We start from the raw sequence: 272,808 nt of genomic DNA, 5'->3' as shown, positions 1-272,808 counted from the left end.
GGAAACAATCCCATTTACAATTATATCAAATAAATAAAATACCTAGGAATAAATCTAACTAAGGAGGTAAAAGACCTGTACTCAGAAAACTATAAGACATTGATGAAAGAAATTGAGGATGACACAAATAGATGGAAAGATATATCATGTTCTTGGATTGGAAGAATTAATATTCTTAAAATGTCCATACTACCCAAGGCAATATACAGATTCAATGCAATCCCTATTAAAATACCAATGACAGGGGCTTCCCTGGTGGTGCGGTGGTTGAGAGTCTGCCTACAAATGCAGGGGACATGGGTTCGAGCCCTGGTCTGGGAAGATCCCACATGCCGTGGAGCGGCTGGGCCCGTGAGCCACAACTACTGAGCCTGTGCGTCTGGAGCCTGTGCTCCGCAACAAGAAAGGCCGCGACAGTGAGAGGCCCGTGCACCGCGATGAGGAGTGGCCTCCGCTCGCCACAACTAGAGAAAGCCCTCGCACAGAAACGAAGACCTAACACAGCCAAAAATAAATAAATGAATAAAAAAAAAATACCAATGACATTTTTGACAGATCTGGAACAAAATAATTCTAAACTTTGTATGAAAACACAAAAGACCACAAATAGTCAAAACAATCTTGAGAAAGGAGAACAAAGCTGGAGGTGTCATGTTCCCTGATTTCAGACTATACTGTATTACAAAGCTACTGTCATCAAAACGGCACAAAAACATACACATAGATCCATGGAACTGAATAAAAAGCCCAGAAACTAACCCACACTTACATGGGCAATTAATCTATGACAAAAGAGGCAAGAATATACAATGGGGAAAAGACAGCTTCTTCAATAAGTGGTGCTGGGAAAACTGGACAGCTATATGCAAAAGAATCAAACTGGACTACTCTCTCACACCATGCACAAAAATAAATTCAAAATGAATTAAGGGGGCTTCCCGGGTGGCGCAGTGGTTAAGAATCCACCTGAGAATGCGGGGGACATGGGTTCGAGCCCTGGCCTGGGAAGATCCCACATGCCTGGGAGCAACTATGCCCGTGTGCTACAACTGAGCCTGTGCTCTAGAGTCCAAGAGCCACAACTACTAAAGCCCTCGAGCCTAGAGCCCGTGCTCTGCAATAAGAGAAGCCACTGCAATGAGAAGCTCGTGCAACCCAACGAAGACCCAATGCAGCCAAAAGTAAATAAACAAATTAATTAAAAAAAAATGAATTAAGGACTTAATGTAAAACCTGAAACCAGAAAACATCTACAAGGAAACATAGGCAGTGCACTCTTTGACATCAGTCTTACTAATATTTTTTTGGATATGTCTCCTCATGCAAGGGAAACAAAAGCAAAAATAAACAAATGGGACTATATCAAACTAAAATCTTTTGCACAGCGAAGGAAACTATCAACAAAATGAAAAGGCCACATACTGAATAGGAGAAGATATTTGCAAGAAATATATTTGATAAGGGGTTAATACGCAAAATATACAAAGAACTCATACAACTCAATATCAAAAAAACAACAACAACAATCCAATTAAAAAATAGGCAGAGGATCTGAACAGACATTTTTCCAAAGAAGAAATACAGATGGCCAACGAGCACATGAAAAGATGCTCAACATGGCTAATCACCAGGGAAATGCATATCAAAACCACAGTGAGAAATCACCTCACACCTGTCAGAATGGTTATCATCAAAAGGACAACAAATAACAAGTAACAAGTGTTGCCGAGGATGTGGAGAAAAAGGATCCCTCATGTACTGTTGGTGGGAATGTTGATTGGTGCAGCCACTATGGAAAATAGTATGGAGAGTCCTCAAAAAATTAAAACTAGAACTACCATATGACCCAGTAATTCCACTCCTGGGTATTTATCCAAAGAAAACAAAAACACTAATTAGAAAAGATACATGCATTCTTATGTTCATTGCAGCATTAGTTACAATAGGCAAGATATGAAAGCAACCCAAGAGCCCTTTAATAGATGAATGGATAAAGAAATGATATGTGTATACACACACACACACACACACACATAAATGGAATATTACTCTGCCATAAGAAAGAATGAAATCTTGTGACAACATGGATGGATCTAGAGGGTATAATATTAAGTGAAATAGATCAGACAGAGAAAGACAAATACTGTATGATTTCACTTATATGTGGAATCTAAAAAACAAAACAAATGAACAAACATAGCAAAATGGAAACAGAGTTATAGAGACAGAAAACAAACAGGTTTTTGCCAGAGGGGAGAGAAGTGGGGGGCGGAAAGAAACAGGAGAAGGAGATTAAGAGGTACAAACTTCCAGTTGCAAAATAAATGAATCATGGGTACGAAATGTACAGTGTGGGGAATATAGTCAATAACTAAGTAATATCTTTGTATGGTGACATCATAACTAGACTTATTGCGGTGATGATTTTAAAATGTATGGAAAAATCATTATGTTGAGTAACAGGAACTAACATAGTGTTGTAGGTCAATTATACTTCGAAAACAAAAAAACTAAATAAGGGCGTAATTCAGTCGGCCCTCCATATCTGTGGGGGTGATTCAACCGACTGCAAATGGAATACCTTGGGGGCAGTACCTGCGGACACAGAGGGCCAACTGTATACATATTTGTAGAGGGGCTTTTAGCTTGAACGGAGGTTGTGGCCACTGCTAGGTTCAGGCAAGCTTGGGTAAGTCCAGCAAGTTGGTGGGAAAGGTTCACCAGCGGTCTGAGGAACCTCATGCAAGAGGGGAAGAGGAGCCAGGTCTGCTGGACCTAGTGAAGTAACAATGACTTGGTCATTGCAAGGGACCCAGGACCCCAGGAACAGAACTGGGACCCTGACTCCAGGAAATAAGTCTCAAATATTGAGTGGGCGTGAGCCCAGCCTTGTGTTTTTACCTTGGGGCATGCCCAAGACACAGGTAGAGCCTTTGATGATTACAACTAAGTCCTGAATTTGAATATAGACAGTGTCATGGTGGCTGTTGGCTCCTCTGAACATCTCAGGGCCAGCACCTCAAACCCACCTACCTAAAAGGCAGGTATTGGGAACCCTGATGGAGACACAATTGTGCCTTCCCCATCATCACTACAGGGTAGAGAAACAAACCTATGACATTAGTGGTGCCTCCTCTCCTTCCAACACTGGTGGCAGAGCTTGCTAATGAGTCATTGTCAAGCAATCTCTAGGCAGCAGAGATCATCACAGCTGCTAAGTTAGCTTAACAGACTTCTAGAGATTCAGTCACTAAGGAGACAGCAAGCCCAAATAGATTTAGACACTTTATTGCTCACAGTGCAGCAGGCAGCATGGGTTCCCTCTTGCTTCCAAATCCCATGGGGATGATGCAGGGGCAGCCCAGGTGGATACTGGGCATACTGTGGATCTGTGTCACTGTGGAGACAGTGAACCTAGGAAACTCCTAATATTACAATAAGGGGACTGCTAACAAACCTTCCTGTCTCCCCAGAGAGGGATACGATCTTTTATTACCCTAGAATATAAGCAAATCTTCTCCAGGGAAGTAAGAGAAAGGTCTCTAGGTTTATTACCCTGGAATACCCTGGGGCTGGGGGGATGTCTCCAAGTCTCTCTACAGGGAGTCTCTGCTTTATCTTTCCAAGGCTGTCTGTTAGGCAAACATCCTTGAACAAAACTATCAACGTCATTTGTTCAGAAGACATGCAGAAATCCAAAACCAATGGAGAGTTATCTCCTAATAATTATAACATTTTTTTTATAAACTTCTGAAAATGCCAAGTTTTATTCACAACCTAATAAGGAAAAGTAACTTTAATATGATGAAAATGTCGCTGTAAATCACGATGTCCCATGAAACACAAAAATTCATAATCCATGAATAAAAAAGTGAGTATTAAGTGACATATTTCTGGAAATTCTTAACTCTGTACTGAAGTTTCTTGAGAGTGGCATTATTGACATTTTGGACTGGATAATTCTTCATTGTTGGAAACTTTCCTGTGCATTGTAAGATGTTTAGCAGCATCCCTGGCCTTTACCCACTAGATACCAGTAGCACTATCCCTGGTGTGATAACCAAAGATGTCTCCAGACACCGCCAAAGTTGTCCTGGGAGCAAAGTCACTTCTCATTGGGAACCACTGCTCTATGGTATTCATGTAGTCATATTTAAAAAATAAATTGTCAAACATCAAATACTTAGAATAAATCAATGAAAGCTGTGCAAGACCACTACCTGAAAACTATAAAACATTATTGAGAGAAATAAAGACCTAAATAAATGGAGGGAAGTACTATGTTCATAATTCGAAGATTCAATATTGTAAATATGTAATGCTCCCAAATTCATCTACAGATTCAACACAATTCAAACTATCCCATTAGGGGTTTATGGTGTGCAGGTGGAAATTGACAAAAGGATTCTAAAATTTAGACTGATACGCAAAGGGCCAAAACTAAAGTCTATGCTGAAGAAGATGAAATCTAGAAATATAAAGATATCAAGACTTAATAATAAGGTCCTGTGACTTCCCTGGTGGTGCAGTGGTTAAGAATTCACCTGCCAATGCAGGGGACACGGGTTCGATCCCTGGTCTGGGAAGATCACACATGCTGTGGAACAACTAAGCCCGTGAGCCACAACTACTGAGCCCCTGTGCCTAGAGCCTGTGCTCCGCAACAGGAGAAGCCACTGCAATGAGAGGCCCACGCAGCCCTGCTCACTGCAACTAGAGAAAGCCTGCGCGCAGCAACAAAGATCCAACGCAGACAAAAATAAATAAATAAATAAATAAATAAATAAATAAATAAATTTAAAAATTAAAAAAATAATAATATGGTCCTTAGGTCAGTGTGGCACTCACACAAAGATAGACAAATAGATAAATGGAACAGAAGAGAGAGGGCAAAAACAGACCTTCACCCACACAGTCACCTAATTTATAACCAAGGTAGCAATGCAGTGGGGAAAGGATAGACTTTTCCATGAATGGTGATGGGTCAATTTATAGCATATGAAAAAATAATGAATCTTGCTAGTTACCTAAAAGAGAGTCAATTGCAGATGGATTGTAGATCCAAACATGAAAGAAAAAAAAAATAAAGTTTTTAGAAGAAGACAAGTCAATGTTTTAGAATAGGTAAAGATTTCTTAAGTAGGATACAAATAGTTCTAATCATACAGGGAAAATGATCAATTTAATTATATTAATCTTAAGAACTTCTGTTCATCAAAAGACATGAAGAGCATGAAAAGGCAAGTCTTAGAGTAGGGTAAGATATTTACAATACACATATCAAAAAAAGGACTAAGAACAAGTATATATAAATAATGCTATAAATTTAAAGCATTTTAGAGTAAAAGAATGGTGAGAAACAGAATATTTATGTACTACCTTACTAGATATTTACTAACTACAAAGGGAAAAATGGTAACTTTATGGTAGAGACACCTAACAGATACCACCTTAAACCAAGTGATCAAAGTTGACATCACCCTGGAGAAGACATATTGTCATCATGTTCCTCCTGCTCTTATGCACTGAGAAGGATACAACATCACTCCTTCAAAGATGCACGACCTGAATTTAATCTTGAGGGAACATTAGACAAATACAAATCGAGGGCATTTTACAGAATAACTGACCAGTACTCTTCGAAAGTGTTAAGGTCATAAAAGACAAAGTAGACTAAAGAATGATCCCAGATTAATGGGGACTAAGGAGACATGTCAACTAAAGGCTATGGGTAATCCTGGATTGAATCCTGGTCCAGAAAAAAACATTAGTGAGACAATTGATGAAATTGTAATAAGGTCTGTAGTTGAGTACCAATGTTAATTTATTGGTTTTGATAACCAGACCATAGTTATGCAAGATATCAAGATATGAAGCTGGGTGAAGGGAAAATGGGATTTGGGGGTACCATTTTGAAATTATTTCAAAATGAAAAGTTAAAAATAAAGAAAAAAATAACAACTTTGGTAAAATACTTGTTCAAGTATTTTGCAGAAAATTGGCACTTTACAAAAAGGGATATTCAAATAGCCAAAATAACATGACAAGAAGTGCTCATCTTTATTAGTCATAAGAGCAATGCAAATTAAAGCCCTGGTGAGATACCACTGCACACACCAGAATGTCTAAAATGAAAAAGACTAGTTCTATCAAATGTTGTCAGATCAGAGCAACTACTACTCTCCTACACTGCTGATGGGAGTGTAATTAGTACACCCATACTGAGAAACAGTTTGACAGCATCAATTTAAGCTGAACAAATGTAGATCCTATGACCCAGCAATGTGTAGGTAATGTGCATCAATAGATATTTTCAAAATTTTTTATAGCAGCATTATTTGTAATAGACAGTAACTGGAAACAATATGTATGTCCATCAATGGTGGAATAGATAAATAAATTGTGGTATGGTGACACAACACAATACTCTACAGCAAGAGCAAGAACAAATTACAGCACAACAGCATGAATGTCTTCTCAAATAAAACATTGAGTGAGACCAAATGTAAAATAGATAGCTAGTGGGAAGCAGCCACATGGCACAGGGAGATCAGCTCAGTGATTTGTGTCCACCTAGAGAGGTGGGATAGGGAGGGTGGGAGGGAGACGCAAGAGTGAGGAGATATGGGGATATATGTATATGTATAGCTGATTCACTTTGTTATACAGCAGAAACTAACACACCATTGTAAAGCAATTATACTCCAATAAAGATGTTAAAAAAAAAAAATTGAGTGAGGACTTCCCTGGCGGTGCAGCGGTTGAGAATTCGCCTGCCAATGCAGGGGACACTGCTTCAATGCCTGGTCCAGGAAGAGCCCACATGCTGTGGAGCAACTAAGCCCGTGTGCCACAACTACTGAGCCTGCGCACCACAACTACTGAAGTCTGAGTACCCTAGAGCCCACACGCTGCAACTATTGAAGCCACCGCAGCAAGAAGCCCGTGCACCACAACAAAGAGTAGCCCCTGCTTGCCGCAACTATAGAAAGCCCGCACGCAGCAATGAAGACCCAATGCAGCCAAATATAAAGAGAAAAAAATTGAGTGATACAGACATAGAGAACAGACTGTGGTTGTCAAAGGGGCGGGGGTTGGGGGAGGGATGGATTGGGAGCTTGGGGTTAGCAGCTGCAAACTATTATATATAGAATGGATAAACAACAGAGTCCTACCATACAGCACAGAGAACTATATGCAATATTCTATGATAAACTATAATGGAAAAGAATAAGAAAAACAATGTGTATATATATATAAAATTAAAAATAAAACATTGGGTAATAGAAGCCAGGCACAAAGCAGCACCTAATATACGATTCTATTTTGGTGGAAAGTCCAAAAGCAGGTAAAATCCATCTATGTTCTTAAAAGTCAGGGTAATGGTTACCTTTGTAGAGACTAGAAGGGCTTGTGGGGTTCTGGTAACTGTTAATTGATCTGGGTGCTGATTACATGGTGTGTTTACTTTGTGTAAATTCATTGAGCTGTGCACTTTCCCATATGTATGCTTTGCATTTCTCTAGCAGAGTAATAAAGGCACAGCCAGTGCAGACTGACAAGTGAATTAAAACTCTTGGGCTGATGAATGCTTTGATTGGTTCTTCAGGAAAAATTAATTTCAAAACAAATCAGTGGTCTCACTAAACAGTTGTGATAATTTTCTCAGCTGCAACCCAACAATTGCATAGTAAAAGAACTTTATGAGAACCAATGACTTTACAAAGCAAGGACTAAACACATTTTAGAGAATTTCATATTCCATGTCATATCTGGAAGAAAATTATGTTACTAAAACGCTGGGTAAAATGAAATGGTTCTTAAATGCCATTTCTTTCTTAACAATAAACAGTTGTTTGAAAAACAAAAAACATAAGGTTGTGAGTAATTAAGAATTCTATTTAGTTTCTTCCATAGCAAAGATCAATAAAACTAAAATCTGGTTCTTTGAGAAGATAAACAAAATTGATAAACCATTAGCCAGACTCATCAAGAAAAAAAGGGAGAAGACTCAAATCAATAGGATTAGAAATGAAAAAGGAGAAGTAACAACTGACACTGCAGAAATACAAAGGATCATGAGAGATTACTACAAGCAACTATATGCCAACAAAATGGACAACCTGGAAGAAATGGACAAATTCTTAGAAAAGCACAACCTTCCGAGACTGAACCAGGAAGAAATAGAAAATATAAACAGACCAATCACAAGCACTGAAATTGAAACTGTGATTAAAAATCTTCCAACAAACAAAAGACGAGGACCAGATGGCTTCACAGGCGAATTCTATCAGACATTTAGAGAAGAGCTAACACTTATTCTTCTCAAACTCTTCCAAAATAAGCAGAGGGAGGAACACTCCCAAACTCATTCTACGAGGTCACCATCACCCTGATACCAAAACCAGACAAAGATGTCACAAAGAAACAAAACTACAGGCCAATATCACTGACGAACATAGATGCAAAAATCCTGAACAAAATACTAGCAAACAGAATCCAACAGCACATTAAAAGGATCATACACCATGATCAAGTGGGGTTTATCCCAGCAATGCAAGGATTCTTCAATATACGCAAATCAATCAATGTGATACACCATATTAACAAACTGAAGAATAAAAACCATATAATCATCTCAATAGTTGCAGGAAAAGCTTTCTACAAAATTCAACACCAATGTATGATAAAAACCCTCCAGAAAGTAGGCATAGAAGGAACTTACTTCAACATAATAAAGGCCATATATGACAAACACACAGCCAACATTGTTCTCAATGGTGAAAAACTGAAACCATTTCTACTAAGATCAGGAACAAGACAAGTCACCCACTCTCACCACTATTATTCAACATAGGTTTGGAAGTTTTAGCCACGGCAATCAGAGAAGAAAAAGAAATAAAAGGAATCCAAATCAGAAAATAAGAAGTAAAACTGTCACTGTTTGCAGATGACATGATACTATACATAGAGAATCCAAAAGATGCTACCAGAAAACTACTAGAGCTAATCAATGAATTTGGTAAAGTAGCAGGATACAAAATTAATGCACAGAAATCTCTTGCATTCCTATACACTAATGATGAAAAATCTGAAAGAGAAATTAAGGAAACACTCCCATTTACCACTGCAACAAAAAGAATAAAATACCTAGGAATAAACCTACCCAAGGAGACAAAAGACCTGTATGCAGAAAACTATAAGACACTGATGAAAAAAATTAAAGATGATACAAACAAATGGAGAGATATACCATGTTCCTGGATTGGAAGAATCAACGTTGTGAAAATGACTATACTACCCAAAGCAATCTACAGATTCAATGCAATCCCTATCAAACTACCACTGACATTTTTCACAGAACTAGAACAAAAAATTTCACAGTTTCTATGGAAACGCAAAAGACCCCGAATAGCCAAAGCAATCTTGAGAAAGAAAAACGGAGCTGGAGGAAACAGGCTCCCTGACTTCAGACTATACTACAAAGCTACAGTAATCAAGACAATATGGTACTGGCACAAAAACAGAAATATAGATCAATGGAACAAGATAGAAAGCCCAGAGATCAACCCACAAACCTATGGTCAACTAATCTATGACAAAGGAGGCAAGAATATACAATGGAGGAAAGACAGTCTCTTCAATAAGTGGTGCTGGGAAAACTGGACAGCTACATGTAAAAGAATGAAATTAGAACACTCCCTAACACCATACACAAAAATAACCTCAAAATGGGTTAAAGACCTAAATGTAAGGCCAGACACGATAAAACTCTTAGAGGAAAACATAGGCAGAACACTCTATGACATAAATCACAGCAAGATCCTTTTTGACCCACCTCCTAGAGAGTGGAAATAAAAACAGAAATTAACAAATGGGACCAAATGAAATTTAAAAGCTTTTGCACAGCAAAGGAAACCATAAACAAGACAAAGAGACAACCCTCAGAATGGGAGAAAATATTTGCAAATGAAGCAACTGACAAAGGATTAATCTTCAAAATATACAAGCAGGTCATGCAGCTCAATATCAAAAAAACAAACAACTCAATCCAAAAATGGGCAGAAGACCTAAATAGGCATTTCTCCAAAGAAGATATACAGATTGCCAGGAAGCACATGAAAAGCTGCTCAACATCACTAATTATTAGAGAAATGCAAATGAAAACTACAATGAGGTATCACCTCACACCAGTCAGAATGGCCATCATCAAAAAATCTACAAACAATAAATGCTGGAGAGGGTATGGAGAAAAGGGAACCCTCCTACACTGTTGGTGGGAATGTAAATTGATACAGCCACTATGGAGAACAGTATGGAGGTTCCTTAAAAAACTAAAAATATAACTACCATATGACCCAGCAATCCCACTACTGGGCATATACCCTGAGAAAACCATAATTCAAAAAGAGTCATGTATCACAATGTTCATTGCAGCTCCATTTACAATATCCAGGACATGGAAGCAACCTAAGTGTCCATTGACAGATGAATGGATAAAGATGTGGCCCATATATACAATGGAATATTACTCAGCCATAAAAAGAAATGAAATTGAGTTATTTGTAATGTGGTGGATGGACCTAGAGTCTGTCATACAGAGTGAAGTAAGTTAGAAAGAGAAAAACAAAAACCATATGCTAACACATATATATGGAATCCCCCCCCCCAAAAAAGGTTCTGAAGAACCTAGGGGCAGGACAGGAATGAAGATGCAGATGTAGAGAATGGACCTGAGAACACGGTGAAGGGTAAGCTGGGATGAAGTGAGAGAGTAGCATGGACATATATACATTACCAAATGTAAAATAGCTAGCTAGTGGGAAGCAGCCGCATAGCACAGGGATATCAGCTCGGTGTTTTGTGACCACCTAGAGGGGTGGGATAGGGAGGGTGGGAGGGAGGTGCAAGAGGGAGGGGATATGGGGATATATGTATACGTATAGCTGAATCACTTTGCTATATAGCAGAAACTAACACAACATTGTAAAACAATTATACTCCAATAAAGATGTTTAAAAAAAAAAAGAATTCTATTTAATTTCTTATAATGCACGTTATCCTCAAGGCCACATACTCCCTGCTCAACCCACTGTTTGCACTCCCCTGGGCCTTAAGTCTTCTTCAGGTCTTGGGGGTTGACTTTGAAGGCAGACAAGAGACCTTACCATCATGATGGATACGTTCTATATCCTAATTGGGGTGGTGGTTACACTGGCATATATATTTATTAAAACACACTGAACATTACACTTAAAAATTTTGCCTTTAAGCAGGGATGGGGGTGATAAATTAAGAGTTTAGGATTAACATATACACACTACTTTATATAAAATAGGTAAACAAGCACAGGGAACTATATTCAATGTCTTATAATAACTTATAACGGAAAAGAATCTGAAATATATATATATGTATAACTGAATCACTTTGCTGTACACTTGAAACTAACACAATATTGCAAATTAACTATAGTTCAATGAAAAATCATAATCAAAATTTGACTAAAAAAATCTCCTTAAAAAAATTGTACTTTTAAATATAATGTAAATTATGCACCAATTAAAAAAGAATGCTAAAATGATTAATAGCTATTGGTTGCCTGGAATCAGAATTTATGAAACCAACACCCCATGATGTTATCAGTAAGGCCTTGTAGTATTTCCCAGAAATACTAGTTTTCAGGGAACTGGGTTCCCTGTGGCTTGACCTGTGTCTCCTGGATTTAAACATCTGTGGATTGAAACATATCCAAATGAACAAGAAAAAGAGAAGAGGCTCTATATGAGCTTGGTGAGTGCTGTGAAACTGTTATTCCATTTAATAAAATTACATGACAGGATGATAAGGTATTTTCCAAATCACATAATAAAAAAAAAGCTGGTATCAAACTAAAGTCCTTTCTACACAGGCAGCCTCTGCATCCCCACTTCCTCTGTCTCCCCACTTTAGTCCTCAGTGAAGTCTCTTTATAGTACCTGGGGGAGGTTGCCATCTGGTGGCAGGAGAAGCAACTGCAGGGCTACAAGAAGCATGGGGGAAATGAGCTTATCTTTGCCTTTTTAAAGAACTCAGAAGGTCTCCTGGCAGAGGATAATTCTCCATCTGTGGATTGCCAGTGATGCGTTAGTCATCCACCAAAGGGCTTGAGAAGATCCTCTGAAAAGATACTTTGAAGCTGAAGAGAATTGAGGGAGCTCTTTTGAAAGGAAGACTCTCAGGGACAGGGAGACTCTCAGGCATGACTCTTCTCCCAGCTGGAACAGCACAGTGATGACAGCCAAGGACACAGGGCTGCAAGTAGCCCCTACTCACTGATGCATTTGTGCCAGATTAAAAAAGGGTTCTTTCATCTGGGTGGACAAAGCCCCAGGGTGCACAGCTTGGTAAGTGGAATACAGGCTGTATCTCAGCCCTCCTCACCACCTCTGCCAGGAGCTCTTGTGCAGTGGACAACATGCACAACCATGACTGCAGCCCCGATGCAGCCATAGAACCTTCTCTTGGCACCTAAAATGCCCACAGCAAACACCAATGCCCAAAAGCTGGGGCAGAAGATGGGCACATCCCACCCTCATATGTATGCTTAAGGTAGTTGGGCAGCCACTGTTACACGTGAATTTCAGTTTTCTTTCCAACAGGCACTACCGTTTCTATTCAGGCCAAGGTGTTTCCAGGTGAAACAGAAAAAATGATGTGAGCCTCTAACGTAGGGTCTTTAGGAAAATAGCATCACACTGCTTTGCCATGAAAGACTGTAGAATGGACAAATTTGAAAGTTATAGGTAAGGGGCTAAGGAAATTTTACATTTTAAAATCCCTGGACAGACAAATGACACATTGGAGAATAAGACAGAGAAGATGTTTATTCATTTAGCAAACATTCCTTAAGCACCCTGATTTGAGACCCTGGGCTAGGAAGGGGTTACAATGATGTTTAGGACAAGAGTCTCTCTGCCTGGCAGACACACACAGACACACACACACACACACTCTGTGCCCTAGAAAACTTCTCCCCCAAGTTCACAGTTCAAAAAACATGTCTTTGTGAAGATCTCTACTTCCCTTTGTATTTAGGAGTTTTTACATAGCATTTTTATGAGTGCATCACTTTTAGCACTTAACACATTTTGTTATAATTACTTCTTTTTATTTGGTTGTTTATATTTATTGTTTTATTAGCTTTCCTCTTCCACTGAATCGGCTTTTGGCTGATTTGATTTTCTCTATTGTTTCTTTGTTTTCTATTTCATTAATTTCTACTTTTATTCTTACTATTTTTATTATACTTTCTTTAGGTTTGCTCTGTTGTTCTTTTTCTGATGTCTTTCGTTGAACTCGAACCCATTTGTTTATTTATTTTTAATTTTTAATTTTATTTTATTCTATTTTTATTTATTTATTTTTGGTTGCATTGGGTCCTCGTTGCTGCGTGCAGGCTTTCTCTAGTTGCGTTGAGTGGGGGCTACTCTTTGTTGTGGTGCACGGGCTTCTCATTGCGGTGGCTTCTCTTATTTATTTTCTATTTTTTTTAATGTGGTCCATTTTTTAAAGTCTTTATTGAATTTGTTACAATATTGCTTCTGTTTTATGGCCACGAGGCATGTGGAATCTTAGCTCCCTGACCAGAGATCGAACCCGCACCCCCTGCATTGAAAGGCGAAGTCTTAACCACTGGACTGCCAGGGAAGTCCTGTGGTGGCTTCTCTTGTTGTGGAGCACAGGTTCTAGGTGCATGGGCTTCAGTAGTTGTGGCACACAGGCTCAGTAGTTGTGGCTTGTGGGCTTAGTTGCTCCACGGCATGTGGAATCTTCCCGGACCAGGGATCGAACCCGAGTCCCCTGCACTGGCAGGCGGATTCTTAACCACTGCGCCTCCAGGGGAGCTGCCCAGTTATTTATTTATTCGTTTTTATTATGGTCAAATATATAACACAAAACTTGCCATCTTAACCATTTTTAAGTGTACAATTCAGTGGCATTAATTAAGTACACAGTGTTGTGCAACCATCACCACTATTTCCAAAATTTTTCACCACCCCAAACAGAAATTCTGTACCCATTAAACAACAACTCCTCGATCTCAACCTCATCTCCAGCCTCTGGTACCCTCTAACCTACTTGATGTCTCTATGAATTTGCCTATTTTAGAAGTTTCATGTAAGCAGAATCATACAGTTTTTGTCTTTTTGTGTCTGGCTGATTTCACTTAGCATAATGTGTTGAAAGTTTATCCATGTATCAGAACTTCATTCCTCTTCTTGGCAGAATAATGTTCCATTGTATGTACATACCACATTTTGATCATCCATTCATCTGTTGATGGACACTTGAGTTGTTTCCACTTCTTGGCTGCTGGGAATAATGCTTCTATGAACATTGGCATACAAGTATGTGTTCAAGTCTCTGTTTATAATTACAGTATTTTGGGTATATACCTTATATTTATCTCTTTATATCACTGGTACTTGGAATAGACTATAGACCCCTAGGGCTTGTCTTATTCATTTTATATCCCCAAGCCAAACACAGTAGGAATGGGTATGAGTGGGGGGAAATAACTGAATAATGATAGTTCTTTACATCTATGAATCACTTTGAAGTTTATAAAGCATTTATCATATATATATATATATTTTTAACATCTTTATTGGAGTATAATTGCTTTACAATGGTGTGTTAGTTTCTGCTTTATAACAAAGTGAATCAGTTATACATATACATATGTTCCCATATCTCTTCCCTCTTGCGTCTCCCTCCCTCCCACCCTCCCTATCCCACCCCTCTAGGCGGTCACAAAGCACTGAGCTGATCTCCCTGTGCTATGCGGCTGCTTCCCACTAGCTATCTATTTTACGTTTGGTAGTGTATATATGTCCATGCCACTCTCTCACTTTGTCCCAGCTTACCCTTCCCCCTCCCTGTGTCCTCAAGTCTATTCTCTACATCTGCGTCTTTATTCCTGTCCTGCCCCTAGGTTCTTCAGAATCATTGTTTTTTTCTTAGATTCCATATATCTGTGTTAGCATACAGTATTTGTTTTTCTCTTTCTGACTTACTTCATTCTGTATGACAGACTCTAGGTCCATCCACCTCACTACAAATAACTCAATTTCGCTTCTTTTTATGGCTGAGTAATATTCCATTGTATGTATGTGCCACATCTTCTTTATCCAATCATCTGTCGATGGACACTTAGATTGCTTCCATGTCCTGGCTATTGTAAACAGAGCTGCAGTGAACATTGTGATACATGACTCTTTCTGAATTATGGTTTTCTCAGGGTATATGCCCAGTAGTGGGATTGCTGGGTCGTATGGTAGTTCTATTTTTAGTTTTTTAAGGAACCTCCATAATGTTCTCCATTGTGGCTGTATCAATTTACATTCTAATCAACAGTGCAAGAGGGTTCCCTTTTCTCCACACCCTCTCCAGCATTTATTGTTTGTAGATTTTTTGATGATGGCCATTCTGACCGGTGTGAGATGATATCTCATTGTAGTTTTGATCTGCATTTCTCTAATGATTAATGATGTTGAGCATTCTTTCATGTGTTTGTTGGCAATCTGTATATCTTCTTTGGAGAAATGTCTGTTTAGGTCTTCTGCCCATTTTTGGATTGGGTTGTTTGTTTTTTTGTTATTGAGCTACATGAGCTGCTTGTAAATTTTGGAAATTAATCCTTTGTCAGTTGCTTCATTTGCAAATATTTTCTCCCATTCGGAGGGTTGTCTTTTGGTCTTGTTTATGGTTTCCTTTGCTGTGCAAAAGCTTTTAAATTTCATTAGGTCCCATTTGTTTATTTTTGTTTTTATTTCCATTTCTCTAGGAGGTGGGTCAAAAAGGATCTTGCTGTTATTTATGTCATAGAGTGTTCTGCCTATGTTTTCCTCTAAGAGTTTTATAGTGTCTGGCCTTACATTTAGGTCTTTAATCCATTTTGAGTTTATTTTTGTGTATGGTGTTAGGGAGTGTTCTGATTTCATACTTTTACATGTACCTGTCCAGTTTTCCCAGCACCACTTATTGAAGAGGCTGTCTTTTCTCCACTGTATATTCTGGCCTCCTTTATCAAAGATAAGGTGACCATATGTGCATGGGTTTATCTCTGGGCTTTCTATCCAGTTCCATCGATCTATATTTCTGTTTTTGTGCCAGTACCATACTGTCTTGATTACTGTAGGTTTGTAGTATAGTCTGAAGTCATGGAGCCTGATTCCTACAGCTCCGTTTTTCTTTCTCAAGATTGCATTGGCTATTCAGGGTCTTTGCGTTTCCATAGAAACTGTGAAATTTTTTGTTCTAGTTCTGTGAAAAATGCCAGTGGTAGTTTGATAGGGATTGCATTGAATCTGTAGATTGCTTTGGGTACTAGAGTCATTTTCACAATGTTGATTCTTCCAATCCAGGAACATGGTATATCTCTCCATCTATTTGTATCATCTTTAATTTCTTTCATCAGTGTCTTATAATTTTCTGCATACAGGTCTTTTGTCTACTTAGGTAGATTTATTCCTAGATATTTTATTCTTTTTGTTGCAGTGGTAAATGGGAGTGTTTTCTTAATTTCACTTTTGATTTTTGATTTCTTTCCTTCTGCTAACTTTGGGGTTTATTTTGTTCTTGTTTCTCTAATTCCTTTAGGTGTAAGGTTAGGTTTTTATTTGAGATGTTTCTTGTTTCTTAAGGTAGGATTGTATTGCTATAAACTTCCCTCTTAGAACTGCTTTTGCTGCATCCCATAGGTTTTGGGTCTTCGTGTTTTCATTGTCATTTGTTTCTAGGTATTTTTTGATTTCCTCTTTGATTTCTTCAGTGATCTCTTGGTTATTTAGTAGTGTACTGTTTAGCCTCCATGTCCTTGTATTTTTTACAGATTTTTTCCTGTAATTGATATCTAGTCTCATAGCATTGTGGTCGGAAAAGATATTTGATACGATTTCAATTTTCTTAAATTTACCAAGGCTTGATTTGTGACCCAAGATATGATCTATCCTGGAGAATGTTCCATGAGCACTTGAGAAGAATGTGTATTCTGTTGTTTTTGGATGGAATGTCCTATAAATATCAATTAAGTCCATCTTGTTTAATGTATCATTTAAAGCTGTGTTTCCTTATTTATTTTCATTTTGGATGATCTGTCCACTGGTGAAAGTGGGGTGTTAAAGTCCCCTACTATGATTGTGTTACTGTCGATTTCCCCTTTTATGGCTGTTAGTATTTGCCTTATGTATTGAGGTGCTCCTATGTTGGATGCATAAATATTTATAATTGTTAAATCTTCTTCTTGGATCGATCCCTTGATCATTATGTAGTGTCCTTCTTTGTCTCTTGTAATAGTCTTTATTTTAAAGTCTATTTTGTCTGATATGAGAATTGCTACTCCAGCTTTCTTTTGATTTCCATTTACATGGAATATCTTTTTCCATCCCCTCACTTTCAGTCTGTATGTGTCCCTAGGTCTGAAGTGGGTCTCTTGTAGACAGCGTATATATGGGTCTTGTTTTTGTATCCATTCAGCCAGTCTATGTCTTTTGGTTGGAGCATTTAATCTATTTACATTTAAGGTAATTATCGATATGTATGTTCCTATTCCCATTTTCTTAATTGTTTTGGGTTTGTTATTGTAGGTCTTTTCCTTCTCTTGTGTTTCCTGCCTAGAGAAGTTCCTTTAGCATTTGTTGTAAAGCTGGTTTGGTGGTGTTGAATTCTCTTAGTTTTTGCCTGTCTGTAAAGGTTTTAATTTCTCCATCAAATCTGAATGAGATCCTTGCTGGGTAGAGTAATCTTGGTTGTAGGTTTTTCTCCTTCATCACTTTAAATATGTCCTGCCACTCCCTTCTGGCTTGCAGAGTTTCTGCTGAAAGATCAGCTGTTAACCTGATGGGGATTCCCTTGTGTGTTATTTGTTGTTTTTCCCTTGCTGCTTTTAATATTTTTTCTTTGTATTTAATTTTTGATAGTTTGATTAATATGTGTCTTGGCGTGTTTCTCCTTGGATTTATCCTGTATGGGACTCTCTGCACTTCCTGGACTTGATTAACTATTTCCTTTCCCATATTAGGGAAGTTTTCAACTATAATCTCTTCAAATATTTTCTCAGTCCCTTTCTTTTTCTCTTCTTCTTCTGGGACCCCTATAATTTGAATGTTGGTGCGTTTAATCTTGTTCCAAGGTCTCTGAGACTGTCCTCAATTATTTTCATTCTTTTTTCTTTATTCTGCTCTGCAGTAGTTATTTCCACTATTCTGTCTTCCAGGTCACTTATCCGTTCTTCTGCCTCAGTTATTCTGCTATTGATCCCTTCTAGAGAATTTTTTTTTTTAATTTTTATTTATTTATTTATTTATTTATGGCTGTGTTGGGTCCTTGCTCCGTGCGAGGGCTTTCTCTAGTTGCGGCAAGTGGGGGCCACTCTTCATCGTGGTGCATGAGCCTCTCACTATCGCGGCCTCTCCCGTTGTGGAGCACAGGCTCCAGACGCGCAGGCTCAGCAATTGTGGCTCACGGGCCCAGTTGCTCTGCGGCATGTGCGATCCTCCCAGACCAGGGCTCGAACCCATGTCCCCTGCATCGGCAGGCAGAACCTCAACCACTGTGCCACCAGGGAAGCCCCGAGAATTTTAAATTTCATTTATTGTGTTGTTCATCATTGTTTGTTTGCTCTTTAGTTCTTCTAGGTCTTTGTTAAACCTTTCTTGTATTTTCTCTATTCTATTTCCAAGATTTTGGATCATCTTTACTATCATTACTGTGAATTATTTTTCAGGTAGACTGCCTATTTCCTCTTCATTTGTTAGGTCTGGTGGGTTTTTGCCTTGTTCCTTCACCTGCTGTGTGTTTTTCTGTCTTCTCATTTTGTTTAACTTACTGTGTTTGGGGTCTCCTTTTCGCAGGCTGCAGGTTCATAGTTCCCATTGTTTTTGGTGTCTGTCCCCAGTGGCTAAGGTTGGTTCAGTGGGTTGTGTAGGCTTCCTGGTGGAGGGGACTAGTGCCTGTGTTCTGGTGGATGAGGCTGGATCTTGTTTTTCTGGTGGGCAGGCCCACGTCTGATGGTGTGTTTTGGGGTGTCTGTGGCCTTATTATGATTTTAGGCAGCCTCTCTGCTAATGGATGGGGCTGTGTTCCTGTCTTGCTAGTTGTTTGGCATAGGGTGTCCAGCACTGTAACTTGCTGGTTGTTGAGTGAAGCTGGGTCTTGGCGTTGAGATGGAGATCTCTGGGAGATTTTTGCCATTTGATATTATGTGGAGCTGGGAGGTCTCTTGTGGACCAGTGTCCTGAAGTTGGCTCTCCCACCTCAGAGGCACAGCCCTGATGCCTGGCTGGAGCACCAAGAGCCTGTCATCCATATGGCTCAGAATAAAAGGGAGAAAAAATAGAAAGAAAGAAAGAAAGAAAGAAGATAAAATAAAATAAAGTAAAATAAAAGAAAATATTAAATAAATATTAAATATTAAATATTAAATATTAAAATAAAAAATTAAAAATAAAAGAAAATATTAATTAAATATTAAATATTAAATATTAAATATTAAATATTAAAATAAAAAATTAAAAATATTAAGAAAAAAAATTTTTAAGTAAAAAAAAAAAACAGAAAAACCAGATGGACAGAACCCTAGGACAAATGGTAAAAGCAAAGCTATATAGACAAAATCACACACAGAAGCATACACATACACACTCACAAAAAGAGAAAAAGGGGAAAAAAATATATCTTTGCTCCCAAAGTCCACCTCCTCAATTTGGGATGATTCGTTGTCTATTCAGGTATTCCACAGATGCAGGGTACATCAAGTTGATTGTGGAGATTAAATCCGCTGCTCCTGAGGCTGCTGGGAGAAATTTCCCTTTCTCTTCTTTGTTCGCACAGCTCCCAGGTTTCAGCTTTGGATTTGGACCCGCCTCTGCGTGTAGGTCGCCTGAGGGCGTCTGTTCTTCGCTCACACACGAGGGGGTTAAAGAAGCAGCTGATTCGGGGGCTCTGGCTCACTCAGGCCCGGGGGAGGGAGGGGGTACGGAGGAGGCGGGGCGAGCCTGCGGCGGCAGAGGCCAGTGTGACGTTGCAGCAGCCTGAGGCGCGCCGTGCGTTCTCCCGGGGAAGTTGTCCCTGGATCATGGGACCCTGGCAGTGGCGGGCTGCACCGGCTCCCGGAAGGGGCGGTGTGGAGAGTGACCTGTGCTTGCACACAGGCTTCTTGGTGGCGGCAGCAGCAGCCTTAGTGTCCCATGCTCGTCTCTGGGGTCCGCGCTGATAGCCGCGGCTCGCGCCCGCCTCTGGAGCTCCTTTAAGCGGCGCTCTGAATCCCCTCTCCTCGCGCACCAGGAAACAAAGAGGCAAGAAAAAGTCTCTTGCCTGTTCGGCAGCTCCAGACCTTTTCCCGGACTCCCTCCCGGCTAGCTGTGGTGCGCTAACCCCTTCAGGCTGTGTTTACGCCGCCAACCCCAGTCCTCTCCCTGCAATCCAACCGAAGCCCGAGCCTCAGCTTCCAGCCCCGCCCGCCGCGGCGGGTGAGCAGACAAGCCTCTCGGGCTGGTGAGTGCTGGTCGGCACCGATCCTCTGTGCGGGAATCTCTCCGCTTTGCCCTCCGCACCCCTGTGGCTGCGCTCTCCTCCGTGGCTCCGAAGCTTCCCCCCTCCGCCACCCACCATCTCCGCCCACGAAGGGCCTTCCTAGTGTGTGGAAACCTTTCCTCCTTCACAGCTCCCTCCCACTGGTGCAGGTCCCGTCCCTATTCCTTTGTCTCTGTTTTTTCTTTTTTCTTTTGCCCTACCCAGGTACGTGGGGAGTTTCTTGCCTTTTGGGAGGTCTGAGGTCTTCTGCCAGCGTTCAATAGGTGTTCTATAGGAGCTGTTCCACATGTAGTTGTATTTCTGATGTATTTGTGGAGAGGAAGGTGATCTCCGCGTCTTACTCTTCCGCCATCTTGAAGCTCCTCCTATCATATATTTTATTTGATCTTCACAACGACCCTGTGAGGCATGTAGGAGAATCTGATATTATTTCCACTTTACAAAGGAGGGCAGCAAAGGTAAGGGGATCAGAGTCAAAGTCACTTAAAATTTCCAGATATTTTGCCTTCTAATTCAAATCTATTGTCATCCTATCTTGTTATTTTGCTATTATTTCTGAAAAATTACTGGTGAAAAGTATCCATTCTTAAAAAATTGATTACAAGAATGTAATTGATTACAGGAATGTAAAAGAGCTGCAGGAGGCTGAGGGGTCTTGATTTGTCTTCATTATCTCATACAGTAGTTCCTGTACTTGGAATATAAACAATCCAGGCTGATCATTTTACATCACAGATTTGATTATATTATTGCTCTGTATGAAACCTTTCAATGGCTTCACACTGCTTCCAAGGTCAAAAACAAAATCCTTAACAAGTCTCCCACCCTGTAGAGTTTAGCTCTTGACTTCCAAACTCTAATCCCGATAAGGACCAGGCAATTAACTTAAATGAGTGAGCTGGCTGGGTGTAAGATGAAATAGCAACTGGCCTTAGCTGCAGTGGTGGAAATTGATAGAAAGTGGTGGTGACTGCGATGGCCTGGGGAGTGTTGACAGTGGACAGTCAGTATTTGGTTTGTTGCCATGCAGTCATGCAGACCCAGTGTGGCCAGATCTTAAAACTTTCTTAGAGAAGCAGAAATTTGGATATTTTGTGTGAATTTTATTTATTTTTTAATATTGGCAATTAATTCACACTTTTAATAGGCTATTTTTTAGAACGGTTTTAGGTTCACAACAAAATTGAGAGGAAAGTACAGAGATTTCTCATATACCTACTGTCCCCACTCATGCATAGCCTTGCCCCACTATCAACATCAGTCACCGGAGTGGTGTATTTGTTACAATCCATGAACCTACATTGACAGGTCATAATCACCCAAAGCACATAGTTTACATAGGAGTCCACTCTTGGTGTTTTACATTCTATGGTTTTGGACAAATGTATAATGACATATATCCACCATTATAGTATCATACAGAGCGGTTTCACTGGCCTAAAACCCTCTGCACAACAAATTCAAATTTAAAAACCAGTTGGGCCAAAATTAGTATGAATCAGAGAAAACAGAACAGGTTGATCACTACCCTAGGGCACAGGGACTCCCTGCGTGTTTCTCCTGCCTTACCCTATGTCCCTCTATACTCCAGCTGTACTGAACATCTTCCAGTACCTCTAATGGCATGGCTCTCAACCCTGGTTGCACATGAGAATTACTGGTGAATTGGAAGAAAAAAAAAATGATGTGTGGTTTCCACCTCTACATGTTTCTTTACGGGTCCCCAGGTGATTCTCATGTGCAGCCAGGATTGAGAACATGTAATTGCCAACTGAACTTCCTGCCTCCAGCTTTGCCCTCCTCTGGGCAATTTTCCACACTATTACAAGAGGAAGCTTCTAAAAACATAAATCTGATCAAGTCGCTCCCATGTTCAAACCTTCCTTTGGCTGCTCCTTGCCATCAGGATACATTCTTTTGCATAATCGGAAAGTCCTTCAAGAGCTGGCTCCTGTCAAGAGCCTTCCAGCCTCATCCCTTCCCATCACTGCCTCTGCTCCTTTCCACATGAATGCACTTTGTTTCAGCTATCCTGGATTTCTTGATTCTGGATTTTCCGTGGATTTCCATGCATGTGCTATACTCTTTCACCCATGAGCCTTTGAACACGTGCAACTGGAGGGACTTGAAAGAAAGTGGTCACCAGGGCACTGCTGGAGAGGGAGTTGGGGCTTGAGAGGGTCTGACGTGGTGCAGGGAGGTGACCAACACTAGTACCATCCTCAAAAAGATGGAAAACTCCTTAAAGGCAGAGATTACAGTTAGTACTGCCAGTTTCCCTTTCTCCTATCCCTCAGGGCCAAGCCTTGAGGATATGAAGCAAATTCTAATTAGAATTACATTCTCTGGAAATATTCCCTAGTTTGTTTAGTTATTTTGGAAGGGAGCAGCAGGTCTAAAGTATTAGAATTAAAGGAAAATGTGGCAGGTTCTGGAAAGTACAAGTAATTCCACAAGTCTGAACCTGAATGATTCTGTGACCTCTTCCAGGGATCTCGGGTTCTGGCTTCACATAGCTGAAACAGCATCTAACTGAGAAAGTTAAATATAATTTTGTTTATGGTTAGTGAATTACATCCCCTAAGAATCTCTTAAGAGACTGTAGGAAAGAGAAGAAGGAAGGGTGAAATGACAAACATCCAGAGGATGGGGGTGACCTTTATATTGCAATTTATAGCCTTCTTTGGGAATTCTAACCATCAGGGAGGCCCTTTGCCCAACAGTTCAAGCTTTTATCCAGCAAATGTGGAGTCCTTGCTTCTGTTATGTAGATGAAAAGCAAGGTTCTCCTGGGGTCACACAGCAGGAGCTTGACATTTGGGGAATGTGATTGATGAGTTCTGTCCTCCCACAGAGGAGTTCCATGGTGAGAGAGGACTCCAGAAGCCAAATAGCCAAGGGACATTCCAAACCAAACATCTGCAATGAAATGCAGAAACTGTTGAGCTGTGCCAGACCCAGCTAGACACACAGCCCTGTGTTCCCATGAGAACATCTCCCAGCCAGACGTTCCACCATTAAAACAGCTGTTTTTAATTCCAGCTTTCTCCCTAGAAGACTCCTTTGATAACATCCGAGGGGGAAGGGATCAGATAAATTGTGTAAGTTTCTCAGCTTTCCTGTCACCTGGTAGAAATCCAAGCCCCAAGGGCATGCACTGTAGCAGTCCAGGCAAATTCAGAGTTTAGGCATCACCTGAGATGAGTGAATCAGATGAGGTACCATTCCATGGCATCATGAGGGCCCAGGCTACCTGATGTTGAGACAAGTCTTTGGCGGGGAGGGGCCACAGGGGATAAGATATTCCAAAGAATAAAAGAGCATGGGCAGGGGAGTTCCTTAAAGGCACCTAGCCTACTTCCCAATTTTCTCTAGGACTGGCCAACACTCAGAGTCATTATCAAATCCATTATCTTTGTCGCTCCTCTATTCTTCTCTTAGGACCCTATAGAAAAAAATATTAACAGCAAAGATTAGGCCCAACAGACATCAGCAGAACACTAAATTTCACCCTGATTTTTTTTTCATCAATGAATTGTTTAGATTGTCTAAATTGTTAAATTTTTGTTTTAAACCTTTAAAAATTAAAGTATGACATGCATACAGTAAAGGGAATAAATTGTAAGTTTGAGAAATATATATAAGGGCACAAATTGTCATTAAATGAACCCATCCAAATAACCACCTACCACCCAGGCCAAGAAAAAGAATATTACCTTTATCCCAAAGCTTCCTTGTGTACATTTCTTTTTCTTTTTTGGCCACGCTACGCGGCATGCGGGATCTTAGTTCCCCAACCAGGGATCCAACCTGTGCCCCCTGCAGTGGAAGCACAGAGTCCTAACCACTGGATGGCCAGGGAAGTCCCTCTTTGTTTGTTTGCTTTTTTAATTTGTTTTTGTTTCTTGTCAACAGTTCATTGATTTTAAGTACATGTATACTGTTGTGCAACCTTCACCACAATCCAGTTTTAGAACACTCCTATTGTGCCAAAAAGTCCCCTCCTGCCCGTCGCAGTCATTGTCTACTCTTGCCTTCAACCCAGGCAACCACTGATCTGCTCTCTCTCTATGGTTCTGCCATTTCTAGAAATTTCTTATAAATGGAATCATATAATACGTAGTCTCCTTTCCTTAGCATAATATTTTTGAAGTTCATCTTTTTTTTTTTGCATGCACCAATAATTTGTTCCTTTTATTGCTAATAAATACTACATTGTATAGATATACCACAACCATTTATCTCTTCACTAGTTGGTGGACATTTGGATTGTTTCCAATTTGGGGTTCTTAAGGATAATGCCAGGACTTCTCTGGTAGCGCAGTGGTTAAGAATCCACCTCCCAACGCAGGGGACACAGGTTCGATCCCTGGTCTGGGAAGATCCCACATGCCGCAGAGCAACCAAGCCCGTGCACCACAACTACTCAGCCCACGTACCGCAACTACTGAAGCCCGCGCGCCTAGAGCCCGTGCTCCGCAACAACAGAAGCCACCGCAATGAGAAGCCTGCACACAGCAATGAAGAGTAGCCCCCGCTCGCCACAACTAGAGAAAGCCCACGCGCAGCAACGAAGACCCAACACAGCCAATATATAAATACATTAAAAAAAAAAAAAAGAATAATGCCATTTGGAATACTTGTGAGCAAGTATTTGTGTAGACATATATTTTCATTTCTCATGGATACATAGGTAGGAGTGGAATTGCTAGGTTGTAAAGTATATTTAACTTAAGAAACTGCTAAGCTTTTCCAAAGTAACTATCATTGTACACTTTCACCAGCAATGTATGAGGGTTCCAATTTCCCCATAACCTCAACAACACTTGTTATATTCTGTCTTTTTGCTTATAGGCATTCTAGTGAGTGTGTTGTGGATTCTCTGTAGTATTAACTTGCATTTCCCTAATGATTAACGATGTTGAGCATCTCTGAGTGTGATTATTAGCCACTTGAATATTTTCTTTGATGAAATGTTTACTCAAGTCTTTTGCTTATTTTTTATTAGATTTTTTTGTCTGATTAAGTTGTAAGAGTTCTTTTTGTGCTCTGGATACAAGTCCTTTATCAGATATATGATTTACAAATATTTTGTCCTAATCTATACCTTAATCATTTTCTTAATGATGTATTTTGAAGTGAAAAACTTGAATTTTTATTGATATATAATTCACAGACCATAAAATTTACCCTCTTAAAGTGTAAAATGAAGTGGTTTTTAGTATAGTCAAAGGTTGTGCAACCACTCCCACTATCCAATTCCAGAACATTTCTATCATCCCTCTGAAGAAACCCTGTTCTCATTAGCAGTCACTCCCATTCCTACCTCTTCCTACCCCCTGAACCACTAATTTATATTCTGTCTCCATGGATTTGCTCATTCTGGACATTTCATTTAAATGGAATGGTATAATATGTGGCCTTCTGTTTCTGGCTTCTTTCATTTAGCATAATGTTTTCAAGGTTGTAGCATGTATCATTACTTCATTCCTTTTTATGGCTGAATAATACTCCATTGTATGGGTATGCCACATTTTATTTATCCATTCCTCAAAGTATAAGTATTTGGGTTGTTTCCACTTTTTGGCTATTGTGAATGCTTCTATGAACACTTATGGGCAAGTTTTTGCATGGACATATGTTTTCAATTATCTTGGATCTATACCCAGAATTACAAAGCCATGTTGTAACTCTAACTTTTTTGAGAAGTGCCAAATTTTTTTCTACAGCAGATGCAACAGTTTATAGTAATAACAGCAATGTACAGGGGTTCCAATTTCTCCACATCCTAGCCAACATTTGTCATTTCCCATTTTTTGATTCTAGCCATTCTAATGGGTGTGTGGTTGTATCTCATGTGGTTTTATAAATTTATTTATTTATTATTTATTTTTGGCTGTGTTGGGTCTTCGTTTCTGTGCGAGGGCTTTCTCCAGTTGCGGCGAGCGGGGGCCACTCTTCATCGCGGTGCGCGGGCGTCTCACTGTCGCGGCCTCTCCCGTTGCGGAGCACAGGCTCCAGATGCGCAGGCTCAGTAGTTGTGGCTCATGGGCCTAGCCGCTCCGTGGCATGTGGGATCTTCCCGGACCGGGGCACGAACCCGTGTCCCCTGCATTGGCAGGCGGATTCTTAACCACTGCGCCACCAGGGAAGCCCTCTCATGTGGTTTTGATTTGCATTTCCCTAAAGAGTAATGATGTTGAGTTTATTGCCCATTTGTTTGTCTTCTTTGGAAAAATGTTTTTTCAAATCCTTTGCCCATTTAAAAATTAGGTTATTTGTCTTTTTATTGTTGAGTTGTAAGAGTTCTTTATATATTCTGGATACTAGACTCTTATCAGATGTATGATTGCAAATATTTTCTCTCCTGTAGGTTGTCTTTTCACTTTCTTGATGGTGTCTTTTGAAGTGCAAAAGTGTTTAATTTTGTTGAAGTCCAACTTATCAATTATCTCTTTTATAGATCATACTTTTTCTGTCTAAAGAAATCTGTGCCTAACCCAAGGTCATAAATATTTTCTCTTATGTTTTCTTCCAGATGTTTTTTATAGTTTTAGTTCTTACCTGTAGGTCTATGATCCATTTTAAGTTGGTTCTTGTGTATGGTATGAGGTAAGGGTCTAAATTCTTACTCTAATTCTCCTCCCCTTTCTACTCCTCCTTTTCTTTCTTTTTCTTCTTTTTCTCCTTCTCCCTCTTCTTCTTCTTCCTCCCCTTCTCCTTCTCCTTCTCCTCCTCCTCCTTCTTCTCCTTCATGCATATGTGTGTGTGTAGATATCCAATCAGCATTACTTGTTGAAAAGAATATCCTTTCTGCATTGAATTGCCTTGGTACATTTATCAAAGATCAACTGACCATAAAGGAGGGTTTATTTCTGCACTCTCTATTCTGTTCCATTGATCTACATGTTTATCCTTATGCATTGTCATGATTATTGTAGATTTAGAATAGCTGCCTTAAAATCAGGTAATGTAAGTCTTCCAACATATTCTTTTCAAAATTGTTTTGGCTAGATGTGTTAAATACAACTGAATTGTACACTTTAAAATGGTTAAGTGTTGCATCCAAATTGGAAGGGAAGAAGTAAAACTGTCACTGTTTGCAGATGACATAATATTATATATAGAAAACCCTAAAGTCTCCACCAAAAAACTATTAGAACCAATAAATGAATTCAGGAAAATTTCAGGATACAAAATTAATATACAGAAATTTGTTGGTTTTTTAAATACACTAAAAATGTACTATCAGAAAGAGAAAGCAAGAAAACAATCCCATTTAAAATCACATCAAAGAGAATAAAATACCTAGGAATAAACTTAACCAAAGAGGTGAATCACTTATCTTCTGAAAACTACAAAACATTGATGAGAGAAACTGAAGATGATACAAGGAAATGGAATGAAGTTCCATGTTCATGGATTGGCAGAATTGATCTTGTTAAAATGTCCATACTACCCAAAGCAACCTACAGATTTAATGCAATCTCTATCAAAATAGCCATAACATTTTCCACAGAACTAGAACAAATAATCCTAAAATTTATATGGAACCACAAAAGACCCTGAATAGCCAAAGCAATCTGAGATAAAAGAGCAAAACTGGAGGTATCACATGCCCTGACTTCAGAATATACTACAAAGCTACAGTAATCAAAACAGTATGGTACTGGCACAAAAACAGACACATTGGTCAGTGGAACAGAATAAAGAGCCCAGAAATAAATCCACACAGAAATGGTCAATTAATCTATAACAAAGGAGGCAAAAATATACAATGGGGAAAAGATAATCTCCTCAATAAGTGGTGCTGGAAAAACAAGACAGCTACATGTAAAAGAATGAAATTAGAACACTTTCTCACACCATATACCAAAGTAAACTCAAAATGGGTTAAAGACCTAAAGGTAAGACCTGAAACCATAAAACTCATAGAAGCAAACATAGGCAGAACACTCTTTGACATAAGTCATAGCAATATTTTTTTTGAATCTGTCTCCTAAGGTAAAGGAAACAACAGCAAAAAGAAATAAATGAAAAAAGAAAAAGAAAAAGAAATGGGACCTGATTAAACTTAAAAGCTTTTGCACAGCAAAGGAAACCATCAACAAAATAAAAAGACAATCTGTTGAATGGGAGAAAATATTTGCAAATGATATGTCATATATCCAAAATATATAAATAGCTCATACAACTCAATATCCAAAAAGCAAACAACCCAATTAAAAAATGGGCAGAAGACCTGAAGAGACATTTTTCCCAAGAGGACATACAGATGGCCAACAGGCACATGAACAGATGCTCAACATCAGAGAAAGACCAATACTCTATGTTATCATTTACATGTAGAATCTAAAAATTAAACAAACAAATGAATATAATAAAAACAGACTGTGATGGGAGGAGGGGCAAGATGGGGTAGGGAACTAAGGGGTACATACTACTATGTATAAAATAAGATACAAGGATATATTGTACAGCACAAGGAATATAGCAAATATTTTTAAATAGAATATAATTTATAAAAACATTGAATCGCTATGTTGTATACCTCAAACTAGAATAATATTGTAAATCAACTGTACGTTAAATAAATAAATAAATAAATAAATATTTTAACAATAACAACAACAACAAAATAAAATGGTTAAGGGTTAATTTTATGTTATGTGAATCTTATCTCAATACAAAAAAAAAAATTAGGAAGACATTTTGGAGATGTAACCAGTGCAGAGGCAGAATTAAAGTGCTTGGGACTTTTGACTAGCAAAAATGCCTTCTAAGCTACTCTTGAGTTGAACTAGGCTGCATATGTTGGTTTACAAGTGTGTTTTGCTTAAACCAGGAGGTAAATTGTTAAATTCTTTGATGTTTCTAAACACAGATCAGAATTTCACTTCTCTAAAAAAGTTGAATAATTAGTAAAATTTATATCTTGAAGAAAAAAAAAAAGACTGCAGCTTTCATTTTGGGTTCTCCCTTTCTTTCTCAAATCACTCTCTCTGGGGTAAGCCAGGTTCCATGAGGTTAGACAGCCCTATGGAGAACTTCATGTGGTGAGGAAAGGCCTCCAGCCAATGACCAGCAAGGAAGTGAAGCCAGCCAGCTGCCACCTGAGTAAGCTTGAAAGCAGATCCTCTCTTAGTTGAGTCTTCAGATAAGACTGCAGCCCTACCAACAGCTTGACTACAGCCACATGAGAGACCTTGAACCAGAGGTACCCAGCTATACCACTCCTGGATTCCCGATGCACAGAAACTGTGAGATGATAAATGCTTGTTGTTTTAAGCAGCTACATTTTGGAGTAATTTGTTACACAGCAATAGATAACTATTACAGCTATAGATTTCCACTGTTCCTATCTGAAGGTCTAGCAATTTTTCAAGAATAAATGTTTCCTAATTTGTTTTCTGCCTGTGGTCAATTTCCAGAGCCCTAACACTTTATTTTATTTTTTAAATAATTTTATCCAGTATTATACTTGTTTTGTTTTTGCCAAGAAGATTCACCAACCTCTTCACACAGCCATAGCCAGAAGTCCCTAAGGCTGCCTGATTTTTATCTTATGCATAAACTCCATTCAAAATAATCTCATGGCAGTCCTCTTTAGTTTGCATAAACGTTTCCTCAAGAAAGAGAAATTGTTTATTACACTGACCAGGCTTCCAAGGTAATACCATCATTTCATCACAGCCCCAAACAATCAGCCCCCCAGATGGTGACCTGAACTTCCCAGCTTTTGAGGAAACCACCCAAACCAAAACCCCTGCCCAGGCAATCTAAAAACACAGGAATTCACCTTAACTACTTCATGAATTTTGTGCCATTATACAAGAGCCCCTAAAAAAAGAAAAAAATTTTAATGTATTTTGAATTTTAAGTAACACTTCAACTTAAAGAATGTTCTGGGAGAAACACTGATTGGCTTGAGTAGCAGACCTGTAGTAGGTGGGATAAAGCAACATGACTTCAGGGTCCTTGAAGAGAAACCAAGTTTTTAGATGCTTGGATTCAAAGAGGAAACAATTATAATAGAAAGATATGGGGATGGAGATTCCAGAAAAGGAAAGAACCAGACAGCAAGTATTTCTGGTTCAACTCAAAGTAAGATCCTTTGACTCACAAAATAATTTTGGCTGATGCCCTGTAAACCTTGGCCTTTGTTCCCCTTATTTATGATGCAGGGATAATGATCAAATACCACCCGCTTGGGCCAATGAGCCAGGCCTGCCAATTACAGAGCAGATGCCAGGATGGGGGTTGGGAATGCGGGATGAAAGCCGCTGGATAAACAAAGAGGAATTGATGGGAGTTTCCCAAGCACTAGCCTCAGTTTTCTGCCCTGAAGCCTCTTGTCACAATCATGGCCAACCTTGAGGGCATAGCCAGGTAAAGAAGGCAACTTTACAAAATGGACGGATTTTTTACCGGGCATGTTCATATTTGCATGAATTTGGGAACATTCATTTTGTGGCAGCCTCCTCCACCCTTGGGGCTTCCGCACTTCCTAGCAGCCACCCACCTAAGCTAATGAAGCCCCCGCTCCACGTCCATCTCTATCACACGATGATGCTTTATTGTTTACCAGGCACTTACCTATTTCTTTGTCTGTTTATTATCTGTTTTGCCTTCGCTGGAGTGTAATCCTGGGGCAGCATAAATCTGACTGTATTCTTCTCAGCACAGTGCTTGACCAGTAGTAGGCATGTAGTAAATAGTTGAGTTGATGACTCAGAAGAACTCTAAAAAATTTTCCAACTCAGGCATCTCTTTTAATATACATACTGGACAATTCCATTTCAAAGTCTGACACATACTTCAACCTTGCAGTGATGAAAATGCAATTCTTTTTGTCCCTGCCCTTCCCTCCAGCCAATGGCAAAGCCAAGAACTTGGGGGTCATTTTCCATCCTGACCTCTCTCCTGGATTCCTGGAGCAGCCTCCTGTTGAAACTGCCTACTGCTGTGTTCTCTCTTAGGTTTATCTCCTGAGTGACCTTCTGAAACAAGTTTGATCACATCATACCACTGCTGAAAACTCCAGGGTGGGCATTTAGGTTGCTTCCATGACCTGACTATTGTAAATAGTGCTGCAGTGAACATTGGGGTGCATGTGTCTTTTTGAATTATGGTTTTCTCTGGGTATATGCCCAGTAGTGGGACTGCTGGGTCATATGGTAATTCTATTTTTAGTTTTTTAAGGAACCTCCATACTGTTCTCCATAGTGGTTGCATCAATTTACATTCCCACCAACAGTGCAAGAGGGTTCCCTTTTCTCCACACCCTCTCCAGCATTTGTTGTTTGTAGATTTTCTGAAGATGCCCATTCTAACCAGTGTGAGGTGATACCTTATTGTAGTTTTGATTTGCATTTCTCTAATAATTAGTGATGTTTTTAATATTGAGCTGCATGAGCTGTTTATATATTTCGGAGATTAATCCTTTGTCCGTTGATTCATTTGCAAATATTTTCTCCCATTCTGAGGGTTGTCTTTTCCTCTTGTTTGTGGTTTCCTTTGTTGTGCAAAAGCTTTGAAGTTTCATCAGGTCTCATTTGTTTATTTTTGTTTTTATTTCCATTACTCTAGGAGGTGGATCAAAAAAGATCTTGCTGTGATTTATGTCAAAGAGTGTTCTTCCTGTGTTTTCCTCTAAGAGTTTTATAGTGTCCGGTCTTACATTTAGGTCTTTAATTCATTTTGAGTTTATTTTTGTGTATGGTGCTAGGGATTGTTCTAATTTCATTCTTTTACATGTAGCGGTCCAGTTTTCCCAGCACCACTTATTGAAGAGACTGTCTTTTCTCCATTGTATATCCTTACCTCCTTTGTCATAGATTAGTTGACCATAGGTGCGTGGGTTTATCTCTGGGCTTCCTATCCTGTTCCATTGATCTATATTTCTGTTTTTGTGCCAGTACCATATTGTCTTGATTACTGTAGCTTTGTAGTATAGTCTGAAGTCAGGGAGTCTTATTCCTCCAGCTCCATTTTTCTTTCTCAAGATTGCTTTGGCTATTCGGAGTCTTTTGTGTCTCCATACAAATTTTAAGATTTTTTGTTCTAGTTCTGTAAAAAATACCACTGGTAATTTGATAGGGATTGCATTGAATCTGTAGATTGCTTTGGGTAGTATATTCATTTTCACAATATTGATTCTTCCAATCCAAGAACATGGTATATCTCTCCAACTGTTTGTGTCATCTTTGATTTCTTTCATCAGTGTCTTATAGTTTTCTGAGTACAGGTCTTGGATAAAGAAGATGTGGTACATACATACAATGGAATATTACTCAGCCATAAAAAGGAATGAAGTTGGGTCATTTGTAGAGACGTGGATGGATCTAGAGACTGTCATACAGAGTGAACTAAGTCAGAAAGAGAAATATTGTATAAACAATAAACAAAACAAATATTGTATATTAACACATATATGTGGAATCTAAAAAAATTGTACAGATGAACCAGTTTGCAAGGCAGAAATAGAGACACAGATGTAGAGAACAAACATATGGACACAAAGGGGGGAATGTGGTGGGATGAATTGGGAGATTGGGATTGACATATATACACTAATATGTATAAAATAGATAACTAATAAGAACCTGCTGTACAAAAAATAAAGTTCAAAAATTCAAAAAAAGAACCAAAAAAACAACTCCATGGTGGCTCCACGTTGACCTCATATAAAAACCAAATTATCTCATCAGGGCACTAAGGCCTTGTCCATCTCTCCACCCCTCCACATGTCTCAGCTCTAGCCATACTGAGCTGTCTGCAGTTCCCCAAATGTAGCTGCTATTACGCATCTCGGCCTCTGTCTCTCTTCTCTTCTTGTCTTTCTTGTCCCTTCTTTCTTGGGTTACCTCATCTATGAAGATTTTTTTTTTTACCAATATTATATTTCTCAAAACTTGATTTTAAGTGACAGAAACCCACCACAAACTAGCTTCCGTTAAAAGGGGGGATGTATTAACTCATATAAGTGACGACTGGTTGGAGTCAGCCTCAGGAATGGCTGGATCCAAACACTTGAATGGTGCTGTTAGCTCTGTCTCTGTCTCTGTCTCTGTCTCCACACACACACACACACACACACACACACACACACACACACACTTTGGTTTCTTGTTATGAGTTTATCTCATTTTCTCTTGCTTGGGGAAAATGTGGTCACAGGGTGCTCCAGGCTTATATAGAGTTTAGACATCTCAGGGGAGAGCAAAAATTTCTTTCTCCTAGTTTTAGCTTATAAAAATTATGGGAAAAACTAAGGTTAGCATGGCTGCAGACATATGCACAGTCATTGACCTGTGGATGGAGGGATAAAGTTATGATTGGCCAGGCCTTGGACCATCCCTCTGGACCTTGGGAGGGAGGATGGGTACTCCCTTTGTTGAGGAGCCATTCTCCAATAAAAGAGAAGGCGCTGTTACCAGGAAAAGAAAGTAGACCACCAATGTCTACCACGATCATCTTCTCACCCTCCCTCCTGCTCCGTTCATGTTCCCATTGCCTTCTGTGCAGAGACAGTGGGCCTAGTCGGGGAAAAAAACAGATTTTTGAGTCAGATGAACATAGATTCAATTATTGTCTTGATAATAACTCTATGACCTTGAGAAAGTTCTAAGCCTCTCTGTGTCTTTACTTTCTCATCTGTACAATATTTTAGGATTCTTGTGAGGATTAAAGACAACATAGGCAAAGTATCTGGCATACAGTAGGTAGCATTATTAATAACACCCATAATAATTAATTGTATTTGCCTATCTCTTCCTTCTAGGTCATGAATTCCTGAGGCAGGGCCTTGTTTTCGGTACAGTAAAACTTAGTTATAATAGCAGGGCTCAAATATATCATAGACTGATGTATCAGTTTGCTAGAGCTGCCTTAACAATTACCACTGTAAGGTTGGGCCACCCAAGATGGCTGTTCTCTTGCTCTCTGTACATCCCCTGCTTGACCAGTCCCTGCTTCACCTACACCCTACTCACATGACTGACCTTCCCCCTTAATCATAGAGCCTAATCAGTAAGTGCCTATGTACTTGCCCCTGGCTCCAGCTAGTGATTATTCTAATCTTTAAATCAGAACTATCTCCACTATGATAATTTGTCAAAGGGGTTGTGAGGGGTGCACCACTCTGCTGGTTTCCCTGGCAACCAGTGAGTGAACCAGATGTCAATTCCTCCTATAATTGGTAATCTCCCTCTTCCTCTGGGAGCGAAGACTGCCGCCACGTCCTGCCCGCCATCTGCCACAGACACAGGGGTGTCGCTCCAGGACCTTGCTTCAGATGTGTAAGCTCCCCCATCCATTAAACCATTGATGTCTCAGCCGTTAACTCCAGGCTCTTCTTCAGTTTTGAGGCTGGGTGAGTACAGGGCTTACAGGCCTGTGGGGTGCAGCCCAACACCCACAGACTAGGTGGCTTGAACAATAGAAATTTTTCTTACAGTTCTGGAGGCTCAAAGTCTGATATCCAGACATTAGCAAGATTGGTTTCACCTGAGGCCTTTCTCTTCAGCATGTAGATGGCTGCCTTCTCTCTGTGTCTTCTCATGGTCTTCCCTCTGTTTGTGTCTACATCTTAATTTCTTCTTCTTGTAAGGATACCAGTCATACTGAATCAGAGCCCACCCTAATGACCCCATTTTAAATTCACTACCACTTTAAAGGTCCTGTCTCCAAATACAGTCACATTATGAGGAAATGGGGGTTAGGACTTCAACATACAAATTTGGGGGGAAAACAATTCAGTCCATTACAATTAATTTCTTTCCACTGAAATAATATGTTACTGAAAAGGTATACAGGAGAAGGCAAGTTTTGAAGACAAGGGAAGCATTTACTTCTGTCCACCTCAATCTTGGCTTTACAATAATGATCCATTGCATTTATATAGACTTCCTTTTTCAGTTCTCCAAAGCATCTTCACATGTATTATTTGACTTCACCGTGTCACTCTAGAGGGCCCTGGATTAGTTTCATGAACCGAATTGACCAGAGATCCAGAAGACACAAGGTTAACCAGAAATGGTCAGCAGGGGGCATTGTGAATAAGCCCCAGATAATCCAAGGAGAAAACTGCTGTGGTTTTGAACTCAGACCTGGAGCAGGCCCAGCGTCCTACCAACTGACTCAAGCACCTCTGGATGTGGGTGCCTGGCTATTGGTTGGGCTCAGGTTGAACCACGTTTGCCTTCCAGGGCATCTCAGCACAAATTAGGTCCCAGCCCAGGGATCTGGCCCAACATAAGCACTCTCCCATGCTCAGGAACTGAGTGGACAACATAAGTTCAATGGGAGCCCAGCCAGCCTTTCAACCCTGCCTGGGTCCCAGGAAATAAAGTGCTGATGTTTGGGAAAGCCTGTATCTGCAGGGGTAGCAGTGGGCCCAGCGGTGGACACACTGTGGACAGTAGGCTGGCTGAACTGGGTTTGTACCTGGATGCAGGCTCTGAAGAAGGCTTTAGTGCTTTGAGAGGTCTCAGTCACATTCCCTCACTGAAGCCCCACTGTCTGATTTTCTTGTGCTTCCCCGGCTTTGATTATTGGGAGTAGATGCTTGTATTCTATCAACTCATTTATACCTGAAGTCCTGTGGTGGATGCCTTTGGTCCTCACGTCATCCTTCTTTCCTTCTGGAAACTGTATACTCCCCTCCTTCGGAGAAAGTCAACCCCCATTCCATGGGATCTGGATGGGGCTGTCAATCATGATGCTCTCAGGTATCCGCCCTGGCCCCCAGCCCAGGGCCCAGCCTCAACAGACAAGAAAGAGCCAGGGCTTGTGGGATGGCAGACCTGGCAGGAGAAGAGCCTCCAAAAGGGGGAGGTCAGAAATGGGCTCAGAGTCCAGGCTGGAGTCTTACAAAGATGTCACCCAGCACTGGGAACTCATTTAGGACAGGGACACAGACTGAAGACTGTCCTTGTCCCTTCCTTGTAGAGGACAGAGCAGCAGAGAGTGAAGTGTCTATGAACTGGGTTTTGTTCATGCTATATTAGAATTTTCCTTCTCCTGTTCAAGGCAGGTAGCCTGGCCTTTGTGTTCCTTCATCAGGTGAAGTCTGTGTTGTAGGGTAGAAAGCAGAAGATGCTACAAAAAACATTTCTTTCTGTTCTTTTCTTTAATTGTGTGTATGTATGTGTGTGGGTGTGAGAGAGAGAGAGAGAGAGCGAGAAGGAGAGAGAGAAAGGCTGAACTTCTCCAAGTCCCAAACTCCTTAAAGAGTTAGGTGCCCCAGGGAAACAGGTGATGCTTTTCGGGAAGAAGTGGAAGCAATGGAGCGACAGAGGAGGAGATCTGGGGTCTGTTAACAGCAGGGAGCTGAGGCCCACATAACCATGTTACGTGGGTGTCGATGTGCTGGTGCCCCACATAACAGCTCATGGGAGCTGAGTGTTCAGTTTTCAGGAATTTTGCAAACTGGTTGACCTTACTTCAGTAGCTTGAAATCAGCCATGGTGGAGGTGGAGCTGTTTACACCATGGGAACTGGCCTGTGCTGCAAGTCAGGGCTCTTCCCCCATCCCAAAGCCAATTACTAAACATTTGCTCTCCTGACAACTCGTGGAGAACCCAGGCCTCGACAGCCCGAGAAGCTCTTGTCTGCCTTTCCTAAAAACAAAATGCCAAACTGCCCCGAACATCTGTCCTTTGGTCCTTTTTATGAGGGAGTGGGTAGATTCCATTGCTTTTCTAAATTTTAATTTCCTCAACCATAGGATGGAAATAAAAATACAGCTTCATTGCCTTTCGTGGATACAGAATGAAAGGCCCAGAACCATGGCAAATTTGTTATTGAAAATTTCTGGAGTTTCCCAGTTGGATTCAATTAGGATCATGACTGGTGTGGTTGCCTCCCCCAGGCTGAAAGAAAAATGCCATCATTAACCTTTAATTATTCACAACAAACCCATAGGAAAAGTCCTTGGCCCAGGTCCTAATGGAGTTATTAAAGCTCTTTTCCTATTCCACTGTTTAAACTCAAGGCAAATAACCTGGAACTTTTCTGTGGCTTCTCCCTGTAGAATGTGAAGGACCAATAGTGAACCCTCCCTACCAATGCACGTTAGGGCAGGGGCTAAACATCTTTAGCTTCTTGGGGTTTTTTGCTTTACTTTTTCCACCTATTGTTCTCATTTGGTTGTGTTATTGTTGGTGTGTGTGTGGTCTGTTTAGAGGGAGACTTTGGAAGCACAGAATGGTCACACATGGTGTGTAAGAACCCCTGGGAAAAGGAAACACCAAGAGAATAAAGAGGGAAAAAAAGAAATTAAATTGAGACAAAAACAGGCAACACAAAAAAGCCTATGTACAATAATCATCTTTCCTTTTCTCAATTTTATGCTTTCTTTCTTACTGCATATGAGTTTTTTTCCTTCTCATTTCTATATGTCTCTTTTCTCTCTCTGTGCCCTCATTAACTCAACATTATTAACATGTCCAAAACCAGAAGTCATTATCCTGACACCATCATCCGCATCCCTCAAGTCCTACTTCTCTTTCTGAATTTCCCCATGTGTTCTTGGGTTCTACTTCAGGTCAGCTGCCCAAGTGGAAAAAAAAAACAACTCAGAATCATTCCTTATTTTAAAAATCTGCTTATTGAGATGTAATTTACATACAAGAAAAATTCACTCATTTTAAGCACACAAATTTAATGTGTTTTAACAAATGTACAGTCATGTAACCATCACAACAATCAAGACATTTCCACTATCTCAAAAAGTTTCTTTCTGTCACTATAGTTTTGCCTTTTCTAGAATGTCATATAAATGAAATCATATAGTAGTCTTTTGTGTCTGGCTTCTTAGCATATTGCATTTGAGATTTATCTATATTGTTGCAGCTATCAATAACTCACTCATTTTAATTGCTGAGAAATATTGCATTGTATAGATATACCACAATTGTTTGTTTACCCATTTACCAGTTGATGAACATTTGCATTGTTTTGTTTTGGGTTATTATGAATTAAGTGCTATGAATATTCACATACAGGTCTTTGTGTGGACATATATTTTCCTTTTTTGGGGGAGTAGAATTTTATTTCATTTCTAGGAAGACAATTGCTGAGTTGTATGGTAAGTGTAATTTAACTTTATAAAACACTGATAAACTATTTTCCAAAGGGACTGCATCATTTTCATTCCCATCAGCAAGATATGAGAATTCCAGTTGCTCCTTATCATTGCCAACACTTTGCATTGTCAGTTAAAAAAATTTTAGCCATTCAAGTAGATGTGTAGTATTACTTCATTGTCCTTTTAATTTGTGTTTCCCAGATGACGAACGTTGTTAAGTATATTTTCATGTGCTTATTTGTCTTGAGTATATCTTCTTTGGTAAATTGTCCACTTTCTTTTCCCATTTAAAAATTGGGTTGTTTGCCTGTCAGAATGGCTATCATCAAAAGGAATGCAAATAAACACAGCAAAGGAAACCACAAACAAAAAGAAAAGACAACCTACAGAATGGGAGAAAATACTTGCAAATGATACGATTGACAAGGGATTAAATTCCAAAATATAGAAAGAGCTCATACAACTCAATATCAAAAAAACAAACAACTCAGTCAAAAAATGGGCACAAGATCTAAACAGACATTTTTCCAAAGAAGACATACAGATGGCCAACAGGCACACAAAAAAATGCTCAGCATTGCTAATTAGAGAAATGCAAATCAAAACTACAATGAGGTATCACCTCACTCCAGTCAGAATGACCATCACCAAAAAGTCTATAAATAATAAATGCTGGAGTGGGTGTGGAGAAAACGGAGCCCTCCTACACTGTTAGTGGGAAAGTAATTTGGTGTCAACACTATAGAGAATAGTATGGAGGTTCCTTAAAAAACTAAAAATAGAGTTGCCATATGATCCTGCAATCTCACTCCTGGGCATATATCCAGAGAAAACCATAATTCAAAAAGATACCTGCACCCAGTGTTCATTGCAGCACTATTTACAATAGCCAAGACACGGAAGCAACCTAAATGTCCATTGACAGAGGAATGGATAAAGAAGATGTGGTATATATATACAATGGAATATTACTCAGCCAAAAAAAGAATGAAATAATGCCATCTGCAGCAACATGGATAGACTTAGAGATTATCATACTAAGTGAAATAAGCCAGACAGAGAAAGACAGATATCATATGATATTACTTACATGTGGAATCTAAAATATGCTATAAGTGAACTTATTTACAAAATAGAAAGAGACTCACAGACATAGAAAACAAACTTATGGTTACCAAAGGGGCAAGGGTGGGGGAGGGATAAATTAGGAGTTTGGGATTAACATATACACACTACTATATATAAAATACATAACCAACAAGGACCTACTGTATAGCACAGGGAACTATACTCTATATTTGTAATAATCTATAAGGGAAAAGAATCTGAAAAAGTATATATATATATATATCTGAATCACTGTGCTGTAAACCTGAAACTAACACGACATTGTAAATCAACTATATTGCAATTAAAAAAAAAAGAACACAAGTAACAAATGTTGGCAAGTATGTGGAGAAAAGGGAGCGCTTGTACACTGTTGGTAGGAATGTAAATTGGTGCAGCCAGTGTGGAAAACAGTATGGAGGTTTCTCAAGAAACTAAAAACAGAACTACCATATGACCCAGCAATTTCATTCCAAGGGTATACATCTGAAAAAACAAAAACACTAATTCGAAAAGATACATGCACCCCAAAGTTCATAGCAGCATTATTTACAATTGCCAAGATATGGAAGCAACCTAAGTATCCATCGACAGTTAAATGGATAAAAAAGATGTGGTATACATACACAATGGAATACTACTCAGTCATAAAAAGAATGAAATTTTGCCATTTGTAGCAACATGGATGGACTTGGAGGGTATTATGCTAAGTCAAATAAGTCAGACAGAGAAAGACAAATACTGTATGATGTCATTTATATGTGGAATCTAAAAAATACAACAGGGACTTCCCTGGTGGTGCAGTGGTTGAGAATCCGCCTGCCAATGCAGGGGACACGGGTTCGATCCCTGGTCCGGGAAGATCCCACATGTGGTGGAGCAGCTAAGCCCATGCCCCACAACTACTGAGCCTGCCCTCTAGAGCCCAGGAGCCATAGTTACTGAAGTCCACGCACCTAGAGTCCGTGCTCTGCAATAAGAGAAGCCACCACAAATGAGAAACCTGCACACCACAATGAAGAGTAGCCCCCGCTCGCCACAACTAGAGAAAGCCCGCGTGCAGCCACGAAGACCTAATGCAGCCCCCCAAAATAAAAATAAATAAATAAATAAAGTTTATTTAAAAAAAATACAACAAACTAGTGAATATAACAAAAAAGAAGCAGACTCACGGATATAGAGAACGAATTAGTGGCTACCAGTAGGGAGAGGGAAGGGGGAAGGGGCAATATAGGGGTAGGGGATTAAGAGGTACAAACTACTAGGTATAAAATAAGCTATAAGTGTATATATTGTGCAACATGGGGGATATAGCCAATATTTTATAATACTGTAAATGGGATATAACCTTTAAGAAGTGTGAATATTGTACACCAGTAACTTATATAATATTGTACATCAACCATACTTCAATTTTTAAAAAATGGGTTGTTTGGTTTTTATTATTGATTTGTAAGAGTTTTAAAAAATATTCTAGATAGGGAATTCCCTGGAATTCCCGAGTTAGGACTCGGTGCTTTCACTGCCAGGGCCTGGGTTCAATCCCTGGTCGGGGAACTAAGATCCCGCAAGCTGGGTGGCGTGACCAAAAATAAAAAATTCTGGATACAAGTTCTTTATCAGATACATATTTTGCCTATGGAAATAACCCAAAATACAGACAAAGAGTCATTCATGAGGTTTTTCACATCAATGTTATTTACAACTGTGATGAAATTGGAAATAAGTTACAATCTAAGAAAAGGGAAACTGTTCACTACCATTCAAAGGAATATTTTACAGCCATTTATTAATATTAAAAATGTAAAGACATAGAAACCTGCTTTTTTTTTTTAAAATAAATGTTGAGGTTTTAAATTTTTTTTAAAAAATTATTTATTTATTTATTTATGGCTGTGTTGGGTCTTCGTTTCTGTGCGAGGGCTTTCTCTAGTTGCGGCAAGTGGGGGCCACTCTTCATCGCGGTGCGCGGGCCTCTCACTATCGCGGCCTCTCTTGTTGCGGAGTACAGGCTCCAGACGCGCAGGCTCAGCAATTGTGGCTCACCGGCCTAGTTGCTCCACGGCATGTGGGATCTTCCCAGACCAGGGCTCGAACCTGTGTCCCCTGCATTGGCAGGCAGATTCTCAACCACTGCACCACCAGGGAAGCCCAGAAACCTGCTTTTGATGTAATTTTAGGCAGAAAATAAAATTATGTATAATATCAGCTATGCATTAAGAAAGCCTGGAAGTATATGCCAAAGTAATAAGGGTAATACTGTCTAACTGGTAAGATTATGGCTGGTGTTTAGATTCTTGATACTTTTCCATACTTTTCAAGATTGATACGGAAAGCCTTAGTTAAAAAAGAAAAAACATCTCATAAAGAGGTAAATGGTTAACACAGTGGTTGGTGCTTCCTTTACAAGCTCACCTAGACTGAGGCATGATTTGTGATACCATTAATAACCAGGTGGGTTAGTTAATAGCATAGCAGACCAGCCAAAAGCTTTGAACTGTAATTCCAGCTCTGCCCTTGAACTTCAGGCAGTTTTTCACTCTTGTTTAAAATGGGACTCAGAACTGTGAAGTACTTAGCAAGACTGCCATGTAGCTTTCTGGGGAACTGCTTCCCAGGTATGTACTCTCAAATATGCAACAGCTCTTTAGATTTGTTCAGTGACTTGGGAAGATAATCTTGAGAAGTCAGGTATGCCTTTAATATTTAGAAGAGAGAGCCTCTGTGCTTCTGCCGATACACAGATACAAAGAGCTGGAGGGCAAGCAATAGGGGCAGTTAAGGAGAAAAGCCTTGGGTTGAAGAAAATATTGGAGGCAAGAAAAGAAAGACAAGGGTGAAAAGAGGAAATGGACGAAAGAATTGAGAACCCAAGCAAATAAGTCTCTGGACTGAGAACTGTCATACTTTGAATAAGAATTTTGTAGCTACATTTTGCACCTGTAAAGTCTTATTCTGTAATGATTTGTATCCTTTTACTCATTTTCCTTTCTAGTTCTAAAGATATTTATGCTATCCTCTGGAGACTGGAAAGAGAGGACAATTACTACTGGGTTTACTGAGAGGAAGGAATTTAAGGCGCTCCTATAGGAATGACTCTCATAAGAAGGCAGTTTCCTAAGGCAACATATTTTGTGAAGATGAGTGATTCAGCTCATATCAGAGATATTTTTGAACGTGGTCAGTTACTTTACCTAAGGCAGGCACACTATATATGTTTCCTGATGTGTAACTCATGAAACCAAGAAATAATATTCAAATGATTATTTAGAAGATCAAATAGAGGGTTTTTAAAAATTTTGGTAGCCAACAAAATCTAGCCAAAATTCTTTTTTGAAACTTGATAATATGGAAATGCAAAGGGCCTAGAATAACCCACACAATCTTGAAGAAATACAAAGTGGGAGGGCTTACTCTACTGTACATTACATGTATTATAAATAATTGTGTCACAAGGATGGACATACTGACCAATGAAATAGAGTATAAATCCATAAGAAGATCCATGCATATGTGGATATTTTATTTATGACAAAAGAGACACTGCAAAGCATTAAAGAAAAGATAATCTTTTCAATAAATTGTGCTGGGAGAATTGAATAAATTATGTGGAGAAACTTGACACCTACCTCATACTATACATGAAAATTCATTCCATCCCCGTGCACTTGGAGTCCATGAGCCAAAGGGATATGCAAAGATGCTTAAACATTTCAGGGCTGGTTTCTCTGTTCATATCCAATTCTGGTGCTTAGGAACAGGGACCCATGCTGATGCCCAAGGGCAAAAAGCCCCACTTCCTTTAAGGAAGGGGGCAAGCCTGACCCTGATGCCCAGTAAGGGGCAACCCTGGGCTTTTTGTTTTTCATGCTTTTCTTTTTGTTGGCCTTGTGCTGAGTTTGTTTACAAAAGATGTACTTTGTTTAACCAAATATTAAAAATGGAAAACTCCGTACATTAAAAAATTCATTCTAGATGTATCATAGACTTAAATGTAAAAGGCTAAATAAAGCTTCTAAAGGAAGGCGAGCTTCATGACTTCAAGATAAGAAAAGATTTTTAATAAGTACTAATCATAAAGAAAAAGATCATTTGAGCACATTAAAATTTAAAACCTCATTAAAGGTAAGGAAAGACTTAAAATAGAAGACAAGAAGAACTGATCATAAAGAAAAAGACTGATAAATTTGAGATTAATTTAACATTGGTATTAATACTTTCCATTTATTAAAGGATACAGAATATGCAGAAAATATTTGCAACACCTATAACCTACAAAGATCTCATGTATGAAATACATAAAGAAATCCTATAAACCAATAAGAAAATGACAGTCAACCCAGAAGAAAAATGGGCAAAAGATTTGAACAGATGCTTCTGGGGAAAAAAAAGGATATCCAATGGACAATAAACATATGAAAAGATACTTAACATCCCTAATAATTAGGGAAATGCAAATAAAAACTATAACCAGACATCATTATATACCCACCAGAATGGCTAAAATTAAAAGACCAGCCCTACCAGGTGTTGATGAGGATGTGGACAACAGATGCTCTTATATGGTGCTGGAAGAGTGCAGATTGGTACAACACTTTGGAAAAATTTTTATAGTATTTAATAAAGTTGAAGGTACATATAAATTTTTACCCAGCAATGCCATTTATAAGAATATACCCAATAAAAATATGTGCACACGTTCTTTAAAAGACATATACAAGAACATGTCTTTTATGTTCATAGCAGCTCTATTTGTAATCATCTCCAACTGGGAACTCCCTCAAAGCCCATCGACAGAAGAATGAATAAACAAATAGTGGTATATTCATACAATAAAATACTATTAAGCAGAGTAAAACAATAACAGTAGCTACACATAACAACCTGGGTGAATCTTAAAAACATATTGTTGTATTGTGCCATGCACAAATATTGTTGAGTAGAAGAGGCCAGATCCACAAGAATATATATTAGCTTTTTTCCCAATGGGTTTGCCGCCAGGACAGGGGTGTCCTAAAAACCTAAGCAAAACCTAAGCAAAAATGGGAAAGGAGAAGACCCACATCAACATCGTTGTCATTGGACACGTAGATTCGGGGAAGTGTACCACTACTGGCCATCTGATCTACACATGTGGTGGGATAGACAAGAGAACCATTGAAAAGTTCGAGAAGGAGGCTGCCGAGATGGGAAAGGGCTCCTTCAAGTATGCCTGGGTCTTGGACAAACTGAAAGCTGAACGCGAGCGTGGTATCACCATTGATATCTCCCTATGGAAATTCGAGACCAGCAAGTACTATGTGACCATCATTGATGCCCCAGGACACAGAGACTTCATCAAAAACATGATTACAGGCACATGCCAGGCTGACTGTGCTGTCCTGATTGTTGCTGCTGGTGTTGGTGAATTTGAAGCAGGTATTTCCAAGAATGGGCAGACCTGTGAGCATGCCCTTCTGGTCTACACTCTGGCCACACTCTGGGTGTGAAACAACTAATTGCTAGAGTTAACAAAATGGATTCCACTGAGCCACCCTACAGCCAGAAGAGATAGGAGGAAATTGTTAAGGAAGTCAGCACCTACATTAAGAAAATTGGCTACAAACCCGACACAGTAGCATTTGTGCTAATTTCTGGCTGGAATGGTGTCAACATTCAACCATTACAACATGCTGGAGCCAAGTGCTAACATGCCTTGGTTCAAGGGATGGAAAGTCACCCGTAAAGATGGCAATGCCAGTAGAACCACACTGCTTGAAGCTCTGGATTGCATCCTGCCACCAACTCGCCCAACTGACAAGCCCTTGTGTTTGCCCCTCCAGGACGTCTACAAAATTGGTGGTATTGGCACTGTCCCTGTGGGTCAAGTGGAGACTGGTGTTCTCAAACATGGCATGGTGGTCACCTTTGCTCCAGTCAAAGTGACAACTGAAGTGAAGTCTGTTGAAATGCACCATGAAGCTTTGAGTGGAGCCCTTCCTGGGGACAATGTGGGCTTCAATGTCAAGAATGTGTCTGTCAAAGATGTTCGTCACGACAATGTGGCTGGTGACAGTAAAAATGACCCACCAATGGAAGCAGCTGGCTTCACAGTTCAGGTGATTATCTTGAACCATCCAGGCCAAAGCAGTGCTGGATATGCACGTGTGCTGGATTGTCACACAGCTCACATTGCTTGCAAGTTCACTGAGCTGAAGGAGAAGATTGATCGCCATTCTGGGAAAAAGCTGGAAGATGGCCCCAAATTCTTGAAATCTGGTGATGCTGCCATCATTGATATAGCTCCTGGCAAACCCATGTGTGTTGAGAGCTTCTCTGACTATCCTCCTCTGGGCCGTTGTGCTGTTCGTGACATGAGACAGACGGTTGCTGTGGGTGTCATCAAAGCAGTGGACAAGACGGCAGCTGGAGCTGGCAAGGTCACCAAGTCTCCCCAGAAAGCTCAGAAGGCTAAATGAATATTATCCTCAATACCTGCCACCTCAGTCTTAATCAGTGGTGGAAGAATGGTCTCAGAACTGTTTGTCTCAATTGGCCATTTAAGTTTAATAGCGAAGACTGGTTAATGATAACAATGCATGGTAAAACCTTCAGAAGGAAAGGAGAATGTTTTGTGGACCATTTGTTTTGTTTGTGGCAGTTTTAAGTTATTATCTTTTAAAATCAGTACTTTTTAATGGAAACAACTTCACCAAAAATCTGTCACAGAATTTGAGACCCATTAAAAAAGTTTAATGAGAAAAAAAAAGAATATATATTATATAATTCCATTTATATAAAGTTTAAATACAGGTCAAACCAAACTATACTGCTTAGGTTTCCATGCTTAGGAGAAAAACTACAATGAGAAACAAGGAAATAATTATCACAGAAGTTAAGGTAATAATTATCTTTCAAAAGAAAAGGAGTAGTGATTAGGGGGAATCACTTTTGGGATTTCTGGAATATTGGCAATTTTGTATTTCTTGACCTGAGTGTTGCTTTGTGAAATGTCATCAAGCTGTTTCGTAAACTTCACTGTTTGTCTGTTAGACTGGCCCAAGAAGAAATAGAAAAATTGAGTAAACCAATATCCATAGAAGAAACTGAAATGGTAGCCAAAGATCTACTTCCTAAAAGAAACCAGATCCTATAACGCTATGATTAGAGTCTATGAAACTTTTAAGGAACAAATATTTCCTACCTTATCCAACTCTTCCTGTGCTAGCATAACCCTTATATCAGAACTAAATTTAAAAGCAGAAGAAATTTAAAATAATAAGCTCATTTATAAAAAGATACCAAGATTCTAAATAAAATACTAGCAAATTGAATCTTGCAATTCATTAAAAGAATAATTATCATGACCCAGGGTTGAAAGGATATTTCAACACCAGAATATCAAGAATTCTACTAACTAGAAGGATGATGTGGGCATGAACTTAGTAGATGTCACAAAATCATTTATGTGTGGTATAGCCATACAATGGGATATTATTCAGCCATAAAAAAGGAATGATGTACTGATACATGGTACAACGTGGAGGAATCTTGAAAACATGCTTAGTGAAAGAAGCCATGCACAAAAGTCCACATACAGGCATACCCTGGAGATACTGCAGGTTCAGTTGCAGACTACCGCAATAAAGCGAGTCACAGGAATTTTTTGGTTTCCCAGTGCACATAAAAATTATGTTTACACAGTACTGTAGTCTAATAAGTGTGCAATAGCATTATGTCTAAAAAAACAATTAAACATTGAAAAAACAGCCTTAATTAAGAAATACTGCTGTTGGAAAAATGGCATCAATAGACTTGCTTGATGCAGGGTTGGCAGAGACCTTCAATTTATAAAAAACACAGTATCTGTGAAGCACAGTAAAGTGAAGCACAATAAAATGAGGTATGCCTGTATCGTACAATTCCATTTGTATGAAATGTTCAGATTAGGCAGATCCATAGAGACATAATTTTTCTACCAGATGTACCAAAAAACACACCCTGGTCAAATCAGACTCATGCCAGAAATGCAAGTAGGTACTGGGCATATACCCTGAGAAAACCATAATTCAAAAAGATACATGTACCACAGTGTTCATTGCAGCACTGTTTACAATAGCCAGGACATGGAAGCAACCTAAATCAGCAAATGAATGGATAAAAAAGATGTGGCACATATATACAATGGAATATTACTTAGCCATAAAAAGGAACAAAATTGAGTTATTAGGAATGAGGTGGATGGACCGAGAGTCTGTCATACAGAGTGAAGTAAGTTGGAAAGAGAAAAACAAATACCATATGCTAACGCATATACATGGAATCTAAAAAAATGGAACTGATGAACCTAGTGGCAGGGCAGGAGTAAAGACGCAGAGGTAGAGAACGGACTTGAGGACACGGTGGGGGAGGGGAAGCTGGGATGAAGTGAGAGAGTAGCACTGACATATATACACTACCAAATGTAAAATGGATGACTAGTGGGAAGCTGCTGCATAGCACAGGGAGATCAGCTTGATGCTTTGTGACGATCTAGAGGAGTGGGATAGGAAGGGTGGGAGGGAGGCTTAAGAGGGAGGGGATATGGGGATATATGTATACATATAGCTGATTCACGTTGTTATACAGCAGAAACTAACACAACATTGTAAAGCAATTATACTCCAATAAAGATATTTAAAAAAATGCAAGTATGGTTCATTATTTGGATTTGTATTAATATGCCACTATATTAATAAATCAAAGGAGAAAAACAATATAATCATCTCAGTAGATACTTAAATACCATTTAGCAAAATTGATTTCTGACTAAACAAAACAAAATCAAAACAAAAACCAGACAGGCTTACTATCTCATAAATAGATAGATTTTTTTTTGCCATTATAAAGTTCCAGTATCATACTTCAATTACCATTAAAGTAAGGAAGAAGATATTATACCTTAATAATGTTCTGGAAATCCTAACCAGTACAGTTAAATAAGAAAAGAATTTAAGAGGTATCTCTTAAGGTAAGAGATACCTTTCATACCTTAAGTAAGACCCTCTTAAGGTAAGAAAGGTTTATTATTTGTAATGGTATCAAAGGATAACCAGAAATCTGAAGAGTAAAAAGAACTGTTAGGAAGTTGTGGGAAATGCAAAAATGGCTATGATATTTTGAAGCTCTTCTCAGGAGCGGAGTATATTTTTTCACACTTTGAATTTGAGTTGAACTATATGACTTTCTTTAGAACATTTGGAAATTAGCAAGTTTGAAAAGTGCTTGTGCATTGGAACTTGCCCTCTTTAACTTTTTAAGGAAATCTGAGACCACTACTCTGTGAATTAAGCCTAGGTTAGCTTGCTGGATGGTGAGACATATGTGTCAAGTCATTGATATTACCCAAACTGACACAGAACAAACTCCCAGACCCATGAGGCCATCCCAGACTACCTAGGCCAGTTGAGGTGCCAATTGACTGCAGAGATAAACTGAACTGGCCTAGACCAGAAGGACACCAGTTGATCTGCAGAGTCTTGAGGAATAACACATGCTTGTTGTTTTAAGCCACTATGTTTTGGGGTGTTTTATTATGCAGCAAAAGCTGACTGATACAGAAATTATAAGTGAATTTATTAAAGTGGTCAGCTACTTTTTTACAATTAATGTACAAAATTGACAAATGGTTAGAAAATATAATGGAGGAAAGATCCCATTTACAACAGCAACACTACCACCAATATACCTGAAAATAAACGTAACAAGAAATACACAGGACCTATATAAAGAAAATGTAAAATCTCTATTAGGGAATATTAATTCTTGCTGAATTAATCTGTAAACTCAATGTGATCTCAATCAAAAGTCAAAAAAAATTTAAACATTAGAAAATGTTAATGGGTTCATTAGTAGAAATAAACAAGAAAACTATCTGAATGGAAAGATATTTGGGGGCGCAGTCAGATTAGATATTTTATTGCATTTTGAAGTTACAAGAATTAAAAACAGTTTGGTTCCAGAAAAAATGTAGAGAGACCAATAGAATAAAATAGAGAATCCAGAACAGACTAAAATACACATAATTTTAGTAAATGGTAATGGTGACATTTCCAATTCATGAGAGGAAAGACAGATTATTTTTAAAAGTGTTGGGACTAGTTGGGGGAATAAATTCAAGCTGTATAACCCCACTTCTTTTATCAAAGTAAATTCCAGAAGGAATGTAATGTAAAATGTTAAAATGAAACTATAAAGGTACTAGTAGTAAAGAAGCCAGATACAAAAGGTCACATTTTGTATGGTTACATTTATGTGAAATGTCCTGGGAATCCATAGAGAAAGAAAGTAGATTAGTTGTTGCCGGGGGCGGGGGGTGGACAGGGAAATGGGGAGTGACTGCTTAATGGATATGAGGTTTCTTTCGGGGTGATGAAAAATTTGTAAAATTAAATAGTGGCAATGGTTGCACAACTGTGAAAATACTAAAAATCACCGAATTGTATACTTTAAAAGGATCAATTTTATGGTATGTGAGTTATATTTCAGTAACACTCTTCCTTAAGAAAAAAAGAGGAAGAAGAAAATGAAAAAGCCCAGAGACTGGAGAGTCCAGGGGAGGCTCTGACCCAAGTAATGAGGTCAGGTACAGTGGAGCTGGGTCTGGAAGGGTATTTTTCAGAAGTAGATGTTTTATACCAAGAAAGGGAGCAAAAGAAATTACCTCTCTTGGCTCTGATTACTCTATCACTCAGCCTCTTCCCAGGACTTATGGACTCTGCATGCCCTGGACAATTATTTTAAACTTAATAGATGGTTTTCAGTAAAAAAAAAAAAAAAAAAATTACTAGAAGAAAACATGAGTGAATTCATTTATAATCTTGTAATGAATACATTTCTAAGCATGACACAAAACCCAGAAGTCAAATGGAAAATGATTGATCCATTTGCACAGAAATCAGCAGTTTTTATATTAAAACACCACATACAGGTAATAATAGTATTATAGTTATGTTTTTAAAAGATTTTTTTGTCTTTAGAGATATGTACTGAAACACGTGTGGATGAAATGATATGATGTCTGGGATTTGCTTCAAAATAACTTGGGATGGGAGTGAAGTTTGGTAACGAGTCCATGGGATACTCTTCTCTCTAATTTTTTTAAGTTTGATTTTTCCATGACAAAAAATTAAACAATAAATAGGGAGAAAAATGTATGTACAACGTAAAAAGATAAACTGGGAACAAATATTTACAGCATAAAAAATTAAAAGGGCTTGGGACTTCTCTGGCAGTGCAGTGGTTAAGACTCCATGATCCCAATGCAGGGGACATGGGTTCGACCCCTGGTCCGGGAAGATCCCACATGCCGCTGAGCAGCTAAGCCCGTGCACCACAACTACTGAGTCTACGCCCTAGAGCCCATGCTCCACAACGAGAGAAGCCACCCCAATGAGAAGCCCGTGCACTGCAAAGAAGAGTAGCCCCTACTTGCCACAACTAGAGAAAGCCTGCGTGCAGCAGCAAAGACCCAACGCGCCCAAAAATAAAATATAAATAAATTAAAAAAAAAAAAAAGTACGGCATTCATTCCCAAGCAAGAAGAACAGGTAGCTTGTGCTCAAAAGACCCAAACTCCCAAGTGGCTTTCGGGGAAGGGTTTTTAAAGACAGTGTGAGGGAGAGGGTCACAGGTTTGCGTGATCAGCCCGTGCATATTTCTCTGATTTGTTGACAGTGAGATAACAGGGTGCTGTTTCGGGAATCTCAATTATCAACCTTCTGTGTCCAACTGGTCTGGGGTCTACGTGCTAATGGTCAGCATGCAGTTAACTTCCTCCACCTGGTGGGGGTTTTAGTATCTGCAAAACAACTCAAGGATATGGCTCAGGATATTATCTATAGCCCTTGAGGAAGAACTAAAGGTCCTTGACTTTGTTTTATGGCTAAACTATTATTATTTTGTCTTGCTTGACTACTTTCCTTTGTTTCTTCATTTTCTCACTTCTCTGATTAAATTTGTTCTTTGGAATGAGGGGAAGGCCTAGGAGGTTAAAACTTTTCTACAAATAAGAGGCAGGGGACACAGGGGTCTGTCCCCGAGAAAGCCTTGCATGATCCTGCTCATTTTCAGGTTGATCTCTAAGATACATTATTACAAAATCAAGGCAGTAGAGTTTCACAGAGTGTGTATTGTATGCCCCATATGTATACATTTTAAGAAATGTGTGTGTTGTATGCACGTGTGATATGTTTATTATAATTTTTCTATAACCATAACACATTTTTCTAGAGTTATAAATAAATTGTTAATAGTGGGGAAAGGAGTAGTGATGTTGGTGGTGAAAGTAAGATTTAATTTTAAAACTTTTTGTAGTGCTTGGATTCCCCTCCCCCCATTTGCATGTATTCATTTTAATTTTTTCTAAGTTTAAAGGAAATGGAAGCTTTTGCACTCAAAGACTGTGAACCTTGGCATATGGTTTACAAGATATAGTTGCATTTGTATGTAGGAGCTAACCATTCTTTTTTTGTCATTTTTCCCTTGCTGCTTTCAATAATTTTTCTTTGTCTTTAATTTTTGCCAGTTTGATCACTATGTGTCTCGGCGTGTTTCTCCTTGGGTTTATCCTGTATGGGACTCTCTGCGCTTCCTGGACTTGGGTGGCTATTTCCTTTCCCATGTTAGGGAAGTTTTCGACTATAATCTCTTCAAATATTTTCTTGGGTCCTTTCTCTCTCTCTTCTCCTTCTGGGACCCCTATAATGCGAATGTTATTGCGTTTAATGTTGTCCCAGAGGTCTCTTAGGCTGTCTTCATTTCTTTTCATTCTTTTTTCTTTATTCTGTTCTGCAGCAGTGAATTCCATCATTCTGTCTTCCAGGTCACTTATCCGTTCTTCTGCCTCAGTTATTCTGCTATTGATTCCTTCTAGTGTAGAAGGAATCATTTCATTTCATTTCAGTTATTTTATTGTTCATCTCTGTTTGTTTGTTCTTTAATTCTTCTAGGTCTTTGTTAGACATTTCTTGCATCTTCTCGATCTTTGCCTCCATCCTTTTTCCGAGGTCCTGGATCATCTTCACTATCATTATTCTGAATTCTTTTTCTGGAAGGCTGCCTATCTCCACTTCATTTAGTTGTTTTTCTGGGGTTTTATCTTGTTCCTTCATCTGGTACATAGCCCTCTGCCTTTTCATCTTGTCTATCTTTCTGTGAATGTGGTTTTTGTTCCACAGGTTGCAGGATTGTAGTTCTTCTTGCTTCTGCTGTCTGCCCTCTGGTGGATGAGGCTATCTAAGAGGCTTGTGTAAGTTTCCTGATGGGAGGGACTGGCTCTACCTGGTGGGTAGAGCTGGCTGTTGCTCTGGTGGGCAGAGCTCAGTAAAACTTTAATCCGCTTGACTGTTGATGGGTGGGGCTGGGTTCCCTCCCTGTTGGTTGTTTGGCCTGAGGCAACCCAACACTGGAGCCTACCTGGGCTCTTTGGTGGGGGTAATGGCGGACTCTGGGAGGGCTCACGCCAAGGAGTACTTCCCAGAACTTCTGCTGCCAGTGTCCTTGTCCCCACGGTGAGACAGAACCACCCCCCGCCTCTGCAGGAGACCCTCCAACACTAGCAGGTAGGTCTGGTTCATTCTCCTATGGGGTCACTGCTCCTTCCCCTGAGTCCCGATGTGCACACTACTTTGTGTGTGCCCTCCAAGAGTGGAGTCTCTGTTTCCCCCAGTCCTGTCGAAGTCCTGCAATCAAATCCCACTAGACTTCAAAGTCTGATTCTCTAGGAATTCCTCCTCCTGTTGCCAGACCCCCCAGGTTGGGAACCTGACATGGGGCTCAGAACCTTCACTCCAGTGGGTGGACTTCTGTGGTATAAGTGTTCTCCAGTCTGTGAGTCACCCATCCAGCAGTTATGGGATTTGATTTTATTGTGATTGTGCCCCTCCTAGCACCTCACTGTGGCTTCTCCATTGTCTTTGGATGTGGGGTATCTTTTTTGGTGAGTTCCAGTGTCTTCCTGTCGATGACTGTCCAGCAGCTAATTGTGATTCCGGTGTTCTTGCAAGAGGGAGTGAGAGCATGTCCTTCTACTCTGCCATCTTGGTTCCTAATCTGCTAACCATCCTTTTTAACAGGTAAAATTTCAAACATTAAACCTTCTTTTTGCCTTTCTACACCTTTCCTCCATTCCTCCTTCTCTCCTTCCATTCCCCCTAGGTGTTCCCTTCCCTGTCTAAGCCCAAAACCACTGAGCATGTGGCTGTTACACAGGCGTTGGGATGTCTTTGGAAGTGCTGCCTCATACGTCTTCACAGCTCTCCTTGCACCTGGTACACTCACAGCACGAACTGAAAACTCAATACCTATTTGAAAACAAAAATTTTCTTGGGCACGATTGATACTCTTGCTTTGAAAGTCGCAAAGCTGTAGTGCTGAATCCTTCATTTCCAGCACGTCAATCATGCACTTCTTTTCACTCAGGACCCCTCACTTTTTAGGGATATCACGTCCACTGCAAGTGCCAAGCCCAAACCTCTCACTATGTGGGCAGCCTCTAACTTTTCACAGGTGGTTTTCCATGTCTTTATAAAGGATCCTTTCGCTTCCTTCTCAGGGTGGGCCAAGTAGAGAGAAGAGCCCTGGACCCTTGAGCCAATAGAACAAAGTTTAGCCCCAGCTTGGCCACCAACTCTAGACCCAATGTCCTCGTCTACAAAATGCAGATGAACTCTAGAAACCCTCCCACCCCCGTTCCCCGCGTTCTCACTTCTGGTGCTAGTGATCTGCAAAGAGCATCACTCCCTCCTCTTCCCTCACCATGTATATCTTAGTTATCCCCTGCCCAGAATCTTTCCTTAAATTTACTAGCTCTTTAAGATATTAGCGTAGGGCTTCCCTGGTGGCGCAGTGGTTGAGAATCTGCCTGCCAATGCAGGGGACACGGGTTCGAGCCCTGGTCTGGGAAGATCCCACATGCCGCGGAGCAACTAGGCCCGTGAGCCACAACTAGTGAGCCTGTGCATCCGGAGCTTGTGCTCCGCAACAAGAGAGGCCCTGATAGTGAGAGGCCCGCGCACTGCGATGAAGAGTGGCCCCCGCTCACCACAACTAGAGAACGCCCTCACACAGAAACGAAGACCCAACACAGCCAAAATAAATGAATGAATGAATGAATGAATGAATAAATAAATCAAAAAAGAAAAAAAAGATATTAGCGTAGTATATTTTCCAGGCTTTGTTGCTTAGCTTTTCCCCATTTTCTCTCCTTATCCTCTTATTTTCTTCTGAAGGATAATGACTCCTTCACTCAATAATTCAAATCATAAATATCAATCTAGTTTGATTGCGTCTAGGTAGACACCTCTTCTCCTCCCTCTTAAATGAAATCACAACTCAAAACCACCCCCTTGTAGAGCATTTGTAGTTTATACCACAGCCTTGAGAAGCAAGGGATAAAGCTTGATAGGGCAGAAAGCATGTGAGTCTTAGAGGAACAAGGACCAGAATCAACTCCTAGCACCACTACTTCTTCTCTTAACCTACCTGACCCTCAGTTTCTTCATCTGTATTACAGAGGCAATCATAGTTCACTCTTGCCCACCTCCCAGTCCCCCTGCCCCACCTGGTCAGAGCTGCCAACTCAGTCTGTCCTCAGAATCCGTCGTCTCTATAGGTGACACCCCCGGTGCCCAGGCCTTCCAGGAGTCCTTCTCTGCTGCCATCGTTCCCCACTCACTGTCCTCATGGCTTGCCTCACTCAGCCCATCCTCCTCAGGGAACCGGAGCTCCCTGTGTAGAAACAGTGGGGAGAGGTGGGTGGAAGGAGGCCACAGAGGAGACAGATGGGTGGAGAGGGCTGAAGGGCAGTTCTCCAGCTCCAAAAAAATTCAGTGTGAACAGACTCCTTGTGTAGTCACTGTTCCCCCAAATGGACATTTAGAATTATCTCAGAGGTAGGACTGCTTTTTGTTTGGAGATGAATCTTAACAGGGTGAGATGACTCATGCTTTCATTCCATTGTTTGGGAGGCCAACAGCCTCCTGAAAGCAGATACCAGCTCTCCCTGCAATGGTTTCTCCTTCACTCGGTTGCTTCCATCTAATCACCGAGAAGAGCTTGCAGGTGTTGTTTTATTTCACACTCATGGGGCGCTGTTCTGTGTTGTTTGTTACAACGCTTCCCACAACTTTCTTTTTCTCCCCCATCTCCAAAAATAGCAAATGACATTGCTGACCCGGATTTTCCACCTGAGTCTGTTTTTCATTTTGAGAGAGCTCAGCATGGGTGCTGAGTGTTGCCTCAGCACCAACTAAATACTGGTATTTAACTCTAGGACAGAGTCAGAGGTTATCCGTTTCTGCTCTGCAGCTGCAAATCTGTCTTTATTCTTGGCATGAGAAGAAAGGATGTTGTTGGTGATGGAAGAACTACATATGGGAATAGCTTGGACGTGCCTGGATTTCTGCACAAAATATGTTCCTGAAACTTAATGTGTACGTAGATTTACCTTAGAGCAAAGTCAAGCTTACCCAAAATGACTGGTAAACACGGTTTCCATGATAACAAGTATCTTGAGAGAAGACCTACCCTTTATATGACACATGTGTAACTTGGTTTCTGCAGGCCACACCACCCAGGGCATTCAAATGGGGCCATAGGACCAGTGATAACTCTCTGGCAGGACCAGCTTCACAGGCGGGCAACCTATGTAGCTGCCCGGGCTCTACCCCCCAGAAGGTCCTGTGCTTGTAACGTGTTGCTGTCGCCACCATGAAATCCTGACATTTTAAAACAAAGGGTCTACATTTTAATTTTGCCCTGGGCCCTGCAAATTATGTAGCCAAACTTGTTCCCTGACCCTTGGTCCATCTACTTTTGTTCTCCATTGCTACAGCCTCTGGTTAAATCCAGCCCCAGTGATGCCCAGGAGCCCCCTGGGGGTGGGTTTCACAGAGGTTGATGAAGCCATCTGGTCACCTACTTTGTGCCCACTTCATTTCCTTCCTCTCCTGAGCTCACAGGCACTGTGGCCAGGATTTGTGGCAGCCCTCGGGGAGCTACAGGCAGGGTGCCGTGTCCTCTGGACTCCCCAGAGGGCTGCGTGTTCCGGCAGAAGTGTTCTCCACGCTCTTGGTAAATACATTTTACCTCTCGCCCCAAAGCCCATCTGCTTGCGCCCCAAATGCCTCACACAGCTTAATGAGAAAATGCCCCTCCAAGGTCTGCTTGTGGCCCCCTCCCTTGTCTCAGCCCCTAGACAGCAACCTGCTACCTTCCCAGTCTCCCGGTCAATGCCTCTCCTCCAAAACTTCCCTTTTCCCCTTCCAGCCACCTTCCTCCCCGCTAGAGCTTCACCATCCACCCTTTGGTTCCTGTTTTCCTTGGAAGCCGTCACTAAACATGGATGAGCACTTTTCAAAGAACCACTGCATTTCCCAACTCTCTGTGTGTTTTTCAGAACACCTTTTCTGGCATATGTTAATAAATGCAACAAAACAGAGGGAGGTTCACTTAGCATATGAATTGGGAAACACTGCATATTAGATGCTTTTCTCGGAGATTTAACTAATCACTGTTAAGTAAGTTGAAAGTTCAGGGAAGAAACTATTTAACTTAACACAGTGTTTACCAAATTGAATTGGGCATTCAACACTTACTGCAAACACACACACACACAACTAAGTTAGCATTCTGCAGACAGTATACTTGGGGGATGCTCACTAAGAGTATAATAAAATTAATTTATGTAAATTCATTCTTAGCATAATTTAATCTTTCTTTGAGGACTCATAAGGTACCGGTATTTATCATTTGATCTCTGGACAAATGGAAATTAAAGACACTCTGAATCACACTTAAAACACACTAAGGACATTTAGCCTTACATAGAGCTAGGTACCTAGATAGCACAGACTTGCTGCATTACTGAATTTAAAGAAACTCTTTGGGCCTCAGTTTCTTATAGGGGTTGGGTAGTTGGTCTCTAAGATCACTTAATAAATGTTGAGTCTTGTATGCCAGGCACTGAGATGTGCAGAAAAGGCTCCTCCTCCAAGAGAACTCACAGTTCAGTAGAAAACAAGCAAGAAACAAATAACGATACTACAACATGATATTGTTACAAGAGATATATACTTAGTGCTATGGGACACTGAGTTGGGTCTTAAAGTGTGAGCAGGGGTTTGTTAGGATGAGAACATACGGGGAAAGGGACTTCCAAGCTAAGTGTACAGCACATGTAAATGCATGGAGGCCTAAAGCACTAAAACTTTTAGAGACACTCTAGGTCTAAATTCCTTGACTTTAAAAAGTTTTAATAAATTTTCATAAATTCCATAATGCAAATCATCATGCCCAAAATCAGAGTTTGATATGTTAAGTCTCCTTACAGTGGAATATTCTGAGCTTTCCAGAATTCAGGTAATATTCTGAGGTTTTCTTAAGAAAGATAAATTACTGGATAGTAACTAATCCCACACCCCTTCAAAGTCCGCATATGCCAGGAAGCCCAGCAACAGTGGCCAAATAGCTCTGTTCCTGCTAGCGGTTCCCATTCTGCAGACTTTTGTCCTTCCCGAGTGACATCTGGACGGCTCACGAGGGTCAGTCCAGAGCCTCATGTCCCAGGCTTTTTCCACTTGTGCTCCACAGCTCTCTGGGTTTCAACAGCAGCTTCTAGGGTTCTGTGGCTCATTCCAACGAAATAGTGTGTGCGTGCCCGTGCACGTGTGTGTGTAAAAGTACTGAGGCTTCTCATATTTGACCTTTGAGCCTATAATTTTGAATCTGGTTCCTTTTTCTCTTCTGTCTCCAGAGGAAACTCCCACCTTCATCCTGTAGTGGGGCATCTGTTTTTCAGTGCAAAGACCATACCAGGAAGATGATGGTGCAGGTCGTGGTTCTCCTGGGTAGAGTATTTGTAAAATTTGTATTTCTGTTAACCGCATAAGAAATATTAAAAGGAGGCTTCCCTGGTGGCGCAGTGGTTAAGAATCCGCCTGCCAATGCAGGGGACACGGGTTCGAGCCTGGTCTGGGAAGATCCCACATGCCGCAGAGCAACTAAGCCCGTGTGCCACAACTACTGAGCCTGCACTCCAGAGCCCGCAAGCCACAACTACTGAGCCCACATGCCACAACTACTGAAGCCCGTGCGCTTAGAGCCCGTGCTCTGCAACAAGAGAAGCCACCGCAATGAGAAGCCTGCACACCACAACGAAGAGTAGCCCCGGCTCGCCGCAACTAGAGAAAGCCCACACTCAGCAACGAAGACCCAACGCAGCCAAATATAAATAAATAAAATAAACTTAAAAAAATATTAAAAGGAAGATTAAAATATAAAGCACATCATGATAATGCTGTCAGAAAAATCTATTAGAAAAACTGCTGCCACAGCCTCCGTCCCTAGCATTCATGTGTACCTATGACTTATCATTATTCTTATTTATCAGTTATTTCAGGGTGTTTCTTCCCAGCAAGGTCCCAGGATACATTTTGATTATGAGTTTCTTTGTTTGCTTTATAAACAATACTAAACCACTATCAACTAAAATATGGTGCTTAATAAAGCAACCAGTGATGCCCTGATATACGTGCATTTGAAGTCAAGGCCTCATGTTACTTAGGAGAGGTGACTCATTAGGTGGGTTTTTGCAGGAGTTATTTTTAGATGAACTCCTCAGCATGCATTGTCACCTAAAAAAAAAAGAAGGGTTTTTAGAGGATGGACAAAAAAAAGGGCTAATTTAGATGCCTGAGAAAATAGCTTGAAAAATATAGGCCATTTGCTCAGGCTAGAGAGGGGGCCCCAGGGGTAAGGATATAGGAACTGGGCAAACAGAGCAGAGCCACTAAATAGGAGGGAGAGAGGAACTGAGGGAAAATTTTGAGAGGTGCCTAAATTTTATCTTGGTTGACCATGCTAAATGTTATAATGCTTTAAATTTTTATTTTGATTAGATGTGTCTAACATCCAAGTAACAGTATGTTCAATCCACACAACAGAGTACTACACAGCTGTAAAAACCAATGAGTACTATATGGAACAATCCTGCAAATATAGGGTTAGAGAAAACAAAGCAAGGTAGGAAAAGTGTCCATGCAATACTACTGTTTTATCTAAGAAGGGAGATTAAATACACAAAAATGTTTGCTTTTCTTTTTTAAATGGAAGAATAAACCATAAAACTTTGTTTTTTAAAAAAGATTATCTCGGGGCTTCCCTGGTGGTCCAGTGGTTAAGAATCCGCCTTCCAATTCAGGGGACACGGGTTCGATCCTTGGTCGGGGAACTAGGATCCCACTTGCCACGGGGCAACTAAGCCCGTGCACTGCAACTACTGAGCCCGTGTGCCACAACCAGAGAGACTGTGTGCCACAACTAGAGAGACTGTGTGCCACAACTAAGACCTGATGCAGCCAAAAAAAAAAAAAAAAAGATTATCTCTGTTGCGGGGGGAGGGGTCAGGTGGAGGGGACTGGAGAAGAAGCCACCATCATATGAATATGTCTGGTTTGAGGACTTGACTTCAGAAGCTGGTAAACATTTTACATAATTTCATTTAAAAATATTTTTCATAAATTTTTTAAAAACTAAAATCAAAAAATCAAAATGAAACAAATGAACTAAAATGTACTTGGAGAAGTAGCAACACAGAAAGGAACTATTTCAAGGAACTATTTCAAGTGACTAATTTGATTTTCATTGTTATTATATACCTTAAAAACAAAAATAACTACACAGCAATCTTAAATGGATTCCAGTAATCATATTATGGGTGGAAGTGTTAGAACAGTTTTTCTAAGACAGCTGCACGTTTATTGTAAAATAAAACAAATAAATAATTGTGTTGATGTCTTTGAGGATTGGGATTTTTGATAAGAGAGAAAGAAAATACAAATGTAACATTGGTGAAGTTAGGAAACATCCTGGGACTTCCCTGGTGGTCTAGTGGTTAAGACTCCGTCTTGTTTGAAAATGTCATATAAACTCATGACAGATCTTCTCTTAAAGAAGAAGAGTATTTCCTAACTTTCTACTGAAATGGCCCAGAAACCATGATCAACCCTGTAGCCTGACAACCCTAGAGCCCAGAGTATTGTCTCTAAATCTCATTGCCCATTAAAAGGAATCAGGGCCCTTGGAGTAATGGCTGATTCCAGATCTGAGGCCAAAAATTCATGAGCTGAGACCGGATGATTCCAGATCTGAGGCCGAAAATTCATGAGCTGAGACCGGAATATAAAGAATCCTGTTATACTAGAAATCAAGAAAATTACTAGGATCATGTTTAAAAGACTCAGAAGCCAACCTGAATAAACTCCCACTGGCCAAATATGGCACAAATGAATATTAATAATAATAATAATGGCAATGGATTGAAATACATAAAAAACCATGAGTTCATAATGATACTTAAAACAAAACAAAATCAAACACTCACTGGCCAGCTTTGGCAGATGCTAGGGAACCAATTCATTATTTTGAAAATTAGTGAATAATCAGGCATTTATCTTACATTTCCTGTATAATCTGTACTTCAGGGTACAAATAATTGATGAGGGGCACTTCTTTAGAGAAGTATTCCAGCTAATAAATGAGGAAAGAATGATGGAATATCACCATTTGCAACTCCTAATTAATTAACGGACCTAGACACTTATCAGTGGCTGCTGACACAGCAAAAAGAGAGCCAGACATTCTTTGCTTCCTAATGAGAAATATACAATACCACCCATGAAGTATTCTGCCCCCCAAAATCAAACATAGATCTGATCACAGGAAATATAGGGGACAGAGGAACATGTTAAAGACATCCTAATAATATAGTCGGAAAAATCCAGTCTGAGAAATTCTACAAGACAGATGACTCAGCACCTTCAGCAAATAAATTGCCAGGGAGAAAAAACAATGAAAAGGTAAACCTATAGATTAAAAGAAACTTAAGAAACACATCAACCAATTGCAATGGGTGGACCTTAGATTGATCCTGATTTGAGCAAATTCAAATTAAAAAATGTATGAGACAAATGGGAAAGTTTAAACATTGACTGGATATTAGATGATATTAGGGAATCAAGATTAATTTCTTAAGTGTGATGAAAGTATTGTGGGTATATTTTCAAAGAGTACTTGTATTTTAGAGATACATGCTGAAGTCTTTATAGATGCAGTGATATGAAGTCATGAATTTGTTTCACAATGATCTAGGGTAGGGGTATAGATGATACAAGATTAGATACAAATTGATAATTATAGAAACTTGATGATGTATTCATTGTATTATTCTTTCTACTTTTTAATTTTGAAAATTTTCCCTAATAAAAAAAAGTTTTTTCACATGCACTGTACTACCCTTCTAATTAATAAGAGCCAAACAAAGCCAGGAGTAGGGGATGCCTCCTGGCATGTACCTAGAAAGAGCAGTGCATCAAAATTCAGGAACTCATAGACTTGAAGGAGATCCTATTCCCTCCTCTGTGGCTTGAACCACCTCTACATTGTTCCTAAATGTTGTTGCCCATATTCTGCAGGATTACCTTCAGCCTGTTCCACTTGTGACAGCTTTGAAAGTTCTTCCTCATCCTGAGCAGAAATCAGTCTCCCTGTGTCTTTCTGCCACCCATAGATTATAGGCCTAGCCCTTCCTCACACGATAGTCCCTCAAATATTTGAAAACCAGCATTCACCTGTCCCTCTCGCCCTAACTGCACATGCAGGTCTTTTGAGCTTCAGCCCTAATTCTTTCCCCACAGGCCCAATACTTTGGTTTTCTGCCATCCTGGCTGCTCTGCTCTGATCTCAGAACAGTTTGACTTGTAAGTCATGTGCTCTGGAATGAAGTGATCTGGGTGTAGCCTGACAATTACAGAGAACAACAGGGCTATCGCCTCCCTTGTTCCAGTTACCACATTTTTTGTTGTTGTTGTTACCCTGGGCTGGAGCCTGGATGCACAAATTTCCAAGAGCTGGGTGTTAAATTTTCAAGAATTCTGTAGGCCAGTTGTTAAAGGTAGTCATAATTAAAATTTAAATTACATAAACTTACAATTACATGTTACATTAAAGGGTAAAAAATACTTAAAATGTATCACTTCCTTAGTTTACTACATATTACTATTATCTCTTCCCTTGGGGTTATTTACTTTGACTGCATTTGTGTAGTGGAAATACTGTAATGTACTGGTATGCTACTGCAAATCTCTTCCAAACTGGGTTCAGTGACATCAAGTTGGTAACTTGAAACTGGCCATGGTGGGAGTATTTACAGTACAGAACTTGGCAGGTGCCATGAATCAAGGTGTTTTCTTCCTGCAGAGAGCTAGTTGTTAAACATTTTACCACCACACCCCTAGACACAGCCTGAAGTCTTAGGTTTTTTTTGGCAACCACTGACTCAAATTAGGCTAAGGCTCTTAGCTTCTGCTAAAGCAAGTATAACCCATTCTTACTGATACAAATTAGTTCGTCAGACCTCATATTAATAATTTTCAAATTGCTTCCTTTTAGATTCAACTCACTAATTCTGATTTTGTCATCCAAGTATTCATTATACCTCCAACTTCAGGTTACCAATAAATTTAATGAGCACACCTTCTGTATATTTATTCTGAAAGCATTCATGAGGGGAAGAGGGACACAGCCCTTGGACTCATCATTATATATTGTACTTCCTTACAGTTTGATATCAATTTGTTAGTCGGCACCTTGTGCATATAATCAGCTGGCTACTGATTCATCAAGAATGCCAGAGTCCAGTTCGTTATTTCCCCATCTGGTCCAAAAGAAAATCATGAAAAACCTCATTAAATGTCCAACCAATGATGAAATACTCTCTCTATAAGGGCTTTCCCAGAGCTGCTGGGCAGGTAACCTTGTCAAAGAGGGAAGGAGATAATCAGCCTTGGCTGATTCTGAGTGAGCTTGTTCTGAGTCAACCATTCCTTCACCTAGAACCTGAAACTGTTCGTCTAGTAACACATTCTAGAGTTTTGCCTGAGAATGCAGTTACAGACAATGGTCTACAAATTTTCTGGTTCTGCCTTCTCTCTCTTTCTGAAAATTAGGATATCCCACTGTCTCCAGTCTTCTGATATCTCTCCTACTCTCAGTGATGTCCCCCAAATCACTGACAATTGGTGATCCCATACTAAGTTTTTCTCGGGGCCCTAAGATGTTATTTCTCAAAGCTGGGGATTTGAACTCACCTGGAGCAGCTCTGGGCTTTTTCACATTCTATCATTCCATCCTGGGCTTCCATCTTCCCTTACCAAGGTTCATTCTTTTCTCTATTCCTCTTCATCTTACTCCTTCCATGTGGAGAAGAAATGTCTCTGCCATGAAAGTCAGAAACAAAAGAAAATGGAAAAGCTCTATTTTCTTTGTATCGCCCACTGGCAGTGGTCCCAAGCTGAAGATCCTATCCTTTACTTGATGTTAGTCGTCAAACTTTACTAAAATGACAGCAATAACAGAACCTTGTAGTTTTAGAATAACTTGAATGTATTGGGAGCTTTAGCTTTTCTGATACTTATGACTGTGTCCACGAATATTCCAGCACAAAGAATGACTATTTGATGGTAGGATAGATATATGATGAGATTCCTGACCTTTCAGAAGTCGTGACATCACATCCTTGTTCGAATTTGCAAAAAGCTCCCTACCGTAGAGCATGGTATATATTAATTTTAAAATTTTCAATTAATTTGGTCTTGAGAATTTTTCACCTTGAAGTGTTTTAATAAAACACTGTAGATAGTTCTGATAATTACAAAATTACAATCAAGGGGAACTGCAAATACGGAAGAACTCAGTATATTTGGGAGCTTTTTTCTTTAATTTTACTTAGCTGATCTTTAATATAAAAACACCTCTTAATATAACCAACTCTTGTTATTCAGCATTTTTTACCTGGAAGTCTGTAAGTTGCCCTTATACACAGTTCCAAAAAATGTTAACAATGTTTATGGGTTTTAACTTGGAGGCCCTGAACTAAGAGATATGAAACCTAGGTTTTCCACTTCGTTCTGCTACTAATCAGTTGTGCAATCTCGAAAAATCCCTTTGCCTTTTTTGTTCACATCTAAATATTGTTGTAAGTCCCTTCCAGATCTAAGAGCAGAGAGCAGTAAAATGCCCAGCTATCCTGTCTACGGGTTCTTGGCTGTCTCCACTCACTCTCTGTAGTTGATGTGAGTATGTGGGTATGTATGGGGGGACAGGGAGGAAAGGTTTGAGTTGGGAGTCTTGGTAGGGAAAGGAGGAAGAGGAGGAGGAAAATAGCCCACATCATTCCTCTGAGGTTTTTCACAAGAGGTAATTTCAAAACAAAACTAAGTCAACCTATCAAAACAAGATAATGACAAGGGAGAAAGTAAAAGTTTTTGGCCAAATCCATCTCACAATCATTCTTTCCTGTCCCCACAAAGCTATCTGAACTGAGATCTTGTTAGTGGACCTCCATTTCCAGTAAACATCACTCACTTAGAACAAAAACGGGAAGCTCCCACATGTAGGCACTGGAAACAGTCCCAGATGCAGGAAGAGGTTTGTATGACATCATCCAGAAAGTTATGCAGTGGGAAGGTCTGCAGATTAGAAGACTAGCTCACCTAAGAGTTCTTTTCACTAGGAATTTTTATCCAGTTTTAGAAGTCCCAAGTTTCCTGGAAAATATATTTATTGATAAGTGTGTATACTTAACCCATATGTTGAAATGTATATACCTTACTGGAAATTGTTCAAATGCTAAAGAAATGTTATTCATGTGTGTAAACATTTAATTAAATAGTAGAAAAAAAAAAAGACAAATATTATTGTTCCTCTGTATGTGAAAAAGTTTTGTTCATGCTTTTAAAAATAACTTGGTTGTTTTAGTAAAAATGATATGTGCTCATTGCAAAATATTGAAACAAATCAGAAAAGCACAAAGAAGATAACAAAAATCTGCTGAAGTTTCATTAGTCAGAAATAAACATTGACAGAATTTTGGTAGTCTCTCCAGACATTTTTCTGTGCATATGTACGTTTAATTTTACAGGAGTGGCATGTTTTTTATTTGCTGCGTTGTATTCTTCCTTCCTCCTCAATAATGTCACTAACATCTTTATGTGTAACCAAATATAGGTATATGGTGTGACTTTTGAGGACTCCATAGTTTTTCATTTTATTTTGTTTGTTCCATATAGTTAGTCGATTCCATGTGGATGAAAATATAGGTTGTTGAGAAAGAGCTTTTTTAAGCTTCAAAAGAACAGTTATGTAAAGAATGTAAAGTTATGTTAAGTAACATATTTGCACAAGAATCTGGTTTGGTTATTCTTCCTGCAAAAGCTTGAAATATAGTAAATGAACAGTGAGTGTTATAGACATGTAAGATGTATCTTATTTATTACTGAGCTGTTAATACAATTAAGGGTTTTAAAAAGCAAGAATGAATCACAAAGTAAAACTCAACATATTTAACAACACATTGAATAAAAGAGACTGCACAGAGCTCCCTACCCACTCCTGCCATTTGAAGATACAAGAGATCTGCGACCAGGAAGAGGGTCCTCACCCGACCACCCTGGCACCCTGATCTCTGACTTCCAGCCTCCAGGACTGTGAGAAATAAATGTCTGTTGTTTGTAAGCCATCCAGTCTCTGATATTTTGTTATAGTAGCCCAAATGGACTAAGACGGACTTTGAACAAGTTAACTAGTTACCAATTCTGGGTCTCCCACAATTCCAAAGTCTTCTTCATTTCCCATGAATCTACAAACCACATCTGTTAATTTTAATTTTAATTTCCTTTTGAGGCAAAATTCCTTTATTCATTTGCTTCTGAACCTACAATTCTGAAACCCAATGAATTTTAACATTAATGTATTTATTATTTACATATTGTCACATTTCAAAACAAATTTGAGGCAGTAAATGTTATTACTTAGTAATTAACAGTTTAGTTTTTTAAAGCATTTTTTATTGTGGTAAAGTACACATAACATAAAATTTACCATTTTAATGATTTTTAAGTTCAGTGGCATTAAGTACATTCACATTTTTATACAACCATCACCACCATACATCTCCAGAACTTTTTCATCTTCCCCAACTGAAACTCCCATTAAACAATGACTCCCCAATCCCCCTTACTCCCAGCTCCTGGTAACCACCATTCTACTTTCTGTCTTTGTGATTTGACTATTATAGGTAACTCAACTTTGTTTGGTTTTAAGCCTTAAATAAATCTCTTCTCTATCTTGGTTGAGAACTCTGCTAGTTTGAAAGAGCCAACTTTAAAAAATCCAAATGTTTTTTACATGGAGGTGACATTTGCATACCATAAAATGCTTACAGATACTTTAAAACATACAAAATTTTATCTATATGTGAATGTATATGTGATAATGTATTATCAACATGATTATAAAGTCATGAGACTTGCGTGTCATTTTATGTTGAAGTCACATCATACCCCTAAACGAAATTGAATACAAATCTATATGCTGTGATTCCACCATGTAAAAAAGAATATCTCTGTATAGAATAAGACTGGAAAGTAAGAACATGGGAAAATAAAAATGGCTTATTTTTAGAGTGGTGCAGTTTTTGCAATGTGATTTTTAAAAAAATTATCAATAGTGTTATCAAGTTGGAGAACAGTTTTTTTAAAATTAATTAATTAATTAATTTATTTATTTTTGGCTGCATTGGATCTTCTTTGCTGTGCGCCGGCTTTCTCTTGTTGCAGCAAGCGGGGGTTACTCTTTGTTGCCATGTGAGGGCTTTTCATTGCGGTGGCTTCTGTTGTTGCGGAGCACGGGCTCTAGGCGCGCGGGCTTCAGTAGTTGTGGCGCATGGGCTCTAGAGCGCAGGCTCAGGAGCTGTGGCGCACGGGCTTAGTTGCTTCGCGGCATGTGGGATCTTCCCGGACCAGGGCTCGGCCCGTGTCTCCTGCATTGGCAGGCAGATTCTTAACCACTGCGTCACCAGGGAAGCCCCTAGTTTTTTATTATAAGAGGATAGCAGAAAATAGATATTAAATTCACAGATTAATAAATGAGAGGAGAAAGGGCTGATGTTGTCTTATATCTCAACATTTCTAGAAAATCATTTCCATGAAAACTTTTCCAAGGTCCAACCAATTTGAATGTGGAAAGCATTTTTTTTCCCTCTCTGAAAATAGATACAGCAATCATTGAGTACACCTATAGAAAGGCTGACCCACAAAATGTCCATTATACTTCTACACATTAGGTACATTTTCCTTCATTAGCTTGCCCAGGAACAAAAGCAAATGTCAATAGTTTGCTCTTATCAATTCATAATCCTCCATTTCTATCACAGTTGGTTCCCACTGATTACACATAGGGATAAAAATAGAAAGCTCTGAGATGGTGCTTTTGCCAGTTTCTCAGATGACTTTCTAAAGAAGAAAGTTGTATATGGGTGGATAGTATACGAACTTGAAATGTTGAGAAAGCAGGAAAAGACAGCAGAGTCTGTTTCTCATTGTCATAGAGCCCGTATTATCCTGTTCAGCTGAAATTAAGCCCAAATCCTAAAAATTCTGAATACCTGCTGTCAGCTTCCTGCAAATGGGCCAGACTTCCCAGAGAATGTTAGCTAGAGTGCTGGCCGAGCTAGGGAATACAACAGATGCTGGCAAACACCATTCCACCACATAGCTGTTTTCATGTCCTAGCAGCAGCTCATTGAAGTGCCAACAATGGCTCGGGGCGATACAACAAACACATCTTGGACACCTTCTTTGTGCCAGGTATAGTGTGAGAAACGTGGTAGAAAGCCAGCTGGGGAAGTGTGTGAAGGGACCCACTGTCGACTCCTCTGGCCCCAAAGCCCTGCCTGCTACCCTTAGGGATGACACAGAGCAAGGAACATCAAGATGGGCCAGATTCAGTCCAGCCTCCTTTTCCCGGGGGTGCCTTAGTCTGCAGGGAGGTAGAACCCCAGAGGAAGCCTCCTAGCCCACAGTCATGTTTGCGGCTAGGCCTGGGGGCCAGCTGAGCAAAGGGGAGAAATATATATTAGTCAGCTCCTGCTGAGGGACGCAGCACGTCAGTGTTTTTCTCCTTTGCATTTTTCTTTTGTCTTTGAAAAGAGTTATTATGTATACCAATTGATCGTATAGGAAAAAGAAAATAATATACTGAGTACCATATATCCACCACCAACTTCATCCCATGTTCCCATAAATGTTTCAGATATTTAAAAAAGAAATAAAGTAATAGCATGGTTGGAACATGAATTTCTTCCCAAATCCATTTCCTTCCCTCTGTCCTCAAGGGTAACTATTATTCTGAAAGTGGTGTTATCATTCCCAGGCATGCTTTAATACTATTTCTATACTTGTAGATATCCACAAAAATATTGTTTGGTTTTGCTATTTTTGAAATGTGTATATTTATATAAATGAAATTAAATCTGTTATTTTTTTCTTGGAGACATGTTTTTTTTCACTCTGTAGTACAATATGTTTTACATTCAACCATCTTGATCCATGTAACTGCAGTTTATGACTATTCCACAATTTATCTCCAGTCTGTAAGCTTCCCAATGCTTTTGTTTGCTATTAAAAACAATGCTTGAATATCATTTTCCACTTGTCTTTGGTACACATGAGCAAAAGTTTCTCTAGGATGTATACTCATAAGAATTGAATCACTGAGTGGTAATTGTTGTGCATCTTTAACAGAAAATATCAAACTGTTTTCCAAACGTGTACAATGTACAGTCTCAAAAACAGTGAATGAGAGTCCTAGCTGCTCCACATCTTCATCAACACTTGATAGTTTCTGACATTTTAACTCTGTGCCAATCTGATAGCTGTGATAAAGATATCTTACTATGGTTTTACGTTGCTTGTCCCTGATTATGAATGAGGTCAATCACCTTTTCGTGTACTGATTGATAATTCATATTGTTTGTCCTGTTAAATGTCTTGTCATGTCTTTTTGTGCATTTTTCTATTGTGTTGTTTTTTTTCTAGTTGATTCATTGGAGTTTTTTTTACATATCCTGGATCCTAAATTTCTGTTAACTGAGTTGTAGATATTTTAATTGAGTTTGTAGCTTGTCTTTTTACTCCCTTTATGGTGCCTATTTATGAACAAAAGTTATCAATTTTAATGTAGTCAAGTTTATCAATTTTGTTCCCTAAACAGAATTTTGTTTTGTGCGTCTCATTTAAGGAATCCTTCCCACCCCAAAGCCATAAAGCTCTCCTACTCATTTTTTTCTAAATATTTTAAACACAGGCCCTTCACACTTAAGTCAATTCTGAATTGAATTTTTATGATTGGTGTAAGGTAAATGTACTTTTATTTAAAAGGTATAAATGTACTTTTATTTTTTTCCACATAGATAACAAAATTTCCCAGTACGAATTACTCTTTCCTCACAGGTCTATCATGTATCAGGTTTCCATTTATCTGTTGGTCACTTCTGGTCACTCTATTCTGCCAATGGTCTGTTTGTCTATCCCTGTGCCCACAATGCATCGTCTTAATTACTACAGGTTTATAATTAGGGCAACAATACTTCAGGTTTACTGTGGTCCAACTGCCATCCATTTTGGCATTTTTCTCAGATTTGTCATTTTTTTAAAACCACATACTATTATTAATAATTGTATTACAATATGCTAGACTGGGGACGTCCCTGGTGGCACAGTGGTTAAGAATCCGCTTGCCAATGCAGGGGACATGGGTTCGATCCCTGGTCCGGGAGGATCCCACATGCCGCGGAGCAACTAAACCCGTGCACCACAACTACTGAGCCCGTGTGCCACAACTACTGAAGCCCGAGTGCCTAGAGCCCGTGCTCCACAACAGGAGAAGCCACCACAATGAGAAACCCGCGCACCACAATGAAGAGTAGCCCCCGCTCGCCGCAACTAGAGAAAGCCCATGCGCAGCAATGAAGACCCAACACAGCCAAAAATAAATAAATACATAAATAAATAAAAAGAAATATACGTGTTGCTTGGTGATGATAAATGGGGACCTTTATCTTGGTTTAAAAAAATATATATGCTGGACTGAGTTTGGTAAACCTTCACTTTGTACTTCAGCTTCTGCCAACTCTAGTGTGTGTGATACATCTGCAGCAAACAGAATTCTCACTGTAACTCATGGTTAAAATTGAAATATAACCAGCAATATTCTGTATCTCTTTTTCCAACTCTTTCTAGAGGCAAGGTAGCTATGAATTCTCTTTCAAGAACAACATGCTGGGTACTTATTGATAAAATAAGGCAAGGACAGTGAACTCTTTGTGAACTTGGATGGTGGTGGGAGAAGTGTTAGATGTGGCAGCCCCTGATGACTATTTGGCATACCACACAGCAGTACCAGCCCTGCTAAGCCACCCGTCAGTGGGAAACCTGGGAAATTCTAGGTTAGCTTATATGAATTATGTGTAGGAAATAGGGACTGAACAGTGCTGCAATAGAGTATATTGAAAGTAGACTGGACACGCTTGTCACAGTGGTTTTGTAATTAATTGTACGGTGATAACATATAATTGTTTATTTATGCTATTATTTGGTAACACTTTTATATTGTGCAGTAAGACCTTTGACAAAAATGAGCTCAAAGGAAAAAAAAGAAAGGCATGTTTAATAAAAATTCAATACTTTAATTTCTCAAGAAACTGTATGATGACTATATAACTTCATAAAATGCCAACGTTTAGCATCCCACAGGGCACGTAATAATACCAGTGACCACATGAATGTCAGAGATACAACTGCTGCAGAAGCAGAAGCAGAAGCATCTCATTCAAAAGGTAAAAGTTACATATAGTATAAGAAGCCTGTGCCTGAAGACAACGATTTTCCATGTGCAGGTGAGTTTTACATATCACTCTGTGAAACATGACTTTTCACTGAGACCTAATAACCGTTCTAAATTAATTTTTATATTATACATAATTTTATATTATATATAATTTTAAAATTAATTATACAACTAATCTAGATATAATTATACATACATATATACATATATACAGAGAGGTAGAGAGAGAAAGATTAAGAAGATCCATCAAGAGTGATTGTCGGGGAGGGGCAAGATGGCGGAAGAGTAAGACGCGGAGATCACCTTCCTCCCCACAGATACATGAGAAATACATCTACACGTGGAACTGCTCCTACAGAACACCCACTGAACGCTGGCAGAAGACGTCAGACCTCCCAAAAGGCAAGAAAATCCCCACGTACTTGGGTAGGGCAAAAGAAAAAAGAAATAACAGAGACAAAAGAATAGGGACGGGACCTGCACCAGTGGGAGGGAGCTGTGAAGGAGGAAAGGTTTCCACACACTAGGAAGCCCCTTCGTGGGCAGAGACTGCGGGTAGCAGAGGGGGGAAGCTTCGGAGCCACGGAGGAGAGCGCAGCCACATTGGTGCGGAGGGCAAAGCGGAGATTCCCGCACAGAGGAGCGGTGCCGACCAGCACTCACCAGCCGGAGAGGCTTGTCTGCTCAGCCGCCGGGGCGGGCGGGGCCTGGGAGCTGGGGCTCGGGCTTCGGTGCTAGCTGGGAGGGAGTCCGGGAAAAAGACTGCAGCTGCCAAAGAGGCAAGAGAATTTTTCTTGCCTCTTTGTTTCGCGGCGCGCAAGGAGAGGGGATTCAGAGCGCCGCCTAAACGAGCTCCAGAGACGGGCGCGAGCCGCGGCTATCAGCGCGGATCCCACAGCAACAGGGACGCAGAGGGAAAAACGGAGAGATTCCCGCACAGAGGCTCGGCGCCGAGCAGCACTCACCAGCCCGAGGGGCTTGTCTGCTCACCCGCCGGGGCGGGCGGGGGCTGGGAGCTGAGGCGCGGGCTTCGGTTGGATCCCAGGGAGAGGACTGGGGTTGGCTGCGTGAACACAGCCTGAGGGGTCTAGCGCACCACAACTAGCCGGGAGGGTGCACGAGAGGAAGTCTGCGGCTGCCGAAGAGGCAGGAGACTTTTTCTTGCCTCTTTGTTTCGCGGCGTGCAGGGAGAGGGGATTCAGAGCGCCACTTAGAGGAACTCCAGAGACGGGCGCGAGCCGCGGCTGTCAGCGCGGACCCCAGAGACGGGCGTGAGACGCTGGGGCTGCTGCTGCCGCCACCAAACAGCCTGTGGGCGAGCGCAGGTCATTCTCCACACCGCCCCTCCCGGGAGCCTGTGCAGCCCGCCACGGCCAGGCTCCCGTAGTCCGGGGACAACTTCCCCGGGAGAGCGCGCGGCGCGCCTCAGGCTGCTGCAGCGTCACGCCGGCTTCTGCCGCCGCAGGCTCGCCCCGCCTCCTCCGTACCGCTCCCTCCCCCCGGCCTGACTGAGCCAGAGCCCCCGAATCAGCTGCTCCTTTAACCCCGTTCTGTCTGGGCGGGGAACAGACGCCCTCAGGGGACCTACATGCAGAGGCGGGTCCAAATCCAAAGCTGAACCCCGGGAGCTGTACGAACAAAGAAGAGAAAGGGAAATCTCTACCAGCAGCCTCAGAAGCAGCGGGTTAAAGCTCCACAAACAACTTGATGTGCCTGCATCTGTTGAATACCTGAATAGACAACGAATCATCCCAAATTTAGGAGATGGACTTTGGGAGCAGGATATATTAACTTTTCCCCTTTTCCTTTTTTTTGTGAGTGTAGATGTGTATGCTTCTGGGTGAGATTTTGTCTGTATAGCTTTGCTCTCACCGTTAGTCCTAGGGTTAGGTCCGTCCGTTTTTTTTTTGTTTTTTTTTGTTTTTTTTTTTTTTTGGCTTAAAAATTTTTTTTTCCCTAATAAATGTTTTCTTAATAATTTTTTCCTTATTTTCTATTTTTAAAAAAATTTTTTAATAAGTTTTTTCATATTTTTTATTTTAAAAAATTAAAAAAATTTTTTTTTCTTAATAAATTTTTTCTAAATAATTTTTTTCTTATTTTTAGTATAAAAAATTAATAAATCTATTTTTAAAAATTAAAAAAAATTTTTTTTCTTAATAAATTTACTCTTAATATTTTTTTTCTTATTTTTTATTATAATTGCTTTACTTTATTTTATTTTATCCTCTTTTTTTCTTTCTTTCCATTTTTTCTCCCTTTTATTCTGAGCCGTGTGGATGAAAGGCTCTTGGTGCTCCAGCCAGGCATCAGGGCTGTGCCTCTGAGGTGGGAGAGCCAACTTCAGGACACTGGTCCACAAGAGACCTCCCAGCTCCACGTAATACCAAACGGCGAAAATCTCTCACAGATCTCCATCTCAACATCAAGACCCAGCTTCACTCAACGACCAGCAAGCTACAGTGCTGGACACCCTATGCCAAACAACTAGCAAGACAGGAACACAGCCCCATCCATTAACAGAGAGGCTGCCTAAAATCATAATAAGGCCACAGACACCCCAAAACACACCACCAGACGTGGACGAACCCACCAGAAAGACAACATCCAGCCTCATCCACCAGAACACAGGCACTAGTTCCCTCCACCAGGAAACCTACACAACCCACTGAACCAACCTTAGCCACTGGGGACAGATACCAAAAACAATGGGAACTACGAACCTGCAGCCTGTGAAAAGGAGACCCCAAACACAGTAAGATAAGCAAAATGAGAAGACAGAAAAACACACAGCAGATGAAGGAGCAGGGTCAAAACACACCAGACCTAACAAATGAAGAGGAAATAGGTAGTCTACCTGAAAAAGAATTCAGAATAATGATAGTAAGGATGATCCAAAGTCTTGGAAATAGAATAGACAAAATGCAAGAAACATTTAACAAGGACGTAGAAGAACTAAAGAGGAACCAAGAAACGATGACAAGCACAATAAATGAAATTAAAAATACTCTAGATGGGATCAATAGCAGAATAACTGACGCAGAAGAACGGATAAGTGACCTGGAAGATAAAATGGTGGAAATAACTACTGCAGACCAGAATAAAGAAAAAAGAATGAAAAGAACTGAGGACAGTCTCAGAGACCTCTGGGACAACATTAAACGCACCAACATTCGAATTATAGGGGTCCCAGAAGAAGAAGAGAAAAAGAAAGGGACTGAGAAAATATTTGAAGAGATTATAGTTGAAAACTTCCCTAATATGGGAAAGGAAATAGTTAATCAAGTCCTGGAAGCACAGAGAGTCCCATACAGGATAAATCCAAGGAGAAACACACCAAGACACATATTAATCAAACTATCAAAAATTAAATATAAAGAAAACATATTAAAAGCAGCAAGGGAAAAACAACAGATAACACACAAGGGCATCCCCATAAGGTTAACAGCTGATCTTTCAGCAGAAACGCTGCAAGCCAGAAGGGAGTGGCAGGATATACTTAAAGTGATGAAGGAGAAAAACCTACAACCAAGATTACTCTACCCAGCAAGGATCTCATTCAGATTTGATGGAGAAATTAAAACCTTTACAGACAAGCAAAAGCTGAGAGAGTTCAGCACTACCAAACCAGCTTTACAACAAATGCTAAAGGAACTTCTCTAGGCAAGAAACACAAGAGAAGGAAAACACCTACAATAACAAACCCAAAACATTTAAGAAAATGGGAATAGGAACATACATATCGATAATTACCTTAAATGTAAATGGATTAAATGCTCCCACCAAAAGACACAGACTGGCTGAATGGATACAAAAACAAGACCCATATATATGCTGTCTACAAGAGACCCACTTCAGACCTAGAGACACATACAGACTGAAAGTGAGGGGATGGAAAAAGATATTCCATGCAAATGGAAACCAAAAGAAAGCTGGAGTAGCAATTCTCATATCAGACAAAATAGACTTTAAAATAAAGACAATTACAAGAGACAAAGACGGACACTATATAATGATCAAGGGATCGATCCAAGAGGAAGGTATAACAATTGTAAATATTTATGCACCCAACATAGGAGCACCTCAATACATAAGGCAAATACTAACAGCCATAAAAGGGGAAATCGACAGTAACACAATCATAGTAGGGGACTTTAACACCCCACTTTCACCAATGGACAGATCATCCAAAATGAAAATAAATAAGGAAACACAAGCTTTAAATGATACATTAAACAAGATGGACTTAATTGATATTTATAGGACATTCCACCCAAAAACAACAGAATACACATTTTTCTCAAGTGCTCATGGAACATTCTCCAGGATAGATCATATCTTGGGTCACAAATCAAGCCTTGGTAAATTTAAAAAAATTGAAATCGTATCAAGTATCTTTTCCGACCACAACGCTATGAGACTAGATATCAATTACAGGAAAAGATCTGTAAAAAATACAAACACATGGAGGCTACACAATACACTACTTAATAACGAAGTGATCACTGAAGAAATCAAAGGGGAAATCAAAAAATACCTAGAAACAAATGACAATGGAGACACGACGATCCAAAACCTATGGGATGCAGCAAAAGCAGTTCTAAGAGGGAAGTTTATAGCAATACAAGCCTACATCAAGAAACAGGAAACATCTCGAATAAACAACCTAACCTTGCACCTAAAGCAATTAGAGAAAGAAGAACAAAAAAACCCCAAAGCTAGCAGAAGGAAAGAAATCATAAAGATCAGATCAGAAATAAATGAAAAAGAAATGAAGGAAACAATAGCAAAAATCAATGAAACTAAAAGCTGGTTCTTTGAGAAGATAAACAAAATTGATAAACCATTAGCCAGACTCATCAAGAGAAAAAAGGAGAAGACTCAAATTAATAGAATTAGAAATGAAAAAGGAGAAGTAACCACTGACACTGCAGAAATACAAACGATCATAAGAGATTACTACAAGCAACTCTATGCTAATAAAATGGACAACCTGGAAGAAATGGACAGATTCTTAGAAATGCACAACCTGCCGAGACTGAACCAGGAAGAAATAGAAAATATGAACAGACCAATCACAAGCACTGAAATTGAAACTGTGATTAAAAATCTTCCAACACACAAAAGCCCAGGACCAGATGGCTTCACAGGCGAATTCTATCAAACATTTAGAGAAGAGCTAACACCTATCCTTCTCAAACTCTTCCAAAATATTGCAGAGGGAGGAACACTCCCCAACTCATTCTACGAGGCCACCATCACCCTGATACCAAAACCAGGCAAAGATGTCACAAAGAAAGAAAACTACAGGCCAATATCACTGATGAACATAGATGCAAAAATCCTCAACAAAATACTAGCAAACAGAATCCAACAGCACATTAAAAGGATCATACACCATGATCAAGTGGGGTTTATTCCAGGAATGCAAGGATTCTTCAATATACGCAAATCAATCAACGTGATACATCATATTAACAAATTGAAGGAGAAAAACCATATGATCATCTCAATAGATGCAGAGAAAGCTTTCGACAAAATTCAACACCCATTTATGATAAAAGTCCTGCAGAAAGTAGGCATAGAGGGAACTTTCCTCAACATAATAAAGGCCGTATATGACAAACCCACAGCCAACATTGTCCTCAATGGTGAAAAACTGAAACCATTTCCACTAAGATCAGGAACAAGACAAGGTTGCCCACTCTCACCACTATTATTCAACATAGTTTTGGAAGTGTTAGCCACAGCAATCAGAGACGAAAAAGAAATAAAAGGAATCCAAATCGGAAAAGAAGAAGTAAAGCTGTCACTGTTTGCAGATGACATGATACTATACATAGAGAATCCAAAAGATGCTACCAGAAAACTACTAGAGCTAATCAATGAATTTGGTAAAGTAGCAGGATACAAAATTAATGCACAGAAATCTCTTGCATTCCTGTATACTAATGATGAAAAATCTGAAAGTGAAATTAAGAAAACACTCCCGTTTACCATTGCAACAAAAAGAATAAAATACCTAGGAATAAACCTACCTAAGGAGACAAAAGACCTGTATGCAGAAAATTATAGGACACTGATGAAAGAAATTAAAGATGATACAAATAGATGGAGAGATATACCATGTTCTTGGATTGGAAGAATAAACATTGTGAAAATGACTCTGCTACCCAAAGCAATCTACAGATTCAATGCAATCCCTATCAAACTACCACTGGCATTTTTCACAGAACTAGAACAAAAAATTTCACAATTTGTATGGAAACACAAAAGACCCCGAATAGCCAAAGCAATCTTGAGAACGAAAAATGGAGCTGGAGGAATCAGGCTCCCTGACTTCAGACTATATTACAAAGCTACAGTAATCAAGACAGTTTGGTACTGGCACAAAAACAGAAATATAGATCAATGGAACAGGATAGAAAGCCCAGAGATAAGCCCACGCACATATGGTCACCTTATCTTTGATAAAGGAGGCAAGCATATACAGTGGAGAAAAGACAGCCTCTTCAATAAGTGGTGCTGGGAAAATTGGACAGGTACATGTAAAAGTATGAAATTAGAACACTCCCTAACACCATACACAAAAATAAACTCAAAATGGATTAAAGACCTAAGTGTAAGGCCAGACACTATCAAACTCTTAGAGGAAAACATAGGCAGAACACTATATGACATAAGTCACAGCAAGATCCTTTTTGACCCAGGTCCTAGAGAAATGGAAATAAAAACACAAATAAACAAATGGGACCTAATGAAACTTAAAAGCTTTTGCACAGCAAAGGAAACCATAAACAAGACCAAAAGACAACCCTCAGAATGGGAGAAAATATTTGCAAATGAAGCAACGGACAAAGGATTAATCTCCAAGATTTACAAGCAGCTCATGCAGCTCAATAACAAAAAAACAAACAACCCAATCCAAAAATGGGCAGAAGACCTAAATAGACTTTTCTCCAAAGAAGAGATACAGATTGCCAACAGACACATGAAAGAATGCTCAACATCATTAATCATTAGAGAAATGCAAATCAAAACTACAATGAGGTATCATCTCACACCGGTCAGAATGGCCATCATCAAAAAATCTAGAAACAATAAATGCTGGAGAGGGTGTGGAGAAAAGGGAACACTCTTGCACTGTTGGTGGGAATGTAAATTGATACAGCCACTATGGAGAACAGTATGGAGGTTCCTTAAAAAACTAAAAATAGAACTACCATATGACCCAGCAATCCCACTACTGGGCATATACCCTGAGAAAACCATAATTCAGAAAGAGTCATGTACCAAAATATTCATTGCAGCTCTGTTTACAATAGCCAGGACATGGAAGCAACCTAGGTGTCCATCATCGGATGAATGGATAAAGAAGATGTGGCACATATATACAATGGAATATTACTCAGCCATAAAAAGAAATGAAATGGAGGTGTTTGTAATGAGGTGGATGGAGTTAGAGTCTGTCATACAGAGTGAAGTAAGTCAGAAAGAGAAAAACAAATACAGTATGCTAACACATATATATGGAATCTAAGGGAAAAAAAAAAAAAAAAGAGGTCATGAAGAACCTAGTGGCAAGATGGGAATAAAGACACAGACCTACTAGAGAATGGACTTGAGGATATGGGGAGGGGGAGGGGTGAGATGTGACAGGGTGAGAGAGTGTCATGGACATATATACACTACCAAATGTAAAATAGATAACTAGTGGGAAGCAGCCGCATAGCACAGGGAGATCAGCTCGGTGCTTTGTGACCACCTAGAGGGGTGGGATAGGGAGGGTGGGAGGGAGGGAGATGCAAGAGGGAAGAGATATGGCAACATATGTATATGTGTAACTGATTCACTTTGTTGTAAAGCAGAAGCTAGCACACCATTGTAAAGCAATTATACTTCAATAAAGATGTTTAAAAAAAAAAAAAAAAAGAGTGATTGTCTCAAAAAAAAAAAAGAAGAGTGATTGTCTCTGTAAGTGGGGGTCATTATCATATTTCTTTATGTTCATTTTGCTTGTCTATTCTGATTTCTTTTTTTTTTAACATCTTTATTGGAGTATAATTGCTTTACAATGGTGTGTTAGTTTCTGCTATATAACAAAGTGAATCAGCTATACATATACATATATCCCCATATCTCTTCCCTCTTGCGTTTCCCTCCCTCCCACCCTCCCTATCCCACCCCTCTAGGTGGTCACAAAGCACCGAGCTGATCTCCCTGTGCTATGCGGCTGCTTCCCACTAGCTATCTATTTTACATTTGGTAGTGTGTATATGTCCATGCCACTCTCTCACTTCGTCCCAGCTTACCCTTCTGATTTGTTTCTTATACGTCCGTAATAACAAATAACAATAGAAATTTTACTTCGAGAAGGGGAATGACAATTGAATATGAAATGAACTATATGGAGTTTATTAAACAGATAAACCTAAACTAATAATGAACACAGTTGTGTATTCTGTTAATGGCCCCCAGGAAGGACTCCTTGTCTCCATACCCTTTGCCATGTAACTCTGTAGTCCCCTCCCCCTCTGACTATGGGTTTGGTCATATAACTTACCTAGGCCAATGCAATGCTAACAGACAGCAACAAGCAGGGGTTTGAAAAGCACCTGTGTGCTTCTGCTTGCTCTCTTGTGCATTGAGCTTGCTCGCTTTTGCATCTCTGCCTCAGTGTGAGAACTTGCCCCAGCTAGTCCACTGGAGAGATACAAAGACATGTGGAGAAAAGAGAGATCATCCTAGTCCAGACAATAGCTAGCCAACCCTCACCATGTGAGAGCCCAGTCAAGATCAACAGCTGATTGTAGATGCTTGAGTGAGTCCAGTCAAGATCAGATAATGGCTCAGCTACCACAGACTTATGAATGAGAACAATAAGTCTTCAGGTGGTTTGTTATCAGCATTATTGTGTCAATAGAGAACTGATGCAACAACAAAGAAATAATGTGCTCTGTGGAGAGGAGAAAGGGAGTGTCTTTCAAAGATGTTTTTAATTTTGATTTAGTCCAGTTAATCTTTCATTTCCCCTTTGGTGCTAGTGCCTTTCTACAAAGGCTTTGCCTAATCCTCTTTTACTTTTACTTTTATCAGCTTCTTGCATCCCATTTCTTTCTCTGAGTTTAATTATCTTCTTCTAAAATACAACTTTTAGTAGCTCTTTAAGGGAAGGTCTTTTAGTATAAATTTTCTCAGACTTTTTTTTTTTGGTCTGAAGCTACCTTCATTTCATGTTTATGCTTGAAGGATGCTTTAGCTGGGTACAGAATTCTAGATTAATTTTTATATTTCCATTCCCACTTTGAAGATATCATTCCATTGTTTTCTGGACAATATTATTGTTGTGAGTAGTCTTCTATCTAATTGTTGTTTCTTTGTGGTTAATCTATATTTCAACTCTTTGAGTTTTTAAATCCTTCTTTATGTCTTTGTTACTAAATGTAGCTATGTATGGATTTATGTTTATTTAAACTTTTCAAGATGCATTATGATTCTGGAATCTGAGGAGTTACATCTTTTATCAGTCTTGAAAATTCTCAGCCATTATCATTTTAAATCTTGCCTCTTCCACACTCTCTTCTATTATGTGTGTCCCTTTTCTCTATATCTCAACTTCTCATTCATATTTTCTACCTTTTTTTTGCTGCCTTCTGGATAATACCCTCAGATTTAGCTTATAGCTAATTAGTTCTTTCTCTTCAGTTGTGTCTAATCCACTGTTTAACTATTTATTTTAAATTTCAATGATTATGTCTTCCATTCCTAAAATTTCTCTTTGGTGGTTTCCCATATTCACCTGTTGTTTTCTTCATAAGGTCTTTCTTTTAATCTTAGGGTTTGGATCTCTTCTTTCATGTTTAATTATTTTACGCATACTCATTTTATATTCTCTTCTGGATTATCAGTCTAATATTTCAGGATTTTAGGGCTCTAATCCTCTTGTTTTGTGTCTCCTGACTGAGCTCATGTTTGATTTCTTCTTTGTGTGTTTTATCCTCTTTTATTATAAAAACTCTTTTTTGCCTGGATTGGTTTTATTCCATGAGAACCTCATGTGCCCTTAGGTGGAGAAGCATCCCTCCAGAATGGTTTTACATTTGCTCCTGTAAGTGCCTCAGGGTTCTCCAGTGGCCCAGGATCAATTTTTATGTTCATTTCTTAATTTAGGGATTCCTGGACTACCAGGGTAGTATTAAGCCAAAGCCAAAACCAATGTGAGAAGCAGGCCTGGGTTTTCAATGTTTCAGTGAAAATATTTTTCGTTACCCAGCGTATGGGTAAAGAAATATGTATTTTCTTGTCACTTCCATGTGCTGGTGAGCAGATTTTTTTCTACTGTCCTTTCATTGAGAGTGCCACTCTTTGGTAGTTCCAGCTTCTCATAGATTTCTGTTCCAACTTCCTGACTGGAGCAGGTCCAGGACCATGTCATTTATACATGCACAGGCCTTAAAATCCAAGTCCCTAACTTATGGTAACTCCTCCCACCTCCCCCAATACCCCTGGCATTTGCAATAGTCACTGGAGTCCTTTCCCTCAGATTTCAGCACCTCCTTCCTTTCTGTTACCTGCAGATTTCTCTCTCTTTCTCACAAGCTCAGCTATATAGTTAAAGACTTTTTCTTATATTTTATCCAGTATTTCTAAGTTTTTGTAATGGTAGTTGTCTCATTACAAATACAATTGCTTTTTAACCTATTTTAAACTTTTTGAAAAATGTCTTAGGAGCGTAAGTAACTGTGCAGGAAAGTTGGGGACCAGAGGGATGGGGAAAAAATGTGGCATGTTCTGTGAATTAGAATCTTCACTGTGTAGTAATTCAGCATTCTTCCAACAGGGGAAGGCATAAATTATAAGCCGAGGGGAATGTGGGCATATAATTTTAGGAAAATGAACTCAAGATTTTTTCCATTTTCAAATGAATTGTGTCCTAAAATTGATCTGCCTGTGGTAAAGGTATGTGCTGACTCTTTTCCACCTTTCCTTTCACAATAGTCTTTCTCCCACTTTACAATAGGAAGGCATACCTGTCACCATTTACCTCACTGTGCAAAACCCTCCAGACAGGCAAACAAAAAGACTATGCAAAATAATTGGTCTCTGGGAAGCATCTTAAACACAAATCAAGTCACTAAACGCACACGCTAAGGCTTATACTTATTTCTGTTAAAGGAGAAGCTAGGGGTTAGAAATGGAATATTTTGTTCTTGTTGAGGTGTATCTAACTCAGTGTGAGTCTAGGACTTTTATTTAATGACTTTGCCTCTTCTATTCCTTAACTATCGTCAAAGGATGCATCATTTTTTAGGAGAAGTTCCATGAGGGGAAAGCAAAGACAGCATTGGTGAAAAGTATTGAAGTGTGTAAGCAGCTTTTTAAATACAAGCAATTCTTTTAGGCTATTCTTAACACTCATCCTTAGGCCATATCATTAGCTGGAAAGAAAAGCATGTTCAAACTGAATAAGCAGAACAAGCCTGTGGCACTGACTCTTCAACATAATTTGAGGGTTTTCTGGGACTACTATATATGATTTTAGATGAAAATTTTACTTAATTTGTTTAAAATTCAGTGTGAATCAATAAGCTAAAATCTATTTTATAAAGCATATAATGAAAAATTTATTCCAGCTATAGTCAATCTTCATCTTATTTCAACTAATTAAATATTTAGTATTTTCTAAATCCTAATAAAAACAAAAAATAAAAGTAGATGCCAGCTGCGAGGCCAATTAGTTTTAGTAGTATCTTTCTTTTTTATTAGATACACAAGGAAAGTTTGAACATAATATCTAAGGAGTTAACAGGGCTATTTCTGATTTTTATACATGATTCTTATTCTGAAAAGCCAAACACTTGTATTTGATATATGCCACACATATTTTAACAAAAAGCATGCAGTGCCTTTTATCACATTCCTTGGTTAATAAGTAACTTACCTGTAACTGCAGCTACACATGCCAGTTCATTATTTCAAAATAAGTAATAAAGAAATAGCGTATTCTTTTCATCTGGTTTTATAACATAAAAAGGAAAAAGGCCAATTATATTAGATATACATTATTTTAATCTCAAAGGCTTTCAGTAATGTTGCCAGATACTATCTATAATTTACTTCACAATGCTTTATAATCTTTCTTGAAACATATAAATATATACTGTACATGTATTAAATAAAGTTGGGGGAGGAAAGAAGCCAGACTTTTCTCACAAACTAAGCCTGATTTACATTGTTGCTTTGACCAAGAGGACTGATTTTACCAATTAGATTACACGATGTACTCATAAATTAAATGTATTCATAAATTAAATGGGTAAAATCTATCTCCACAATTTTGGCAAAAATATATTTAAATCACATTATAAAAATAGCATTTTATTAATAAATATTATATTGAAAAGGGTGCTTTGAAATTTACATTATTTCTATTACCTCAACCCTTTTTTTTCTTTTATTTTTTTATACAGCAGGTTCTTATTAGTTATCCATTTTATACATATAAGTGTATACATGTCAATCCCAATCTCCCAATTCATCACACCACCACCACCACCACCACCACTTTCCCCCCTTGGTGTCCATACGTTTGTTCTCTGCACCTGTGTCTCTATTTCTGCCTGGCAAACCGGTTCATCTGTACCATTTTTCTAGGTTCCACATATATGCGTTAATATACGGTATTTTTGTTTTTCTCTTTCTGACTTACTTCACTCAATATGACAGTCTCTAGATCCATCCACGTCTCTACAAATGACCCAATTTTGTTCCTTTTTATGGCTGAGTAATATTCTATTGTATATATGTACCACAACTTCTTTATCCATTCATCTGTTGATGGGCACTTAGGTTGCTTCCATGACCTGGCTATTGTAAATAGTGCGGCAATGAACATTGGGGTGCATGTGTCTTTTTGAATTATGGTTTTCTCTGGGTATATGCCCAGTAGTGGGACTGCTGGGTCATATGGTAATTCTATTTTTAGTTTTTTAAGGAATCTCCATACTCTTCTCCATAGTGGCTGTATCAATTAACATTCCCACCAACAGTGCAAGAGGGTTCCCTTTTCTCCACACCCTCTCCAGCATTTGTTGTTTGTAGATTTTCTGATGATGCCCATTCTAACTGGTGTGAGGTGATACCTCATTGTAGTTTTGATTTGCATTTCTCAAATAATTAGTGATGTTGAGCAGCTTTTCATGTGCTTCTTGGCCATGTGTATGTCTTCTTTGGAGAAAAGTCTATTTAGGTCTTCTGCCCATTTTTGGATTGGGTTGTTTGTTTTTTTAATATTGAGCTGCATGAGCTGTTTCTATATTTTGGAGATTAATCCTTTGTCAGTTGATTTGTTTGCAAATATTTCCTCCCATTCTGAGGGTTGTCTTTTCGTTTGTTTATGGTTTCCTTTGCTGTGCAAAAGCTTTGAAGTTTCATTAGGTCCCATTTGTTTATTTTTGTTTTTATTTCCATTACTCTAGGAGGTGGATCAAAAGAGATCTTGCTGTGATTTATGTCAAAGAGTGTTCTTCCTATGTTTTCCTCTAAGAGTTTTATAGTGTCTGGTCTTACATTTAGGTCTTTAATCCATTTTGAGTTTATTTTTGTGTATGGTGTTAGGGAGTGTTCTAATTTTATTCTTTTACATGTAGCTGTCCAGTTTTCTCAGCACCACTTATTGAAGAGACTGTCTTTTCTCCATTGTATATCCTTGCCTCCTTTGTCATAGATTAGTTGACCATAGTTGTGTGGGTTTATCTCTGGGCTTTCTATCTTGTTCCATTGATCTGTGTTTCTGTTTTTGTGCCAGTACCATGTTGTCTTGATTACTGTAGCTTTGTAGTATAGTCTGAAGTCAGGGAGTCTGATTCCTCCAGCTCCGTTTTTTTTCCCCTCAAGACTCCTTTGGCTATTCGGGGTCTTTTGTGTCTCCATATAAATTTTAAGGTTTTTTGTTCTAGTTCTGTAAAAAATGCCATTGGTAATTTGATAGGAATTGCACTGAATCTGTACATTGCTTTGGGTAGTATAGTCATTTTCACAATATTGATTCTTCCAATCCAAGAACATGGTATATCTCTCCATCTGTTTGTTTCATCTTTAATTTCTTTCATCAGTGTCTTATAGTTTTCTGCATAAAGGTCTTTTGTCTCCCTAGGTAGGTTTATTTCTAGGTATTTTATTCTTTTTGTTGCAATGGTAAGTGGGAGTGTTTCCTTAATTTCTCTTACAGATTTTTCAGCATTTGTGTATAGGAATGCAAGAGATTTCTGTGCATTAATTTTGTATCCTGCTACTTTACCAAATTCAGTAGTAGTAGTAGTAGTTTTCTGGTAGCATCTTTAGGATTCTCTATGTATAGTATCATGTCGTCCGCAAACAGTGACAGTTTTACTTCTTCTTTTCCAATTTGTATTCCTTTTATTTTTCTTCTCTGATTGCTGTGGCTAGGACTTCCAAAATTATGTTGAATAATAGTGGTGAGAGTGGACATCCTTGTGTTGTTCCTGATCTTAGAGGAAATGCTTTCAGTTTTTCACCATTGAGAATGATGTTTGCTGTGGATTTGTCATATATGGCCTTTATTATGTTGAGGTAGGTTCCCTCTATGCCCACTTTCTGGAGAGTTTTTATCATAAATTTGTGTTGAATTTTGTCAAAAGCATTTTCTGCATCTATTGAGATGATCATATGGTTTTTATTCTTTAATTTGTTAATGTGGTGTATCACATTGATTGATTTGCGTATATTGAAGAATCTTTGCATCCCTGGGATAAATCCCACTTGATCATGGTGTATGATCCTTTTAATGTGTTGTTGGATTCTGTTTGCTAGTATTTTGTTGAGGATTTTTGCATCTATATTCATCAGTGATATTGGTCTGTAATTTTCTTTTTTTTAGTATCTCTGTCTGATTTTGGTATCAGGGTGATGCTGGTTTCATAGAATGAATTTGGGAGTGTTCCTTCCTCTGCAATTTTTTGGAAGAGTTTGAGAAGGATGGGTGTTAGCTCTTCTCTAAATGTTTGATAGAATTCACCTGTGAAGCCATCTGGTCCTGGACTTTTGTTTGTTGGAAGATTTTAAATCACAGTTTCAATTTCATTATTTGTGATTGGTCGGTTCATATTTTCGATTTCTTCCTGGTTCCGTCTTGGAAGGTTGTACCTTTCTAAGAATTTGTCCATTTCTTCCAGGTTGTCCATTTTATTGGCATAGAGTTGCTTGTAGTAGTCTCTTAGGATGCTTTGTATTTCTGTGTTGTCTGTTGTAACTTCTTTTTCATTTCTAATTTTATTGATTTGAGGCCTCTCCCTCTTTTTCTTGATGAATCTGGCTAATGGTTTATCAATTTTGTTGATCTTCTCAAAGAACCAGCTTTTAGTTTTATTGATCTTTGCTATTGTTTTCTTTGTTTTTCATTTATTTCTGCTCTGATCTTTATGATTTCTCTCCCTCTGCTAACTTTGGGTTTTATTTGTTCTTCTTTCTCTAGTTCCTTTAGGTGTAAGGTTAGATTGTTTATTTGAGATTTTTCTTGTTTCTTGAGGTAGGTTTGTATAGCTATAAACTTCCCTCTTAGAACTGCTTTTGCTGCATCCCATAGGTTTTCAATCGTCGTGTTTTCATTGTCATTTGTCTCTAGGTATTTTTTGATTTCCTCTTTGATTCCTTCAGTGATCTCTTGGTTATTTAGTAACATATTGTTTAGCCTCCATGTGTTTGTGTTTTTTACGTTTTTTTCCCTGTAATTGATTTCTAATCTCATAGTGTTGTGGTCAGAAAAGATGCTTGATATGATTTCAATTTTCTTAAATTTACTGAGGCTTGATTTGTGACCCAAGGTGTGATCTATCCTGGAGAATGTTCCGTGTGCACTTGAGAAGAAAGTGTAATCTGTTGTTTTTGGATGGAATGTCCTATAAATATCAATTAAATCTATCTGGTCTATTGTGTCATTTAAAGCTTCTGTTTCCTTATTTATTTTCATTTTGGATGATCTGTCCATTGGTGTAAGTGAGCTGTTAAAGTCTCCCACTATTATTGTGTTACTGTTGATTTCCTCTTTTATAGCTGTTAGCAGTTGCTTTATGTATTGAGGTGCTCCTATGTTGTTGGGTGCATATATATTTATAATTGTTATATCTTCTTCTTGGATTGATCCCTTGATCATTATGTAGTGTCCTTCCTTGTCTCTTTTAACATTCTTTATTTTAAAGTCTATTTTATCTGATATGAGTATTGCTACTCCAGCTTTCTTTTGATTTCCATTTGCATGGACTATCTTTTCCATGCCCTCACCTTCAGTCTGTATGTGTCCCTAGGTCTGAAGTGGGTCTCTTGTAGACAGCATATAGATGGGTCTTGTTTTTGTATCCATTCAGCAAGCCTGCGTCTTTTGGTTGGAGCATTTAATCCTTTCAGGTTTAAGGTAATTATCGATATGTATGTTCCTATGACCATTTTCTTAATTGTTTTGCATTTGGTTTTGTAGGTCCTTTTCTTCTCTTGTGTTTCCCACTTAGAGATGTTCCTTTAGCATTTGTTGTAGAGCTGGTTTGGTGGTGCTGAATTCTCTTAGCTTTTGCTTGCCTGTAAAGCTTTTGATTTCTCCATCGAATCTGAATGAGATCCTTGCTGGGTAGAGTAATATTGGTTGTAGGTTCTTCCCTTCCATCACTTTAAGTATATCATGCCACTCCCTTCTGGCTTGTAGAGTTTCTGCTGAGAAATCAGCTAGTAACCTTATGGGACTTCCCTTGTATGTTATTTGTCATTTTTCCCTTGCTGCTTTCAACAATTTTCTTTGTCTTTAATTTTTGCCAATTTGATTACTATGTGTCTCGGTGTGTTTCTCCTTGGGTTTACCCTGTATGGGACTCTCTGTGCTTCCTGGACTTGGGTGGCTATTTCCTTTCCCATGTTAGGGAAGTTTTCGACTATAATCTCTTCAAATATTTTTTCGGGTCCTTTCTCTCTCTCTTCTCCTTCTGGGACCCCTATAATGCGAATGTTGTTGCATTTAATGTTGTCCCAGAGGTCTCTTAGGCTGTCTTCATTTCTTTTCATCCTTTTTTCTTTATTCTGTTCTGCAGCAGTGAATTCCACCATAATGTCTTCCAGGTCACTTATCCGTTCTTCTGCCTCAGTTATTCTGCTATTGATTCCTTCTAGTGTAGTTTTCATTTCAGTTATTGTATTGTTCATCTTTGTTTGTTCTTTAATTTTTCTAGATAGTTGTTAAACGTTTCTTGCATCTTCTCGATCTTTACCTCCATTGTTTTTCCGAGGTCCTGGATCACCTTCACTATCATTTTCTGAATTCTTTTTCTGGGAGGTTGCCTATCTCCACTTCTGGGAGGTTGCCTATCTCCACTATCTCCTATCTGGGAGGTTATTTTTCTGGGGTTTTATCTTGTTCCTTCATCTGGTACATAGCCCTCTGCCTTTTCATCTTGTCTGTCTTTCTGTGAAAGTGGTTTTTGTTCCACAGGCTGCATGATTGTAGTTCTTCTTGCTTCTGCTGTCTGCCCTCTGGTGGATGAGGCTATCTAAGAGGCTTGTGCAAGTTTCCTGATGGGAGGGACTGGTGGTGGGTAGAGCTGGCTGTTGCTCTCGTGGGCAGAGCTCAGTAAAACTTCAATCCCTTGTCTGCTGATGGGTGGGGCTGGGTTCCCTCCCTGTTGGTTGTTTGGCCTGAGGCAACCCAACACTGGAGCCTACCTGGGCTCTTTGGTGGGGCTAATGGTGGACTCTGGGAGGGCTCACTCCAAGGAGTACTTCCCAGAACTTCTGCTGCCAGTGTCCTTGTCCTCACGGTGAGACAGAGCCACCCCCCGCCTCTGCAGGGGACCCTTCGACACTAGCAGGTAGGTCTGGTTCAGTCTCCTATGGGGTCACTCCTCCTTCCCCTGAGTCCCGATGTGCACACTACTTTGTGTGTGCCCTCCAGGAGTGGAGTGTCTGTTTCCCGCAGTCCTGTCGAAGTCCTGCAATCAAATCCCACTAGGCTTCAAAGTCTGATTCTCTAGGAATTCCTCCTCCCGTTGCCGGACCCCCAGGTTGGGAAGCCTGACGTGGGGCTCAGAACCTTCACTCCAGTGGGTGGACTTCTGTGGTATAAGTGTTCTCCAGTCTGTGAGTCACCCACCCAGCTGTTATGGGATTTGATTTTATTGTGATTGCGCCCCTCCTACCGTTTCATTGTGGCTTTTCCTTTGTCTTTGGATGTGGGGTATCTTTTTTGGTGAGTTCCAGTGTCTTCCTGTCGATGATTGTCCAGCTGCTAGTTGTGATTCTGGTGTTCTTGCAAGAGGGAGTGAGAGCACGTCCTTCTACTCTGCCATCTTGAACCAATCTCTCTACCTCAACCCTTTTTGAAAATATTGGGTTGAAAAAGGTGCCATTAAGGAAAAGAATAGCAATCATGTGTTAAATTTTGGTAAGACCTTTTTTATATATTTCCCAGAAACTGAGCAAGTGAATGGCTCTAATGACTGGGTAATAAATTTCTACAAGTGGTAGTTTTCTTTTTTTTTTTTGCCTTTGATAGAATTTTAAAAGGATCAATGAAGTTAAAGTTGATATATTGTTAAAAGTAATTTTTGAGACTAGATCCCTTTGTTTTTGTGTGTGTTTGTTTGTTTGTTTGGCTTATATTTCAGGCATGCAAAGAAATAAGTGATGTTGCCAAAAGAAGACTTCTTGAAGTCCCTTCCATGTATGTATTGAACAAGTTTTCCCAGTGCTTACATCTATAAAAATAAAACATAGACATAGAATTGATGGAATTAATGAACTAAATTGTTAAAAGCCCCATTTCTCTTGTAAAGAAATGCATTTCCTGTAAATTGGTGCAGCCACTATGGAGTACAGTATGGAGGTCCCTTAAAACACTAAAAGTAGAGGTACCATATGATCTAGCAATCCCAGTCCTAGGCATATATCCAGAAAAGATGAAAACGCTAATTTGAAAAGATACATGCACCCCGATGTTCGTAGCAGCACTATTTATAATAGCTAAGACTTGGAAGCAACCTAAGTGTCCATCCACAGATTAATGGATAAAGAAGATGTGGTATATATGTACAATGGAATATTACTCAGCCATAAAGAAGAATGAAATAATGCCATCTGCAGCAACGTGGATGGACCTAGAGATTATCATACTAAGTGAAATAAGTCAGATGGAGAAAGACAAATATCATATGATATCACATATCGGGAATTAAAAAAAAATGATACAAATGAACTTACTTACAAAACGGAAACAGACTCAGACATAGAAAACAAACTTAGGTTACTAAAGGGGAAAGGTTTGGGGGGAGGGATAAATTAGGAGTTTGGGGTTAACAGATAAAAACAACTATATATAAAATAGATAAACAACAAGGACCTACTACTGTATAACAGAGGGAACTATATTCAATATCTTGTGATAACTTATGGAATAGAATCTGAAAAAGAATATATATAGGGCTTCCCTGGTGGCGCAGTGATTAAGAATCTGCCTGCCAATGCAAGGGACACGGGTTCGAGCACTGGCCTTGGAAGATCCCACATGCTGCGGAGCAACTAAGCCCGTGCACCACAACTACTGAGCCTGAGCTCTAGAGCCTGCAAGCCACAACTACTGAGCCCACATGCCACAACTACTGAAGCCTGTGTGCCTAGAGCCCATGCTCCGCAACAAGAGAAGCCACAACAATGAGAAGCCTGCACACCGCAATGAAGAGTAGCCCTCACTCACCACAACTAAAGAAAGCTCGTGCACAGCAACGAAGACCCAACACAGCCAGAAATAAATAAATAACTTTTTAAAAAGTATATATATATATCTATCTATCTATCTATATATATATATAGCAAATTGATTCATCATATATATATATGAATCACTTTGGTGTACACCTGAAACTAACACATTGTAAATCAACTATACTTCAATTTTTAAAAATCCATTCCCAATATATTTTTACTTTTTGTCAATTTATCAAAATTGTGTTATTATTTATGTTGTTTTAATTAATTGTATAAAGCTAATAATTGTCACCTGGAAGAAATTTTTTAAACACTTAGAGACTTATAGGAAATTAAAAACTAAAAATCAGTTTTGTAGTGTAGAAATAAAATGATCCAAAAAATGAAAGAAAATCCAAGCATATCATTATATTACTTTAGGATAAACTTCTGTGGGGAAATTAGAAATATGTGTTCTAGAAGAAAAAAGAACAGTGTGAAATTCCTAGCTGTTGGAGAAGAATTTAAGTTTTTTTAAATGGATGATGATATTTATATTCCATCAAATATACGGTATTTAGTCTGCATTCCATACATTGAAAAGAGTGATGGAACACTTTTATTTTTAAATGACAGTATTTATGAGATGCCATAAATTATATCCTTTGCAATTATTTAGACTTATGATGAAAATTTTTATATGTCAACTTTAAAACATATGAGGGAATATGGTGTTTTTAAAAATGAACTTAGTGATTATGTCAGTGAAAACATTTGAAGACCACTGTAATAATTCCCAAGTAATGCATGATATTTCACAGATGCTCCCAGCTGAAAGACTGTTGTCGATTTCTACTGTGGTCTAATCTCTGCCCTCTTGTTAAACGAAATCCACCAGGACTATTTGGAAAATATTTGCCAAGAAGCACTTAAACTCTGAAGTTTCTAATGAATTGAGGTCACTGCTGCCTTCAGTAGTTTATTTAATAGTCATGACCCTGGGCTTCCCTGGTGGCGCAGTGGTTAAGAATCCGCCTGCCAATGCAGGGGACACGGGTTTGATTCCTGGTCTGGGAAGATCTCACATGCCGTGGAGCAACTAAGCCCGTGTACCACAACTACTGAGCCTGCGCTCTAGACCCTGCGGGCCACAACTACTGAAGCCCATGGGCTTAGAGCCCGGGCTCTGCAACAAGAAAAGCCACGGCAGTGAGAAGCCCACGCACTGCAAAGAAAACCCAACGCAGCCCCCCAAAAAATAAATAAATTAAAAAAAAAAAAAAAAAGAATACGTGATTCACTACGGTTGGGACAGGGACATTTCCGGAACCCCAATTTATATTTTATGTCAATTATAGCAAGTACATCTTAGTTCAATACTTTAATGTGTCAATTTCAGTGAATACAACAGATTTCCAAAATGAAAAGGCTAAGTCCCAGTTTAAGAAGGCATCTGGCTAGGTGTCCATTAGCTTCTCCCAACAACCCATTAAAATTCCTTAAATGACTTAGGAAAAGATTAAGACTGTTAACAACAGGTGGATAAGGTAAAGGGCATCTGTAATGAAACTAAAACGCAGAATTTAAAACTACATTAGAAGCAGGAAACAGCTGAATGGTATGGAGGGCAAACTTTAGAAGCTTTCTTAGAAAACGGAGGAAATGAACAAAAGATATGAGAATGAAGAGAGATGAGATCATAGACTCAAAGGGCAGAGAATGGAGATCTGACAGCTACACAGTTGTGTCAAAGAAAATATGAGACTTTAGGGACATAAACTCACAAAGGCAAGAGAAAAAGTACAGGGGGACAATAGCACTAAACTTTTGGAAAAGGGAGAACAAATAAGAGTGGTAAATATTTAGCAGACCAGAGAAGGGTGCATCCAAAGCCTCAGTGGAGAAAGCTGAAAACAAACCCAACATATACCACTGAGTCGTCAAAAGGCTCAGGAATTTGTTGCAAAAGGTACCTATCAAAGAATTGGTTGAACCTTTAAGAAGCAGTTTGATTCCCTCACCCACACTGAGTGGCCAGGTGACCATCCCCTCCAGCCCTGGCAAAAGACTGGAGGTTTGTCTCTGAAAAGCGTAAACACAGAGCAAGGCTGAGAGCCAGAGTATAGCACCGAAGCTGAGAAGATTCGGGGATGGTTGCACACTGCATGCTGTCTCCCCTAGGTCTCTTCCCTAACTGGGTCCTCCAACACCGGTGACCAGGTCTTTGCCCTCCAGGCAGGATATTAGTATCTTCTCTGGGAAAATCTGACCAGCCTAGTTCTGAAGAAATGGACTTTAGAAATTCACCTGCCCTTTGGCTTATAGTCAATAAATCCTATCTAAGCACTCAGTTTCCAATCAGCTTTTCAAATTCTCAGTCTTAAATGTGAATACACAACCAAGGATTATCAAATGTTAAGGAATGCCTTGAATATTAAATAAAGAGACCAAGTCAACCAAATAAAGAGTAAAAGGCAACTTTTTTTTTGATGTGGACCATTTTTTTTAAAGTGTTTATTGAATTTGTTACAATATTGCTTCTGTTTCATGTTTTGGTTTCTTGGTTACGAGACAGGTGGGATCCTAGCTCCCCGACCAGGGATCGAACCTGCACTCCCTGCACTGGAAGGCAAAGTCTTAACCGTTGGACCGCCAGGGAAGTCCCATAAAAGACAATTTGAAGGAAGCAGACTATGTAAGGAAAAGAAAACTTAAAAAAAATCATTAATCCACGAGGAGATATTATGTTCATGAAATAAGAACAAGATCATATAAAAATATAAAGAACAAAAAAAAGCTCTTAAAATTAAAAATATGATAAATAAATATCTCAAATATTTAGTGGCAGAGTTGGAAGATAGAGGTGAGAAAATACTCCAGAAAGTAAACTCAAACCAAAAATACAAAAAAAGAAAAGAAAAAAGAAAAAAAAATTAACACAAAGAGATGGAAAATAGAAGAGAAAATTTAGGAGGAGAAAACAGAAGGTTAATGTTACCAATGAACTAATTTAAGAAAATTTTCCAGAACTGAATGATATGTATTTCCAGAATAATACTAAGGACAAATAGAATATCTTGTAAGGAGAGAGATAGAGAGAGTGAGAGAGAGACTGATTCACATACAAAGAATCAGTTACCAGAATGGGTTTATACTGCCCAAGTACAAACCTGAAAGCTAGAGGAAGAGCAATACCTTAAAAATTATGGAAAAAAATTATTTCTGTCTTAGAATTTCATACTAGTCAAATAATCAGTCAACTATCAGAGTAGAATAAAAGCAAGTCAGACATGGTAACTGTCCAAAAATTTACCTCTGTGCAGTGTTCTAGACAAGGTACTGGAGGTATGCTCCATAAAAATGAGAGGATAAACCAGGAAGAAGACATGGGATCCAGAAAAGAAAGGCTCAAATATTGGAGGAAGTAAAAGGGAATTCCTAAGATGATGGTGAAGGGAGATCGTAGGATGTTAACTGCACATCAGGCCCAGAAGGAAACTAGGCCAAATTGAAGCAGGTCAGAAGGCTCCTAGAAAGGAAGATGAAATTGATAGAATACCTAATGTGAATAAACATCTTGACAGCTGGTTAAGAGTTTATAGTTGAATTAGTAAAAAGGAAAAGCTAAGGAAATGAAAAAAGAGGACAATTATTAACTCCAGGAAAAAAAAAAGTTATGTGAGAAAAGAAATAATCATACCACATAGCTCATCTGTAAATAGAGTTTACTTATTAATAATAATGTAAACACTGACTATTAATCTAACCAAAATTATGATATAGTTATACTGGAAGATGGATATGGGAAGGGTAATTAAACTTGGAGAATGCTGGAGAAAAAAGAAAGCAAAGTTCTTTCTGTACCATAGTGGAAAATCAATAGATTAGGACAAAAAGTAAAAAAAATCCAGAAGTAGGGGCTTCCCTGGTGGCACAGTGGTTGAGAATCTGCCTGCCAATGCAGGGGACACGAGTTTGAGCCCTGGTCTGGGAAGATCCCACATGCCATGGAGCAACTAGGCCCGTGAGCCACAATTACTGAGCCTGTGCATCTGGAGCCTGTGCTCCGCAACAAGAGAGGCCGCGATAATGAGAGGCCCACGCACCACGATGAAGAGTGGCCCCCACTTGCCGCAACTAGAGAAAGCCCTGGCACAGAAACGCAGACCCAACACAGCCATAAATAAATAAATAAATAAATAAATAAACCCAAAAGTTTAAAAAAAAAAAACTAGAAGTAGCAATAAAGACATATTGTTTACATACAAAGAGTTAATAAACAAAATAATCAGCCAAGAGAGGTGAAAATAATTAATTCCTGGAAGGGAGAAATAGAGTAGGGGGTAGGAGACTGCTGTTTTTCACAACAAACTAGAGGGAACATGTTGACTCTTTAAACTCTGTCATATATAACTTTGATATAAATGAAAACTTAAAAAGAAAATTAAAGCAAATAATCAAAAATTAAATGTTAACATATAATAGAAGACAACTTCCATTGTCTTCTATTATATGAGGTAAAGAAACACCCAAATCTGCAGGCATAATTAAAATAAACTATTACCTCTGTGCAGTGTTCTAGAGAAGGTACTAGAGGTATGTGAGTTTTGAATTTTAAGGATAAAGAATCCTACACTAAAATTTACTGCAAAGGAACAAAAACAGGGATGGTATTAGATTTTTCCTCAACAATACAAATTAGAGGACAATGGAGAAATTTCCAAAGATTTGAGGGGAAAAAATTGTGTCCAGCAGCTACATGTAAAAGAATGAAATTAGAACACTTCCTAACACCATACACAAAAATAAACTCAAAATGGATTAAAGACCTAAATAAGGCCAGACACTACAAAATTCTTAGAGGAAAACTTAGGCAGAACACTCTATGACATAAATCACAGCAAGATCCTTTTTGACCCACCTCCTAGAGAAATGGAAATAAAAACAAAAATAAACAAATGGGACCTAATGAAACTTAAAAGCTTTTGCAGAGCAAAGGAAAACATAAACAAGATGAAAAGACAACCCTCAGAATGGGAGAAAATATTTGTAAACGAAGCAACTGACAAAGGATTAATCTCCAAAATATACAAGCAGCTCACGCAGCTCAATATCAAGAAAACGAACAACCCAATCCAAAAATGGGCAGAAGACCTAAATAGACATTTCTCCAAAGAAGATATACAGATTGCCAACAAACACATGAAAGGATGCTCAACGTCACTAATCATTAGAGAAATGCAAATCAAAACTACAATGAGGGGGCTTCCCTGGTGGCGCAGTGGTTGAGAATCTGCCTGCCAATGCAGGGGATACGGGTTCGGGCCCTGGTCTGTGGGGATCCCACGTGCCGCGGAGTGACTGGGCCCGTGGGCCACAACTACTGAGCCTGCGCGTCTGGAGCCTGTGCTCCGCAACAAGAGAGGCCGCGACGGTGTGAGGTCTGTGCACCGCGATGAGGAGTGGCCCCCGCTCGCCGCGACTAGAGAAGGCCCTTGCACAGAAACGAAGACCCAACACAGCCAAAAATAAAAAAAAAACAAAAACAAAAAACTACAATGAGGTATCACCTCACACTGGTCAGAATGGCCATCATCAAAAAATCTACAAACAATAAATGCTGGAGAGGATGTGGAGAAAAGGGAACCCTCTTGCACTGTTGGTGGGAATGTTAATTGATACAGCCACTATGGAGAACAGTATGGAGGTTCCTTAAAAAACTAAAAATAGAACTACCATACGACCCAGCAATCCCACTACTGGGCATAAACCCTGAGAAAACCATAATTCAAAAAGAGTCATGTACCAAAATGTTCATTGCAGCTCTATTTACAATAGCCAGGACATGGAAGCAACCTAAGTGTCCATCATCGGATGAATGGCTAAAGAAGACGTGGCACATATATACAATGGAATATTACTCAGCCATAAAAAGAAACGAAATTGAGTTATTTGTAGTGAGGTGGATGGACCTATAGATTGTCATACAGAGTGAAGTAAGTCAGAAAGAGAAAAACAAATACTGTATGCTAACACATATATATGGAATCTTAAAAAAAAAAGGTTCTCATGAACCTAGGGGCAGGACAGGAATACAGATACAGACATAGAGAATGGACTTGAGGACACGGGGAGGGGGAAGGGTAAGCTGGGATGAAGTGAGAGAGTAGCATGGACATATATACACTATCAAATGTAAAATAGGTAGCTAGTGGGAAGCAGCTGCATAGCACAGGGAGATCAGCTCGGTGCTTTGTTTCCACCTAGAGGGGTGGGATAGGGAGGGTGGGAGGGAGATGCAAGAGGGAGAGGATATGGAGATATATGTATACATATAGCTGATTCACTTTGTTATACAGCAGAAACTAACACAACATTGTAAAGCAATTATACTCCAATAAAGATATTAAAAAAAAATTGTGTCCAGGAATTCCATAGGAAACCAGGGTATCTTCTCTATCATTTTTAAAAGCAACAGAAGACATTCACAGATAATCTTTAAAAGCATATCAGTCTCATATCTCTATCTGAGAGATGACTCAAAAAAAACCTCAAAGATGTTATAAAAGAACTCTCTGGTGGTATTAAAATAAGGTGAACAAAGAATTTCATCAATGTATTTTTATAATTGTGGTTTCAAAACAATTCAACTGTGAAAAATTATTGAAAGACGAAACAATAATTTCATAATAGTAGCAACTAACATAAAGTGTTAGTCTCTGGTCTAAATGCTTTACACGAATTACCTCATTTAACCCTCAGAGCAGCCCAATGATGGTAGATACCATAATTATGTCTATTTTACAGATGAAGAAACTGAAGCACAGGGGAGTTTAGTAATTTGCCTAAAGTCACACAACTAGTGTACTTGCTATTTAACTATTGTCTCTATGCTGTGACCCTGAGATTGGAACTCTGCTAATCATATTTCCTAGACTTCCTTGCGAACTGGCTCCCTGTGTCTGCTAATAAGAGGCACTGAAAGAAAACTGTAGGGAGAGAGTAGGAAAGAAGGCTTGTGCTTTCTGTTTTCTAGTACTGTCAGTATTGTTCCACCATCAGCAGCAGACAGTTGGCTCTAGCTCCCAACTTCTTTGCGCACTCCTAGCATGAATCTTGCTTTGCCCCTCAGAGGAATCTTCAGCAGGGGAGGTTCAGGGAACCCTCTCCTCCTCTGAAATCCAAGAACCAGCTGCAGAGAGCGTCCCCTTAAAGATCTGAGCACTAAACCTACAGGGCCTCTCCTCTGAGCTCCTAGGTTCTAGAAACTTGATTTCTTCCTTTTGTTCTCACAGTCCTAAAGGTTGAAGCTTCTTCCTGCAGTTACTAATCTCTGGTTACCTTAGCTTCTTGTTTTTTCCTTTCAGTCTTCCAACACCTGTGTAACCAATTCCCTGTATTTAATATCTTCTGTTTGAAATACTTAGTGTTTCTGTTTTTCTAATTAGACCTTGACTTACACAGTTAGTAAATGACAGGGCTGGGATTCAGATCCAGTAGCCTGACTCCAGAGCTCATACTCTTAATTGCTATTCATATTATTCTAAGCGCTTAAAAACGAAACAAAAATAAGACAAAAAAGTAAACATGACTTTAAATAACCCTTGGGACAAAGATGGACCAAAAATTGTAAAATGTAATTGGAGTATTTAGATCTTAAGTAATGATTAGAGAAAAATTAAAACTCCTGTGACACACAAAAGCTATATTTATTGAGAGTGAAGCTCTTAGCTTTAAATGGTTTTATTCTTAAACAAGAAAGAAAAAAGCAAATACACCAAATATTTGTCTAAATAATTAGAAACATAATAAACCAAGGTAGGGAATTCCCTGCCTGGCAGTCCAGTGGTTAAGACTCAGTGCTTTTACTGCCATGGGCCTGGGTTTGATCCCTGGTTGGGGAACTAAGATCCCACAAGCCACATGGTGCAGAAAATAAAATAAAATAAAATAAAATAAACCAAAGTAAAGCCAAAGGAAAAACAAAATACAAACAAAAGTAGAAAATATGCAAGTCTCATGCCTACTTTTGCTCATCATTTTACCATTTTTTAAAATCCTCAGTGCCTGGCAGACCTCAGAGCTCCTTGCACATAGTGGAAAAAGTCGGTTTTAATGCAATATTTTCTCTATCAACTAAAACTATTCACACACACATACATAGGTTATATACATGCATACTGAAAATGACAGGGAGGATATCCATCTAACTGTCATAGGGTTTACTTATGAGTAATGAGATCAATTATTTTTATTCTTCTTCCTTCTGCTTTTCTTCTTCCTGCTTTTCTGTATTTCCAAATTTTACAAAATGATTATGCATATCATAACTAGAAAAAAAGTTTTTAAAATAACCTTTCATCAAAAAATTTTAAAGTCCTTTGTTATAAAGCAGAAACTAACACACCATTGTAAAGCAATTATACGCCAATAAAGATGTTTAAAAAAATTTTTTTTAAGGCCTAAGATCAAACTGGGGAAAAGTGTTTTCCATTTATGTGACAAGGGGTTTTAATTAATGTCATTAATATATAAAGACCTGCACATCTAATCTAAAGTAGTCACTCAGACAATTTCTATCATACCACTCTAGTCTAATTATATTATGGTATTTACCATTATCCAACATTTTTTTTGACTTGTTTGCTCATTTATTGTGTTTTCCTTACCCTGACCCTAACGTAGGCTCTCTTACAAGGAGAAACTTGTTTATCTTGTTCCACATCAAATTGCCTATTCCTAGAACAGTGCCTAGTACTTGGGAGGAGCTCAGTATATACCGACTGAATAAATAAAAGGGTACTTTCAATCAATTCTTAAAAATGAATGCTCCAACAGAAAAGTTGTATAACAATGTGATTTTAAAATGAAGAAATATACATATCCAATAAGTTTTAGACTATAAACTCTGTAAGGAAAGGAATATGTCTACCTATTTATCATTATATTTCTAGTTCCTAGCACAGTTTTTTTTTTTTTAATTAATTAATTAATTAATTTTTATTTTTGGCTGTGTTGGGTCTTCGTTTCTGTGCGAGGGCTTTCTCTAGTTGCGGCGAGTGGGGGCCACTCTTCATCGCGGTGCGCGGGCCTCTCACTATCGTGGCCTCTCTTGTTGCGGAGCACAGGCTCCAGACGCGCAGGCTCAGTAGTTGTGGCTCACGGGCCTAGTTGCTCCACGGCATGTGGGATCTTCCCAGACCAGGGCTCGAACCCGTGTCCCCTGCATTAGCAGGCAGATTCTCAACCACTGTGCCACCAGGGAAGCCCCCTAGCACAGTTTTGACATGAAATAGATACTTAATAAAACAATCAATGAATAAATGAATGAACATAATGTTAAAGAAAAATATTTCATGACACTTGTCAAAGACAGTAAAGACTTTATTCAGGAGGGACAATTGCAACGAGGATTTGGTGGTAGGGAAGAGAGACCAAGCTCAAATCCAAATCCAGTCAGGATAAGTAGAGATCTATAGCCAAAGAGCAGGGTGGATGGAAAATTACTAAGAGGAAACATCAAGGCTAGGGGGATTCTTGATGGCCAGACTCAACAGGATTCTTGCCTTAAGGCAGCCCAAGGTGATAAGATATTGAGAGTGAAAGATAAGGAATTTGACCAGATTTCCAGAGTGATCATCTATCAAGGGTGAGGGATTTTCACTAAACTGGCCCAGCAGAATTCTTTCGAAAACTGGACTAACTGGGCCAAGGACCAAGCCCAAGGTCAAAGTCTAGTCAAAAAGAGGACTCAGAGGAGCTGATTCAAGTTTGGTCAAGGAGAGTCTTTCTCAATGAAAGTCTTTGAAAAATGTTCACTAACTTAAACAATGACAATTAAAGCGACGAGCACCATCTCTACTTATCAAAATGTAATAGACGGGACTTCCCTGGTGGCGCAGTGGTTAAGAATCCACCTGCCAATGCAGGAGACACGGGTTGGAACCCTGGTCCGGGAAGATCCCACATGCTGCAGAGCAACTAAGCCCCGTGCGCCACAACTACTGAGTCTGCGCTCTAGAGCCCACGAGCCACAACTACTGAAGCCCATGCGCCTAGAAGCCTGTGCTCCACAACAGGAGAAGCCACCACAATGAGAAGCCCACACACCACAAGGAAGAGTAGCCCCCTGCTCGCCACAACTAGAGAAAGCCCACGCGCAGCAACGAAGACCCAATGCAGCCCAAAATAAATAAATTAATTAATTTAAAAAAATGTAATAGATGTCTCTCTCTCTTTTTTTTTTTTTCTTTTTTTTTTTTAAAGACAAGGTCACCGGTAGAGAGTGACTGGGGGCTATTTTATTGTATTTTATTTATTTATTTATTTTGGCCATGCTGTGTGGCATGAGGGATCTTAGCTCCCTGACCAGGGATTGAACCCATGCTCCCTGCATTGGGAGTGCAGAGTCTTAACCATTGGACCACCAGGGAAGTCCTAGATTTCTCTTTAAACTGTACAAACTCAGTGTTCACAAGGGTACGGAAATACTTAGGATTTAACGTCTTCTTTTAAGACCAAAAACTTCTTGAGTTGCAAGGAGTATATCTATTTTGTTCATTGTAATAAACTTTCAAAGGCGTAGCCCATGGTGGGCGCTTTAACATTTGTTAACTGAATCACTGAGTAGGGAGCAAATCAGTATTAACTTTCCTAGAGGGTACTTTGGCTCTATAGCTGTAAAAACATTCATATCTTTTGACCCAGTTACTCCATTTAAAAAAAATCATAGCCTTAGGAAAAAAGTCAAAGAAGCACAAATAAGGATATTCATTCTAATCATATACAGTAAGTTCCCTGCAAACCTTCAAGGTTCACAAACCTTCAAGTTGTGAACTTTCAAAGATGCAAACATGCAGTCCATCAACATCAGGCGTGAGTGAAACTGCAGCTTGCCCTCTATCTCCTATTGCTGACGAGCCTTCAGCTCTACCATCTCCCACCTCCTCTCCCTCCTCCAGTCAGTAACTCTTCTTGAGGTCAGGTTGTGATTCTGGTTCTGCCCTTTGCAGGCTGTGTGTAGCAACAGTTGACATACTTTAACTACACTCAGCCTGTTTCCACGTTGATAAAATAAAAGTAACACACACCTCATAAGTGTATTGTGAAGGCTGAATGATATGATTAAATATCCAATGCAGTGCAGGCCTTAGTTAAGGTCCTTAAATAATGTTGGTCCCCTTCCCTTTGATTTCCTCTAAGGATGAACCACACATTTGCCATAACTGGGTTTACTGTGACATGGTTTAGTCACATCACAGGTCAAATCATTTCCTCCAAACCTAACAAACCATGCACAGCCCTCTGCTACTAACAAAATCTTCATTGTTCATTTATAAAATTGGGGATAATAGTATAATAGTGTCTACTTTGCACAGGTGCATCCATGAGGGTTAAACAAGATACTGTGTTAAGTGCCTAAATCAGTAATTGGTATGTGGAAGATGTATAGTAACTTTCCTTTCCCTTTCCCTTTAATTGGATATTTCTCCATAGTATCTCCTTGACCAAGTTCAAAATGGTCTAGAATGACTCAAAACAACTTTTCCACCCTAATCAGATTGTTTTCTGTGTCACATTTAATTTGAAGTCAATTATTTGGTTTATTTAAATACTGGTAAGGACAGACTATATAAACTATTGTACTGGATGTTCAAGGAGATAAGTAGAAGACTGTGACCTGATTCTGAGTAGTTGGTTGAGGTGACAATATACTTGAAAAGCTGCAAGGCCAGGTAGGACAAATCATACAGAAATAAGTGTGGTAGGAGTTTTGAGATTACAGTGGTTGATCTGATTATTTTACACTAAGATCTAGAGAATTACCGAGTTGTAAGAGAGCTATGGCTTTATGGCTGAGAAAATAGGTCCAGAGAGCTAAGTGGTCTAGGGGCACAGCTATGGAGTGGCAGGGGTTTCCTGTCTCCTGGTCTTGTGCTGCTTATAGATATGTTTCTTACTTTAAGTAGGCAGTTTGGTGTAGCTAGTTAAGCACTGGGTTCTGAAGCTAAAATGCTTGGATTTGAGTCCTGGTTTTTCCAGTTACTATCTGTGTGACTTTGGGCAAGTCACTTACCTCTATGCTTCAGTTCCTCTATCTATAAAGTGAAAACAATAATAGTACCTTATTTCATAGGGTTGTTGTGAGGATTCACTAACTTAATATATGTAAAGCATTAAAAACTGTAGTTTTGACATTATAACTGCCATTAGTCTCTAAGAGAATGGAAGACAAGAAGTCCAGTCTTCTATTTTTTCCTTCTTTTTCTTCTTCTTTTTAAAACTTCCTCCCTCAGATTCTGATCAAAGCATCCAAATGAGTGCTCAATAAATACATGTTAGCTACCTTAATCTTATAGGATAAAAACACATTTTTGTATCTCAGAAGTAAGACTTGGGATTTGCATAAGTCAGGCCTAGTCTAGTAACAGGAAAGTCTAGAAAAGTAAAAATTGAGATAGCAACAGATTCTAGGATCCAACAGGGTTTCTTTAAAAAAGCCAGGCAAGGGACTTCCCTGGTGGCGCAGTGGTTAAGAATCCACCTGCCAGTGCAGGAGACACGGGTTCGATCCCTGGTCCGGGAAGATCCCACATGCCAAGACGCAACTAAACCCATCTGCCCCAACTATTTAGCCTGCGCTCTAGAGCCTGTGCGCTGCAACTACTGAGCCCCCGTGCTGCAACTACTGAAGCCCACGCGCCTAGAGCCCGTGCTCTGCAACAAGAGAAGCCACCGAAATGAGAAGCCCCCGCAATGAGAAGCCCGCACACCGCAGCGAAGAGTAGCCCCCGCTCTCCACAACTAGAGAAAGCCCACGCGCAGCAACGAAGACCCAACGCAGCCAAAAAAATAAAAGAAATTAAAAAAAGGAAAATAAAAAAGCCAGGTAAGATCAATAGATGCAGAGAAAGATGGAGGTCAATGAATCTAATTTCAAATATGCTTTCCCATCTATCTTAAGATCTATTCCAAACTTCCTTGGAGAAAATCTAGACTTTTAAGGAAAGTGCAGAGAACATGCCTCCCGTGGGCTTGCTTTGAGGGAATGTTTCAGCAGGTGCTGCATTCCGCCCTGGAGGCGGCTGCATGGATTTGTGAATTGAGGTGACAACATTGACTCCCCCCTGAAGAAAAGATGCTGTCTCTACACAGGAACTTTAACTGATAGTTTAACTACAATGATACTACTTGAAACATGAGGAAGAAAGAGGAAGAGGAGGAGGAGAAAAGGGAGAAGGAAAAGAGGGAGGAGAAAAAAGAGAAGGAGGAGGAAGAAGAGGAAGAAGCAGCAGAAACCGCTGTCAAGCCAGTCACAACTCAGTTCAATAGTCATTTTAGAAAAAGCAAGAACCATCCCCCTGACCCCCCTCCACCCTGGAGCACCTTTCTCTACGCTCCTCAAATGCCTGCTGAAAAAATTCTGGGACTAATTTACAAGCCAAGAAGGCTGTCGCAGAATTAGGGAGAGCAGGTGGAGGTGAGAAATAACCTATATTGAGGGACTTGAAAAATCATGGATTTGGGGAGGGGGGATGGGCAGGGATTTGTCACTACCTTCAGCATCATCTATCAGGAAATCTAGGGATGGAAGAAGGTTCCAAGACGGGTCCCAAATCTTCTGCATTTTGCAGATGCAAATCACATCGTCCACCTCCACTCTCGGCACTCGGGCGGTATCAGGATAAAATAAGCATCAAAAGGGGTACCTTGAAGTGAAAACAAATAGCAGAAGGTCAGCCTGGAGTTCTTGTGTGGGAGGGGCTTAACAAAGGTCAGCACAGCCACAGCATCAGAAAAGGTGGAAGAATTAAGGGTCACCGACAGACGAGCCCCAAAGTTTGGGGTTTGGGTCTCCTGGTACCCTACGATTTGCCCCGCACACACACCCTTTAAGTTTCTCAGTTTGAGTCTCGCCTGTAGACTTCCTGAAAAGACACGGTCTTACTAAGCCTTCTCACAGCGCCTAGCTCAGAGCTGACCCGTGAGCCGGTTCTCAATAACATCTGGGAGCAAAAGCGGCTTTTGAAGTTGGAGGAGGAAGGGCTCTGGGTTTATTTATGTTAGGGTTGGCTTTCGGGTGTGGCCTGGCACCAACTGCCGGCAAAAATTTCCCGATCACCTCCCGTCTTCCACCTCTGCCCAGGTGACGTCGGTAAGCCCCGCAGGACCAGCTAGGGGCTAAGCGGCTAAGCCGCGTCCTTCAGGTGTCAGTCTCGATCCGTTCGGAAACCACAATCCCCAGAGTCCCTTGTGCAGGGAGGTCAAGTCGCAAATAAGATGGCTCCAGAAGGGTGGGACATGCAGCAGGGTGGAAACCCTGGTCCCTGGCAGTTTCTTTACCGGATGTGTTTAAATAACTGAATCCCCACAAATGCACCACTCCACTAACCACCTTCGTGGCCGAGGAGGCCACCGCAGCCGCCTCTCTCGGTCGTCCAGGGGCATCCTGGGAGTTGCAGTCCAGCCGCTGGGCTGCGCCGAACAACCTTTCCCATAGTGCCCTAAGGGTCGGGCAATTTCAACATTCTTTTCCAAAACTCTCTCCGCACTGAGATCCCCTTTCCCCGGTCCCCTTCTCTCCGACAACTCCTTCCCGTCTGTGGCGACAGAGCGGCGGCCGCCGGTGGCCTGGGCCCCTGGCCGGGTCGCCCCGAGAGGCACTTCCGGCGGCGGTTCACTTCCTGGTTGGGTGGATGGAGCCGAGCGGGAGCGCGCGCGGGGGAGGGGCGGCGGGTTAGTCTCCGCCGGGCGCTCCGGGGATCAGCTGGCGGGCGGGCGGGTGCCGAACGCGGCCCCGGCTCTCGCTGCAGCGCCGCCTCCTCTCCTTGTCGCAGGCCGGCCCGGCGGCCGTGACAATGTTGCGGCGCTGGTAGCTGGGCGCCGGCCGCCAAGCCATCTCAAGTGGGTGCCGCTGGGATGCTGCCTCGCGGGGCGGTGGGGAGACCGGGGAGGAGGGGAAGCAGTGCCGGGTTGGGTCAGCGCTGCCCAAGGCGGCCCGAATCCCTCCTTTTTCAGACCCCGGGGCACGGGGTCCCGGGTTCTGGGGCCGGGGACGCGTTTTCAGCCCCAGGGTTTTTCTCTCTAAGAAAATGCATGAAGCGTTTCCCCAGGATGGTGGCTTTTGCTCCCCCTAGGACTCAGCAGTTGAATTTTTAAGTGTGTTACTGATTCATCCTCTCTCTCTTCCTCTGTCATCACAGGTTTAAACTTACACGAATCGCTCTCTTGAGGAGGAGGGGACCGCCGCGCGATTGACACGCATATTCCTATAGGCATCCTCCCTCAGCCCCCACCCCCTCGGCCGGATTCGGGTGGCTCCTCTCCTAGCTGAAATCCGAGAAGAAATCCTTGGATCTCTTGTTTAAAAAAAAAAAAAAAAATCTAGAAACCGTCGGTATTTTGCTTTACTGCTTCCTTTTCGCAAGATGAAGAAGTTTTTCGACTCCCGGCGAGAGCAGGGCGGCTCTGGCCTGGGCTCCGGCTCCAGTGGAGGAGGGGGCAGCACCTCGGGCCTGGGCAGTGGCTACATCGGAAGGGTCTTTGGCATTGGGCGACAGCAGGTCACTGTGGACGAGGTGTTGGCGGAAGGTATGGTGGGACTCTTTCAGTGCGCCGTAAATTAAAATCTTGTGCTGATGCAGCAAGACGTTGAATGTATGAATGGGTTTTGACCAGTTGACCCTCCCTTCCCCCTCCCCTTGCCCTGTGAATCATTGTCCTTGAGAAATTTGAAACTGAGATTTCAAAGTGACAGAGCTTTATGGGGTGGGGGGAATTTGCCAGAAATTGTTTACCTCGGTGACCTTTTATTTAAAAAAAAAAAAATTGACAAGCCAATTCTTGCCTGCCTCACCGAATTATGAGGATCAGACGAGAAAACGTATGTGTGAAAGTGTAAAGCTTCACATCAAATGTAGGGTGTGGGGCTTGTCATCCTCCTAAAACTTGAAATACTGATGTGAGGGCTGAGTGGTGGGGATGGAGGACCTTTAAGAGGGGTTTCTTCTCCTACCCAACTTTCCCACTCCCTTGAGCAGGCACTGGAAGGAAGAGAGGATTTTCAGAGAATCACAGTGTGTTTTTCTAAGAGCCAAGGCTCTTGGTGGATTTGACTAGGTTTGTTTCCTGACCCAACTGTAATCAGGTCCCCAGGATGCAGCTAAGATAACAAATTACATGAAATGAATGTGGTTATTTTGAAATCAGTCCAGTAGGCCCCTTTTTCTCCTGTTCTTGTTTTTTGGTTTTTGGGTGTGTGTGTGTGTGTGTGTGTGTGTGTGTGTGTGTGTGTGTGTGTGTGTTTGTGTTTTGCCAAAAGAATTACTTGAGAGTGGCCTCCGATTTTTGCTTTTTCTCTTTTGGAGAGGATGTTATTTAGATCTGTGTAAATTCCCTACACGTGTGTTCATCTGTGTATCTATAGACGTATAGATATATATCTTTATCCCCCAGGCTGTCCTGAAATCTTTGCATGTCTCTTTTGGTAACCTTAACGTCGACCTTCATAATTATGCCAGACTCATAATTTTCACAGCCCATTGCCTGCCTAGTGTGCTTTTACTTTTAATAAAAGCAGCAATTTCCTTGGCATGAAGCTATTCAAACTAATTGGATGGGGCCAACCTGCTGTAGGTTGTTTTATCAGCCGAGAGGGGATGGGGGAAGGGGAGGCCTCTATTACTGCAGCATGGTGGGGGAACAGTTTATTAGCAAGAGAAGAAGCCTTCTTGCAAGCTAAGGCTGGAGCAAGGGCCCCAACCTGGGCCTGGGACATGCCTGACACGGTGAGTGTTGCTCGTGGTGGGTTTGGAGAAGGAGCTGTTTGGCTCTCAGTGTGTGTCAGCATGGGATTCAGCTGGGCCCAGTGTTCTGGGGTTACGGTTGAAGCCTCTTTAAAAACACTGGTTTAAAAAAGATCTGGCAGTTGATGTCCTTATGAAGTTGTTGCTCTTTTCCCTTTTCAGTGCTGCTCTAGCTGGACTTAATCCGGGGCCTGAGTCACTGTCCCTCCGGATCCTTCCTTGTGGGCTTTGGTGCAGGATGGGAGATGCTTCTGTGCCCGCTGCCAGGTCCACACCCTTGAGTCTGGTCTGTCTGTTTCATCCCTGTGCCAAAGCCCTTGACTGCAGTGGGATGGAGAAATGGAGAAGGGGTGTGTGAGAGAGAAATCAAGAGGAATGAGGGGGCACAGAGCTCTTTCCTTCCCTCTCAACGGCCTCTGCTGAACTTAGAGCCCAGAAACATTTTGTTCAGCTAGGATATTGTCTCATTAGAGATGATGCTACCCTAAGCAGTGCCTTTTCTCGGAGTCTGAGTTGATGGGGAGGAGAAAAGGCAAAACTGGTCTTTTTTATCTAGGCTGCCCTTCTCTTCCCCAGAATTCATCCCTGAGAACTGCACATCATGCATTATGGTATTTTTAAATGGAACTGAGGGCTTGCAGCTCTGTATTCATTCATTTATTCATTCAACAAACCGTTATGGAGTGTCTGTGATGTGCCAGGCACTGTGCTAGGCTCTGGGGAATATGATTTAAAACTAGATGCTGGAATTTACAAACTACTTTGAGAGATGGAAAACAGCCGCTTAAAACAGGGCAATATGTGCTATCATGGAGATAAGCTTAGGGTGCAGTGGCCTCCAGTTTTAGAGAGCCAAGAACTGCTTGCTGCAGGAAGTGACTGACTGAAGCACGAGCAGGAGTTATCCAGGTACGGTGACGGCATGGGCAGAGACTCAGCTAGGTCTGGCAGTGTTGCCCTCTTTATGTTCTTTGACTATAACTGAATTTGAATATGTGGTTCTTAGAAGTATGTAGCTGTGTAGGAGCCAGTATACAAAGTACTTGTGAAGAACCCACCAAGTACAAAGGCACTGCTAGGTTCTGGGAAGGATATAGGGAGGTTTAAAGTGTGATGCCTGCGTTTAAGGAGCTGTCAGTGAATTTATGAAAACAAGGCAAACATTCATCCCTACAGCAGCATGGTTACCAGGGCTGTCTGTGGAATCAGGCAGATCTACGTTCAAATTCTGGATCTGTTCTTTACCAGCTGTGAAACGTTGGGTAAGACATTTCAAGCCTCTCTTGAATCTCTGTTTCCCTATGGCACTCTCAAAGTGTGGAGCCTGGGTCCAGGGCATCAGCATCACGTGGGAGCTTGTTAGAAATGCAGATTCAGGCCTCGCCCCATAAACTTGGCTGTGGGGCTTTAACAAGTTCCTGGAGAGATTCTGCTGCAAGCTAAAGTTTCAGAACCACTGCCCTACGGAGCGGTCTTGAATATTAACTGAGGCAATGTATGTAAACTATTTAACATTTTTCAGATGTTCAATAATTGGTAGCCATTATTTCTCAGCCAAGAGGAATGGGGGGCAATGTGAAGGCTAGTTTGACTGCAGCAATCTGCAGCTTTCCTTTCCCCCAGTGTGGGTAGACACAGCCCAATGTTCTTTGCAGAGGCGTCAGCAGCTCCTTAAAGGGTCAACAGATGTTTTGGGTAGCCATGCTCCTTCCTGAACCCTCTTCTCTTTGAGTCCCCAGGTGCTGACCTAGCCACCAGTCCCAGCCAGTGTTGTCTTAGGATGATGAGAGTCATGCATCAAAGTGCCCAGGGCAGTGGCCAGGCAGTTCAGGGAGGGATGATGTGCTGGGCTTCAAGCTCAGACCCTGTTACCACCTCATCTCACTGACCGTCCCTTTTTCCCTCACGTGGGTTTGGTCTGTACTTTACAGTGAGGAATCGCAGGAGCCCCGAGGAGGAGGTGCTGGAGTGCAAGGCAGGAGAGCGCCTGGGCTGCCATCTTTCCATCAGCAGCATCAGACCCAGTCGCCCGGTTTCCCTAACTAGTCCAGTGGGGGTTTGTCTGTCTGCGGGAAGTGAAGGTTCTAAGTCACGAGTTCAGAGGGGTCTGGCTTTGTGTAGGCTGGTGCAGGGGAGGATATTTTCTCTCTAGCTTCCTCAGCGAAGATGCCATGATGAGATGCTAAATCATGTGTGAGGTAATGGGCGTGTGATGTCAAGGGAAGATCTGGTTTAAACTTCCAGAATGAGCTCAATGGGAAAAGTGGAGCAATGCTCAAAGGAGGACTGAGAGGCTATGCTTTTGTCATATCCCCTCAGCTATATGAGGCCTTACGTCTAAGCTCCAGACAATACGTAAATGTTGGCTACCTGCTGTGTCCAAGACAGCATTCCTGAACATTCTATATAAGGTGGAGCAGGGGGACCTTCAGGAAAGTTTTCTGACCTACACTAAAGGAATTCAGGTCTAGGGCTAATGAGAACTACTCAGTAAGTCTCCATATCAGTACACTTTGACAATTTCTCCTACCTACAATGCAAAGTAGTGAGGCTTAAAAAATATGTGTGAAATCACCTAAACCAAACAAATGTGTGTGCGTGCGTGTGTGTGTGTGTGTGTATGGCATAAATAGGTATTGGTGGTATCAATATGACGCATGCATGTATTCGTTTAGTGAACGTTTGTTGGTGCCTTCTCTGTGGCAGGTGCTGTATTAGGCTCCAGAGCTACTGGGATGAATGGGACTTGGGCCCAGCTCTTAAGGAGCTCAAAGACCAGCAAATAACGCTAAGATAAGTGTGCAGCACTTAGCATGGTCCTGGGTGTGGAGTAGGTGGTAAAAAGATGTTATGAGATGATAAAGGGCCTGGGGCTGAGGGTTTCCAGATGAAGTGTCGTTTGAACAGGAATGGAAATTACCCAGCATATGTTGCAGATGAGGGTTACTCAAGCCTTTCTAAGCAGAAAGAATAGCACATGCAAAAGTGCGGAGAGGGGAGGCAGTATGGTGAGTTCTGGGAAAACTGGCTAGTCTGGTGTTATCATTTTGGTTAGTAGAAGTTTCCCTTCCAGAGTCAAGGAAAGAAGGGCATGGCATGGTAGAAGGAAATTCTTTTACATTTGCTCCCTGGCTGTGCTGGCTGCTTGCTTTCCCCAGTGGCCCTGGGCCTTCTGAGTAACCATTGGCTAGCTGTCCAGTGAGCACTGCTTCCCTCTGTGCCTCAGCCCTTTGCCAGTAGTTGGGGCGAGGAGGTGGCTGGTGTCTAGGGAAGGAGTGGTCCCGAAGGTTCGAAGAGAGGCAAGAAGCTTGAAGCAGAAGCAGGCGGGGGAGTGAGAAGACCAGTGTTACAGGAAGGAGTGGACAGGGGAGATAATGAGGGTGTTTGACCCAAGCAGAAGGTATGTTGGAGAGAAAAGAAAAGGAAATAAGGCCACGGAGAGCTTCAGTGCCAGGCAGGGAGGTTGGCTATAAGCATGTGAGGTCTTGATGCAAACAACCAATTTGACCCCTCCCACTTCAGATGTCTTTGCCTGCTGGGAAGTCTGGTTTTTTAGTGGCAACTGCAGATTTTCAGGGGGTGGCTTGTGAATGGTGTCTTCTTCCTGGCTTCGGGCATGATGACGGTTATAGCTTTGCTAAATATAGCCAAATCTCGAATTCAGAAATGAAATCTAGAATAAGTCATTGCGTGGTCAAAGCCTTTCCTTTGGTCTTTCTAACAAAGTCATGCTCATTTAATGAGAGGTCATGAAGAGAGAGAAACAGTTTCATATGGGTTTCGAGAGGGAGGGTATGGGGGGAGGCATACACTTGTACCTCAGTAGCTAAAACTGCATGTAGAGTACACAGGAAAAGCTTGGTAAATATTAATAAAGAACACATGAAAACATACTACTGCATCAGAGCAGTCATTTTACCTTGCAGTATTTGAAAGTTGACACTTCAGACAGAAAGGGGACTCACCCCACCGTCCACCTTCATCTTGTTCTTTTCAAAGGATAGATGCTTTCTGAGCTGCTTAAGAAATCCCTGTGCCATCTGCATCTTTAAGAGCCAAACAATGATAATCATAGAAATGAAATTGTCTATTGAAGTAGCATCCAGCACTTGAAGTAGCAGAGCATATCCTTCAGCCTACTTTTCTGGAGCCATCTTTTGGTGTGTTTGGTGTGGTGGCGGGAGCACTGCAGTGTGATTGGAAGACCCAGGTTTGTTCGTTCATTCTTTGCCGTGTTCAGTAACCGTGCCTGTGCTGGACGTCATGCAGTGATTAAATAAGACACGGCTCTGCCTTGAGGAACTCACTATCATAGAACTTCAGACACACGAGCAAATAGCTCTACGTGCTGTGATGAGGGATGTACAAGGGCTAGGGGACAGATATGAGGGAGCCATTAATCTTGTGGGGTAAGGAGTAGTCAGGGAAAGCTAAAGAAAGTGATACTTGAAATGTGTCTTCAAAAATAAGAACTTAGTACTAGATGGACAGGGTCAAGAGAACATTCTAGACAGAGAGAATAACCAAAGACACAAAAACAGGAAAGTGCACTGCTTGCTGAGAGCTGTATGTTTTGAGACAGTAGTGATCTACTAGTGTCCAGGGCTGTGCAGGCCAATAAAGTAGCCACTAGCCACATATGGGTATTTAAATTTAAATTATCTGATGTAAGATAAAAATTTAATTCGTCAGACACAGTAGCCACATTTCAGTTGATTAATAGCCACGTGTGGCTAAGACCTACAATTTTGGACAACACAGATGGAGAAAATTTCATCATCAGAGAAAGTTCTTTGGGCAGTGTTGGTTTAGAACAATAGTCTTTTAAACTTTTTGGGTAGAATAACACTCAGTTTACAGACATGCTCTCCCTTGTTTATTTACATTATATTCATGGCCTGCTGTCATTAGCTAATAATCTGAAGGCATAGTATGTACTTACAGTGAAGTTCATCATTTATGATAGTAGTTGCAAATCCATACTTTAAATAATCTCAGCAAGGTTTTGGTGAACTTCTTGTCATATCTTATTGGACTGTGATTGTTTCTACGTTGTAGTGTGACTGATGAAGAGGACACCAGGATAGAAATCAGGCCCTGCCCTTCTCTTGTTGCTCACGTATGCTTGTGTTATCTTTATCCAAGCTTTCTTTGCAGGAATCTTTTTAATCCCCTTGTTTGTTTTATGAGGGCTAATCCATTTAAAACAAATGTAATCAGTAAACGCACTTAACCAAGCACATGGACTGCAGTACCTCTCAGTACATCTCAGCCTTTGCTATGGAGCTTCCGCTCTTCCCCCAGGATTCCATCAGATTTGTCTGAGACACGTGACTGACATTTGGACTTGATGGAAACATTAGAGATGGACCATATATTAAATATGAGTAAAGATAAAAATCTTATTTTTTAAGATGACAGTTAATATAAATAGTCTCATATTTTCTTTCTAAACCCAGTGGATTGCTTTGTGTACCTCTGTTTGGAGACCACTGGTCTAGAGCAGTGGTTCTCAACCAGGGGCGATTATACCCAGGTGACATTTAGCAACATCTGGAGACATTTTTGATTGTCACAGGATGGGGTAAAACTGGCAGCTAGTGAGTTTAGGCCAGGGCTCCTGCTAAACGTCCTACAGTGTACACGATTTCCCCACCCCCAACAGAGAATCATCCAGACCCAAATGTCAGCAGTGCCAAGGTGGTACAGCATGATGTGTCAGCCAGTATGGGGACAGAGAGGAGTCAGGGGTGGCTCAGAAGGGTCTAATTTGCTGTGTGACTTCAGGCAAATCACTTAATTTTTAAATTCATTTTCTCAGAATCAGCAAGCCAGCAATCTTTCTTAACCTATTACGGTTAAAAGTCTTTACGTCATTTTCTGTGTAAAGCAACTACTTCCAGAGTAAACTGGTAAACCAACGGAGATCGAACGGCAAGTCTGTGTGGGTCCTGGCTGAGAGGAGTTATAGCAGTACTCTCCACTGACTGCATGTGAATTATGAGCTTTAAAAAGTTCTCCCCATATTCCCATATCTGAGCAACCCCAAAATGTGGTGGAAGCATTTTCTGACTTGAATTACTCAGAGCGAGGTTCAGTTGGGAAGGGATATTAAAGGTCAGAATGTTATGAGAGAAGATGTTGGTAATCCTTTGTGTAAGGAAGAGTCTAGCACTTGCAGCTAAGGGTCTTGGGTTCAAGTTCTTTCACGTCTGCTACTTGTCAGCTTTGGGGAAGTCATTGACTATTGTGAGCCTTTGCTTCCTCACTGTAGTAAACATCCTTCCTACCTCTGTAGGGATGCTGTGATCATGAAGTGAGAGGCTGGAGGTATAATGCAGAGAGCATAAGAGACAGCTTGCCCCTCCAGCCAGGAGGAGCAAGGTTTACTGAGCATCTAGCATATTCTTTACCAGCTCTGTTTGAGGTGCTATGGCAGAGAGAAGTAATGGAAATCTTGGCTCCTGCCCTCCCAGTTGACGTGACGTGACCAACACGCAGGAAACAAGTGCACCCCACAAGACAATAGCTGTTGAAATGCTGGCGTGTGTGGTGTGCTCTCTAAATTCTGGAGGGGTTGAGGGGAAGGAGGGCAATGAGGACTGAGATGGTTAGGCAAGATTTCCTGGAGTGGGATTGTTCTCAACTGTGAGTCTTTTCTCTGGAACCCCTTCTTCGAGGGACCTTGTTTTAGGGAACATATCTAGTTCAGCACCTTTGCACATGTTATATTCTTAGTAAAGTTGAAGTATTGCAACATTTTTAGTCTCTTTCGAGGAACAGAGTTGCCTACATAAATAAATCATATGTTCTGTGTTTATACCCAAAGCAAAAAAGCTTTTTCATTCTATGTGATTTTGAATCAGGAATAATGAGTATCAGCATGTTAAGGCAACACTGGCTGCAAGATTTTGTGCTTACTTTCTTCCTCCATTATTATCTTTATTATTATTAGTCTGTTATTTTTATTATCATTTAGTCTATTATGTATAAACAATCTCAGTTCTTCTATTGAGTTATGGACAGTTGTTAGGAAGGAGGAGTCCTTCTTATGAGTGAGACTTCTACCTTGGCAGCGGGTGAGTTCCCCAAGTTGGAACAAAGTTAAACATAAAAATTTGGGGTTTCATTTGAGATGTGCTGTGAGTGAATCAGCTTGAGCTGGTCAGTTTTCTCCTCGGGCTCTGAGTGAACCTTGGCAGACAGTGGAAGGCAATGCCAACTGAAGCTTTGTTATTTATGATTTCTGAAGAGCCAAGAGATTGTTGGATGAAAGAGTTTATGGCATCCCTATATTATTATAATAGAAGGCCAAGCGAAGCATTGATGTTGGATTATCATTTGTAATTATAATGATCTTAAATAATGACGCCTTTCATCTAGGACTTGAATCCTGGAGAAAGCAGTATAATGCCAATGTAATTTGTTTGGCGCCTGTTTTTAAGGACTTATAGCTATTGTACCAGGACCTTTAGAGTAAGAGAAAGATTATTGTCCCACTGGTACTGAGCATGACTTTGAGAACAAAATGGAGACTTTATTACCTGGGGACAGGAAGAAAGAAGAGGACTCCGACCTCATCAGTTGGGCCCTTCCAGCTTTGCAGAGGTGCCATGTCTCCTGCTAGTACCCTCGACTCATCATTTTCCCTGGTCAGTGAATTTTGTTGGTTCAGGAAGTGCTGATTATCTTACAGGTTTGTTAGACTCGTTTAATTTCCCCTGGGGATAGCCTAGCCCTGTTCCTCAGACCTTGGTCCTCTACTATTTTTAGAAGCCTGGGAATCTTGGTGGTGGGGGAGTGGGCAGTGTTGGAAGAAATAATTCCGTCTGGCTTTTTGGCTATGGGAAAATCTCGGTTTGACCGGAAGGTGTAACTCAGTAATGATTGGGGAAAACCTGATGTTCAGTACTGTCTTTCCTCCCTGACTCCCTAGGTCAAAGGGAACACGATGATGTTCTCCTTAGGAGAGGATTTTCAAGGTTTGCATCACACGTGGTGGTTTAAAAGCATGGGACTTGGAGGTGGGCAGCCCTTGGCTTGAATCCTGGCCGGGTCCCTGTGATGTTGGGCAACTTACTAAGATCCTGGCTTATCATTGGTAAAATACAGAGAATACTCTGGGTGGTTGTGAGACTAGATGAAATTATGCAAAGCACTTAACATAGTGCCTAGTGTGTAGTTAGTAGTCTGCAAACAGTAACTCTTAGTATTAAGGTGCATGAATTTTGTTTTTATCAGGCAGTATTTGGTTTGCTGTATGTAAAACCTGGTGGAGCTAGAGTCTTGCAGATAGAGGAATAGACAATATTTATAGATAGAGAGATATCTATATCTATATCTTTCACAGTATCTATTACAAACCCCAGGATGAATAAGGAGAAGAGAGAGAATCTCAGATTTTATTTTATTTTATTTCTCCCTGCTTGAAAGCCACCTGTGTTACGATAATTCCCCCAGCCTGTCAAGTCGCTGTTAGTATGATGGCCCTCTCTGCCTGAGGAACTCCTGCCCCCAGCCGTGTATCCACCTTCAAATCCTTGGTCTCCTGTTTCATTCAGGCCTGTGCCCCCCTCATCTCCTGTGAACCATGGATTTAGCTCTTTCCGGTGCTCTACTGATAGTATTCCCCGCACCTGGGATCCCTTCCCCCTCCCCACCCACCTACCTTAATCCCACCTAACCTTTGTCCTACCTAGCCTCAGTACTCACCACAGCTGTCAAAGTGACCAGTCCTTGCTCCTGTCCTCTGGATGCCTCCTCACTCTGACCTGCAAACCACTACAAGAACTTGCATCTCCCTTCACCTCAGCCAGTATGCTTTTTAGTCACAGCAGTGATTCCTCTTTACCTTTTTTGAGCATTTAACAGTGTCTCCTCTTTATTGTCTTAGGCATGACTGGTCCCTTTGCTTGGGATGTTTTTCCTGATCTTTCCATGGCTGGCTGTTTCTTGCCATTCAGATCTCACTGAAATCTCACCTCAGAGAGGCCTTTTTTGACTATCCATTATAAGGAACCCACCATGTTTTATTTTGCCACGTAGCATATGTCAACTGATTTTTCTTGCTCATTGTTTATCTCCCCCAACTCGAATTTCACCTCCATGAAAGCGGAGCCTTGGCTGACTTGTTCGTTGCTCTATCCCCAGTGCCCGTGTAGTGCCCGGCACATCTGCAGAGCTCAGTGAAAGCCAGTTGAATGAATGAGTGAGCACGTGAAGGAGGCAGAAGGAATGGCTGAAGATATGGATGGAGAATCAGGAGAGAGTGAGTGGGGAAAATGAATACTAAGTAGATTTAAAAGAAGGAGGGTGTGGCTATGTCAAGGTGTAAGAAATCAGAAAGGTCACGATGAGGGTGGAAGAGTGTTTCTTGGATTTGGAAATGTGGAGTTCATTCATGAGCTTTGTTAAGAGCACTGGAAGTGGAGCAATGGAGTGGAGTCCAGGTGGCAGTGAAATGAGTGAATGGGAAGTGAGGTGGGTGCTGAGTCAGGGAGGAATTTATTATTATTTTTAAATGGTGGAAGAGTCTTGAGTACATTAAGCAGAAAAGAAGTGGCCAATCGGGAGGAAGTTTGGAAATGAAGTACAGGGGGCATTACTGATGGAATGGGGCTGAGGAGGTGATGGCAGGTCATGGGTGGAATCATCAACTCAGGTGGAGGAGATGACCTTGGACAGGAGAAAGGGCACTTTATTCACTGACCTGGAAGGAAGAGGAGTAAGAATGGGAACAGAGGAGAAGAAATTGGTAAGGTTTGGCAAGTTGAGGGAGTTCTTGCCTCATGTCTTCTGTTTTCTATTGGATGCTGTGGGGTGGGAGTTGAGTTGGGAGGTTCAAGAGAGTAAGGAAGGAGGTGGAGGAGTTCCCTAGGTTTATGGAGAGAAGGAATGACAAAGAATAAGTAGAAGAATGGCCTGGTCATATGGAGAGCCCATTCGAGGTGACTCATCATAGGAACACATGCTTTCTGACCCTTGGGGGTCTATCAGTTTTGAAAAATGTACTATTTTGGATTGGGCATTTTCTGAAATACATTATTTCCTGTCTTCTAAATTATATGCCACAGAGGCAGCATAATATAGGTGGAAAGTACTCCTGATCTGAAACTGTCTGGTGACCACCAGGCCCTGTACTCTGGACAAAAGCCTTCCCAGCTCTGTCCATCATCAGGTTCTTGTCTGTAAAATGAGGACGAGATGACAGTGAAGTTGCTTTTCAACTCTAACATCTTACCGTTCTCTTGTTTCTCAAATGCATTGTTATTAGAGTGTTACTGTTTTGTTATAGATCTGTTAGGGTCTTTGCTTGCTATGGGTGAGAGAGTTTGCTCCTGAATAAAATGGCCCTGGGTTGCTATGCTTTTTGAATTTCATGTTGTGCATTATGGTTCCCTTCTTATGAGATTGTCAGCCGTCGCTTCTTACTGCTACCCGAGTGTCTTCCTGAATTAGCGCCTCTCTAATTTGCCGCCTTTAATCTGCCGTGGACTTGGAAACTAGATGACTAAGCTTGTTAGACCCGTGTGTAACAGTAAAGAGGCTCTTAGTGAGCATTTGAGGGTCTTGTCTGTGATTAAAGTGCATGAACTGCTGAACATGGGCTTCATGTCTCTTCTTGGCACAGAAACCAGTTTTTTATGTCTCTTCTGCTAGAAATGTTGAGTTCTGAAGACATAACGAGTTACCATTTGGTATTTATTATTAATTAAATGTGTTTACAGCCTTTTGTCTGAAAAGTTGAGTGTCAGTGCTGTAGGGCCTTAACCCATTTCCATTTTCCTTTTCACTTACTATCCCTTCTCCTGCTGTCTCCTCAGTCCCTTCTCCACACTTTCAGTGTAAGGCAGTGTTCTAGGCACCATTATAATATTATTTTAGTCATTCAGTTTTGATTTCTTTGAAACCACAGAGAAGTTTCCAGGATTATAATCCACTGTTCAATGCTGTATCTGTTTATATCTCAATAAGCGCCCTGCTGGAGACCCTCAGATGGTATTTGGGGTTGGACCTGGAAGACGGGAAAGAATGAAATGAATGCTAGTTCCATATATAATCTTTGGGAGATACGGAAGAAAGCAATCCAGAAGTCTTAAAAAAAATTTTATGACAAAAATTAATCCATAGTATAGTAGAATAATTAGAAGATAAAGCCAGACAAAAAGAGAAAATATTATCCATAATCCCATAAATTACCTTTATTAACATTTTGGTGTGTACCTTCCAGACTTGTGCATTTTTTAAGAATAAGAATATGCTTTGTCTGTAGTTTGCTTTCTCACATAGCAGTATATCCTAACTATCTTTTTGTGTTAAGCGTCTGCATCAACAGTTTTAGTCCATTGTGTGAACGTTTTGTGATTTGTTTAACCAATCTCCTATTAGTCATTTAGGTTATTTATAGCTATTACAAAACAACCGCAATGAGTATTTTTTAAAGCCTTTGGGTACTTGTTCTATTACTTCCTTAGAATAAATTTCTGAATGTGAAATGGCTGGATCAAAAGATATGCATATTTTAGCTTTCAGTACATATTATAAAATAGCCTCCAGAAAGATAAAAGCAATATATACTTCCACCAGAAGTGTTATCTTTTTATGAGGTTGGACATGTTTTCTTTCTTTTTCTTTCTTCCTTCCTCCGTTTCTCTCTCTTTCTTCCTTCCTCCTTTTCTCTTTCTTTTTCTTCCTTTCCCTCTTTCTTCCTTTCTTTCTTTCTTTCTTTCTTTCTTTCTTTCTTTCTTTCTTTCTTTCTTTCTTTCTTTCTTTCTTTCTTTCTTTCTTTCCTTTCTTCCTTTCTAACTTTCTTTTCTTTTTTCCTTCTTTCTTTTCTTCTTTCTTTCTTTTCTTCCTTCCTTTCCTTCCTTTCTAACTTTTTCTTTTTTCCTTCATTCTTTCTTTCTTTCTTTCTCTTCCTTTCTTTCCTTTCTAACTTTCTTTTCTTTTTTCCTTCTCTTTCTTTCTTTTCTTCCTTTCTTTCCTTTCTTCCTTTCTAACTTTCTTTTCTTTTTTCCTTCTTTCTTTCTTTCTTTCTTTCTTCCTTCCTTCCTTCCTCTCTTTCTTCCTTCCTTCCTTTCTTTCTTTCCTTTATATTTCTTCTGCGGTGAATTTTTTGTTTCTTTACTCATTTGTGTTAGGGCATTCATCTTAATGATTTATAGAAGTGCTTTACCTATTTAACATATTAATACTTTGTGGGTGTGTGTGTACACATATCAGGTTTTTTTTTTTTTTCTATTTTGTCATTTACCTTCTGTTAAGATGGGGCCTTTGCAGATATTTAAAATTTTTGTGCAACCAAATATGTAAATCTTTTTCTTTATGATTTTGTGTGCAGTCATACTTGGAAAGGCCTGAGAAGAAAGATAGGGCCTAGATCACAGAGATCTTGTGAGTTTGAACTTTATCTTTGAGCAATAAGGAAGCCATTCAGACTTTTAAGAGGGGGATAGCATGATCAGATTTGCAGTGTAGTTAGATTTGTGGAGGATGACATGAGGTAGCGGAGTCTAGAGCATTTAGGAGGCTGTTGCCATGATCCAGGTGAAAGGCAGTGAGGGCTCAAGTGAAAGAGTGGTGATAGAAACAAAGAAGAGTACAGACAAATATTAAGAGGTCATATCATCAAGACTTGGTGCTTGACTGGATTTAGAGGTTGAAAGAGAGAGATGGAATCAAGAATGATTCTAGGTTTCCAGTTTGAGAGCCCAGGTAGGTGAGATAGAAGTGACACTAACTGGGACTTTCCTGGTGGTCCAGTGGTTAAGATCCCACGCTTCCACTGCAGGGGGCACAGGTTTGATCCCTGGTCGGAGAACTAAGATCCCACATGCCACACGGCGCAGCCAAGAAATTAAAAAAAAAAAAAAAAAGAAGTGACACTAACTGAGCTGTATTATTCAGGAAGAGAGGAAAGATTGAAAGAGGGAAGACCCGGGTTTAATGAGGGAAGATAATGAGTTTGACCTGATCAGTTTGTAGTGTGTCTGGGTTAACTATTGCTGTGTAACAAACTACCCTACAACCCAGTGGCTTAAAACAATGACAGTTTATTATTTCTCATGATTCTGTAGGTTGACTGGGGGCTAAGCTAGAGTTCTTGCTGGAGCTTCAGCTCATCTCATTTAGGGTCTGTTAAAATTGTCTTTCCTCCTTCCCCTCTATTATATACCTGAATTCAGAACACCCCAACATGCACCAATATATCACATTTCTAACACCGTGCTTTATTCTTAGCAGAAATATATATGTCAGAGAAATATAGGAAACCCTATGGGTTTATAAACAGAGCTTTGGTGTTTTTTACACCCTGGGAGTTGCAGTGAGAATTGGGTGAAGGGTGTACCTTTTACAAAATTTACTTATTTATTTATGGGAAAGTGAGATAAGGGCTTGGGGGAACTCGGGCAAGTCATTTTTAGGAAAGAGTACCTAGGGAAGTTGAATGTTGTGAAATTGGTTTGTTTGGGGCTGTCCATGCAGAGATGCTTGTACTCGAGTTTGAGAAGTCAAGAGTAAGAAGAGCAATGGGCTGAGGATGGAGTTGAGTTTTAGCAACATTTAAGGGCTAGTTTAGTAAGGAAAGCCCTTAAAGGAGACAGGGGAAGACTATCTAGAGGTATGAGGAGAATCAGTAGACTGCAGTGTCTCATACACGTGGTGCTCTGCAGAGTTAATAAGTCGGAGTAAAGAGGATCAGATGCCTCTGACTGGTCAAGTAGGATAAAGACTGGAAAAAGGCCTCTGGTTTGGACAATAGGAGGGCCCTGGCCTCTGCAAGAGCAGTTTTAGAAGAGTGGTGAGCTGGTGAATGGGAGAACCAAGACTCGACTTTCTTTAAGGAATGTAAATAGAAAAGAAAAGGAGAGATCTTATGGTAGCTGATAGGAAGACAGACAGAGAAAGAGAGAGATTTAAAACAAGAGTGAGGGCAGTTGTAAGGCTCCTGAGGAGACTGGAGAAGATGGACCCTTCGTCTTTTTGAATTGCAGCTCCATTCTTTCAGTTACTCAGGCCAAAAACCTTTCCTCCAGTCATCCAATTGGGAAAATCCTCTTTGCTCTACATTCACAATAGATCCAAAATCCAGCCACTTCTAACTTCCTCCTCTGCTGTCTCCCTGGGCCCAGCTGTTGTTGGCCTGGATTACACTGGCTATTTCTTCACCGGTCTCTCTACTTCTGTCCAGGCTTCCTCAGTCTGCCCTCAACGCAGTGGCCAGAGGGATCCTTTTAAATGCAACTCATTTCCTGTTACTTCTGTGTTGGGAACCATCCAGTGACTCCCCATCTCCCTGAAAGTTAAACTGCAAACTCTGGTGTGGGCCTAGAAAGTACTGTGCTCTGGCTCGCAATGACTTCTCTTCTGTCCTGTGTTACTAGGTTCCTCTTTGGTTATTGCACTCTCTCCACACTGGCTTCCTTGGGGTTCCTTAAAGCAAGGGAGGTTCACGCCTCCCCCTTGGGGTTTTTGGGCTTTCCCCTCTGTCTGCAGTACTCTTCTCTAGGTAGCCCCAAAGCTTGGTCTCCCTCGCCTGTTTTGCTTAAATGTCACCTTCTCAGCGAGTCCTTCTCTGACCATTCTGATAAACATTGCAAGCTCTCCTTCCCCCAGTCTCCATTTTTCTCCTCCCTGCTTCTGATATGCTCTATAATTAACCTATTTATTTATGTATTGTCTCCCTCCTTTAGAATGTAAGCTTCCTGAGCTTGTCTGTTTTGTTCACAGGCCTAGACCACTTAGTAAATATTTGTTGATTAAATGGGTAAATGAATGAATGAGTGGGATCAAGGCTGATCCTTGGAGAAGAAGAAGGAAATTTCACCCTCTGAGATAGGAGAAGAAAAATGAATCAGTATGGATAGAGTTAAGCTTGTATTGGGAGGGCTGGAGGTGTGGGGGAGATAGGAATTTGAAGGTAGACATGGAAGATGCCCTCTTTTTTCTGGAATGAGGAAGCAAGGTTGTCTGCTGAGGGTAGTGGTGAGTATGGGGCTGAGGAGACTCCTGAGGGTTTAGGTTAATCACTGAGAGGAATGGGAGAGGGAGCCGTCCAAGGACAAGTACAGGACTCAGGCAGGATGAAGACCATGAATTGATAGTGATGCAGTTTCGCAAGCCTGTGTGATTTTTCTCTGGTAGAACTCAGGAACCTGGGACTAGGAGCAGAATAGGTGGATTTAGCATTGATCCAGGGTTTCGATGTTTTGGGAGGCCAGGGGTGCAGAGGAATCAAAGGAGTGGTCCAGGTTGTCAACCGTGGGGCCAGAATGGGGGAGAGAGGACTGTTGAACGAGAGGGTTGTTTGATTGGGAGAAAATGGAAAAGAGTCAGAGCTAGGTGATGGATGAGTTTGAAGAACAGTTCAGCCCAGAGTGAAGACCTGAGAGGCTGGAGGCTTGGAGGGTATGTCAGAAAGTGAACAATTGTCATTCAGGGTTTGTGTTGACAAGGTCCAAGGTGTGGCCGTGTGTGTAGGTGGTTGAGAAGACCAAAGGTCATTGTAATGAAGGCATTTGGAGGCTGAAGTATAGGAATAAATCATCCTCATGGATCTTGAAACCTCCCAGGATGATGGCAGGAGTTGTGGAGAGGAAACCAGGTGCCAAAGCCTTCAGTGAATATTGGGAAATGAGTCAGAGGGTGGAGGGACAAAGGCAAGACAGGGTGGAAGCCACCCGAGCCAGGTGGCTCAAGCTCGGAGGGACAGGAACCTTTACCTGAGGGTGGAAGGTGGAAGGAGTAATACTCTGGAATCAGCTTAGGAGAACAAGGAAAAATCTGACCTCCTGCCTTGAAGTTCTTGAGCTGTAGGAAGATCTGGCATCAGCGGGCTGGTGATGCAAGCGATGTTGGCTGGCTCAAGAGCAGGCCAGGGCAACTTGGATGACACATCTTTGGCCAGAGTTTGGAGCTAAATTGTTGTTATTGTTACATTTATAAAATTTACGGTATTTGACAGCTTTGTGTTTCCTCTTATTAGAAGGAAGAAACTTTCCTTTTACTTATATTTACCTATATATTTACATATCATGTTTATTTATGTTTAAATACATAAATATAAATATATTTTTTATTTATTTATTTTTAAAATTTATTTATTTATTTTTGGCTGCATTGGGTCTTTGTTGCTGTGCGTGGGCTTTCTTTAGTTGCGGCGAGCGAGGGCTACTCTTGGTTGCGGTGCGCGGGCTTCTCATTGCGGTGGCTTCTCTTGTTGTGGAGCACGGGCTCTAGGCGCACGGGCTTCAGTAGTTGTGGTGCGCGGGCTCTAGGCGCACGGGCTTCAGTAGTTGTGGCTCGCGGGCTCTAGAGTGCAGGCTCAGTAGTTGTGGTGCACGGGCTTAGTTGCTCCGCGGCATGTGGGATCTTCCGGGACCAGGGATCAAATCCATGTCCCCTGCATTGGCAGGTGGATTCTTAACCACTGCGCCACCAGGGAAGCCCTAAATATATATTTTACATTCTCCCTTGGGGCTTGACTTTGAGAAGAAAGAGGCAAGAGACCTTGCATGGTCACTGTACAGACATTCTCAGTATGTGGTTTTGAATTTGCCTTTTGCATTTTGTTGCTGGGGGTTTCTGCTCACCTTTAACTTTTAGGCCCTCCTGGTCAGGTTGGTTGCCTCTTGGCTGTCTTTTGTCACACTGAACTAGTGATTAACTCTTATGGAAGCCCTTTACCTCAGGGGTTGCTGAGAGATGAAGGACCACTTCCCTGGGTTTTTACTCAGCCTTTAGATAAAGGAAAAGGTCTGACTGTGTCAGCAAAATTGCTCAATCTGTGAGTTAGAAATGGTATCTTGCATATTTCCAGTTATTCAAGAACCCACATAGTTAGCTGGGAAGTCTCCATTAAACGCGGCCTCCTCCAACACCCCTAATACTTCAAACTCCTCGCTTCCCCTGCTGCACAGATATAGGGTGCTGTGGGCAGTATCTGTTGACTTGCTTTACATGCGATTGGTTGTTCCTGATGTTTGTTCTCTCACACACACTCAAAAGCACTTGGCACATACCTCTTTAGTTTTTGTTCCATCTTACTGTCTCTCTCTCTCTCTCTCTCTGTCTTCTAAGCTATTCTTCACCTACCTCTGACCCAACTTGTACTCCTTGAGGGCATGGTTAGGTTTCTGCTTATCTTTCTCCATGATCCTAATAAGTAGATACTTAGGAAGTAGGCATTGAATGAATGCATTAAATTTAGAATTCAAACAGCCTAAACCACACATCTTGCAAAGGAGAAGACTCTGCCCAGAGGATTCAATGACCTGTCCAAGGCTACATAGGTTCAGATGGGTATAGAATCCATTTGTCTTCTCAAGGTTTGAGGACTTTTTGAAAGATTAATGTCAAAACAACGAAGCCTGAATTGACTGTGTTCCCCAAAGTTAGAGATCACTGAAGTTCTTGAAAGTTTAGTCATATCTTCTAGGAATAGGGACCTTGCGCCTCTCATTTCAGCTGTCACCCTGTTTGGGGATGAACTGATGGAGGGGGGGAGCTTTTGTTGTTCTTTAATTAACTACTGAGATCGGGGAACGAGGGCCTAGGTACACGAAGGCTCTGCCCTACTTGTAAAACTGGTAGGTTGGGTTTTTCCTTGACCTGTACCTTGAGGATGTCCTTTCATCTCTTGGGTGCTAATGGAGACGTGGAGCCATGCGCTGGGGACAAGGTGAATGGTACTGAATAATCTCTGGCCTGGCAGGCAGAAAGCAGCCTATCCAGGGCACTTGTGAGTGGTTTGGGGGAATTGAGAGTAGAAGAAAGGACATTATAATCAGGTGCCAGAAGTCATAGATAGGTCATTTGTGGCTGGTAGGGTTGGCAGGACACAGTGAGTCACACTGCCAGGTTGACAAGGGATTGAACAAGAACAAATTCTTAGTAATTGCTGGGAGAGCCCTTTTTTCATTTAGACCAGTGGCTCTTAACTGGGGGCGATTTCGCCCACCAAGGGATGTTTGGCAGTGTCTGGAGATAGTGTTAGTTGTCACAACTCAGGAGTGTGTGTGTGTGTGTGTGTGTGTGTGTGTTACTGGCATCAAATGGGTATTGGCCAGGGATGCTGCTGAACCCCCTACAGTGCACAGGACAGCCCCTCACTACAGAGAATTAATTATCCAGCTCGAAGTCAATAGTGCTCAGGTTGAGAAACCCTGATTTAGACCCTGATGATTAGTTAAGTCATTAAAAATGTTTTTTATGTATTCTTTGAATTCTAATGGCAAAGTTGGATTTATTTTACCTTTTTCAATTGAGGTGAAATTCACATAACATAATTGTTTTAAAGTGAACAGTCCATTTGCATTTAGTACATTCATAATGGGCGGCCATCACCTCTATCTTGTTCTAAAACATTTTCGTCATTCCCAAGAGGAAACCTGTACCTGTTAAGCAGTTACTCCCCATTTCCTCCTTCCCCAGCCCCTGGAACTACCAATTTGCTTTCTGTCTCTATGGATTTACCTATTCTGGATATTTCATATAAATGGAATCATATAGTATATGATTGCCTTTTGTGGCTGGTTTGTTTCACTTAGCTTAATATTTTTGAGGTTTATTCATGTTGTGGCATATGTCAGTACTCCATCCCTTTTTATGGCTGAATAATATTCCATCGTATAGATATACCACAGTTTGTTTATCCATTCATCCATTGATGGATATTTGGGTTGTTTTCCACCTTTGGCTATTGTGAATAATGTAGTTATGAACATTTGTGTACAAGTTTTGGTTTGAAAAAAAAAATTCTTTTTGAGTTTTTTTGAGTATATTCCCAGGAGTGTAATTGCTGGGTTATATGGTAATTCTGTGTTTAGCTTTTTGAGGAACTGCCAAACTGTTTTCCACAGTGGCTGTACTATTTTTACATTCCCACCATCAAGGTATGAAGGTTCCAGTTTCTCCACATCCTTGGCAACACTTATTTTTATTTTTGATAATAGCCATCCTAGTAGGTACAAAGTAGTATCTCATTGTGGTTTTTAACAAAACAAAAACTTCTTTTTCATTGTGGTAAAAAAATGTGTGTAACATAAAATTAACCATGGTAGTATTTTACCTTTTTATATACAGACTGGTCATTCAGCAAATATATTTTGAGACCCTACTCATGAGGACACTGTTGAAAGCACTGTGTAGACTGTGATGAGCAGAACAGGTATAGGCACTGAGGAGGTGAACACCCGGCACTCAGTTGTCAAGTCCTAGAAGTGATTTAGCAGAAAGTATAGGGGGTGTAGCTGTTGCAGCAGAGTTGACTGTCACAATTTCTTGATTTCTGTGTGTGTGTGTGTGTGTGTGTTTGTGTGTGTGTGTGTAGTTCCTTTCATGTAAGGGCAAATTCATAGTTTAAAAGACACAGGGTAAAAATAAATGAAGAGAAATATGACACAGCAGTGAAGAGGAGAGGACTGGTGCTGTGGCATCTGTCCCTGCCCCGTAGTCCACTGAGGAAATCCTGTGTTTCAGGTTCCTTTAGAAACTCCTGGGACTTCCCTGGTGGCACAGTGGTTAAGAATCTGCCTGCCAATGCGGGGGACACGGGTTTGAGCCCTGGTCCAGGAAGATCCCACATGCCGCGGAGCGACTAAGCCCGTGCGCCACAACTACTGAGCCTGCACTCTAGAGCCCGCGAGCCACAACTACTGAGCCCATGTGCCACAACTACTGAAGCCCGCTCACCTAGAGCCCTTGCTCTGCAACAAAGAGAAGCCACCACAATGAGAAGCCTGCGCACTGCAACAAAGAATAGCCCTTGCTCGCTGCAACTAGAGAAAGCCCGCGTGCAGCATTGAAGACCCAACGCAGCCAAAAAATAAATAAATTTAAAAAAAAAAAAAAAGAAACTTCCCAAGCTGGTTCTTAAAATATCTTCTGTTGTGATCTGTCCTTATCTTTTGAGCCATATAGGTGGGACAGTCGTATTTCCTTTCGAATTGGTTAAAAAGCAAAATGACATACCTAGCTGCTCACTGTGTCTTCTGTAAGGATCAGAGCATGAGATGAGGTGGGGTAGGTGGGCTGGGTGCCCGGCAGGACTGAACTGTTCTGGCCTGCAGAGCCCCTTTCTCTGTGAAGCCCCTGAAACGTGGGCTAAGCCGAGGTCCAAGTCCACATGAAAAGCACAACACCAGTGGACGTTAAGTTTCCTTGGTAGACTATGTAAGTGATGATTCCCCAGAAGGAAGGTCTTTGAAAGTGCCCATGAAGGAGTACAGCAAAGTGTTTGGTTTTTTTTCCTGCTATGGTGGGGGTCGTATTATTTTCTTAGGTCTGCTCTGACAAATGACCATAAACTGGGTGGCTTACAATGACAGAGATTTATCTGCTCACAGTTTTGGAGGCCAGGAGTCTGAAACTAGGGTGTCAACAGGGCCACATTCCCTTCAATGGCTCTTGGGGAGAATCCTTCCTTGCCTCTTGCAGCCTCTGGTGGCTCCAAGGGTTCCTTGGCTTGTGCCTACATCACTCCGATCTCTGCCCTCGTCTTCACGTGACCTTCTCCTCTTCTTTTTGTGTCTCTCCTGTGAGTGTCTTGGTCTAGGGACACTTGTCATTGGATTTAGGGCCTACCAGTATAATGCAGGATGACCTCATTTTGAGATCCTTAACTTAATTACATCTGCAAAGACCCTTTTTCCCAATAAGGTCATGTTTACAGGTTTCTGAGGTTAGGACACGGACTACCATTCAGGTCATTACAGGGGTGAAGGAGACAAGGTGCTGGGGTTACAGGAAAACCTTTTTTTTCCTGACAGGGAAAGGAAACGAGGTGCTGTGGAGAAAAGCCTGGCTAAAACCCTTACCTGGGCACCTGCAATATTGCTGTCACCCTCCCTGGTAGCTCTTAGCTTGAAATGCCAGCTCCACAGGGAAAGGACTGAGGTGGCCTGACCAGGCCTGGCTTCACCAGAGGTAGTTGACTAGACCTCATCTCACACCTGTCAAATGCGTCCCTGTGTGACGCCACATTATGTTTTCCTTCCATGAGCCCCTCCTCTTCCCTCTCTCCTTCCTTGCCAGATGTTTTCTCTCCAGTGCCTTGCTTTCCTTTGGTACTGTTCTGTCCCCATCACAGACAGTAAATGAAGCAGAAGTGTGTATTTTAGTAATCTTAATGTTTATCACGTAACTCTTTTTGGCTTGTCTTCCGAGCTGACTCAGCAGATGGTGGTGCTGGAGCCCTGCAGTGACCTTCCCCCTTCCTAGGCTCTTGATCTTTGGCCACATGATTTGGGATGTGATTCTAGGAGCTGTTGGGACTGCACAAAGCATGTGCCTTCAAATGCTCGCATCTCCTTTTCCTTAACAAGAGCACCTGTCTTGCAGGGGGCCATTGGACTTGGGGAGAAGATAGGCCTCCTGAGACCTTGAATCACCCACTTTCATTGGATTTTCCTGGTTTCCCCCCAGATTTAGAGCTTGAGCCATCATAAATTGTTAAGTTACTTTGTTAAAATGCAAATCTCCCCTAAGGATAAGAATACTTCTGAAGGACCAGAAGCCTAGTCAGCACTTCTCAAATAACACTTTGAGACTGACAGACACCTTGGCACGTCTATAGAGTTGACATCATAGGTAGGGTGGAGGACAGAAAGGCTCTGGAAGTTTTGCTGAGCTTGGAGATCATCCTTGAGATGCTTTTTATAAACTGGGTCATATCTTCTACCTTGGTATGAATATAGTAGTTCTTAATTTTTCCAAGGAATGTCCTGTCTCCTTGGACATCATTGAGACTTGCTGGGTAAAAATTATACAGCATGTAGTTCAGTCCTAGAATTGTTGAATGGTGAACCGGCAAGGGCCATTAAGAGAATAGAAAGGACTTTATCAATAAAATACCAAACAAAAATGATAGTGATTCAAAAATACAATTACAGTCCTTTCCTGATCCAATGCCTGGTAGTCAGCTGTGCCATTCTCATAGTCATCTTCATCATGATATTAAGAGCTAACTTTTAGTGCTTACGTGGTGAGTGCTTTACTGGAATCATCCCGTTTATCCCAACAGCCCTCAACAGTGAAGTAGGTATGTACTGTTATTACCTCATTTTACAGCTGAGAGAGGTTAAGCAACTTGCCAGAGGCCACAGAGTTATCTAATAGTAGGTAGAGGGACTGCTGACCCTAAACCCAAGCCTTTTTTTTCCTATTGTGGTGAAAAATACTTACTGTAAAATTAACCATTTAAACCATTTTTAAGTGTACATACACTTCTGTGGCATTAGGTACATTCACATTGTTATATAATCATGACTAGCATCCAGCTCCACAACTTTTCATTTTCCTCAACTGAAACTCTCTACCCATTAAATACTAACTTCCTATTTCCCTCCCCAGCTCCTGGCAACCACTTTCTATCTCTATGAAATTGGCCTTTTTGTACATTTGTGATTAGCTTATTTTACTTAGCCAAGATTCATCCAAGTTGTAGCAGGTGTCAATTTCCTTTTTAAAGCTGAGTAATATTTAATTGTATGTGTATATACCACATTTTGTTTATCCATTAACCTGTTGATGGACACTTAGCTTGCTTCTGCCTTTTGGCTATTATGAATAGCCAAAATAATAGCTGTTATGAAAATGAGTGCACAAATACCTATACAGCTTCCTGCTTTCACTTCTTTTGGGTAAATACTCAAAAGTGGGATTGCTGAATCAAATGATAATTCTATGTTTAATTTTATGAGAAATCACCATACCATTTTCCATAGCAGCTGCATCATTTTGCATTCCTACCAGCAATGCACAAGGGTTCCAGTTTCTCCACATCTTTGCCAATACTTTCTCTGTGTGTGTGTGTTTTATAATGGCCATCCTACTGAGTGTGAAGTGGTATGTCATTGTGGTTTTGATTTGCATTTCCCAGAAGACTAGTGATGTTGAGGATCTTTCCATGTGCTTGTTAGTAGCCATTTGTGTATCTTCTTTGGAGAGAGAGCTATTCAAGCCTTGTGTCCATTTTTAAATAGGGTTGTTTTTTTTGCTGTTGTTGAACTGTAGGAGTACTTTATATATTCTGGATTTTAACGTCTTATCAGTTATATGATTTACAAATATTTTCTCCCATCCTTTGGGTTGCCTTTTGGTTTTAGCCTTTGGTTTTTGCTCTTATGTTTAGAACTTTGTTCCATTTTAAGTTAATTTTTGTATATGTTGTAAGGTGAGGGTCCTCATTTTTTGTCATGTGGATACAACTTTTCCCAACACCATTTGTTGAAAAGACTGCCCTTTCCCCCTTGAATTGTCTTGATACCCTTGTTGAAAAATTATTTGACTGTATATGTGAGGGTTTATTTCTGGGCTGTCTATTCTATCCACTGGTCTATATGTCTGTCTTTATGCCAGTACCACATTGTTTTGATTACCATAGTTTTGTAGTAAATTTGAAATCAGAAAGTGAGACCTCCAACTTTGTTCTTTTTGAAGACTGTTTTGTCTATTCAGGATCTCTTGAGATTTCATATAAATTGTAGGATGGATATTTCTATTTTATTGGGATTTTGATAGAGATTGCATTAAATCTGTAGGTTGCTTAAGTATTGACATCTTAAGAAGATGTTCAGTTATTAAGCCTTCCAATCCACATACACAGATGTCTTTCCATTTATTTGTGTCTTCTCTGATTTCTTTCAGAATTGTTTTGTACTCTAGTTTTCGCCATCCAAGTCTTTCACCCCCTTGGTTTAGTTTATGCCTAATTATTTTATTCTTTTTGATGCTATCATAAATGGGATTGTTTTAATATACTTTTTGGATTGTTTATTATTAGTGTATAGTTATGTGACTGATTTTTGCATGTTGATTTTGTGTCCTGCAACTTTGCTGAATTTATTGGTTCTGGCAGTTTTTTTGTAAGCCCAAGCTATAAATTTGGTGTACTTCTTCCTCTATCCTGTACTTTAAAAATTAATCCCTACTTCATTTTTATCTTTTTAAACTTCTTCTCTGAGTTCTTGAGGATTTTAAGTTTTACTTTACTAATCTGATTTCTATAACCCTCAATTTAGTATTCCTTTTCTCCATTACTATTTCATTCGGCATTCAGAGTTTTAATTTCCATTCAGTCTTTCCTGGTTTAGAAATCCCTTTTAAAATAACATGAGTATCATAGTTACATTGATTCCTTAAATCTTATTCTGAACAGAGTTTTGCAGCCTTCACTATAATCTCATGAGAGATGGATTCCTACAGAGGTAACTGTGAGTATCTGTCTTAATTTTTCCATATCCAAGTAAAGGAACAAGGGGAAATTTTAGATTGCCTGTATTTACATTGGGGCTGCCCATGCCAGGACCCAGCCCTTCGGTGCCACTCCCTCTGCCAGGCATGGTGGCCTGGGCGAGGGGTTGGGTGGGATAATGCCTGTCCAAGGCTCTGAGGGAGGCCCTTCAGTGTGGACCTTGACCTATGGTGTAGCAGTTCTGTGTGTGCCCTCTCCCTCTTGTGTATTCTGCTGGTTCTACATTTATTGCAAGAACACATTGCTTCTTTAAAGAAAGAATATCTAGCAGAAATTCCTCAAAGTTCTGGGCAGGTGGGATGGCATCCTTCTTAGTTTTCAGCTCAGATGCAGGTTTTTCTCTCTTTGTATGTTCCTTTAGTTTATTTTAAAGGAAACTGGGGGCGGGAGACACCTATCCTCCTGTTACCATCTTACCCAAATGTCCTATAAGATAGGCATTCTCTTAACCAAGTCCACGTGATGAGATTCACAGGCTCCCCGTGCCTTCTGTAAAACACTCAGGCTGAGTGGTCATGGCTAGGCTCTGCTGTACCCACACCCTTGATGATTCCAACCACTGACCTGATTGATTGGGTTGAAGAAAAGAGAGCTTCTCCTATATTACTCTTATCATTCAGGGAAAAATCAATTTTTTTTTCTTTAAATTGTAAGTGATTTTTTAAAATTTATTTATTTATTTATTTATGGCTGTGGTGGGTCTTTGTTGCTCAATTTTTTAAAAAAGAGAATTACTTAGTTTAGAAATGAGTTGATTTAGTGTGAGTCTAATGTAGGAGGCTTTGATGACCCATTCCCACTTCTTGACGGCCATGCCCAGTAGGTTTTGTATCCTAGCTGGCAGTAGTTGTTATCCGTACTTGATAAATTATTTTACTCCTGAATGCTATTTTGGGCGCTGTGGGAGTGGGAAAGAGTAGCCAAATAACATGGGAAAGACAGATAGGTGGAAAAGGATAAAGAGTTAAAGTGTCAACAATAATCAAGGCAAAGTCCTTCTTGTGTCCCTCAAGGCCCTATATGATCCACCTCCCCCCCACCCTACCCCCCCAACCCTCCACCTTTCTGAGCTCATTTCTTTTTTTTTTTTTTTAATTTAAAAAAAATTATTTATTTATTTTTGGCTGCGTTGGGTCTTCGTTGCTGCGCGCGGGCTTTCTCTAGTTGCGGCGAGCGGGGGCTACTCTTCATTGCGGTGTGAGGGCTTCTCGTTGCAGTGGCTTCTCTTGTTGCAGAGCACAGGCTCTAGGAGCGCAGGCTTCAGTAGTTGTGGCTTGCGGGCTCTAGAGCGCAGGCTCAGTAGTTGTGGCGCACAGGCTTAGTTGCTCCGCGGCATGTGGGATCTTCCCGGACCACGGATCGAACCCATGTCCCCTGCATTGACAGGCGTATTCTTAACCACTGCGCCACCAGGGAAGTCCTCTGAGCTCATTCCTTAACACTCACCAGCCTTCTTGCTAGTCCTTGAATATGCCTGGTGTGCTCCTGCCTGCTTTTCCCTCTGCCTCAGACAGTTTTCCTCCAACTAACCCCATGGCATGATCCCTCACCTCCTTCATGATTTTGTTCAAATGTCACCTTCTCAGGGACCATTGATTTAAAATTGTCCACCTTCTCCCTAACATATATAACTCCCTATCACCCTTCTTGCTTTTTTTTTTTTTTAACTCCACAGCACTTATCTCAACCTAACTTACTTTTAAATTTATGTATATATTTTATTTCTTATCTCCCTGCACTTGAACAAAAGCTCCATTACGGCAGGGATTTTTGTCAGTGTTGTTCACTGCTGTGTCCGAGTACCTAGAAAATTACCTGACATTTAGTAGTCACTCAGTGAGCATTTGTTGAATGATCAAAGATTGATGTCACTCAGCAACATCAGGATCATGGATGGTGTATGTCTACCCTAGATCATTGAGTCTTAAAAATGTTTTCAGGGAATCCACAGATTTTCAGGATTCCTTCCTTCCTTCATTCATTCAAGAAGTTTCTGTTGTGTATCTTCAGTGAGACAGGCACTGAGGTACCAGCTCATAAGCCCCTTATGAGCATATTTATTTTTGCATTTCCAGCACTAAGTGCAGCTAGTGAGAGGTAACACAGAGGAAGGATTTGTGAAAGGCTATTGAACCAAACCACTGGGTCTTGTGAAGACAGAAGTGAATAATACATATCCCTGTGTTCAGTTGGATCATGGTAAAATGGAGAAGACCTGGGTACATAACAGTTCTGTGATCTGAGTGGTGTAAGAAAGGGATCACAGAGGAGGGAAAACCCAATTGCTTGGGGATGTTAGAGGTCAGGAAGAGCTTTTTGTAAATATGACATTTGAGCTGAGCCTTTTGAAGATGGTTTTTCTGAGTGAAAAAACCAGGGAGGGAATGTAATAGTCATAGGAACAATGCAAGTAAAGATGCAAAGGCAGGAAAGTGCAAAGTACGTTCCTAGAGCACTGACTTGTATTTCTGGAATAGTGAGTTGATGGGCGTGGAGGTGAGGAATGAGCTGGAGCTGTAGATCCAGACCACATCACAAAGGCCTTGAATGCCATGCTGAGATCTGTAAACTTTATTCTGTTGGCGGCAGTGGGACACTGTTAAACGTGTCTGTTATAGAGGCAGAAAACACATTAGTGGTTTACAGGAGTTAAGGATGGTGGGGGGGGGTAGGGAAAAGGTAGGGAGGAGGATGAGTTAACTGTAAAGAGGCAGTACAAAGGATGTTTGTGGTGATGGAACAATTCTATATTTTGATTGTGGTGGTGGTTACACGAGTCTGTACATGTGATAAGTTTGCATAGAACTATACCTGCCTACGCATACATACAAGTGCATATAAAATAGGTAAAATGTGAATAAGGTCTGAAGATTGTGCCAATGTCAATTTCCTGGTTTTGATATTGTACTAGAGTTATGTAAGATGTTACCGTTGGGGGAAACTGGATGAAAGGTACATGGGTCCTCTCTGTACTATTTTTCAAACTTCCTATGAATCTATAATTATTTCAAAATAAAAAGTTAGAAAAAAAGCATAAGAAGGAAAACTTGGTGAAGGAGAAGCTGGAGCAAGCCACTTATTAGGATTTTCATTTATTTAACAGTATTTTAGGTACTTCCCTGGTGGCACAGTGGTTAAGAATCCGCCTGCCAATTCAGGGGACGTGGGTTCAATCCCTGGTCCAGGAAGATCCCACATGCCGTGGAGCAACTAAGCCCGTGTGCCACAACTACTGAGCCTGTGCTCTAGAGCCCATGAACCCACAACTACTGAACCCATGTGCCACAGCTACTGAAGCCTGCGCACCTAGAGCCTGTGCTCCACAACAAGAGAAGCCACTGCAGTGAGAAGCCCACGGAAGCCACTGCAGTGAGAAGCCTGCGCGCCACAATGAAGAGTAGCCCGTGCACGCGGCAACTGGAGAAAGCCCGAGCCCAGCAATGAAGACCCAACACAGCCAAAAAAAACCACAAAAAAACACCAACATTTTATTGTGAAATGTTATGTTCAGATACTGTATAAGATGCTTGGAAAGTTATCAAATATGGTTCCTATCCTTGAGAATTTTGTTTTTGTTTTTGAGTGGAGGAGACAGACATGTTTTAAATAATGATCGTACTGTGTGCAGGTTTTGTACTGGTAAAGATAGGTACAAAGCACTATGAGAGCAAGGAAGAGGGGGGACAAACTTCAGGGGGTGGGGAAGGCTTCATAATGATGCAGTGATTAAGCTGACTGAGGGAAGAGTGGGAGTTTGGGTCGCGCGTACACCAGGGTTCTGCAATAGTCCAGGTGAAAGATACAGCTAAAATTAGTGGTAGTAGGAATGGAGAGTGGGGATTGGATTCAGGACCATTTTGGAATAGTATTGATGCAAATTGTTGGTGCGTTTGGACAACGAGTTTAGACAGAGGGGGAAGAGTGTGAGATGACAGAGGTTTTAAGCTTGACTGACTGCATGGTGGCTCTGTTAGCCAAAATTTAGGGTGTAGGAGGAGAAGGGTTTTGGCCATAACATTAGGTTTCAGGTATCCGAAGAATGCCCTGTGGGGAGCCTAGTGTGCGGTCGGTGTGTGGAGCTCGGCAGAGGCAGAACGTAGATACAGAGACATGTTGGAAAGCTGCACCCACACTGGACCACTTGCCCCTTCCTCAGTCATCCATCTTCAGCATGCTTTTTGAGTCTGTGCCTTAGTCTGGAATGTCCCTCTCTTCCTCCCCTGTCTAGTGAAATCCCACTCCCGTCAGTGTCTATTTCAGAATAGAGGTGATGGCTGGGGCTTTGCTAGTATGTGAATTTTGTCCATGGGTACTGGAGTAAGGCAGGAAGCGAAGAAGGTAGCTTAGCAACCTGCGTTCGGAGGTGGCAGGCCCTGGGGAAGAAGGTGAAGAGTAGAAGAACCAAGAAAGTAGTGAGGCCAAATGGAAGTTGGTCGCTCAGCCATAGCAGAGCTGACCAACCAGAATTAGACATATTAGGAGAAGAAATAGTCCATGATCTAGACTGTAGAAGTTCATGGCTACAGAAGATGAGCATTCAGTTTAAGTCCACCCAGAGCTCCATCTCATACATAGAGCTGCCCGACATTGAATGGTCCTTGCCAGCCTGATTAATTTTTTTTTCAATAAATTTATTTATTTATTTTTGGCTGCGTTGGGTCTTCATTGCTGCACGCGGGCTTTCTCTAGTTGTGGCGAGCAGGGGCTACTCTTTGTTGCGGTGTGCAGGCTTCTCATTGCAGTGGTTTGTCTTGCAGAGCACGGGCTCTAGGCGCACAGCCTACAGTAGTTGTGGCACGTGGGCTCAGTAGTTGTGGCTCTCAGGCTCTAGAGTGCTGGCTCATTAGTTGTGGTGCAAACCGCTTAGTTGCTCCACAGCATGTGGGATCTTCCTGGGCCAGGGATCGAACCCGTGTCCCTTCCATTGGCAGGCAGATTCTTAACCACTGCGCCACCAGAGAAGTCCCCTGATTAATTTTTAATATACAATTCTCTGGTGAAGTGGCTGGGCATTGAAGTGCATCAAAGGCAGCTTTTGTTTTTATGAAGTTGGTCAAAATAATACTGGGGAGTCAGGTTACTGTAACCTTGAGCTCTGGTTGTTCTGAAGGGATGACATCAGACTCTGTAACTTCCCTGGTTTCAGAAGGCTCTTTACCTTTTGCAGGGCAAGTTCTTTGGAATCAGGAGAGGGTGTGCTTCCTGTTGGATTCTGTGCCCTTTATTATTGGAAAATGCCTTAGTTTCCTGCCACAGATAGAGAGTAGCATCAGTGAGTGAGGCTCCCACTTCCCTGCTGGCTTTCTCTTCTGTCCATTTCTTGAGTGATACTGTTATCTGAGTTCTGAAAAACTATTGCCAACCCCCTAAAACACCAGAGATTTTAAATACAAGTATACAGTAAATAATATGCTTTTTAGTCCTCAAAGCAGATGGTGATGATGATGATTTTAACCTGGGTTCTTCTTCATGTGATCTCCTTAATTCTTTTAATTTCCCCATCTTTAAAATTTTATTCTTAAATGCTTTCTCTTTTACAGTGTCTTCTTTTTCTTTTTATCCTCCTATTTCTGTACACAGAAACCATTGATAACTGAGGATAGATAGTATCTGAGTGGCAAGGAGAGCTTCTTTACACGTAATGAGAACTTCCTTGAAGTGACTCACAGGTAGATGTGCTACCTTCTGGATGAATGGTGACTGGTTAGGCAGAAAAGGGGGAGGATAATAGAAAGGGAAACTCCTATGTGGATCCATTTTATCAGTGGTGTATGTTTTGAGAGCCCTCAGTTCTAATAGAGTAATTGGTGGGGCAGAGCCCTCCTTTTGTTCTCAGAATGGGATTTTCTCTCTTTTCTGCTCACTGGCTGGCTATCTTTCTACCTAAAATATACTTTCACAAACTGGAAAGACTTATTCCACATTATCATGGGCTACTCAGGAAACTTTCCACTCTACCCAATTTTGCATTATTTGAAAAATTTCTCAATAATCATAATTACTTTTATAATAGAAAGGTTATAAATATCCCACTGGAAAAATAAACACCTAAAAATCAGGAAAAGATGTTCAGCTATTGAAAATCTCTCTTTATTGAATTTATAATTTTTTTCTTTTTTGACTTCCATAACTGATGAATTATTTTAATCGATTTCTTGATATTCATCCATTCATCCATCCTTACCTTTCTGAACTAACTTGAGTTTGCAGTGGTCTGTTATTCCTTTAACATACTGCCAGATTCTATTTGCTACTATTTTATTGAGTATCTCTGCGTCTTTATTCCTAAATGGAGAAATCTGTAGTTTTCTTTTTTTCCTGTATTGAATGGTGTTAGGGCTGTACGTTCTCGTTCTATAAAATTGCTTACTTGCTCTCATAAAATAAATATGAAAGCCTTCCAAACTTTTGGTTTCTTAAAATTTTGGACTAATAAATATCATTTATTGTGAGCTTAGTTTGATCAAGGGTCAGTGATTAGAACCCAGATCTGCATGGCTCCTGAGTCCACGCTTATGATTGCAGGCCACGTCAAAGGAGAAAGGCCAATCTTAGAACCCTGGGTCTCCATAGTCAGCAGGCCTGGGCTTTAACTCACCTTGTCTTTTTTTTTTTTTAACATTTTAAATTTTGAAATAATTCAGAGTTACAGAAACAGTTCAAAAACAGTACAAAAATCCCTGTAAACCCTTTCCCAGATTCACCAAAGGCTAACATTTTGCTACATTTGCTTTTCATTCTTTCTATCTATACATATTTTTTTTCCTGAGCCATTTGACAGTTACAGATATAACGTCCCTTTTCCTCTCAGTACTTCAATGTGTATTTCCTTAAAAAAAAAAAAAACCCAAAACCACTGTACAGTTTTCAAAATCAGGGGATTAACTTTGATGTAATACTGTGATGTATTTATTCACATTTTACCAACTGTCCCACCAGTGTCCTTTATAGCAAAAGAAAAACATTTTTTCCCAGCCCAGGATCTATTCCAGTGTCAAACATTGTATTTAGTTGTCATGTCTCTTAAATCTCCTTTAATCTGGAACAGCTTCTTAATCTTGCTCTGCCTTTGATGACCTTGACATGTTAAAGAGTACAGACCAGTTCCTTTTTGTAAGATGTCCCTTAATTTAGTGACTCTGATTTTCCTATGATTAGACACAGGTCATGTGTTTTGGCTGGACTGCCACAGTGATGTTGTGTTCTTCTCAGTGGATGTATCGAGAGGCATGTGACATCTTTTTGTCCTGTCACTGGTGATTAACTTTAACCACCTAGTTAAATGGTATCTGCCAGGCTTCTCCACTGTGAAGTTACTATTTTTTACTTTGTAATTAATAAGTATTTTGTAGGAAAACACTTTGAGACTCTATAAATATCCTGTTCCTCATCAAACTTTCACTCACTAATTTTAGCACGCATCATATCTTTTGAGGCAACAAGCAAGGATGCTCAAAGTGAATACAGATTTTTGCTCCCTTTGGGGCTAAAGTGAAGGCAAGAGAAAGTGAGACAGTCTATTAGGCAGATCAGCCACATTTTTTTTTTACACTGCCTATGGTCTTTGAGTTTGTTTTTAAGTATGTTAATTTAACTTTAGTCACACTCTTGAGAATAGTGATTGGCTGTAACCTGTAACCTTTGGGCTCCTGGTTTGGTCACCCAGGGCCAAAGATCCATCCAGCCAGTTTATTCTGGTCACAAGTGCCCTTTTGGGTCTTTGGCCTATGGCTCCTTTTTTTCTTTGACCCCTTATCTTTGCTTCTGATTAAGGTGCTGTCAGTTGGAAGCCAGAGTAAACTGCCTCTGTGTTGAATCACTTGTGAACAAGCATTGCTTCTGGCTACCAGGCCCATCTAATCAGACAGCTGTCCCCTGAGCCCCAGTTACATATCCTGTGCTGTGCTAAGGCTGCAGTTGTATGAGTCACAGAAGCCAGTTTTTATATGTTAGAGTCAGAATTATGCATAATTGAAGAAATTTTTAAAATACCAGGTGGTATATAATCAATTGCCAGTTCTTACAATTAGATGCTATAGAAGTTAAAGGAGAAATGAGTGAAGAAAAAAAAAATCAAGGAAGATTTTTTGGGGCAACTGAGCCTTGATTGATAGGTTGGTAGGGATGCCGTGAGAAAAGGCACACAGGTAAGAATGTGCAGAGAGTAGGAAGGTGAGGCAGAATGGTGGGACTTCCCTTTGGATGACTTCTTATCTAACACCAGGAGCATTAGATAAGCTACATGCTAGCTGTCTCTGTGCTAGTCTGCAGGCATTCTTAAAAGCCATGTGTCTGCTTCTGGTCTCTGATTACAGTGCTATCCAGTTTTTTAGTTGAACTAGAGGTTAGATGGCAAGTTGGAACAAAGAAAGTTGGTCTCTTTGGGTCAGTATGGGTACGGGGAAGCTGCTTTCCCCTCCCCCTTATTCAGCAAGTTACCTTATCCTTTTTTAGAGCACAGTTTCTCAACATTTCTAAGTTTTTGACCTCACCAGCATCCTTCTGGGGAAAGCTGGTGACTTCTGTTTATGAGACATCAGGAGGTCAGATATGATAGTAATTGGACATGGTAGTGTCCCTCTTACTCAGCACATTCCTGATAGCCATAACCCTGAAAGCACAGCTCTTTGCTGTGGTGTCATGCTGTTAAATAAAAAACACTGAATTTTATTTTATTTTATTATTATTATTTTTTAACATCTTTATTGTAGTATAATTGCTTTACAATGGTGTGTTAGTTTCTGCTTTATAACAAAGTGAATCAGCTATATGTATACATATATCCCCATGTCTCCTCCCTCTTGTGTCTCCCTCCCACCCTCCCTATCCCACCCCTCTAGGTGGTCACAAAGCACCAAGCTGATCTCCCTGTGCTATGTGGCTGCTTCCCACTAGCTATCTATTTTACATTTAGTAGTGTATATATGTCAATGCCACTCTCTCACTTCATCCCAGCTTACCCTTCCCCCTCCCTGTGTCCTCAAGTCCATTCTCTACATCTGCGTCTTTATTCCTGTCCTGCCCCTAGGTTCTTCAGAACCATTGTGTTTTTTTTTAGATTTCATATATATGTGTTAGCATACGGTATTTGTTTTTCTCTTTCTGACTTACTTCACTCTGTATGACAGACTCTAGGTCCATCCACCTCACTACAAGTAACTCAATTTCGTTTCTTTTTATGGCTGAGTAATATTCCATTGTATATATGTGCCATATCTTCTTTATCCATTCATCGGTCGATGGACACTTAGGTTGGTTCCATGTCCTGGCTATCGTAGAGCTGCAACGAACATTGTAGTACGTTTTGAGTTATGAAAAACAGTGAATTTTAAATCAATTATTTTGATATACATTCATATGTAAACACATGAATAAATTCAAATTTATCTCCACAATAACCTGACTCTCCCTCAGATTTGGACTTTTCTTGGTTGCCAAGGGGTGGTGTGGAGGTACAGCTCTTACCCCTCAGGCGTTACGCAGCCAACAGGATGCTCCTGCTTGAACTAGCTCTTGTGTGAGCCCCCTGAATGTCCAGGGGCGTGTGTCTGTTCTGTGAATGTCATTGGGCATGTGTGTCATGGTGGAGAGCAGTTGAATGGCTTAGATTGGAATTTAGAAATATACCACTGCCCCACCTCCCTTTCCCAAAGAAAAGTTTTTGGGTGGCAGAAATCTCTCACAGAAAAGCCCACTCTCATTTGTACCTGAGGACAGACTCTATGACCTCCCTCAATCGTTTTATTTTTTCTCTTTTTTAAATTAATGAGTTCCTTATACTTTTGGCTTACTACTAAAACCAATAAATTAAAATGGAGAAAGACACCATTCCGACAGTAGTGAGAGATGACAGGAGCCACTGAGTAAAAGACAAAAGCATGAAAGCTGACAGAGAGTAAAAGCATTTCAGTCTGGAGCTGCTTAGTGGGTGAGGGAAGTAGCAGTACACACGCCCCGTAGCTCCCGAGGGCATCCCAGTGTTGAGTAAGGAACAAGTGGTTAGTATTTGTAATGATTTCTCTAGTTAAGGATAAAAGGTAAAGTTTTATCTAGTGTACAATTTGGGAACAGCAAGATGTGAATAATAGCTTATCTTGAAAACTTTTACTACAACTAATCCACATTAATTGTAAATATTCAGAAACAAAAGAAAAAATACAGAAAACAGCCCATATCTTAGGACCCATAGATTTAACTACTTTTGGTATGTTAGTATTTAGTGCTCTAGCCTTTTCCTATGTATAACTAGAAATATATATTTCTATAATATAAGAAATATATATTATATGATATGTATTTATGCCAGATTTGTGTGTGAGAACATGAAGCCTGCTTTTCCCCCCTTTTTTTCAATTTAAAAAATTCTAGTAAAAAACATAAAATTTACCTTCTTAACTGTTTGAAGTGTACAGTTCAGTAGTCTTAACTATATTCACTGTGAAGGCTGCTTTTTTTATTCAGCAATATAGTGTGAATATTTTCCCATATATGAGTATAGATATTCATTTTTGAGGGTGCATGGATATACCATATTCTAGTTAATCAGTTCCCTATTGTTGGATATATAGGTTTCCAATTTTGGTTGTTATTAACACTGCATAAAGCCTCTTTAACTATACATACCTCCACATTTCATGAGGATACACTTCCGGGAGAATTGTTAGATTAATGAGCGTGTACTTTCTAAAGGCTTCCAGTGTATATTGTCAAATTCTATCACTTCTGTCACCATGTTTAAGTGCCCCTTTCACTGTATTCTGGCCAGTATTTGATGTTATAATTCTTTTAAATCAACATTTATGTAATTCAATCTTTAATGCAAAAAAAAAAAAGTAAACAGCAGTTAAAGCTAAAGAAGTCAATGAAAAAAAAATGCATTTTAGGGAATGTGATGCATGAGACTATTATGGTTTAAAACTAGCAAACTATTGGTTCTTTATGAGAACTTTAGCACATTAACTATTCAGTGCACAAGCATGGTAACTCTTGTCTTAAGACATTCAGTCCTCATAATTTGAAGAAGAGGTGTTACATGAGTCTGATTCTCATAACCCAAATGGGTGAATCTCAGGATAGGACTGTACTGATTTTTGTGTAACTTTTTTTGTAGTAAAACTTTTTTCAGTCGTCTTTAACTTTTTTTTTTTTTAATTATTAGCACCTTTAATTTTTATTTACTTATTATTTATTTATTTGGCTGTGTTGGGTCTTCGTTTCTGTGCGAGGGCTTCCTCTAGCTGTGGCAGGCGGGGGCCACTCTTCATCGCGGTGGGCGGGCCTCTCACTATCATGGCCTCTCTTGTTGCGGAGCACAGGCTCCAGACGCGCAGGCTCAGTGGTTGTGGCTCACGGGCCCAGTTGCTCCGCGGCATGTGGGATCTTCCCAGACCAGGGCTCGAACCCGTGTCCCCTGCATTAGCAGGCGGATTCTCAACCACTGCGCCACCAGGGAAGCCCGTCTTTAACTTTTTTGTGGATTTTGTTCACCACACAGAAGTTTCAAATTTTTAAAATTTTTATTTTATATTGGCACACAGTTTATTAACAATTCAACTTTTAATGAAGGAAAATCAGTAAAAATTTTGGTTACTCCTTTCATTTTTGTAGAAAACCTTCCTTACCTTAATTTTCTTTTAGTAGTTTTATAGTTTTAGTTTCTACATTTAACTCAGAAATTGCAAACATTTTTATCTCATAGGCTGCATTCCACCTGCTAGAGGAGGTGGGTTTTTTGGTTGTTTTTTCCCCAGTATGGTATTTTTAACAATTGGAACTTAAATGCCTTTTAGGAAAGGCATGTATCCTCTAATTTGTCTCATTCCTCACAACTCCCAATTGTCTCTGCTTCACATATTTAGATGTGAACATTTAATTTTACCTACATGATCCTTATGGGCATTTGAGTTTGTGACCCCTAATTAGCCAACCTAGAGTTTATTTTGGTATTTGGATGATAGAGGGAATTGATGTGAGTTTTTTTCCCCAAATGACTTAGTTAGCAGTACCAACAATTTTTATTGGATAATTCCAATACAGGCTTACCTCACAGATAACGCGGGTTCAGTTCCAGAGCACCACAATAAAGCAAATATTGCAACAAAGTGAGTCACACAAATTTTTTGGTCTCCCAATGCATGTAAAAGTTATGTTTACAACTATACTGTGGTCTATTGCGTGTGCAATAGCATTATGTCTTTAAAAATGTATATACCTTAATTAAAAAACACTTCATTACTAAAAAAATGCTAACCATCATCTGAGCCTTCAGTAAGTCATAGTAGTCACATCAAAGATCACTGATCACAGATCACCATAACAAATATAATAATGAAAAAGCTTGAAACACTGCGAGATTTACCAAAATGTGACTTAGACACATGAAGTGAGCAAATGCTGTTGTAAAAATGGCGCCGATAGATTTGCTTGACGCAGGGTTGCCACAAACCTTCAATTTTTATAAAAAGACAATATTTGTTAAGTACAGTAAAGCAAAGTATGACCATGTATATTGAATTCTTACATGTTCTTGAGGTCTTTGCATTTTTCTCTTTGTTTTTATAACAAAACATTTTATAATTTTATGTCTAAATTATATGTTTTTAAATTTTGATGTCTGGTAGAACTGGCTTCTCCATCACCCCTTCAAACCGCCCCCACCCTCATCTTGACTGTTCCAGTACGCCAGTGCATCTTTTTTTTCCTTGATGACATTGGGAATAATTTCATCCAAAACCAAAAGCAACCTGTTGAAATTTTAGCAGCATGTTATGTTTTCATTCTCATTGAGTTCAAAATACTTTCTAATTTCCCTTTTGATTTTGCATATGACCCGTGGGTTATTTAGAAGTGTTTCATTTAGTTTCCAAATATTTGCAGATTTCCCCAGAGAGCTTTCTGTTACTGATTTCTAATGTAGTTCCATTTAAGATTATAGTCAGAGAACATACTTTGATTTAAATCCTTTTAATTTTATTAAGAATTGTTTTATGGCTTAGAACATGACATATCTTGGTCTTCTGTGGGTACTTGAAAAGAATGTATTCTGATGTTGTTAACTGGAGTGTTCTGTAAATGTTGATTAGGTCAAGTTGGTTGGTGGTGTTCAAGTCTTCTATTTCTTTATTGATTTTTCTGTTTACTTGTTCTATCAATTATTGAGAAAGGGGTATTAAAATCATCAATAATTACTATGGGTTTGTCCATTTCTCCTTGCAGCTCTGTCAGTTTTTGCCTCATGTATTTCGAAGCTCTGTTGTTAGGTATGTAGACATTTAAGAGTGTTATGTCGTCTTGATGAATTGACCCCTTTATTGAAATGACCCTGTAATATTCTTTGCTCTGAAGTCTACTTTGTCTTATATTAATATAGTCACTTCGACTTTCTTTTGATTAGTGTTAGCATGATATATCTTTTTTCCATCTTTTAACTTTAAGCTATTTGTATCTTTACATTTAAAGTGGCTTTCTTATAGGCAACATATAGTTGGATCTGTATTTTTTGTCCAGTCTGACAATCTCTGCATTTTATTTTATTTTATTTTATTTTTTTATTAATTTTTATTTATTTATTTTATTTATGGCTGTGTTGGGTCTTCGTTTCTGTGCGAGGGCTTTCTCTAGTTGCGGCAAGCGGGGGCCACTCTTCATCGCGGTGCGCGGGCCTCTCACTATCGCGGCCTCTCTTGTTGCGGAGCACAGGCTCCAGATGCGCAGGCTCAGTAATTGTGGCTCACGGGCCTAGCTGCTCTACGGCATGTGGGATCTTCCCAGCCCAGGGCTCGAACCCGTGTCCCCTGCATTGGCAGGCAGACTCTCAACCACTGTGCCACCAGGGAAGCCCCAATCTCTGCATTTTAATTGGGTGTTTAGTATGTACTTTTTTTTTTTTTTTTCCTCTCTCCCTGGCCGCTTTTACACAACATTATATTTTTGAGATTCATCCATGTTGATTGTATCAGTATGAAGGTAGTTCATACCTTCTTATTTCTGCATAGTATTCCATTTTATAGATAGCCCATAATTTGTTTATCCATTCATCTTTTGAAGGACAGTTGAATTTTTCTGGTTTTGGCTGTTAACATTCTCGTGCAAGTCTGCGTGTAGATATTTGCTTCACTTCTCTAGCAGTAGAATTGCTGGTTCATATGGTAAGTGTATGTTTAACTTTGGAAAATTAGTTTCTTATAAATTTGTTGAGCAATTTTACATTCCTGCCATCAATGTATGAAAGTTTTTGTTGCTCTACATTCCTGTCAAGCTCTTGGATTGTCAGCCTTTTAATTTTGGAAAGCTTTCAATTTTTGTGTGTTGACTTTATAACTAGCTTTCTTACTGAACTTTTATTAGTTATTTTTTAGCTAATTATCTTGAGTTTTCCGAGTAGACAATTACATCATCTGTAAGTAATGAAAATTTGGTCTGAACATTTTCAGTATTTCTCTCTTTATTTTGTTTTCTGGCTGAACTTCATTGGCTTAAACTTCCAAAATAGAATCCATTTGAAAAATAATTTCGTCAAAGTAATTAAAATATGTTGGCATTCTTTGAAAGGGCCAAGTGAAAAATTCAAACCAACTCATTCTTAGTGATGTAGTATGAATGAGCTGTTACTAAGTTAAGTACCTGTATGCTCATTATTAATCAGACGGTATCACAGTTTATTAATGTTTTTCATTATAAACAGTTCACAATTTGTTTTCATACACACCACTTTATGAATACAGTGTTCCAACTCTTTTTTTTTTAATTTAATTTTTTTAATTTTTGGCTGCGTTGGGTCTTAGTTGTGGGATCTTCGTTGCAGCACGCAGGCTTCTCTCTAGTTGCAGTGCGTGGACTCTCTAGTTGTGGCACTCAGGCTCAGTAGTTGTGGCGCGTGGACTTACTTGCCCCACAGTATGTGGGATCTTAGTTCCCCGGCCAGGGATTGAACCTGCGTCCCCTGCATTGGAAGGCGGATTCTTAACCACTGGACCGGCAGGGAAGTCCCCAGTGCTCCAACTCTTGAGAGAGCAATACATAGGCTATCCATAATTAAATATAAACTTTTGAAGGATAAATTCTGTCAAATGTGTCCCCATGACACGTTCAGAAGTGCATATAATCCTTAAAAGCACTTTAATACACCTATTTATGTTACATGTTGTAGAAATTCTATGGTGGATTTTTTAAAAAGGTATATGTTCAGTATTTTTTTAAAAATTTTATTAGATTATAGTTGATTTACAATATTGTGTTTCAGGTGTACAGCAAAGTGATTCAGTTATACATATACATATATTCATTCTTTTTCAGATTCTTTTCTCATATAGGTTATCACAGAATATTGAGTAGAGTTCCCTGTGCTATAGTAGGTCCTTGTTGGTTATCTATCTTATATACAGTAGTGTGTGTATGTTCATCCCAAGCTCCTGATTTATCCCTGCCTGCCATGCCACGTTTACCCTTTGGTAACCAGAAGTTTGTTTTTGATATCTGTAGGTCTGTTTCTGTTTTGTAAATAAGTTCATTTGTATCATTTTTAAAAATCAGATTCCACATATGAGTGATGTATGATATTTGTCTTTCTCTGACTTAACTTCAGTTAATATGATAATCTCTAGGTCCATCCATATTGCTGCAAATAGCATTATTTCATTCTCTTTTATGGCTAATATCCCATTGTATATATGTACTGCATCTTCTTTATCCATTCCTCTGTTGGTGGACATTTAGGTTGCTTCCCTGTCTTGCCTATTGTAAATAGTGCTGCAATGAACATTGGGGTGCATGTATCTTTTCTAATTGGGGTTTTCTCTGGATATATGCCCAGGAGTGGGATTGCTGGATCATATGGTAGTTCTATTTTTCGTTTTTTAAGGAATCTCCATACTGTTCTCCATAGTGGCTGTATCAATTTACATTCCCACCAATAGTGCAAGAGGGTTCCCTTTTCTCCACACCCTCTCCAGCATTTGTTGTTTGTAGATTTTTTGATGATGGCCATTCTGACTGGTGTGAGGTGATACCTCATTGTAGGTTTGATTTGCATTTCTCTGATAATTAGTGCTGTTGAACATCTTTTCATGTGTTTGTTGGCAATCTGTATGTCTTCTTTGGAGAAATGTCTATTTAGATCTTCTGGCAATTTTTTGACTGGGTTGCTTGTATTTTTGACATAGAGCTGCATGAGCTCTTTACATATTTTGGAGATTAATCCCCTGTCAGTTGCTTTATTTGCAAATATTTTCTGTCATTCTGTGGGCTTTTTCATTTTGTTTATGGTTTCCTTTGCTGTGTCCAGTTCTTATAAATAGGTACCACATGCCTGTCACTGTCATTGTCAACATTTGTGAGTTAGCAGGTATGGCTGTGTGTGATCCTGGGGCTATGTTATAGATCATTGCCTAGAGCAGGGTTTTTCAACCTTGACACTATTGACATATAGGGCTGGATAATTTTTGTTGCGGGGATGCTGTCCTGTGCATTGTAGGATATTAGCAATATCCCTGGCCTGTACCCAGCTGATGCCAGGAGGCATTAAGTTGTGACAACCAAAAATGTCTCCACATCTCAGGGGGAGCAACATCACCCTCTCTTAAGAAGCAGTGGTGTGACAGATCTTGAAGTGAGTTTAGGTACTACCCAATAGGAACCAGCGGCAGGACACAAGACCAGTTCATTTGTGGAATACCCTGGTGGATTGTTTCTTGAGAATTGGATCCTAGTCTAGAGATTGGATAAACTGGGAATTTGAAGAAAGTTCTCGTGTGTGTGTGTGTGTGTGTGTGTATTCCAGGAATCAATTCCTCTGCCTTACTTCCTCATCTTCTCTTTTTGACCCCTCTATGGAATAGGAGAACCAGGGGCAGGTAACTGGGAGTTATAAATAAAATGTTAGGAAAATTGTCAGCAGATCCCTTGATGACATCTTGCCCCAACTTTCCTATTTAAGCTCCATGAGACTGGCCGTTGTGGTTTGAAATACAGAACTGACTCTAATGCTCTTGGTTCCAGGAAAAAAGGATTTATAAGTCATTTACAGAGACTTCTTTATTAAACATGGTCTTATTTCTCCTGTCGTGATTCACTGTGAATTGTAGGAATGATACTTCTGTACCTTGGTGGCACGTGACAAAATCTCTTAGGTGGGATCAAAGTGTGTTGTGGATGATCAGTAGACCTTACTAGTTTTGACTGATTTTCAATTATTTCATGCCCTAATTGAGCCAGGTAACATAGGGTGCTACTTTGGATTTCATTTTTTGCTTTGCTGCTGTGACCTTTTGAATTGAGTTCTTTATCCACTTTATGCTTTAAATCTACCTATTTCTCAAAGTCATTGAGAGTAATAAAATTGCAGTGATATTAATAATGTTAGCTTCCTAACCATAAATATGCTAACTACAGCTTAAGTAAATGCTCTGTAAAATCTAGACCTGCAAAATGGATTTGCCTTTCCAAATCACCAGTCCTTTGGAATCCATCCAAAGTTCCATTTGTCTCAAGAAACTTTTCCTACCAATTTCAGCTAACATTTGTTTTTCCATAGACTTACATTTTTTCCTTATTGTTTCATGTCTTATCTCTCCAACAAAATTCTGTTTTTTTCAGGGAGGTAGGTGTAGGGATTGCAAAGGACGTCACATTTTTTATACTATGTTAAATCTCTTATGCTTTATCTCATTTGATCTTCCCACTAACTTTAAGGTTGTTAGGATAGATATAATTATTCCCATTTTACAACGGAGCTTGTAAACGGAGCTTTAGAGAAGTCGAAACTTGTCAGTGTTATCTGGTTAATGGGTGGTTAAGCATAGGACCCATTAGGTATTGGGATTTCTAAATAGAGAAATCATGCAAACCTAAAAACTGTTTTTGATTTGCCATCGTATTTGCAATGTGCAGAATCTTAGTGTTGCCAGTTAAAGTATTGAGACCTCTAAGCCTGCTGTGTTAAGTAGGCTGTGTGCAAGGTTAGTGGGGATGGCTTATGCTGAATCACTCCTGCCCTGGTTCTGTCCTCCAGGAAGGACAGGCACTGCGGAATAGCAACCTGTGGGTGGGTATACAGACTCTGAGCATACAGCAGTTTCTCTATATAGTCTTCTTGGAATGTGTGCTCTTTCCTGTTCTAAGACTCTAATGTCCTCTGCTTTAATCCTTAGCATTTCTGCTGCTACTGATAGAGCTTTGTGATAAGACCATCTAAAACTGAGTGTTTGAGAGAGAGGCTCCAGTATGCCCTGAAGTGACCAGGAAGTTAGTATACCTTGTCCAGCATGGAAACTGCAGAGAATGACTCTCTGGTATAAGAGAACAGAGCCTTGTTTTTGGCTCAGTTCACAGAATGGGGAATGAAGCTCCCAGCTCATCTGCATGTCTGACCTTCGTTGTTGGTTGTCCCACGCATTGAGCAGAGCCGTAGACAGCTTTTTGACTCACTCCCCTGGCCTGGCAGAGCTAGCTTCTGTAGATTATTTTATTAGAACCATTTGGAGCATGTTTTCTTTTAATCATGTTGCTTGGCTTTCTTCCGTGGGGTGAAATGGAAGCTGCCTTGAAACAGACCAGGAGCTGCTATAACTTCCTGTGCTCGAACAACCCAGTCCGGAGCTCTGTTACCTGTACCTGAGTGCTTGGGGCAGGTCATGCCTAGGGATTGCTCTCTGCTTCAAGGACGCTTATCTCAGCTTCTCAGACCCAACACGCCTTTGCATTCTTTTAGTTGGAATATTTATTGCATCTCTCCTGTTCATATCCCCTAGGTCTCTTTTTTCTGCTGACCTTCTTTCTAAGCCTTGACTTTGTACCTCAGTGCTTGACGACTAGCCAGTTTCACAGTCCAATAATTGTATTCTCCACTCTGTCCAGTGTACAATCCGCTGTTTGTCTGGGCTCTATCTGGTTTATTTCCTGACTCTGATGCACCTTTGCCTAGTGTTAACTTGTTGCCTGGTCTAAGGACTAGTCAAGTCCTGTCCAATCTGATACATCTGTGCTCCCCCACCCCCTCCCCGGCTCTGACCGAGGTTTCTCAGTGAAAACCCTGGTTTCTCATCTGTACTCTGACCCTTAACCCCAGATGACGCTAGTGATGGTTTTGTGATGAGGCTACGAAAGAAGACTGCCTTCACGTGTGCCATATGAGCATATTGTTTATATGGCTCTCAAGATTGATTCCACCTTTTCTAAAAGACATCTAATAAGCAATGAAAGTGATTTTGAAAATCAGAGGCTGCCTTTTTGGTAGCAGTTCTTTCATTTATTCTGTTGGAGGATCCAGATCGAGCTCTTTATAAAATATTCTCCCACATAATGTACTAGGGTATTCCTAACAATAGTAAACCTTGATCCAGAGATCAGATGTGCCATTTGATAAAAATAATGTAGAAGAACTCAATAAAACCGGCCTGTTTAATGGAAACATCATAAAAACCTAGGTGGAAAAAAAAAGCATATAGCTGTGGCAGCAAGTATAAAACAAATGGCAGAACTGAGGAGTCACAAAATGACACAGTTGAGCACCAAGGATGGTTTCATATTTGCTCAGATGCCACAGGCACCCAGGACTAGGTCTCGCTTTGACCATCCAGAAGGTAGGATTTCTGGACACCTGCATCATCTGAAACCATCTTGTTGACAACCAACCCGTACAATATAGAGAGAGTCATTAGTTAAGAAGAGGGTGGGTTTAGTCTCCCCTCTTAATTTAAGGGATGGAGAAGCTCTTGCTCATGACAAATACTGAAAATGGAGTAAATTTTACATCAGCAGAAGTTCCTGTAGCCAGTGTTGCTGAGGGCTGCAGGTGGTGTCAGACACCCACCTAATGGACATTTCTTAGGAAGGAAGGGGTGAGGGGAGATGGGGGTGAACGTTTGTTGACTGTCTCTGAGGTTAGACGTGTGCCACGTGCTACAGGATGCTATCTTATGTAATATTCAGGACACTCTGTGCAGTAGCCCATGGTTCCTCATTTCATAAATGAGCTGAGGTTTCATGACTATGGAGTGTTTGACCTGGGCTTTGAACTCAGATCTAACTCCAAAGCCTTGCAAATCTTTAGAATGAGGTAGGCTTGCTTTAGAAAATGGAAACTGCGGATTTTGGCAGAAAGGCAGGAGATATGGAAGGACTCAGCCTCAATTCCCTCGTCTCATAAAGATTGCTGCATTTGAAAGTATGGTGCATTGGGTCTCACCGCCAGCTGTCAACCTGTGGAGATTTAAAAAAAAAAAAAAGCAAATACAAACCTACCATCCCGAGGATTTTGAATCTTAGTGGGTTCCAGCTGTGGGGTCTGGGACTTCCAGGATGATTGTAATGTGCTACTAGAATTGAGAAACTGTCTATGTATGAGAACGATGGAATGGATGCGAGCCCCGAGTGGCCCTGGAGATAATATTTCCGACCCTCTTGGAGAGGAAACTGAGGCCCAGCGAGCTCAAATCCAGATGGTCCTTCATTCAGTCCAGCACTTACCCTGCAGTGACTATTTGTTATCCTAGGTGAGTCAGAAAATGCAAAGAAAAAATACTTTCCCTGCCTTTGAAGAGATTTTAGGTAAAGGCTACATAGTTGGTTAATGCAAAACCATGGTTGGAACCCAGGTTTCTCGACTTCTTTGGTGTTATAAAGCCTTGTGAATATTATCATTGCCAGGCCCTCTTTCAGATCCTCCAAGCTGTGTAAACGGTTCCTGTTAACACTGCGGTGAGTGGCTTTCAAAGCCCCTGGCTTCCAGAAGTCTCCTGCCTGCCTTTCTGCCTCATTACCAGCCTGGTATTCAGCCACCCATTTTGCCTTAGGTTCATAGGCCCACAGCTTTTCAGTTGACTGCTTTGTTCTCAGTTCATTTTCAAGTGTCTCACCTGGAAAAGGCCTGAAAAGCTGCAGAATGATTATTTTGGAAACGCAGTGCTCGGACAAAACCTGCCCTTCTGGTGGTCACCCTCATCTCTTTGCTGTGCTTCCTAATTAGTTCACAGTCCTCTGATTCATCCTACAGTGTTTTTGTGGGCTGCATATTTTCTGGAGTTTTTCCCAGACCCCTCAGGGCAGTGAATGCAGCAGAGGGCAGGGAGCACGTCCCTCCAATCACCGAGAAGGGAAGGAGGAGGACCGTGTGTGTGCCCAGCTCTGTACTAGGCCCTTTTTCAACTATTTTTTTCTTTAATGCTTCCTAATAGCCTTGGGGGAGAAAGATGCCAGGTCTGCAAAATATGAATAATAACTTTCTCGAGGTTACATAATCACGTAAGTTTTGTTGCTAGAAATTCAGTCACAAAACCTTCTGAGCTGAAGGCCATGCCCTTTTCCTTGTACCACATGCCACATCATATGTAAAGCTTTTGATCTAATCCAAACCTACTTTTTGAATTAGTGACTCTTAAATTTGATTTCTTTTTTTTTTTTTTTTTCTCTTCCCTCTTGCTTAAATTTGATTTCTGATCTTCTCATTAGGTTTTGGAAATCAAGGCTTTGATTTAACAATCCAGGAGAGATATAGGACTTGGGACATGGCTCTAGAGAGGGAGCATAAGGTGTCACAGTCTGAGATGTGCGGTGAGGGTGCGCACTGAGCCCCTAGGCCAGCCCATTGGGACCAGAGGCCAACACAGCTGGTGTCCCAGGCCAGTGTCAGAACTTGGAAAACTCAGGGTGACCAAAGCATAAATGCTAAGCTAAGGTCCTTGGGGAACCAGAAGTGGGAGGGAGGGAGGGAGGGAGGGATGGACCTCCAGCTCAGAAATATCTCCCATTGTACATCATGTCAACTGGAGATCACTAGTCTCTTCTTTTAATAGAATAGTCTTTTCTTTTAAAATTAAGAGATAGCTTGAATTTTTATGTACTTTCCTTTTTTGGTAATACTTATCTGGGCTTCAGTTTTTGAATGCACAGAATGATAATTCAGGTTTATTGTAATGAGGAAGTGAGAACACATATGTGAATTACTTTTGCAAACTGTAGACTATCCATACAAATACCAGGCATGAGACCCCAGCTTCCCCCCAAGCTAACAGATTGGCAAGAATGGCAGTTTTGTTGTTGGGCGAAGGCAGCAGTGATTTTTGGAGCGTAGGTAACTCCAGGAGAAGCAAAACCAGAGTGGGAAGCTGCATTGGGAGTGGGGTGGAGGGGCTGTAAATGAGATCTCTGGGTGCCTGGAGGTGGAGGTCGAGGGAGATGCAAGACCAGACCTGATTTCTTGCCGACCTGGGATCTTACTGAGAGCAGCAGCTGCCTGCGTGCATGTGGACACCACCTTGTGCAATCTTTAGCTCAGCGAGGAGTTGCTGAGAGCCTGACATGACAGCTAAATGTGATGGAGTATCCTATAGAAATTGAATCACATGAGGGACTTCCCTGGTGGTCCAGTGGTTAAGACTCCGTGCTTCCACTGCAGGGGGCACGGATTGATCCCTGGTCAGGGGGCTAAGATCCCGCATGCTGTGCGGTATAGTAAAAAAAAAAAAAAAAAAAAAGTCTTCACATGATATAACATTTATATGTGAGGCCTGTAATGGAACCGATGCAACCAGGGATTGGCATGCGTCTACGTGACAGGGTGGGAAACCAAGGCACCAAGAGAGAAGGTTGCTTGTTCAAGTCCAGGCTACTCAAAACTGAAGCTGACAGCAACCTCCTGACTCTTACTTCTCTCTCTCTCCCACCCTCTTTCTTTGCTTCTATCAAAACATGGTATTAGTGTGTTTTCAAGAGCGAGTTACAATGGAAGTTACCACAGTGTAAAGCTCGTCAGCGCAGGGTCCTTGAGGGAAGTGTGGAGAAGCTGGTTAGAGAAGAGGTATTATGTAATGACCCAATTATGAGGCCTGCCATCTGCTTAGGAGTCACGCCTGCTTGGTTAGGATTTCCCGATTGTGTTTTTCAAGGAGCATGCTAGATCGTTAAGGGAGCTGCGTGTGCATGTGTGTGTGTGTGTGGTAGGTAAATGACATTAGAAACACTAGTGCCTTTCTTGAAGGAGGTTGGTACGTTGTGGGAGGAGGGAGATGAAGCAGCTTTTGAGGGTTCCTAAGCAGATGTTACCCACCGGCATAGAGAGCAGTGGTAGAAGGTGAATTATTCTGTAGAAGAGGCTCCGTGTGTTCGGGGAGGAGTGGTCAGGTGAAGGTGGCTGTCAGAACATGGCCAGAAACTCCAAGTCTACCTGGAGATGCAAGTGAGACATTTTTTTCCATTAGGACAAAGAGTGAAAAATCCATTTTGCTTTTTTAGTGTCCAGTTTGTACTACGGATGAAAACATTAAATCGAGGAACCATGAAAAAATGGGGCTACGTTAATGTCGAACTGAAACGTAAGCCACTATGCTTAGGGACCGGATGCTTAGTTGCCTCTGAAGGGACTCAGGGCTGGGAATCAGATGAAAAAATCCTGCAGCTGTCAGGCAAGTGGCAGGTGAAGGGAGTGTGTCTTTGGAACTGTTGTGGGTATCGTGCTCAGCTGGAAAGGGGTCTTCGCACTGTGAGCCGTGAGGCTGAGACCCAGGAGGATGCTGACACACTGTGCACTAAACATACAAGGAGTGACTCTCAAGGAAAATATCAACCTTTCTAAGCAGTTTCCACAGAATCTTGAACAGAAAATCTCTTTGTCTTCAGGTTTTGAAAATGTGCCTGTATCAGGAAAATGAGCAAGTGATTGGAGTGAACATCCCAGAAGAAATAATGTTTTGCCAATTCTTACTCCTCCCACCTGTCAGCTCTTTTAATTTATTTCCTTCTGCTGCTCATCCCCTACCCTCCAGTATGAAAGCAGCGTTGTCTTTTAAAGAATCGATCATTCAAATCCCTGCATAGAATTTAGGAAGTTGTTTGGTGTGTTTCATGTCCCTAAAGCATCACCAAAATATGGCAGACACCCAGCCCCAAAGGTCAGAAGTTTTTCTGATCCTTTAATCCAGTGCCACACTTATTTTACAGATAAGGAAATGGAGGCCCAGAGAAGTGTAGCAACTTACTCAAGGTCATAGCTTGTCCTTTGTGGAACTTGGACCAAAGTAGATCTCCTGACTCCTGGCTGCTTGTTCTTTCTGTTGCCCCTTGGTATCTCTCACGTGGAGATTTATTTGAAATGTTGTCAGGAGTTCTGTGGCAGGGGCAGTGACACATGATTAGGTGGGTGTGTAACTGCACAACTCATGGACATAAGCCTTTGGGCATTGTGTGGTGCTCTCACTGGTGTCTTAACTCCCAGCAGAGTCCTCAGAGCAGCAAGGAAGAGTTTTAAGGATCTAGACATCAGCATTCTTTTTCCATGAGTTTGCAAAGACTTCGGAACAGGAAGTTTTGTTTCCACGCTGAGCCTGCGTCTTCTCTTACCTTTGGCCACCACTTCTTGTTGGACCCTGTTTCTGAAACAACCTTGGGATAGCCTTTGTCTCTTTCCTGACCTTCCTAGCATTCACACTTGAGATTCAGCCGACATCTGGCAAAGAGGTTTCTATGTAAGATCTTGAATAGCCATTTAAAATTTGGATTATGGTATATTTTGTTTTCCCCGGTGGCAGATCTTTTCAGAGAATAGGAATTTGCAAGTCATTAGCTTCCTCCCCTAGACAAAGACAGCCAGCATGGTCAAACTTCCTGACCACCTCTCTTACCCCTAAGCCACTGGTAGGGTTTACTTAATTTAGTCACACACACAGGTTTTCATATAAAGAGATACTCTGATTCTGTTATAAGTGTTCTCAGTATACTGCTATTTTTACTTTTTACTTCAAAAAGATTTGAAATGTCCCTGATGCTGGGGCAGTGGTCCCCAAACTGGCAGATGATCTGTATTGCCCGGGAAACTTAAAAAAAAAAAAAAAAGATCCCAGGACCCCACACATGACTACTGAATCAGACTCTTTATCAGCATTTAGCTTGTATTTACCAACTACTTTATCAGTGATGTAATGTGTACTTGGTATATTGGATACTTAATAAGTGGCATATGAATTTATCCAGAGCCTGCTGGGAGGACAAAAGGTTTCGTTTTTTTAAAACACTTAGTGCACTATGTTCAGTGCAGCATTGTAAAGTGAATCTGTTTTTTCTGCAATAATATAAGAATGAATATTGAAAGTCGTTCTCTAAACATGTTCAGAAACGGTTTGTTTGAAAATGGACTGGCCCACCTGCGCAGTGCCAAATGAGGTCTACTAAACTGCAGCGAAATGTTTTAATCAGGGCTTTAACAAGGGAAGTAATTTAAAAATGTACACTCATGGTAAATGGGTTGAGAACTGACATGAATAAAACACTTTGAGTTAAAAATAGGTTATTTTGTTAATTTGTTTTGAAACTCAGCACCTTTTAAAAAGTTAATTATTAAAAAACACAATCCTAAAATATACATTTGGCTGTCCTTATCCTCGGGCAGGTGGTGACGGTCGTTATGCATGTAGACTGAATACAGCAATAACACATACTCTGCTTGAAAGCTGTTGCGTATTAATACTTACTGCCTTCACAGAGTTCGTCTCATTCAGTCTTCCAGTTTTACAGATGGGGAAGCTGAGACCCAGTGAGGAGAAGTGAGTTGCTCCAAATGTGTTGATCAAGACTTTCTATAGGCACATAATAGTTACCTACTTAAAGTAGCTGAAATGCAAAAGGAAAATGTTCAAAAGATAAGGTGGGGCGTCTCTCAAGGAATCTGGGAGCAGGAGTGCTGCTGACCCTGGGCAGGGTCTGAGATGAGGAACAACAAGGCTCTGGGGGGTGGGCTGGGGGTCCTCTGTCTCTGTCTCTCTTGTATCTCTGCTTTTTTCTGCTCCTGCTTTGGTTTTCTCTTCCTCTCTGCATGTGGACTTTCTCTGTTCATCCATGTTGCTCAACATGGCTACCGTCCCACTCCCACTTGCACTTGTTACAGCTTAAGTTGCCTACACAGACTTACACCAAATTCCACTTTTCTGAGAGAGAGAAATTGATTGGCCCAAGCTTGAGCCAGTTATCCTTACTGATCCCATCAATTCCAGCAAGGATGAGGGTGAGGGTATTAGTTAACCAAACATGACTGATAGGGGAAAGGGAGTGTCCAGAGAGAGGTGAATCCCTGAGGTGAGCAGACCCCCTGAAGCTGTATTCTGAAAGTGCACTAAGAAATTGTTGTATTCCAGGAGGAAAATGAGGAGGACTTGAAAGAAGGTAATGGCAGTGAGTATGGGAAGAAGTAAGCAGATTTGAGAGAGATGGAGAAAAATCAATGAGCTCTGGTAATTAGTTGGGTATTGGGGAGAAGGAGTTGTTGAAGATAGGGAGTGGGGTAGGTGGTGGTCACATTCACGATAATAGGCAACATGGGAAAGGTGGCTTGAGACAGGTGGGGGGGACATACGGGGCTTGATTTCAGTTTAAACATGTTGAGTTTGGAGTGCATGTGAAAATTACAAGTGGAAATGTCTATCAAGTTAATTGAGAAAGTCGAATATATGGGTCTGGACCTCTGGGGAGAGTTGACAATCTTGTGAATGTAATTAAAGGATGCTGAAATGCTTAATGGGTGAACTTGCTTAGGGAGCATTTATAGAGTGAACAGATGCAAAAGGAAAATGTTCAAAAGATAAGGTGGGGGGTGCCTCAGGACTGAACCCCGAAGAAACACTAGCATTTAAGGAGCAGGAAGAGGATGAAGAACTCTAAAGGAGATCAAGAAATAGACAGAGAGTAGGAGAAGAACTGAGCATGCAGTGTCCTTTTCTTTGGAAGCCCAAAGGGAAAGCTTTTGATTCAAGACTGTCACCAGTGAAAAGTATGCATGGCAGTCAGGTGGGATAACATCTGAAAAATAGTGTACTGGAAGGAGGTGCAGAGCAGGCGTTGGAGAGGGCAGAAACCAGATTACAGGAGGTTTCTGAATGACTGGGAGGTAGAATGTGGAGGGAGAGAAGAGTATAGGCAATTAACAATGTCTGGTTGTGGAGAAGAGGAAAGGGGTGGTAGCCAGTTGGGTCGAGAAAAGGGTGAAGAGTTGTTTTTCTTCTTTTTTCTTTCTAAGATCAGAGAGACTTGGAGCATGTTTAAATACTGGAGGGAGTGAGGCAGTAGAGAGAAACAACTGAAAATACAAGAGAGGAGGGATAATTTCTGGAATAAAGTCCTTAAAGGGGGAGTGGCTGTCTCCAGAGACAGGAAGGGGGATGGAGGCAAAGATGGGGCTGATATAGAGAACTTAGAAGAGAGAAGGGTGCGAAAGTTGAGGAACACAGGGTGGATTCAGGACTTTTCAGGACTTGAGAACTGTTGGTAGGTTGGGGTGGTGGAAGGGAGGAGTTGACGGCTTTTGGTGTTGAGATTTTCCTTAAATGATGCTTTTGACCCTGAGAATAATTTTAGAAACAAAAGTGGGTAGTTGTGCTACATAGATCCGTGGGCATTTGGGGGGAAGGTGTTACACCCGGGAACAGGATCTCAGTGCATTTGTACTCTTGTCTGAGCCAGGTTGTTGATGTGCTTAGCATTGGACTCTCAGGTTTCTTTAGGATTGAATCACTAATTGCAATGAAGCAGGCTCACACCAGACAGCATCTCTTAATATTCAACATCCAGAGAAAAGCCTAAAGGCATCTTTGTGTTCAAAATTTCACTGAAAACTGAAAAGTTCCCACACTTCCATCACATACCCTTGCTAACATAGCCTGTATGGTCTGATTTTGTCTAATGCTCACTATTTTTCACTTCGTCCAAAACCCTTGACTTGCCGTAATTAATTACTGCTTGAAAGCCAAGAGGTAAGGTTCTGCGTTCCCTTTTACAGCCCTGGGAGTGGGATGCAAGTGCAGTGAGTTCTCCTTCCTCCTCCTCCACACAGGCTTTCCCCTCTGGCTGAGACCCATTTCCCCGGTTCCCGGAATTCCCCAGGGTGCCTTAGTGAAGTTGAAGGTGAAAGAGATAACCAAGGATGGTGACAAGAATTTGAATTTAAGAATAAGAATACCGTCTCCTCCATCCCCACTGCCTCCCTGACCTAAAATGTAAGCCCCATCGAAATGTGCTGCTACTTGGCCTGGGTCCTTTACACCTCCTGTGGGGACAGATGTGGTGGGGATCAGTACCTGCCCTCCTTTCTGCCGCAGTGTAGATTGCAGCCTGCCTCCTACTGTTCGGGTGACTGCAGAGGGCAAGAGAATACGGGTTGGGGCCAGCAAGGCGGGACGGTAACTCAAGCTTTGTAGCTGAAATCCCTCCCACAGTCTAGTCCTGCAGGCAGGTCTGGGAAATGATCTCCTCCACTTTGCTGGAAGGTAGAAGATGTGCTGAAAACTGATGCCCCAGTAGTCACTTGGCGCTCTCCCATATTGTCACTCAGCTCTCCCTGTCACAGGGTGGTGAGGGGGGGTTCCCTAGCATGGAACCCGGTAGGAAGAGTGTTGGGGCACCATTTCGCCCCCTCGTGGTGGGGGAGTACATTTTACAGAGTAGCCCTCAGGACAGAGTAGCCCCCTGTCCTGTTCCTCAGGACAAGCACAGCAGCCCACTCCTAAACGCGTGGTGCCAGAGGTCAGTAATGGAAAGTTCAGTGAATTCTTTGCTTTGCTCTGTCTCACTTTTCTTATTGGTAAAATGGGACTTGAGTCTCTGAATGGATGATGGGTAATTCGATGAGAAAATCACAGTAGAATGTGCTAGAGGAGCCTTAGAAGCATGTTGTGTAGGTGGGCTTTAGGAAATGAGCCTGCTAGACACAGATCCAGGGCACTGGACACGTGCCCAGGTTACTGGGGTTCTGCTGCTTACGGAGTGAACCTGTGGCTCCCCATCGGATGACAGGTATATTAATACTTACCTCACAGGACTGTCACGAGGATGCAGTTAGACGATGCATGTGAAAATGCTCGGCGCAGAGCTGAATCTTGATAGTGCTATTTTGGGATGTATCCTAAACAGATGTGCTATCAAGTAGCTGGAAGAAGTGAAGGTAGATGGAGCACAGGTCACGTGGCCCTAATATCGTGGAGCGTCATATTGTATGTTTCTTTCTCTTTGTATTCTGATTACGTTAGTGTTAACAACAGAGCAATTTTTCAGCCTGCTGTCCAGGGTGGTGATGCTTCTGTGATCATTGACTTGACCTCTTAAGCTCAGAGGCCATTGTTTTCTAGGCATATGTGCCTATGTCAGTCACCAGGTGAACTCAGGCCTTGAAGAACGTCTCATAAGCATGGTTGATTGAGCTGATTATTATAATTCAACTGGTATCCACTTGCTTTTTTGAGTGTTTGTGTGTGTATTGTGTTTATACCGCCATGAAACTCAAGCATAGTTGTTAACATATAAATATTTTAAAATAGTATTCTATTAAGGACTAATGTTCCTTTTATGGTCGGTGGGTGTCAGTCATTGTATATCATATATTTTAATCATGGAAAGTCACTGAAAAGAGAGGTTGGGCTAGAGTCGTGGTCTGGGGAAACCTGGGAGTGTACGTGGGGCTTTCTAGACCCCTCTCAGGACGACTTACCTCTCAAGGCCATCATCTTTCTCCTTTTGCACCTCCTTAGTGCTGCCATCAGACCGCACAGGCACTGCTCCACCTCACTGCCCTGACCGTGCTGGAGGGTCGGGAAAATTTCCCAGGAAATTAGCCAGTCAGGATTACAGTAAGCATAGAAACAAATTAATGCAAAAAACCCATGATGAACAAAATATCAGAATTTTAAATAAAGACAAGATCAGCCATATTGGAGCCTGAGGCAAAACGAAAAATCAGTACTGATCCTGTCTTTATTTTATTTTATTTATTTATTTTTAAATTTTATTTATTTTTGGCTGCGTTGGGTCTTCGTTGCTGCGTGTGGGCTTTCTCTAGTTGCGGCGAGCGGGGGCTACTCTTCATTGCGGTGTGCGGGCTTCTCACTGCGGTGGCTTCTCTTGTTGTGGAGCACGGGCTCTAGGCGCGCGGGCTTCAGTAGTTGTGGCACGTGGGCTCAGTAGCTGCACACACAGGCTCTAGAGCACAGGCTCAGTAGTTGTGGCACACGGGCTTAGTTGCTCTGCGGCATGTGGGATCTTCCTGGACCAGGGCTCGAACCCATATCCCCTGCATTGGCAGGCAGATTCTAACCACTGTGCCACCAGGGAAGCCCTGTCTTTATTTTAAAAATGAAATTTGTTCATCATGGATTTTTTGTATTAATTTTCATTTAAAAAGACATTAAAATATTATCTATCTTGATTACTGAATTTTGGGGCACTCCCATAAATTTTGTGCTCCAGACATGTGCCTTACTCCCCTCACCCCAGTCCCAGCCCTTGTTTTACACCAAAGGCAGGGGAAATTTTCTCTGCATGGAATTTTGTGCATTGGTCCGCCTTGCTGTGCTCCTTCCTGGTCCTTTTTGGAGACTTACCTTCTTAATACGCCTCCCAAGTTTCGGGGGACAGGTTTTTCTTTAAAAATAAACAAAAAAAGGAGGGGTTTTTTTGTTTGTTTTTTATAATTTAAGGAAGATAATATATGGTCATTATAGAGAATTTGGAAAATAAAGAAAAGGATAAGGAAGAAAGTAATCAACTGCAATCCCATCATCCTCAGGTAACTCAGTCCTTAGATCTTCCTTAGATCTTTGTGTATCAATGCAGGTTCTATTTTAATGTAAATCTAGTTTTTAACTTAAAAATTCCAACTCTTCAAGTGCAATTTTTAATATGCTGTTTTAACACTGTTCTGGATGCTTTCTGTTAAAGGAGGCTTATGGTTAAAACTATTAAAATTTAGGTTGTATCAGAGCTCATGTATTTTATAAACATACTGGTGCAAGGTGTCTTAGGGTCATAGGGTTTCAAGGAACAGAAATTTAATTCAGATTAGAGTAAGTCAAAAGGAATGCATTGAATAAATATAGGGGAACCTTTCAGAACCCAACAGCAGGAGGTGAAGCTAGATTTTGTGAGTCTTGCAAAGTTATCAGGTGTCTCTTCTGTCCACCTCTCTCCCCTTGGAGCCTCATAGTGTCAAATTGCAGCTTCTTCCAAGTGTCTGCTCTGATATCTTGCCTTTTTTTGCAAAACACTCTTCTCTGCTTTTTTGTGAGCATGGATGTGACTGACAGTAGCTACCGGCCTGGTCTGCATGGTTGTCCAACACTGTCCGACTCCGGTTCCTGAGTTGTTACTAGCATTCTCAAGAGAGAATGTGTGCCAGCTACCCACTCCTGGTCCCGGTAGCAATGGCCAGGAGAAGGGAGCCACTTGATATAATGCATCTAATCATTATTTCAGCATGGGGTGAAGGGTATGGTAAGCTAGACCAATGTGTTTCCTACAAAGAATAAAAATAAAGTAAAATCTTTGCCCTCTGAGAGAATATAGTCCTCAGGAAAGATTGCTATGCAGACAAGTGGGATAATAATCAGGGTTAGAAAATAATGTAGGGATGGGCATTCTGTTAGGTCAAAGTTCACATAGGAGGCCTGGTTTGAGGTACACTTGGACTTACAGTTACCCATTTACTATTTAAAGAGAAGGCAGCCATTCCAGATAGAGAATACAAGCAAAAAGCACCGAGGCACTGTAGGACACTGGCCAGGCCAGTGTGGGCTCCAGATTCTGTTGGGACTTGCGTGCCACATTAGGGGTGGGATTTTATCTTGTAGGTGGTCGAGGCAAGAGGAGTATTCTGAGCAGGGAAGCAACATTACTGGATTGCTCTTAATTTAGGAAACATCTATTAATCATCTACTATGTACCAAACACCGTGCTAGCCCTGAGGACTCCAAGAGAAATACAAAGCTCTTCTTGCCATTTTAATTTTCTTCGGTGACTCAGGGAACAATGTAGAATGTTGTCCTTATGGTTTCATAGTATTCAAAGTCCTTAAACTTGTGTTTAATGATAACATCAAAGTATACATAGTATACTTTATGAAAAAAATATAAAGTATCATATAGTATATAATAAAGTATTATGATAACATAACAAGTATTTCTACCAAGGCAGAAAAAAGTGGTTCCCTCTTTTCTTTAGCCTGTGTAGCGGGGAAGATGAACATATGGGGGGAGGGAGTCACAGCACACTGTGATGAGTGCAACAATAGAGGTGCAGGCCAAATGTGTGATAATGTGAAAGCCTGGGGGCGATTATCAGGGAAAGGGAAGAAAGACTTCATGAAAGAGGTGTTATTTTAACAATCTTCAACTCCTTTTATCTAGCAGAGGATTGGGTCAGTGTCTTCGAGGCAGAGGAAATGAAATACAGCAAAAAGGTTAAAGTTCTGAAAGCTTGGTGGTAGAGGAGGGAGCATGCGGAGACAGAGCTGGGCGAGGACAAGGAAGTATTCAGATGATAAAGGTCTAGAGCATATGTTGTTGGTGGGAGTGTAAAATGATACAGCCACTTTGGGAAAAGGTCTGGCAGTTTCTTGTAAAATTAAATATACACCTATACAGTGGCCTAGCACTTACACTCTTGAGTATTAGGTATTTACCCAAGAGAAATAAAAACATGCGACACAAAAAGACTTGTACAAGAACGCCTAGAGAGCTTTGTTCATAATAGTTCCAAATTTGAAATAACCCAAATGTCTTATCTGTAAGAGAGAGGATAAACAGGTCAGCAGTAAAAGTGACGAACTACTGACACACTCCACAGTATAAACTATTATGATGAGGAAAAGATCCTTACACAAAAAAGCACATACTGTATGGTTCCATTTATATGAAGTTTTAAAGTTGGCAAAACTAGAAATAGATTTAAAAAATCAAAACAGAGATTGCCTCTAGGGGGGATATGAGAGTGGGATTGTCTGGAAGGGGGTATGAGGGAACTTTCTGGGTTATGGAAAGGTTTTATATCTTGATAGGGGTTTGGGTTACACGGGTGTATGCATTTATCAAAACTCATCCAATAATACACTTAAGATTTATACATTTCACTGTAACTAGATTTTATTTCTACTCGACCTCCACAAAAGAACCATGAATTCTGAATACTAGTTAAAGAGATGCATGCTGAAGTGTTTAGGGTGAAGTGCACCGAGGTCTGCACCTTACTTGGAAATGCATCAAAAATAAAGTGAGTTGATGTTTGCGTAGATGGATGATAAATATGTGATAAAACAAGTGTAGCAAAATGTTAATAATTGTAAACTCTAGGTGGTGAGTATATGGATGTTTGCAGTATGGTCTTTTCAATTTTGCTGTGTGTTTGAAATTTCTCACAATAAAATGGGGGAAAATATAAAGGTTCTTAACGTACTGCTGTGTTAAGGAATTTGGTCTTTATTCTGGCTTTGGGGAGTTAATGAATGCTTTTAAGAGGAGTTTTTAGATATGAATTTTAGAATGGAAAGAGATCCAAGGCATGGAAACTTAGGATTCTATTTTAGTTCCAGTAAGAAAAGAGAAGTATATGAAGGAGCATCAGGGATGGAAGAGAAGTGTGGATTCCAGAGAGGTTTAGGGAATAGAATTGTTAAGACTTGGGGAAATCAACTTGGGTGATGGTGAGAGTTGGGGTGGAGAGCAGATTGTGAACTGGTGCACAAGTACTGGGTAAGGAGACACGACCTAGGGGTGGGTGTGCGATGGTGATGGGTAGTACTGTCAGATATCCTTAACCTCAGAGGAAAGGCTTTAGTGTGAAGTTAGGTTGGAATGCTCTGTGATTAACTGTTGGGAGCTGAGAAAACGTCACCCTGCTTCCCAGGATGAGGGCTCGTCTCCCTCATAACTAGGAAGGTCGAGGCAGATTAGGATGACCTGGATAAAGCAGATGTCTCTGGAGATCAGTTCTAATGAAACATAAAGAACTGAAAACTTTTATATCATGTACCTTTGATGTCAGTGCACATCCCAGGAGAACAGAAGACACAGCTTAACCTGGCTGCTGAGCTCAAATCACCACAGTAGAAAACGCTCTTTCTGGAACAGGATGCTTTTTCCGGAACAGGATGCTGTTTCTGGAACAGAGCTAGTTAACCTGATCTTACTAGAAAAGCGCAAAGTGCAGAACATGAAGTACGCTTTGAAGCATGAAGTTAAAGTGGAATGTTCTGGAATTAGCACTTGGAACCTGAGAGACTGTCAGCCAAGCTTTGGCTTTGCCGAAACCCCAGTTCTCCTTTGGAGACTGTGGACCAGTAACACACATCAAATGTTGGTGGAAATGATTCGAGCCGGAGCTTGTGTGTCTGTGGCGGGGGGTGACGAACCCGGGCACGGATGCCGTGCCCTCTGGCTGACCCCAGCTGCTCTCTTGGTTTGCACACCACTTACTAGAAGATTGCTGGCACCCGTGGCTTGGGCTGGGGGTGGGGTTGAGACAGTTCACGCCCGAGAGGCTCTCTGCTTCTTCGCGTGAGGGATGAGGCAGCGTGGAGCGTGGGGGAGTTTGATTTCTTTTCCTTCTCAACTGAAGAGGGTTTCATTTCCAGCTCAAGTGTTCTTTTTAAAAGACGGGATCACAGGTGGAACAAGTACCACTCTGCGACAGCACAGAGATTTCTGTGAAGATGCAGCTCGTGCGTGTTGCCCCAGGATGCTGTCCAGTTGGCTTAGTCTCAGACGACCCTCTGCTGTACTGAGCCACACGCTCAGGGTATTTCTCTGTGGGGTGGGCTGCCTCTTCAAATAGTGTCCCTTCTACCCCATACTAGATTCTAACCTTCTGAAAAGCTGGCACTGTATATAGTGTGGTGTGGTTTGGTTTGGTGCGGTGTGGTGTGGGATTTTTTTTTTTTTTTTTTTTTGGTTTCCTTAGGGTGCTAGGCAAGCACTTGAGGATCTTCTATGCAGTGGCCACTGTGCTGCATGACACAGGCCACAGTGAGTTAGTCATTGTCCTTGCCCTTGTGCAGTTTACAGGGCTCAGGGAAAGAAGGCATCAAACCAGGAATTACCTACCTAAGTATTTAATTATACTCCTGCTACATTCCGAAGGAAAAGAGGAGGGTGCTGTGCGTAACAAGGATGTAACCTGATCGGACGAGGGGGTGGGGGCCAGGGGCAGTCAGGGGAGGCTCATCCAAGGAGGTAACACGGAGCCTGAATCTTGAGGGCTGACTCGTAGGAGCCGGTCAGGCCGAGAATGAGGTGAATAGGGCAAAGGGAGAGGCATGCACAGCAGTCTTTAGGTAGTGTGGAGCACAAGCAACCTCAAGGAAGAAAGAAGGCGATTGTGGCTGGAACAGAGTGAGCGGTGAGAGGCTGTGGTGAGAATGAGGTTGGAGAGAGAGAGAGATCACATCCTGTCATGTGCCTTGCAGGCCGTGTCAGCATTTCGAGTTTCCTTCTAAGAGGAGCCAGAAGGAGTTTCTGAGGAGCCACTGAGGAGTTTCAAACAGGAGAATGATATTCAATTTCTGTTTTCATAAGGTCACCCCGGCTTGTAATAATAGAGAAGAGAAAATGGCTCAGTGTGATCTGGGGATGTCAGTGAACAAAGGATATGGCCCTGCTGATGTCTCTCACCATTTCTCTCTACATTTGCTAGACAGCCAACCCCATGGAAACAGTTCAGACAAGGTGGGCCCGGTGGCTCTGGGAAAGGCCCTCTTCTGGTCGGTCTCAGCTGACGACAGGCCAGGTCCAATGTGCTCTGGTTCTATGTGCAGTAATTCACAAGCCTCTGGTGTGTGGGAGCCAACTTGATTTCTTAAACTGTAACCTTTGTTCCAGGTAGGCAGGTGCCTTCTCTGGAAATGTCTATTATTATTATTATTTTTTTAAAGACTCATGCCAAAAGAGAATGGAGATGAACTGGAGATGTTCCCCAGTTGTTGCAGTCCTAGAAAGGAAGAGCCAACTGCCAGCTGTCCCATGTTCAACCGGGGCTGTGGCCTTGATTGGGTTCTGTTGATGTTTCTGTATCACTGCCAGAGTTTGCCAGTGTCTGACTCTGTGCCCACAGCTCCCGATGGAGAGAGAGGAAGTTGAGTACCTCAAGTCATCTCCCATCTGGGTGTTCTTCCTGCCTGGGGATGGGACTGCTTTGACATGTTCCCCAGAAGGAGCTGGCACATGGTGATTTTTAATTTGAGGCAAGTCAGGAAGAGACTGACGTGAAAAAACAAACCCCAAGTCCCCACTGAAATCAGTGTTGACAAATGCTTCAAATTGACCTTCTCTCCTGCAGAATCTTTGCTGTGCTCCTTGCCATCTGTTCTAGAGTTTAGAACATTTTTGTTCCTTCTGAAACTTCTGGCCAAGTTGTCTTGAATAAATTGTGGATGGGTGTGTGTCAGCCTCTTCGTCGTCACTCCCTGTGGGGGCTGACAAACACTGCAGACAGTGCACTCAGGTTCTCCCTCTCACCGGGCCAGTGAGGGAGGCCAAGCTTTGGACAGGCCCCTTGGCTTTCACCCTGTCTTTTCCCTAACCTTCCCTGCTAATGGAGGTGTCTTGTAGGGTCCGCTGCAGGGAGGGAGGGAGGGACGGCAACATGGGAGAGTGGACCAAGGTCAGGACCAGGAATTGGTATGCCTGGTTTTCAGTCCTGGCCCTGCCTCTAGGTGGCGGTACTAGGGAGGCCACTTGGGCTTTTCTCCGTGCCTCAGTTTCCCAGCTAGTCAAGTAGAGATTGTCGTACATGTCCTGCTACTTCACAAGGCTCTCATAAAGGTTGAGGCAGGGCTGTCTCATTCAGTCCGAGCCTGGAAGTAGGTTTCCTTAACTTGCACAGGGGTGAAGAGCTTTTCTAAAGTTGTAGCCGGGGTTTAAAAATTGGGAGATTTCTCCTAAAAATTTAGCTTCTCTTGGAAATCAAAAAACTTGGCAACCCTCAGCCCACGTTCCTCCATGGCAGCAACTGGCCTTCGCTGAGGAGCGGCTGCCCCGTGAGCTGGGCGTGCACTTTCTGGTTTGCACGGTCTCACCACTCCCCGTGATCTCCCATCATTAGACTCCCTCTGTACACTTTGTTATACCTGGACTGTTTCCCTCCCTTAGATGATCTGTCTGGCCCCTGTAGGTATTTGAGTTTATGCCCTTTATCTCAAGAAGATACGCCAGATTCAGAACTTTATGGTAAGTCAGATATCTATCACACAAATACAAAGAACTTTGGTGGGGAGGAGGTAAGGAGGGAAGCTATATTCATCACATACCACCTATGTGCTCGGTGCTTTGCCTGTCGTTTAATCCTCCCCAAAGCTAAGAGGTAGTTCTCAGCTGCCCTTGACAGGTGAGAGGACAGGGCCTCAGTGAGATCATGGCTTTCCTGAGCTGGGGTTTGAACCTCACCTGTTGGACTCTAAAGGAATACTCCACGGTCTCAGTGTAAAGTGGACATGGTGGCCCCGCCTCCCCCCGCCCCCCAGGCTGCCTGTGCACGTTTGTGTCTGTGGTAGGCTGGTAGGTAAGGGCCGTCTGCGTGACTTTCAGTGCTGTAGTCCTTTCTTCTTTATAGAATACTTTTACATAGGGCTACAGAATATTCTTTGGGTTTTTTTCTCCTTTGAAGCAGAGTTTCCCCCCTTTTTTCTAGCATCTTTTTCAGAATGAGTAATAAGCAGATAAAAGGAAGCTGTGTGCAGAGCCCTACTGTTAAGTGGAGCCACTTTCCCTCATGGGGCCACTGCAGCACCTCCTGTAATCCTGCAGGTCTCCGAGGAAACCGTTCATTTACATACTACTCATTCTGCCTTAATTTCTGCAGTTGAGGAAATGGAGACCAAAGAGATCCAGCAACTCATCCCGTGTTGCCCTTTCTTTTACATCTCCTGGATACATCCCACTTTCACTGGGTTCTCTCTCTGATTCTTTAGTTAAGCTTCAGGAGGCTGTTTTATTCTAGTTTTCTCTTCCTCAAGTAATTCCAAGAGAAACTGCATTAAGTAAACAGCATTCATCAGGTTAAACCTTATTTTGAAAGAGAAACACAGAATTTGTAGGGTGGAGAAGTGGAGGACACGAGCAGAGTGTGAAGTTTTCCTCACTTTACTTTCCACTGGCTCTGGTTTGTCTGCTTTCATCTCACACAAGTGGAAGCCGTTCCTAAAGGTGTAGATGGGGCTTATGATAGGAAATGAAGTTCCTTTTACCTGCAGGAAATAAGCAAGCAGCAGGTTTTAGTGCCCCGACTCTAGGCCCGATTTTTAAATATCCACCAAAAACCCCTTTGGCAGCAAATCCAGAAACCCTGTTTCAGCACCAGGATGGGCTTTGTCTCATGGTCTCATCATTCTCATTGTCTGCCCAGCTGTTTCCCATCTCCATGCATGTCACTGCTCAGATCATCAGTTCGGTGTTTTCCTTCTCTTCCCGATCACCTTCCCTCCCCATCCCTCACTCGTCCTTGCTAAGTGGAGTCACTGGTGTCTTGATTCATTCAGAACAGCCCCCAGGGGCTGGTACCAGCTCCCATGATTCCGTATTTGAGATTAAGCCAGGAGAGGTACTACACTTACTTCAAAAGCCCCATTGCCAGTGTTGAATATTCATGGCCAGGCTCCTTGAAGAGGTTGGGTTTAAAAGATTTCAGTCAAGATAATGAGGTTGATGACCATGATCTCTTGCTGATGTCAGAGTTGAGATTTTAGAAATTATATAACCGCCCCCCTCTGTGTATTACAAATTCTCACCTGCCTTTTTCTCCCAGGATAGAACTAGGCGTTTCTGTCATCTTTGCTTGAGAGGTAGAAGTCCAAGTTATCTCAGTAATTTCATTGGTGACTCCATGATCCTATGCTTACTAAAGCCTTTTATCAGGAAAGTGGGAAGCAGGTAATCCTAAGAGTTTAAACGATGAAGGATCTATTGGGAAATGCAGATTAAAACCACAATTAAAATATCACTACACACTCACTAGAATGGCTAAAATAAGAAGACCAATAATACCAAGTGTTGATGATAAAACGGGGTCTGTATCCCTACGCGGCGGTAATTACCTTGAGTTGTACGGTAGCTGTTCCTTTCCATGGGCCATGTGCTTGGGTTTGCCACAGTCTCCACCAGTCTCTGCAGCCTTTTCTATTCCTGTAGTAACATTAAGAGGAGAGTTAATTCATTTTTGAGGCCTCATTATGTGTCAGGCACTACTCTAGGGCACGAAGATACAGAGGGGAGCCAAGCAGACAAAATCTCTAAACTCACAGTGAGTGGTAAGTACCCATCCACATCCTCAAAAATTAGAGGGAGAAAGTTAGACCAAGAGTGCTATGTATTTTAGGGAAAGTGGGAGAAAGCATGTTTCTTTGTGGAAGTAAAAAATATTTCTTTTTTTTTTTTTTTAATTTATTTATTTTTGGCTGCGTTGGGTCTTCGTTGCTGTGCGCGGGCTTTCTCTAGCTGCGGCGAGTGGGGTGGTGCACGGGCTTCTCATTGCGGTGTCTTCTCTTGTTGCGGAGCACGGGCTGTAGGTGTGTGGGCTTCAGTAGTTGTGGCGCGCGGGCTCAGTAGTTGTGGCGCATGGGCTTAGTTGCTCCGCGGCATGTGAGATCTTCCCGGAGCAGGGCTCGAACCTGTGTCCCCTGCATTGGCAGGTGGATTCTTAACCACTGCACCACCAGGAAAGCCCAAAAAATATTTCTGTATTTAAAGTTAATAGGTAAAAGTGTGTCTGTGTCAAAATTATCCTGCCTCTTTCACTTACCTCACATAATGGATCAGATCCTTTTTCCCTTTATGATTCAATAAATTCATGAATTTTCCCACAAATGGATTTCAGTGGAATCATGGAGATTATCTTAGTTTCAAACAATGCCAGTAGGCAGCGAGATTGGCACAGGCTCCTGTGGGCAGACTGGCACAGGCTCTGCTGAATGTTAGCTTTTATTAACCTCTGTCCAACCTCTCCCCAGCTCAGCTTTAGATTTTTACATTTAATCAAGATCTAGGGATGCAACTCAACCTAAGGTAAGCACCTCTCTTGAAGTCTTATAGCTGCCTTCTGTAATCCCTGCACCCTCTTTAGCTGCGGCTGAGAATCTTATTACCCTGATCTGTGTGGTGGATGTGGGCCTGTGGTGGAGAAGTGTCTCGAGTTGTGCTCTCTGCCCTCTACCTTAAATTTACACTCCGTTTGTTCAACTACGCGGTGAAAGTGGTTAACATCTTTAAAGGGACAAATCCTTTCAGGCTTCGATTTTTGATCTCATGATCAAGAAGCCCTGATTTAAATGCTTCTCACCTGCAAATAAGCCCTTTTATAGGCATAGATGCCTAAAACGTGGTTCTGTCTGTGTGAGGCATAGTGGTTCATTGCGTTGCCTTTAGATTTATGTTGGTCATAGGCTTTGAGGATCTGGGCTGGCTCTTCTCAACCAGTTGTGCTTGACTGGATCATGTGGTAGGCCTCTGACCTGTTTCTTCAGTCTGGAAAGGTCATCTTGCTACCTGGCAAAGAAAGCTGACTGCTCCCATCTGGTGGCAGTTATCTCAAGTTGCTGCATCACCAACCTGCTTCTAAAGACTTGCCTCATTCTTTAGTGGTGCCATGCATCACAGAACTGCAGGAACTAGTCATTCCCAACTTTTGTTCTGCAAGACTGTCAGGTGTGTCCTTATTATCTAAATGAGTATTGCATAGTTTTCACTAAGATAAGTGAAGTGGAAAGAACATTTTTTAGATAATCAGGACAGTGAAACTGGTCCAGGTTCTGCCCATAACTAGCCATGGGATCCTAAGCCTCCCCCCATAAAGCAAAATGCTTGGACTAAGGCTCTCTAGAAACACTACTGGTGCAAAGTCTGTAGTTCTGTGCTTTTTTTTTTAATTCAAAATATCTGTAAAATGAAAACCCACTTGTATTATTCACAAAACAATTATGACTATACATAGAAATTTTATATTATCATTTTCCCCAATTTTATTTTATTTTTTTTCATTTTCCCTAATTTTAATTGCTAAGACACATCATGAATTTAATGGCTTTTGGGGGGGAAAAAGGAAGACAAATACTACTGCATTAAATATACATATTTATTACAAGAAAATTCTGGTATCCTAAAAATTAAAATGTAAAAAATATGCATCTTAGAATTGCGGAGATTTTTTTTGCGTGTGTAATTAGACCTCTACTTGTCAATGCATGCTAGGATTTTAAAAATCTTCAATAGTCAATACTCAAAATTGTAGAATTAAATTGACAGTTGAGCAGTATGAGTGGACTTTAAAGTATCGTAAGAAAATGGAAAATGTTATTGAGGTACAAAGCTTAGAGACATGACAGCTGAAATGAAAGATTGTATGGGAAACTTTAGTGTTTATCTGAGTACTGAAGAGCACAATGACAGGAAATACACAAACATGCAGTCTCTGATAAATCATTATCAAAATGCACTTTTGGAACATTTGAGCCCATTAAACAATTTTTTTTTAACACAGAATTATGTGTGTATTTTATGAAAACGTGCAACAGTGCTTTATGATTAAAGCTCTCTTTGGTTGCATGGTAGAGAATCTGACTCAAGTTCATTTGAAAAAGAACAGTTATTTTAAAGATACAACAGGAAATACCTTGAACATCAACAGACAGGTACTGGAGGGCTGCTGGGTCTCAGAGGATTTAGAGTGGAATGGTTGGGACCCAAGTCTTATATCTCAGGTCCGAGGTCTCTATAATCACTGCTAATTACCTTGTATCAATTTTGCGCGTGACTGCTTGCCCTAGTACTATGCCATGACCTCAGCCCTGTACTGCTGACTTCTCTCTGTGTTCAGCTGCACCCAATTAGACATAACCTCCGTGCAAAGAATAGCCTAGCAATTTTTTTCCACTACGCAGGGTCAGTGCGCAGGATAGTTCAAGCTAAATTATGCAAGTGTGTGAGCAGGCAGATGGACTAAGTGTCTGATATAACTGCTGCTTATCCCAAAGCCTTCAACTTTGATAGCTTTACTGCACCTTATCTACCCAAACCCCTCTTAATAGTGGCACTGAATGCCTCATACAGTGTTTGGGGAGTGAGGTCAAGGTTAGGAGCTCTAAGAATTTGTGGAACGCTAAGGCGTAACCAATTTAGAGCACTGAAGAATTTCTGTTGGAGTTATAGTAACTTCTTTTAATGAATTATGAACTGTCTTTTAGAGAAGGGTTAGTGCAGACATTAAAAACTCTGCCCAGAGGGCTTCCCTGGTGGCGCAGTGGTTGAGAATCTGCCTGCCAATGCAGGGGACACGGGTTCGAGCCCTGGTCTGGGAAGATCCCTCATGCCGCGGAGCGGCTGGGCCTGTGCACCACAACTACTGAGCCTGCGCGTCTGGAGCCTGTGCTCCACAACAAGAGGGGCCGCGACAGTGAGAGGCCGGCGCACCGCGATGAGGAGTGGCTCTCGCTCGCCACAGCTAGAGAAAGCCCTCGCACATAAACGAAGACCCAACACAACCAAAAATAAATAAATAAATAAATAAATTACAAAAAAAAAAAAAACCTCTTCCAGTAATCGTCATACTTGCCTGGTGTCTGCTGTGTAGAATAGTACTTTCCTAACTATGTCTGTGTCTTCTCAACAGCCCATGAGGTAGGGAGGGCAGGAGGAATCCTCAGAGTGTATTGTTGATTTGAGTTGGGGGATGGGGTGAGGAAGGATGAGAAAAAAGGAAGAGAAGGAGATTCTTGAAATTAATTGCCAACTATTCATAGAGCAATTATTGAAATAATTTCCGAGCCTCTCTGTTTAAGTGTTGGACTTATGTTTTTTTAAAGACTTTGGTTGAATCTAATCTCTTTGAGCCTCTGTTTTCTTCAGCTGGTAATTGTTGTCTTAAAGGGAAAAAATATCACCCAGCCTCACAGGATTGTGGTATGAATTAAACAAGAGCTCAGAGTGCCTAAGATAGCAGTTGGAATGTAGTTGGTTCTTTTTTTTTCATCCGTTCATTCATCTGTTTATCTGTAGTTTCTTTGGAAGATAATTACTGTTCTTCCTTTTTTTTTCTTTTTTTTTTAGATAGATGTTTAGGAACAATTTTTCTTTCTTTTTTCTTTTTACTTAAATGACCTCATATCCTTTTTTTTTTGAATTTTATTTATTTATTTTTTATACAGCAGGTTCTTATTAGTTATCTATTTTATATGTATTAGTGTATACATGTCAATCCCAATCTCCCAATTCATCCCATCACCACCTCCCCCGCCCATTTCCCCCGTGGTGTCCATACATTTGTTCTCTACCTGTGCCTCTATTTCTGCCTTGCAAACTGGAGGAACAATTTTTCTGACTTGCTACCCAGTCCCACATGTGATACCTTTGAGTCCCCAGAATCTTAAGAACGCTTTCTATGCCAGGTCAGCCCTAGGCCTAGCTGATGATGACATCAGTACCACTAACAGTGACATTAAACTATAGCCACCATGGTCATTTGATTGACTTTTTAAACATGACTCAAAAGAGCTTGTGTGTGTGTTTCTCTCACAGGTGGATTTGCTATCGTGTTTCTGGTGAGGACAAGCAATGGGATGAAATGTGCCTTGAAACGCATGTTTGTCAACAATGAGCATGATCTCCAGGTGTGCAAGAGAGAAATACAGATAATGGTAAGGTTGCCCCTCAGACTTGGGACTGCTTGTTTAAAATGGGGAGAGGGACTGTGCCCTCTCATAAGCAAGCCAGTGGGGGCTTCTTCCCTTCCCTGAGATGGCAGAGAGGCCTTGCACAAAATGGGAGGGAACAGCCATGGGGTGTAGGGCGCTGCTCCTGCCTTGGTCACTCTTAGTTAGAGAGTTGAAGAGAAAGGAGCATAGTGAGAGAACCGACCAATTTTCAGGTCAGAGAAATAGTTTGAGGCATTGGGGAAAATTTACTTAACAACTTGGTTCCCAGAATTAACTATGGAGATCCTGGCTTCCCAACGAACCTCCTCTTTCCATCTTATCATCTGTCAGCTACCAGTCCTAGTTTTCAACCCTCTCAAGCCCTTCAGCATTCCGTGAACATATCCTTCCACACCTTTATATTTCGTACACGTAGTTCTCTCCCCCGGAATGCTTTTCCCTTTTTTTTTTTTTTTTTGTCTAGAAACTGCTTACTCATACATACTCTATGATCCCATTTATAAAAGTCTAAGAACAAGCAAAAGTGATCTGTGGTAATAGAGATCAGAAAGTGGTCGTCTGGGTGTGGAAAATTCACTAGAAAGGGGTATGTGGGAACTTCCTAGGCCATGGAAATTGTTCTGTATCTTGTTTTGGGTAGTGGTTATGGCTACACCATTGTCTGAACTCAGTTGGACACCTTAAGATCTGTGCATTTTATTGTATATTAATTATATCTCACATCTTAAAAACTTAATAAGTTTTCAAGATCTAGGTTCATATTGTGTTTAAAGAAAGAGACCCTGTCTGTTAGATATATGATGAAATATTTGTGGATGAAATAATATAATTTCTTGAAATTAAACGAGTGGGTTTAGAAGAGAAACAAGATTGGTGATGAGTTGATTACTGTACAAGCAGGGTGATGGGTATATGGGAGTTGGTTGGAGTTGTCTCTTTCACTTCTGTTAGACATTATACATTTAAGAAATTTCGATAGTCTTTTTGTTTCCCCAGTACTTTTATTTATGCCAATTATATTGCTTACCTTGTTATTTTATAAGTAATGCTGCCTTTAGAAATGAGTTATTTAAAATCAGAAACTTTGTATTCCAGTACACTGCCTGACATAGAGTAAATACTTAAACTTTAGATGAAATGAATGTATGAATAATGGTCATAGCAGATGCAGATGTTCACCTAGAGGTGATGACTCCTTTGTGCCCTACATTTTAATACTCTTGTTTTTTTAAAATTTTATTTTATTTATTTATACAGTAGGTTCTTATTAGTTATCTATTTTATACATATTAGCATATATATATGTCAATCCCAATCTCCCAATTCATCCCCCTCCCCGCCCCCGCTTTCCCAGTGCTCTTGCTAAGAGCAGAGAGAGGCCCAAAAAATGGTGAGGGTGGCATTGTAGGGATTCCACCAGGCTTTGCTTGTCCTGGTGGGGTTGCCCTTTCAGTGGCTACTTAGAGTAACAAGTTGTACAACTCAGGATTTTAGAGAGCCTGGTACTATGTAGATTCCAGAAGGCTGCAACTATTTGGGAAGGAACTGTTGGTAGAAATAAGTGTTGCTGTCATCATTGCAAAACAGACAAAAAACCCCCAAGGCTTATATGCATACAGTCAGGGCCACGTGGAACTCTCTGCAAGGCACCAGCGTCCTCCCTCTCCCCTGCCACTCCGCTCCAAACAGCTGTGCTCACTGTATTTCCCTTCCTCCACCCAGTGTTTTCGGGATGCTATTCCTCCTCCTCCTCCCACCTTGCCTCTTCCTTGCTCAGCTCTCACACTCCATTTGCTGTCTTTGCTTCTGCTCTTTCCTCTGCCTGGAATGCCTTTCTCATTCATTTTCTGATGTTAGAAGAGTAATCCCACTCTTTAACTTTCTCCCACTCATTCAGAAACGTGTTTGGAGGGCTTTCTTTGTGCTGGGCAGGTGCTGGAGTAAAGGAACTAAGAAGACGTGGACCCCTTTGGAGCTCACAAATTAATGGACCTGATTAGGAATTAAATTACATGATTCAAGTTCTGGCCCAGCCATGTATTAGCTGCGAGAGTTTTGTTTTTTAGTTTGTTTTTTCAAAACTTATATACCCAAATCGTTGAACTAAGCTTATTACAAAAAACATCAAGCAATTCCCTGAGGGGGCCTCCTATGCCATTGCAAGGTCCCAGAGGCCACCACTTTTAGTGGATTCATTTGATATATTTCTAAATAGCAGGCTGATATTGCTAATTCTTTTTTCCCCCTCCATTTTAGGCGTTACATACTATGGAAAGTAAAAAGTTAACTCTCTTTCATCCCCTGCATGCCCTTCACTCTAAATACTTGCATTATTCTCATCTCCCATTCTGCCACAATAGCAGTAAGTTTGGCAATATGTTAGTTATATTAGTATTAGTTTTTACATTATTATGTAAGAAAACGTTATTTTTGCTAAATCTTCTAAGTGGACTCTGATTACTATTCCTTTCTTACATAATTCTCTTTTCACTGGAATTAGTAATCGTCTTGTTTTCTAGGTTTTTTAAATCTTAGTTTTCTGTGTACTTTTATGCAACTTAATTTCAAACTCTCCCCAAGTTGTTTAAATCATTTAAAAAATACTTTTGAACACAGTTAGTATTCTGTCTGTTTTATCTTCTTGAAGAAATCTCTCTCAGTCTTCAGACTTGATGGAATATAGGTTGGTTGCTCTCTAGGCCTCATTTACGTCTTATCGTGGAATTTTCTAGCTATTCTCTTTGCTTCTCTTTCTCGTTAGATTTGTTGACTCCTCTTTTTGCTCTTCTTTCTCCTTTTGGTGGAACTTATCCTCCAGGAGCTTCCTGATGTGCGGTAGGTAAATTTTTGAGAACTTGCACGTCTGGAAATGTCTTCATTTTACACTCACACACGTGATAGTTTGCATATAAAATTCTGGATTGGAAATCATTTCATTAGATACGTGAAAGCATTGCTGTACTGTATTTTAGCTTTCATTGTTGAGCTTTGGGAAGTCTGAAGTCATTCTGATACCTGGTCCTTTGGCTGCGACCCATTTTTTCTCCCCAGAAATTTATAAATTCTTCTTTGTTTACAGTGTTATGAAATTTGTTGATGATATACCTTGGTATGTGCATTTTTTATTTATTTTAGTTGTTTGGTGGTCTCATTTAATCTAGAAACTCATATCCTTATGTGGGGGGAATTTTAGTTTGTCTCATTTGATGATTTCCTTTTCTGTCTTCCTTCACTATCAGTATTTGGATGTTAGTTATCCTAAACTTATATTCTAATTTTTTGTTTTCTTCCTTTTTTTTTTCATGTCTTTGTCTTTTCCCTCTACATTCCAGCAGATTTTCTCAGCTTTATATTCAACCATCCTGTTGAATTTTTTATATATCAGGTTAATTTCTAAGACCTTCTTGTTGGTTTTGTTTTGTTTTGGATTTTGAGGAAATCCAGTTTATTCGTTTTTCCTTTTGTGAATTGTGTTTTTGGTGTCGTTTCTAAGAACTCTTTGCCTAGCTCTCCATTCCAAAGATTTTCTCTTATTTTTTTTTTTCTATAAGTTTTACATTTTGCATTTAAGTCTGTGACCCATTTTGAGTTAACTTTATATAAGGCATGAGACTTAGGTTGAAGAACATTTTGTTTCTTGTGGGTGTCCATTTGTTGAAAAGGCTATCTTTCCTCCGTTGAATATTTTTGTCAAAAATCAGTTGGGCCTATTTGTGACGGTTGATCTCCAGACCTTTCTCTATTCTCTGTTCTGTGCCATCAATCTATGTGTCTGTCCCTCTACCAACACCACACAGCCTTGATTACTGTAGCTTTATAATGTCTTGAAATCAGACTGATTCCTCCTACTTCTTTTTTTCCCAAAATTATTTTTTTAACTATTCTAGTTCTTTTATCTTTTCATATAAATTTTAGAATAATCTTATCTATACAGAATGTCTTGCTATAATTTTGGTAGGAATTTCATTAAACTGCTATATCAATTTGGGGAGAAATGGCCTCTTTTCTCTGTTTAGTCTTCCAGTAAATGAACATGGCACCTCTCTCCATTTATTTACATCTTTGATTTCTTTCGTCAGCATTGTGTAGTTTTCAGCATATGGGCCTTGTACATGTTCTTAGATTTATACCTAAGTTTTTGTTTTTGTTTCGAGTGATTATAAATGGTATTGGGTAATTAATTTTGGTGCCCATATTTTTATTGCTGGGATGTAGAAAATCAATTGATTTTTCTGTGTTTATTTTGTATCTTATAACCTTGCTGACCTTGTTTACTAGTTCTGGGAATTTTTTTCTCAATTCTTTAGGACGTTCTATATAGACCACCATGTCATCTGCAAATAGAGGCAGTTTTATTTTTTCCTTTCTGATCTGTTTCCCTTTAACTTCCTTCTCTAACGTGATTGCACTTCTCCCTCACTTATTTATTTATTCAGTCATTTATTTATATCAGTATGGACTTATGCATATTAATTTTGTCCTTTTTTTTTTTCCCCTTTAACCTATTTGCTATCTTTGGTTCATACTGGGTAATTCCTGTTGTTTTATCTTTCAGTTCACTGGTTCTTTCCTTTGTCCCTTCCATTCTGCTGATGAGCCCATCCATTATACTTTTTACTTCCGTTATTGTATTTTCAGTTCAAAAATTTCCATTTGGTTCTTCTTTAGGTTTTCTGGGTTTTTGATGACACTTCCTGTTTCTTTGCTGAGGCTTTCTATTTGTTCATTTATTTCAAGCATCGCCGTAATTGCTGGTTTAAGCATTTTTTGTCACGACTGCTTTAAAATCATAGCTGGATGATTCTGTCTTTTCAGTCATCTTCATTTTGGCATCTATCGATTGCTGGGTTTTTTTGCATGTAGTTTGAGTTCCTCCTAGTTCTTGGTCTAACGAACTGTATCAACACTTTCATATTGTGTTATAGATTCTGGATCTTATGTAAACCTTCTGTTTTAACTGGTTTCTGCTCTGTCAGGGGATTGATGGGTTTGGGGAGTGCCCTCTTGTTACTATTAGGTGGGGATAGAAGTTCAGGTTTCCATGGGGCCTCTGTTTTTACCCCAGAAGGTGAAAGTTCACCTTCTCATTATTACTGGATTGGGGTAAAGATTCCAGTTTCCCGTTAGGCTTCCACTGATCCTTCCCTGGCTGTGAAGTAGGAGTGCCTTGCTACTGCTCCCCACATGGCTTCAGTTGACACCATGGTGGTGGGAGTTGGCCTTGTTACCATTTGGTGGTTGTGGAAGTCTTGACTCTCCACTTGACCTCCTCTCACGGCACCTCAGAGATGAAGGTCTTGACTCACTACTCAGCCCTCTCTGACATTCCCCACCCTGAGGGTAGGTTGGAGTGATTTGTTGCAGACTCATGAGAATGGAAGTCTAGGCTCTCCACTTGGCCTTTGCTGCCATGACTGGGGCGGAGCTGCAGGTTTTTTCTGTGGTTTTTGGCTGGAATAGAGCAGTTAGTTTCTGTGGGTTCTGTCTTACTGGCTTGCCCCTTTTCTGGGTCTGACTGGAGAGAGCAGGCTTTCATTGGGCTTTTTTGTGTTTTTGTCTGCACCCGTTGGTGTTTTCAGTTTGCTGGCTTCTTCAGTTTTCAGTCTGGGAAACATGAGGCAAAAAGAAAACCCAGACAGCCCACCACCATGTTGTTCCTTGGGTCCCAAAGTTCCTAGCCAGTCTGCCTTCTTCTCCTCACCTTTCAGATACTCATTATTATGTCTGTTTTATATATAACGTACAAAGTATTCAGGTGTACTTAGCAGGAGGAATAGGGAAAAGTACATCTACTTCATCTTCCCAGAAGCAGAAGTTTTCTGTTTATGCCTTTTAAAAAATAAACACTTTACATCATTTAGTAAGGCTTTTGAAGGAAGCAGAGATAAATGCATGTATTCAACTTACTTTTTAAAAACAATTTGCTACTATTTTTAATCAAAAGTCCCTGTGCAATGTTTTTAACCCGTGCTAGGCTCAGACTTCTGTCAAATAGAGGCCATAACCCCAGCTCTACCTCTCAGAGATTGTAAGAGTTATGTGTATATAATACATATTATTTGAATTTGCTTGAAAAAACATTGGCAGGATGAGAGAGAGAAAGAGGAAAGGCAGAAGGGAAGAAGGGGAAGAAAGAGGGAGGGTTCCCTATAGGGGATGAGGACTGGAGTTGAAAATACTTGTCTACTATGTTTTGCTTTTTGAATGTTAATATGTTACTTATTTTTTTAATTAAATTTTAAGCTGTTTTATAGTCACTTAGATGAGTGAGCAGGGATCCAAAGAGACTTCTGGTTGAGTAAGAACAAGCCATGTCCTATCAACATCATGTCCTCTCTTGGGCAGGTTTTTGGATAGGGAGCTCAGGGGAGTGCCATAGATCCAGTGACTGTGGACTGTAGATCCAGTGACTGTGGACTGTATGTATCATTTGGGTAAGGGCACTCACCAGAGATCTGTGAGCAAGATGGAGAGTCTAGGCTGGATGCTAGGTGTAATTGCTACTGTTTATAATGGTTTCTGATCAATGATTTGCTATTAGTTTGAAGGGAACTTTCTAAGAAAAAAGCACTGCAGCTTACTGTTAACTTTATGTTATTTTACATTTAATAAACAACTTGGTTAAAGAAATAGAAGACACATTTATCTCTTATGTGCCTAATATAAAGTTGGAAGATATAACAACTGCATTGGATGATAGAATCAGGATCCAAAATGATCCTTAAAATTAGAGCAATGGACTGATTCTAATGAGATGAAATAGCAAGGTAAGGTCATATGCTTGGATTTTTATTTTCTTCTAATCAAGTCTACAAGCACAGTTCTGGGAAGGTAGAGATTAAAAGCAGCACAAGTAGAAAAAGACTTAAGCATTTTAGTGGTCAGTTAACTTGATGTGAGTGTGTAGTATGATGTGGCTGCCAAAAGAAAAAAGAATGTAATTTTTAGCTGAATTAATAGAAGGTGATATTGCTGGTCTACTCTGCAGGAGTCAGACCAGGCCTGGAGTATTTCATTCATTTCCTGGGGCCATTCTTACAAAAAGGACATCGACAAAGCAAAGCGTTTAAACGTGGGAGCAGCCAAAATGGTGGTGTGACTAAAAACCATGTCAAAGAAAGTGGGTATGTTTAACCCAGAGAAGAAAAAACATAGAGTCTAAATAATAACATTTCAATTGTTTGGAAAGTGAAAAAATAGACTAGGCTTATTTTTTTCTGAAGAGGGCAGTCTAGAATCAGGAGGTGGAAGTTTTTAGCTGGATGTAAAGGAGATCAACAACGAGGGCTGTCTGCAGATGGGCTGAGGGCCCAAGGAAATGACGTTAATCTAAGCAAACTTCTTGTCAAAAGGCTATAGCAGGGACTCAGGCATGGGCTGCCTGGCTGCTCTAGATCAGTGCTACTCAAAGGATCTTGTTTTCTTTTTCTTTTTCCCTCTTGTGTGTTTGTTTATGTTATTTTCCCCCCAGCTGTCATACTACTTTTCTTCATAAATTGAGATAAGATTCATCCTTTTAAATATAAATATAATTTAAACATAATTCAGTGATTTTTTTATTCACAAGGTCATTCACCCATCATCGTTTATCAAATTCCAGAATATTTCTTTCATCACCCCAAAATGAAACCTCACACCCATTAGCAGTCGCTCCCCCTTCTCCCTTGCCCCAGTCCCTGGCAACCATTAATCTGCTTTCTGTTGCCTATTCTGGACATTTCTTATAAATGGGCTCATACAGTAAGCTCTTGTGTCTGACATCTTTCACTTAGCATAATATTTTCAAGGTTTATCCATGTTATAGCATGTATGAGTACTTATTCCTTTTCATGGCTGCATAATGTTCCATTGTCTGGATATACCGCATTTTGTTTATCCTGACAGACATTTGGGGTTTTTTTTTCACTCTTTGGCTATTATGAATAATGCTGTTATGGACATCTGTGTACAAGCTTTTGTGAACATAATGTTTCATTTCTCTTGGGTATATACTTAAGGGTGAAATTGCAAGGTAAGATGGTAACTCTACTTTTTGAGAAAATGCCAAACTATTTTCTATAGAAGCTGCACTATTTACATTCCTACCAGCAGTGTATGAAGGTTCCAATCTCTGTATACTTGCTGACGTTTTTTATTGTTTCTTTTTTTGATTATAGCCATTCCAGTGGTTATGAAGTGATAATCTCATTATGGTTTTGATTTGCATTTTCCTGGTGATTAATGGTGTTGAGCATCTTTCCACGTGCTTATCGTACGCTCTTTGGAAAAATGTCTATTCTGATCCTTTGCCAATTTTCACATTGGGTTGTCTTTTTGTTGTTGAGTTTTAAGAGTTCTTTATATAGACTGGACACTGGATTCTTTTTTTTTTTTTTTTTTTTTTTTGGGCCACGCCACGTGGCTTGTGGGATTTTGGTTCCCCGACCAGGGATCGAACCCGTGCCCCCTGCAGTGGAAGCACGGAATCCTAACCACTGGACCTCCAGGGAATTCCCATGGATACTGGATTCTTATCAGATGTATGATTTGCAGATCATTCTTTGCATTTTCTTTTCACTTTCTTGATAGTGTCCTTTGAAGCACAAAAGTTTTTAATTTTGATGAAGCGAAGTTTATCTATTTTTTCTTTGACTGCTTGTGCTTTAGGTGTCATATCTAAGAACCATTGCCTAATCCAACATCATGAAGATTTGCATATGTATTTTCTTTGAGGAGTTTTTAGTTTTGTGGTCCATTTTTGTTACTGAACTCAAGTTCAGCTGCTCACTGCTCAAAAGCCAATAATCAAGAGGCAAGTGTCAATAGAAAGGGAAGGTGCTTTAATCAGAAAAAGCCAGCAATCTGGGGAGAAGGTGGACTCATGTCCCGAGACCAACTCCGAAGATTCTTCTCAGCCATGACAGTTTTTTTTTTTTTTTGGCTGCGTTGGGTCTTCGTTGCTGAGCGCAGACTTTCTCTTGTTGCAGTGAGCAGAGGCTACTCTTCATTGCGGTGCGCGGGCTTCTCATTGTGGTGGCTTCTCTTGTTGCGGAGCATGGGCTCTAGGCACGTGGGCTTCAGTAGTTGCAGCACACAGGCTCAGTAGTTGTGGCTCGCGGGCTCTAGAGCACAGGCTCAGAAGTTGTGGCATGCGGGCTTAGTTGCTCCGCGGCATGTGGGATCTTCCCGGACCAGGGCTCGAACCCGTGTCCCCTGCATTGGCAGGCGGATTCTTAACCACTGCGCCGCCAGGGAAGTCCCCATGAGGGTTTTTAAAGAGAAAATGGTGAGGGGAAGAATCTCAGTGAATCATCAAGGCCGGAGGTTGGGTTCTGCATCATTCTCCATTGCATGCAGGCTGGCTGACTCTCTCTTCAGATGTTATCTTGCCCGTATGATCTGCTTACAGGATTGCTAAGGGGACTGTTGGGGGTAAAGAGCTGGTCATTCTTTACTTAATTCTTCATTCTTACTTCTTTTTATCTAGGAAAAGAATCAACAGGTTAATTAGGTTCTTTCAAGGTTGGAGGGAAACAGAAATGGGCAAACAGGAAAGGGGCAAAAGAGCTGCTTTCAAATCCCCACTGTCTAACATCATTCCATTTCTATGGGATTGGGGGTGAAGGTCTATCTTCTGTGACTTCTTCATGCTGACATAGGGTGCCGTATTCTCAGAGTGGAAGATGTCAACATGGGTCTGTAGCATCTCTTTGCTGACAATTTTAGTTGGCCGCTTACATATTACAGGCAGAACAAGCTACAGTTATTTTGATGCCCACAGAGATATAGATTATTATGAGCAGTAATGTTAATCCCATTCTCTTTGAGCCCAGTTCTCGGAGGTGTGCTAGCCACAGATTCGGTACTGCTCAAGATGGCACAGCTTATGTCATGGCTACAGTCTGGTTATCATGCAGTTAGCTTTGTTCCTCTGGTGGCAGTTGTAGTATCTGTAAACAACTCAGGAATGTGCATCAGACACTGACTCCGTGACTCTGTTGTCCTAATCATTAACTGCTCAGTTTTGTACTTGGTGGGCCCTACAGGGTTCTGCTCGGTTCCATTTTGAGTTAATTTCGGTATGTGTTGTGAGGTGGGAATCCAACTTCATTCTTTTGCATATAGATATCCAGTTGTCCCAGCACCATTTTTTGAAAAGACTCTTCTCTTCCTCATTGAATTGTCTTGGCACCCTTGTCAAAAATCAATTGGCTATAAATGTACAGGTGCTACACTAAAGATCTTGTGCCAGAACGTAAGTCAATGAACTACTTCCCTCATAGGTAAAGTCTCACTAGGAAAAGGAGAAAGTCATCTTAGTGAACTGATTGATTTATATCCTGGAGTAAGCTCCTTATCTCCTTGTGGACTGGCTTCTACCTAGAAAATGTTTGTGGAACACATTTTGAGTAGCACTCCTCTAGATCTTTGGTACTTTAAGTGCCACTGCCCAGGAGCACCCCAGGCTCTATCCCAGAGCTACTAGATTAGAATCTGTTTTTAAACAGAATCCCCAGGTGATTCAATGCTTATTAAAGTTTGAGCAACGTGCCTCTAGAATCAGACTCTAAATGAGTTTAAAGATCTATTCAGTAAGTAGAGGATTAATTAATGAGTAAGACTTGGAAAAGGGAGAATAAATGTGATTGTAGGCAGGATTATATCTGGGACTTATGTAACAGAAACCCATAAGGGCCCCAGATACGTTGCCTTCGGTAGAAATCCAGGGCCAGTCCAGATCTCAAAGCGTTTCTCTTCACTACTGCACTGGACTTGATATCGTTTTTGTTTGCTTGTGAATTATAAAGAGTTACAAAGGAAATGTAGACTTATAAAGCAGAGTTACAAAGGAAATTTAGAGTTACAAAGGAAATTTTCCTAAAATTTAGGAAATTTTAGAGAAGGCGGGTGGGGCATAGTAAGGCCGAAGACTTTTACAAAGCAACTTTGGGAGAGAGAAACTAATTCCAGGCCTTAGAACTGCATTCCTTCATCCTTAAGTTAATAAGAAGCTGAACTTGGGTTAAAAGTGTCTGTGGAATCATAGTGTGATTCTAGAAGTTGGCAGCAATAGTGCCGAGTCATAAACTCAGAAACCATCGACTATTCGGAGGGTCAAAACAGGTAAATATACCTCTTTGGAAGCTTACTGTATGCAAATGCAGGCACTGTCGGCATCAGGAATTTGCAGGGATTTGTCACGTGGACGTTCCAAGGAAGGGTGACCTGAGCAAAAGATACATAAGGAAATCAGTTACATACTATACTCATTTTACTATTTTAAGGTGAGTGACATTACTGATGTGCTACTTAGAACGCTATCTTCTTTGTTTTCTTGAACATAAATATAAAGGCTTTTATAGATGTACTTAGGAATTGAGTCCTCTGCTTTCTTAAAAGGCTTTAAGATTCTTAGGTAGGAATTTCCTGCTGCAGGAATTTTGAAGCTCGGGGTAGAATACTGTTCTGCGCTACACGCACCATTAATTAGGACCACAGATAAACTTGAAATGTGTGGTCATCTATAGGATCTGGGTAGAAGGCCTCATTTTCAAATGGTACTTTTTGTATGTGTTTGTGAAAAAAGTTTTTCATCACTTCAAGCATTTAACTCTGAAAGTTAATAAGCTAACTACAAACACTTTAAATATCTCTTCAGTAAAGCAGGTCTTCTAATAACATGTTTATCCGTATGGTTTAATGTTAATTTTAAAATAAAGTTTAAAATGACAATACAAGTCTTTAGACTTATCACTGCTTCCATGATTTAATGTAATATAAACTGATCTAATCCATAGTTTAACTGAATATTCCCCACTCCCCTGAAAATCAGAGTTTGACTTATACTCATCATGTAGACTTTTATCTCAGTTCTCCAAATAATACTTGTAGCCGAGGGCATCAGAGCATCTTCCTTATATCCTGCCTTTTCCTGAGTAAACCAGTAGTAACTGAGTTGCCTCCATGCGGGTTCCATCCCAGACCTCTAGTTCATGCTGTCGCTCTCCTGTTAGCCCCTCTGCAGTGTTTCCGGAGATGGGAGTCTTTGCTTCTGGTTTATATGGAGCGTCCATTCATTCTGTTCTGTAAGCCTGGGGCTGGTCTTTTAACTAAAGCCAGGGAAAGCTTGGACATCCTTTGGCATGTTGCTGCTGAGAAGTGCTGTCACACTGCCCATGAATGTGAGTCTATCTCAGCTTGTAGTAAGATTTTCTCTTGACCTTTTCTACATTTCACAGCCATTCAAACAGATCTTCTCTATCAGTTCTAAACCAGTGACATCCTAAAATCAGAGACGTCGCTGTGTCATCAAGTTGTTAAAAGTAAAATGCCATCATCTCCCTCCAAAGAGGTGGTCTTTTCTGCTTGGACATATCTCAGGATCTCTGCAGAAGACACAATGAACAGGAATTTGGGCGTGGACTGATCAGCCAGCATCTTGGCAGAGTGTTCTAGGATGCCATCTGCAGATGTTAATTATCCAGTTTGGGTCCTCTAATAGCTCTTGACCTCCTCTTGGCTCTATCAGTTGCTTCTTATTTTTCTTCCAGATTCTTATTATTCCTCTTGGGATGAGACAAACTCAGAGGCAACATTGCTGATTTCTTTTTCAAACAGCTAAATGTAGAAACATTAGTCTTTCATTCCTTCTTGTGGACATTTGGAGGACATGATCTGCTGCTGCATTTTGGTTTCAGAGAAATTCTCTCCACTTCTTCCTACTTCTAGGACTGTGTAAATGGAAACAAATTCTAGAAGAGCTGATAAGACTGAAAAGCAGAAGGATAGTCCTCTAAAACATGAGCCCTGAAATCACTTTCTGTTTAGAGAAACTTGAATTCTAGAGGCTGCTTTTCTGCCTCATCATCTCCCTTGTCTATTATCCAAAACAGTTGCTCTAAGCCTTTTATTTCTCTCATCAAGCTTCTTTCTCATTCCCTAACAGTTTGAAGATGATCTTGTACTCTACCAAAAACAGAACAGTAGATCTGAACTTCCTCAAATTGCCTTTTTTTTCCCCCAGCCTTAAACCAATATGCATGTCCATCCTTATTTCCTTCCTGCTTGCCAGGAAAGAAATGTCTTTGAAAGATCAGTCCCTTTAACAGTGCTCCTAATCCCTTCCCTTTTCTACCTGCAGGACTTTGTTCGCTCAGTTATCCTCATCCTCTCCTGTATCTTAAAGCACCTTTTTGTCCTGGCTCCTTTCACTCTTCAGTGCTCAATCCTCTCCCATCCTAAAAATTCTTTCCCTCAGTGCTGCTCCTCTTTTTAAGCTCAAAATGTCCTGAAAGAATCACCTGTAGCCACTGACTCTACGTATTCTACTCCCATTCTTCGCAAGTCCAGCTCCATTCTTACTTCACTTTATTCCTTTTACAAAACTGTTCTTGCCTAGATCTCCAGCGACTTCCCAGTCGCCAGTAGAAGCAATCACGTCTTTACCTTTGGTCTACCTTTCTGAGGCAATAGTCATTCTTAATCCTTCACTCAGAGGAAAGTTCTAAGGAATTTTAACTTGGATGCTCAGAGTTCAGGTGTGTCGGTTTGATACTGTGAGGCTTCCTCTTGTTTGGGTATGTACTTTCAGATTAAAAGAGACCGTATCACTTTGAACAGCTGAAGCTCCAGTTATTGTGGCGGTGGTTCAAGTTGCCACATTTGTATGCTGACTCTTACAGAACCAGGTTTCCCACCTCCTTCCTCCCATTTCTTTTATTAAACAAAGTAAAACAATTTATTAAAACTAGTTAAAAAATAAAACCTTGGGACTTCCCTGGTGACACAGTGGTTGAGAATCCACCTGACAATGCAGGGGACACGGGTTCAAGCCCTGGTCCGGGAAGATCCCACATGCCGCAGAGCAACTAAGCCCGCAAGCCACAACTACTGAGCCTGTGTGCCACAACTCCTGAGCCCGCGTGCCACAGCTACTGAGCCTGTGCTCTAGAGCCCGTGAGCCAAAACAACTGAGCCCGCGTGCCACAACTACTGAGCCCATGCGCTCTAGGGCCCATGTGCTGCAACTACTGAGCCCGCGTGCTACAACTACCGAAGCCCGCGCGCCTAGAGCCCGTGCTCCGCAACAAGAGAAGCCACCGCAATGAGAAGCCTGTGCACCGCAGCAAAGAGTTGCCCCTGCTCGCTGCAACTAGAGAAAGCCCGCGCGCAGCAACAAAGCCAAACGCAGCCAAAAATAAATAAATTTATTTAAAAAATAAAATAAAACCTTACTTTGTGCATAAATCCCGTTACCCAACTTGCTCAGTTTTTGCTCACTAATGACCTTAGATTTTGAACATCATCATTACAAAGATTTGCCTCTATGGATGTTGAAATAACCAGACCGAGGGATGAGGCAACTTCCAGTGTTTAAATGGGTCCTGACACGTGGGAGGTGCTCAATATGTATTTGTTGAAATATTAATTCCACAAGCAGCTCTGAGAGATGCAGTTCCAACCGGAGAGCTGGAAACATAACCCATCTTATATCCCGGTTGGTTGGCTTGAGAGGCTTAATTGTGAGCAAAATGCTTAGGTCTGGATGCCATTGTAGTCCCTTCAAAACTTTAAAAAGTGGTTATTCTTTTCATATATTTCCTAGAGGGAGAAAAACAGTATGAATAGTTTAAAAGTCAAGTTGAGTTCACTTGTGTTCCTACAACGAGGAAAAAAATCAGTTTCATTTTTCTGAATTAAAAATTCACATATTTAAATAGTTCATGCTGTCGCTCTCCTGTTAGCCCCTCTGCAGTGTTTCCGGAGATGGGAGTCTTTGCTTCTGGTTTATATGGAGCGTTGATGCCGTGAGCAAGTAGGCACCATGTGTGCATTTGGTTCTAGAATTTAGTTCAGGAGAGCGTTATGGTTTAGAAAGGTTGTAGAATTGCTACTGAAGAGCTGACCGTGAATCTCAGAGACCCGTGGAAACCTGCTCTTGACCCTGCTCCTTAGGCTTGTCTCTTATCACTGTTAGTGTTGTCTCTGTGTATTTAAGTTATCTGGGCTAATGGAAAAGCCTGGCTCATCCTATCTCTACTGGTGTCTGTAACTGATAATTTACTTCTCAACTCTTCTTTACAGAGGGACCTGTCAGGGCACAAGAACATCGTGGGTTACATTGACTCCAGTATCAACAATGTGAGTAGCGGTGACGTGTGGGAAGTGCTCATTCTGATGGACTTCTGCAGGGGTAAGTATGTGCGCCATACCTGAAGCTCTCATTTCTCTAACACTTTGATTGTCAAGGGTGTGGGGTCATTTCAGTTAAGGTGCACTGTACCCTAACGTATGTTGTTCCGGTTTTAAAGATTGGAAAACAAAGAGGCTAAAAGATACAGAGCCTTCTGTCACTTCTTGGTTATTCTTACAATGGCGAGTATCAGTGGCACAAATAATTCAGAGAGGTAGATAATACAAAACTCTACTTTTGTTAGGTTTGGGAAGGTTTGGTGCTTATATATGAATGCGAATGTATGAGAATGAGAATGAATGTGTTCTTTGTGATGCTTTAAAACAAATGATGAAGGCACATGATAAAGACCCAACTCCAGATAGACTAAGGGAACAATTCAGCTTCCCTCACTCATGTGTTCTTTTCTCCACCCATACCACCATCCTTGCATTAGGGGGTAAAAGAATCCTTTTCGTCTAATGGAAATGACCCTGCTCTTCTTGCTGGAGATCTGTGATTGCCAGGAAGGCTACATTCAAATGATGCTGCCATTAACAGTAGAGTCAAGTAGTTGAAAGCTCAGAGTTTCAAGCAGTATTTATCTTGGGAAACCCAGGCTGTAGCATGAATTTATTCCAAGTTGACTGCATTTCATACAGCTATTGTTTGGAGGTTTGGCTTTTTTGGTCTAAGCAGCTGTCACTTACATTCTTGGGTCATTGTCTCACTGTTTGGTGCCCAGTTTTGTAATCACCCTTAGTTCCACTAACACGTTCCTTGCCTTTACAGATACTGTCCATAAATTAAATATGTTAGTAATGCTTAAAATGTGATGTTAACCAATAATTTCAGCCTTAGCTGTAACAGCTGTTAACCTGATTTTGTAAAATACTACCACATTGGAACTTGACAGTTTGTCTCCTCCTGCTCCTTCCTTTTTGGACAGTAAAATGTTTAGAGACGAGGCAGTAGGAGAGTCCATGGAGCTGGATAATTTTCTAAGCGAGGTCGTCAGTCTTTCGGTCCTGGAGATTAAATGTTGGTGTAGCATTTCTGCAGACCAGGCAGCAAGCAGTAAAGCCAGAGAGACCAAGCTGTTTCTAAAATACAGACTATCAAACTGCCTTTTTCCTCCTCCTGGGGTCTATTGTGCAATCTGATTCCTACTAAAAGATACAGCAGATTGAACCTGTGGCCTCATCCAGTGCACAACAGGGACAGTATAACCAGGCAACTAGAGCCAGGACCATATTGTCAGTTCTGCTACTAATCTTGAAGACAGAATGAGGGCAGCTCACATCTGGGCTGCTTTTTATAATGAAGAAACTGTTTTGACGCCGTAGAAAACAAGTCCCAGCCTGGGAATCAAGATACCGGGGTTTAGTCCTGGCTCAGCCAGTGATGGGCCGAGTCCAGGTTGCTCCTCTGTGGACAGCCTTTCAGTCTCGTGGATAAGTGATGGGTCTGAATGTTTATAACCTTTCCTCTGCTCTGCACCCCTCTCAGGAGGCCAGGTGGTCAACCTGATGAACCAGCGCCTGCAAACAGGTTTTACAGAGAATGAAGTACTCCAGATATTTTGTGACACCTGTGAAGCTGTTGCCCGCCTGCATCAGTGCAAAACTCCTATTATCCACCGTGACCTGAAGGTAACAGATCACCATTAAGTGCATTCTTATGGAGTATTTTCTGTCTGCCCCAGGAATGAGGTAGATGTTATGGGGATGTGAGAAAAGCGTAAGGCATGGTACCAGATTCTAAGCTTACATTCTGCTTGGGGAGAGAAAGTACGAAGAAAAAAATAAATAGCAGAACAGTACAGTACAATACAGCTATCAATTTTATTAAGTAGCTTTCAGAAATTCTTTATAGGCTTCCCTGGTGGCACAGTGGTTAAGAATCCACCTGCCAATGAAGGGGACACGGGTTCGAGCTCTGGTCTGGGAAGATCCCACATGCCACGGAGCAACTAAGCCCGTGCGCCACAACTACTGAGCCTGCGTGCTGCAACTAATGAAGCCCACGCATCTAGAGCCTGTGCTCCGCAACAAGAGAAGCCACCACAATGAGAAGCCTGCGCACCGCAACAAAGAGTAGCCCCTGCTTGCTGCAACTAGAGAAAGCCCGCGCGCAGCAACGAAGACCCAACGGCAGCCAAATAAATAAATAAATAAATAAATAAAACAAATTAAAAAAAAAAAAGAAAGAAATTCTTTATAATCATCAAATGCCTGAACACATCTTTTTTGTTTTTCCTGCTAAACTCCCGAATTCACTTTTCCAGGGTCAGAAAAAGTAGTATGCTAATTTGAAATTTATAAAACAGTGGTGCTTGATCTTTAAAGGTCTATTTCATACTTTGTAAAATCCATTAATTGGTGATTTAAAAAATTTGTCCTACTAATTACCATCCCCTTGCAGCGGGCCTTTCGTACTGTAGTCACTTGACAATGTTGGTTGAATGGAATTGGCACCCAGTTAGGATTCACTAACATCTCTGGAGCACTGACAGTGTGCCAGGTATTCTATTAGACACTTTATGTGCACTGTCTCTTGGGAGGGAGACATTCTTCTTTGCATTTTACGGTTGGGGAAACTCAGGAGCTGAGAGACTATGTGATTTGACTAAGGTCATATAACTAGGAAGGAGCAGTACCGGAATTTGAATCCAGCTCTTCTGATCCTAAGTTACAATTCCTTTTCATTATACTTACGTTTCGAGAAGCATGCTTCGTGGCTAATATTTGCATCACTGTCCCCTAGTGTGCTTGTTAAATGCAGGCTACTGGGTTCCCCGCTGAATCTTTTGGGCTATAATTTTTGTAATGCTGCCAGGGAAGCCCAGGAGTTTTTATCTTAGGCACCCCAGGTGGTTTTTGTATATTCTAAAGTTTGAGGATCATAGCCACATACTAGCGTTTCTGTTCTGAGGGTGTTTTTTAGTTTATTTGTTTGTTTCTTTAATTAAGATACCATAAAATTCACTCTTTTAAAATGTACAATTTGGTGGATTTTAGTATATTTACAAGGCTGTGCAACCATAACCACTGTCTAATTCCAGAAAATTTCATCATCCGCCCAAAAAACCCTGTATTCATTAGGAGTCACTCCTCATTCTCCCCTTGTCCCAGCCCCTGGCAACCACTAATCTACTTTCTGTTGCTTATTCTGGACATTTCATCTAAGTGGGCTTGTATAGTATGTGACCTCTTTCACAAGCATAGTGTTTTCAAGGTTCATCTATGTTGTAGCGTATGTCAGTACTTCATTCCTTTTTGTTATAACATTCCATTTTGTGGATATATCACATTTTGTTAATTCAGCAGTTGGTGGGCGTTTGAGTTGTTTCTACTTTGGCTATTATGAATAAGGCTACTATGAGCATTCATATACTAGTTTTCATGTGGGCATATGTTTTCAGTTCGCTTGGGTACATACTTAGGAGTGGAATCGCTGGGTCATATGGTAACTCTAATTTTTTGAGGAACTGCCACACCGTCTTCCAAAGTGGCTGCACTATTTTACATCCCACCAGCAACATATGAGGTTTCCAATTTCTTCACACTAACCTAACACTTATTATTGTCCTATTTTATTTTCCCGCCCTAGTGAGTGTGAAGGCTCCAAAAGCCTTAGACAGCCTTCTGCAGTGTACCTCTGCTCACAGTCAGCCCCTTTTCTGAGTGGAGCGAGGAGGATACATCTCAGTGAATATTATGAGCCTCACGTGGTACAAGTACATAGTTCTGTGGGGACAGTGCAGATACAACATGGTTCCTATGCTCATCACGTTAAAGTACTGGTGAGAGAATGTAAATGAAACGTTTGGAATTGAAACCTAAGTAAGTGAAATACAAAACTCTATAGAACAGAGTGATGAATGGAAGAGATTCAAGTGGCTTAATATGTGGTCAGATAGTGGCATCTGGCAATGGTGATTGGAGCCTTCTGGAAAAGTAGGATTTTGAAGGACTGGTGGGATATGGGTGGTCACAGAGAGGATGAAGGGCATTTCAGGCAGAGAGCAGGGCCCGAGAACTGCCGAGAGAAGGGAACAAGAAGGCATTTGAAGATGAGGAGATAGGTGAGGGCTTGGTACCTGGCCAGTTACAGACCAGGCTAGAGTGACTGCAGGCCACTGCTCTAAGAATGTAATGACACTTTATTTCTTTTATTAAAATATAGTTGATTTACAATGTTGTATTAGTTTCAGGTGATGACAGTTTATTTCTGGTTGCCTTAACCATGAGTGAAATTCTTGGGCATGTTAGCATGTATTTCAAAATAGGCAGTGGTACCAACATTTTAGGACCTGACCTTTCTCCCTGCCACCTGCCTTGGAGAAGAGTTCATGAGGGGCAAAGAAAAGGGGGAGAAGTGTGGCCCAGCTGCACCAGCACTGCTTCTGTGACCCGTATGAGCTCAGGTTTCTCCAGAGCCCCGTTCTCCCCCCAGGTCAGATGGGGTTCGATTTCATATTGGAACTCAGATTCTATAGCACAGTAACTTGTACCGACTGAACTGTAAGCTCCGTGAGTGATGAGCGTCCTTCATGTTGCCAGATGCACAGGGCACATTCCTATCCCTGTCTCATTCTCCTGCCTGTGGCATTTGCCTCCTCTGTGACTGTCTCTTCCCATGACCCCTGTGCGCAGCGTGTTCTCCCGGGCCCCTCAGGCTCCTTGGTTGCTCCTTTTATCACTTAGCCTCAGAGCCTCAGCTTCCTCGTCTGTGAGGTGGAGACAACAGCGCCAGCCTTGTTAGGGTCAGGGTGAGGCTAAAGGAGAACATGCATGTCAGTGTGCAGACGCATCCTTGGCGTAGAAAGTCCTGAGCGGGCACCCAGGGAGGTGAGAGCAAGGGAAGAGACCAAGAGGGCCATTGAGCATCCTTGTAGAGAGTGCTACTCCCATGTTAAACAAAATCTTCCTTTATTGTAGCTTTTTTCAACATTTGTTGGATTAAACAAGGCCTAAATTATAATCATTTCATACCTGTAAATAGCACCGGCCCAGTTTACCCATTCCCAGCATATTAGTCCTGCCGTGAGGTGGTGGAGAAGCGTCACCCATGATGGGAACCTGAGGCACAGAGCGCAGTGTCTTGCCTGGGGACACGGTCGGGGGTTGGTCTCAAGCAGCCAGAGCCTAGACTCTTCTTTCACTGCTCTGAACAGCCTGTGAGATGTCTCAGCAGAGAAACTCGGAGCAAACTGGAATCTGAGGGTAAGGCTGGGGCACAAGCGAGTGGCTGCCACGCTCTCTTCCTCAGCCCCTGCCCTTTGCCCCTCCGTCACCCGGGGCTGGGCACACAGTAATTGTGTTCAGTCAGTATTGAAGACCATCGGGTGTGCTGCTGGTTCGCCAGTAGTGGTTCAGGAGACTTGTTTCCCTTTCTCCTTGACCTTGGAAATAAGGAGTGTAAATAGGGGCCCCTGGGAGGAGGCCTTGATTGTGATTGTTCTCGAGGAGTCTTGTTGCTGTTGATTTTAGTCGTTGACTCCCGGTTGCTTTGCTGAAGCTTTCCCAAATTCCCCAAATCTTAACACTCATTGCCATCTGGATGCTTTTGTTAGCATGTTAGATCCTGTTGACTTCTACTACTGTGTGCTTGGTGGGCAGTCACATCGCCTGCTGCACCGCCAGCTTCCTAGGCAGGAGTGAAAGGTCCCCCTGTGCTACCTGTTGGCCCCGGCTCTGTCATTGCATCACAGGGCCTTGGCCACTCTGAGCTCCCTGTCATGGCTCGAACCAGCCAGCACAGTCCTAGCAGTAGCCAGAGCCAAGAAGTTCTTCGTTGTCCTCTTGGCCAGAGAACGTGCTGGGGGCTGGTCTCCCGCTTGCTCCCCTGTGAGCGAGGTCTCCCTTGGTGACCAGGTGCCTCGGGAGTAGTCTGTGGGGTACAGGAGGGAGCACAGGCCAGGCCGGCTGTAGGGCCCCGTGTTGAGCCAGTGTCACCCTCTGCGGGGGCCAGCTTGGTCACACGCAGAACTGAGAAAGGGCCCTTTTGCCCTGCCTACCACGTATGTGGTCTTTCTTGCAAGTTCCAGAGGGGAAATAAGCTGAAAGCGGTCCCTGTCCTTAAGCAGCTTATGTTCTAAAAATAACCATGACAGAAGTTCTGGTCTTTATTGAAAGTCTCTCCTCCAGTACATAGTTTTCACATTTTCATTATTTCCCCCACTGTTTAATTGCCGTCTCTCTGAAGAATGACAGAGGTCATTACTGCAGATCATGGGGGGTCGCAGACCTGGGACGGTCACGTAAGCCAGCCCTTTCTTTTTACCAACCGCGAAGCCTCTGCCCAGAAAGGCCGTGACCTGCACAGCGAATTCAGTGATCAAACCAGAACAAAGGCCAAGGTTGTTTACTCTCAGTTTGGTTTCTGTTTGTTTGGTTTTGCTGTATTTTACCATGATGTTTGTCCTAACATTTAAGAAAGGGGAAGAAAGGGTTAAGACTTAATAAGTACATTCTAGATTGAAAAAGTCCTGAATGTCTCCTCAGTTGTCAGAAAAGAGGTGTAGATCTCATGAAGTACAATAGGATGAAGATTCTTGTCCTATTTTTGGAGTCACAGGTTGGAAAACCTGCATGCATCTAATCCTCCACAATTTCCAGTGGTAAAAAATTAAACTCTGTGGCTGAAATGCCTGGATGCCGTATCTGCTTGGAATATTGTCAAGATGAAGCGGTCAGGAGGAGGTGGCTTTCCAGACCTCTTAGCTCAAGCTGCGAGCAGAATTTGGGAGTGACAACTTTAATAACGCTCTTAGGCTGACAGGTTGGGAATAAGGTCAGCAATGTTAAACTCTCAATGAGCTGAAAGGTGGGCGGTTGAAAGTGATGGTAACCAGCGTCAGGCTGACTTCCTGAAGGGCTTGGCCAAAAACGAAGTCACCGTGCAGATTCTCTGAAGCTTCCAGAAGCTGGTGTATGAAGATCCAGTTGGTCCTCGACCTTCCTAAGCTCTTTGAATCCCTCTCGGCCCTGGTCATCTCACAGGTGGACGATGGTACCTGCCCTCATTGTTTCCTTTCTCTCACTTCAGTGCAGCGGGGGAGGGTGAAGTCCCAGCGGTGTGGCAGCCTGAGCCCAAATCCCGCCCTCGCAGCCTTGTGACCTCAGGCATGTTAGGTAACTGGACTCCGTTCTCTCGTGTGTTAAGAGGGACAGCAAGGCTGTGTAAGAATTTCGTTAAATACTGTAGGTAGAAGTGTACATGGGGCAGGGTTGAGCCTATATTAAGCTCTGTTAGTTGCTGATACCATTGTTGTTTATATCATCCTGCCCCAGTGCCTTCCTGTTCCTAGTTCCACTTATCTAAGTCCTGCACTTCCTCCAAGGCCCAGCATTATCTCGTCTCCTCATTCATAACAGTGCTAGCCCATAATATGTCCGGTCCCATGTTTTCAGTTTTCCGGTGCCCAGGATGGTGCTGCCCCAGCCACAAAGGCCTGCCTCTGTGCCTCAGACACCTCATGTGTGCTCCCACCTCTGCGCCTTTATGCTGGCCGCTCTCTACTGGGAATGCTTGTCCCCCACGTGGTCCATGGCTGCTCCCCTCATCAGGGTGACTGTGCTGTTTATAGTAGCATCCTTCTTTACTTTACATACATTTAATCTGCTGGGGTTTTTTCCACAATATTTATCACTACCAGGCAGTTATACTTTTTTTTTTTTTTTTTTTTTAAATCATCAACTGGACTCTAAGCTCCATGAGAGGGACTTCCCTGGTGGTTAAGACTCTGCGCTTCCACTGCAGGGGACACAGGTTTGATCCCTGGTCAGCAAACTAAGATCCCGCAAGCCCTGCAGCATGGCCAAAAATAAAATAAAATAAAAATTAAAAAATAAAATAAGGGACCTCCTGGCGGTCCAGTGGTTAAGAATCCATGCTTCCACTGCAGGGGCACAGGTTTGATCCTGCCTGCCATGCAATGTGGCCAAAAAAGAAAAAACCCTAAGCTCCACAAGAGGATGAACTTTGATTTGTTCACCAAGAAAAGTACTTGGCACGTAATAGGAAGTAGTAGGAGTTCAAATGTATTTCTTTAATAAAGGAATGATAACAATACCTATCTTACATGTGTATAGGGAGATTTACAGTTCATTCTCTTACTTGCTTCATAAGAACAGTGATAGAATTATTATCAGCTTTACTTTACAGATGAGAAACAAGCCCAAAGACGTTGGTCCAAGGCCAGACATCTAAAATAGTCCCTGAGGTCTTCTGAACCCCAGGTGCAGTGTGGTTGCCACATGTCATGCTCTGTCTTAAGTGTTTTGTTGATGATGGTGCTGGCGATGATGCAGGCAGCGGCCAGCTGGAGCTCGGAGGTCTTCACTGGTGTTACACAGGGACGGATGGAGAGAGGGCGGAGCTTGCAGCTACTGCTAAAGTGGCTGCTGCCAAGCGATCTCACCTTCGTAATCTCAACTGATCCTCCCAATAGACTTGCATGGTAACCAAAGCAGGGATTATGGTTCTTCTCTGCATTGATAGTTCTTTGATATTGCTCAGGCTTCCTCTACATTGATATCTCTGGCTCTCTTGTCTATTTTTGTACACACCCTTAATTTTTAACTGGTTTTCCTGTAAACATAGTTTTGTACAATGTTATCTTTGTGGGAGGGAGGGAGGCCAACTGGGGACCAGGTTAGATATAGTATAATTCCTGAGTTCTGTCAGTCTGGAACTAACCAGAAATACAAACCTAGTTTTTAAGGTGGGGGGGGGGGAACAAAACCAAAAACCCCGATGTGCATCATCTTTTATTCTGTCCTTTGTCTACTTAGTTTTCCTCCCTTCCCCAACAGTGATTTTGGTCCCTAGAACTACCTTGTTTGTGTTTTGATATGAATTCGCTTTTCAGTTTTCTAGATTGTACATTCCAACATTAGAAGGAGAGAATCTGATTCAGGAAGGGACTGCACACATACAACAGGAGAAGCATGGTTTCACAGGCACCCTGTAGGATGTGTGAGGCCAGCAAGGAAGATTGTTGCTGAAAGATACTGAATAAGGGATTTAGGGGTCCCTTATGTGTGTAAAATACTGGCCAGGTATTGTAGGGGACACATGGGCATAATATAATTACAGACCAGAGGCTGGCAGACTTCTCTGCAAAGGGCCAAAGAATAAATATTTTAGGCTTGTCAGCTATATAGGCTCTGTTTCAACTGCTTGACTCTGCTGTTGGAGCTTAAAAACAACCATAGACTAGTGGGTAAGTAACCAGTGGGCATGGCTTGGTTTGGACAGAAGGTCTTTGTCAACCCTTCCTAGCAGTGGTAAGTTCTGTAGATTTTTGTAGGGTGGCCATGGAAAGTTTTACTGAGGAGTTATGGCTTGAACAAGGCCTTGAAGAATGGCTAGGAGTTGACTAGTGGAGGGAGCAATTGAATAAAAAGACAAACTAGTCAATATGGGGAATGCTTAGGAGACATTGAGCAAATCAGCCTGACTAGTATTTAGACACTTGGTTCCTCATTGACTAGGTTCCTATTATAGGGACATTTCTGAACATAAAGAACTAAGATACCCCTGCCCTTAAGCTTGTATCCAGTACATTGGGTGAGTGTAGTCATCCCTACCACGGTAGGAGGATGGGGATGGGGGGCTTGGAGTAATTGTTCTGCTTCTAACCTGCTTCCTGCCCTGACAGAAAGACAATTCCCTGTCCTCTAGAGCTGGATTGCCTAGGTTCACTTCCTTCCTTAATCACTGTGAGCCTCACTTTCTCTGTCTGTATAACAGGGATTATTATTATATTGTTACTATGAGGATTGAATGAGATAATCCATGTAAAGTGCTGAGACAGTAGTACTTGTATTAGTAAAAGCTCAGTAAATGGTAGCAGTTCTTTTTATAACCTCTAAATTCGATTGGAAATATTAGTGTTGCCTTGTTGGAATTATTTTAGATTCCTAAAGTGAGTATATGTTCAGGATAGCTTGACTGTTTCACTTGGTGTACATAGATTGAACTCATGAGCATTATAAAAAGCTGTAGATGGTGGAAATATTTGCCTGACTCAGCCTTGTCTTTGGGGAACAAGTCTCCCCTAAGAATTCTTATTCACAAGAGCATATCCACGCAAGTTTATGGTCATAGTTCACACTGCCTGTGTGGCTAAAAATCCCAAGGTCAAAATTATAAATTAAAGTGATTGTAGGTTATTAGTGCCCCAGGTGCATAAGTGAATTATCTCTGGAAGAATAATAGACTTTAAACTCAGGCCTCCAAGGCTTCCCATAGATGAATTCCAAGGAACATGAGCTAACAACAACAATGACAAAACCCCTCACAACAATACCATGAGTGACACTCAGTAGGAATAAGAAATAATAAACTACAGAGTCAGTTTGCAGCAAAGACTTTAGGTATTGGATTTAGCAGATACAGACTATAACATAAACATTTTTATAATATATAATTTTAGAAGAATTAAAAGAAAGTATAGAAACAAGAGACATCATAATTGACAAGATATTTTTAAAAGGACTAGTAGTAATGGTAGGGGCCTGGGTATTTGGTGGCTCCTATCTTATTTCTGACAGACTGACACACACACACACACGCACACATGCACACACACACACAGGGTGTTGTATGCATTTCTCTTTTTTAGTTTATTCCATTTAACCAACGTTTTCTGTTCTAAGCACTCTGTTAGGCATTGGTAGAGAAGACTACAAGTATCTGTGCTTGTCCTTAAGGAGCTTATAGTCTACTCTTACCTTTGTTTTCCAAAGGTGATCAGTCTTTGGAAGGCTGAAGACAAAAGACAATGGAGACTACAGACTTACTGACCTAACAAGATTTTTTGGCTGCCATTTTACTGCCCACGCATATAGCCAGGTCTGTCCTCCAGCATACCAGTCAGCTCAATTCACCTATACCAAAAATTAATACATCTTCAGTACAGTGGTGCCCACTGTTTTCGAGTTGTTATTTCTTTGGCAGTGTCCTTTGATACCAAGGATTTCACCAGGTTCAGGTCTTCAGAAGCTCCCTCCTACCCAGAACTCCTAACTCACTGCCCAAAGAATTCATCTATAAAAATATAAGGATGGTACTTTAACAGGAGAACTGTGCATTTGCCCACAGGCCTTTAATCACTTTGAGAAGTAACCAAAGTATAGCAAATATTTATTAATTCAGAAAATCCTAACCTATCGTAGTAAAGAATATATGTGTTTATAAGGCCCAAATGAAATCATTGTCATCAGGAAGAACAGAGTACTGAAGGAACGTAGGGAAGGAGTGATATTTGTCTGAGTGGGGGCCTGAGGAAAGCTTCAAAGAAGAGGTGGCATTGGAACTGGAGTTTGAAAGATGAATGGGATTTTGATAGTTAGGTAAGGAGCTGGTGATCATCAGGAGCATCTTAGACTGAAAGAAAGGCAGGAATAAAGATACAGAGGCTTAGAAGTATAAGGACTATCTCTGCAGAGCTGAGAAATGTGGCTAGAAATCTGGGAAAATGGGACTCTTGCTTCCCCACTGTGGAATTTCCTTTTTTTACCCTATTGCTGTGCATCTTTTTTTGTTCCACTTGGAATGACCCCTGTTGACATACTTAGAGGAGAATAACTTTCCTATGCACATTAATGAGATTATCAGAAATAAAGTATTTTATTTATGTGTATGCAAACCAAAATTTCAAACACATTACTAAACGATATCTTGGAATGGGCGGCTGGGCGATGTTTTTCAGGTTGAAAATATTCTCTTGCATGACCGAGGCCACTACGTCCTGTGTGACTTTGGAAGTGCTACCAACAAATTCCAGAATCCACAAACTGAAGGAGTCAATGCAGTAGAAGATGAGATTAAGAAGTAAGCTTTTCCTCCTTTCTCGGAATTTTATCCATTATCGGATCAGCAATTTTACCTTCAGCTTATGATTGAGAAGGTCAGGGTGAGAAGACAATGGTGCTTGTCAGTTGCCCCTCGTCTTAGATCATCATGTTGGCAGTTGGGTTGTTGGATTTTAAGTGGAGGATGGGGAGGGGGTTCATGACCATTGAGCAGTGGAGTAAAATGAAGGAATCTTACAGCACTTTATCAATGGTCCTATGGTCATTATACATAGATCTTTTGATTTACATCACATAGCCCTTAAAAAGGTACACACACCTTAGAAGTACTGTGATGTTCTTAAGTGGGATCACAACAGCTGTGACATTACCAGTCAGTTGGTTGTGCTTTTTACTGAAACCTAAATGGCTGTGTATTCCTTCCTGCTCATAAGGAGCTCACCTGCAGTCTAGTGGAATTAATGGTGCGTAGGGCTGTTAAAGTCTCTACAGATAGTGAATCACTGACTTCCACGAGAAAAAAAGTGTCTTTAGATTTGTGATTCCAGTAAGAACCTGACCCATTTTCCCCTGTTGTCCAGAGTGTTGGATTTTTCACAGGCACCAGCACTCACTATTACTGCTCATAAATCAGCAGTCTAGAGTGCACACATATCCTGATCCTCTCTCTCCTTTCCTGCTTCACCCCTGGCAACCAAGCCTTGGGCAGGAAGACTTACGGTCCAAGGCCCTGATGGGCACCTAAACCGCAGAGCCCTCTGGGCTCTAGAGACTCAAGCAGCGCCAATCACAGGCTTGGTAACACTAAGACTCTCACTTTGAAGATGAGCTTATCCTTCTCTTTTCTTGAGCCAGAGATAAGAGGAAAACTGTTGTTTCAGCCTTATGCTGGCAGCAAAGATCCGTCCACCTCCCAGCCTAGCCAGGGCCCACTTTCTCCTCCTGAATGTTCCAGCCAGTATTACATCTCTGTGTCGAGCCACATCTAAAGGGATTACTATTTTAAAAAAACAAATCAGCCAAATATACTATCAGACAACAAGGATTTACAGGAGAAGATTTTGTTATTTGAGGAGCAAGAAAAGTTGCTTTTAGAGTTTATTTAATGCCTTAGTGTCTGCGTCCCCACCTGCTCTTAGATTGGAAGGACTGCAGCTAGAGGGCCGTGGGTGTGTGCCAAGGGCAGCTCTTCATTTCACCTGCACTAATATTCCATACAGTCTTCTCCAGGGTGCTCCCAGGGAACTAGACTCTCCTAATATATATATATATATATATATATATATTTTTTTTTTAAGTAATTCTGCTACCCCTGGTTTTTAATTATAGCATTGACATATTTAACAAAAAATGAATCTCTTGATTGTAGATACACAACGCTGTCCTATCGAGCACCAGAAATGGTCAACCTGTACAGTGGCAAAATCATCACTACGAAGGCAGACATTTGGGTAGGTGTCAACTAACCTATCCACATCTCAGATGTCAGCAGTCTTGGCCGTAAACTCCCAAGTTTAATGCAGAGAGTGCCATAGCAAGAGTGGCCACTGTACCATATCATTGTCTACTTATCCCTCAGGGTTATTCTTGACTCGAGGTGATGAGCCACTGCTTCTTGAAGCATGTCAAAGGAAATTACTTTAGACCTCTGTGAAAGTTATTCAGGTGACCTGCCCATTATTTAGGTGGTTTTCACATATGTGTTACTAGTTCTTAAGAGCAAAACCAGCTGAATACTTGTTCTTTACTGGAGCACAATTTGGTAATGAGGATAGAAATAATATAACTTAGCAGATAAATAGTGATGTTGGGTTCTAAATTTAAGTTTCTAATGAGTTAGTAGTACAGAGTGTTTAGATCTGCTGTAAATGTGGATGGTGCCAGTATCCCTCAGCAGACCCATTTGCAGTTATGATAAATAAATCACTAGTAACAATCTTCTTTTTTTATTTTTTTAGGCTCTTGGATGTTTGTTGTATAAATTATGCTACTTCACTTTGCCATTTGGAGAGAGTCAAGTGGCAATTTGTGATGGAAACTTCACAATTCCTGATAACTCTCGATATTCCCAAGATATGCATTGCCTAATTAGTAAGTATTTCAAGTTTCTAATTTCACATTTTTATTTCTAATCTCTAGGAATGGATTGGAGGATAAAGGGATTAGATCCCAGGAGTGATGAGTGGGATGCAAAAATAAAGAAATCAGTTGATAACTGTTGGTCACTCAAAGACCATGGTCCTATGGTGTCTAGTTAGAGTGGTGAGTCTTTTTGCCAGAAATCTAAACTTGGTTTCACACCTGGGCTGGCCACCCGAGCAGAAATCTTAACTGGGCTTTGAGCATTACAGTACTGCTCTGTTCTCTTGCAGTCTGTATGAAAGCTGTGGTACCAAAGGAGTCCAGCTGACTCATATCAAGCGATAAGAAATTCATCTTTGCAAAACTGGAAGCAACTCAAATTAAAATGATTGCAATGCATTGGCTGAAGTGAATACATAATTAAGACTATATAACTCTATGGAACTAGGTTTTTTCCTCTCATTTAGGTTAATCACTGGATTTTGATAAAAAGCATTTAAACTCAATGCTTTAAAATGTTTTTAAGATTCCCCACTCTTTTGTATCGTCATAGTAAGCATATGTACTAATGTTCATTAACCAGATGGCAGAATAAGTAATCTTTACTCAAACCCCTGTATTGGAACGCTAAAGAAACAGAGATTTTTATTATCTTTTTACTTTGGTCAAGATGTTTAGTATCCACATTTTAACAATCACAGATTGTAAATCCTGAGTAACGCACTTTGGGTACTAGGTGGGGGTACACTTGGAGAAAATAGAAGAAGCAAATGTGGTGCGGAGCATCTGACATTTGTTGAAGGCCTACTTGTACCTCATTTAATTCTTAAAACCCTATATAGCAGGGGTCCCCAGCCCCCTGGGCCGCGGACCGGTACCGGTCCATGGCCTCTTAGGAACCCGGCCACACAACAGGTGAGCGGCGGGCAAGCGAGCGAAGCTTCATCTGCCGCTCGCCATCGCTCGCATTACAGCCTGAACCATTCCCCGCACCCCGCCCCCCATCCATGGAAAAGTTGTCTTCCATGAAACCGGTCCCTGGTGCCAGAAAGGTTAGGGACCACTGCTATAGAGTAAATATAATTATCCCTATTATACAAATGAGGAAACGGAGCCTCAAAAAGTATAGGTAACGAACCCAAGTTAACACAGTAGTAGCTTTTAAGTGACTACCCATTCCATTATACTAGTTTACACCAGTTTTATCAATCCGCCTCTTCCGTTTATTAATACAAAAGCAGGGGCAGTATTTAAAGGAATGGAATATGGTGTTTAATGGTTGTTGGATGTTTTCAGAGGTAAAGCATTATATTGATATCTGTACTAAAATTACAGCTATGTAAATGAGATTGTAAGGAAATATGGGAAAATGGCCAAATTTATTGCTAGAATGGTAGGATTTTTTGCTAAAAAGAAATTTTTTTTTTTTTTTACTTTTGTGCAGCAAATTCATATTACAAAAAACAGCTGTTTATGAATGTGTGTAACGTGGCATCTTTCCTAAACTCTGATCTGTTTCACTTTACAAACTGTTGGAAGAGTCCACTGTCACCCTAACTCACAGGTCTGAAAATGCATTTCTTGTTATCCCCCCGCACACACACACACACCCCCCTTTCACTCCCAGTACAAGGTTCCCCTCTCCTCTTTTCAGTTTCTATCAGTGGTGTCACCATTCAAGCCTAGATGACTGAAATTTAAAGTTTTCTTTGGATCTGGCTAGCAAGACAGAATAGAGTCAGTCATTTCCTAAGCAGCATTAATGCTTTCTTTGAAGTTTCTCCTGTTTTCTTGACATTCTCTCTGTTCTCATCACTGTCACCATAGTATATACTGACGCTGTCGGCTCATGCCTGTACTGGTGGACTGGCCTCAGTCTGTCCAACACACCCTCACTATGAAATTAATCTTATAAAATACCACCCTATCATGTCCCTATTCAGTAAACCTCATGGCTTGCCAGTGGTCCCATATATTCTGGTTTCATCCTCCCCACCTTATTTCCCTTTATTCTCTGACAAGGAGACCTCTGCCCTGTCCTCTTGGCTCCTCTATTCCTTGCAACAAAGCGTTCTGTTGCCTTTCTCCAAGTCCATCTTTGCTCAGACTGTTTTCTTACCTGGAATGTCTTTTTCTCTGCTTTTGCCCTGACTGACTAAATTTTTCCTGCCTTCAAGGACCAGCTCCGCTCCTGCCTCTTCTGTAAAGGCCTTCATAAGGCTTCAGCCTCATCAGTCTTTTCTCAACTTAGGGTCCGAACCATTCATTTGATTGCTTAAGCAATAAATTGCCTTACATTGCTGTTTACATGTATATGTGTATGTATATGTGTTTGTGTGTCTTCTCAAAGATTTTTTCCCCTGGGGATTTTTCCAGCTTCAGAAGGAGCAGAAGCTTAAAGGACCTGGAAACAGACACATGATCTATAGATCACAGTAAAAGTAGAGATGTATTTGTTATCTTGTCATTCATTTCTTTTAGATTGGAAACCAGCTAGTACCTCCAACAAAAGAATAATAAGTAAATTCATGAAATTTGAGTTTGGGTTACAATTATCAAGAATAATCATTTGTCTAGCTGATAGTATGAAAGAAGGAGGCCAGAACTTCCTAGGTACCAGAAGATGAATGTGTTAAGTTCCACACTGAGAACTTGAGTCCCTGTTGTGCAGGGCACAGAATGTGAACTTGAAGTATCTTTGTTACAGTTCAAAAACTTTGTTATTTTCTTGCAGATATTTAAAATTTTAGGAAAGTTAGAGCTTCCCTTTCTGAGAGGGGAGGAAAAGGGCTAATTGTACTGTCTGACTTTTATGAGAAATAAAAATTTTTAAAAGACAATTTTGGTAATAGAGAAATTATGCTTCTTAGCTAATGTAATAACTCTTTGGGTATTATTAAATAAGTTCATATATGTTTATCTTAGGGTATATGTTGGAACCAGACCCTGACAAAAGGCCAGATATTTACCAGGTCTCCTACTTCTCATTTAAACTACTCAAGAAAGAATGCCCAATTCCAAATGTACAGGTATGTGAAAGGTGCTTTTTAGGGGACGTAAACATGATTGAATTGTCATTTAGCATTCCTGGGGTATTAATCAGCTGTTTAAATGAATAAGGTGTCCCTTGCTTTATCTAGTAGGGGGCATTCAAACAAAGCTAACTATGAAGGAGTTGCTATAAAGGGAATCCAATTTTCCCATAGAATTTAACTATAAAACTGAGGCAATTTTACACACACACACACACACACACACACACACACACACAAACACCCTGGGGATTGAGTTGAACACTTTGGGTAAAGATTGACCAACTTTACCTTGTCAGCTGTCCTAGTTCCCTGAGAGCCAACGTGCCTGTTGTATTTACCGAGAGGAGGTTGGGCAGGCCGCTTCCCTAAGGCACGGCCCTGGACTTGCCCCTGTGCCTAGTGGAGCATAAGCCCCTTGTCCCTTTCCTCCTTTGCTGTAGCAAACCTTTCTTGATTTTGCTTCTGTTGCTGGCCAGTCTGGAACTCACACTCCTTTTCTTCTACCCTCCCCACATATGTCAGGCCATCAGAATGTTTTCTACACATAGTCCTCCTAAACTCTACAGACAGTTTTCAGAGTACGGTGCTTGCAAACACCCTTCTTATAGTCTTGGCATATTTTTCATGTCATAGTATGATTCAACTTTCTTGAATATTTTACTAATGGATGCTGTAGTAAAAAATTTCTAATCGCACATTGTCTTACTAGTTTCTCCAGTAATGAACTTCTGATGTCACTACTGGAGCTCGAGGGTGCTGATAAATAACCCTTCTCTTGCACTCGCACATTTGGAATCAGATGTGGGAATCGTTCGATGGAGCTCTGCATATTGGCTTAATTACTAATAAGACTGAGTCAGGGAATGTGGCTTGACCAGTCAGGCTCCCTAACATTAGCTGCACATGACTGGTTCCTGCGGGACAGGCTCGTCCATAGAGGAGGGGGGGCGAGGGCAAGCCAGACCAGCTCATTTTTCTCTCCCAGTCTTATCAGTCGAGTAAGTTCCCCCTTTCCCTTGGGAGAGGAATGCTTGGAGGGTGGGAGAGAAACTAGGAGAAATTTTCTAGCCGAAATCTCCCCCCGCCCGACACCTGAAAACATGAAGGAAATGGAGGTGCCTCCTAAAAGCCACTTTCATTATTAGTATTCCATGGTTCGGGTTTCCCAGATTAAAACGAAGGATACTGTGCAGTAACCTAACACAACGTGATCCCTTTTGCTGTCCCACTTTCCCATTCATGAAGTTAAATAACGTGAAATAGGATCGGAAGCATTCAGGTTGGTAACTCGTTTTTTAAAAAGTAAGCTTCACCAGTCTCAAGCCGTTTGGCACTTGCTCAGTGGTGGTCAGCCGTTGTCTCGTGGCTCCCTAACCACAGGAGGCGCTGTTAGATGGATGGTGCAGCATCCAAGCCCGAGGAGCTCCGCCTGCCTTGTGGGTTGAGTGGTGCCTCACGTGCTGGGAAGAGGGGCTGGCTCAGCAACCACACACACCGCGGCTGTGGGTTTCTCCCAGCGTCCTCACTGAAGGCTAGATGCACCCTGGCTTGGCCCACTAGTCAGCAACCAACTTCTCTAAGATCTAGCTGAGAGCTCAAGTATAGCTTACAGACCTCTTTTCATTCCTTTCATAACATTGCTTCTAAGCTGTGCTGTAGGAGGGGGAGGGAGCTGAGATCCAGCCCCAGTGCTCTTGGCTGGCCCAGAAGGTTGAGAATGACAGGGGCGGAGTGTGCTGTACTCGGGCTGCTCTGTCCCCTTCTCAGATCCTTTGCCTCCCTGACTGGGGCTGAGTCCAGTGGGATATACTTAGGTTAACTTCTTCCCTTCCCAGACCAGAGATCAGGGTCTGAAAGCCACTCCGGAAGACCCTAATGTGTATTTCCATTGGCCCAATCATGCTGGTTATTCTTTTTCAAAGAAATCTGTGGGGTGGCTTTTGGGAAGTGGGCGAAATGGGAGAAGGGAGTCAAAAGGTACAAACCTCTAGGTATAAAATAAATAAGTCATGGGGATGTAATGTACAGCATGGTGACTCTACTTAGTATTGCATATTTGAAGGTTGCTGAGAGAGTAGATCTTAAAAGTTCTCATCACAAGAAAAAAACTTCTGTAACTGCGTATGGTGATAGATGTTAACTAGACTGGTTGTGGTGATCATTTTGCAATATTTACAGATATCAAATCAATTATATTGTACACCTGAAACTAATATAATGTATGTCAGTTACATCTCAATTATTTTAAAAATCTGCGGTGTCCTATTAAAATTTTCTTTCAATTCTATAGAACTCTCCCATTCCTGCAAAGCTCCCTGAACCAGTGAAAGCCAGTGAGGCAGCTGCAAAAAAGACCCAGCCAAAGGCCAGGTAAGAAATGCCTTAGTGAGCATGTGTCCTACTCCAGTTGCTGCAGTAGCAGGGGAGGAGTAGCAGGGGAGGGCACCTTATGGTTCTTGATTCTTACGCTGCCATGGCCAGAGGCTGCACAGAACAGGAAAGGAAGCTCTGTCTCCCCCAGGCAGAAACTGTTCTTTGGGAGTGCAAGTTGGAATATAGTAAGATACAGTGATCTACATCTGAAAGAGAATCGAGAACCCCACAGCTACTCCCTTTGCTTGGGAATAGGTGCAGGGCATTCAGAGGTGCGGTGACAGCAGACCTTAAGTATTGCTAGTACAATATTGCTAAACATGTGTCCTGGCCTTTGCATAGTCTAGTCCACCACATTAATCTCCAGGAAATCTTACTTTCTGTGGCTCCAGCCACATTAGGAAAGTACAGGTCAAAGCATTGAGTCCATGAACAGCAAAAGAGCCTATGGATCTTAGGTAATCACATTCTAAATAACAGAGGTTCTTGCAAGTAGCAGGTCAAGAGAGGAGTCAAGAAGCTAGGGTTTTATTTGGGGAAATGCCCCTGTGCGAGAAAATAGAGTGGGTGCCGAGGAAGCTGGGAGAGCCATCAGAAAGCGTGGAAGTCTCACCCAGAGCAGGGAGGAGAATGTTGGCTCCAAGTGACCTGGACTGCCTGCCACACAAGGTAAGGAATGGGCATTGTCCAGGAGTCCTGTCTTTTAGGAACGGGCCTGCCTTAATATCCTTGTGGCTGGGACATTATGGCTGAGAGCAGCCTCTGGGAAACGTGGCCTCGGGGCACACAGGGCAGTGGATTTCAGGAGCACAGTAGCTGGGCCACTTGGTCTTTTACACCCTGGTGGTCAAAGGTCTGCAAGGCACATCCTCATGGCTGCCATGCCTTCCAAATGGCAAATTCTCAGGGTAGTCCCAGAGTTGTTTATGCCCTACTTTTCTACCACACTCCCATGGCAAGGAAGCCTTAGTGCAAACTGTATCAACAAAGCACCCTAGATGGGAATATATGAATTTTAATAGAATAGTAAAATAACTTCTGTTTTAGAAAATTCTTGGATATTTATAGAATGCCTGTTGTGTGTCTATTCCAGATGTGGCTCTAAAGTAATAAGACTTTGGTTTTCAACAAACTTAGCAAACTACGTCCATGATGTTACTTTGCAGTCTGTTTATATCTTACTAAGTCTGCCACGCTCACCTCTAGGAATTGCTTTTGGGGCTGATTTAATTAGCTTAATCTCTTGGGCTTATGGCCATCTTGTACTAGGCCCAGACTTGGTATGTATAGAGGCTAAGCAAAGATCCATTCCCACAAAGCATACACATTTATAAAAATTATAATACCTGCTGACGTTTGAGTGGTACTGTGTTGTGTAAAATGGAGAAAATAATACCTACATCATGAGGCAGATGTGAACATCAAACACTCCTGTGACTGTGAAACTCATATAAACTCTATGGTGCCCAAACTATTAGTTTGTATGGACCTCAATAATGCTGCAAGAATATACAGACCTTACAGCCAAGAGATTTGGATCTAAGCTGTCCTATATATAATTTGCAGTGATTTCATTTGCGTGATCACATTTGCTCCCCAGTCCTGAGAGGTGGGTTTTTCTTTCAAACTCTTTTTTTTTTTTTTTGGCCCCGTCATGCGTCTTGTGGGATCTTAGTTCCCTGACCAAGGATTGAACCCTCGCCCTCTGTGAAAGTGCAGAGTCCTAACCACTGGATCACCAGGGAATTGTTCTCAAACTCTATTTTTAAAGTAGCCACTATTCATTGAGGCATCACATATACCAGATACTATACTAGGTACTTTACATAAATAAGATGACCTTTTTCCCCCCCTTAAAACAAATCTGTGAGATTGTTGCTGTTCTCACTTCACAGATGAGGAAACAGAGACTCAGAATTATAAATCAGCTGCTCAGGGTAGCTAGTCAGTATGTGATTAGCAGAGGAACCAGAACTCCAGCATCCTCACTCTTTGTACTCTGCACGTTAAGTGGTTTGCCCAGGATCACACAGATAGGGCAACTTAGAGCCAGATCTCCTGGCTTCAAGATCTGTATTTTCTTACAGCGTACTGAGGTCCATACAAACTAACATTTTGAGCACGCTTCAGTTTATAAAATGGTTTTACAGTTATTGATACATTTGATGTTCACATCTGCCTCATAAAGTAGGGATTATTGTCTCCATTTTATACATAAGGGACCCCAGGCTAAAAGAGGTTCAGTGGCATGCCTATTATCACAGTTAGTTAGTGGGGAGCTAGAGTTCAAGTACGGTTTTCTTTGACTCCAAATCCCATTGATTCTACAAATGTTACCCTTAGGAGACCAGTGTGGAAGTTCTTGGCATTTGGTTTTCTACAGAAGTCTGTTTACCTCCCCCACCCTTGGCTTGATCTTTCTTACCCCATTCTCCTCTTTCCCAGGATCTGTCCTGTTTTCCTTCCCACCTCCCTTCCCCAGGTCACACAGCCTCTCCAATGTGATTGCTTTTATATTACCAGTTTTCCACCCAGCATGAGAGCAGGATGCCAGTGAAAAGCCTCAGGGTCCAGAATGGGCTTGCCTTGGAGACATGTCATGAGGAAGGACATGGGGCCAGCTGCTCTGCTTCGTATTTTGCATTTTATGGAGGCTGTGCCAGATATATTTTGGAAAATATTCACGAAGCTTGTTTATTTTGGCCTTCACCTCAGCTATTACTCCCTAAAGTGTATTTTCAAAGGATAGCCACTCTGATCTAAGTTAGATAGTAGCCAGCTGCCCGCACTGCTCTAAATCAAGGGACGCTACCACCTGGGCTGTAGCTCCATCACAAGGAGCAAGCAGACTACACTCTGTACTCATTTGGATTAGATGTGGCTGTGAGTTCTAGAAAGTGCAAATGACAGTGGCTTATATAAGATAGATTTTTTTTTTTTTTCCTCTCAAGTAAACAACATCTGGAGGCAAGTAATCCAGGGCTGATATGCAGTTCTGTTCCACAAAGCCCTCAGGTACCCAGGCTGCTTTAAGCTCATCACTCCACCATCCCTATGGTTGTGGCCATGCCCTCATGGACCGATATGGCAGCATCCCTCTTGCAAGCAGCAGGATCAAGGAATTGCCAAAGAAGAAGAGAGACAAAGAGCATGCACAGAGTTTCTTAAGGTTTCTAGAAACTGCTACACAACAATCTGTGTATATCCCACATAAGCCAGAACTTAGACACATGGACATACCTGATTACAAGCGAGACTGGGCAATGTGATTTTTACTCTGGGTGACCCTATGTCCAGCTAAAAATTGTTATTACCATGGAAAAAAGCAAATATGTGTATTGGAGGAAGTAGAGTTCCTGTCACACTCCCCAAATCCTTTATCTTGAGTTATTTACTTATTCCTTCTAGTTTTGTTATTGGATTAACTCATTTGATGCTTCTTATTATAGAGAGACCATTTTGACAGCTAGTTCTAATCAAGTTTGAGTCCCTCTACATCTGAAAACCACCTGCTTTAAACCCCTCTTTGCATTGTCATCAAAGTATATTCTAGGAAATCCTAAGAAGTATTAGGCAAAATGGTCCCAAGATCAAAAAAGTTTGAGAAACATTGCATTCCATATAATGCTCTCTTTGAGGTTTTCCTTGCACGTTCACACGTGAAAAGTTTTCTAGAAAGGAATCTGCTCAATATATTTTGATCAGTGTGTTAAAACTTATTTGCCCACCTTTTTTTTTTTTCATAACATCTAGTAACACGTAACATCCTGCGGAATACCCTTTGGGAAATGTTGATTAAGTGGATCTGGAAGGTTTGGATGAATGTGGAGGTGAAAGCTTATCCATCATGTACTCTGTCTACCCCCTCTTCATTTTCTCACCCTTTAACAGGCAGCTTTTTTTTTTTTCCCTTTTCTTTTTCTAGACTGACAGATCCCATTCCCACCACAGAGACTTCAATTGCACCCCGCCAGAGGCCTAAAGCTGGGCAGACTCAGCCCAACCCAGGAATCCTTCCCATCCAGCCAGCCCTGACACCTCGAAAGAGGGCCACAGTTCAGCCCCCACCTCAGGCCACAGGTCAGTAACTAGGTTGGTTTGAAACTTGGTACGCCTCTTTGTCATCCTGGACTGTAGAGAAGTCTTGGAAAGCCTGGTTTTTCCTGGAATGGAATCTAGAGACAGGTAAAGAGTAATGGTTTTCCTCCAGGAACTAGAGATGAGCTGCCTTTGAAGTTGTACGGGTAATGGCTGGCCAAAAGGAAGGCCTCTCATTGAACTCTCCAGTGGATCTCCAAGGCCACTGAAACCTGTTGTCTCTATTTTTTCTACTCTTGGCCCTGATTTTATGGCGTGGTCCATTCGTCCCCTGCCTCCCTCTCTATTTCATATACTTCTCTTTGCATTTTTAAAAAAAAAAATCTTTTTGGACCCAGAGGAATTATTTCTTTAATGCTCTGTCTCTTGAAGTATCTGTCACCTCTTCATGTTTTGGTTTTCCGTTTCTAATGAGCGGACTGAGTTTCCTTTCGTAAAGAGGATTGATCCAAATTATCAAGTAACTGAACACAGCCGTCACTCCCCCTACCAGGAAGCTGCTTTTGGTGAATTTGGTGGTCATTTACTTGCAATCAGGCATCCAGACTGGGGTTGTGTAACATACATGTAAACCATCAAAGAATGCTTTTGTCCTGCAGTGTGCCACAAATGCAAAGATTGTGTTTATGTACAGTAGCGTCAAAGTCCAGTTGAATATGTAGATCCTCAGGGTGCTGACTAAAGGAGTCATTGACTAAATGGGATGGTGAACAAGGGAGGACTTTTCGAAGGAGACAAGCATTGAACACTGTTATTGGGCCATGTTTTGAAAAATATGAAGCACGTAGTATGGCAAGAAGAAGGAAGGGCCTTCCAGGTGCAAGGACAGTGAGAAGCCCATGGATCTTGGGATTATCTGTCCACTGATCACCCCCTCTTTATTGCTTTGGCAAGAAAGAAAGCCGTGTTCGTTTGGAAGAGTTTTGAGCCCTTATATGGAGTTTATTCTCCTTGCAGGATCCAGCAATCAGCCTGGCCTTTTAGCCAGCGTTCCTCAACCAAAACCCCAGCCTCCACCCAGCCAACCCCTACCGCAGCCTCAGCCCAAGCAGCCCCAGGCTCCGCCCACCCCACAGCAGCCGGCTTCCACGCCGGCCCAGGGTCTGCCCGCCCAGGCCCAGGCCACACCCCAGCACCAGCAGCAGCTCTTCCTCCAGCAGCAGCAGCAGCAGCAGGCGGCACCGCCTCCTGCACAGCAGCCAGCGGGCACATTCTACCAGCAGCAGCAGCAGGCCCAGGCTCAGCAGGTAAGGCGGTGAATCTGACCCTCGCTTGGCATATGTGGGTCATCCCTGTGAGAAGGTCCACTACGTGCAGGTGTCTTCCTTGGGAAGCCCTGGGAAGACAGAGAGCCATGACCCGGCACGGAGTTGTACTCACAGATGGTAGACACTAAACCTGACCCGGTGGAGCCCTCACTGCACCACTCGCAGCCCTCCCCTGCTTCTTCTCAGGCCATGGGGAACTCTGCACCTCACCAGGGAACCTCAGCAAGGAAGCTGGTTTTCAAGGACTCTTTTTTGATTTTTTTTTTTTTTTCTGACATGACACCATCATCAAGTTGAAGCAGAAAAACAATTATTTCTTATTATCATCAAATATCCAGTAGTGTTTAACTCTTTCTGGTGTGTCATAATTTAAATTGCTTTGTGTATTTTTTCACATTTTTTTGCTCTGAATATGTTCATTTTATAATGATTGATATATCTTTTAAGTCCCCCTTTTATCCATAGGTGCCTTCCTCCTCTTTTTTTCCCCTTTGCCACTTTTTTTTTTTTTTTAAAGAAACTGGGTCGTTTGTCCTGTAGAATTTCCCACATTCTGGATTTGGTTGATTGCATCCCTGTGGTGGTGTTTAATATGTTCCACCACCCCCTGTGTAAACGGGTAGTTTCTTGGGGCCTCTCAATATTTGATTCAGGTTGATAGTCCTTTGTTCTTCCACTTGCATCACATCAGGAGACATACAGTAGTCTCAACATCACAAGACATACAGTAGTCTCACCTTATCCGCGGGGGATACGTTCCAAGACCCCCAGTGGATGTCTGAAACCACAGCTAGTACCGGACCCTATATATACCATGTTTTTTCCTATACATACATACCTATGGTAAAGTTTAATTTATAAATTAGGCACAGTAAAAGAGTAACAACAGTAGCTAATAATAAAATACATCAGTTATAGCAATATACTGTAATAAAACTTATGTGAATGTAGTGTCTCTCACAAAATATTCTTGTGATGATGTGAGATGATAAAATGCCTACTTGATGAGATGAAGTAAGGTGAATGATGTGAGCATTGTGACATAGCGTCAGGCTACTATGGACCTTCTAACCGTATGTCGGAAGGAGGATCATCTGCTTCTTGGGATCCAGAATCATGGAGCCATGACAGTGTCAATGGTTGGATGTCAGGAGCAGATGATGTCAATGGGTGGGGATCCCAGCCAGGACGAAATGGGACAGTGCAAGGTTTCATCACGCTGCTCAGAGCAACATGCAATTTAAAACTTATGAATTGTTTATTTCTGGACTTTTCCATTTAATATTTTCATATCACTGTTCACCATGGGTAACTGAAACTGCAGAAAGCGAAACTGTGGATAAAGTCTGGTTGTCCTCTCTTTTATTAATATTAAGATCAATCTGTGGGTTTGGCGTTGTCTGTCTGATCCAGTCACTTAATATTCCCCTTCAGTTTGTTTCCTAAGTCCATTAATTCATTAGGAGTGGCAAAGCAGTGATATTCTAGCATTCCATCTGCATTTAGGGGCTGGATTTTTCTGTAAAGAACTTGGGGTCGAACTCGCGCCCCCTGCATTGGAAGCGCGGAGTCTTAACCACTAGACCACCAGGGAAGTCCCCTGTAAAGAACTTTTTCAGCAAGTATTTGATTACCCTGAGGTACTGTTTGTACAGAAAAGGCAGAAATAATGCATGACTCTTTCCCTGTGTTTACCAGTTTTCAGAATAATGAGTTTGTTCATAGTACCATCCAGAAGTGAACAATGAAGATTTTGTTTTGTTCTTAGTATCATTATGAATTCATGCATCTTAATATATTTGATATGTTTCCATACATTGCCGTTAAAAAAATTTGTCCCAGTTGTCTCAGTTTTGGCCAGTGGAAGTCTCTTCAGATTGGCTCCTGGGTCCTTTGGCTGTGACTCCAGTAGCCTTTAATGTGTCCTTGCTATTTGGTGTAACAAGCTGTTCCAGGATCATTCTGCCCTTGACCTGGAATCAGCCATTTCTCTAAGGAGCTATTTCCCTTTAATGGAAATGGTATTTAGAGACCGCAGTCTTGCTACTAGGGATACCCATTTGCTAATGGGTTGGTTATTATTTTTAGACCTTTTCAGTGAATAGTTAGGACATATATATATATATATATTTTTTTTTTTAATAGAATATACACCATGAATTCAAATTTATATTTCTAAAGCAGATTTGTAATTATAGTATTTTTGTTTAACTTCTTGGATTTTATATTTGTATCTTTCTCATCTGGAAATCTTGATTCCTAACAACATTAACATAATTCTTAATTGATTTATAGTTTCAAGATAACAGTACCAATATGATTACCGAAAACGGGTTAAGATTTCTTTGCCATTCTTACACCTAGAATGTTTAGCACATTATTTTCTAGGAGTTTGGCTATTAATTTGATACACAGGTTTATTTGCTTTGTTTTGCTGTTTAGTTACTGCTTTTTAAATTTCGGTTTAATTTTGTTTTGTGAAAATGTAAAACATTTACATAATTTCAAAGTTAAATCTGCAAAATTCTATTCCCTCCATCCCATATATAGAGGTATCCTTCATTCCTATTTACAACTTGAGAGTGTTCCCTTTAAAGGATATATAGCATAGTTTATTCCAATCAGTCCCCTGTTGACAGACATTTGGTTGTTTCTAGCATTTTGCTATTATAAGTAGGCAGCTATTTATTGACATCTGCTTTTTTTGCTAACCCTTTAACTTTGCCCCAGTAGGCCAACAATATCCTCCCAGTTAACTTCATAACTAAGTAACAGTATTTGGGATTTCAAAGACAAGATCTTGACCTTTGTTCATCAGTAGGCCCTTTCTTCAGCTGTGTTTTTGTGCCTTACACAGAGTCCTGAGCAGTGAGGAGTAGAGAAGTAGTCCTGTCTTCAGGAAGTTTATAAAAGAATATAACGTGAAACCATGCTACCAGTATAAGATAAAATATCATTAAGTGGTAGAGTATATTGAATATTTTGAATGTTTAAAGATGGGAGTTTAATAAAGAGAGCTATTGGGAAATGATTTTCAGAAAGGCTTGAGAGGACTTAATAACTGGGCTAACATTTAGGTTATTCTCTTTCGTGTCATCATTGCTTCATCCTGTTCACGTAGGGAAGAATTTTAATCCTGGTTACTTCCAAATCCCTTTATGAGAGGGATAACTTCTGTGATTAGCAGGTCATTTATTAGCTTCTGTTACACTCCAGCATGTGGAGTCACAAGATGTACAGTCAGATGGATGCCCTCAGGCCAGGCACAGAAACCCCTCGGAAGCCAGTCTGCATTGCAGGAGGCAGACAGTGCGGTGGCTAGAGCCTGGCAGTGTAAGGTGCTGCTGTGTTTATGTAATGCCCTGAGGTTCCCCTCATGAGTTTTCAGGCCAAGGTAAAAGACGCCTACCTGCCCTTGCCTTTGGCTTCAGCACCGGTCTTAGTTGTTACTGAGACATTCATCCTTTGTGGAATATGGTTCTGAGACAGGCTTTTATTCACCTCCTCATTCCTTGCCACTTTCTCCTGCTCAGTTTCAGGCAGTACACCCTGCAACCCAGCAACCAGCGATCGCTCAGTTCCCCGTGGTAGCGCAAGGAAGCTCTCAACAGCAGCTGATACAGAACTTCTACCAGCAGCAGCAGCTGGCCACAACCCTGCATCAACAACAACAGCTGCTGACTCAGCAGGCTGCCTTGCAGCAGAAGACCGCAGTGGTAGCCCTACAGCAGGCCCAGGCACAGCCAGCTGCAGCCCCCCAACCAGCCCCTGCCCAGGAGCCAGCGGTGAGGATCAACCAGAAGAGGAGCACGCAGTGAGGGCTAGGGAAAGGGTGGGAGAGAGGCAGCAGCAGCTGGCATGGCACGGCTGCTCCCCGCCCTGGTGGTTAAGATATTTGATCTTTTCCCGATATATCCAGGAAAAGGATGAGGTATACTATAGAAGCTTAAGGTTTTAGAAAAATGATTCTAGGTTGCTGATGGACAAATGAACTTGTTTACAAGACACAAATAGACTCACAGCCATAGAAAACAAACTTATGGTTACCGAAGGGGAAGGGAGGGGGGAGGCATAAATTAGGAGTATGGGATTAATAGACGATGAACTTTCTTATTTCTCACTCTAATATTAGGCTGGCAGAAAGAGCTGTTCATCGTCTCTGTCAGTGCCAGTGTCGAGCAGTCAAAGCCCTAGGTAGGGTTAGAGCTAATCCCTTTCCCTTCTTCAGGGGGCAGTTTGACCACTGTGGCCTTCACAGTCTCGGGAGGTTCATGTAGGCCTCCGCCTGTACCCTGAGTCCTGACAGTCTTGTGTTTATTCTTTGTCTTGGATGATATTACTGGCCACCTTAAATAAGTCTACTGTGCAGCACCCTTCCAGGGCCCGCTTGCTGAGACCATTTGCCGTAGCCTGATCCCCCTCTGGGCACCAGAGCATCTGACTGTTGTTTGAGCCATCTTGTCAGTTTAGAAATTCGGCATGTTCATTTCTAGACACTGGCTGAGTATAGAATCAAGACCTCTACATGCTCTTCTGATTGACCTCTACAGCTACATCCTCAGGCACATCATACTTTGACCTTTAATGAGTACTCATAGAGTGACAGTAATAGAAAATTTTATAATGATAGAAAAAGGCATTTTACATACCCAGCTGACAGAGTATCACAGCTACTCTCTTATTCCCAGGGAAGCCCAACCACTAGAAGAACGAAGTAAAAGTAAGAAACTATCTTTCTGAGGATTGATTTCTAATAGAGTTTTGTCACTCATCTTAAACCAGAAAACCTACATCCCTTCAAAAGGAAGCAGTGCCGTAAATAGATTGTCTTCTTTAAGTCTCAGCTAAATGTGTGTTCAGTGTCTTTACACCTTCGTTTCTGGAACAGCTTGGTCTTCCCGCAGGCATGTGGTAGACAGCTACTCTCTGTATTTTTAACAAGCGACAAAGTTCCTCTTGTTAATGGAAAAAGAGTTTTTAAAAAATTATTGTATCATGTAGCTAGTTGAAATCTTATTTTGTCCAGTCCTCATTTAATGGAATTAGAAACTGAGGCCCAGGCTAGAAAGGGATCACCCAGGACACACAGACTGATAGCACCAGAGCTGGGGCATGAACTGAAGAATCCTGATCTGTGTTCAAGGATAATAGCAATGCTCATTCAGGGTGAGGACACGATCATCTACCACTGACTATACACTTCTTATGGGGTCCCCCTCTGCTGACCCTGGACAAAAGTATCGACTTCCTTGGGAATGAACTGTGATCCTTCTCCATGTTCCTTGAATGAAAAAATACTTTGAGCATTTTGTTCAGGGGTAGGTGGTTGAGGGCACAGAGAAGGAACGAGAACAGAATGTGCTTCAGCCAGGAGCCAGAGAACCTCCCAGCTTTGACCCTTCCCTTTCTCCCGTGACCCTTTGTAGGACTTAACTAGAGAAGCAAGTAAGTGAATGTAAAGTATACCCTGCAGCCATCTCACAGCAATAATCTGCAAAGGGAGGATGGCCGTATCCCACAGATGTTTATTGCAGTCTTAATAATAGCCACAAGCATGGAAGCAACCTAACTCGTTCCAACAACTCAACTGTGCAGCCATTAAAAATCATGGTTATAGGGACTTCCCTGGTGGTCCAGTGGTTAACAATCCGCCTTCCAATGCAGGGGATGCGGGTTCAATCCCTGGTCGGGGGACTAAGAGCCCACATGCCACGGGGCAACTAACCCTGCGTGCCACAACTACTGAGCCTGCACGCCACAACTAGAGAGCCCGCGAGCTCTGGAGCCCATACGCCATAACTAGAGAGACTGCGTGCCACAACTACTGAGCCCATGTGCCCTGGAGCCATGCGCCACAACTAGAGAGAAGCCTGCACACTACAACTAGAGAGAAACCTGCACGCCGCAACGAAGAGCCCGCGCACCGCAACGAAAAATCCCGCGTGCCGCAACTAAGACCTGGCACGGCCAAAAATAAATAAATAAATAAATATTAAAAGAAAACAAAAACAATCAACTATATTTCAATAAAAATAAATTAATTAATTTTAAAAAAATCATGGTCATAAAAGTCTGTACAGTAGTATGGAAACTCTCATGAAGTAGTGTTAGAGGAGAGATGAGATTATGGGACAAGTATGTACTTGGAATAGACTTAAATGTAAGATACCAGAAAGATAAGAACAGTTGTATTAGAGTAGTGGAATGGAAGTCCGGGTGGTTTTTCTCCCCTAGTCTATATCCTTACATTTCTTGATGTTATTATACTCCTTTTATAGTTATATATTTTGTTTTTTAAAAAATCTTTGGCAAGATAGACATCTGAGTCTACCTTGCTTCTCCTCCCCCTGTGGTCTGTTTCTCCCTCCTCCCCCTTCCCAATCCCATTTTTGGATGAGGAGGCATCATGGTGCAGAAAAGAGTCCTGGGCGATAGTCAAGAGACATGGATTCTGCCCTCAATTGACCCTGTGACCTTGAGCAAGCACTTAGCCTTAGGGGGCCTTGGTCTGGTCTCTTCTAAAATGAGGGAGTTGGAATCCATGTTCTCTAAGGTCTTTTTTGACTCTTCATTCTGAGATTCTGATTGGAAATAAAACTGCTTGACAGGGTTGTTGTGGGGAGTGGCTGAATGGGTGGCATCCAGTTTGAATTGGTAGCTGTGATAAAACAAGGTGTCCTCATGATGGAAGCATCTGTTCTTCGGTGTGCTGCATACAGAGAGTAGGCAAAAGGAAGGGAAAAAGTTCTCCAGGTAGTCTGGACTCTTCAAAATAAAGGGCCTCAACAGTTAAGTACGCTTTTCAGTGTAGTGAATGTCTTAAACTCCAAGAAATAAGCAAATCTAGTTAGTTCTGTCCTTAAAGCCCTTCTCACCCCTGTGGGTACTGGCTTTAGGCTGTTGCAGATGCACTTCTGGACCCCTGAGGAAGTTGTGGAGCTGGAACTCTGGTCTTCTTCACAGAGCACTTTGCTTCTCACTCAGAGATGCAGTCAGCTGCTTTATCCTTTGACTTTAATTTGATCGGAATTAGAACCTTATATTGTATCATTCATTCGATTGGTGAGTGGTTGTGTACTCTCACATGTACGTAGCCTGCCTCAATAAAATTAAAGTCTGAGTCAATATAAGTACAGAAACTCCCAGGCTGTCAGCATCCTGACCCAAGTAGCTGGACACTCTAGTTTCCTGAATCTCTCCAGGGCCTACCTTTGAAGACACAGAATGTGAGAACCAATTTACAGCATGGAGGGGCAGCTCCAATCTGAGATGAAGGACTGGAGGGGAGGGATAGTTCAATACCTGAGGCATTTAATATTCTAAGTTCCTTTATTTCTGGATTGACAGTTAAGAAAAGGGTTAGGTGGCCTTCTTAATATTAATTTTTGTTCATTTTCTTGACATAGAACTTTGTAGATCAAGACTTATGCTTAAAGGCTCACTGTGTGGCCACAAGCATATTCCCACCAGTTTGTTTTTCTTTGGTGACAGTGTGTCCTGCCTTCCTTCTGAAAAAGACCTGTATGTCAAGAGGCCTCGTATTATTAGATCAACCATCATCAAGGGCTTTTACATTTTTTTCTTCTTTCTTACTGTATTCTCTACATGGTTCTTCGGTGCCATTTCCAAAATGAAGATTGGAACAGGATAATCCCATTGCTCCAATGCTGTACATTTTCTCAGGGGTTGCCACAGAAACAGAATCCTGTAAGACCCATCCTATCAATGAAATAGAGTGTTAACAACAAAAGCGAAAAAGTGCTGCCATTTATTAATCACAGTGAAATTCTGTCTCATTTAACTAGTAGTCTGAGCTCTGTCAGAAAGGGATCTCTTAGCAGAAATCGTTTAGCTCAAATGTGTTTTAGCTAGAGGTGTGCCTTCATTGGCTTGTGACTGTGCCAGTAGAATGCTTAAAGGCTGCCCTTTGGAGGCATTCTGAATGAGTTCCTAAAGCAGAAAGTGGTCCTTCAGGAAACTTTCTAGACCTTTAAAGCTAGGAATAGCTTCTGCAGTCTTTGATCTGGGTCGAGTTACATATGGTTACCCTGTATATTATTGCCGATGAAGATTGAAATTTTTATATAAGCACCAGGTAAGTACCATGCTGGTATCAGTCTCAAGGCTGCAGCTCAGATCGTCAAAGCCTAGTTTTTTTATTTCTGGGTGTTCTTGATAAACTGAGCTGTTTGAGCCATATGTTAGCTCTCACATGGCATTTTTTGTTATGCTTATTTGTTTTTCCTTTCCCCTTTTTTTTTTTTTTTACCGCTTTCGTCTCTCTTCCTAGCAGATTCAAGCCCCCATAAGACAACAGCCAAAGGTTCAGACAACCCCACCTCCTACCATCCAGGGGCAGAAACTCGGATCTCTCACTCCTCCATCGTCCCCCAAGGCCCAGCGTGCTGGGCACAGGCGGATTCTCAGCGACGTGACCCACAGCGCAGTCTTTGGGGTCCCTGCCAGCAAATCAACCCAGCTGCTCCAAGCAGCTGCAGCTGAGGCCAGTCTCAATAAGTCCAAGTATGTACTGCTTTTGTGGGCAAGGGCTGCCGGGGAACATTGCTGTGTGATTTTTGCATATGTATGTAGTTGTGTGTAGATGTATATGTAGGGGTGAGTGTCTGTGTTTAATGAGAAACTGAATTTTCCTGTAGTGCATAGATCAGACTGATTTTAAGAAATAATTTCCTACTTGCCTCACAGTTTCCAATCTGTCTTCCATCCCATACTGTATCATGTGTTTTCTAAATTCTTGATCTGATCAAATCTCTCCATGCTGATAACATTTCATTGGCTCCCCATTGCCTGTGGAATAATATCTGAACTGACTGGTTAACAGACCAAGGACTATTATGTCACACGGGTGGAACTGCCACTCTCCTCCTGGTCCACTTAGGAAATGCTTATTTATTCATCAAGGTCCATGTTGGAGGTTATATTTTCTTTGACCCGTCCTCTAGTATCATATATAATTTTGTCTGAACCCTTTTTTGAGCATGTATCACTGTATTATCATTATTTATTTGCATGTTTAGCTGACCTAGCCTGCAAGTTCATCCACAGCAAGCACCGTGGCTTAATCAACCTTTGTAAATCCGGTGACAGGCTCTGTGCCTGACATCAAGTAGATTGCAGTGAGTGTTTGTTGCGTAAATGCAGTGTCAGGCTCTCAACTTTCTTGGAACCATATACGAAAGTTAAAAATCTTTAAATTAAGTCATTAGCTAAATGCAAAGGTCATCAAGAGAGACTTTAGAAGGAAATTAGGTGATAATACCCAGGAGCTCAAGATGGTGGTAAATGTCTTTATTGATCTTTAACTGTGATGGTGTCCACTGATGCTGGATCCTGACAGATGCGAGGCAGCCGGAACAGGCGTCAGCCCCTCTGGAGCTGTTGTGAATGTTACAGTGGTCACCACAGGATGCACGAGCCTAAGAACAGGTGGCTTTGGGATCCTGAACTGAAAGAACTTGCAGATGAGACCAAAAATCTAAGCAAGAGGTTAAAGATGTAGTGGGAGATAGTGAATCACAAAAGAAAGGGAGATGTTTGTTTCACACAGTGGAAAGGGCATCTGTGGAAACTTCCATTGTTACGGGAAGCCCTTTTAGAAACATACTGTGGAAAATAATGGTTTGACTTATAAAATAATTTGCTCTTGAAACAAAGAGAAAATAGGTTGACCCTTTTCAACCTTTATATGTCTTTTTATTTCGTGGGGGTGGGAACCTACCTAGGTCTGCAACCACCACTCCTTCAGGCTCCCCTCGGGCCTCCCAGCAAAACGTTTATAATCCTTCAGAAGGTTCTACATGGAATCCCTTTGACGACGACAATTTCTCCAAACTCACAGCTGAAGAACTGCTGAACAAGGACTTTGCCAAGCTTGGGGAAGGTGAGTAATTGGTGTCTTTTTGTGATTAACTCTAGAGGGGTACGCATGTGAAAATGTAGGCTTGGGTCTTTCTTTCCTTCAAAGACTTGATTTTGAAGTATATGCACAAATCAGCTTGTATTTTTACTAGGGCACTGAAGTCTCTTCATCGTCAGGAAATCCTGGTCTGTTGTGGGTGGCAACAAGGAGAGTGGGAAACTTTTAGGAAAGATTTGGCAGCATAGATCAGGATGATAGTGTCAAGCTCGTTCACTCCTTGGAGGAATGTGATGGTACCTTGTCCTAAGTGGGTTTATTATCCCAGAAAGTCGTAGCTGCTTACCCATGAGAGTGTGCCCTCATGGAGACACTGAATCTTCATGATCAGAATTCTCTATTACTGTTGACTGACCCTGGAGCGGAGAGCAAATAAATAGAAGGTACCATTTCCACCCTCAAATCCACAGTCTAATTTGGAAGGCAGGATCCCCACTCACATACACACACACAGTTTGGAAAACAACAGCACACACCCTGGGAAAATTCTACAGTATGATACCGTTCAAAAAAAGTACCTCAGTGTAGACAAAAGCACAGGGTAAAGGAATGATCAGAACGGAGTGAATGATACGAACTTTGACCAAACATTTTAGCTTTATAATTTTATAGACATCTTTTTAAAATCCATACACTTCTTGCCTTTTTTTTTTCTTCATAAGGCATAGGATTTAACTTTCTTTGACATTTATTGTCAGTTTGTTTCATTGTTATGTATGCCAGTTATTGTTCTGGACTGTAAACAGAAATACCTTCATGTGCTATTGAAAACTAGTATTTTGCACCTGATTAAGTGACTCCCAAGTTTCAAAATTCCTGTATCTATTTTTAGTAATTTCCTGTCACTGTTCTTGTTGTTCAACTGTTGGCTTTTACATTAAGCCATTGTCATTGTGCCCGTCCCTCATAGCATCTCACTACTGCCATCTCTCTTCTCTTTTGCTCTCATAACTACTTTCAACATGGAAAACAGATCATCAAACTCATTAGAATGATGTAGAGATAAATCGATTCAGAGTGAAGGCTGGAGGCATTGTGCTTTGAGTAATGTGCTCAAGCTTTAGAGCTTTAGACTTCCTTTCTTTCCTCAGCTGTTTCTCAGTTACTGCAGTGACTAGACAAGGACCTTAGAATAGCCAAGGTGTTGCCATAATGCAGTAAAATGAGTCAAGTCTAGATATCGGTTTGGAGGGTGCCCTTCACCCCTGGCCTGTGTGTGCATCATGGGATTCTGCTGGGATGAACCGAGTGGTATTTTGTCCCTCCAGGCAAACATCCTGAGAAGCTTGGAGGCTCAGCTGAGAGTTTGATCCCAGGCTTTCAACCAACCCAAGGTGATACTTTTGCCGCTTCCTCATTTTCTGCTGGAACTGGTTAGTATGGCGAACACCTGAAACTCAAGACTCACTGTTGTCACCTTCCCACTGGTTTCCAGTCCACAGATAACCCTAGCATGCCAGTGAGCACCAGATCCTGGTGGTAACATTATTTTCTTCATTCTGAAGATTTCCTATAAAAAGATCGGGATAAAACCAGATCTAGAATCACTTTGAATTAGAATGGCAGGATGATCTGGCAGTAGTATACAGGATTTGTTCTCTCAAGTCCACATACATGTTTTTAAGCAAATATTTCTAAATTTCAGGAACATCACTCTGTTAATCTCTCGTAATTGCTTAGGTTCTTTGGAATGACTTGAAGAATTCTAAGAGTTAGTTGCTCTATCCTATATCTGAGTCTCTTCTATGCTGTGTTTTTGTGCATGTGTGTGTGTGCTTATGGGGACAGGGAGATATCTTTTTATCTTTTTTATTTTTTTCTGAAAAAGTTTTATTGTGCACAGAGGGGAAGGGCTCAGTCCTTCTTGGCTGCCGCCTTCCTCATGGCGGCCAGGACATTGCTCAGCTCCTCTCTCTTCCTCTTGGCACAGATGTCCCCCCCCACCCTTTTCTTGATGAACTTGAAGGCCCGCTTGTCCTTGGAGACCTTGAGCAGCTCCATGGCCCGCCGCTCATAAGAGGCGAAGCCGCACACCTCCTGGATCATGTCCCGCACAAACTTGGTGTGCTTGGTGAGGCGCCCGTGGCGGCGGCTGTGCCTCGGCTTGCTCACTTTCTTGGTCACCTTGTGGCTCCTGTTGAGGCCCACAGCTGTGGGGTAGCGCAGAGCCATGGCTGCTGCTCTTCAATGGCTGCTGTGGCGGAAGCGAGATATCTTTTTAAATGAGACGTTTAAAAAAATTCTAGAAGTAATAATAAAAACCTAATTTTCCCTTTTATTAATAAATAATATGCATATTTAGTAATTTATAGAAGAGCATAGAGAAGAAAGTTAAAAGCCCCATGATCTCACCCCTGAGAAATTAACATAGGGATACCATTTTGATGTCTGTTAGTGGCATTTAACCTTTTTAGGGTCACAGATACCTTTGTGAATCTAAGGAAAGTTACAGATCTTCTCTTTTACAAAAATACATGTGTCCACAATTTTGTGCACAATTTTCAGCCTCAGTTTATGACTCTAAGGTACATTTTTATAGTCATATTTTAAAGCCTAATTTTTTTTTGCTTACAAAATTTGGCATGTTTCCCCCATATCATTAAAGAAGCTCCTCGAATATAACTTTTAAAATATCTACATTAAATTCCTTTATGTGGATATATCCTAATGTATTTAACCAGGTACCTCTTTTTTAAACATTAATTTGATGTCAATGTTTTACTGTTATAAATTCCTCAGCAATGGATGTGAGGTTTTGAATATGTTCTTTGTAGGATATGGAATTTGATATCCTTCAAAATTGATCTTTTTAATTATATTGATTAATTTCTGCTTTTAACTTTTCATATTCTTTCTTCCTGCTTTCTTTGGGTGTATCAGTATTTTTCTAACCTCGTAAATTTATTTCTGATTAGAACTTTGGCTGTTATTCCATAACATTTGCTATGTAACACTCTATTTATTTATTTATTTATTTATTTTATTTTATTTTATTTTTGGCTGCGTCGGGTCTTAGTTGTGGTACTCGGAATTTTCCTCGCAGCATGTGGGATCCTCCACTGCGGTGCATGGGCTCCTCATTGTGGTGCGCAGACTTCTCTCTAGTTGTGGCGCGTGGGCTCAGTAGTTGCAGCGTGTTGGCTCTCTAGTTGTGGCGCAGGGATCCAGAGTGCGTGGGCTCTGTAGTTTCAGCATGCGGGCTCTGTAGTTGTGGCCCACGTGCTCAGTAGTTGCATCTCATGGGCTTCGTTGCCCCACGGCATGTGGGAATCTTAGTTCCCCGACCAGGGATCCAACCTGTGTCCCCTGTATTGGGAGGCGGATTCTTAACCACTGGACCACCAGGGAGGTCCCTGTAATGCTCTCTTATTCTCATTCTTTTCTGGATGTTTTTAAATTTTAATTTTTAAGTTTTGATTTCTTTACCCTAGAGTTATTTAGGATATATTTTCATTGCATTGTGATAATATGGCCTCTGCAGTTTTTTCTCTTGGTATTATGGAGGAGTTCGTTATTCATTTTGTAAACGTTCTATGGGAGTTAGTAGTTTCCATTTCAATAAATACTAATCTACAACATGATTTTTAATGGAAGAACAATAACATTGTATTTAACATCCCCTTTGATGAATACTTAGGTTGTTACTAATTTTCACCACATAAACATTCTTGAAGCCAAATTTTTATTCATATCCTTTAAAATTTCTTTAAGATAGGTTTTAGGGGATTATTTGCTAAATCAAAAGATATGTGTAATTAAGGCTTTTGGTGCATATTTCCAAATTGCCCTCCAAGAATGCTATACAAATTTTATTTCAGTCAACAGTGAATGAGTAATTTTCACCTCTTTTTCCCAGCCAGACCAGCTCAGAGGCTGTAGACAGAGGACATTGTTTACTGGCCATTTTTATTTCTTTTGGGATTTGTGTTGTTCATGTCCTTTTTTTTTTTTTAATGTGCTGTGTTTATTTTGTTCTTATTAATATGTAAGAGCTCTTCATGTGTCATATTGTAAACTCTTCCCCCAGTTTGTCATTTGTCCTATGCAAGTATTATCTCATCTGACCCTCTCAACAACCCTCCGAGGTTGCCACATCATCCCCACATCAGTTAAGGTTGAGGTAACTGAGCACAGGCTAGTCTCTTTCCCAGGGTCACATAGCTAGTAAGTGGCAGAGCTGGGACACCGACCCTCTGGCTCTAGAACTTCTTCTCTCAGGTTTTCTGCCTCATAATAAGGCAAATTTAATAATAGTGTCCTAGAAAATCATCTATAGTTTCAAAATTTTTTTAATAAAATAGAAGAATACATTTAAATCTTTTATAGTATTTTCTTTGCATACATCAATTTTATTGTATGTATTTGTGTTTCTCTTTTTCTTGGTAACTCTAGCTAGAGATTTGCTGTTTTATTACCTTTCAAAGACAACTCTATAGAACTACTCTTTTTCTGTCTTCTAATTCTTTATCTTTTGCCTTTATCTTTTTGATTACAGTTCCCTATTTTTCTTAGGTTCACTTTTGCTGATTTCAAGAAGAACACATAGTAAAATTTTTTTAAATTCTTTAAAAAAAAAAGTATTTAGAGTTTTTCTCTCAATATAACAGTGATTTTCATCTGGCATGAGAGCGGGGAGGGAGGCTAATTATAATTTCCAGGAAGACTTTTTCGCAGATAATCTACCATTCTCTTGCCTCTTTCTTGCTCCAGTTGCCCACCCCACCCCAGCCTTTGAGGATTACACTGTTATTGAGAGTGCTTTCTAATAGCTGTGTGTTTCCCTTGTAAGAAAAAATTCAAGTTTTAACCATATCCTGTAAGTCTTCATATGATGTTCTCATTGTTAATATTTTGGAACAGGCATTGGAATTATTTGGAAGGTGTGTTTTTTAATATTAAATAGTGAACATTTCTTTGTGTGTTATTTTTTATTTTTAGCTTTGTTGTCTGGTCTGTATAATTTTTTTTTTTTTTTTGGCTGCATCGGGTCTTTGTTGCCAGGCTTGGGCTTTCTCTAGTTGCAGCGAGCGGGGGCTACTCTTCATTGCGGTGCGCGGGCTTCTCATTGCAGTGGCTTCTCTTACTGCAGAGCACAGGCTCTAAGCGCGTGGGCTTCACTAGCTGTGGCACATGGGCTCAGTAGTTGTGGCTCACGGGCTTAGTTGCTCCGCAGCATGTGGGATCTTCCCGGACCAGGGCTCGAACCCGTGTGCCCTGCATTGGCAGGCAGTTTCTTAACCACTGCACCACCAGGGAAGCCCTGTATAATTTTTAAATTTATTGGTATTTTGGTCTGGTTGAAAGTGCTTAAAGCTGGATATGCCAAATAGTTGACTAAATATACCAAATGTATAAAGCATTGGTCATTGTCCTTGAGATAAAATGTCACAATGATGACTAGTTATGGTGCTGGGTAGGATATAGTTTCCCTGGAAAGGGGGTCATGGAATAAGCCCTAGGAGGGTCTTCTTTGATGCTGAATCCCAGCATTTAGTACAGTGCTTGGCTCAGTACAGATTTGTTGAATGAAGGAAAGGAGTCACTTTTTGCCAAAGGATAGGAGCTTGGATTCACCAATGTTAATAACAGATGTCCGTAATCATTTTCCATCCACTTCCAGTTTTAATGCCTAATTCTTTCTTATCATACATTTTATGTTTTGTTGTTTGTCTGTATGAACTGTTTTTTAAAGAGTTGTGTTTTGCTTTTATTTTTGCCTCTTCTCCCCTTAATGCTTACTTTGAAGGTTGTAAATGGCAGTATTTTTTTTAACGGCCCAGCCATTAGAAAACACATATTTGAGTAAAGTTAGGACAATAATACCAGCGAACATATGTTGAGTACATGCTGCGTGCTAAGCCCACTGGGTAAGTGCTTTTATGTACATTATCTCCAGTGATCCCTCACAACAGCCCATGAGAGGCTAAGTGACCTGCCCAAGGTCATAGGTGGAGAATGACAGTGTAGAAATTTGTACCTGCGCAGCCCAGCGCAGAAGCTGTAGTTGTAACCACATCTCAGAAATCTTATAAATCAGTGACACTAAGCTTTTACAGGCATTACAAAACATCTTCATATTTTCCTCAATTTTTCCAGCACTTTTCTATGAACATTTGGTATTTTCCCTTCGTTTGCATTTGTGGTGTGAATGAAGAAGAATCTTCATTCTTTACAAATGGAAGAAAATTATATCTAAATCCCTGAAATTAATGTGTCCTCACTTGGATGAAGTTCAGGGTGGCACCATTTTCTCCAAGTTTTCTAATCAAGCTCAGACCGTTCACTGATTTGAAACCTTCTAACCAACCAAGGGAGGAGAGAAGCAGGAAATTTGGTAATGAGTTGGGGAGGATGACACAAGGGTTATCCTTAACATTTTTATGGTAAAAGCTGCAAAAATGTTACTAAACTGTGTTCATACATTAGAGGAGGAACAGGCAGACAATTAAAACTTGACATTGTGCCTCTTTATTTAAAATACAGTAAGTCCTCTACATATGAACGAGTTCCGTTCCAAGAGCACATTCGTTAAGTCCGGTTTGTTCATAAGTCCAATTTGTTCGTAAGTCCAACAAAGTTGGCCTAGGTACCCAACTAACACAGTCAGCTATATAGTACTGTACTGTAATAGGTTTATAATACTTTTCACACAAATGATACATAAAAAACAAACACAAAAAATAAAGAAAACATTTTTAATCTTACAGTACAGTCCCCTGAAAAGTACAGTAGTACAGTACAACAGCTGGCATACAGGGGCTGGCATCTAGTGAACAGGCAAGAAGAGTTACTGAATGGAGGAGGGAGAGGAGGTGGGAGATGGTAGAGCTGAAGGATCGTCAGCAATAGGAGACGGAGGGCAAGCTGCACGTGACAACGTATGCCAGACGCGTGAACTAACTTACGTGATTGGACATAGGAACGCACGTTCACATCTTTGAAAGTTCTCAACTTGAAGGTCGTATGTAGGGGACTTACTGTATTTTTCTGTTGATAAATTATATACATTCATTTGCTAAAACCCCAAGGAAGCAAGATTGAAAAACTCATGACCCCATTCCAAGAGGTAAGCATTGCTAACATTTAACAATATTTATGACCATAGTTTTATTTCTGTGTACATACTTTTTTCAAACATGAATTATACTATACATTCAATTTCATAATTTGTTCTTTTTCTTTTAATATATTTCATTGTGTCTCATTTTAAAATATTTCAGAGACTAAGAGCAGTGATTTTAACCCTTCTCTTCCTCCACAGACCTTTAAAGAAGCTTAGTTAAAAGCCCACTTGAATGATATTCTTAAAATGACAAAATTACAGAGACTGGGACAGGAGTAAGGAGTGGGTGTGACTATAAAGGAGTACAAGGAAGTTCTTTTGTTTGATGGAATAATTGTGTATCATTGTTGTGGTGCTTAGGCTAATTTATACGTACTATCAAATGGCAAGGAACTATAAACACACATACACACACACACACACAAATGTGAGTACATGTGAAAACTGGACAGAGTTTAGTTAACAGAATTGCCCTGGTGTCAGTGATACTGAACTATAGTTGTATAAGAACTCACCACTGGGGGAAGCTGGTTGAAGGGTTCACAGGATTCTATGTACTGCAACTTCCTATGATTCTACAATTACTTGAAAATTAAAAGTTTTTTTTTACATCCACTTTATAAAAGGCTAAATTAGATTTTAATTCAGGAACTAACTCATTATTAAAATGCAAGGTAAAGAATGGTAAAGTAGGAGCCAGGAGACCTGTGTTTTGATCCTGGGTCTGCTGGTGGACCTCTGTCTAGTCTCTTAACTTCTGGGCTTCATTTTCTTTTCTGGAAAATAAGAAAATTGTGGTAGAAAATGCTGAGATCCCTTCAAGCTCTGATATTCCATAGGGTGTATAGATTTCTGTAAATCTATAAGTTTGCCAAATATAGGATGAATGCCAATAGTATGGTAGATGTAGTCCAGAGGCTAGGGTTTATCTAACCTTCCAATAGGCAAGAAATCTGTTTCTGTCTCTTTCTGTCTACCTAGCACTACATTAGACATTTGGTGATAGAATAGGACTCAGTCCCTAAAGGACCTCAAGAGGGAAATGGGCACGTAGGAAGTACCTATACACATATTCTAAATTTCAAAATAGACAAAGTTTGTTTACCTACCAAAATGTGTGATAAGGACAGTAGTAATTGCAATAGGAATTCTGAAAGAGATCACTATAGACTGCAGTATCTAAGGAAGACGTGGAACTTCAGATGTACGAATATCCTACTTTTACCATTAATTGCATCTCAGACTACGTTGCAAGGACCAGATTGTACATCTCAGACATACTTTGCTATTACATTCAATTATATCCACTCATTCCTCTTTATTCTGCCTCTAAATTTAGACTTACTCTATAATTTGAGTTGGGTTAATAGATGGTAAATACATCTGGATTTACTTGATGTTTTCTGCTTTTCTCTTTTTTTTCTCTCTCTTCTTGACCCTTCCTTCCCCTCCAACCAATTCCAGCTGAAAAAAGGAAGGGTGGGCAGACTGTGGATTCTAGCCTTCCTCTTCTAAGTGTATCTGATCCTTTCATTCCTCTTCAAGTACCTGATGCACCAGGTAGGTAAATAAAACTGATCTGAAGTTAAGTTACATCCCAGGGCTTCTTGAGAGTTCTGTTTTAAACACTCCATGAAAAGGACCTGAATTCCAAGACCTAATAATAGGTGCTGTTGTATATTTTTACTGTCTCAATAAGTGGGGCAAAATTCTCTTGTGGGGTCACTAGTCCTTAGCAAAGATAATAAATTCAGCTCATATTATACCAAGTTGTATTGCACATCATATCAGTCTTAAGTTTCATATCCTTGACTGTGTTAATGGTAATATAAAGGGCCTGTGTATCGCAAAGAGCATTAGTTCAGTGTGATTATAACAATGTGGGGGGAAACCTATAAGCCTATGATAGAAGGAACCAAATGCTAATGGTATGGAATAATGATTGGATTTTGAGTGACTTCCTGTTCCTATTTTGCTATAATGTGCTTTTATTTTTAGAAGATAAAAATACATAATAAAATTTGATAGGGAGTGTGAGTCAGGAGACCTAGGTTCCACTACCTTCTACTATCTGGGCTTGATTCTTCATCATCGAAATAAGTAGTTCTAATCTCCCCTACTGTCTGCTCTGTACCGATTTTTAAGTAAGCAGTCTAAAAAAGTAAGAAACGGTTAATGTGGTCTGATTGAAATAGCTTTTGAAACAATATCATTGGATGCTTTCCATTTGGAGTTCGTGAATGCCAGAGATTTCGCGCTCCCCTCCCCATCCTTTTGGGGGAAGGGGAGCAGGATGTGAGGAACAGAAGCCGCACTTTCTCTTCCTTTTCAGTCTCTTTGAAAAAGCAGATAGATCCAGCTCCTTAGAAACAGCTGACAGTCATTTTGCTGCTGATAGTTTTTTCTTTTTTCCCATTCTTACCCCTGTCGATTTCTTAAACTAAAAGTCTTAAACTAAAAGAATCTGCTTGGTTTTTCTTCTCTCCCAAAATGTCAAAGGGATTTATTTGATTGATTGCCTCAAGATTGGAAGTGATTGTGATGTGCATATCCTCTACTTACTAAGACAGACTGCAGCTAGGTTACCAAGACGGTTTTTATTTCTTTAAGTAGTTTGTTGACCCTTCTAAGAGAAAGAAGAAATTTGCCCTGATCAGGTAGTATTGTGTAACTTTATAGCTTGCTGGACCTGGAGGTAGGTCAAAAATATCTAAAGTCACTAGGGAATGATTCAGGATAGGGTAGTTAAAGAAAAGAGAAGAAAGAATCAAATAGAGGCCCTTTTCTCTGTTGCATTCATCAGGTATGCCCAGCAGGGCCAAGACAGGCCAGTTTCAAGCAGAAGGCTAGAAAGGATGGGCTGTAAACTCGAGCTGGGGCCCACTGGCTTCTTTTTGCTCCCTTTTGTGGCAGTCATAAAATCAGACAAGGAAAAAGGGATTATTGAGGCATTCTCCATTTGGTACCCCTTTGGGTCCATGCCTTGCTCTTACCCAGATAGCCCATGGGCTGCAGAACTGGAAGGGTGACCTCTTGGCACAAGCCAGAGGATGAAAGCATAAATCAGACATGTCACTCCTTTGCAGTCCAGTGAATTCTCAAATCACTGAGCAAAAAATCCAGGCTTCTTACCATACCTACAAGACCCTGACTAGTCTGGCCCTTGGCTACCCTTCTAACCTGAGCTCATAGCATTCTTCCCTTCAGTCTTTCCTCCAATAAGCTAAGCTAAGCTTATTCCCACATCAGGGCCTTTGCACTTTCTGGTACTCTGCCTGAAAAGCTTTTCCTTCTTGTCATTCGACATTTGGGTCTCAGCTTAATTGCTGTCTTCTCGGAGAGGCCTGACGTGGTCCCACGGGCACTGTCACTCACACCCCCTGGCTTTTTTCTTCATAGCATTTATCGTGACATTGTCTGTTTCTACTTGTTCATTCCTCTTTCTCCCGCAGAATGTCAGTGTCCTGAGGGAGGGACCTTGTCTGTCTTATTTACCAGTGTACCGTTAATGCTGAGATCACTGCTGGGTGTAGCTGGCACTCAATGAGTATTTGCAGATTAGATGAATAAAGTAAATGAAACCTGAGGCTGAAAGGCTTTTGGCAGCCCCGTTACCCTCCATTTCCGTCCCCAGCTACCAAACACCAGACTACTATCTCCATAGCCTTCCGTCTGTGAGTCCGCCAACCCCTAGCCAGGCCCCCTTCCCACTCTTGAGGGGGCATAAACAGAGGCACAGCCCACATGTCAGGAAGCTGCCAAACCCTGGGATGAAAGTAGTAGCTAAGCTCAGCAGATCGTTCAGCCCCTCCTTTCATGATGCTCTCCAGAATTTGGGCTAAGTACGGCATGTGACCGCTGTGTCTTTGATTACTTTATTTACTATTCTATGCCCAGCCTATAGCACATTCAGTTATATAGCTCCTTTATCCCTGTATCCTTCCTCAGCATCTTGAAATGCCCGAGTGAGGAAAGGGCTGAGAGTTTACGGTCTCTGGTACCTTGGCAGACTGCAGGTTTGTCTCCTGTCCCTCAAAGCAAGCAGTTTGTCACTCCTTCCACCGGTGGTAGACACCGGTCAGGTGTGTTGGTTGGTTGGTTGGTTGGCTGGGTTTGCATACATGCTTCCCTCCCACACTCAGCCTTCCTGATGGTGAGAATCATGGAACCTTAATCTCCTGACAACTATGCCTTTTGTGACTTAACATTTTATTTTATGCTTTTTAAATGTTTTCACATATAATTTCCTTTGAGCCAGAAATAATACTGACTGGTGGGTATGTCCAGTAATCTCTCTCTTCGTGAGTAAGGAAGTGAGGCCTTAGTGCTGCTGTGACTGTGCTCCTTCCTCTTGGTGGCTCACAGCACCCACACAGCGACGGGTCGTTTGGGGACAGATCCCAGCTCAATAAAGCCTTTGACTAGAGAGCTAAATTTAAGGGTTAGGGAAATACAAGAATGGATTTGAACTTGTAAGAGCTTGGTTCTAGCCACTTAGTAGCTAAGTGATTTTGGTCAAATCGCTCAAACTCTGTGTTCTTCTCCTCCTCAGCATTGGCCATAGTAAAACCTACCTGTGGACTGGCTTGTGTGGCTCAGATGAAATCATGTATTTGAAATTGCTTTGGGAACTCTAAATTAGTATAAAGATAGGAAGTGCTATAACAGCTTTGGTTCCAGGCCCTTATTCCCAGGGGGGCAGTCCTAGTTATCAAAAAGTCTTAGCAATGGTAGTTTTGTCTTACAGAAATGAAACTTGCTCTTATGACCTATGACCTTTGCACAACTAAGAGCCATCAAAGTAGAATTCCTTGATATTAGCAATTGTTAAACTCTAAGTGAAGGGACACTGGATAATTGGAGGTGTTTTTCTTTTTTTTTTAAGGAGTATTTTTATTTTCCAAAGCATTATAAAACAAATTTTCTTAGAAAATCTGGTATAAAAAAATCACAGCCGAGCATTTGTGTGCTCATAAAGCTGCCACATGAAGCCTAGCTCTAGTGAGCCTCAAAGTATTTCACTGATGCTCATATGCTGTGTGTTCATTTATTTTGCCTTTTATTTGTATTAGGGAACAGATAAGCTATAGGTGGTATCAAAGGTTTAAAAAAATGGTAGAGAAGATTGAGGAATTTTCTCTGAAAATTGGTGGAAAGATTTAATCATTTTTAAAAATTGTGGTAAAGTATATGTAACGCAGAATTTCCCATTTTAAAGTGGACAGTTCAGTGGCATCAAGTACATTTATATTGTTTACAGCCATCACCACCATCCATCCACAGAACTTTTTTTCATCTTGCAAAATCGAAACTCTCTGCCTATTAAACAATACCTCTCCGTTCCTCTCTCCCCCCAACCCCTGGCAACCACCATTCTACTTTCTGTCTCTATGAATTTGACTACTCTAGGTGCCTCATATAAGTGGAATTACACAATATTTGTTCTTTTGTGACTGGCTCTTTTCACTTAACATAATGTCCTCATGGTTCATACATGTTGTAGCATATGTCAGAATTTCTTTTTAAAGCTGAATAATATTCTGTTGTGTTTTGTTTATCCATCTGTCAGTTGACACATGGGTTGCTTCTTTCTTTTGGCTATTGTGAATAATGCTTCTTTGAACGTGAGTGTGCAAATATCTCTTCAAAACTCAAGACTCTTTGAGGTACATACCCAGAAATAGAATTACTAGAACTGATGGTAACTCTATTTTTAATTTTTTGAGGAACTGCCATACTGTTTTCCACAGTGACTACACCCTTTTACATTCCCGCCAGCAGTGCTCAGAGTTTGAGGAAAAGATTTTTATAGCAACCCCTTAATACTGACCTTTCAACATCAGTGTTCCACAAGACTGAGCAAGAATGCATTGGTTGCCCCATAAGTGCCACTTCCTAGAATTAACGACTTTTTTTTAAAAAAAGTACTTCTTGGCTTATGGCACTCCGTCTTCTCTTGAAAAGTAAGCAAGAGAAGCTGTGTTTTCTCAGTGGTTTGTTGTCAAGATAGGCATTCCTCTCAGAGCTATTTGCTTGGCAGCTTCCTCACTTCCAATTTCTGTCTTGTGATATTTAAAAAGTCCGAGGTTGATCAGAGTATGTGTCTTTACTCTGGAAAGTTTTTCTTCCCACAGATTCAGTTCTCTAAAATGGACTCGGAATGGGTCATGGTGGTTGACTTGTGATTCCAGCTTGCAGGTGTCACAGATGGTTTAGTGTCTGGTTTCTCAGTGATAGGAGCTAGAGTGACTAAATTCTAAAAACAGCATCTCTCATTACAAGACATCAGGGCTTACACCCCAAGTCAGACAAGACGTAAATTTCCAAAACCACAAAGCTGTAGCAGCCAAATCATCTTTTTGGATGGGGCTTGCATCTGGCTCTTCCATGTCTGTAAGTTCAGTCTGCTTTACTTCTCATAGTCGAAGTCCTAATTAGGGTTGGAATGGGCCTTGAGCAAGCCCTTAGTCTCACTAGCCTGTACAAATAGATATCTACCCTCATCTTTGATATTTTAAAAGAGAAGAAGCTCACAACTTGCAGTATATCCTGGTCTCCTGCCAGGAAGTGGTTCTGACTGTCTGACCTTAGACTGGTTTATGAAGGATTTGTACCCTTTTTTGTGATTTATATTTTCAGTTACTAAGTCTTGAGAGGAGCGGTATGAGAATCTGAAATGGATTAATCCCTATCTCCAACTCTAGCAGCTGCCCCCTCCTCTCTTCCCCTAATCCCTCACGCCATTTGACTTATGTTTAAGGAGAGGGGAGGTGCTCAGAAGAGATGACCCTTTCATTTCCCCCTTCATTTCAAAGTACTAACAATCCTCTCCTTTAAAAGCACTCTCGGTTTCCACGGTCCAGGCTAACTAATTCTGCATCCATTTTTCTTCAGGGGTCCACCTTCTCAGGCTTTTAACCATGATTTCAGCGCTTTTCCAAGCTCTTAACCTGACTCATTTTTATTTGGGAACCCTAGAGACTTGAGAAAGAACTGATTATAGTACTGGGAATGTGATAAGATAATCCCACCAACAGAAAAATATGAGCAGACAATTCATAAAAGACAAAAGATGAATTACCAGTAAATAATATTTTTCTAAAAGTTCACCATCATGATGAATCCAAGAAGTACCAATTATAAAGCAGTGAGGTGCTGCAGCTTCTGCTGTCAGATTGCTAAAGATGAAAAAAACCTACCACCTCAGGCTTGGTGAAGGTATCAGAAAATGGACACACTCAGATCCTGCTAGTGGGAGTAGCAGTTAGTACAGCTTTCAGGGAGGACAGCGTGGCCTTTAAGATTTTACTTCCTTATTGACTTAGCAATTCTTTTCTAATACATTGTCTGAAGAGCACATGAGTATGCTTAAATATTTATTGAACGTTCAGAGTTTATAGGAAAAGATTGGAAGAGCATTCGTTAAAAACTCAATAGTGGCTATCTCTACAAGGGAAATTATGGGTAGTTTTACTTTTATCCTTTTTTTTTTTTAACATACTTTTTATTGGAGTATAGTTTTTTTTCTTAACATCTTTATTGGAATATAATTGCTTACAATCGTGTGTTAGTTTCTGCATTATAACAAAGTGAATCAGTTATACATATACATATGTCCCCATATCTCTTCCCTCTTGCATCTCCCTCCCTCCCACCCTCCCTATCCCACCGCTCTAAGTGGTCACAAAGCACCAAGCTGATCTCCCTGTGCTACTCGGCTGCTTCCCACTAGCTATCTATTTTACGTTCGGTAGTGTATATATGTCCATGCCACTCTCTCACTTTGTCACAGCTTACCCTTCCCCCTCCCCATAACCTCAAGTCCATTCTCTAGTAGGTCTGCATCTTTATTGCCGTCTTGCCCCTAGGTTCTTCTGACCATTTTTTTTTCTTTTTTTTAGATTCCATATATATGTGTTAGCATATGGTATTTGTTTTTCTCTTTCTGACTTACTTCACTCTGTATGACAGACTCTAGGTCCATCCACCTCACTACAAATAACTCAATTTCGTTTCTTTTTATGACTGAGTAATATTCCATTGTATATATGTGCCACATCTTCTTTATCCATTCATCTGTTGACGGACACTTAGGTTGTTTCCATGTCCTGGCTATTGTAAATAGAGCTGCAGTGAACATTTTGGTACATGTCTCTTTTTGAATTATGGTTTTCTCAGGGTATATGCCCAGTAGTGGGATTGCTGGGTCGTATGGTAGTTCTATTTTTAGTTTTTTAAGGAACCTCCATACTGTTCTCCATAGTGGCTGTATCAATTTACATTCCCACCAACAGTGCAAGATGGTTCCCTTTTCTCCACACCCTCTCCAACATTTATTGTTTGTAGATTTTTTGATGATGGCCATTCTGACTGGTGTGAGATGGTATCTCATTGTAGTTTTGATTTGCATTTCTCTAATGATTAATGATGTTGAGCATTCTTTCATGTGTTTGTTGGCAATCTGTATATCTTCTTTGGAGAAATGTCTATTTAGGTCTTCTGCCCATTTTTGGATTGGGGTGTTTGTTTTTTATGATATTGAGCTGCATGAGCTGCTTGTAAATTTTGGAAATTAATCCTTTGTCAGTTGCTTCATTTGCAAATATTTTCTCCCATTCGGAGGGTTGTCTTTTGGTCTTGTTTATGGTTTCCTTTGCTGTGCAAAAGCTTTTACGTTTCATTAGGTCCCATTTGTTTATTTTTGTTTTTATTTCCATTGCTCTAGGAGGTGGGTCAAAAAGGATCTTGCTGTGTTTTATGTCATAGAGTGTTCTGCCTATGTTTTCCTCTAAGAGTTTGATAGTGTCTGGCCTTACATTTAGGTCTTTAATCCATTTTGAGTTTATTTTTGTGTATGATGTTAGGGAGTGTTCTAATTTCATACTTCTACATGTACCTGTCCAGTATTCCCAGCACCACTTATTGAAGAGACTGTCTTTTCTCCACTGTATATTCTGGCCTCCTTTATCAAAGATAAGGTGACCATATGTGCGTGGGTTTATCTCTGGGCTTTCTATCCTGTTCCATTGATCTATATTTCTGTTTTTGTGCCAGTACCATACTGTCTTGATTACTGTAGCTTTGTAGTATACTCTGAAGTCATGGAGCCTGATTCCTCCAGCTCCGTTTTTCTTTCTCAAGGTTGCTTTGGCTATTCGGGGTCTTTTGTGTTTCCATATAAATTGTGAAATTTTTTGTTCTAGTTCTGTAAAACATGCCAGTGGTAGTTTGATAGGGATTGCACTGAATCTGTAGATTGCTTTGGGTACTAGAGTCATTTTCACAATGTTGATTCTTCCAATCCAAGAACATGGTATATCTCTCCATCTATTTGTATCATCTTTAATTTCTTTCATCAGTATCTTATAATTTTCTGCATACAGGTCTTTTGTCTCCTTAGGTAGGTTTATTCCTAGATATTTTATTCTTTTTGTTGCAGTGGTAAATGGGAGTGTTTTCTTAATTTCACTTTCAGATTTTTCATCATTAGTGTATAGGAATGCTAGAGATTTCTGTGCATTAATTTTGTATCCTGCTACTTTACCAAATTCATTGATTAGCTCTAGTAGTTTTCTGGTAGCATCTTTAGTATTCTCTATGTATAGTATCATGTCATCTGCAAACAGTGACAGCTTTACTTCTTCTTTTCCAATTTGGATTCCTTTTATTTCTTTTTCTTCTCTGATTGCTGTGGCTAAAACTTCCAAAACTATGTTGAATAATAGTGGTGGGAGTGGGCAACCTTGTCTTGTTCCTGATCTTAGTGGAAATGGTTTCAGTTTTTCACCATTGAGGATGATGTTGGCTGTGGGTTTGTCATATATGGCCTTTATTATGTTGAGGAAGGTTCCCTCTATGCCTACTTTCTTGAGGGTTTTTATCATAAATGGGTGTTGAATTTTGTCGAAAGCTTTCTCTGCATCTATTGAGATGATCATATGGTTTTTCTCCTTCAATTTGTTAATATGGTGTATCACATTGATTGATTTGCGTATATTGAAGAATCCTTGCATTCCTGGGATAAACCCCTCTTGATCATGGTGTATGACCCTTTTAATGTGCTGTTGGATTCTGTTTGCTAGTATTTTGTTGAGAATTTTGCATCTATGTTCATCAGTGATATTGGCCTTTAGTTTTCTTTCTTTGTGACATCTTTTTCTGGTTTTGGTATCAGGGTGATGGTGGCCTCGTACAATGAGTTTGGGAATGTTCCTCCCTCTGCTATATTTTGGAAGAGTTTGAGAAGGATAGGTGTTAGGTCTTCTCTAAGTGTTTGATAGAATTCGCCTGTGAAGCCATCTGGTCCTGGGCTTTTGTTTGTTGGAAGATTTTTAGTCACAGTTTCAATTCCAGGGCTTGTGATTGGTCTGTTCATATTTTCTATTTCTTCCTGGTTCAGTCTCAGAAGGTTGCGCATTTCTAAGAATTTGTCCATTTCTTCCAGGTTGTCCATTTTATTGGCATAGAGTTGCTTGTAGTAATCTCTCATGATCCTTTGTATTTCTGCAGTGTCAGTTGTTACCTCTCCTTTTTCATTTCTAATTCTATTGATTTGAGTCTTCTCCCTTTTTTTCTTGATGAGTCTGGCTAATGGCTTATCAATTTTGTTTATCTTCTCAAAGAACCACCTTTTAGTTTTATTGATCTTTGCTATCATTTCCTTCATTTCTTTTTCATTTATTTCTGATCTGATCTTTATGATTTCTTTCCTTCTGCTAACTTTGGGGTATTTTTGTTCTTCTTTCTCTAATAGCTTTAGGTGTAAGGTTAGGTTGTTTATTTGAGATGTTTCTTGTTTCTTGAGGTAGGATTGTATTGCTATAAACTTCCCTCTTAGAACTGCTTTTGCTGTATCCCATAGGTTTTGGGTCTTCGTGTTTTCATTGTCATTTGTTTCTAGGTATTTTTTGATTTCCCCTTTGATTTCTTCAGTGATCTCTTGGTTATTAAGTAGTGTGTTGTTTAGCCTCCATGTGTTTGTATTTTTTACAGATTTTTTTCCTGTAATTGATATCTAGTCTCATAGCATTGTGGTCGGAAAAGATACTTGATACGATTTCAATTTTCTTAAATTTACCCAGGCTTGATTTGTGACCCAAGATATGATCTATCCTGGAGAATGTTCCATGAGCACATGAGAAGAATGTGTATTCTGTTGTTTTTGGATGGATGTCCTATAAATATCAATTAAGTCCATCTTGTTTAATGTATCATTTAAAGCTTGTGTTTCCTTATTTATTTTCATTTTGGATGATCTGTCCATTGGTGAAAGTGGGGTGTTAAAGTCCCCTACTATGATTGTGTTACTGTCGATTTCCCCTTTTACGGCCGTTAGTATTTGCCTTATGTATTGAGGTGCTCCTATGTTGGGTGCATAAATATTTACAATTGTTATATCTTCTTCTTGGATTGATCCCTTGATCATTATGTAGTGTCCTTCTTTGTCTCTTGTAATAGTCTTTATTTTAAAGTCTATATTGTCTGATATGAGAATTGCTACTCCAGCTTTCTTTTGATTTCCATTTCCGTGGAATATCTTTTTCCATCCCCTCACTTTCAGTCTATATGTGTCCCTAGGTCTGAAGTGGGTCTCTTGTAGACAGTGTATATATGGGTCTTGTTTTTGTATCCATCCAGCCAGTCTGTGTCTTTTGGTTGGAGCATTTAATCCATTTACATTTAAGGCAATTATTGATATGTATGTTCCTATAACCATTTTCTTAATTGTTTTGGGTTTGTTATTGTAGGTCTTTTCCTTCTCTTGTGTTTCCTGCCTAGAGAAGTTCCTTTAGCATTTGTTGTAAAGCTGGTTTGGTGGTGCTGAATTCTCTTAGCTTTTGCTTGTCTGTAAAGGTTTTAATTTCTCCATCAAATCTGAATGAGATCCTTGCTGGGTAGAGTAATCTTGATTGTAGGTTTTTCTCCTTCATCACTTTAAATATGTCCTGCCACTCCCTTCTGGCTTGCAGAGTTTCTGCTGAAAGATCAGCTGTTAACCTTATGGGGATTCCGTTGTGTGTTATTTGTTGTTTTTCCCTTGCTGCTTTTAATATTTTTTCTTTGTATTTAATTTTTGATAGTTTGATTAATATGTGTCTTGGCGTGTTTCTCCTTGGATTTATACTGTATGGGACTCTCTGTGCTTCCTGGACTTGATTAACTATTTCCTTTCCCATATTTGGGAAGTTTTCAAACATAATCTCTTCAAATATTTTCTCAGTCCCTTTCTTTTTCTCTTCTTCTTCTGGGACCCATATAATTCGAATGTTGGTGCATTTAATGTTGTCCCAGAGGTCTCTGAGACTGTCCTCAATTGTTTTCATTCTTTTTTCTTTATTCTGCTCTGCAGTAGTTATTTCCACTCTTTTATCTTCCGGGTCACTTATCCGTTCTTCTGCCTTAGTTATTCTGCTCTTGATCCCTTCTAGAGAATTTTTAATTTCATTTATTGTGTTGTTCATCACTGTTTGTTTGCTCTTTTGTTCTTCTAGGTCCTTGTTAAACCTTTCTTGTATTTTCTCTTATTTCCAAGATTTTGGATCATCTTTACTATCATTATTCTGAATTCTTTTTCAGGTAGACTGCCTATTTCCTCTTCATTTGTTAGGTCTGGTGGGTTTTTGCCTTGCTCCTTCACCTGTTGTGTGTTTTTCTGTCTTCTCATTTTGCTTAACTTACTGTGTTTGGGGACTCCTTTTTGCAGGCTGCAGGTTTGTAGTTCCCGTTGTTTTTGGTGTCTGTCCCCAGTGGCTAAGGTTGGTTCAGTGGGTTGTGTAGGCTTCCTGGTGGAGGGGACTAGTGCCTTTGTTCTGGTGGATGAGGCTGGATCTTGTCTTTCTGGTGGGCAGGTCCACGTCTGGTGGTGTGTTTTGGGGTGTCTGTGGCCTTATTATGACTTTAGGCAGCCTCTTTGCTAGTGGATGGGGTTGTGTTCCTGTCTTGCTAGTTGTTTGGCATAGGGTGTCCAGCACTGTAGCTTGCTGGTCGTTGAGTGGAGCTGGGTCTTGGCGTTGAGATGGAGATCTCTGGGAGATTTTTTCTGTTTGATATTATGTGGAGCTGGGAGGTCTCTTGTGGACCAGTGTCCTGAACTTGGCTTTCCTACCTCAGAGGCACAGCCCTGATGCCTGGCTGGAGCACCAAGAGCCTGTCATCCACACGGCTCAGAATAAAAGGGAGAAAAAAATAGAAAGAAAGAAAGAAAGAGATAAAATAAAATAAAATAAAGTAAAATAAAATAAAGTTATTAAAATAAAAAATAATTGTTAAGAAAAAAATTTTTTAAAGTAAAAAAAAAAAAGATATTCAGAACCCTAGGACAAATGGTGAAAGTAAAGCTATACAGACAAAATCACACACAGAAGCATACATATACACACTCACAAAAAGAGAAAAAGGGAAAAAATATATATATATCTTTGCTCCCAAAGTCCACCTCCTCAATTTGGGATGATTCGTTGTCTGTTCAGGTATTGCACCAATGCAGGGTACATCAAGTTGATTGTGGAGATTTAATCCGCTGCTTCTGAGGCTGCTGGGAGGGATTTCCCTGTCTCTTCTTTGTTCGCACAGCTCCCGGAGTTCAGCTTTGGATTTGGCCCCGCCTCTGCGTGTAGGTTGCCTGAGGGTGTCTGTTCTTCGCTCAGACAGGACGGGGTTAAAGGAGCAGCTGCTTCAGGGCCTCTGGCTCACTCAGGCCGGGGTACGGATGCGGGGCGAGCCTGCGGCAGTAGAGGCCGGCGTGACGTTGCACCAGCCTGAGGCGCGCCATGCGTTCTCCCGGGGAAGTTGTCCCTGGATCACGGGACCCTGGCAGTGGCGGCTGCACAGGCTCCTGGGAGGGGAGGTGTGGAGAGTGACCTGTGCTCGCTCACAGGCTTCTTCATGGCGGCAGCAGCAGCCTTAGCGTCCCTTGCCCGTCTCTGGGGTCCGCGCTGATAGCCGCGGCTCGCGCCCGCCTCTGGAGCTCCTTTAAGCGGCGCTCTGAATCCCCTCTCCTCGCGCACCAGGAAACAAAGAGGCAAGAAAAAGTCTCTTGCCTGTTCGGCAGCTCCAGACTTTTTCCCGGACTCCCTGCCGGCTAGCTGTGCCACACTAGTCCCTTCAGGCTGTGTTCACACAGCCAACCCCAGTCCTCTCCCTGGGATCCGACCGAAGCCCCAGCCCCGCCCGCCCCGGCGGGTGAGCAGACAAGCCTCTCGGGCTGGTGAGTGCTGGTCGGCACCGCTCCTCTGTGCGGGAATCTCTCCGCTTTGCCCTCCGCACCCCTGTGGCTGCGCTCTCCTCCATGGCCCCGAAGCTGCCCCCCTCCGCCACCTGCAGCCTCTGCCCGCGAAGGGGCTTCCTAGTGTGTGGAAACCTTTCCTCCTTCACAGCTCCCTCCCACTGGTGCAGGTCCCGTCCCTATTCTTTTGTCTCTGTTTTTTCTTTTTTCTTTTGCCCTACCCAGGTACGTGGGGAGTTTCTTGCCTTTTGGGAGGTCTGAGGTCTTCTGCCAGCGTTCAGTAGGTGTTCTGTAGGAGTTGTTCCACATGTAGATGTATTTCTGATGTATTTGTGGGGAGGAAGGTGATCTCCGCGTCTTACTCTTCCGCCATCTGGAAGCTCCTCCTACTTTTATCCTTTAGCTTATCTGTATTTCCCAGATTTTATACAATAAACATGTATTATTTTTACACTAAGGTAGAATACAATTGCGGTTTGTTCTTTTCTCAGATGAGGAGCAAGCTTCGATATTCCCCCACCTCGTCACCCTGTTCTCCTGGCCACTCATGTCTGGGCTGAGTTTGCACGTTGAACAGCTCTCTGCATTTCCCAAAACATGTCACCTTGAGGCCACTCATTTTAGCTCCTGCCCATGTCACTGAGGAGCCCTCCAGGTGTTCTTTCCTGCCATTAGTACCAGTTCAGAGTTCCAGTGTCATCACTAAGCAGTCCATCTTCTAAGCCGCCAGTTTGTACTTCCTGTTTTTCCCCTCACACTGGATGATTGAACTTTTAGAGGTGGACAGCACCTTTACATTTATCTTCATTTTATCAGTAAGAAGAGTTAGATCCAGAGATAAACAGTGATTTGCCCAAAGTGCCACATAGACTTAGTGCAGAACCCAGGTCCCCGGGCTCTCAGTACCTTTTCTTCCTCTACTAGACCACGCTGCCTCCGCCTCCCACTTCACTTTATTCAAGGAATTCTGCTTATTCTGTTCTCATACCAAGGCATTTGAGTAAAATCTAGAACTTCACCTGCCTTCACTACTGTAATCTCAAGCATCTGTGGCTGGCTGACCTATCTACTCCTCTTACTAGAAAGAGATGTTAATCCTCTTTTATGGGCTAAGTACTTCAATTTATATGCACATGTACACACATTAATTCTGATAAATATGCCCATTTAATCCTAAAAGCCCTTTAAAGTAGTTCCTATCCTCTGTTTACAGGTGAGAAACTGATGCTTAGAAAAGTTAGGTAACTTAACTAACTTAAACTCAGGCCCTTTGACTCTTTCATGTTGCTTATTCATTTGGGAGGATTTTGCAGACCCCAAATGAAAAGGTGTAGCATCACAATAAAAGATTAACTGTTTCTCAGGAGGATTAAATCATTGCAAAATACAATTTATGAATTATTTCTGGTTTTCGTTCGTCTGTCACTCTGTATAATTGAGAATTATAGTGTGTGAGTCTTTGTACATTTCAGGTATGAACTGTCCTAGAAGATATGTTTTGTTTTTGCATCCAGAGAAGCCATTTCCCATGATTCAAGTAAAATTTAAAAAGTCTTTGTTCATTAGATAGCAACAAGTCTCATCATACGTGTAGAACTTGATCAAGGTTTTGGATCGTAAAGAACACTTCCTGCACAGTTTCCTAAATTCACCGCCTCTTCTCTGCTCTTTCCCACCCCGGCATCATGATACATGGCCTCAGAGAGTTTTTATAAAAATGTGAGAGAGAGGCCAGAATTCATAAAAGGAAGGATATCAAAGCCAGACCTTGATGCACCTGGGAGGCCTCCAGGCTGTGATTTAGAGACTGTCAGCCTCCTGTACCTCCCATTACAATCTTTCCCTCCCGTTACAATCTGTCCTCACATTCTTCATTTACAGTGACCAAAAATGACCAGTAATAGCTTAAAATTTATCTTCTAAGAGTCTGTACACTTTAAAGCAATCAAAGCCTTAGTTAAACCAGGAGATTGAATCTCTATACATAAAGCTCTGGGTCCTAGTCCTAGCTAGCTCTGTGGCTTACTTGCTGTAAGATCTTAGGCAAGTTACTTCACCTCTCTGGAGCTGTTTCCTCATCTGCAAATGAGAAGGCTAATTGGATAAGATCTAAAGTTCCTTCCAGTGTTAACATATCTTTTATAACTTGACCATTGTGCATGGGACCATGTCTGTGTGAAAACACCTTCTCCTCTGGTTATGGAGCTAAGCAGACCCTGTAGGCAGCATGTGGAGGAAACGTTGAAGTCAAGTCCAGGCTCTACCATGTCCCATCTGTGACTTTGGGCAAGTCACGCATTCTCACGTTTTCTGATGTCCACTCTCAACTGTATCAGTATTCCCAAACCCAGGTTTTTTTGTGAATAATGAATGAAAATGTTTGACATTGAACTCTACAAATGCAAGTGACAACCATTGTTATAATAGCACCTGGGGGTCAGCACTGAGTAAAGAAACCATTTTTGCACAGGCTGCCGATGTGACTTATGCAGCGGCCCTGGACTCTCACTCCTGTTTTTCTGCCTGGTGTTACTCTGACCCCTGCTCCTCCCTCCCACAGTTCTAAGATTTGACTATTCCTAAGCAGCAGTGACCATCCAGATTATCTGTGTGAACAGCCTGCTACTTCAAGGTTTGGTCAGAAAAGAATGTGGCAGTTTACCCCATCCCCACCCCATTCCATCTTACGATACAACACAGGTACGCACGCATGCACACACGTACCCTTTTACCCTCATGCTTTTTGCTAATGGCTAATTTAAAAAATTAGATTCTTGTTGAAGGACCTGCTTTTTTGCCATTGATCCCCTGTTCTCCCCACCTCCCCAGTGAAGCCAAAAGGCAGAGATTTGACAGAGGACGAGAAGGAACCGGGAACTGGGGACACAGAAATTAAGAAGACACCTTCCCTGCCTTCAGGGCTGCAGGAGAAGCGAAAGCAGAGTGTTCCAGAAAGTTCCTAATGTGGCAGGGAGGGTGGAGAAAGGCTTGGAGATGATGTTTGAGTGACTAATACAAAAAGGTTAGGGGGAGGTGTCTGTATTTTACAGATAAGGAGATCTGTTTCAGGAACTGCCCCAGGGTCACAGCCAGTCACTGGAGAGGCCAAGACAAACTGCTGTATGAAAAACAAGTAATGTTGGGGCCTTTACTTTTTATCCAGTGCTTCACAAGAATGCAAATATCTGAGTGCTAAAAGTGATAGAAGATCATTACTTTTTTTTTTTTTTTTTAAGTGAAAGAACCTTTCGGGGTGGGGGGGATAAAACAAAAGCTAGTGTTCAGAATAATGAAAAATTAGACTTTTGGGGAAAACCATCTTACTTTTGCCAGTATGCTGAAAATTGTCCAAGATATTTTAAACATTTTTTCTTATAATGTCATGTACAGTTCAAGATTAGTGCTGATGTTATTACACTTGTATACTTGGTTAGAACCCTGTTTTTTTTCCCTGCTGATGAGAGGCTGCTTTCTTCTTTCCTTCAATATAAATTAGGTATAAATGAGATATGTAGCATATTGGCATTTAATTCAAAGATAGCTGCATGTTATACATTTCAAAGATGGTAAATTGATTTCACGTATAAAAATGGCTTTTTCTGCAGTATGTTGATTGTACCAAAGCAAATTATCTTGCCAAGACGCTAAAATCCATTATTTTGTTTCATCTGTGTAGTTATAGATCACCTAAATTACAGATCACCTAAAATTTGGTTTCTATCTCTCAGTGAATATCAATTTCATCTTTGCTTATCTTGATTCCTGATAGCCTAGAAGAATACAGATTCATTAAAATGTTATACACACATACTTAAACTTTGCCATTTCTTTTTCTCAGACATTTTAATTCTAGCTTTACCTTAAAGGCAGTTTATTTTTGTGATAGAGAAAACATTGTTGACAGGCCTTTTAACTGGGCAAATTATAGAATTTATGTGGTCTCAGTGTCTTTGTAAGTAAAAGGAAGTATGAGCTCTTAATTCCCTTCTTTCTGTAAGAGTCTATGATTCATTATTTTGTGTTAAGTTAGTGCTCTGCTTTTTTTTTTTAATTGCTTGAGAAACTTTATTTTAATGCTCTACTTTTAATAGGTTACAGGTAGAGAGTTGTTGATGGATCAGGCTAAAGAGTTGTCTTGGAAGGATCCTTAATGTGTCCATGTTATCACACATTAAGTTATCAGGTGTGACAAATCTGGTGGCTTCTCATGTCCTTTTGTTTTTTTAGCCAAAAGACATCAAAAGTAATCCATCTGCAGGCTTAAGTGCATTTTGTGAGATTTGACAGTTTAATAATAAGAGTATACCAGGGGTGTCACAAGCTCTCGGTTGGCAGACAATAAATGATTGTTAAAGTTAACTTAGGTGTGGTTTCATTGCTTCTCTTGGTGAGTTATAAACCATTTCTAAATGCAAGACAAAAAAAAAAAAAAAAGAAAGAGAGAGATTCAAAACTAAGCCCAGGAAGAGATATGAATACACAAAGACTTATATGCGTATGTTTATGGCAGCTTTATTTTTAATAGCTAAAAGCTGGAAATAACCAAATATCCGTCAGTTAATGAATGAGTCAACAAAATGTGGTCCATTCATACAGTGAAACACTACTCAGCAATAAAACAAACTACTGATGTATGCCACAACATGGAGGAATCTCAGGAACGTTATGCTAAATGAAGGACATCAGAAAAGACTACATACTATATAGGAAATGGTAGAAAAAGCAAAACTATAAGGACAGAAGGCAGATCAGTTGCTGCCAGCATCTGGGGGTAAGAGGAAGGCATTGACTAGAGAGGGGCACAAGGGTCCTTTTTGGGGTGATGGAAATGTTCTACCTCATTATTTCAGTGGTGCTTATGTGTACATTTGTCAAAATACATCAAATTGTACACTTAAAATTGGTGGCTTTTATTCAGTGTAAATTATACCACAAATTTAAAAACAAACTTAGGGCAGCATCTTGAATGCCTTACAAAGTGACTAGTTCATTTGGGGAAATAATCATTTTAAAACTTTGAGAGCCTATTTTTAACAAGATACTAGCAGTATTTGTTTTTATGCTGAATCTATGTAAAATTTTGACCCCTAAAATGTGTTTGTATAGAAAATGGTAAATGATCGGCTTACTTGAATATCTCATTGCATTTTTGCTTTCTCTTTACTTCTCTGCCCAACCTAGAAAAACTAATCGAGGGACTCAAATCTCCTGACACTTCTCTTCTGCTCCCTGACCTCTTGCCTATGACAGATCCTTTTGGTAGCACTTCTGATGCTGTAATTGGTAAAGTCATCATCTCTGTTTCTTCAGTCATGCATGATATGTGTGTCTGTTTCAAAAATGGCAACTAACTGGTTAACAGATCCCTACTGAGTAGCCCTGCTGAGGAGCGGAAATGCCAGAAGCCTCCTGGTGTTGGAGTGATGCCTTGTGCTAACCCAGAAGCCAGGGCTGTTTAATCTCCCTTGTTATCGCCCCAAACCAAGTGTTATCTCTGCCTTTCAGCAGCACAGCACCGTTATTTATTCTTGAAACACTGAGATTTCTAGAGTGAATTTCTTGTGAACGAGGGGGAATGTGGAAAAATTCACATTTCGTTACAAAAGCTTCATGAAAAAAGTTGGTTTCCAGGTGGACTTTACCTTTAGCAGATTCTTCTTTAGAAGGCCTCCGTATGTGCCAAGTGTCAGTAACTGAGAAAACATTTGCCCCATGTTGAAGCCCCATGAGTAGAATCCAGGGCAGGGGCTTGATCTGCTTGCTTTTACATTTTCTTGTGCTCCAGCCGCAAGGCAGGCAAGACCTATAAAACGTCTGGGGCCCCTGTACTACAGGAGCACAAAGTCCTAGAACTCAGAAATGCCATGACCCTTCAGAGAGATGGGCCTCCAGCTGGGGCATGTCACACGGTAAAGAATACCTCCAGCTACAGCATGGCATGGGATTTGAGGTGGACTAGTGGCCTTTGCAAGGCACAGAGCATGTTTGCCCCCAAGTTTATCCCTTAAGAAAAGCACAATTACCAGAAGACATTAAGGCGCCTTTGAGCCTATGTCTTCTGACACGTAAGAGGTCTACTTGAATAGCTCGCATTCAGCATTTATCTGTAAAAACTGAGAATCACCGAGACTAGCCACCGTGGTTAACCTTGCACATGCCTGCTCTGTCAGTGAAGCCCAGACACTCGAAGCAGCAGAAAGAAAGCAACTTACTGTGCTTTCCATCTTACCTGAGATGGGCATTTTAGAGACCTGCAGAAGAAAGCCTTCACAGAATCATCCAAGGAACCTTCTGATTACCTTTCCCTTACCCTTTCCTCTCCTCTCTTAATGCTCTGTTACAAAAGAAAAAGCTGATGTTGCTGTTGAGAGTCTGATACCAGGACTGGAGCCCCCAGCGGCCCAGCGCCTCCCATCTCAGACGGAATCTGTGACCTCAAACCGCACAGGTCAGTCAGGAGTCTCTGGGGCTGCAGGAACTGGTCAGTTCGGGGAGCCCTCTGAGTCAGGCTTTCCACCTGCGGCAGATGGTCCTGGGCTTATTTCACAGGCTGGTTAGTTCCTCCTGGAATGGATGCTCTGCATCATTACAGCCCCAGCTTTAGATGTTGAGCGATGTGTTTCCTCACTAAAGAGTAGAGTACCTTTTTGGAGCCATGTTCTTTGTAGAGTGATCCCTGGGCTTTCTTTGGTTTCAGTCTGTCTTTATTGAAGATTTTTGTCACTGGTGGCGGGTTCCGTCTACTTCCTTAATTAAAGAACTCTGCTGAGTTGTAAGGATGCCCTTAACTCCTCCTGGGTACTGAGCAGTCTTTCGGATCTAACAATGTCAGTGATGTCCATGGGGGCTCGTGTTATGTATGTTAACATTCTATTCCCAGTACAAAGCTTTAATCACATCTAGGTGATTTGCTATTAAATTGTAGACAAAGTTGAAATCTTCCCTGGATCCATTCCTTAACTACAATTCCTTAAATACAGATTTGATAACCTTCATTTTTATTGAGTCCATAATTACCTTGATAAAAGTGTCCACTTTGCTCACTTGGAACAGAAACAATTAGAAGTCTAGGAAATATGAGAATAAACTCATCCAGGTTAAAAAAAAAATTGACACACAAGACAATATGGTTCTTTTTCCTTGTGCCTACTTGGCTGTTTTCTCCTAGAAAACTCTCCCAGAAAACAATTTATGTGTTGAAATACTTGAACTCTGAATTTAATCTTCCTTCTGTTCCTTAACTAAAAGCAAAATCATGTGTTCAAAGGAGCAATTCAAATTTAAAGAATACTAATAGGAGACAAGATCATTCTATTTTGAATGGGGATTGGGTTGAGTTCTAAAAAAGTACTGCCTAATCATGCCATATTCTGCTAATAATAAGCCAGGGACAACCCCCTTCTTGTCAGCTTGGATACCTCATCTTATAGCATCTTTTTTCAATGAATGTTTAGGGAGAGTTTAAGTGAAACTCTTTAGTTACAAAGTCCTTTTTCCCAAATGGCATTTGCTGAGAACTGAGTTGCCCAAGTTTTATTGGCATCCAAACCATTTACTTGCTTAACCAGCAACCTCTGAGCAAAAAAATTCTTCCATATTTACATGTATCTGTTAAGAGACGTTTAGAAATACATGTTTCTATAGATGAAAATCCAGAGTGCTTAACGGGTTTCTTTTGGTTTTTTTAATCCCGCCTCGGCTTGTATGTATAATGTATTGGGTTGGCCAAAAAGTTCGTTCGGGTTTTTGTATGCTCTTACGGAAAAACCCGAACGAACTTTTTGGCCAACCCAATAAATGCAATAACTTAAAGGCTAAGACCTAACCTCATGATATTGTTGTGTGTGCCATTTAATGCCATCACTGACCTGGGATGCTGTTAATCTGGACTCAGATTCTCTCACTGGGGAAGATTCCCTGATCGATTGCTCTCTGCTTTCTAACCCTACTACTGACCTCCTGGAAGAATTTGCCCCCATAGCGATCTCTGCTCCGGCCCATAAAGGTAAATGCTTTCCTCTTCTTGGGCCCACATGTATCCTTAGAGGAGAAGAACTGAGCAACTCCTGAGAATTTTCCTTGACAAAAGTCTTTGCTAGTGAAGTTTTTTAACCACCTCCTTAAGTGGAAAACTTGAGTTTGTACTCTTAGCCCCTGTGTTAAAGTTCCTCTCAGTAAGAATATTTAATAAGGCTGGGACAACAGACTGTGGAGATGTTGCTTTCTGGCAGTCACCTGGAATGCAGATATTCCATGCTTTCTATTAAAGACAGAGCTACATACCTTTGCAGTCAGCTCAGGGAGATGGTTGAGTTGACTCTCCACTAACTGACTATAATTAGATACTTGTTGGCCTTAGAACTTAAAACTGTTTCATTAAATCAGATTTAAAGTTTTTTGATAGTGATTACTACAATAAAGAAAAAAGCATCATTCTTCAAAAGTCAGTCCTCAAAGATTGAACTCGTAAAAGTTTTGAATTTTAGTTAACCTTTGAGTCGTGATTAATTACTGGGTTTCTCTTTCTAATCTACTGTTTCCATTTCTTAGTCTTGGGTTAATACTGGTTTGAAATTCTGAGGGACAGAGGTAGCTTGAACTGAGTTCTGTTCAGTGAGTAGTTCGTGAGAGTGACAGGCACTATGCCTGGCTTACTGTACGCAGGCATTCACTAAACTTTCTGAGCTTAGATAGTGAACATGGTTTTCTGGAAGGAGCAAATACATATTAAAGGAACAGCTTGTAAGTCCTTTCTGAAGGAAATGTAGGAAGGAAGCCTCCCTGAGATGACTAAAAAATAATTAGCCTTTGGTTTGCAATGGTAATAGCTGAGTTTTTGTTTTTACCCGTTAATAGCATTAAAATGACTATGTTTTTATAGAGCGTGTAGAGAGAAGTTACCTATTTAGCCAATTATGTCTGACAGGAGTGTGTCAGCAGCAATGCGTAATTACAGAGAAACATCACTTGCAAAATAGGTGCTCAGCTAGCACTTGCTTGTAGAATGGAGAAGAACTTCTAGTAAACTTCAGCTTGAATTCTCAGTGCATGTGATCTTGTGCCCCAACATTACTGGGGCATCAGTGTTTGAATGTCTTTTTTCCCAATCACCGGGCAGTGAGTTCTTTCAGAAGTATTCTGTTTGCCTTGTATACACTGGTTACTTCTTAAAGTGTGACTGATTATCTCCACGCTGCCCTTGGTTTTTGAGTGTTTCTGAATATTGTTAGTCCGGCCTCTGTTTGCTCAATAAAGAAGATAAATGACTAAATCCCGTGCCTTTGTGAATTACTGACGGTGAAGAGATACCTCACAATAACTACATTTAATGGCCTTATAAAGGTAGGGAGAATTCTTCCTATAACCCTTCTCCCTTCTCATTTATGAAAGTCTTAACACGGCCAGCTCTGAAGCATTTTTTTCTATTTCCCCAAGTTTTCCAGCTTTACTACTTTTATTTCAACTCAGGAAAATAAGCATTTTCATCTTTAAAAACAACAGTGATTGTACAGTTGGGAACTGTGTGCCTCTTATGTATTCTCTCATTTGCTAATCTCTACCTCTGTTGTTTCTGCTTGTGTACTTGCATTCTGTATTAAGCTGCAGAAGATAGTAATCTCATCTCAGGTTTTGATGTCCCTGAGGGCTCGGACAAGGTGGCAGAAGATGAGTTTGACCCTATTCCTGTATTGATAACCAAAAACCCACAAGGTAAGAAAGAGAGGATGGGGAAAAGAGAAGAGTTTGACATCAGCTCTCTTCAAGATAGTAATGTACCTAATCTACAATTGGGGGGCGGGGGGGAAGCATCAACATTTAATGAAGGAAATTGGGGGTAATAACAATCATTGTGGGCTGGACCAGTGTAGATAGATGGAGACACAGGTAAAGGTACTAATATAGGTATCTTAAAGCATGACCATGGTGTTTATTTAGAGAGAAGAAAAGTAATATTTGACTAAAAGTAATAGTTTGACTAAAAGCTGGTTTTTACAAAGTATCAAGCTAAAAATAAAGTGATCTTCAGTCAATGGAAACCTGAAGATATATATAAAAACAAAAACAAAAAAACAACGCACAGGACATTTCTTATCATGACTAGAACAATCTGTAATAAATATTCTTCCCAAAGAGATTGACAATGGTACTTTGATATCATTTGCATCTTTTGGACATTTGTGGAGCATCCTTTTTCTTCTTTGTTGGATTAAAATCATTTGACCATGCCATAAAACACTGAATTGCCCTAAAACCATATATATATACACACACACACACACACACACATATATAGGTGTTATTTACATTTATTTATTTATTTTCTACACTCAAAAACCCAAAGCTGTTTTTTTAACATCTTTATTGGAGTATAATTGCTTTACAATGTTGTTTTAGTTACTGCTGTATAACAAAGTGAATCAGCTATACTTATACATATATTCCCATATCCCCTCCCTCTTGCATCTCCCTCCCACCCTCCCTATCCCACCCCCCATCTATATATTTTTAAAGCATATTTTTATTACAGTAGTCTTAATAACTAATTCCTCCCCAAATCAAAAATTACTGATTTTTACTTTACAGGGAAATGAGTTGATGTTATCAGGAAGTTAGTGTACAGCCAGCAGTTCTCAGACAAAATAGATATTCATTTGAAAATAGCATCCTCTTTGCAAGGTCTCCTGCCTACAGTAGGGTATGCACACAGTGCTTGAACGTTTGGTGGGAGGTGGTGGATCGCTAATTTATATGTTTAAAAATTAACGTGTAAGAGTTTGCAAAATGTAAATTATTGTTTCTCTAGGGTGTTTTGTTTTGTTTTGTTTCTCCTTTGCTTGTTCTGCACATCTAAACCCTAACCCTCTGTGTTTTGCACTGAATTCCTATCTCTCCACTTCCAGGTGGGCACTCTAGAAACAGCAGTGGGAGCTCTGAGTCCAGTCTTCCCAACCTAGCCAGGTCTTTACTGCTGGTGGATCAGCTCATAGACCTGTAGCCGTGACCCAGTAGCAGATGCAGTTCTGTAACCTTCATACCGTAATATACATTTTCATTACAGAGTTAAAAGAAAATGATTTTTTTTTTAAATCTGCAAATAAGGGGCCCTCTAGCCCGAATCTCCTACTACCCCTTGCCTTCTCCCATAGAGATGATAAGGAAAGAAAATCACTTTGGCCCTCCAGATACTCCTTGGCCAGCTCCTCCCTGTTAGTTTGCTGTGTTTTCTCATTACCCTTCTTCAATAGCATTATCTTAAATCAAACGCTAGATGCCATGAGCTTCACCTCTGCTGGAATCGACTCCACCAAAAGCTTAACTGTAACTGAAACTAGTGAATTGACACCTTTATCTCATTCTTGCTAGGAATGGCCTCCCAAATCAATCCTCCCAACCCCATCTCCTTTGGCCAGTTGCTGGTGAATGTGTGTCTCTGTTTTTGCTTTTTATGCTGCTGCATTATCATGAGGACATGGCTTCTTCAGTTGGTCTTAACTCGAGGTAGTAACCTGGAGATGGGTGTGTGGTTTAAGAGAGGGTAAAACTGACTGATGGTATATGTTTGCAAAGAGAAATTGAGCCCAGCTCTAGCCAACCAACTTTGACCTTGTTTGATCATAGACTTAGCCAAGGGATTTCACACCCCATGCAACCTGCCCAGCATTCGTCCAGCACTCTGGCTTCCATTGAACCGTGATTTCTCAGATCTGGAGACATGACTGCAAGTACTTGAGATCCTTGGATAAAATGTGTACATTATATAAATTCCAAGTATTGCCATTCCTTTTCGTGTTAACTATCCCAAGCCGGGATCTCAGAATTAGACCAAAACCAGACAGTGGTGGTAATATGATACCTTTTATTAGAAGACTTTTCACTGGGGGGTGGATGGGGGAGGGGAAGGAATTGTAGCAGAAACAGATGTATTTTTCTTGTGATTTTTATTTTGAATCAAATATTGTAAATTGTGTATAAATGAAGACGCTGAATAGTTCTGTTTCCACTTGGCGTTTCAAGTCCGATATCAGGTGTCTGTACAGGGTTTTGATCTCTTTCCCTTGTATAACTAACTACGCAGCAATCCTACAGTGTAACATATGGAATCATTTTGAGTAGACTTGTGTGTTGCTATAAGCTTTCAGCAGGTCCTCTGTCTTTGTAGAATAAGCATGTTGTTTATTTTCAGATAATCAGAAATAAGTGTGCTGACACACTAGGCACAATTTGACTCTGGCTACTTACCTTTCTTTCTCTCTGATGTTTGAATTGAAGGATGCAGCCAATGAAATATGTTCAGTTGGTTTTCCTTGGCATCCTAGATTTAAAAAAACAAAACAAACCATAGTTTCTCACTAACCTTAGAATATTGTTCATAAGATAAATAAAGGCCCCTGCACTGATGTGACAACATGACTCATGGTCACCCTCTGTATATGTCCTTACTCACTGAAGTATATTTTTTTCCTTACATGCAAAGCAGTTTTATAAAACCACCCTTTTGAAAGAGGTAGGCACAGAGAACCCCATTTGGTTCTCTTCCTTGAGTGCCATTTTCATGGTCAGAAGGGAACCTCTTAGTTGATCAGATTTGTACCAATAAAATTCCAGGTCCATTTGCTCATTTCCCTGTCTAGCACTTTTGTTTCTTCTTCTTCACGTTTGCTCTTTAAGGGGAAAAAAAGAAAGCTGAACAGCAACAACCGCCTGCAAAACCCTGTACCTTGGAGGTCAAGCTCTGACCCCAGCAATGTGAGAACAGCCTTTGAAACGTATCAGAGGAAAAGTCGGAACCTTTCAGTCCTCCTTCTGACTTTAAGTACTTCCGTGCCAGCCGAAGCTAGACACACTAAGTACAGGCCTCTATTAGGATAATGGGTCATTTCCAAAACTGAGGGAGGCACAACCTTCCTGCTGAGGGTTAAAAAAGATATCCTCGAAGAGCTCTCCATGATAGGAGAGCAGTGAAAAGGGGACTTGGTTTGCCCCTTTATGGACAGGAATATTCCTGAAGATCAAAATGGTATTCTTTTTCCCAGACATAGAAAGAATATATAAACTAATGAAAGAGATGTTTATTTTTAAATAAGAATAATGTATGCCTATGTTTTCCAGTTTGATTTTTTTCATACATACATGTTAGAAATATAATGAAATATCTAGTTTCTCAATTTAATTGAAACCACGAAGAGTACAGTTTAGAAATTAGGTAAGTGTCTCTAAATCGTTCCTTTCATGTATCACCCGTAATCACATTGAGATATATTATCTAGTCATTTGGCTCAATAAAGCTTAATGGAGAATGTTAATGAAAATGAATAGACTAGAAACCAGGGAGACTGGGTGGAGGAAGCCTGAGGGGGATAATGACATGAAATTATCTTGAGTTTATTCTTTAGGAGTAGGGCTTCAAAGGAGAGAACTATTTTTCTGCTAAAGAAGACATGTGAGTGACTTGATAAAAGGAACCTCCTTTAGTTTATAGCATCATCCTTGAGCTAAAAGGGTTTATTTGAGATGAGTATAGTATGCTAATAATTGATAGAACTTTGAAACTGTAGACTGAGCTACAAGAGGGACCTTAGAGATTATTCTGGTCCATCCACTTCATTTCACAGATGTGGGACCTAAAGCACGTGGTGGGAGAAGAGACCCGGGCAGGACAGGCCACCTGGGAGCTTGTGCTGACCTTTGCCAGTCGCTGGCCTAGTGGCCTTCAGCAGGGGCTTCACTTCTTAGAGCTGCTGCTCCTTACTGACAATGATGGGTTTGGACTAGACGGTTTTTAAGGTGATAGAATTCTAGGGTTCTAAGTATTTATTATGATGCTTTAGGAGGACTATGAAGGATTTATATAATCCTGATGTTCTTCAGTTATCTTCCGTAGCTCTGACTATTACTGTAGCAGTATTTACGTTTTAGAGAATTACAATGCGCTTTCACTAACCCGGGTTGCTCTCTCTCTTGGTTATCTGAAGAGACCCCATAAATCATCACAGAGTTTTGGACATAGATTTTCCTTTTTTTTAATATTACACACACGTATCTACCTATTCCAACAAAACAGTATCAGAAGATTTCAATTTTTTTAAACTGTATAATCGAGGATCTGCCATTTAAAAATGGACAAATACTGTAAGCATATGTTTCTGATTTGCTTTTATTCCGACTGTGCAAAAGTAGTACCTATACCAGAAAACATCACAAATTGGATTTTTTTCCCTTTACAGCATTCAAATAACTAGATCACCAAATTCAAGCCCCAGTGTTTTTAAAAACACAGCCCTCAGAGGAGATAAGGTTTAAATGGACACTTCTAAGTATGATTATAATTAATGATTTCTTTAGCAGACATATCAGAATTGTGATACCTAATTGAGTGTTCCCTTCAAAGGCATCTGGTTTTACTTGGGAAACTAATACTTATTCTAATGATGCTGCCACCATTTATGTTATTTTTGAAACTTCTCTCCTTAGAAATATTCAATACTATCAAGAAAGATAATAAAATATAAGAAAATCAGTTGTATTATCTAATTAGTATCGCTTTCAGCATCTGAAAGTAGTATGCTCTCTTTCTTGATCTTTTCCCACCACTCTTGGTTCTAAATAACATTTAGATGTTTCCAAAAAGCAAAATCACTCGCCTAAGCTGAAGAGTGGTTACTATTGAAGATAGTAAGAAGAATGAATAATCCACTGAAAATTCCCAGAGAGGACCTTATAATGGGATGTGACAACAATCAGTCTTAATTTCCTTAATATTCTGAATAAGGGAACTTGTGTGATTTCACCTGTCTTTAGTATGGTTTGGAAAATTGAAAGATAGGGGTTTTAAAACACCTCTGAAAGAGGTTGTCACTTTGTTCAGTGTCATTTGATACTGGACTTGGCTCTTCCCAAATGAGAATTATAGAACTTGGATTGCTAATAATTATAGGGGAACAAATCCAGGAAAAGAACCTGTTTTTCTCAAGATGAAATATTAGCTTTGTTTCTAATCCTTTTTTCGGGCTCTCCTGACATAAATGATTCAAGCCAACACAACCTCTCCCCCCGACCGCCCCAGTCAGGAACAGTTCTGCCTTCAGTAGTGCTGGGGGAAGGAGACTTTCGGGGTTGACCTCAGCCCAGAGGTATGGAGGCATATGAATTCCGCTGAACAGATGCACATTGAAGATACCTTCGGCCAAAATAAAGTCTCCCATGCCGATGTTTGTCTATAGTTCCAGGAGTCTTTAGCTTTCTCAGTCTGTAAGATTCAGGATTCTGTAGCCATGAACTTAGAGTTTGGGGATAAAAATGACAGGATTGCCCAAAGTACTGAATTAAGCAAATTAGAGGCTGCCAGGCAGAACAGAGAAACTATTAGATGGATACTTAAAATGGTACCTTTACCGAAACAATCCAGATATTACAAAGCCACCTTTTATTCCTCTCAAGAGACTGTAATTTTACCAGCACAAAGTTAGCCTTTTCCTTTTCCCCACTAGTAATGTTCCTAGAGTTGGATGTGCTTGGATTTCTTGAGTCAGAATGAATCCCAGATGGCCTCCATTTCAAATAATCTGTAACAAGATACTATTTTGTTTCTCTTGGGTTTCCTTTCACTATGATGGGGGAGAGAGGTTCTTTGGGCAATGCTGATCTATGCAGCAGCATGGTAGTTGCTCGAATGGAAGATACCTTCTTGGTTCCCACTCTGATGTAGTCTTGCCCTAGGAGTATTCTCTGCCCTGTCGCACACACCCTCATCACATGGATGTGTATTCACCACAGACCTTTATCCTGTCCTCCCAAGAAGACAAAGCAAATAGAGGTACATGAAGCTATCTTATACAGAAAAATGTGAAATTTGAACTTTGCTACGCAAGTATTGTGTAAAAAACAAGTCTGTAAACAAGTTTCTTATGTAAACATACAGGAAAATAAAGACTTTTATCTGTTCAAACAGGAGCATGATGTTCAGAGCTATAAATAACTTACAGTAGCTGCTCTTTTCCTGATCTGAAAACCCACTTTTGCAAAAAAGGATTTAAACACATTGTTGAGTGACCATAAGCACCTGTGCACAAGGAAAGTGCAGACACGTATGAGAGACATGCAGAGGACATTTTAGTGAGTCATGGCTACCCCGGCTTCATCTGCGGTCATAGAGAGTAAAACCCCTGTGAGCCTGCAATTGATATGACCAGACATGGAGCTGGTCCATGGGAGCACAGATTTGCAGCTACCCTCCTCTAATTTAATCTTTAATGTACCGAGGCCAATTTAATTAAACATTTTTTGTTGGCAACGGCAGTTTTATGCCCAGGGAGAAATCTCTCTCGTTTAATTGCTCCATTGGCATGAAAGACCCAGCATCTCTAGCCAGCATTGTCCCCCATCAAATATCTTATTCTCCAGGCGTGGGCTTTAATGCAACTCCATAGCGTATGGTAGAACCCAATGCTTAATTTTATTATCTAAGCAAAAGGTCATGGAAATTATTAGTTTGATGTACATCTCCTGATTCCCTGATTCAGCTCTGAGAGTGTGGATTTCATTTGGTGCTACATTTCTGAAGTTCTTGTAAAGGGTATTTTGCTTTCTATTTGCTAACTATACGAGAAGGTTTCCCAATACTCCAAGACTTCACCTTCAGTTTTTGGCAAGAATTATGTCTTTGACACTCCCTATAACTGTTATTTCACTTTATAGTATGGGAGAAAGTAAAATTCTGGTCACACATGATATATTGCACTCAGGAATATCCAGCCTGAAATTTAAGTCTTCAGATTTTCATTTTTTTTTAGGAAACACTGGCCCTCACTGTCCATCAGATAAAATTTCCAGGGTAAACCTATTCTAAATTATTCAGCACTTCGGGTTGCTTTGGAAATTAATAGGGAATTGGTGAGGATAGTTGCCAAAGCATCAAATACTTTTGAGGATGCCTCTCCTTCTTTCTGAAGCATATAAGCTCTTACTGAAATCAACATTAATTTGGAGCCTCAAAATAGACTAAAATGGAGTTATCCCTAGTGGAAGTGTCAAAAAGTGTGCTTAACCTTAACCTGGCACACAGTCCTACATCAGAGCAAGAAAAAGAAGTGTGTTTTGACTTCTTGCTTAATTTAATGTGCTAAAGCAAAATGAAAAGAGACATGACTTAATTTGAAGAAATTAGAACAAAATGCCCTACCTTAAGCTTCCTGATAAGGAAGACCCGTATGCTTGATAAGGGAGACCCCGACCCTGTGAGGCCAGGTCCCAGGTTTAAGCCCAAACCCGCCCCCCCCCCCATCACTCCCCACCCCTACCCCAAGAACAACTGGCTAGCTTTATTGAGTTTTCTGGTCACAGGGCATCTGCTCTGCATGCCATTGGTTTCCAAAGGAACTTGGCCAAGGCACTGAGGTTAAATTAGTATAAATCTTTCATTGCTAGTAGGCAGACTGCTTCCAACATGTTTTTCTGACAGTACAAGGCTATATTCATATACAAGGACTGTTCACCCTGAAAATACATGCTTTCCCTCCCTACAATAACACACGCATATTCAAAAAAAAAAAAAATCCCTCTAACTGCCAACAAGATTTAATGTCTATCTTCTGTTTACAGTTATTTAGAATCTGGCCTTCTCTTGACTGCTTTGTTTCTTGTGCTGCCACCACCAAAATTCCCTGAGGGCATGTGGATGTCTGCATGCCCCATACCCACTGCATGTCTTTGTTCTCCAGAAAGCCAGGCTTGGAGGGTTACAAAGGGTGGTTGCTCTCAGCCTTGGTCATACTGCGCCTCCTCTAAAAAGAATGGAAAGTTTAAGAAATCTGGCCTTCAAGGGAAAATCCTTTAAATGTGCTTTTCCAATCCTATAGAGCAGATTCATGTTCAAAGAGAGAGATGAAATAGGTCTGGCCTTGTTTTGAAGGACTGGAGACTAGTTCTCCTTTCAAATTTGATGTTATAGTATTTTTGTGACTATATAAATTTTTAAAAGTTGTTGCAATTTTAGGTGTGATTTTTCCTATTCATCACGAAGGTCATAGAATATGCTCTGAGTTGGCAGATTTACAGTTGACTTGACCAAGAACTCACTTTTTAACATAAGTAATTTAGATAGGTTAGGAATGCCCTTCTAGCCTGTCTGACTCTGGACATGGGTACCCCTACTTGGTACTTTACAGCTCTCACAATGTAATCTAACACTGCAGGCATCCAACATGCCCTGCGTTCTATAGGTAGCTGCTTTTTGGAGGTCTGTGCACACAATTTGATTTGACTACATTCCATTTAAATTTCCCCAGAACACTAGCTTCAGTCAAACTAGTGCTCATTTTCATTATTGGTTCCTGTGGTGGCCAGAGTTGGTCATGACTAAATTTGCCAGTTTTTTCCTAAGAGATATTTTGCTCTCCCACAGAACCACATCAACTTTTAGGGTGGTTTTGGAAGATGAGAAGTCATGACTTAGTTTTGGGAACTAAAAAATGTCCAACTGATACTGTGTTAGAAAGTGGTTCAAGGAGTTTTGGGGGCCATTCATACCGCTTTGCTCAGCAAATCTTATTTTGGAAAACTTCTCTGCCCCATTTCATATGAATTTCCCCCCAGACATCATCATCTGGGAATCACTGTGACAGATCTCACATCAATATACTTGCCTGAGAGATTAGAATTATGTCTTTCCACATATATTGCAAAGGAGAAGGTGTTCCATTTATTTTCTGTCCCCTGACTAACGCTTTCCTATCACCATATGGGTGCACATACTAAAGTTATAATGCAAGGAAACATTTATCCTCTTCAGATACTATTCAGAAAGCCATTTGGCACCAGTACAGAATTTAACTTAAAGACTCTGTAATTTGGAATTCACCAAATACATTCAGAGTTCTAGAAAGAGAAATAAAAATGGTGGCGGGGGTGGGGAACCCACCTTTTTTGTTTCTGAAAACAATACTTAAGGTCAGAACTGTTTAAAAAGAAGCACTGCTAAAAAGTTACAGGATTCAGAGAAACATAGTATTTTTGTACAGTATCTTCTAAAATGTTCAGATCTCTCTCTACATCTCTTTACAATGTAATGCCTCTAAGTAACTGGTTTCCCAATAAATTGATTTTGATGCCGCTTCTGCTGTGTTCTGTGTGCTTAATTCAAGCAGAAACTTTAGCAGGGGAAAATTGTTAGCAGAAATTTCTACTACCTAATGGTTTGCTTAGAAGGGGAGAGGGTAACGTGGGGAGGGGATGATTGAATTTCCTATGTACAGAGGTTCTGAGTCATCTATAAGAGTCCAAATCATGGTACCTATAATTTCTTACCCTGGTGGGTTGGGAAACCCATGATGACATGATATCTCTACCCCCAACCACGCTTTTCTCTGGATTCTTCTTGCTTAGTTACATATGCCTTTTTCCTGCCCTCTTGCTAACATGTGCCCAATGACATACTTCTAACCTGCTAATATTTCTTGGAAGGTAAGCTCTCTTGCATTCTGATAATTGTCTATTTGATTTTAAAAGCCAGAGCACCCTGAGGCACCTCTACCTAGATAAAAATAGATTCGTTTATTAGAGTTTGCAAATACTTCTGTAATTACCTGTGCATTTTACTCCTTCTGCTTAAAGAACTTTATGATGGATTCATTTAAGCAGAGGAGATCTTTGCTAACTTAGAAGACTAAAAACAAAATTCCAGGGCAACTCTAGCTGAAGGTGATTGATTTAATATGATTTTGATTATGTCTCTTCCCCTTAGGAAGTGCCTTCAGTGTTCATATTTGAGGCACTCTTGTGATCTTTGAATAGTGCATATGATGTAAATCATCAAGTAATTTTGCATTTATCAAGCAGCCACGTTCTGCTGCTTTGGCGGGTGGGGGGAGGTTCCATCCTCAGTTACAGGCAGTGTGGAGCAGATGACCACATTTCAGATCTGATTTGAGTTTGTCCCCAGACAGTATTTCTGCATCAGCCAGAACTGTCATGGTAGATGTGGAGATGAGTGACTGGGTTTGTTTTCATTCCATCCTGAGCCAGCACCAGGTAGAGCAGGTGTCAGTGCCTGGCCCCGTGTGTAGGAGCATTGCATAGTTACGCTGAATGTCTTTGTGCCTGACATCTCCATCTCCTTTCCTGCACATCGTGCCTATCGTGTTCTGAAATGTGAGACCGTGATTGGTTGTGTTCCAGTTTGTGTGCAGTTTCCTTGCCTGACTTTTCTTTTTCTGTTTTTCCTTTTCCATTTTCAACATCTATTATTTGGTTCCACAATGTTTCTGCCACGGGTTGACCATTAAATGTTCCAAGGAGAGTTGAATGGACCTGTGCATTAATTCTGCATTTTGTGCTTTTCTAGGTATCCAGAGAGAGCCCAATCCCTATCCTGTAATAACTGTAGAGCACTTTAAAGAATCAACGGGTTTTAAAGGCCTTCCCCTGTATCCAGACCCCTCCAGAGTACCTGGCATGAAAACTCAGAACAGTTTAGACTATGACTACTTGGCCCGAGATGGCCCTTCCAGCAACAGCTCGTTCCACAGCAGTGAAGAGGAAGGGACCGACCTCGAGGGGGACATGCTGGACTGCAGTGGGTCTCGACCTCTCCTCTTGGAGTCGTCAGAAGAGGATGAGAGCTGCAAGCCTCCGCAGGGGAAGCTGGGAGGAGCCACTCCCTTCACTCAGCCAGAAGTCTCTCCTGAGCAAGCCAAGGCAGCGCAAGGTGGAAGAAAGAACCAATTCGGAGCCCTCACGCAGCCAACCGCTGATGGACTCGGTGAGCCAGATGTTTTCGCCACTGCCCCCTTCAGGAGCTCGAGGGTTCCCGCTGATGACGTGGACATTTTCACCAAAGCCCCATTTGTCTGCAAGGGCAGCGTGGCTCCTTCCCAGCCAGAGGAGGCGGACGTGTTCTTGAGAGCTCCTTTCACTAAGAAGAAAAGCATGGAGGAGTTAACCGTTGCCCAGAGCGCCTCCCCGGAGTCTCCTGCGCAGCCCGGTCTCCTCCGTCAGACCAATGACATCCCTCCGCTCCCGGGCCTTGATCGAGCCGTGCATCCCTCTGTCCGAGCTCAGTATTCCATGGCCGGTTTTGCCCAACCGTCTAACCACCCCTCCCATTCTGTACAAGCAGCAGACCATCTTGACAGCGTCTCTCCCAGGGGCACCTCTCTGGAATCTGGGGCCCATCCTAATGACAGAAACAAAGGGCCTCAGCCCCAGAAAGAATCTGTCTCAGGCCCCGTGGCTGGCAAACCATTCCGCCCCCAGTCTTTATCCAAATATTCCCGTCACTATAGCCCGGAAGATGAGCCAAGTCCAGAAGCCCAGCCCATCGCCGCCTACAAAATTGTTTCGCAAACCAATAAGCAGTCGATAGCTGGCTCTGTTTCCATCACATCCCTTTCCTCCAGGACTACGGAGCTGCCAGCTGCTGATCCTTTTGCTTTAGCACCCTTTCCTTCGAAATCAGGCAAGCAGAAACCTTAGGGAGCCAGACCTGAGCCTTAGGCCTCTGTCTCTACCCAACCCTTAATACCCACCACATCACTCCCAGCTGAGCCTTCCTAAGAAGAAATATTGACATACCAATTATTATCTTTCAGTTCCATGAGTCAGCAGGACTTCTTCAGTCAGCAAACTCAGTCGAGGTGATAACTTAGTTGAAACTCCTTTAAGTTATGCTCAATTCTTTTGTTTATATTGATTTCTGGACTTTCAGGCATTGCCATCTCCACCTCCACCCAGAGCTCTGCTTTTTGTTGTTTGCCTAGGAACTGTTTAAGTCTAGAACTACTTCCCAGTAAATCCAGAAATAACTTCCCAAAGGGGCCATGTTATTGCTAGTTTGACTCCTGTAGTTCCTGTTCTGAGTCATGTCTATCGAGGAATCAAGATGAGTTCCTCCCGGACTTGGTTTCATACTCTTGAAAAGGGTATATTTCAGGAAAGAAAACAAGATAAAAATTCTGCACATCAAAAGGAAGTGTAATCCTGCAGATACTAATCATTCCTGTGAAGCCAGCAGCTCTAGAAGGATTCTCTGGATCTGAGTCTGTGTAAGCCACACTGGTCCTCGTGCACGAGTGTAGGTGGGTGTGTGACGTGTGTCAGATCCTTTCCTTTGTAGAAATGCAAACAGATACCTATGCTCGTGTCTAATAGTGTTGAGCCTTCCCCATGTGCACACTTTAAAAATTCGTGTGAGGGCACAGCTATGTGTGTGCATGTCTGTGTGCACAGGAAACATTCTTCCTTTAGCTAAATCCTGTCCCACCTCGCGTACCTCCACAATCACTCATTTGCTGGCATTGAATTGGTCTCCTGACCTAACTGACTTGAACCCTGTTTTTATTGAGTTCCTTTCTCATGGCATAATTGAATTCATTGGAATGTATAGGAAAATCCTGTTGGAACTGAAGTTTCTAAGTAGATTTTTTTTTTCCCTCTAGAATTTGCTATGAACAAATTCCATTTACACAGCCTCGAAAAATTAATTATCCTTATACGGTTCCCCCTCAGAACAATAGAAAAGAGCACATTGTTACAGTTCCAACCACTGGGTTTGTGGTCTAAGTAATTTTAAAAAGTACTTAAAAACCTTAGGTCTGAGCACTCCATGCTGTCAATACGAAATTAATTAATCATGAGACTAGGCTACAAACTAGGTTTGCTTGTTTGTTTTTCCACATCCTTGCCACCTTTGTCTACTGCTTCTTGAGGAAATAGAAATCTGAGACATGTAAATAAGTTTGTCTGGGAGGAAGGAAAAGAGCTGAACCAGCCAGCCATGAAAACCTTTCGATTCTCTGTCCCCTTGGATGCTAAAGTAGGTCAGATAGGTGCCTCACTTGTGTTTTTGAAATGTCTCCTAATTCTGGAAAGATCTGACTTATTCTTGGCTGTTTTCATACCCTTTATTATTAGTGCCTTAAAATGAAACTTACGTTTCAGTGGGAAGATTTCTGCTGAAGACGTTCAATTTCCTATTTCAACTTGAACGCTTCCTGTGACTTGTAGTAAATGTTAGTGATTTCTCCATTAGCTGGAGATGTTGGGAGAGTTGCTTACCAACCCAGATTAATGATTTAAGAATTATGGGAAATTTGTCCAAGAATCAAGCCTGAATGCCAAACTCAACTGCAGTTAAGTGTCATACTTTTAAATTTGAAGTTCAGGGATCTTGGCAGTAAAATATGAACAGATACTTTTCAAGACTTTTTCTAGTTTAGTCTCCACCTATTTCAGCTGTCCAGGTTAAAAGATAAATTTAAATCATAGGCACTGGATCAGGGCTCCTAGCAATGATTTTCCAACTGAGGTTTCAGCAGTGCTGGTCCTTCACTTTTGCGGATGCTAAATGTTCATTGGGCTTTTCTCCCAATGATCATTTCTGAATTTTCTGTGTAACAGTGGATGTAGAATCATCTTTCCAGTTGAATAGTTTTGGCTAACAGGTGTGGAACTTAGCACCCCAAACTCTTCCCTTGCCATTATCAATTAAAGCCTTCACGTGCAGGAGTGAAGAGGATGGGAATATTCAAGGAGAGTTCTCACCCCAGAAACTCTTAAAGCAGAAGGTCATTCTAATTCACCAGAGGTATTCAGGATTACCTCTGTAACAGCCCTGCAAAATGACTTTCCTTTGGTTATTTGATCACTCCCCTCCTGATCATTTTAGTTCTCAAGGTGAAAATCAATAAAATCTTGGTAATTTTATTACATAATTGAATCATTTGTCAAGCTGTGCTTGTAATCCTTTTTTATTCTCACTGAAGACCTATGATGGGTGGAGACTCTAAATACCTTTTTTGAACAAGAAATGAATATAAACACATGCAAATTACTTTTGTGTTGTTCTTAGTGAATGATGCATGAAAATTTTGGGACTATCGGATTACATGAATTATTAGTTAATAACTAGTGAACTCTGCACTGATCTTCTTTGGATCATATAGGGTAAATGCATCATTTAAAGACAAAACGTTCTTGGGACTTCCCTGGTGGTCCAGTGGTTAGGACTCCACACTCCCAGTGCAGGGGGCATGGGTTCGATCCCTGGTCAGGGAACTAAGATCCCGCATGCTGCATGGCGTGGCCAAAAAATAAAAAAATAATAAAGATAAAATGTTCTTGCCAGAGTCCATCCTGAATCTGGAAATCTGGAAAACTCGTTTTAAGGGAATCAGGAGTGCTCAGGGTGCTTTGAATTAGTAGCGAATGCATGTTTCCAACAACTACTGCATTAGGTTAACAGTAAGGAGAAAAAGAAAACATATAGTCAACAAAATACTGCACTACTTGTTTTAGTTTGTTTTATGTGTTACTTGCTTTACGCATATACGGAATGCGGGAACCTGTGACCTTTCATTTCAGTGGAGCACAGTGAGCCAGAGTACATTTAGACATAAAGCATTGACCCGCAGCATGCACTGATGAACTCTTCAAGAATCCACATTAACGGACTAACAGGCACTATTGAATTAATGAAGTTATCTTATGTGTGGTGAAAAATATTTAGCATGTCTGTTTCTTGGGTTCACATACAGATAACCCTTTAGCTCCAAATCCTTGTTAGATTGGGAAATGGAATGAACAAAATTTGACGCTTGAAGCAGATGCAGGGCAGGACCCAAAGAAATCTAGGTCACAAACTCCATTTCATTTTGGGCCCACTCATTGTTGAGTTGAAAATTTCATATGTGTGGACTGGTGTATATGTATTCACACGCCCATGTTAGGTCTGAGTTTAACCTGGCAACCTTTCTGAACTGTCAAGAAAAATACCAGTATCTTATTGACCCATTATTTAGTAAGTTTTAGAATACATGTACATCAGTGTTTTCAACTATTTGGTGGACATTTCGCTGACTCAAAAAGTAGCGGATTTCAGTTTTCTTTAAAATAGGTGTAATCACCAGAGTGATTCTGACAATAGAAATTCAGTCGTGCTGTATTTGCTTCCCTAAGGAAGTTGTCAAAACATAGGTTATATAGTATGTATGCATCCTATCAAATAGGAAATTTTATTATAGGAAACTAGAGAAAGGTGAGATCCAACTCACTCTTTAGCAGGAAGGATACTACCTAAATTGGAGTCCCTTGGGTCCCTTTAATAAAGAAAGATGTTATTCTCTGCTGTGTATTTGGAATTGAAATTGGAGAACACAGGCCAGTCAAGTTCGGAATTGCTGCTGGTCACACAGATGCAGTTTTATATGAGAAATTTGGAACCCAGATTATTCTGATGAAAAGTACATAGGAGAGCCTCTGAAAAGACCACAGCTTGTAAGGAGGCAAGAGCTCCTTGTAAATGCCCACAGCCATCCCTGAGTTCTAATCCTCCAATCCTGCCTTCTGGAGTAAACATGAAGAGTTTAAATGTAATCATGTAAATTTAAATTCTTGCTTTTTCCAGTGACTGTCGACTACTTGTTTGTTGGTTGGTTTTTTTGTTTTAACCACCAGAACACTTGCAAACTTGTGAAGTTCACTTAAAGAAGGATTTCAAAATGCTTGAAAATAAAAAGTAGTATCTGGTTGGGAATTGTTTTTGTGTTCTTTTGCTACAAGATAAATTTGCTAGGTTGTGAAAACAACTAGCTGCTCAGCTTCGATGTGAGAATCCACACTGGCAGTGTCTTGATTGCCAGGATGCCATCTTGCTCTCTGACTTCCTGGTCCTACCAGCCTCATTTGCACCTTGACCTTTATTAGGAAACAGGCCTCCCACGTGTGATGCCCAGATCCCATCTTTAAACTGCCAGACACAGGTCTTTCTTGCTTTTTCTCTACCCCTGCAAGTTTTCCTGGCTCACCTTCCTTGTTCATTTCCTCACTTGACATTCCCCTATTATAATCATAGCAATAAGTGGGGAGTGAGAGGTATGACTGAATGAATGATCATGCTAATTTTTATTTGCCTCCCTTGTTACTGTAAACAGTTTTTTCTTAAATTTTAGCCTAGCCTGTGATAATCTCACCACACTGGAATAATACCAAATAAGAGTG

General features: G+C 40.9%; 2 protein-coding genes, 1 long non-coding RNA gene and 1 pseudogene across 9 annotated transcripts; 2 read left to right on the top strand and 2 right to left on the bottom strand.

Moving 5' to 3' along the window:
• Nucleotides 1-44,809: 44,809 nt before the first annotated feature.
• Nucleotides 44,810-46,233, top strand: LOC133104710 (elongation factor 1-alpha 1-like; annotated as a pseudogene).
• Nucleotides 46,234-58,276: 12,043 nt separating this feature from the next.
• LOC133105280 (uncharacterized) lies at nucleotides 58,277-105,914 on the bottom strand. 3 transcript variants are annotated; one of them, XR_009703824.1, is made up of 4 exons: nucleotides 105,666-105,914; nucleotides 104,831-104,982; nucleotides 63,940-64,065; nucleotides 58,277-58,637 (listed from the first exon to the last, which is right to left on the bottom strand). It is a non-coding gene; the product is annotated as an uncharacterized LOC133105280 (long non-coding RNA). The 3 variants fall into 3 exon arrangements; XR_009703822.1 differs by lacking the exons at nucleotides 58,277-58,637; nucleotides 63,940-64,065 and adding an exon at nucleotides 67,227-67,717; XR_009703823.1 differs by lacking the exons at nucleotides 58,277-58,637; nucleotides 63,940-64,065 and adding an exon at nucleotides 67,227-67,717 and having other exon boundaries at nucleotides 105,669-105,914.
• A 99-nt stretch (nucleotides 105,915-106,013) lies between these two features.
• Nucleotides 106,014-270,626, top strand: AAK1 (AP2 associated kinase 1). 5 transcript variants are annotated; one of them, XM_061168603.1, is made up of 17 exons: nucleotides 106,014-106,177; nucleotides 106,477-106,864; nucleotides 175,624-175,742; nucleotides 190,824-190,932; nucleotides 192,421-192,563; nucleotides 202,637-202,758; nucleotides 204,109-204,190; nucleotides 204,698-204,830; nucleotides 207,747-207,850; nucleotides 210,147-210,226; nucleotides 214,155-214,309; nucleotides 215,285-215,574; nucleotides 219,129-219,380; nucleotides 223,889-224,118; nucleotides 225,339-225,496; nucleotides 226,801-226,905; nucleotides 267,158-270,626. In XM_061168603.1, exons 2-17 carry the CDS (start codon nucleotides 106,702-106,704, stop codon nucleotides 268,285-268,287), a joined length of 3,375 nt encoding a protein of 1,124 aa, XP_061024586.1. In that variant the 5' UTR covers nucleotides 106,014-106,177; nucleotides 106,477-106,701; the 3' UTR covers nucleotides 268,288-270,626. The 5 variants fall into 5 exon arrangements, with proteins under 5 accessions (XP_061024586.1, XP_061024585.1, XP_061024589.1 ...); XM_061168602.1 differs by having other exon boundaries at nucleotides 223,886-224,118; XM_061168606.1 differs by lacking the exon at nucleotides 219,129-219,380.
• On the bottom strand, nucleotides 227,344-227,704 carry LOC133074670 (large ribosomal subunit protein eL36-like). Its single transcript, XM_061168607.1, has one exon. The coding sequence runs from the start codon at nucleotides 227,702-227,704 to the stop codon at nucleotides 227,387-227,389; it is 318 nt and encodes a 105-aa protein (XP_061024590.1). The 3' UTR covers nucleotides 227,344-227,386.
• Nucleotides 270,627-272,808: the final 2,182 nt, after the last annotated feature.

The sequence above is a fragment of the Eubalaena glacialis genome, chromosome 14 (genome assembly GCF_028564815.1).
Source record: "Eubalaena glacialis isolate mEubGla1 chromosome 14, mEubGla1.1.hap2.+ XY, whole genome shotgun sequence".
In the NCBI taxonomy this organism is placed as follows: domain Eukaryota; kingdom Metazoa; phylum Chordata; class Mammalia; order Artiodactyla; family Balaenidae; genus Eubalaena; species Eubalaena glacialis.
Note: the sequence above shows the minus strand (reverse complement) of the source record. Positions and strands in the feature narration are given on the sequence as shown.

Coding starts and splice junctions, on each gene's coding strand:
- AAK1 (XM_061168602.1), top strand. CDS start 106,702: ATGAAGAAGTTTTTCGACTCCCGGCGAGAGCAGGGCGGCTCTGGCCTG. Junction 210,227..214,154: donor AAGACCCAGCCAAAGGCCAG/GTAAGAAATGCC, acceptor TTCTTTTTCTAG/ACTGACAGATCCCATTCCCA. Junction 226,906..267,157: donor CTCATTTTCTGCTGGAACTG/GTTAGTATGGCG, acceptor GTGCTTTTCTAG/GTATCCAGAGAGAGCCCAAT.
- LOC133074670 (XM_061168607.1), bottom strand. CDS start 227,704: ATGGCTCTGCGCTACCCCACAGCTGTGGGCCTCAACAGGAGCCACAAG.